The 285,616-nt window shown below is 44.9% G+C and overlaps 8 protein-coding genes, 6 long non-coding RNA genes and 2 pseudogenes across 54 annotated transcripts; 8 read left to right on the top strand and 8 right to left on the bottom strand.

The window, feature by feature from the left end:
- Positions 1 to 8,868: 8,868 nt before the first annotated feature.
- ZNF583 (zinc finger protein 583) lies at positions 8,869 to 24,435 on the bottom strand. 7 transcript variants are annotated; one of them, XM_023246072.2, is made up of 5 exons: positions 24,300 to 24,435; positions 22,686 to 22,782; positions 16,377 to 16,503; positions 15,986 to 16,084; positions 8,869 to 10,928 (listed from the first exon to the last, which is right to left on the bottom strand). In XM_023246072.2, exons 2-5 carry the CDS (start codon positions 22,692 to 22,694, stop codon positions 9,451 to 9,453), a joined length of 1,713 nt encoding a protein of 570 aa, XP_023101840.2. In that variant the 5' UTR covers positions 22,695 to 22,782; positions 24,300 to 24,435; the 3' UTR covers positions 8,869 to 9,450. The 7 variants fall into 7 exon arrangements, with proteins under 7 accessions (XP_023101840.2, XP_044902706.1, XP_044902705.1 ...); XM_045046771.1 differs by having other exon boundaries at positions 15,986 to 16,081; XM_045046770.1 differs by lacking the exon at positions 24,300 to 24,435 and adding an exon at positions 24,152 to 24,293.
- A 69-nt stretch (positions 24,436 to 24,504) lies between these two features.
- Positions 24,505 to 34,793, top strand: LOC111558124. Of its 3 annotated transcripts, none has more exons than XR_002738703.2 (3): positions 24,505 to 24,758; positions 30,429 to 30,615; positions 32,111 to 34,793. It is a non-coding gene; the product is annotated as an uncharacterized LOC111558124 (long non-coding RNA). The 3 variants fall into 3 exon arrangements; XR_006590665.1 differs by having other exon boundaries at positions 24,722 to 24,825; XR_002738702.2 differs by lacking the exon at positions 24,505 to 24,758 and having other exon boundaries at positions 29,858 to 30,615.
- On the bottom strand, positions 31,081 to 35,852 carry LOC102900527. The gene is made up of 2 exons (XR_441978.5): positions 35,320 to 35,852; positions 31,081 to 32,433 (listed from the first exon to the last, which is right to left on the bottom strand). It is a non-coding gene; the product is annotated as an uncharacterized LOC102900527 (long non-coding RNA).
- A 127-nt stretch (positions 35,853 to 35,979) lies between these two features.
- ZNF582 (zinc finger protein 582) lies at positions 35,980 to 59,831 on the top strand. Of its 3 annotated transcripts, XM_045046794.1 has the most exons (5): positions 35,980 to 37,521; positions 38,756 to 38,882; positions 39,113 to 39,208; positions 57,791 to 57,861; positions 59,688 to 59,831. In XM_045046794.1, exons 1-5 carry the CDS (start codon positions 37,513 to 37,515, stop codon positions 59,694 to 59,696), a joined length of 312 nt encoding a protein of 103 aa, XP_044902729.1. In that variant the 5' UTR covers positions 35,980 to 37,512; the 3' UTR covers positions 59,697 to 59,831. The 3 variants fall into 3 exon arrangements, with proteins under 3 accessions (XP_044902729.1, XP_019674631.2, XP_019674634.1); XM_019819072.3 differs by lacking the exons at positions 57,791 to 57,861; positions 59,688 to 59,831 and adding an exon at positions 45,887 to 49,173; XM_019819075.3 differs by lacking the exons at positions 57,791 to 57,861; positions 59,688 to 59,831 and adding an exon at positions 40,535 to 41,596.
- On the bottom strand, positions 43,759 to 44,963 carry LOC109494651 (annotated as a pseudogene).
- A 52-nt stretch (positions 59,832 to 59,883) lies between the features above and the next one.
- Positions 59,884 to 66,186, top strand: LOC111558125. 2 transcript variants are annotated; one of them, XR_006590666.1, is made up of 4 exons: positions 59,884 to 59,907; positions 60,008 to 60,130; positions 60,439 to 60,573; positions 64,598 to 66,186. It is a non-coding gene; the product is annotated as an uncharacterized LOC111558125 (long non-coding RNA). The 2 variants fall into 2 exon arrangements; XR_002738704.2 differs by having other exon boundaries at positions 59,894 to 59,907; positions 59,995 to 60,130.
- Positions 66,187 to 86,966: 20,780 nt separating this feature from the next.
- LOC101101602 (zinc finger protein 471) lies at positions 86,967 to 107,578 on the top strand. Of its 11 annotated transcripts, none has more exons than XM_045046736.1 (6): positions 86,967 to 87,238; positions 87,824 to 87,941; positions 89,151 to 89,240; positions 95,502 to 95,628; positions 97,368 to 97,457; positions 101,102 to 103,837. In XM_045046736.1, exons 3-6 carry the CDS (start codon positions 89,208 to 89,210, stop codon positions 103,114 to 103,116), a joined length of 2,265 nt encoding a protein of 754 aa, XP_044902671.1. In that variant the 5' UTR covers positions 86,967 to 87,238; positions 87,824 to 87,941; positions 89,151 to 89,207; the 3' UTR covers positions 103,117 to 103,837. The 11 variants fall into 11 exon arrangements, with proteins under 11 accessions (XP_044902671.1, XP_044902669.1, XP_006940871.3 ...); XM_045046734.1 differs by having other exon boundaries at positions 86,968 to 87,238; positions 88,605 to 89,240; XM_006940809.5 differs by lacking the exon at positions 87,824 to 87,941 and having other exon boundaries at positions 86,968 to 87,238.
- Positions 107,579 to 109,723: 2,145 nt separating this feature from the next.
- On the bottom strand, positions 109,724 to 110,942 carry LOC123382375. The gene is made up of 2 exons (XR_006590668.1): positions 110,686 to 110,942; positions 109,724 to 110,520 (listed from the first exon to the last, which is right to left on the bottom strand). It is a non-coding gene; the product is annotated as an uncharacterized LOC123382375 (long non-coding RNA).
- A 449-nt stretch (positions 110,943 to 111,391) lies between these two features.
- Positions 111,392 to 157,739, top strand: LOC101095388 (zinc finger protein 470). Of its 8 annotated transcripts, none has more exons than XM_023246060.2 (8): positions 111,401 to 111,640; positions 112,148 to 112,239; positions 120,769 to 120,895; positions 121,077 to 121,172; positions 122,970 to 123,133; positions 123,759 to 123,873; positions 124,669 to 124,764; positions 131,613 to 135,670. In XM_023246060.2, exons 1-8 carry the CDS (start codon positions 111,421 to 111,423, stop codon positions 133,313 to 133,315), a joined length of 2,613 nt encoding a protein of 870 aa, XP_023101828.1. In that variant the 5' UTR covers positions 111,401 to 111,420; the 3' UTR covers positions 133,316 to 135,670. The 8 variants fall into 8 exon arrangements, with proteins under 8 accessions (XP_023101833.1, XP_023101828.1, XP_023101829.1 ...); XM_023246061.2 differs by lacking the exon at positions 111,401 to 111,640 and adding an exon at positions 112,320 to 112,373; XM_045046730.1 differs by lacking the exons at positions 111,401 to 111,640; positions 112,148 to 112,239 and adding an exon at positions 113,491 to 114,031.
- Positions 133,736 to 143,288, bottom strand: LOC102900381. The gene is made up of 4 exons (XR_441976.5): positions 143,149 to 143,288; positions 142,213 to 142,292; positions 139,768 to 139,994; positions 133,736 to 133,842 (listed from the first exon to the last, which is right to left on the bottom strand). It is a non-coding gene; the product is annotated as an uncharacterized LOC102900381 (long non-coding RNA).
- A 9,559-nt stretch (positions 157,740 to 167,298) lies between the features above and the next one.
- Positions 167,299 to 189,411, top strand: ZNF71 (zinc finger protein 71). 7 transcript variants are annotated; one of them, XM_023246073.2, is made up of 4 exons: positions 167,299 to 167,464; positions 171,658 to 171,724; positions 180,304 to 180,430; positions 186,719 to 189,411. In XM_023246073.2, exons 1-4 carry the CDS (start codon positions 167,421 to 167,423, stop codon positions 188,173 to 188,175), a joined length of 1,695 nt encoding a protein of 564 aa, XP_023101841.2. In that variant the 5' UTR covers positions 167,299 to 167,420; the 3' UTR covers positions 188,176 to 189,411. The 7 variants fall into 7 exon arrangements, with proteins under 7 accessions (XP_023101841.2, XP_023101843.2, XP_023101844.2 ...); XM_023246075.2 differs by having other exon boundaries at positions 167,453 to 167,583; XM_006940806.5 differs by lacking the exon at positions 167,299 to 167,464 and adding an exon at positions 167,635 to 167,706.
- Positions 189,412 to 198,330: 8,919 nt separating this feature from the next.
- On the bottom strand, positions 198,331 to 198,485 carry LOC111558162 (annotated as a pseudogene).
- Positions 198,486 to 208,075: 9,590 nt separating this feature from the next.
- On the top strand, positions 208,076 to 237,285 carry SMIM17 (small integral membrane protein 17). Its single transcript, XM_006940803.5, has 5 exons — positions 208,076 to 208,928; positions 212,994 to 213,064; positions 227,009 to 227,244; positions 228,773 to 228,849; positions 235,523 to 237,285. The coding sequence occupies exons 3-5, from the start codon at positions 227,082 to 227,084 to the stop codon at positions 235,631 to 235,633; spliced, it is 351 nt and encodes a 116-aa protein (XP_006940865.2). The 5' UTR covers positions 208,076 to 208,928; positions 212,994 to 213,064; positions 227,009 to 227,081; the 3' UTR covers positions 235,634 to 237,285.
- Positions 227,884 to 232,504, bottom strand: LOC123378930. Of its 2 annotated transcripts, XR_006590663.1 has the most exons (3): positions 232,450 to 232,504; positions 228,747 to 231,827; positions 227,884 to 228,477 (listed from the first exon to the last, which is right to left on the bottom strand). It is a non-coding gene; the product is annotated as an uncharacterized LOC123378930 (long non-coding RNA). The 2 variants fall into 2 exon arrangements; XR_002738692.2 differs by lacking the exon at positions 232,450 to 232,504 and having other exon boundaries at positions 228,747 to 232,346.
- On the bottom strand, positions 232,665 to 248,268 carry ZNF835 (zinc finger protein 835). Of its 6 annotated transcripts, none has more exons than XM_045046790.1 (6): positions 247,877 to 248,266; positions 246,868 to 246,958; positions 242,275 to 244,485; positions 239,105 to 239,211; positions 238,603 to 238,740; positions 232,665 to 232,975 (listed from the first exon to the last, which is right to left on the bottom strand). In XM_045046790.1, exon 3 carries the CDS (start codon positions 244,435 to 244,437, stop codon positions 242,782 to 242,784), a length of 1,656 nt encoding a protein of 551 aa, XP_044902725.1. In that variant the 5' UTR covers positions 244,438 to 244,485; positions 246,868 to 246,958; positions 247,877 to 248,266; the 3' UTR covers positions 232,665 to 232,975; positions 238,603 to 238,740; positions 239,105 to 239,211; positions 242,275 to 242,781. The 6 variants fall into 6 exon arrangements, with proteins under 6 accessions (XP_044902725.1, XP_044902722.1, XP_044902723.1 ...); XM_045046787.1 differs by having other exon boundaries at positions 238,603 to 238,645; XM_045046788.1 differs by having other exon boundaries at positions 239,105 to 244,485.
- A 29,692-nt stretch (positions 248,269 to 277,960) lies between these two features.
- Positions 277,961 to 279,175, top strand: LOC101101097 (olfactory receptor 5). Its single transcript, XM_003997378.3, has one exon. The coding sequence runs from the start codon at positions 278,201 to 278,203 to the stop codon at positions 279,137 to 279,139; it is 939 nt and encodes a 312-aa protein (XP_003997427.3). The 5' UTR covers positions 277,961 to 278,200; the 3' UTR covers positions 279,140 to 279,175.
- The last annotated feature ends 6,441 nt before the right edge of the window (positions 279,176 to 285,616 follow it).

Raw genomic sequence — 285,616 nt, 5'->3', positions numbered from 1 at the left:
TTAAAAGACCTGTTCAGATTGTTCTTGAGAAAACTTTTGATCATTCCAAGAAAATTTCCCATTTCATCTAAGTTCTCAAATCATTTCCATGAAGTCCACAACATTCTCGTAACCATTTCATAACTGTAGAATTTGTGGTGATGTCACCTCTGCTATTCCAGATATTGGCAACTTGTGTATTTTCTTTTTTTAGTAGTCAGTCTGAAGACTTATTAGTTTTATGTACCTGTTTTTGCTTCCTATTTCATTGATTTCTTTTTATTATTTACATTCTAATGCTAATGTGGAAATTTGTTAAGGTGGAAATTGTGTTAATTTGTTAATTGTGTTAATTTGAAGTCACTGGGAGCTTTCGAAATTTTATAACTTAGTGTAGTGTATTCCCTTCTAAGCACAGTGTTAGCTGCATCCCACACATTTTGACATGGTATGTTCCAAGTTTCACTCAATTTTATTTTTTTTTCTATTTTTTTTTATTTTTTTATTTTTTCAACGTTTATTTTATTTTTGGGACAGAGAGAGACAGAGCATGAACGGGGGAGGGGCAGAGAGAAAGGGAGACACAGAATCGGAAACAGGCTCCAGGCTCTGAGCCATCAGCCCAGAGCCTGACGCGGGGCTCAAACTCCCGGACCGCGAGATCGACCTGGCTGAAGTCGGACGCTTAACCGACTGCGCCACCCAGGTGCCCCTTCACTCAATTTTAAATACTTCCTTTTTTTCCTTTTTGATTTCTCTTTAGACTCAGGGATTACTGTTTAGGTCCAGCTACTTGGAGATTTTTCAAGTATCTTTGTGTTACTGATTTCTAATTTAATGCTTTCTAGTCAGAAAACGCATTTTATATGACTTGAGTTTAAGTTTATTGAGATATGTTTTAAAGCCTGGAATATGGTCTATTTTGGTAAATATTCTGGATGCAGTAAAATAATTTATATTCTATTCTTGGGTGAAAGGTTTTTAAAATGTCAGGTCAAGTTTGTTGGATAGTATAGTTCAGGTCTTCAGTATCCTTACTGATTTTCTGTTTACTTGTTCTTATGACAGATGTGTGTCAGAATCTCTTATAATTTTGGATTTGTCCATTTCTCCTTGTAATTCTATCAGTTCTTTTCCCAGGTAATTCAAGTGGTTTCCTCACATGCATGCTGTGATCAGCGTTCAGGTAAAAACTAGAGTTTTTACACAAAAGATTCTGCTGTCTAGGTGTTTTTTCCTCTAAGAGCTCTCAGGCACTTCATCCTGAGAACGCTAGCCACCTCAGTCAATCTCCCTGGCTCCCAGACCCATCTCAACTCAGGGAGACCATAGCCTGGAAACTCTCCATGCAGTTATTTGGGGGAAATCACAGTACTCACCTCATTTGTTTCCCATTTTTCAGGGATCTCTGTCTCATTGCCTGATGTCCAGTGTCTTGGATACCAAGGTTTCATATATTTTGTCCGGTTTTAAGTGTTTCAGATGAAATGATAAACTGTCCTCCTCCCCCCTCCCCCATAATTCCATCTTCACTGGAAGTTTGTATCTCAAATTCTCATTTAACAAGAACAGAATGACTATGGATGTAGGAATAAAAAAAACTGCAATTAACATTCTTGTGTACATGCTTTTGAAAACTTTCACCAGTATTTTTGGAGAAGTTCCTGGATCAAAAAGATAGGCAAATTCTAATAGATCTTTAACTTGCCCTTTCTATTCAAACTACCAACACTCTAGAATGAAGGATTTTTGGATGAATTTTTATGTACCTTTATTCAGTGCTGCCTACGTCTTGCCCAGCAAGTTGGGATATACTGGTACAGTTTTTCAAAATTTCTTCTACCTACTTTTTCTCCATTATGCCAGTCTTATGAGAGGGCAGAGGGTGCCAGAGATCCTGGCATGTTCATTTAGTGTGGCCCTGTTGTTTCTGTATTAAACTTTTCATAGTGTGTGATGTGAGATGGTTTCGATTTATTTTTTCTTTTCTTTGAGAGCAAGTGTGACTGGGGGAGGGGCAGAGGGAGAGAAAAGTTCTTAAGCAGGCTCCACACCCAATGCAGAGCCGAATGTGGGCTTGCTCTCACAACTGAGATCATGACCTGAGCTGAAATCAAGAGCTTAACTAGCTGAGCTACTCGGGCGCCCCTCCCTTTACTTTTTCAATGGGGCTGGCTTTTTTCTTTTGTCATTTCATTCAATTTTGTTAGAAGGAAGTTCTGTTAAGTCTGAATCTTCTGTTCCATAGGGTCTCTGAAAGACTTTTAAATTTTTGAGTAGAGGCTCCCGGGTGGCTCAGTTGAGCATCGGTTGAGCATCCGACTTCAGCTCAGGTCATGATCTCACGGTTGGTGAGTTCCTGCATCAGAGTCTGTGCTGACAGCCTAGAGCCTGTAGTCTGCTTTGGATTCTGTGTCTCCCTCTCTCTGCCCCTCCCCTGCTCATGCTCTGTCTCTGTCTCTCTCAAAAATAAACACTAAAAAATATTTTTTTTTAATTTTTTTAATGAATAGAGCTCTTCCTGATCTAGCTATTTTTCCAAGGGCAGTGCTCCAGACTGGCAAGAAATTTGTTTTAGCCCAGTGATTCTCAAATGTTACTGTGTATTCAGATCACCTGGGGATTTTGTAGAGCTGCAGATTCTGAATCACTAGGTCTGGATTGGATTAGGGCCCAATATTCTGGAATTGTGAGAAATTATCAAGTGATGCTGCTGGTCTGTAGCCCACACTTTCAGTAGTAAGTATTTAGCCTTTCTTTACCTTACAGTCCTGCATATCATTGGCAGTTTCTCTCCCCTCTGACATATGATAGGTTAGCTTTTCAAAACCCAAGTGTTTCCTCCTTAAACCCTTCAGCTACTCACCCTTCCACTCTGCAACTGTAAACCATTTAGGGAGGCTTCTAAAGTGAGACTTTTTGAAGTAATACTGTGGTTCTAATCAAGACACTTTTCTTTTGCCCTTCCAGATAGGACACTGCTTTGGAAGAATTTTATACTCTTTGATATTACAGCATCAGTTTCCTCTCAGGATTCTTACCACATTTAGCCACATTTCCTTATGGATTTTGAGGCTCAGGATTGTAGATATTTCTTCACTTCATCAAAGATGGAGCTCCCATATATGTTTCTTGTTGCTTTAATTTGGTTTCAGAAAGGAGAAATGGAGAGACACATCTTGGTTCCACCTCTTTATATTCAGGAGTTAGTAAATACATTTAAAGTCTCCTCATAAATATGTATGATTTTGCCTCCTTAAGGGTATGTACCACTCGACCACTCACAGATACAGTGGAAGGGTTGGGGGTGGGGAGGCGGAAATGAAGTTTCTTTACTTGAAGGCAACCTCTTTGTAGATCAGGTCTGCTGTCCTTTATGTAAACAGCTTTACTTGCTGTTGGTTGCCTCTGACACCTGTGAAGGAAGCCTTCTTTGGAAGGATTTAAAAGGAACTCGCCTGAAGTCTGGCATGAATGGTCCAGGAGATGAGGCTCAACTACTAGTCACCCAAGCCCTGGTCTCTTGATGTTGAGGTTGTCCTGTCTAGCATGCAGCCATTTTAAGATTACTGGCAAGATAGCTAAATAATAAGCTTACAGTGTACCGAGTCCAGTCCACCTATGGAAATTTAACTTAACCCTTGCTACAGGGTCTGAGGCAGCACCACCTCATCAAACACACTCTGCAGCAAATATTGGAATATTCACACACTTAGTGAATCGATCAATGTCCTTGTCAGGCCAAATTTTTTCTTTATGGGAAGTGACTCTCAACCTCCCTCCACCTTGTCCCCATTCCATGGGAATTTTGTGAACTGGTCAACCCAGTGATCCAGTCCCACTACCAGAGGCATGTGCACTTGACCCAGACTGGCCAGAGTATCCCATACCATGGACCTAGTGAGTGGTCCAGAGAACCCAATTCTATTTTAGAACAAATTCTATTTTTCTTCTCTGATTGACATGGAGACTAAGAGAAAGATCATTTTCCTTTTGAGATTAAAAGCTGGCAGGACCTTTTAAGTCTAATATCAAGAGGCCATTTTATTTCCTCCACCAAGAGAGAGCCTGCCAGAGAATGAAACAACTAATTTCTGATAGTCTGAGTGATCGCCTAAAGCTGCACCATATACACACTGTACCTTTCAGTTTCAGGTCCTAAAAATTCCTTTTTCCAAGCTAATTGGAATTAGGTTTCTGTCAGAATCCTAATCCTAAATTGCTGCTTTTCCATTTATCAACTTTATAGACTCTTTAGTAATATTTCTTAGGAAAGATAAGAATTTAACTCATCCCACCATATTAGCTCCTCTGTTGTATTTTACCTGGAAATACAGGTAACCTTTTTCTTATTCTGTTGACTTTAATTAGATCTTCTGAATCTCCTCTGAGAATATTGCCCCTCATCCTTCCTCAATCTCTCATTATTACCATCAACCTCCCACCATCCAATCTGTCAGCTACATTTTGCCTGTTACATTAAGTAGACAGTAAATAGTCCTATATACATGCAGAGACAAACTTAAGTGACTTGTCTATATATTGTAAAGTTGGAAATAAAATAGCACTCAATCATTATCATGGTGTAAATATTCTCTGAAGAGTTGGAGCCAAGCAGTGTGTGAAGATTACATTTCCTCCTCTATAGGTCCGATGTTATCCCAGTATGCACTTAGAGGAGTCTCTTCCTGGTATCAGTCAAATGGATTTTATTTTTTCCTTTCTGTTTTCCAAAATCATACCGCATTTCATGGGGACTTTATATTCAGACCTGATAACTGGTATGGTTTTTCAAAGCCAGTAACGCCTGTCTTCCTAAGAACAAACTTTTATTCTTCACTGTATTATAATCCTCCAACTTCGTACCTACTTAATGTAACCTATTTCAATCTTCCTGAAGATTTTCTTCATTGAGTTCCTGGATTTGTAGCCTAGAGTGATTTAGTCTGATTGTTGTAGAACCATCATCCTAGTCATCCTCAGCACCGCTTTCCCAATCACATGTGTTTATTGAAGTTTTTCCTGCTGCCGCCTTCCTGTTTCATCCAAATTTTGCTAAAGCTAATCCTTTAGTACCCTAATAAAGGATAAATGAGAGTAAACTAAGCAAACTACACATACAGAATATCAGTGTTTGGTCTCACGCTTTATTGTTGTTTGGGTATAGACTTCTAGGTTCAAAGTAATTTTACTTTGTAACTTGGAAGGTGCAGCACATTTTGTATTATCTAATATTGCTGACAGGGAGGAGGCTAATGGTATCTTGAATGTTCTTTTTAGAGACATTCACATTTTTTTAAAGCTTTTTGAAAAGGATGGTTTCATCTTCAGTATTCTGAAATTTCACAAGCATATTTCTGGATGTATTTTTTTCCCATTGTAATTGTTTTTGCCAGTTCAGCCCAACACTTGGTGAACTATTCCAAGCTGAACATTCATAACTTTCTTCAGTTTATAAAGGTTCTCAATCATTTGATATCCTTTCTCTGTAAACTTCTTTGGAACTCCTATTAATTGAATGTCCCTTTTTGTTTATAATTTATGAGCTTGGAAAGTTTCCTGAATTTTCTTTAAAAACTTCTGTTAGGTTTATTGCAGCAATAACATTTTTTTCATTCTTAGGAGTTCTGATTTGTTTTTTTCTACAAAACAGACGATTTCTTTCTGTACTATTTTTTTCTTTAAAACGATTTAAAAATTTTTTAACTCCAGTATAGTTAACATTGTTGCATCCACTTCAGGTGTACAGTATTATCTAATTTTTTTTAATATAGATTCCCATAAATATGGGAATACTTAGGTTCAAATTTAATATAAATTTTGTTTTCTTCTGTTATTACATAACTTTCCCCACTGTAGGTTTATTTCGGTCTCTTGCTTCTTATTCTGATAGTTTTCATATGTTATGATCCTTAACTGTCTGTTTAACATTTAGGAATGATATGGCTTGGGGCATCTGGCTGGCTCAGTTGGTAGAACATAAAACTCTTGATCTCAGGGTTGTGAGTTGAGTCCCATGTTGGGTATAGAGATTACTTTTTTAAAAATCTGATTATGGCTTGATTATTCCAGGTAGCTGTATATCAGTTTCTCTGGATGGGAAAGGTTACTGGGATCTCTGTATGCTTGGGAAGGACTGGCAAGTCGATGAGCTAATATTCTCTAAATTCCAAAAAGGTTCTAATTTACCTGCCAACTTTCTCTCATGCTAAGTTCACTTTTTCATAGGTTAAATTTCTTATTGTTGTTTAAAACTTCAAATACTACAGAGAACACAAAATCTCCTCTTGACCAGAATATCCAATCCCAGTCTCCTCCCTAGAAGGAACACTTATTAGTTGGGTGTGTCTCTCCAGACTCTTTCTAAATATTTGCATACTTATTTAAATGTGTTAGAAATGTTTTTAAAATATATAATACTGTGCAAATCTGCAAAATTTGCTGCTTCAGTGTCCTTTAGACAAATCCATCCATGTCTATATCATTGGTCCCTTCTTTGAAACTGCTGCTAGTATTTCTAGTCAAGTCCCATGGAAATCTAGATTGTTTCCAGTGTTTCATGTACTAATCATACTGCCTTCCAAAGGGACTTGAGTGAACATGTTAAAAACTTCACTGCCTCCAAAATGGCAATGAGGAGTACTCATTTCTCCATACAGCTGCCACTTTTTGATATTACATTATTTAAATCTGTATCTCAATACTAGTGAGGTTAAGCACGGACTCCTTTATGAGCCATCCCGATTTCTTCTATGATTTACCTATTCTTATACTTTGTCCATTTTTATACTTGTTTAGTTGTCCTTTACTTATAGGTGTTCTTACATCTTTCCCTTTATATGTTATTATAATTTCTTCCCTTCTGTTGTTTTTAAATTGTTTAAAAGCATTTTTGAGAAAGATATGTTCAATCCCAGTTCGTAAATATATCCTACTATATTTTCTTATAATACTTGCTAATTTTACATTTGAGAATTTATTTAACTGGAACTCATTTTTGTGGATGGTGTGAAGGATCCTATTCAATTTACTTACAGAAGAGAGGGTGAAGTGAGGAAGCTGTTGACTGCCACATAGAAAGGCACTGAACAGTCTTGTCACTGTTTATTACCCCCAGCCTCTGTAAAGTGGCTTGTTACTGACATCCCTATCATTCAAACATTTCAGATAGCACCAGCCTCTGCTACATTTCATGAATGAACACTTTCTTCCCTTTTGTCTATTATTTGTTCAACTGTCTCATCCACTGGTGATCCTCTTTTCTGATCTTTTTTGTTTGGTACCTTTTACATTGTTTTATCTGTTTATTGGGATAAGGAAATAAAGTAAATTTGTAAAGAAAATTCTGATTGTCCCAGTGAAAATTCTGATATTGACAAGTTACCTTTCAGAAATTTTGTACAAATTCATACTTCCTCATATCACTGCATAGAAGTATCTCCTTTTCTGTGCTTTTGCAATGCAGATTTTTTTTTTATCAGTTTGATATTGACAAATGGATAGTTCGTTTAACTTGTTCTTATTCTAGTGAGATTCTGTCACTTACCAGTCACCTGTTGCTTCTTTATATCCTTGGCTCATGGGAGTAGTGTCATTTCCTAAGTGATCTGTAGGAGCACTTTTATGTTAAGGATATGAATTTCATGTATGTTGTAATATCTACAATACTGATAATAAAAAACTTTGTGTTTATACTGTCTTTGACTATATAAAGGCTTAATAAAATTCCTATGCAGTAAAACCTGGAATCTGTGTGTGTGTGGCTTCTGGATCTCATGTCTTGTTTAGGAAGATTGTTTTCACTGTGATTATAAATTACAGCGTCCTTTAATAACTTTTACATTCAGATAAAAGGATGAGGGAGTTGGTTTTGTAGAGCAGAATTAATGTTATTAATACTGTTAAGCCACTGACATAGTACCTTTATTTATGTATTTATGTGTTTCCCTGTATGAATGTATATGTGTGTGCGTTGACATGCACACAGTGTTTCAAGCCTTAAAAAAAAATTAGGATTCTATTAGTTACAAAGAGTCTGTAAATTAATTTTGGGCCTCTAACATCTCTAGAATAGTCTTCCCCCTGCAGAAGGATAAAGTGTCTATTCAAGTCTTCCTTTTCATCCATTTTCTGCGTACCTGTAATGCTGTGTGAGTTGGTTCTGAATTGATTGCATACTCAAAGCCTCCAGGAGTCAGGAAGTAATATAAAGTGTAAAATAAATCGGATGTAAAGAAGGAGTGGTTTGAACTGTGGAGAACTGGAAAACATGCCCACATAAAGGTATTATTATTATTATTATTATTATTATTATATTTTGTATTCATGTTAAACTCGGTGACTACCAAATCAAATGTCTGTGGGCAGCCAGTTTAGGAGTACTGATCTGTAATTTTCTTTTCCCCTCTAGTTTCAGAATTACAGCTTGGAGAGCTAGCTTAACCTTTTCAGTTTTAAATGACATAGATTTAATACAATTCAACCACCTGGAATTAGGAGAGGGATCAAACTTCCATTTTATTTTCTATTCTTCTTTGGTTATTGGTCTTTTTGTCTTTTAAAAAATACCTATTTTGCCTTTGTCTAAGTGTAAATGTTGAATATATCTTAGTAAAGCCTACTTGTTACTAGTGATTTTTAAAATCTGGCTTCTTAGAACTGCTGAATATCTAATGAAGTTTTTACCAACAAAGTCAGATCTTACTCTGTATCATCATGGACTTTAACACCAATGCTACTGTATTAGATGCCCTTATCAACCACTTTAGAACAATGACTGCTATTCTTAATCAAAAATACTTATAATCTCTTAAGTGTTGAGCTGCTACTGCTTTTCTCAGATGATTCCTGCTAAGATGATCAGGTCTTCTTTGTATACCACAATATCTCTTCATTTTACAGTAATGTTTATTAAGTGATTACTTTATGCTAGGCACTCTGAGCAATTTACATGCATTCTCTCATTTAATTCTCCCATCAACTTTTGAGGTAGTACCATTATTATTCCCATAATATAAATAAGACTGAACCTTACAAAGGACAAAATGTTTCTCTAAAACTAGAGGGCTAGAAAATGGAAGAGCAAGGATTAGAACCCAGATCTGTTTGATGCTGGAATAGGAGTTCTTAATTGTCCAAAGAATTAGATGGATTTTGACACAAAACAGTACTTTGTAAGGTATAAATGGAACAAGGTATCTGGGGCAGGGGGTCTTTTACGCTATTTTGAGGAATGTGTGCTTTAACCTAAGAACTATGGGATACCAATAGGAGTACCAATGAAGGAGAAGTGATATCGTCAAACTTTTAAAGTACAAGTTTGACTACAGTGTAGGCAACTGACAAAGGAAATGGTAAATACAGGGAGACCAATCAGAAAGTTATTTCCATAGTCCATATGAAATAGATTACTGTGTATTGGACAAAGATAATGAAGGGAAATGGATTAAAGGAGTCTGGTTCAAGGCATTTTTAAGAGATAAAACCTACAGTTCTTGGCAACTGACTGGACATAGAGGGTGAGGGAGAGGAAGGAGTCAAGAATGACTCCATGGTATGAATTCTCTCATGCTGGGCAAGGTGGGCACGCTGCCTGAAAGATTTTCTGCAATCTTTACATTCATAGGGTCTCTCTCCTGTATGAATTCTTTGATGTAGAGTAAGAGATCCACTGTAGCTGAAGGCTTTCCCACAAATGTTACATTCATAAGGTTTCTCTCCAGTATGAATTCGCTTATGTTGAGCAAGGCCTGCATTCTGGCTAAATGTTTTCCTACATTCCTTACACATATAAGGTTTTTCTCCAGTATGACTTCTCTGATGTTGTGCAAGTGATGAACTATTGCTAAAGGCCTTCCCACATTCAATACACTCATAGGGTTTCTCTCCAGTATGAACCCTCTGATGTTGATCAAGGTATGCAATCTGGCTGAATGCTTTCCTGCATACTTTACATTCATAAGGTTTTTCTCCAGTATGAACTCTCTGATGTTGAGCAAGGTGTGCATATTGGCTGAAAGCTTTCCTACATTCCTTACATTCATAAGGTCTCTCTCCGGTATGAATTCTCTGATGTACTATTAGGTATCCACGATGGCTAAAGGCTTTCCCACACACATTACATACATAAGGTTTCTCTCCTGTATGAATTCTCTGATGCTGAGCAAGAAATGAACCATTACTAAAGGCCTTTCCACATTCAATACATTCAAAAGGTCTCTCTCCAGTATGAACTCTCTGATGTTGAGCCAGGTGTGCAATCTGGCTGAAGGCTTTTTTACATTCTTTACACTGATAAGGTCTCTCTCCAGTATGAACTCTCTGATGTTGAGCAAGGTGTGCATTCTGGCTGAAGGCTTTCCTACATTCTTTACATTCATAAGGTTTCTCCCCAGTATGTATTCTCTTATGTTGAGCTAGGTTTGCACTCTGGCTGAAGGTTTTCCCACATTCAACACATGCATAGGGTTTCTCTCCAGTATGAATTCTCTGATGAAGAGTAAGAGATGAGCTCTGGTTGAAAACTTTCTCACATTCATTACATTTCAAAAGTTTCTTTTGTACACAGACTTTCTTATGTTTCATTTCAACAGATTTTTTTCGGTAGTTTCTCTTTTGTGGCTCATGCTTATGTACTCTTTCTTTGGTGGGAAAATTCTGTTTTATATCAAATATTGCATCCTGATGGAAAGTTTGCCAAGATTTAGTATATTCATTACTTTTATCTTCAGTGAGGATTTCTTCATGAGTGGTGATCAGTTGTCTAGAATGTACCTCCTGACTGCCTAACTGGTTCTTAAACCAGTCCTCACATCTACAGTCTTCTCTCAAACTGGGGCAGTCAAGGCTATAACTAAGATGGCTTCTTCCCATTGTCAGTACTTTGGATGATTCTTCATAAATAACTTGCTTTGATGAAAATTCATTGTTTTTAAATGCATACTCCCAATCTAAAAGATACCAAGAAAACAAAAGTCTTTTGTATTTGTTCATTAGAAGATAACTTCTGAAACAAAAATTTTATAGTTATATTAATATGTCTCCAAACACCCTTTATTTCTTGCCTTAGGCTATCTTGCATTCAAGCATTATCTTTAAAAAGCCAATTTCATAATGTTAATGTGGCTTAAAACACCTCCATAAGATCCCCAGACCCTAAGGTACTGTTAGTTGCCTTAGGTTATACATGCAGCTATAGCTAAACTTTTGTAGCCTAAAAAAAATGTCTTCTTAACAGTAGTTTTCTATGTGATATAGTTCAACCAAACATAAATTTAAAAAAAAATTTTTTTTAACGTATATTTATTTAGAGAGAGAGAGTGCAAGCTGGGGAGGGGCAGAGAGAGAGGGAGAGCCAGAATCTGAAGCAGTCTCCAGGCTCTGAGCTGTCAGCACAGAGCCCAATGCAGGGCTCGAACCCACGAACTGTGAGATCATGACCTGAGCCAAAGTTGGACACTTAACCGACTGAGCCACCCAAGTGCCCCAACCAAATCTAAATTTTTAATTGCTCCCAAAGCTAAAATGCCTTCACATAAAAGTAATTTTGTATTAAATTGCTTGATTTTATTAACCTGCCACAAGCCTTAATTTGCCACCTTCCCCATCACCTATTCTCAAGACTTTCCAATGGTTTCTCATCATATTTATAATAAAACCAAAATTCCTATTATGGTTTAGAAAATCAATGTAGTAATGAACATAAATGTAAAAACCTTTAATAAAATTACTGAAGATCAAATCCAAGAAAATATGAAAGCATAATCATTACCACTCATAGCTGATCCCAGCAATGCAAGGTTGGCTTAATATGTGAAAACCAATGTAATTCACCACATTAATAGATTAAAGGTGGAAAAATCATGTGATCATTTCGATAGATACAGAAAGAGTATGTGACTAAATTTAACATCTATTTATTATAAAAATTCTTAGCAAACCAGGAATATAAAATTTCCTTAAACTGATAAAGGGCATCTAAGAAACATGAACTTAGTGGTGAAAGACTGAATAGGTTTTCTCTTAAGATTAGAAATAATCCAAGTATGTCTACTCTTAGCAATTCTATTCAACATTATATAGGAGGTCCTTGCTATTGCAGCAAGTCAAGAAAAAGAAGCTGTAAGATCAGAAAGGAAGAAATAAACTGTATTTGCAGGTAACATGATGGTCTATGCAGAAAATCCTCAGAAACCTACAAACAACTACTAGAGCTACTAAATAAATCTAGCAAGATCGTAAGATAGAAAATATAAAGATCAGTTTACATTTTTGCATACTAGCAACAAACAACTGGAAAATGGAATTTTTAAGAATTCTGTTTATAATAGCACTAAAACTTACCGTAAGACTCAGAAAAAAATACATATATATAGCCACTACACCGGATTCTACAGAACATTGATAAGAGAATTTTAAAAAGACTAATAAATGGCTAAATACACCATACTCATGAACTAAAAAACTCAAATGACATTAATTAGAATATCAGTTCTTCCCAAATTGATGTATAGATTCCACATAATCCCAATCAAAATCCTAGCAGGCTTTTGGGGTAGAAATTCTTAACTTCATTCTAAAATTTATTTGGGAATGCAAATGGATTTAAATAAAGTGATTTTACAAGTTGAACTATCTCATATCAAAAGTTACTATAAAGCTATAGTAATTAGTACTGATGAAAGGATATATAGATAGATGGAATAGAATAGAGTTCAGAACTCGACCCATGTAGATATGACCAACTGCTTTTGGTACAAAGGTACCAGCAAGGCAGTATAATGGTTAAAGTCTTTTCAAAAAAAGATACTCAAGCAACTGTATACCCAAATAGTTGGGGGAGAGGACCAAAACCTTGTTCTTTACCTCATATAAGACACAATATTTAGCTCATGTAAATGTAAAAGCTAAAACTATAGGAGAAAACACAGAAAAAAATTTTTGTGACTGAGGGGTAGCAAGAATTTCTAAGGTATGACACAAAAACCACCAAACGACAAATTAATAAATTGGACTTTACAAATATTGAAAACTGGATGTTCAAAAGGCAGCAGTAGAAAAACAATAACACAAGCCACAACTAGCATACATATATCCCAATACATATAAATGGCAAAAGACTTGTATTAAGACTATATAAAGAAGTCTTACAATTCAGCAAGAATAAAAAAAATAATAAAACATGGGCAAAAGATTTGAACACTTTACAACAGATATATGGTCAGTAAGCACATGAAAAGACATTCAACATTATGTCATCAGAGAAATGCATCTTAAAAGCATAATGAGATACCACAACACCACCATTAGAATGAATAAAATTAAAAGTGGACAATACCAAGGTATATGGAACAACTGCAAGTCTTCGACATTGCTTCTGGGAATGAAAATGGTACAGACACTGGAAAACCAGCAGTTTCTTTAAAAGTTAAACATACTCCTATTGTCTGACTCATTACACTTTTAGATATTTACCCAAGAGAAATTAAAACATACATGCATACAAAGTCCTATAAATGACAGCTTCAGAGACACTTTGTAATAGCCCAAAACTGGAAATAACCTAAATGTCTGTGAACAGGTGAATGGAAAAACAAAATGTGGGAGATCTACATAAAATTGTGAATGATTTTCAAAATTAGGAGTAAAATAAGCCAGACATAATATATACTGTATGGTTCCATTTAGCTTAGATGGAAACTAATCTAAAATGACCAAGATCAGGATAGCATTTGGAGCCAGGAGTAGAGAAAAAATGGTACATAAAGAGGCAGAGGCCATCTTTTGGGGTGATGGAAACACTGTATGTCTTGATAATAATGATCGTCTCATGGGTTTATACAACAGTCAGAACTCACACTGTATAATGTATATGGATGTGACTTACTGTATGTAATTCTTTAATAAAGTTATTAAGAAAAAAATAAGATGGAAATAGGTAAGTAAAGACTGACTTTAATAACATAATAAAAAGAGTAAAACTTATGTAACAAGCTCTTTACACTGAAAATAAAGACTTAAACCTTGGAACCTATGGAATATTTACAAATACCAATTATATGTTTGGCCATACAAAATCCTAAAGTTAGAAAGTAGAATTAGTACTAATTCCTATTTGATCAAATATGATAAAACAATTTGATCAAAATACAATAAAACTAGAAACTTTCTTTTAAACAACTCTTGTGTAAAAGAAATTTTTTCAAAGTAGGTTATTTAGGAAACAGCAATAACAAAAACACTAAAAATCAGAATCTCTGGAAAACAGCTAAAGTTATATTCAAAGGAGAATTCATAGCCCTTAATCATTTAGTGAATAAAAGAAAATGAAATGATTAAGCATTTATTTCAGCAAAACAGAGAACAAAATAAATCTCAGAAAACTAGAACAATGGAATTAGTGAAAAGCAAAAAATAAAGAATTGGAGAAGAGTGGTAACTCTAATAAATCCTTAAACTGGACTTTAAAAATAAAATTGATTCATAACTAGCTACCTAATAATTTTTAAAAAAAAAGAATAGATACTAAAAATAAAAAGGGTTACAAGATTATTTTGTTCAGATTCATGAGAATAAATTTGATAACATGAATGAAAAGGTGATGTTTAGAAAAATAAAAATTTGGGGCACCTGGGTGGCTTAGTCAGTTAAGTGTCCAACTCCTGATTTTGGCTTAGGTCACGATCTCATGGTTTGGGAGTTCGAGCCCTGCGTCAGGCTTGATGCTGACAGCACAGAGCCTGCTTGGTATTCTCTCTTTTTCCTTCTCTGCCCCTCCCCACTCACTCACGCTCGCTCTCTCTCTCTCTCAAAATAAATAAACTTTATTTATTTATTTATTTACTTAATGTTTATTTTTTATTTTTGAGAGAGAGACAGAGTCTGTGAGTGGGCAAGAGGCAGAGAGAGAGAGGGACACATAGAATCCAAAGCAGGCTCCAGGCTCTGAGCTGTCAGCAGAGAGCCCGACGTGGGGCTCGAACTCAGCAACCACAGATCATGACCTGAGCTGAAGTCGGACACTAAACTGACTGAGCCACCTAGGCGCCCCAATAAATAAACTTTAAAAAATAAAAATAAAAACTTAGGGGTGCCTGGCTGGCTCAGTCGGAAGAGCATGTGACTCTTGATCTTGGGGTCATGAGCTCCAGTCCTATGTTGGGCAATAATGACTGCTTAATAAAAAAAGAAAAAGAAAAATTTGTAAAATTTCACCCAAGACAGAAACTGTAGAGACCATTTATCACAAAGAGAACACTGAGAGAGTTGTCAAAGATCCACTTACTCACAAAGGCCTCAGGACCATGGTTTCTCTCTCAAGCTGTAAGACTAGTGACCTCATTCATTCATACTAGCATCTCTATGCCAGACTTTTTCTTCTAAGCCTCTGTCCCACTCTAGTGGCATGTTGCATTTCTTCACTCCAAAGTCTCTCCATCTCATAAAAATAACTCTTCTGTCCCAAGTCAAATTATCATCTTTTCCCCTACCAACATATTCTTCTGGCTTATTTCTATTAAATGGTGTCACCATCCAGTCGCCCAGACTTGAAAACGTAACTGGGAATTATTTCTTTTTTCCTTGATGGTTAATAAACCTCTGAATAACCCCAAGAAGTTAGCAGAATTATTTTCTCAAAGTAAAAATTCAGTGAATCCTTCAATATAAAGGAATGAGTGACTGAAAAGGGGGAAAAAATAGTCATTGTTGTCTCTGGATTTTTTTTAAATGTGATGAAGCAACTTGTGCCAAAACTAAAAAAGAAGGGCAAGCAGACAGTGCCAGTTTGGACTCAGAGAACAGGAGAGGGTTATTAGAGAATAGTGACGTATGCGAGAATATAGACAAGAAGAGTAAGTTAGCTCACGCTAATGACACCTCACTGTTTCTTCCCAGGCCTTCAGCCTTTAAGAAAAGCTACCCAGGAAACATCAATTATACACTGGAAGCTTTCAGAATAGCTGAGCTTTTCCCTGCAATGGACTCTACCTTCCTAATTCTCACTCACCAGGGTATGTGCCTCTTGTCCCCTCCTTCTTCATCATCCAGGGCTCTTTTCCTTGTTCCAATAATGAGATCACATCTGGCTTAGAAACTGAAACTCCTGCTTACAAGAAATAAAAGGGGAATTAGCCAGATCTGTAAGGCAGATCGAGTTGCTTGGTCATCAGGAAGTTGATGAGGGCATTACAGAAGGGAGTATAGGAAGATGTGAAGTATTCTGAAGAATGGGGAAAATGAAGTGGTAGAAATAATCCAATGAAGCTGCCAGTTCTACAAAACTCAACCCATTTTGGGAAGCACAAGAAAGAGAAATTTAGTGAAGTACATCAGAGGCTTCCTAAACATTGGAAAGCAGCCCTGTGTGCAGATTCTGAATTCTGGTGAGACTTCCTTACCCAATGATACCAGGCTCCTATAGTTCTCCAACATCACCTTCCTGTACAAATTCCTCTGAGCAGGGTTCAGCCACTCCCACTCCTCTTGGGAGAAATCTACGGCCACATCCCCAAATGTCACCAAATCCTGAAATGACATAAACATATTCTTTTATGCTCAACTAGTGTTCCTAACGTCAGACTGGCATAGTTTGAAAAGTTAAATTGTACTTTTAGAGAGAAATAGTGCATAGAGTGAAATTTTCAGGCCATATCTTGGGTTCTGTGCAACACATGTCAAACACTTGCTAAGATGATTTCTCTTGCTTGGTTTTAATATTCTGTCATGGAAAGCATACAATTTCTGGCATAGTCTATAGTCTCTACTGATGGTGAAAAGATTAATAGCACAAAAATGGGCAATAACAGAACACTATAAACGACCAAAATATGTTATTCATACTAAATGCTAATGCATTTCTCAATATGGAAAATCAGGATAGACTAGGACAGTGAAAGAAGACTTTAAGGAAGAGACAGGAACATGAGTTAAGCCCTCTAAGTTGTATGTGGTCTAAACCTACATTTTCCAAACTCTTTAATGGAATGGCCAATGTTCCAGGTATGTCAACAGAGTAACATATATATATGAATTTGATGTTCATAATATTGATTTCTTAAAATTAAACATGTAGGTAATAAATACATTAAATAAGTTCTGTAGTGATTTTGCAAAAAATAACTTAAAGAAATGTATGCCATAACAGAACAACTGGGGTCATAAAAGATTATCTAACAGCTCTTGATAACCCCAGTGAGTTTCAAAGATGGTGACTTCTCTTTACAGAAACAAAATAATACTAATTTTAAGCACTGTTAAATAGTATTTCAGATGCGATAGTGAAGTGCTGTGAAAAACCCCTACAGCTCTCACTAGAGGAACATACCCAGTTGTGCATGTCTAATGAGCGAGAGTTTTTCAAATGTTACAGTGTAGTTCTCAACTAATAATACTACGTTGAATTAAGGATCTTTATCACATGGAATAAGACCTGGTCTGCTTCCTAAAAACTCAAAATGGATATTCTTTCTAACGAGGTAAATCTACTCCAGACTTACCAGGGCTTGCATATGGTTTACTATATGCTCAGCTGGTTTGGTGTGTCACAGAGCAAAACCGACTTTTTAACTGGGATGATACATAGATACACTCAATGGTACACATGTGAAGAGCTGAATTGATCTGTTAAATACTGAAATACTGTCACGTTGGTTGGTAAACAGCTACTGCACTGAGCCCTGTGGTGACAATCCCAGATCTCCCCACAGCCCAGCAACTGAAGGGGAATACCCAGCACTCCAGTGGCCTCCAGTATCCCATCTAGGGTAAGTTCTGGTGTGTGCCCTTGCCTTAGTGGTCATCAGATATGAACATCACTCCTATTAATGTGACTCTGCAGTGTAATGGTCCTACTGAAGATGTATTTAAGTACATCAATGCTTTTATGCAAATATTTTTAATGGAAAAAATGAGTCGATACTGGGCTAGTGCCCCAGTAATGGACAACAATGTTAAGGAAGCTATACAGGAAGCAGAAGTATGCCTCCAAGAAACATCAGTTACATACATCAGCTTGTTCTTACATGCTTCCATTTCTAAAACACTTCTTACTACAAGGAAATATGGGACGTGAGTAAAGGCTTCAAGAAAGGAAGGAAAGGAACATGAGTTGGGTCTTAAAAGAAAAAATTTGCCCTAGACAGGGCTGGATACTGTCAAGCATCAATTCTATCAAACCTCAAACACTTCAATACAGACTCTAATATTTTGTGCAAAAAAAAGTGTTCTACACACATTTCTACTGTAAACAGGTGAGGCAGCTTTTGGTAGGCAGTGTTCTTAAAAGACATTTTTTTAGCTGCACATCCTAAAGGAGTCTAGGTTTCAACTGGCTGACTGTCCTTTTCCTCTCAGCCAATGAGACCTGAATATCTTGCAAATATTTTAATATTTGTTTTGATTTGATAAAACAGGAACTTTATATGATTTGTAATCATCAAAGAAACTTACCAAATAATGTCCAGTATTTCTACCCTCAGTGAATTTTTTTCCTTTTTATAAAAGTTAAAAGAATTGGAAGTCCTCATCCCCACATCTACCCACCATGTCACCCTACCTCCTAGAAACAATAAAAATTTACAGTTAGTATATATTTCTTCAAATGTTTCCTTATACAGACATGTCTGATTATCTATCTGCATTCATTTACTTATAAAATCACTTTTGTTGGATTGATAACATAATGTGGTATAAATATGTTGTACCTTATTTACTAACCCGTTTATTTTCATTTATATGAATCTTAATTTTTCACTATGATGTCAGAATTGGGATTCTCACTAATTTAACATTATAGTAGAGTTCTCATATAATACTACTGTATGTTAAATTAAAGATTCAATAGAGGTCTCTAATTATTTCCTTAAAATGAATCCTAGAAGATATTCTCTCCACGGAGACTATGATTCCCCAAACGTACTTAACCTCAGAAAAAAATTTAAATTATGTTATTGTGACCTAGCAAGAATTGGAGCTACTGAAAAAATAATTCAGGCTGGGAGTAAAGTGTTGACCTGCACTCAAAGAAATACTAATGGTTCTTCAGGTGGAGGAAAATGGAAAGAGATGGAAAGGAAAATCAAGAAATCAAGAGTCCCAGAGGGATAACTATAAATATAATACCTAATAATGACAATAAATGGGAGTTAAATCACTATGGGGCCTTATCTTGTTCAGAAAGTAGTAAGAGTAGTAACTATAGAAGGAAGATTGCAGAAGGAAGAAAGGAGATAATTACATAATGCTATGGGTAAATATCCTGGAGTGACCACTAAAAGGATAATAAAAATAATGTATAATTAACAAGATAATAAAGAAAAAGTACTTGATTTATCCAGAAGAAGGTAAACAAGGAGAAATAAAGGAACAAAGAACAGATGGGAGTAAGTAGAAAACAAACTACAAGGCTACACACACAAATACATCAGTATTAGCCTTAAACACAAATACATCAGTAATTACATTAAACGAAAATGTAGTGAACACTAATTAAAAGACAAATATTCTCAGACTGGATCCCTTTAAAAAGATCAATGTTTTGAGGGAGATGTGGGATTGTGGGAGGCATAAGGAATCATGGGAAGCACACAGGGCCGCTTACAGCAGCCACAGGGCTGCCACAGACTGCCAGAGAATGGTGACAGCCACAGGGACTGTGGAAGGCATGAAGCTGCAACCAACAATATGCTGTTTACAAGAGGCACACTTTAATATAATCATTAGGAGAGGCTTTCAAAAAAATGTGCATTAAAATCATCCTTGGACATGGGGCGCCTGGGTGGCTCAGTCAGTTAAGCATCTGACTTTGGCTCAGGTCATGATCTCACAGTTCATGAGTTCAAGCCCTGTGTCAGGCTCTGGGCTGACAGCTCAGAGCCTGGAGCCTGCTTCAGATTCTGTGTCTCCCTCTCTCTCTGCCCTCCCCCCACCCTATCTGTCAAAAATAAACAAACACTAAAACACATTAAAAAAATCATCTGTGGACTTAATAAAAATGCGGTTTTCTGGATCCTCCCACCAGAGACTGATTCATGGGGTCCCAGAAATAGCACTGGAGCCAATGGGCTCTGTCTATTCTACACATCATACCCTCTGCTTTTTGCTTTTTCCATTACCAATTCAGTGGCAGGAGAAAAGAGGTAGCTGGCTCCTACCTCTCTGGGCTCACTCACAGATGAGAAATTCACAATCTTGTCCATTTATATATTAATTTGACAAATATTTACTGAATGCCTACTCCCTATAATGTTCTAAGTATTGGAAATACAATGGTGAACAAAATACAGTCTCTCCTCTTGTGGAGTTAATATTCTAACATAGGAGAAAGACATTAAACATAAAGTCATACTATGACAAAAACAAGGGAAGGTGATTTAGAGTGACAAGGTGTTTTAGATAGGATGGTCAAGGGAAACCTCAAGGAAGCAGTAATGTTTGAACAACAATCTAAAAGTGAGAGAGCAAGCCATGCCAACACCTAAGGGAAGAGAGTTACAGAAGAGGGAGGAGCAAATGCAAAGGTTCAGAGACAGGAAAGAACTGGGTGAGTCTACAGAACAGCTAGTTGGCCAGTGTGACTGGAACAGAGAAAAAGACTTGTAGAAAATGAGGTATGGGGTAGCCAGGAGCTGGACCATGCAGGGCCTTAGAGACTGTGGAGAGGACATTGGATTTCATTCCAAGTAAAATGAGAAGCCAATGAAGATTCCAAAGGAATGAAATGATGTGTTCTATCACTGTTGACAGTGTCCTTTATGATTTTCTACCACCGTCTTCAAATCATCACTCACCATCATCTATTTATACTGACAATCAACATATACTACAACTTCCTACATCTGATACAATCACTAACTAGTGACATAGATTGTTTTCCCTCATCTGTAAAATAAGTGACTTGTACAAGATCACCCATAATTTTCATCCTGGCTTTATTATTTTATGAGCTTAGATATGTGCTACTCAATACACTAGGTACTTGTCACATGTGGCTATTTCATTTAAATCAGTTAACATTAAAAATTCAGTTCCTACAGTAGCTAGTGGCTACTGTATTGGACAATGCAGATGTAGAACATTTCTATTATCAGTCATCACCGAAAGTTCTCCTGGACAGTGCTGCTCTAATTGATTTCTTCTGGCTTATCTTCTTGTTTACAGCCATGTTCTATATTTTCATCCAACAGTTCATCTGTTTTACTCTTTACATTTAACCTACAGAATGTATCTAACCTCAAAGGGTGAGGAAGGAGTCTTTTTTCTAAATGAATAATCCATTCTGTCTACACTGATTTAAAATAATATCACTTTACGAGGCTCCTGGGTGGCTCAGCCGGTTAAGCGTCTGACACTTCATCTTGGCTCAGGTCATGATTTCATGGTTCATGAGTTTGAGCACTGCATCAGGCTCTGCGCTAGCAGCGTGGAGCCTGCTTGGCATTACCTCTCTCCCTCCCTTTCTGCTCCTCCTCCTCTCGTGTTCTCGCCCTCTCAAAATAAAAAACTTTAAAATAATATCACGGGGGTGCCTGGGTGGCTTAGTTGGTTCAGTGTCCAACTTCGGCTCAGGTTATGATCTCACAGTTCGGGAGCTCAAGCCCTGCATCAGGCTCTCTGCTGTCACCACAGAGCCCACTCTGGATCCTCTGTCACCTCTCTCTCTGCCCCTCCCCAGCTCATTCTGTCTGTCAAAAAAAATAAACATTAAAAAAAATAAAATGACATCACTTACATTATCATGATAAACAAATGAGCAAACATTAAACTATGAAAACAAAGACAGTGTCTATTTTTATTTGCCACAGTATTCCCAGCATTTGGTATAAATGAAGTCTTTAATAACTATATGTTCAGTGAATGAATAAATACTTTCCATTCTTACTTGTACTTGTATTTGTTTCTGGGCATTATATGTTGATCTTTTCATTTGTTTCTTCTGGCTCCCATTCCACACTATTTACTGTTTTCATTATAGATGTATACAGTCATTTTAAAATATACATTCAAGTACTCTCTCCTGTTCTCACTTTTTCAAAAAATGTCCTGTTTTTTTTCCATACTAATTTCACGAATTTTAACTACATGACCTAAAATATCCTGGCTGTAGCCCACTACTAACTCAGTATGTCCCTAAAACAGGACCTTATTACCCCCATGGAATCCCATTCTTCAGAGCCCACTGATTGCCTGGGAAAAATCCCTGCCTTCACTGACCCACACTTTAACACTCCAAAGCCAACACATTCCACTCTTCAAAATGACCCTGAGCAAGAGATATTGTCATGTACTATAACTAAGATTGCTCCAATAGCCCTTGTCTTGCCTTCCTCTTAAACCTGGGTTTGTGAGAAAGCTTTTACACTTGTAGTCACATCAGAACACACCTTGACATCAATGAATCAAATCCCTATAATGAAGGCTTTCATATCCCTCCAAGGAGTGCATTTTTGCCTCCTGAGAGCTCCTAACAGAACACCTAACCCACAGGAGGAGCAGAGCTATTTCTTGAACGAAGATGAAAATGCCGGCTTAGGAACAAAGGAAGCTCACTGGGCTTTTGGGGACCTCCTTTTAATGGATTGAAGAACATGAGGACCAGGTCACTGAATGAATGGGACTTTGTTAGCTGGGGAATTTCAGAAGAAAAAAGCAAGATATTCATATACAACCTGAAAAACAAAGCACCTGAGGGAGAAAAAATCCTTCCTTACCTTGGACATGGCTTTAAGAATTTAAGAATTTATGACAGCTCTTCTGTCCACCTCCTTCAGGCTCCTCAATGGAAGGGCAGTGTCTGGAAAAACAGAGCTGGAGAGGGAGAAAGAAACCATAAATAGCACTGTCAAGTAAGGATTATTTTTCTCTTCACCCATGAAATCTGTTCATTAGTGAAATAATCCAAGGCTTCATAGTAAAAAGTTAGCCCAACTGGAATCTAGGTCTGACTTTTTAGTCTTTCCATCAGATAATGATAGTAAAAGGGAATATGTTACCACCCTTACTACAAAATGAGATAAAGCTACAAACAATGCCTCAGAGAAAGCATCTTTAAAAAAATTTTTTTAATGTTTATTTATTTTTGAGACACGAAGACATGAAGACAAAGCAAAGCACGAGTGTGGAAGGGGCAGAGAGAGGGGGAGACACAGAACCCAAAGCAGGCTGCAGGCTCCAGGCTCTGTGCTGACAGCAGACAGCCCAATACGGGGCTTGAACTCAGGAACCAGGAGATCATGACCTGAGCCGAAGTCAGCCGCTTAGCCAACTGGGCCACACAGGTGCCCCAGGGAAAGCTTCTTTATACAGAGTAGGCATCAGAGGGGTCATGCTGTCTGGAAGACACTGGACCAAAGAGTCAGAACACTCTGCTTGTAGCCCTGGCTCATGACAAACTCTACCTGGAAACCATTCTCTGAACTTTTCTGAGCAATTTCCTCAAAAAAGAGATGGGCGAGAGGGCTGTGCATTCGCAGTCACTGAAACGCCTAATCATGAGTTATTTTCTACTAAACCTCTCTGCCTTGGAGAGCAAAGCAATTATCTCAGAAGCAGCATAAGGTTAACAGTAAGAACCACCAGGTTTGGGGATCAGAACACCTGGCGGCAGATACTCAGTCTACCACTCACGAGCTCTGCAACCTCCATGATTTAGGTCTAACCACTCCAAACCTCAGTTTCGTCATCAGTGAAATGGTACCTACTCCCTATCAGTTGCTGGAAGGATCATGAGATGATGCACAGGAAGCATTCCGCCTAGTGCTTGGCACATCCTTTGTGCTCAGTAAATGTCAGTGATTTATGGTCACAAATAGCACACAGTAGGTCTCCTCTTCTATTCCTCACCTACTCTAGAGCCCAGGAGAGGAAGGGAAAGAGCCTCCTTCTGTGCCAGAGAGGGCTAAGGCCCAGCAGCCTCCTCATCTGCCGTCCAGGCCTGAAGCTGGGGCTCCCCTCTCCTCTCTCAAGCGTTCCCTTTCATCCCAGTCCCACTCAGGCTCGCCCTGACCGCGCGATCTTCGCGAACACCCCCACCCGGCCGCCGCAGGAGCCACACAGTCCTCCTGCTGGCGGCTCGCCTGGCACCCGTCCCCTCACAGTGGGTCGCACTGTCACACCAACAGAAGGTCACACAACCTCACGCCGTCTCACAGGACCACACACATAGCTGCACACTCACCGTCACTGTCATGGTCACAGACGCTCGCACAGGCACACACAGGCGCACGCACGTTGTGACATGGTCTCCCACGGTCACAGGCCCCCTCGCACGCCCGCTCCAGCCCCGCAGGCCCGCTGGCGCGCGCGCCCATCCCCGACATCCTCACCGCCTCCTCCCCGAGGGTCGGCACCTCCCTGCGCGCCGTCGGCCGCCGGGAGCCCAGCGGCCCGCGGGCCGGGGCGGGGCCTCGCTCGCGGCCGGACCGCCGGGCTCACAAAGGGGCCGCGGCGCGCGGGCGGGCAGCGGGGCCCGCCGTGGGGGCCGCCGGGAAATGGAGTCCAGGCCGCGCGCGGCGCTGGGCATCCTGGGACGGCTGGCAGATGGCTCCTGCTCCCGCCCCTGGGCGTCTGCGCCTCTCTCCCGAAACTCCGGGCTTTCCGACCCAGAGCCAGGACCCGCCCAGCCCGGTCAGGCCGACTGAGTCCCGCCCCGGCCTGGACGCGCCGGCTCCGAGTGCGCAGGCGCACCGTCCTCAGTCCCCGTAGGGGCCCAAGCCGGGCGAGGTCGAGGTGCGCACGCGCAGTGCACAGGCCCGCGGGCCCGATTCCCTGGTTGGGCTTGCAAGGTGAGCGGTTCGCGGGACGGAAGCGGAGCTGGCCGACTGGGTGTGCGGGCCGGAGCGCTGGGGAGAGGTCAGCAGGTCCGGGCGGGTGGGCCGGAGCCCGGGTGCCGGTGTCCTTACTTCCGTTCCTTTTATGTCTTCTCTCTCCTCCTCGTCTCATTAGGCTCTTATTGAGTGTTACAGGCACTGGGGACACACCTGAACCCGCGCAAGAGAATCCCCACCCTCATGTGGCTGACCTTCTAATACGGGAGAAACTCACTAAATACACACACACACACACACACACACACACACACACACACACACACACACACTGGGGCGCCTGGGTGGCTCAGTCGGTTGGGTGTCCGACTTTGGCGCCCCGCGCTAATACGGGAGAAACTCACTAAATACACACACACACACACACACACACACACACACACACACACTGGGGCGCCTGGGTGGCTCAGTCGGTTGGGTGTCCGACTTTGGCGCCCCGCGCTAATACGGGAGAAACTCACTAAATACACACACACACACACACACACACACACACACACACACACACACACACACACACACACACACTGGGGCGCCTGGGTGGCTCAGTCGGTTGGGTGTCCGACTTTGGCGCCCCGCGCTAATACGGGAGAAACTCACTAAATACACACACACACACACACACACACACACACACACACTGGGGCGCCTGGGTGGCTCAGTCGGTTGGGTGTCCGACTTTGGCGCCCGGTGTCTGGCTCTGTGCTGACAGCTCAGAGCCTGCAGCCTGCTTCAGATTCTGTCTCTGGCTCTCTCTGCCCCTCCCCCACTTGTTCTCTGTCTCTAAAATAAGTAAACATTAAAAAAAATTTTTTTAAATATACTGGGAAGTGACAGTTTTCTTATAAAGAGAAACAGCAGTTTGGGGCGCCTGGCTGGCTCAGTCAGAAGAGCATGTGGCTTTTGATCTTGGGGTGGTGAGTTCAAGCCCCTCCTTCGCTGTAGAGATTACTTAAAAAATAAATAAACTTTTAAAAAAGAAAAGAAAAAAAAGTTTATAGATCATTCAGTTCTATCTACCCACTTATTCCTATACTTCATCCTATGTCTTTGAATGTATTTCATTAAGTCCTATTCGAGTTTCAACCCTTCTGAAATTAGGCCTCCAACGCTTCCATGCAACTCGTCTCACCAAAGTCACCGATGACAAAAAGCATATGAGCTGGGAAATTTTCTATTGAGGAAGCTTTTTTTTTTTTAATTTTTTTTAACGTTTATTTATTTTTGAGACAGAGAGAGACAGAGCATGAACGGGGGAGGGTCAGAGAGAGAGGGAGACACAGAATCCGAAACAGGCTCCAGGCTCTGAGCAGTCAGCACAGAGCCCGACGCGGGGCTGGAACTCACGGACCGCGAGATCGTGACCTAAGCCGAAGTCGGACGGGTAACGACTGAGCCACCCAGGCGCCCCAGAAGTTTTTTAAATGCAAATATATTCCCAAAGATATTAATTGAATCGCTTATAGTAATAAAATGTTGAATGTAAACAATATGGCTACGTGTAGAAGTATGATTCAATAATGGAGAAATTTATCCCTCATACATTGCTGGTGGGAGTTTACAATGATGCAGCTGCTTTGGAAAACATTCTAGAAATTCCTCAAATAGTTAAACATAGAGTTACCATATGATCCCAGAAATTGCAGTCCTAGGTATATACCTAAGAAAAATGAAAATATATGTGCAAAGTTAGTACACAAATGTTAATAGCAACATTATTCATAGTAGCCAAAGAGTGGAAACAACCCAAGTGCCCCATATTATTCAGTCATAAAAAGTGATAAAAGTAATGAAGTGCCAACATATGCTACGTGGATGAACCTTGAAAACATCATACTATGTGAAAGAAGCCAGTAACAAAGGGGCACATATTGTATGTGACTGTTTCTGTGAAATAGCCGTAATAAGCAAATTTGTAGAGATAGGAAGCATATTAATGTTGCTTAGGGCTGATGGGAGGGGATAAAGAATGAACACTAATTTTCTCTTTGTGGCAACAAAAATACTTTCAAGTTAGATTGTGGTGAGTTATACAATCTCGTGAATATACTAAAAGACATTAAATTGTACATTTTGAATAGGTGAATGCATGGTGTGTGAATTATATCTCAATACAACTGTTAAAAATTAGTTCCGCATATTTATGTGAGTTTATTTCTGGATTCTCTTTCGTTCCATTGACCTGTGTGTATATCCCTTTGTCTATGCTAGATGATCTTGATTACATGTCCATTTTTACACTGTCTTGTACCAATAGAGTAAGCATTGATATTGGGGAGTTTCTCCCATTTTATTCTTTGTCAAAATTATTTCGGCTATTTTAGAGCCTATGCTTTTCCATGTAAATTTTAGAAAGAGCTTATCTATGTCTACAAAAGACCTCACTTTTATTTCCTTCTACTTGGCTTGGGTTTATTTTTACTCTTCTAGTTTCTTGATGTAGGAACTCAGAATAGTGACTTGAGACCTTTTATTTATTTATTTGTTTGTTTATTTATTTATTTTGAGAGAGAGAATGCACAAGTGAGTGAGGGGTCAGAGAGAGAGAGAATCCCATGAGGGGCAGAGAGAGAGAGAGAGAAGAGAGAGAGGCAGGGCTCACCTGGGTTTGTGTTTTATCCTCAGCGGGACCTGAGCTCACCCGAAGCAGGGTTCAAGCTCACCTGATGTGGGACTCAAACTTACCAACCATGAGATCATGACCTAAGCTGGAGTCAGATGCTTAATGACTAAGCCACCCTGGTGCCCAAGACCTTTTCTTATTTCTTTTTTTTTTTTTTTTAATTTCTTACATTTATTTATTTTTTGAGAGACATAGAGAGACAGAGCACAAGTTGGGCAGGGACAGAGAGAGGAGACACAGAACAGAAGCAGGCTCCAGGCTCCGAGCTGTCAGCACAGAGCCCGACGCGGGGCTTGAACTCACAAACCGTGAGATCATGACCTGAGCCGAAGTCGGACGCTTAACCGACTGAGCCACCCAGGTGCCCCAACCCTTTCTTATTTCTAATGTAAGCATTTAGTGTTATAAAGTTCCCTCTTGACACTGCCTTGATTGCACCAAACATATTTTGTTAGGTTATTGTAAAGACAACCTATATTCTTCCTCCTGTGTTTCTCCTTTACTGCTCAAACAGAACATCTCAGTATGCTTCTGACAGCAGATTATGTGAGGGACCTTTCTTCCCCCACATCAAGCAATTCTGCAACACCAGATGGGTGTCCTACAATTTAACTCCATTCTGACACCATCTACCTAAAGATAGTATCAGATCCCAGATTCAAGGCTCAGTCCCCTAAGACTACCCCTCCCCCGCCATGCCAATCACAAGCCCCGGTTGTTACTCATGCTTCTGACCAATCAGCTATAAATTAGAGGTTCCCATGACCCCCTCTGCAAATTTGCTTAATCTGCTAGCACGGCTGACAAAAGTCAGGAGAAGTTTACTTCCCATTCCATTTTATTATAAAAAGATATGACGAAGGATACAGATAAACGTCCAGATGAAGGGATGCTAAGGGCACAGTATACAGAAAAGGCCCTCTTACTGGTTCAAAGACAGACATCTCACTGTGCCCTCACATGGTAGAAGAGACAAGGAAACTTTCTGGGGCCTCTGTTATAAGGGCACTAATCCCACTCATGAGGGCTCCACCTTCATGACTTTATCATCTCCCAAAGGTCCCTCCTTCTAATACAATCACACTGGGGATTATCTTTTAACACGTGAATTTTAAGGGACATAAACATTCAATCTATACTACTGAGCAAATAAATTCTGTTCACCAGGAGAGAAAAACTGTATGGAAAATAGACTCAGTGGGCTTTGGTATCTGATTAGGTGGGGAGAAGTCAAGGATAACACTTACATTTCTAGTATGAAAAAGTCATGCTGCCAGGTGGTTTAGCTGCACAACTTCATCATAAGTCTGGTTAAAAATACACACAGTTCAGGGCACCTGGGTGGCTCAGTCGGTTAAACATCTGACTCTTGGTTTTGGCTCAGGTCATGATCTCATGGTTCATGAGATCAAGCTCCCAGTTGGGCTTGAGCTGACAGTATGGAGCCTTCTTGAGATTCTCTCTTTCCTCTCTCTGCCCCTCCCCCCTCAAAATAAATAAAGATTAAAAAAATACACAGTTCTCTGAAATAAGGTCACACAATCCTAGAGTGAATAGACTTAGACACAAAGATAATAACAAAACCAATGAAGACAGTAGCCAAAGATGAATAGAAATCTAGGTAAAATAATTGAAAATTTGAAAAAAACTAAAACACCCCTTAAATAATTAGAGGGTTCAAGTATATATTATCTATAAAACTTTCTTTACAAATATGTATTTGAAATATTAAAATACCAAAGTACTGAAAATATATTTGAGTTTTCTTCTGATTAATAGGCAATCTTAAAACCAGAAAAACAGTATAGAGAAATGTCAGTAGTAACAGCAGAACACAGGGTTAATCCTGGACAATTGCCATTAATGAAAAATAAAAACAACAAACACACTCACAGTTTTGTTTCCTTCATTATATAGATAGTATGTCAAAGAGTTACGGGTGGTGCCTAAAGTCATGGTCATGCAAGGAGTAAGAAGCTAAGATAGGGTTAGAATCCACATTGTTGTTCTTTGCCTACAAGAGGCTTGGCCATATGGGACAGGGCCTCCCCATAGTTGATCCTATTCATGTGATAACTGGTGGTCCCTTTGTGAAGAGAAGGAATGTGGCAAAGGCACCAATCTAGCTGGGTTTAGAGGAGAGGGGAGCTGGAGTTTTTTGGCATGTGCTTTGGTTCAAGAGACTTTACCGGGAGAATGACAATCTCTCGGGAAGTGGTTGGCATGGCAACTGTGGATTTGATAGAATGGGGAGGCATCAAGACGTTCCTGTAGGGGCACCTGTGTGGCTCAGTCAGTTGAACATCTGACTCTTGATTTCAACTCAGGTCATGATCCCAGGGTTGTGGGATTGAGCGCTACATTGGGCTCCATGCTGGGTGTGGAGCCTGCTTGAGATTCTCTCTCTCTCTCTCTCTCTCTCTCTCTCTCTCTCATCTCTCTCTCTCCCCCTCTTCCCAGCTCTCTCTGAAAAAAATTATATATATATATGTATATATATATATATGTAGAGAGACAGACAGACAGACATTCATGTGCTCTTAAGATGAAAAAATTGTGGTATCAAACCTCCAAGATGGCCCTCAAAGATCCTTGCCTCCTAGAATTCACACCAGTGTGTAGTCTCCATCCACACTGACTCAGTCTGGTCTATGCGACCAACAGAGTATGGCGGCATGTGACTTCTGTGACAGCCTGTAAGAGGCTTGCCCATAAAAGACATTGTAGCTTCTGGATCGCTTATTCTAGGGGAAACCAGCCACCATGTCACAAAGACAATCAGCCAGGGGCACCTGGGTGACTCAGTTGGTTGAGTGTCTGACTCTTGATTTTGGCTCAGGACATGATCCCAGGGTCATGAGATCGAGCCCTGCGTCAGGCTCCACGTTGAGAATACAGCTTGCTTAAGACACTGTCTCTCTCTCTCTCCCTCTGCCCCCTCCCCTGCTTGGGCTCTCTCTTTCTTTCTCTCTCTCAAACAAACAAACTAAATAACAAACAATCAGCCATATGGAGAGGCCTACATGGAATGGAACGGGGCCTATTGTCAAAAGCCAGCGCCAATTTGCCAGCCATGTGAATGGAGCACCTGGAAGCAGAGATTCTGGCCCCATTTAAGCCTTCAAATGACATCTTGCTTACACGCAGCTAAACTGCTCCTGAAACCCTGACTCACAGACACTGTGAGAGATGGTAAGTGCTGACTATTGTTTAAGCCATTAAGTTCTAAGGTAATATGTTATGCAGCAGTAGGTATCTAATGCAAGCATCAAAGAAATTAAAATCATGAGACCACATCAAATAATAAAAAATAGATCCAAATGACCCAACACATCAGAGTACTATTAAAATTAAACAAAGAGATATGAAAGAGAACTACTATGTATAGGGAAAAAAAATAGTCATTCTTTTATTTAAAAAAAATTTTTGTAAATGTTTATTTTTGAGACGGGGGGGTGGGTGGGGCAGAGAAAGAGAGGAAGACACAGAATCTGAAGCAGGTTCCAGGCTCCGAGCTGTCAGCACAGAGCTGGATGTGGGGCTTGAACCCACGAACAGTGAGATCATGACCTGAGCCAAAGTCGGACGCTTAACCAACTGAACCACCCAGGCACCCCAGTCATTCTTTTAAAATAACCATGTAATATTTACAATCAATCATTTATAGATGAGGGAAACTTTAATAAATCTTCAAAGTACAAGTATTACAGATAGCATTGATTCATCACACTCTATGGTATAACAAATTACAGGATATTTTTTAATATCCTCATAGACTTCTACGGAAAAATAAAGATGAACATTCATAATTTAGGGTAGGAAAACAACTTTTGAGCAAAAAAAAAAAAAGGTAGAGAGGATCAATGAAAAACATTGATTTGCCTCAGTACATCACAATATAAATTAGCTACACGATAAAAATATTTCCTAACTTAAGATTCTAGCCCAGACTCTGCCCCTAAAATGATCCTCCATGTTGCCACTTGTATGTCTAACAAACACGTCAAACTATCGCATTCGAAACCAAGCACCCAATCTCACCCCCGAAGATGTGCTCCTCTCCGTGCGTGTTTTCCTCTCGGTTGGTGATGTTTGTTCTTCCAGTTACTTGTCTCAGGATTCCCTGGAGTTATCCTTCACTACTCCCAGTCTCTTGCTACTCCACCCAGTAAATCTGTGAATCCCGTTAGCTCCACCTTTAACATATATACAGAATCCAATCCCTTCTCCCATGCCCCTCTGGTACCATTCTATTCCTAGATCAGGCCTGACGTGCACATCCAGTGGGAGGGGTAGATGGTGGGCCTGGAGCCACAGTCACTTATAGGAAATGTAGTCCTGATCCCACAAGTCGAGACAAGTAGAGAAGGCAGCCCCCTTTGTCTGCCTGAGATCTAAGTCCAGTCAGGCCGCACCAGCTGGCCATTCTACCCGCCCGTACTTGGGGACCCGGGACTCCTTGCCTTCAGCGCCTTAGGGCTTTGTGGCCCAGCTCAAATGTGTTCCCAGGTAGGTCATCTCTCTGCCTAATGCTCACAGCCACAGGAGTTCCAGCCAACCCACCCACTCTACAGGCCTGTCCAAAGGTCCTGATGTTAATTCTATTCTCTGTGGTCATTTCTGGGATATGTCTGGAATGGCCCAGTGACCTTCTTCTCTTCAAACCCTCACACCCTATCTCTTCCAGATCCCAGCCCTGTTTCCATGAGGGCTTGTGACCTCTGCGGTATCATGAAGCAAATGTCTGTCTCCGAATATGCATTCTCCAAGGTTTCACCGTATTGGCTCATCCACAATTCAGAGGGCGGAGGTAGCATGGCCTCGCCCACAGGTACGTAGGTCTTGTTTGGTGGAAATACCAACTCCACTCCTCTTCCACACTTTGCCCCCACGAACTCCAGTCACTTCATTTCCCCAAAACTGTTGTTTGTCAACTTAGCAAATCGGTGCTCTGCGTTGGTTCCTCCTCTCTGCTCTGCGGTGTGTAGTGTGTCTTCCAAGGGAAAGCCACTGCGAAGATAGAATCTCACTTATTTCCCTTCTCTCAGGGATCAAAGTCTTGCACTACTTGCTGTCCAACATCTGAAAAGACTTGTTTCCTACACATTATCTAGCTTCTTGTTTAGAATGCGATGGCAGGTGTAGTGCAATTACACTATCATAGTTCAAAGCAGACAATCCTCCCTGCTTTTTGAGCATTTCCCTATGTTTTTTGGCACAAGAAGATATCCTATACTCATTGTGTACGTTCCCTGCCCCAGTCCTGAGATCAGATACTTCTCCAGGAAGCTTTGGTTTCTTTTTTTTAGAGAATGATAGAATGATATTTAGAAACCAAGGTCTGGGCATTAGGTTTATGCTCATTGCTACAGGGCATCATTGCTTCCAGGCCCATTCACCAAATAGAAAATACAAAACACATTTTTTTTTTCCAGAATAAATAGTAAGACTTTAATGAAGAAGTTTAAGCTTTTTTATTTTAGAACTTTTTGAGTTACAGAAAAACTGCAGATAGTTCAAAGTTCCCAAATGCCCTGCACCTACTGTTAACACTTTACTTTAGTATGATGCTTTTGTTAGTTATCGAGCCAACATTGATATATTATTATTAACTAATGTCCATACTTTACTCATACATAGTTTTCTTAGTTTAAAAAAACACTTGAGGGAGAGAGAGACAGAGACAGAGAGACATTTGTGCGCACATGCCTGTGGAGGAGGGGCTGAGAGCGAGGGAGAGAGAGAATCCCAAGTAGGCTCCCGGATGTCAGCGCAGAGCCTCACTCGAGGCTTCATCTCATGAACCGTGAGATCACAACCTGAGCCAAAATCTAGAGTCAGATGCTCAATGCACTCAATCGCCCACGTGCCCCATACACCCACATTTTTCATCATGAGTTTATACCAGTTGAACATCACAGTTTCTTTCTCACCTTCCATCATCTTCTAGATCTCTCTTGTCCCACAGTAAAACACTGGCTCCCATCAATACATTTATTCATTCATTTAATTCTATGGTACATATAAAATAGTTTCCAAATCACTACACCTATGTTATGACAAAAACAGATCTTCTAAATTGAGTTCAGAAGTTGCTTGCAGTTTTTTGTCTTTATATATTATCAGATATATATATATATATATACAAGGTTGTAAACATTCTCTGCCTGTCATTTGTCTTTAACCTTTGCTTACAGTGTATTTTGCCACACAAAAGTGCTTTAGTTTTACGTTCTCAAAGGTAGCAGTCTTAAGTTTGGATTTTTGTATCATTGCTACAAAGTCTTTTCACATATCCAGGCTGCAATGGAATTCAACTCTGTACGTTTCTGGTACTTGTATGAATTTAGACCTCTGAGCAATTTGTTCGAGTTTATTCTCTTGCATGATTTGAAGTATGAACCCAATTTTATTTTTTTCTAAATGACTATCCAGTTATTCCCCAAGGTTATTTATTAAAAAGTCCATTTTTGGGGTGTGTGGGTGGCTCAGTCGGTTGAGCGTCTGACTTCAGCTCAGGTCATGATCTCACCATTTGTGAGTTCAAGCCCTGTGTTGGGCTCTGTGCTGATAGCGCGGAGCCTGGAGCCTGCTTCGGATTCTGTTTTCCTCTCTCTCTCTCTCCCTCTCAAAAATAAAAATAAATATTAAAAAAATAAATTATGGAAACTGTTTAGAATGTTTTACTATCTGGAAGGTTTAGCACACCTCAGCTTTTCTTTTTCAGAGCATTCCTATTCCTAGGCATTCTTTTTTTTTTTTTTTTTTTTTTTGGACATTTTTATCAACTTATCTATTTCCAAGGAGGAAAACAGTATTGGCATTTTTATCGGGTTTAAGTTAAATTTCTAAGTTAACTTGGAGGGGAAGACATCCTTGAGATGTGCAACAATGTAGACACGGGCAAATGTCAGATGAAACGATTCAAAAGAAGATGAGATTACATGGTGTGAGGGAAACAAGACCAGTTGGAGAGACAGGAGCTCTGGACTCCAGGCCGGCTCAAGGACAACTGTACCACGTGGGCAGAGTAAGGCTTCCTCACTCAGGGATCAGGCCTCACACCGCCTGACCAGCATCCAGGACATGGGAAGCTCGACCACACTGGACCATGCTGTTTGGGGATGCGTAAGGTCTAGGAACTTTTCAGACTTGCACACAGAGATCCAACTGCCTGTGGTTCTGGGGGACTCGGCCTAGAGCTGTCCCCCACAAGCGGAAACTCCTTGTCATCTTGTTTAAAACATTTTTGCTGGGCATCCATCTGGCTCAGTGGGAAGAGCATGCAACGCTTGATGTTGGGGTCTTGTGCTCAAGCCTCCTGAGTTGGCTGTAGAGATTACAAATAATAAAAAAACAGGGGCACCTGGGTGGCTCAGTCCGTTGAGCCTCCGACTTCGGCTCAGGTCATGATCTCACGGTGCCTGGGTTCCAGTCCCACATAGGGCTCTGTGCTGACAGCTTGGAGCCTGGAGCCTGCTTTGGATTCCGTGTCTCCCTCTTTCTCCGCCCCTCCCCCGCTCACACTCTGTGTGTGCCTCTCTCTCAAAAATAAAGACATTAAAAAAATAAAATAAACTTACAAAACGATTTTGGGGGTTGCTGGGTGGCTCAGTCGGTTGAGCGTCCGACTTCGGCTCAGGTCTCGATCTCGCGGTCCGTGAGTTCGAGCCCCGCGTCAGGCTCTGGGCTGATGGCTCGGAGCCTGGAGCCTGCTTCCGATTCTGTGTCTCCCTCTCTCTCTGTCCCTCCCCCGTTCATGCTCTGTCTCTCTCTGTCTTAAAAATAAATAAATGTTAAAAAAAAAAATTAAAAAAAATGTTTTTGCTTATTCCGCACTCTCCTTCATAACCTACATTTATTTCAACATATGTAATGACGTTTAAAGTTAGTTACCGGATAAACTCGGGAGTTTTTCTCCTTCCGAAACTTCTGGTAAAGTGGCCGCTCCGCGCGGAAAACGATGATGTAACGAATGAGACACTTTGACGGTCACACACGAGCGTGTTCCCGGAGTGGCACGGTCCCAGTCAGACCCAACGACAGGTCCGAACCACACGACACACACCGCAACGGCCACGCAAGACGCGATCGCACACACACTAAGCACCTGATGAGCAAACCCGCCCGCAGCCACGCGGGGACTTGAACACTCTCCCTCTAGGCACACCGGAGCCACGCCCACCCCGAAACATCGCGAGATCCGGCTTTGAGGCCAAGCTGTGCCTCTGCGCCCAGAAACTACGTTTCCCAGAAGAGACTGCGGCGTTGGCCCACTCGCGAGGCAGCGTCCGCGGGGCGTTGTGCGCCTGCGCCATCTTCCGGCTTCAGGCGGCGGGTCCGCCGATACCGAGGAGGAAGCGAACCCGGGCCTGCGGGGAGCGCGGCCACGGTGGCACCTGGATTCGAAGAGGAGGCAGGTGAGGGGCTCTGGAGCTTGCCAGGCTCTCCGGGGTCCGTGCGGGAGCGGGCGCCACGGCCGGGCGGCTCTCGGGCCTGGGAAGAACCGGAACGTCTCGCCCCCGCGTCGGTCTGCGGCTTTCCGGGATCTGGACTACATTTCCCATCGGCCTCCGCGGCGCACCCCCCCCCCCCCCCCCCCCCCCCAGCGAGCGCCCCCTTTCCGCGTCCCGGCTCATAGCCCCCATCTGTGGACCACTTAGGTGGGTGTGAAGGGGACCTGACTTCCTGGAAATGCTGGTGGATGTTTTACAGCCATTCTTACTCGTGCCCCCCCACCCCCTTTTTTTTTAATTTGGGATGGAGTCTTGTTTGATAAGATTCTCAAAGAATTGCAAAACTTCAAAAGATTTAACACCACTAGTTTAGAAGCGGAGACTGAACTTTGAGAACATTTTAGATGATCTTGTAAAATAGTCCTTGTCCAACAGTGGGGAAACGGTTGGGTAAATCATGGGCCACTCTTGTAATAAAATATTACAAAGCTATTACAGATAATGCTAAAACAGTGGTCATAATAATAATAAAAAAAAAACTCCTATGACATGTTACCAATTGTTTCATGTACACATTACTTAGAATTAAATATTTGTAACATGCAAGGCATTGTTCTAAGTTCCTTTGACAATAGTACTCGTTTAATGATGAACTCACAAAGTGGTTAAATGACATGATTCTTAATACTTGGATGTTTTTATTCCAGTTGGTTTTGTAAGCCCATGTGCCAGTAGGAGGGTGGGTTTGACCTCTTTTCTGGAATGTTCTCATGTTGTATAAAGAGACTGCGTGTGAATGTCTTTCCTTATAAGTTAATGTTGCCCCCCCATCAGTTTTGATAGTTGTTTGGTGTTCCATCATACGGCTGGGCCAAAAGTGATTCAACTACTTGCCTACTTGTGGACTGCTAGATACTAATTTTTGTTCTGTTTTTCAGTAAATACTGTGCACACAGCTTTGCTCGCTGCTATGTCTCTGTACAGAGGCCTATGTATGTGATGGTAATGATTTGCCCACTGCACCCACACCCCTTTTATTGACTCAAGGCAAGGTCCACAAAGTAATGTCCACTAGGCCTTAGGTAGGGCTGTAAGGTTCTTGGTGAATTTGGAAGTTGGGTAAAGAGCCCAGGGAGACCTCTGAAGGTGGGCATGAGAGAGTTAGATGGTCTGTTTCTGGGAAGGCTTTCATTGTGGGCTGGGCTGATGCTGATGAGGTAGGCTGTGCTCCCTGGTCTGAGAACAGTCTGTCTTGTCCTTGGGACACCATGTGGCCTTAGTCACTGGACCAGGACTGAGCTCCCTGCCACAGATTTGCATCAGTAACAAGTTGGAATTCTCTGGATATTTAGGAAAAATCGGAAAGGGCCACTGGTTCCCTGTCACGTGGCAACAGCTAATGCTGTGTTTCCTGGAGTTGGGTAAGGGCCACTGTGATCCAACTCCAATTCTTGTGGGGAGTGGGGCGTAAGAAGGCAGGGACTTGTAACCACGGCATTCTGGGAGCTGTAAGGCAAGCTTGGCCTCTCATGTTTGTTCTTTCCTCCCCCAGCTCTGCCATCTCAGGACTCTGCCCTTCCCCAAAGAGAGGAACCAGGAGGAGGACCAGTCAGCCCATGACATTCTAAAAGTCATGTCCCTTGTGAGTCTTAAAGTTGTGTAAATATTTGCTTTCTTTATCTTGAAGCTTCCCACCTGGATTTCATCCAAAAATCTGGTTTTCAGAGGTTCCCATTTTAGGGACTAAAAAGACCAGGTAGCTAGTACCCTCTCCCACTGCCCCCTCTACTCTGACTACTGCCCATGGATTCGTTCTGTACAGCATTCCACATGTGATAGTGTGATATTGTGCCGGGAGGCTAGATAGAGCAGGGATCCATTTCCTTGTATAAAATGAGAACCAAGGGTGGATGAAATAGAGATGAATACTTGTGATAACTGACATGGAAAAGCATGGGAACTGGTCTTGGTTGGTTTCAATTTCAGGGTGAGGCACGATCTCCTGCTTTGGGAGGGATTGATGACTGGGTGTGTAACTTAGGCTTCGCCGGGAATCTGAGAGGTTAAACACCAGAAGTAAGGTCCACTTTAAGGTTGAACAGAGCATTTGAATGTGGATCATTCTTCAACAGCTTCTTCAGCTTAAGACCAAGAGAAGTGCAGATGTGGGGGTTGTGAGATAACCAGCCCGATGGATGAATTTTTCGGAATCTAGGTAGTCTGAGCTTCGAAGAGCCTTCAGAGATCTGATCCAACCTCGGCCTCCAAAATAAGAGAACGGTTGAGTCACTTTTTCACTTGGTAGAAAATTGTACAGCTAATGAAAATAATCTTAATTTAAGAGTTTTCTCCTAAGGAAGAATGCTTTGATATGTTGACATCATGATGAACCTGTATCTTCAACTAATTCTCAATTTATACAAATATCCTATTTTCTAAGATAGAAACATTTCTTCAGTAAAACATTTGGGGGTAAGTCTATCAGAAATTGTTGGTTTGGTTTGTTGTTGCTGCATAGAAGTTGAAATTACAGGTCTCTAGTTGAGAATTTTTATATGCCAAGGACAGAATGGGCAGCATGCTATTTTATAAAGTTTGTCACACTCGGGAAAACTCCACTTAGCTGGCTTTTAATTTTCCTCCCAGATCTGTGTACAGAGCTTTGGTTTGTAGTAAAAAGAATGTTCAACAACATTTCAACACCGTTTTCCTCATGCCCACCCTCTCTTGTCACCTGCTCACATTGGAGGCCTCCCACCCCAGCCTGCTTTTCACTTGAGCACCCCATTCCTGCAGAGACCGCCTCTGTCTTCTCTCGTCCCATCAAGAAACATTTCCTTGAAGTTTGCAGATAACAAACCTGCCTGTTGTTTCAGGAGTCAGACTTGTTCAGGGATGTGGCCGTAGTCTTCTCCCAAGAAGAATGGGAACGACTGGCACCTGCACAGAGGGATTTGTACAGAGACGTGATGTTGGAGACGTACAGCAACCTGGTCTCACTGGGTAAGGGGACCTGGTGTATTAGTTTGGATGTTATCTGTTCCTTCCTTATCAATTTCCGGGTACCTTTTCAGTGGTCAAAAAACAGCTCCATGGGCCGACACTGTATCTTCCCCAACCTGCAGGGGACTGTCAGGCCTCCTCTGGTCTCTCCTGCTCGATGACCAGATCCTGGATCTGAATTCTGGGGGCCCCACGCCATAACTGCGTGGCATGTTTTCTCTCCCATCCAGGTCTCGCCATCTCCAAACCTGATGTGATCTCCTTCCTGGAGCAAGGCAAGGAGCCCTGGATGGTGGAGAAAGCAGCAGCAGGAGGCCTGTGCCCAGGTGAGTGAAGCCTGCGTGGGAGGAGAGAAGCCACTGCATATACCCGTCTAGCGGGTGCACGAGGAAGCAGGAGCTTGGAGTTGGAAAATTTTCCCTTCGAGGTGCCCGACGCAGAGGCCAGGTCCGAGTTACCATCTGTTCTAGCCTGTCAGGTGGTTCCTTTCTTCCTGAGACATCTCTGTGTATCCGGGTTATCACTGCCTCTTGTCCTTGCCTACCTGGTTAAAGCGTCCTCAGCCTCCTTTGGTGAATCTTCTCACTTTCTTTAAATGTTGGAGCACCTGGGGCTCAGACTTGGGTGTCTTCTTCCCTGTTTATTTTCATTCCTCAGAACCTTCTCCATTACTTTGCTTTATTATATATTTTTTTCCATTACTGTGCTTTAAATACCATTCATACCTATGTTGTCCATCGTGGAGCCCCATGTGGACATTGTAATTCAAATTCATTGCAGTTAAACACATTTAAAAAATCAGTATCTCAGTTGCACTTGCCCCATTTCAAATATCCAATAGCTACTCTGGCTGGCTTGTGTCTACAGGACGCAGTGCAGATACAGAACATTTCCATCGTCTTCAACTTCTCCTTTAAACTCCACATACTTATCCAACGGCCTTCTCATCATGTCCACTTCAGTGTTCATGGGGCGCTCTGAATTTAACTTTCCAGTGAGGAGTCCTTGATCCTAACAATCCGCCCTTCTCTCTTTCTTCCACACTTTAGCAATAGGGTACTCAATTCTTGTACTTGGTCAAGTAAGAAACTCTTGAAGCATTCTTGGATTTTCTCTCTCGCATACCTATCCAGGCTGTCAGCAAATCCTGTTAGCTCTACCTTGAAATATGTCCAGAATTTAACCACTTCTCGCCGACACCACTGCTACCACTTCACCCACACCACCGCCATCTCTGGCTTAGACTATTGCAGTAGCCTCCTCCCCATCCTGAAGTGTTTTGTTCACACAGCAGCCAGAGTGACTTCAGATGTGGAAGATTCGTCCACGTTGAAGTGGTAGTTGGCCTCGGGGAGTGAGTGAGGTCAAGTGTGGAGTGAGCATCAGGAGAGACGATGTGTGCAGCTGTATGTGTGAACATATTCACAGGTTCTGGAGATTAGGACATGGGGATCTTTGGGAGGCCGTTATTCTGCCAACCACACCCATAATGTCAGTTTTGCTTTTGTTTTGTCATTTTAGTTTGACAGCATATGTTTGATTGATGTGCTGAGTTTTATTTACTTCTTAGGTGTGTGAATTTACATCGTGTTTAAAGAAGACCTCCCCCTTTGACATTATAAAATGAGTCTCTTGTGATTTTTTTTTTCTAGTATATTTATGGTGCTCTTAATGATTCCTGTGGTGTTTATTCTTCGTGCAAGATGTGATTTCACGTTATTTCCCAGGTTGTTACCCAGTTATTCAAACAGCATTTGTTAACTGATTTTATCTTTTCACCACTAATTTCCCTAGCCACCTTTATCATCTGCTCTGTTACCTCTAGATCTATTTGTGGACTTTCGTTTCTGTCTCGTTAATCTCTTTGTCTAACTACGTGACCGATACCATATTGTTTTAATTACTGGTGGATAGTTCCTCCTCATTCTTATTTTTCAGAATTTTCCTGACTATACTCATTTGTTTTTCCATTTGAACTTTAGAATTAGAATATCTGGTTTAAAAAATAACCATGTAATTATTCTTACTGAGATCACAGTAAATTTCTAGATTAATTGAGGAGAAAACTGATTTTTTAAATCGATTTTATCTATTTAAGAACAATGGTAGGCTTTTCCCTTCATTTATGTCCATTTCCTGGTTGTTGTAGAGTTTTATTTATATGGGTCTTGTCCATTTCATATTATATTTATTCCTAGGTATTATGTATTTATTGCTGTTACTGGAAGTGGGGGCCTTGCATCCCTATTACAGTTCAACTGGTTGTTTTATATAAGGCAAAAGCCATTCATGTCTTCAGATTAATTTTGTAATTAACCCAACATACTGGATTTTCTCATTATTTATAATAGCTTTCATGTAATACTCGAATTTTCCAAGTAGTCAATCGTATCATCCGCAAATGGTGATAATGTTTTTGCATTTTTGTACCACTTGGGTTTTCTTTTGCCTGACGAAGATGCTGATTACGTAGTACCCCCAGAACAATGTTAATGGGGGTAGTTTATGTCCTAATCTTGTTCTTAGCCTTAATAGGAATATTGTAAGTGGCTTCTCATGAAGCATAATATTAGATTCAAGAATGAGATAGAGATATTTAATTAAAGAAGCATCCACCTTTTCATATTAAGTTTTCTTTTTTAATCTGTCAAGTCTGGATTATATGAATAGATTTCCTAGTTCTGAATACTGAATCTAAACATTCACCTGTTGCATTTCTTGAGTCAATTGTGGTAATTTATATTTTTTCTGGAAAGTGCTCTTTTTTAAAAAAATTTTTTAATGTTTAATGTTTTTGAGAGAGAGAGGGAGACACAGAATCCGAAGCAGGCTCCAGGCTCTGAGCAGTCAGCACAGAGCCCAACATGGGGCTTGAACTCACAAGCCGTGAGATCATGACCCGAGTCAGCATTGGACGCTCAGCCAACTGAGCCAACTCAGACATCCAATGCTCTTTTTTTTTTTTTTTAATTAATTTATTTTGTGAGACAGAGAGAGAGAGAGAAAGAGCAGGGGGAGGGCAGAGAGAGGAGAGACAGGGAATCCCAAGCAGGCTCTGTGTATTGTCAGCACAGAGTCTGATGTGGTGCTTGAACCCATGAACTGTGAGATCATGACCTGAGCCAAAATCAAGAGCTGGATGCTTAATCAACTGAGCCACCAAGGTGCTCCTTCTCTCTTTTTTTTTTTTTTTTTTTTTTGCCCCTTCTCTTTTTAATTAAAAAAAAAAAAAAAATCATGGTAAGATATACATAACAAAATTCACCTTTTTAACCATTGTAAAGTGTGTAGTACATTGGCATTTGGTACGTTCACAGTGTTGTGCAATATCACGATTATCTAGTTCCCTCATATTTTTATCACCCTGTGGTCTTCCACCCTTCTCCGTTTTCTTTTTTATTTTTAATGTTTATTTTTGAGGGGGAGAGAGAGAGCGAGGACGTGCATGTGCACGCACGAGCAGGGGAGGGGCAGAAAGAGGGGACAGAGGATCTGAAGCTGGCTCTGCATTGCCAGCAGGGAGCCAGATGTTGGTCTCAAGCTCACAAACCACAAGATCATGACCTGAGCTGAGATCAAGAGTCCAACACTTAATCGACTGAGCCATCCAGGCACCACTTTAATTTTTTTAGGAATCTCCATACTGTTTTCTATAGTGATCACACCATTTTACATTCCCACCAACAGAGCACAAGGATTCCAGTTTCTCCACATCCTCGTCAACACTTGTTATTTTCTGTTTAGTTTTGTTTTGATAGTGGCCATCCTAATGGCTTTGAGGCAATATCTCATTATAGTTTTGATTTGTGTTTCTCTGATGATTAGTGATGTTGAACATGTTTTAAAATGCTTGCTCAATTGTATATCTTTGGGGAAATGTCTGTTCAAGTCCTTTGCCAGTTTTTTAATAGGGTAGCTTTGTTGTTGAATTGGAAGAGTTCTTTATATATGCTGGATATTAACCCCTTATCAGATATGTGATTTGCAAATATTTTCTTCTGTTCTGAAGGTTGCCTTTTACTTTTTTGATTGTTTCCTTTCATAGTGAAAGTTTTTAAGTTTGATGTAGTCCCATTTGTCAATTTTTGCTTTTGTCTTTTTGTCTATTTTGTCTGTTTTTGTCTATTTTTGCCTGGGCTTTTAGTACTCTATCTAAGAAATCATTGCCAAATGCAATGTCATGAGGTTTTTCCCCTATGTGGGTAGCCAATTTCATCAGAACCATTTGTTAAAGAGACTGTCTTTTTCTCATCATGAGGTCTTGGCACCCTTATCAAGGATCATTTAATCTTATACATGGGGGTTTATTTCTGGCCTGTCTGTCCTGTTCCATTGGTTAAACTTTAAAATACTCTGCCAGGCTGCTCACGAAAACATGAAATTGATACAGAAGATCTCATATTATTGTTGCTATTTTGCAGTTCTTTTTAAGTTTATTTTTTTATTGAGAGAGAGAGGTGAATGCACAAGCAGGGGAGGGGCAGAGAGAGGGGGAGAGAGAATCCCAGGCAGGTTCTACACTGTCAGCATGGAGCCCGGTGTGGGGCTCTATCTCAAACTGTGAGATCATGATATGAGCCAAAATCAAAGAGTTGGACACATAATTGACTAAGCCACCCAAGGGCTGCATTTGCTTTTTGTTTTTTGGTTTTTTGAGAGTGTTTTTAATGGTGTGTCCTTAGAGGCAGCCAAAGTTCTTTCCACGTTGCCCAAAAAGCAAGTAATGTGTCATTACTTTAATCCTAAAACCAAACTCACATTTGGGCATAGTTACATGTTCCTAAACTAGTCTTCTCTTTCTACCAAGCTGGCTTCAATTTTCCATGTTCCACTGCAATCTTTTGATTGTCCTTTATAGGATGGCAGTCAGATGTTGCTAACTGTTGAGTAGGTCAGCCACCAGTTCATAGGTCGCCATCATAATGACGGTATTTGGAATCTGTCTCACTAGAGTTGTTAGACCACAGTGAAGAGACCCAAAACCTTTCTTCTGAACAACCACACATGGTGTCTGGAAAAAATATCTATACGTACTTGGTGCCCTCTTCACCTAGTCTTGTTCTTACAATTTTACATGAATGCTGTATGGTTATAGCACAAGGTTTTTTTGTTGTTTTTTTTTTTGTAATGTTTATTTTTTTTTGAGAGAGAGAGGGAGACACAGAGTCTGTAGCAGCTTCAGGATCTGAGCTGTCAGCATACAGCCTGAAGCAAGGCTCGAACCCATGAACTGTGAGATCATGACCTGAGCCGATGTCAGATGCTTAACCAACTGAGCGACCCAGGTGCCCCATAGCACAAGTTTTTGAGAGGACAGCAGCATCATTCCCACAAAATTTGGTATTTCTTTCACAGACTCTTCATCATCTTCCATTATCAAAGTCATCTTTTATTCTAGTAGTTTTTGCTTAATACTTCTACAAATAACCAAATGAATAAAGTTCTGTGAAATGCCACTACCCGAGGCTGATCTCCTCCTATAAAGTCTTCTTTGGGCATGTGTCTGCTACACTTTATGAGCACATTAAAAAGTACCCATTTGTTTTTCATAGTTCCTTGTATCAAGCTGTAACCAGTTCTTTCTTAGCCAAATGGGATTGGTTGCTGTGGGTATAGTAAAACAGGCCACTGCAGCTGAAGTCATGTGACAGGTAAAATGAGGATCTACTACATCATTCGACTTTTTCTCACAGTTTGAATCAGCAGCAAAGAATGTTGCTCGGGAAGAAGCCACCTCCATTCAATTGGGGCCTGATCCTCTAAACAAGGAACAGACCTTCCTTTTTCCAGGGTCACATTTAGGCACTGTAAAGGTCCAGAAGAGACGGGTTTAGTAGACACTAGGTCTAAGCCGTGTGTTCAGCTGAACTTCAGAGGTAGAAAGCATCACAGCAGAAGACCATAGCTGTGTTACTATAACTTTCAGTGGACATGTGCGACCAGCCCCCCATCCTGCCACCTCCCCTGGCAGGCAGATGCGCCATCGTGTCCCTCCGGCCAGATGAAGATCCAGGCACCCCTCCCCATCGTTTTTTAAAATGCACTTTATTGAGGTATAATTTACATTCAGTACAATGGCATGCGTTTGAAGCATACTGTTTGGTGAGTATGGACACATGTGTACACTTGTGTAACCGTCAGCACAGGCTAGAGAACATTTTCATCACCCTGAAAAGCTCCCTTGTGCACTTTCCCTCACAATTGCTCATACACCCAGCCCCAGGCAACCAGTGATTTCTTTGTCACTCTAGTTTATGTTTCTAGGGTTCCACAGAAACATCCTTTTCTTTTTTAATGTTTATTTTTGAGAGAGAGGGAAAGAGAGTGAGCAGGGGAGGGGCAGAGAGAGAGAGGGAGACACATATCTGAAGCAGGCTGCAGGCTCTGCGCTGTTAGTACAGAACCCAAAACAGGGCTCAAACCCATGAACCTCGAGATCGTGGCCTGAGCCAAAGTCAGATGCTTAACCAACGGAGCCACCCAGGCACCCTGAAACATTCATCTTTTTAAAAAACATGGTTCACAGATCGGGTGCCTGGGTGGCTCCGTCAGTTAAGCGTCCGACTTTGGCTCAGGTCATGATCTCGCTGTTCATGAGTTCGTAGCCCCACATCGGGCTCTGTGCTGACAACTCAGAGCTGGAGTCTGCTTCAGATTCTGTTTCCTTCTCTCTCTGCCCCTCCCCCACTTGCTCTGTCTCTCTCTCTCAAAAATAAATAAACATAAAAAAAAAAAAAAACATGGTTCAGAGGTGATTCTGATCCACACTAACATTTTAGAGCTATTCTTAGAACCTCCTTCTGACTACTTCATCTCAATTTATGGTATTTCCTCTCTTTCTGTTTTGCATATCTGTTTTCTAATTACCTAGCCACGTTCAAGAGCTTATAAGTATAATCATGAGTCTGGATTTTCTGGGTTTACTATAGAAGTTCCTTTTTCTGGAAAAGGGAAAAAAACACATGGTTGTTTTTTTTTTTTTCCTCCCCCCCCCCCCCCCCCAGAATTGGACTCCAGGTATGATACTAAGGTATCCTCTCCAAAGCAGCATATTTATGAGGTACAGTCACCACAGTGGGAGATAATGGAAAGCCTTGCAAGTTACAGTCTTGCGTGCTCAAGGTTCCAAGATGATTGGGAATGCAGACAACAGGGAAGTTCAGATGGACATCTGAGTCCAGTGATAGTCAATGATGAAGAAATGTCTACTTTCAACCAACAAGCACCATCATTTCCTTTTTATCAGAAAATTCATACTGGACAAAAGCCCTATGGATATGATGACTGTAGAAAAGATTTCTGGCAGGAAGACTTCCTTATTAATCATCAAGGAATTCATACTAATGAGAAACCCTATAAATGTAAGGAATGTGGCAAGGCCTTTAAATATGGCTCACGATTAATACAACATGAGAATATTCACTCTGGCAAGAAACCCTATGAATGTAATGAATGTGGAAAGGCTTTCAATTCTGGTTCAAATTTTATACAACATCAGAGAGTTCATACTGGTGAGAAACCTTATGAATGCAAGGATTGTGCAAAGGCCTTCAGTCGAAGCTCACAGCTGATTGAACATCAACGAATTCATACTGGTGAGAAACCCTATCAATGTAAGGACTGTGGCAAGGCCTTCAATAGGATCTCACATCTTAAAGTACATTATAGAATCCATACTGGTGAAAAACCCTATGCATGCAGGGAATGTGGGAAGACCTTTAGTCATCGGTCTCAGTTGATTCAACATCAGACTGTTCATACAGGCAAGAAACTCTATGAATGTAAGGAATGCGGGAAGGCCTTTAATCAAGGCTCAACTCTTATTCGTCATCAGAGAATCCACACTGGTGAGAAACCCTATGAATGCAAGGCATGTGGGAAGGCCTTTAGGGTGAGCTCACAACTTAAGCAACATCAGAGAATTCACACTGGAGAGAAACCCTACCAATGTAGGGTATGCGGTAGGGCTTTCAAACGGGTCTCACATCTCACGGTACATTATAGAATTCATACGGGTGAGAAGCCTTATGAATGTAAGAAATGTGGGAAGGCCTTCAGTCATTGCTCACAACTGATACAACATCAGGTAATTCATACTGAGGAAAAGCCCTGTGAATATAAGGAATGTGGGAGGACTATACACCATGATTCAGCGATGGCTCAACATCAGAGAATGCACAATAGAGAAACACAAGTGAATATAATAAATGTAGAAAAGCCTTCCATCAGCACCTACCCCTTACTAATCATCAGAGAATTTATGTTAGCAAGCAACCATATAAATGGAAGCAGTGGGGAGAGCCCGTTAGCTTAGGCATCACAGCTTAGCCCTTAAACTTTGGAGAAAGACTTGAAGAGTGTAATACGGATGAGAATGCCTTCATTCAAGCCATCCTTTATCCTGAATCATAAGATTTGTAATGAGGAACAAATTTATGGATATAAATTGTTTACTCCATGATTATCAAAAAAGCAAGGGAAGGTTGGAAAAAGTTTTGCCTCTAACACATTCTGGAATTACATTTTCTTTCTTTTCTGTCTTTTTTTTTTTTTTTTTTTTCAAGAGAGAGTGAGTGGGAGAGGGGCAGAGGGATTAAGAGAGAGAGAGTGAGAGAATCTTAAGCAGGCTCCATGCCCAATGCAGAGCCTCTTGCGGGGCTTGATCTCACAGCTGTGAGATCACGACCCAGGCTAAAATCAAGAGTCAGACACTTAACTGACTGAGCCCCCAGGTACTCCCAGAACCACATTTTCTAAACACACTGTAACAAATTTAACAATAGCCAATTTTTTTTTTTTTTTTAACATCAGCCAAAAGTTTTCATTTGCTTGGAAATCAAAAAGAAAAAAAAAAGCCAAATTACTCTTGGGTTCCACTTCTTTTTTTTTTTAAGGTAGGCTTCACATAGAATGTGGGGCTCAAGCTCATGACCCTGAGATCGAGTCGTTGCTCTACTGACTGAGCCAGCCAGGTGCCCTGTTACTCTTGGGTTAATAAGGAAATAATCATGCAAATGATTATGAATGGTAATGAAAAGAATGACAATTGAGAGATTTATATTCTAGGAGTTGGAGGATGTGGCTAAAGTTAGAAGAATTTTTATAGCCTTTAAATGCATGCAAAGTGTGAAAACCTGAACGATTGTTCTCAAATATATTAAACATACTATTTGAGAAGCCAGAAAAGAGAATACCAAACACCCACGTGAAGAAAGAACAAATTAATAGGAAAAAAATGAAATTAGAAAGTGGTTATCTTAAAGTAGTCTCAGTTTTATTTCTTCCTGGCCCAGGAATAAACTACACTTAGGATAATTTTTCTCAATTCCCATGTTTTAGATTATCTTTCATAACTTCTGTCGAACAGAGGGGTCAGTTGCCTACATAGTGGCCATACCCAGTTCCCTTTCCTATTGGCAGCATCTGTGTCTTGGTCTTAGACTCTGAAGCTAACAGATGCAAACTTTTCAGCCTCTTTTGCAGCTCAGGGTGGCTCTTGTTCCGGGGTAAGGCCAGTATGTTCCAGGGGTCTGTAGAGGCTTCTGGGAAAGATTTTCCTTACTCAGAAGAGACCAGAACATTAGGAAGACTCCCTCTCTTTTCATCTGCTTTTAAACATTTTCCCATGAGAACATAATGCCTGGAGCTGTTGGCCATGTTGGAACCAAGAGGAGAGAACAGAGGAGCTCAGAGAAGCTGACCCAGAGTCCTGACGACACTGAACTATCAGGCCAATTCTGGAACGTCTCTGAAGCCTTGTGTAAAAGAAACAACCATTCACTGCTGAACTTACTTTAGTTGGGTATTTTGTAAACTTGCGGCCAAAAGCGTCCTAAATTACATAACTTCAAATTTTATTTTATTATGATGGGTAAATGTGGCTGAAAGTACTTTTTTTGAATTTGACATTTCTCTTTGTGGCTAATTCTGGGATTGATTTTTGTATATATTCTGTAACGTTGCAAAAGAATATATATATTCTACTTTTCTTAGGTACAAGATTCTGTGTAAGCCAGTGGATTATAATGATAAAACTCTACATGTTCTTATATAATTTGTATACTGGATCAGAATTTTCCAAAATTGAAATTTTTAAACCAAGATCTTGAATTTCCAAAGAGTTTTACTTTTTAATTTATGTTGCTTGACCTATAAAAACATACAACTTAACCCCTATTTATGAATCCTACCTTTTATCATTATATAATATCCTAACTCTGCCAAGTGTAGTGGTTGACAAACCAGATCTGGCCCACTACCTGTTTTATAAATAAAGCTTTATTGGAACACAGCCATGCTCATTTATTTCCATATTGTCTACTGTTTTTACACTACAACAGCAGAACTGAGTGGTTGCAACACAGACTGTGGCCACAAAGCCTATATTGACTGACCCTTTAGAATAAAAGCTTGTCAACCCTGGCCTACTGTAATCCTTTTAAAATTTTATTTCCATACCATGTAATATTACTAATAGTAATTTGTCTTTGTTTACCTGGTATATTTTCACCCATTCCATTATTTTCAACCCCTGTCATTTTAGTGATTTCTTATTTTAAAAAATCGCTGATATTTAAAAATTGAAAATATGAGGGAACCTGGGTGGCTCAGTGGGTTAAGTGTCTGATTCTTCATTTTGGCTTAGGACATGATCTCACGGTTTCGTGAGTTTGAGCCCTGCATGGGGCTCTGTACTGGCAGCCTGAAGCCTGCTTGGGATCCTCTCTCTCCCTCTCTGCCCCTCCCCCACTTGTGCTGTCTCTGTCTCTCTCAAAATAAATTAAAAACTTAAAAAAAGAAACTGAGTCTTTTTTCTGTAAAGAAATTCGTGTTGGGTGTAATTTCAACTTTATTCCTTTCATTTTAGTGTGTATTCGATTTATTTTGGGCTTTCCTTTGCTCATGTTGGGTGATCATTCCTTTTGCTAAATTGGAACTTAACACTGTACTTAGGGTAGTGGTCATCTCCCCATTCTTAATTATTATTTGGGCAGAATGAGAGCAGTATTTTTTTATTTTTTTAATGTTTACTTATTTTTGAGAGAGATAGAGACAGAATGCTAGTGGGTTAGGGGCAGAGAGAGAGGGAGACACAAAAGCAGAAGCAGGCTCCAGGCTCTGAGCGGTCAGCACAGCCCGTCACAGAGCTCGACCCCATGAACCATGAGATCATGACCTGAGCCAAAGTCGGAAGCTCAACCAACTGAGCCACCCTGTTTGGGTCCCAGGTGCCACAGAATGAGAGCAGTGTTAACAGTTTCTCACCCATTGTTAATTTTCTCTGCCACTTTCCTTCAAGAAGAGACCACTCTTGCTTTTTCTTTCCTGCAAGCCGATTCACAATTCCTCCATTTCACTAACCTAATAAGAACCTAATCCAAAGCTTTTAGTTTTTCTCTTATTTATTTGATGCTCAACGTTACTTACTGCCAGACCCACTCATGATAACCATTTAAATTTAAAGATCCTCAGGGAGAGTAACATTCATTGCTGGGTGCTGTTTCTTTTCATCTTTTTTTGCTGTCTCGTAACAGTTTTATTTCAAATCCTATTTTGTTAGGCTGTTTTATTGAGTATTTGTATTCTCTGAATGCTTGTATGTCCAAAACTTTCCTGGGCCCTCACAAATTATATTTTTGGCTTGTAGAACATTCTTGGGATTATAGGTTTTTTCTGAATAATACGATTTTCTTAGCTTACGTAGATATTTTTGTTTCTGGGGTGCCTGGGTGGTTCAGTCAGTTGAGCATCTGACTTTTGATTCCAGCTGAGGTCATGGGATTGAGCCCCAAATTGGGCTCTACTAAGCATGGAGCCTACTTAGCAATTCTCTTTATCCCTGTGCCCTTCTACCCCACTCAGGTTCTCTCTCTGTCTCTCAAAGAGTTGTTTCCTTTTGCTGCTATAACAAATTATCAAAAACTTACTGGTTTAAAACAACACATTTATTATCAGGAGGTCAGAAGTCTGAAATAGGTTAGGTCATTAGATCTCTTGGGCCAAAATCAAGGTATTTTTAAATTTTTAAAAAATGTTTATTTTTGACAGAGAACATGAGTGAGGGAGGGGCAGAGAGAGAGGGACACACAGAATCCGAAGCAGGCTCCAGGCCCCGAGTTGTCAGCACAGAGCCCGACGAGGGGCTTCAACTCATAGACTGCGAGATCATGACCTGAGCCGAAATCAGACGCTCAACCAACTGAGCCACCCAGGCGCCCCCAAAAGTAAGGTATTGATGGGATGTGTTCTCTTCCAGAGGCTCTGTGGGAAAAACCATTTCCTAGCCTCTTTTAGCTTCTAGAGGCTGCCTGCATTCCTTGGTGTGGCCCCTTTGTGTCTTCAATGCCAGTAATAGTTTGCTGTGTCTCACACTGCAACACTGCAACACTCTTTGCCTCCTCTTTCACCTTTAAGGAACCTCCTGATTATACTGGGCTCATGTGGACAATCCAAGATAATCTTGTCTTAAGGTCAGCTGATTGACAACCTTCAGTCTATCTGCAACTTAATTCCCCCTTGCTACCAACATAACATATCCACAGGTTCCTGGGATTAGGACAGGGGCCTCTTCGGTGAGCCATAATTCTGCCTACCACAGTAATTGCTTCTGTCCTAGCATTTGGCAAGAGTTTCCATCCTTAGAATTCAGGACCTTAAGTAGGATATGCTGGGGAGATAGTCTCATGTCTTTTCTTAGCCCAAGGAAATTTTCTTCTAAATATTAATTAGTACTTCTCAATTGTTCTATTTTATTCCTTTTTTTAAAAAAAAAACTTGAACATTTTTGAATAAGCAGTATATCCTCACGATTCAAAAACAAGCCCTTCTATCCTCTTCCCTTCCCTTCTCTCAGAATACTACATTTCTGGGCTTTGATTCTTCAAAGGTATAACTAATTCATCTCTTCTTTTTTTTTTTTTTTAATTTTTTTTAATGTTTATTTATTTTTGAGACAGAGAGAGACAGAACATGAATGGGGGAGGGGCAGAGAGAGAGGGAGACACAGAATCGGAAGCAGGCTCCAGGCTCTGAGCCATCAGCCCAGAGCCTGACGCGGGGCTCGAACTCACAAACCGTGAGATCGTGACCTGAGCCGAAGTCGGACGCTCAACCGACTGAGCCACCCAGGCGCCCCTCATCTCTTCTTTTAATATCAGTAATCATAGTTCCCCACAGTAACCCTGCAGCCCAATTATATTTTCGTTATTGGAGAAAAAAATGCAGACGTAGAAAAGTTAAGTGACTTGCCGAAAAACACAAAGCTAGGATGTGAGTGGTTGAGTTTGGTGTTTGCACTTGGGTCTATGTCACTCTAAAATCTTTCATCAAACACAGTGCCTGCAGGGAAATGGTCCTCTATGTATTCCAGCCCCATCGAAGTTGAATCAAGGTGGTAAATTCCTTAGAGAAAGCAGTATCAGAGATAGAAGACACTTACTTCATGACATCATAGATATTGGTGCAGCCACCATTCCCAAGCCCAGGCGGCCTCGCTGGAGTTTGGACTCGTCCTATGCCACCTGTGAAAAATTTGGAACCAAAGCAGGTGTCTGGGAAAAGTAAGATCTTGTGGGAAAGGAGTGCCCTCCAATCAAGAATGACTGGGAAAATCTTAGAATCTAATATGTCTGCCCATGTGGTAGAACACTATACAGTTAATAAAAATAATATTTTTGAAGTTTTCCAGAACAAGGAAAAACGTCCATGATCTAATGTTAAACATTCACAAGAATGAACGTATTCTCAGGAAATATCCTTGTATTTAAATTGCATCTGGTCAGAAAGAATTTGCAAAGATTACTTTCATTTTTTAATGTTTATTGATTTTGAGAGAGAGGAGAAAGAATGAGTGGGGGAGGGGGCAGAGAGAGAGAGAGAGAGAGAGAGAGAGAGAGAGAGAAAGAGAGACAATCCCAAGCAGGCTCCGCTCTGTCAGTGCAGAGCCCAACTTGGGCTCAAACTGTGAGAGCATAACCTGGGCCAAAATTAAGAGTTGGTTGCTTAACCAACTGAGCCAACCAAGGGCCCCAAATACTTTTGTTTTTAATTTTTAAATTTAAAAAAATTTAAATTTACATCCATGTTTGCTAGCATACAGTGCAATAATGATTTTAGGAGTAGAATCCTGTGATTCATCCCCTGCATATAACACTCAGTGCTCATCTCAACAAATGTCCTCCTTAATGCCCCTTGCCCATTTATCCCTTCCCTCTCCTCACCTCCCCTCCAGCAACCCTCAGTTTGTTCTCTATATTTAAGAGTGTCTCATGGTTTGTTCCCCTCCCTGTTTTTATGTTGTTTTTGCTTCCCTTCCCTTATGTTCATCTGTCTTGTATCTTAAATTCCACATATGAGTGAAGTCTTATGATATTTGTCTTTCTTTGACTAATTTCACTTAGCATAATACCCTCCAGTTCCATCTACATAGCTGCAAATGGCAAGATTTCATTCTTTTTGATTGCTGAGTAATACTCCATTGTATATGCACACCACATCTCCATTCATTCATCTGTCAATGGACACTAAATACTTTTTTAAATGAGTGATTCTATGGACCTTAGGTAATTTAACTGGTTTGCTGTTATTGGACTCAATACGTTAAGGCTATCTGCAGTTTCTTTACAGTGGTCTCCTTCCCTTCACATACTTCTCCCCTCAGGGCCATGTGGTCTCTCAGTTTTTAAAACTAAAAATGTTGGTTTTTCACACCAGGATAGCCACAAGGATGCGGCCATCTTTGAGCAGAGTGTGGGTGGCTAATCCCTGTCTCTCTCCGTACTCCCACACATATCTACCCAGAGGGATGTGGACAAATTGGAGAGTGACAGGAGTCTCAAATTGTTGGTGAAGAGCTTCCTCTCAAAATTCATTGACTGTCATCTGGAGCATCATAATTTCTCCATCATGACTCTCCAGGGAACTGCTAGTGTTTGACTCTGGGAATCAACAGTTTCAGACTTATAATGCTGGAAATAGACCAGTCTGAATAATTTCTGAAATTTTCCCTCCCTGATTCTTCAAGCCATTCTCTTTGCCTCTCTGTATCAATGTCCTCTCAAGGGACTGGGCTTGAGGTTTTGAACAGCAATAGCATACAGGTCTGACTCATTTTCCTATATGCAGGGCTCAGCAGTTCTAAGCCAGGTGTGATTGTTGGTGCAAGGGAATAGCCTTTGATGATGAAGAGACAGCAGCCTAGGTGAGGGAGGAAGGGGGAAGCCATTGTGGGAAAAAACCGCACATCTGTTTGGCAAGACTTTTCAGAATTTCGTCCTAAATTCTTTCCTTAAATGCTTACAGAGCTCTCAAGCTGACCTTACTTTTGTCTTGGAGCTCAGGCTGAGCTGCTCTGTGAGAGACTCCAGAATACGATGGCTTGAACAGTAGAAGAATTTACTTCCCGACACTGAAGGTCAGCATTTGATCTTGGACTTCCCGGCCTCTGGAACTGTGAGACACAGATTTCTGTTGTGTATAAGCCACCCAGTCTGTGGTATTTTGTTGTAACAGCGCTAACGGACTAAGACACCAGGTGACGTGTTGGGGCTGGCGTGTGGTTACAGCTGGACAGACGTTCCTTCTCCCCTGTTGTCTCCACTACGTTTCTCCGTGCTAGGGCAGCCCTCCTGGGGAGGGCTGGGGAAGGTTTCCTTGTTTCACCTTTCCCCTAAGTAGTCCCTTGTGACTTCATCTCACTGTAAGGAGGCTCTTCCGTTAGGTATCCCACCTTGGATAGTCTTGGGCATGTGACACCTTTCCGCCTACCCGAGGACAAGGAGGTCATCTGAGCTGAGGATGGATTCTCAAGGAAAAAGCATCTTTGGGACTCTTGACTTTGTAGCCCAAGTTTCCTTACATTTGGGCTGGTAAGCCTTGGCTATTTTTTTTTTTCAGAACTTTGATGCTCTTAAGATTTTGGGGGTGAATTTTATTTTAAAAATGTGTTTTCAGTGGGAGGGTTGTTTTGAATAACCTGGCCTCTCTACTCTTGAAATCCTGGTTTGTTTTTTATCCCCCTCTAATCTCTTAAGATCAGTATTAAGATTGTGTGTGTGTGACGAAGGTATTTTTTTTTAAATTTAAATCCAAGTTAGTTAACATGTAGTATAATAATGATCCCAGGAATAGAATTTAGTGATTTATCACTTACATATAACAGTGCTCATACCAATAAGTGTGCTCCTTAATGCCCATCACCCATTTAGCCCATTCCCCCACCGAAACACCCCATCAGCAACCCTCGGTTTGTTCTCTGTATTTAAGAGTCTCTTATGGTTTGTCTCTCTCTGTTTTTATCTTATTTTATTTTTCCTTCCCTTCTAGGTTCATCTGTTTTGTTTCTTAAATTCCACATATGAGTGAAATCATATAATATTTGTCTTTCTCTAACTTATTTCACTTAGCATAATACACTCTATTCCCATCCACATTGTTGCAAATGGCAAGATTTCATTCTCTTTGATCGCTGAGTAATATTCCATTATATATATATTTTATATATATATATATATAATATATATAGTATATAGTATAGTATATACTATATAGTATATATAGTATATAGTATATAGTATATAGTATATAGTATATAGTATAGTACAGTATAGTATATATACTATATAGTATATATAGTATATATGTATATATATATTATATATTATATATATATATATATAGTCACATCTTCTTTATTCATTCATCAACTGATGGACATTTGGGCTCTTTACATACTTTGGCTACTGTTGATAGTGCTGCTGTAAACATCGGGGTGCATGTGCCCCTTCGAATCAGCATTTTTGTATCCTTTGGATAAATACCTAGTAGTGCAGTTGCTGGGTCATAGGGTAGTTCTATTTTTAGTTTTTTGAGGAACCTCCATACTGTTTTCCAGAGTGGCTGCACCAGTTTGCATTCCCACCGGCAGTGCAAAAGATATCCTTTTTCTCTGCATCCTCACCAACATCTCTTGTTGCCTGAGTTGTTCATCCTAGCCATTCTGACAGGTGTGAGGTAGTATGAGATGAACGTATTTAAACATATAAAATACAGGAAGTGGGCACTTATAAAATTGTTAGAAGGGTCACAAGAGCTGACTTTGCAAGGTAGGTCTCCAGAAGTGCCTCCCCAAATGTGGCAAATCTGAACCTTCAAAACATGTGCTCCCTCAGCCACAGTCCAGAGGTGGAGCTGCAGGGGGCTGCCTCTGGGACCACCAACTTCAAGCACATGCTGCTTTACCTGCAATCCAGGGTCAGAAGGTAAGATGATGCGGGGCGCCTGGGTGGCTCAGTCGGTTAAGCAACCAACTTCAGCTCAGGTCGTGATCTCAGGGTTTGTGGGTTCAAGCCCCATGTCGGGCTCTGTGCTGACAGCTCAGAACCTGGAGCCTGCTTCAGATTCTGTGTCTCCCTCTCTCTCTGCCCCTCCCCCACTTGCACTCTGTCTCTCTCTCTAGAAAGTAAATAAAACGTTAAAAAAAAAGAAAGTAAGATGATGAAACCACCACTCACTGTTGCCACAAACGCGTGGAACGCGGAGTTTAGACCCCAGCCGTGCTGTCTCTGCCACCACCTTTTGGTAGCCACAGCAGGAGGAGATGCTGCCTCTGTCATCCAAATGTCACACAAGGGCATCTAAAGGGTGGAATCTTATTTCTGTTCAGAGTGCTTTGTGCACAGAGCAGGAAAATTACTTTTCCAGCCTATTCATGAGAGGAAGTCCAACCAGGACGATGTGGCAATGAACTCCAAGTGCCAGCCAATTAAAATTAGCCACAGGAACTGTACTTTTACAGGGTTTTCTAGAATTTGTATTTAGGTCTTTCTCAACATCCTCTGGTTGGTTTGGTTTGTTTTCCTTTCAGCAGTGTGACTTGTTTCTTCCTTGATCTCTTCATGTATTTTAATCCATGCTCATTTTATGTTCTCTCAGTTTATGTAGTTATCTTGTTCTTGTCTGTGGTTTCGGCTTGTGCCCTGCTCCTTTGCCGGGGGAGGCAAGCTTCGTCCTGCATGCTGCTCTGATGAGGTTGTGTCTGGTCCTTGGAGCCCCACCTAGGGCTCCCCAGTTGGAGCCCCATTAGCATGTTGGGCATGCATGGTCATCTGGATGCATCCTTCCTGCTGAAGCAGGAACTTGGGATTTTGGAGAGCGCCAGTGGGCGGGCCGTCCCATCCCTGTTTCCTCACTAGGGCTGGAGATGTTTCCACTAGGGTTGGGGATGGCTGAGATATGACCCCAATCTCCCCATCGACCTCAATGTATTAGTTTTCTATTTCTGTTTGATCAACTGTCACAAGCTCAGAGGCTTAGAACAATAATCCTTTACAATCTCCCAATTCCATGGGAGTGAGCATAACTCAGCTGGATCCTTTGCTCAATGTTTCACAAGGCTACAGTCAGCGTGTTGGCCACACTGAAGTTCTTATCTGGAGCTGAGGGTTCTCTCTCAAGGCTACTGGTTGTTGGCAGAATTCACTTCCTTACAATCATGGGTACCCATGTTCTTGCTGGCTGCCCACCAGAGTCACTCACAGCTCCCGGGGGCCACACCTCTCCATCAGTGGTTCAGAACACTGATTTTCTTCCTTGAGGTCAGCAGGAGCGTGTCTCTTTCTGACTTCTGCTTTTAAAGGGCTTGTTTGATTAAGTCAGCCTCATTTAAGCTAATCTTCCTTTTGGTAACTCAAAGTCAGCTGATTAGTAGCTTAATTATAATCATACAGGGCATGCAACATGGGAGGAGCAGGATTTGGTGGGGAGGGACGTCCTAGAAGTCCGTCCAAAATTTTCATGAACACCAGAAGGCTGGCACCAGACGAGGGAGGAAGAGAATTGCAACCTGTCCTTCTGGGAGGCAAGGCTGACCGCTCATGGTTTTTCTTCCCTCCCTGGTTTTGCCCTTTCAGGACTCACCCTTCCCCAGGAGAGGAGGCTGGATGACTCATTGGCCCTTGCTGTTTGGAAAGCCGTGGCCCAGGTGAGTCATGCTTTCTTTTCCCTTCCTCAAACTGTGCTCATTTTGTATGAATATAGGACAACTTCCTTGGATTTCCTGTCTCACCCATGCATGAAAAGATCAAAAGGCCCTGAGCCATCGCTAAGAATCCCTCTCTCTCTGAACCTGCGTTCATGTATCCACATGACGTAGACTCTCCTATGGACTCAATTCTGCAGAAATGCATTGCTTCAGGGAAACGTGAAAGACTCCTATGTGAAATATGATTTCATGGACTAAAGGAACCACACGTAACAGTGCTTTAATGGTAACCTACAGACCAGGGTTTCCCAGTTAGACAAGATGGGCCGTGGTGTTGGTTGGTCTCTGCTGTGGTCCGAATGTATCCCCCCAATTCATATGTTATGGTATTTGGAGATGGACCTTTACTAAGTGATTAGGTCAGGGTGAATGGGATTAGTGTCCCTATAATAGAGGCTCTAGACAAATCCCTGGTCCTCTTCAACCCCGTGAGGACGTAATGGGAAGTTGACCAGTGGTACTTTGTTATAGCAGCCTGAATGGACTAAGACAGAAGGTCTCAGGTTCAGGACCTTTTGAATTGGGGTTGGCATTGGGAATTTGAGGCATTGCCCAGCAGTCCCTCCATCCAGCCCAGATGGATGCCTGACCCAAGATCAGATGTGATGCTGAGCCATACGTGTGGGTAATGGGTCACATCTGTGTGAGCCTGGTTTATCGCCCATCAGCATTCTAGTGCTCGGGAACAAGGAAAGAGTGTGCCTGGGGATGAGCTAGGTGAGACTAGTCAGAGTGCGTGAGGTGTTGAAAACCATAAATTGGCAGAGCTAAGAATGTCCCTAAAGATATCTTGTTCAACTAGATGTTCAACTGGGTGGTTGAACTGACTGGATCTTGGCTCAGGTAATGACCTCACAGTTCGTGAGTTCAAGCCCCACATCGGGTTCTGCGCTGATGGTATGGAGCCTGCTTGGGATTCTGTCTCCCCTTCTCTCTGCCCCTCCCCTGCTTGTGCTGTCAAAATAAAAATTAAAAAATAAACTTAAAAAAAAAAAGGTATCTTATTCAACCTCAAGTGCCCAGAAATAAAAGAGTTTGTCACTTAGTGCAACGTCATGGGAAATTGTGCAGCTGATAATAATAAGTCTGTATTGGGGCGCCTGGGTGGCGCAGTCGGTTAAGCGTCCGACTTCAGCCAGGTCACGATCTCGCGGTCCTGAGTTCGAGCCCCACGTCAGGCTCTGGGCTGATGGCTCAGAGCCTGGAGCCTGTTTCCGATTCTGTGTCTCCCTCTCTCTGCCCCTCCCCCGTTCATGCTCTGTCTCTCTCTGTCCCAAAAATAAATAAATGTTGAAAAAAAAATTAATAATAAGTCTGTATTAAAGAGTCTGACCAAATAAGGAAACATTTGGACAGTGATGAAGCTGCTTCTTCAATATATTTAAGAATAATACACAAATCCCATAATTCCTAGCACAGATTCTGTTAGTCATTTTGGAATGATTCCATGAGAAAAATGTTTCAGGATTTCCTGAGCTCAACACGAAGGCGATTTGAGCCTGATAGTTGTTCGTTGTGCTGTCTTGTGAACAGGTGACCGGTCAGCGGCATCTGTGGTCTCTACCCGCTAGGTGCTAATAGCGCCCCCTATCCCAGTGGCGCCAACCAGAGTGTCTGCAAGCATTACCCACTGTCTTCTGGGGGCGCCATATTGTCCCTGAGAGCCATTTCTCTAGTTTGAGTTTTCTTGAAACATTATGAAAGCACTCAAACACTGAAAACAATATCAGTATATTTCCATATTCACTCCTTTGATTTCAGAACAGAAGGAATAGAGAATTCAGACATGTGAATTCAACTTCTACAGTTTATTGGCAAAACATTGAACTGACTTCTTTTCGTTCATTGAAGTATCTTTTGATGGCTGTGTCTCCCTTTACGAAGGAAGTTGTGCTGCTCTCCATAGAAATATCGAGAACATACGGACCCTTCTCTTGAATTGCCAAAATCGTCTTACATGCTCATCTGCCTCAGCTTATTCTCTGGGTATGTCTCCCCACTCCCTGCGGTGTCCTTTTTCATCCTCCTATTTTCCTGGTCATAAATACTCACTTGGATGGCACACATCCTCAGTTTGTTGTTTCAGGGCTCAGTGATGTTTAGGGATGTGGCAGTAGCCTTCTCAGGACGAGTGGGGCCAGCCAGATCCTGCTAGGAAGGATTTGTACAGGGACGTGACACTGGAGAACTTCAGCAACTTCATCTCTAGGTAAGATGTTAGCACCCCTGGGAGGCTGGGATTTGCCCATGGGAATACCTGCTGCCTTGGGTGTGAATTCTGAGGTGCCTTCAAGACTATGGTTGAGTTTCTGCTCTGTTCTCAATGCAATTGTACTGAATGGGGACAGATAGTTCTGTAGGATAACACCCAAAGAAGCTTCTTCCCCATTCCAAAAGTGACTTCCTCCTCTTCTCTGGAATTTTCTGGTTTCTTTTCCTCATTGATGACCAGGAGCTGGGTGTGACTTCTGGGATGCCCCCTTTGTGACTCTGTTGCATTTCTTCTTGCGTACACAGGTTCTTCTATTTCCAGGCCAGATGTGATCTCCTTATCGGAACAAGGGAAAGAACCCTTGGGGGCACAAAGAGATGTGACAGGAAGCCTGTGCCCAGCTGAGTGAAGGATCATTAAGAAGGGCAGTGGCGCTGTAGGTAATGGCTCAGACGGTTAGCAGGACGCGGCACCTTTGAGACAATGCCTGGAAAGTTCCCCTCAAAGTCCCTAGTGTTCAGAGCAGAGCATTACTCCCATCAGGGTGAGCGCCTGGAGGGGCCTCTCTCGTACTCACACACACCACCCCCTGCACCCTCCCCATGCTTCTCCCCGCTCAAAGAGGAAGGCGACTTCTTTGAAGTACAACTTTTTACCTACCCAGGGAACACTGTTTCTTTCCAGTTTCTCCCCCACCCCCTTTTTATACTTATTTTGAGAGAGACCGAGCATGAGTGGGGGAGGGGCAGAAAGAGTGAGAATCTCAAGCAGGCTCCACACTGTCAGCACAGAGCCTGACACAGGGCTCGAATTCATGAACCATGAGATCATGACCTGAGCCGAAGTCAGACACTTAACTGACCTAGCCACCCAGGCGCCCCTCCCCCACCACTTTTTAAACAGTTGGATCATTGTTTCCATCCGAAAATATGGTTCTAAAAATAGTTTATTTTGGTTACCTCCCAATGATTTTTCTTCCTTTGATATGTATTTCCAGATTCAGATTTTGTACATTCTTTCTTTCATGCTTTAAAAAAAACTTTTTTTTAACATGTTCAAATTTTCCAATTTGAGTCAGGCTCTCTGCAATAACGTGGGTCCCAAGGTTGCTTCTGATTCATCCTCAGATGTAGGATTAGACCAGCCTGTAATTTCTGCTGTCAGACATTTCTTAAACATTTCCTAAAATTCTATGTAGTCAATTTTTAAATAATTCTTATCATACCCCTGTGAGAAACACATGTATTAAGTAGAGTACAACGTTTATGTATGAGTTTTTTTCTCTTTAGTCTTACAGTATGTGATCAAAATACTGTTTTCTAAATATACTAAAATTGGTTCTTTTCTTCCCCACTCCCTTCATCGTGGCTGTATTTATTTGTAGTACAGGCAGGTTCATTCATTACTGTTTTAGTTATTTATTTGGACGCTGTGTGAAACATTACTGTCATTCTGAAAAGTCAGAACTTTACAAAAGAGTGTACTCAGAAAAGTATGGCATCTCCCTCATTCCTGCTACCTATTCTCATTCTCCTCTTTTCAACCTTATCCCCACCTACCCGTGTAGTTAACCAAACTCATTATTTTACATTCTTTTCCTTCCAGTATTTCTTGTGTAAAAATGAGCAGATACATGTATATTCTCTTATATTTCTTTTCTTACAGAAAAAGTCACATACTGTATGTATACTTTTGCACCTAGCTTTTTTTCACCTAAGAATATGTCTTGGAAATTACTTATAATTTCATGGACATTTTTTTCATTCTTGTATGCAACTGTGTAACACTTCATTTTGTAGATATGCCAGTTTATTGAACCACTCTCCTATATATGGGTGTTTAGATTGTTCCCAGTATTTTATTTTTTATTAAAAAGGTTTTTTTTTTTTACATTTATTCATTTTTGAGAGACAGTGTGAGCGGGGGAGGGGCAGAGAGAGAAGGAGACACAGAATCCGAAGCAGACTCCAGGCTCTGAGTTGTCAGCACAGAGCCAGATGCGGGGCTCCAACCCATGAACGGTGAGATCATGATCTGAGCTCAAGTCAGACATTTAACGGACTGAGCCACACAGGCACCCTTCCCAGTATTTTAAAATTATGATCATGCCATAATGAATAATCATGTGTATCATGTTTATCATAATGTTGGAGGTATTTCATCAGGGTAGATTCCTAGATGTGGGATTTTGGTACCCAAGACCCATGTTTTTTAAATACCATACTAGGAAACTGCCTAACAAGTATACCCAAGGGCTGTTTCATTTTCTAGAGGATTTGTACCTTTGTTTGTCTTACTGTTAAATATTGGTTAGAACCTAGACTCTTGAGGGATGCCTGGGTGGCTCAGTCGGTTAAGTATCCAACTTTAGCTCAGGTAATGATCTCACGGTTCATGAGATTGAGCCCTGCATCAAACTCTGTGCTGACAGCTCAGAGCCTGGATCCTGCTTGGGATTCTGTGTCTCCCTCTCTCTCTCTGCCCCTCCTCCCCTCTCTCTCCCTCTCTCTCTCAAGAACAAATAAACATTAAAAAAATAAAAACAAAAAACGAACCTAGACTCATGAAGTTAGTTTGTCAACTTGGACATTTCTGGCTGGCCAAAAAAAAAAAAAAAAAAAAAAATCCAAATGTTCTGGTTTTCATACTCTGTTTGGCATTAACCAGTTTTTAATCTATTAGCAAACTCATTTGAGTATTTGTGTGTATTTATTCAATTATTGACTTCTTCTTTGAAGCACCTTTACCATCATCTTGGTTCCTTATTAATGAGTTAAATAAATCTTTAACACAACTTCATTTTGTATTTGGAAAAATTTTTGAAAACTATACTTTGATATTACTAATACTTAATTATAGGCATGAAATAATAACCTATTGCAGGTTCCCTTCTCCTTTGTGCTATTTCCCCTTATCCTTATCCTGATTTTCTTCCTTCAACCTAATGGTCCATTCTTTCAATATTCATGAGTTATATGATGTCATATGTGTGGCAGGCACGGAATTTGAGGTTCATTATACAACAGTAAGTAAATAAGATTTGGGTTAAAGTTTGGTTGAGGGGAGAAGGCAGTAAAGAGGTAGATAAAGTATTTCCATGTATATCGTCACAGCTTTTTTCTTTTTTTTTTTTTTAAAGCATTTTATTTTTTAATTTTTAAAGTTTATTTGGGGGCAACTGGGTGGCTCAGTCAGTTAAGCGTCTGGCACTGGCTCAGGTCATGATCTTGTGGCCTGTGGGTTGAAGCCCTGTGTCAGGCTCTGTGCTGACAGGTCAGAGCCTGGAGCCTGCTTCGGATTCTGTGTCTCCCTCTCTCTCTGCCCCTCCCCCTCTCGCACCCTATCTCTGTGTCTCGAAAATAAATAAACATTAAAAAAAATTTCCGATAAAGTATATTTATTTATTTTGAGAGAGAGTTTGAGTGGAGAAGAGGGGCAGGGGATGAGGGAGAGAGAAGCCCAAGCAGGCTCCATGCACAGCACAGAGCCTGACATGGGGCTTGATCCCATGACCACGAGATCATGACCTGAGCCAAAACCAAGAGCTGGAAGATTAAGCGACTGAACTACCCAGGCGACCCATCACAACTTTTTTCTATTTTGCAGTAAGATTCTCGAATGGGAAATCATAGGGGTGACAGTATTTAGAATAAGACAAATGACAGACATCTAAAGAAGTGATGTTGAATATGAGATCTGAATTCTAACAAGAATCCAGCTTTGCAAAAACTGGGCACAGTGTTACATACAGATCAGCAAATGCAACCCCATGTATTCTCACATGTGCAAGGAGAAACTGGGGGTGGAACACAGTGAGGAAGGCAAGTAGCTTAAGATGAACTTGAATACATTTGACAGGTTGAGGATTCAGGATTTCACTCTTGTGTAACATGAAGCTCTGAAGTGTTTTCAGCAATGGGTCTCATTGTCACTTGCAAGAGAACCACCTTAGACATCCTTATTTCAACAAACTCCTTAGGCAACTGTAATGATAAAAACTGAAAAATCTATCTGAATAACTACCTCACTTACTTCACTTAGGGGATGTCCACATACCCTGTTCTCCTTGTTCACTTATCTAATTGCTTAGTCATATTTGAGAGCTGTAAAGAACAGTCATTTTTTTCATAAACATCATTTTCAGTTTAAAACAATTTCTACTAGGGGCGCCTAGATGGCTCAGTTGGTTAAGCATCCGACTTCAGCTCAGGTCACTATCTCATGGTTCATGAGTTCGAGCCCTGCGTGGGGCTGTGTGCTGACAGCTCAGAGCCTGGATGGAGTCTGCTTTGGATTCTGTGTCTCCCTTTCTCTCTGCCCCTCCCCTGATTGCACTCTATCTCTCTTTCTCTCTCAAAAGTAAATAAACATTAAAAAAATAAAAAACAGTTTCTACTAAAGAAGCTCTAACTCTCTAAGAGGAAGGACTAAAGTGAGCATCTCTGCTTTTTCATTATCTTTCAGATCATTTATCCTCATGGGAGAAAATGGAAAAAGTTATAAACAAAGATCCTGAGGACCCCATGTTCCAGAATGACTGGGAATATAAAGGCATATTTGAGAGACATCAAAGAAATGAGGAAGGAAATTCCAGTCAAGTGATAATCACCCAGGAAGAGTATCTACTGTGAGACAGCAAACTTCCCATAACCTGCATCAGAAAGTTCCACCTGGAAGTAGGCCCTATGCATAATGAATGTAGAGAAGGGTTTCAGCAGAAGACATCCCTTCTAAGTCACCAGAAAATGTATACTGCTGACTGATCTGAGGAATGCAAGCAACATGGGAAGGCTTTCTCCATCACCGTTCTGATCCCCCTCAACATCATAGAACTCACACTGGGAAAGACCCCGTGAATGTAAAGAATGTGGAAGGGCCTTTAGTCCTATTTCCCTCTTTACCCAACACCAGAGAATTCCTACTGGTGAGAAAACCTATGAATGTAAGGAGTATCAAAAAAACTATATTCAGCTCTCAAAACTTAATGCACATCATAGAATGCATACTAGGGGAAAATTCTATCAACATACTGAATGTGCAAAAACTTGTCACTATTCAACATCAGAGAATTCATACTGGAGAAAACCCTATGACTGTAAGGAATGTGGAAGGCCTTTAGAGGTATCACACAACTTCATGAACATCAAAGAATATATACCAGGGAGAAGCCATACAAATGTAATGAATGTGGAAAGGCCTTCGGTCATCAGTCATATCTTCCTCAATATCAGAGGATCCATACTGGTGAGGCACCTTATAAACGTAAGGTTTGTGGGAAGGCCTTTAGGCAGGGCTCAAAGCTTTATCATCACCAGAAAATTTATACTAAGTGAGAAATCATATAAATGTAATGGAAGCTTTTGGTCGAATTTCATAATTTAATGAGCACTAGCACCCTTACTGGTGAGAACCTTTCTCACTGTACTGAATGTGGAAAAGCTTTTAGTCACTTAACACTAGTTATTCGACATTAGAAAATTCATACTGGTGAAAATCACTATGAATGTCAGGAATGTGGGAAAACCTTTAGTCAGGGTTCACAACTTACTCAACATTATTTGTTATGTATGTAGTAATGTGGGAAGGCCTTCAAGACACAGTCATCTTTCTTAGTCTTAAGGAATTCATGCCATAGAAACTTCCTATAAATAAGTGAAGGAAATATTTCACTGGTCTTGTCCCTGAAAGAACATCAAATAATTTATTATTACGTATAACCTTGTCCAATATGGAAATGCTTTATCTTTCAGCTCATGTTGCATTTATCAGCAGATTCACATCATTACGTCATCACTAAAGACCATATTAGTATGGTAACGTAGAAGAGCTCCCCCTACTACCTATCAATTATTAATTATTTTACAATTCATGATGGCAAACAACCATGCAAGTGGAGAATTTTGAAAACCCATTACCGTAAGCTAATCCTAATTTACAGAAAAGGATGCAGAAGAGAAAGTAACGCTTTATATGTCACATATATGGGAATTTCTTTAGCCATAAGGCTCTTTTAATGAGAAGATTCATACTGATGAATATAAGTTTTAAAACCCCCATTCAGAACTTGCCATTTATTGTGCATCAGAAAATGCAAAGTTGAGGGGCGCCTGGGTGGCTCAGTTCGTTAAGTGTCTGACTTCTGCTCGGGTGATGATCTCATGGTTCGTGGGTTCGAGCCCTGCGTCAGGCTCTGTGCTGACAGCTCAGAGCCTGGAGCCTGCTTCAGGTTCTGTGTCTCCCTCTCTCTCTTTCTCTCTGTCCCTCCCCAGGTTGTGCTCTCTCGAAAAAAATAAATAAATAAACATTAAAAAAAGATGCAAAGTGAATAAAATTCCAGGCATGTAAAACAACAGTTAAGCATTTAACTATTAAAGAAGTTGAGGAAGATGTGCAGAAGTTTGTAACAAATCATACAGGGATATAACTCAGGTAAAAATGTAATAAGTTAGACATTAACAAAGTCACCTTTATGTTACCTAATATTTTCTGCTTCAGTTAAACAAAAAGACTCTGAAGTGAATAAGAGCAGTACAAAACAAAACCTGTGGGATGTGGCCATGTTACTACTCAAAGAAGTTATAATTTTAAATGTGTTTATAGGCCAGAAAACTATAAACACTGGAATAAGTGAACCAGAGACCTCTTGAGAAGCTAGAAAATGAACATAACTCAGCAATGAAAGAATGTTTTGAAATTACGAGAGAAGTAGGTTTTGTCAACCTTGAAGCTATTTCTTTAAAAGGATAATATAAACATTTAGCAAATCTCATAACAGTACAATTTTTCAAGCTTATTGAGAGAGAGAGAAATCATGAGAGCAGGAGAGAGATATAGAGAGGTGGGGAGACAGAATACTAAGCAGCTCCACACTGTCAGCACAGAGCTCAGCACAGGGCTTGATCCCACAAACTATGAGATCATGACCTGAGCCAAAATCAAGAGTTGGACCCTCAACAGGCGCCTGGGTAGCTCAGTTGGCTAAGTGTCCGACTTCGGCTCAGGTCTTGATTTCACGGTTCGTGGGTTCGAGCCCTGCATCAGGCTCTGTGTTGACAGCTTGGAGCCTGGAGCCTGCTTTGGATTCTATGTCTCCCTCTCTCTCTGCCCCTCCCCTGCTCACACACTCTCTCTCAAAAATAAATAAACATTAAAAAAAAAAAAAAAGAATTGGACCCTCAACTGACTGAGCCACCTAGACGCCCCAAAAGTACTATTATTATAAATGATGTAGGGGCGCCTGGGTGGCTCAGTCGGTTGAGGGTCCGACTCTTGATTTTGGATCAGGTCATGATCCCAGGGTTGTGGGATTGAGCCCTGCACTTGGCTTTGTGTGGAGCATGAAGCCTGCTTAAGATTCTCTCTCTCCCCCTCTGCCCCTCTCCCCTGTTCATGCTCTCTCTCTCTCTCTCTCAAAAAACAAAACAAAACAAAACAAATGAGGAGGATGCAGCAACACACATAAAGGATATTAAGAAATAAGGTTGAATACTTACCAATTTTTATGCCAATAAATTAAAATTTTTAGATTAACTTTCCTTCCTAAAAAGGAAAAACTATGTTTCTAGAATTGACTAAAGATTAGCAAAGGACAGATTTTATAGGGAATGAAATTACGTGTTAAAAAAAAATCAGGTATTTTTTTTTTTATTATTTTAGAGAGAGCATGAGCAGGGGAGGGGGGAGAGAGAGTGAGTGAGAGAGAGAGAGAGAGAGAGAGAGAGAATTTTAAGCCCCTTACATGGGGCTCGATCCCTCAACCCTGGGATCATGCATGACCTGAGCTGAAATCAAGAGTCCTACGCTCAACTGACTGAGCCACCCAGGTGCCCCATTATTATCAGTTTTTAAGAAGAAAGACTTACCCAACTATTAAGTGTAGAGGGAATATCTATGATACAAATTTCCAAGTTTGAAAAGACGCAATTATCAGTTCCTTTTCTAAACCTTGCATGATCTCAACATATAAACAGGAACCAAAATTTACATATGTCCTCAACCTCCCAAATTACAAAAAAAAAAAAAATGTTGAGTGTTTGAGTACCAAATACTTATCTACATGTTAATTGTGACTATAAATTTAAAAAATCATAAGTACTACCAAATTAATATTCTAGTTGTTTCTCTTTAAAATGTAAATATTTCAAAATCAGTAATATAATCGTTACTACTTTAAAAATTAAAAATGGGAATGCAAGGGGCACCTGGGTGGCTCAGTCGGTTAAGTGGCCAACTTTGGCTCAGGTCATGATTTTGCAGTCCATGAGTTCAAGCCCCGCGTCGGGCTCTGTGCTGACAGCTCAGAGCCTGGAGCCTGTTTCAGATTCTGTGTCTCCCTCTCTCTGACCCTCCCCCGTTCATGCTCTGCCTCTCTCTGTCTCAAAAATAAATAAATGTTAAAAAAAAATTTTTTTTTAATAAAAATGGGAATGCAAGCTGGCGCAGCCACTGTGGAAAACAGTATGGAGGTTCCTCAAAAAACTAAAAATAGAACTACCTTATGACCCAGCAATTGCACTACTAGGTATTTAGCCAAGGGATACAGGTATGCTGTTTCGAAGGGGCATATGCACCCCAATGTTTATAGCAGTGCTATCAACAATAGCCAAAGTATGGAAAGAGCCCAAACGTCCATCGACGGATGAATGGATAAAGAAGAAGTGGTATATATATAAAATGGAGTATTACTCGGCAATCAAAAAGAATGAAAGTTTGCCATTTGCAACTACGTGGATGGAACTGGAGGGTATTATGCTAAGTGAAATTAGTCAGTCAGAGAAAGACAAATATCATATACTTCACTCATATGAGGACTTAAAGAGACAAAATGGATGAACATAAGGGAAGGGAAACAAAAATAATATAAAAAACAGGGAGGGGGACAAAACATAAGAGACTCATAAATATGGAGAACAAACAGAGGGTTACAGGAGGTGGTATTGGGGAGGGATGGGCTAAATGGGTAAGGGGCACTAAGGAATCTACTCCTGAAATCATTGTTGCACTATATGCTAACTAATTTGGATATAAATTTAAAATAAGTAAATAAATACAATTTAAAAAAACACAATTTTTTTTAAATTTAATGTTTATTTCTGAGAGAGAGAGACAGACAGACAGACAGAGCATGAGCAGAGAGGGACAGAGACAGAGGGAGACACAGAATCTAAAGCAGGCTCTCCAGGCTCTGAGCGGTCAGCACAGAGCCCGACGTGGGACTCAAACTCATGAACCGCGAGATCATGACCTGAGCTGAAGTCAAACACTTAACTGACTGAGCCACTCAGGTGCCCCTGTTACTTTTTTTTTAAACTAGAAGATAATTTTTCAGGAACTCAGGAGAAAATACCTATCCAAGCTTGGTTATTCTTCCAGAGTTTAGGCAGCTTAACTAAAAAGGGAAAATATTTTAAAATCACTTGATTTAAAACCACTGAAGAATGGTATGATGACATATGTAGAATTAGAATGTGATACTTAAAAGTAATTATTAACCACAAAAAATAAGAACAACTTAGAATCATCTAAACATATGCACAATGTGGAACTTAAATGTTTTCTTAGGAAATGTGGAATAAACTATCTCCTTTCACTCAGCTTTGACTTAAAAGATAACTGCATTTTAGGTAGAGTTTGTTAGGTAGCAACAAACGTTGAAGACAAAGTGCTATTAAAAAGAAAACCACAGGCCCAAAATGGTGTCATTAAAATGGCATCACTTAGGCTGAGTCACCAAATCGGGGCTTAATAACTATCCTAAGTGCACTTTCAACGAATCCGAGAAATATAGTGGTTTTTTTCCCTAAAGTTTATCTATTCTGAGATAGAGAGAGAGAGGGAACGAAAAGAGAGAGAATGTGAGCAGGGGAGAGGCCGAGAGAAAGAGAGAGGGGGAGAATCCCAAACAGGATCAGTGCTGTCAGATAGGAGCCTGACAAGGACTCAATTTAATGAACCATTAGATCATGACTTGAGCCAAAATCAAGGGTCAGATGTGCAACCCACTGAGCCACCCAGGAGTCCCCCAGAAATACAGTGTTCACCTGTCAGAAACTTTCTGGTCACCACTACAATAGCAATCTGTCATGTGGGCCCTCTCCATCCCCCAAAGGAAGAAGAGATAATCCATCCAATAGGACCCTGTCCATCCCCCTAACGGAAGATGACCTTGCCTGGAACAACCCTTTTTTGTTGTCATTGTTTTTGTTTTTGCTAATAACTTTCTCAATCCAACCTCCTTCCTGTAAAAACCTTTCATTTTGTGGCACCCTCCAGGGCTCCCCTACTTGCTAGTTTGCTGCTAGATTCATGAATCATTCAATAAAGCCAATTAGATATTTACTCAGTTGTAATTCGTTTTTTAACCGTGGTCTTCGACTGCAGATGTGTTATCTCTCCCCATCTGCCTCCATCAGAGCCTGCAACAGGACCAAGGCATTGGGTTTCATCTTCAGCTGTTTATGTAGAACGAGCCAGGGATGAACTGAGGATGCTGGGCATATGGTTCGTCGTCCTTTCCGACAGCCTGAGGCTGCATTAAATCCTCAGACAATGATTCACTATATAATCAGTACACTGTACAACCACCAGTAACTGCCCTGCACGGTCCTTTTCAGATACACCTCCACCACACCATCTGCTTGTACCAGTATCACAGAAAGTCAACACTCAGGAAATTTTACTGTACTGAACATGGAATGAGCGGATTTAGCCCTGGCCGTCCCGCCCCAAACCTCAAACGTGTCCTTCCACCGCGCGTAGTTGGGGAAACAACACCACGGAGGAAGAGAAGGCCAGGCAACCGACCAAGGTCTCCCAGGAGCCACACAGACCGGAAGTATCCCTTCACCGCCCACGTGCCGCGGTGGCTTCCGGGAGCCGCTTGGCCTCGGTGTGTGCATGCGCAGTTCCACCACCGTAGTCCCAGAGCCCTGAAGGCAGCGGGGTCCTGGCCAGCTAGAGGCTGTGGTGTTGGTAGCGAGGGACGGATGTAGAGCCGCGAGTGTCTGCGTTAGTAAAGAGCCAGAACCTCCTATCCAAAAGAGAATGGTCTCCTGTCCCCGAGTCTCGGGCAGTGATGGATGCGGGAGTTTTCCAAGAGTAGACGCGCATCAGCGCATTGGGTCTCCGGGATGTGCGAAGGGAGGGAAGGTGGTTGCGAGTGACGGAACACGCGTGCGTCCGGTCGTTTGGAGGGGGGCGTGGCTTAGTGCCCAAAGGCGCGTGGGAGAGGGTGCTGCGCAGGCGCAGGGAGTACCATGCGGCCGCTGTCTGGGGTAGCTGAGGCGTTCTGGAGTTGCAGCTGCGGCTCCCCGGCGGCGTGGGACAGGGTCTCTTGGGGGAGAGCCCCTGCTAGCGGGTTTTGGGGGTCGCCGCAGGGATGTGGGACTAGGTGTCATCGTTGGCATGCCGGCGGCCTGCTCGTGCGCCGGCTGGCCCCTGAGGCGGCAGTGTGGGTGTCGCTTGGGCCGCTCGTGGAGCCTCAGAGGGGCCGTGTGGCTTTTCGCACCTCGTTTGGTCTTTGGGAGCCCGGCTTGCTCACGTGCAGAGTGGACGCTGCGTCCTGAGCGGCTCCTCGTGTCCCAGCGTTGAATACCTCGAATGGTGCTCAGCCTGAAGTCAGCAGGGACCTGGTTGGAAGTGCAATGGTGCAATGAGGTTTTTCTTTTTTCTTTTCTGTTCTTTCCCTTCCCCCTCCTCTCCCCTCTCCTCCCCTCTTCTCCCCTCCTCTGCCCTGTCCTGTCCGCCAGATCTGGGTTTTTAGAATCGACCCTGGCACTTAAATCTGTCAGATGCGGAAAGTGAAATCTGTTTTATGGCAGCTGTTCTGATTAAAAAGACGACATGCAGAGGGCTTATCTCGGTTACGAGACTCCCGCTATTACTGTTCAGTGTGGGGTTGGCGCGGGCACAGAGGAGTGAAGCTGTGGCCCCCCGAGCAACCACAGAACACGCACGGAATTGCACTTGCAGAGAGCTCGCCGCTCGTTCAGATTCTTCCCTGGAGCCCTCCTGAATTTCCTGTTGGGCCTAGACCCCACTTAGGTTGATCCTGGTTCTTTTTCGGACATTCATGGGCTGACAGTATCAAAGTCCGTGGTCATCAATGTGTAGGAGGTTATGTGTGGCCTGTCTTGTCTGTTTCTGTCTCCAGGGACAGAGGTTTTTATTTTTACTTATTTATTTATTTATTTTTAGGATTTTTAAATTTTTATTTTATTTTATTTTTTATTTTTTAAAATTTACATCCAAATTAGCATATAGTGCAACAATGGTTTCCGGAGTAGATTCCTTAGTGCCCTTTACCCATTTAGCACATCCCCCCTCCCACAACCCCTCCAGCAACCCTCAGTTTGTTCTCCATATTTATGAGTATCTTCAGTCTTGTTCCCCTCCCTGTTTTTATATTATTTTTGTTTCCCTTCCCTTATGTTCATCTGTTTTGTCTCTTAAAGTCCTCATATGAGTGAAGTCATGATTTTTGTCTTTCTCTAATTTCACTTCAGAGGTTTTTATTTTTAAAAATGCTTTATTAAAATATGGACGGCTCTTAGGCGTGTATGGTAATGCCTCATTCTTTAATGAAGCTAATTTAATTTTAACAGATATTCTGATTTATTACTTGCCAAACGCTCCCTTAAAAATAAAATTCAGTTATGTTAGGGGCAAAACCACAGGCAAGTCCAGAGAACAAAGGTGAGGAAGGGAGAAGAAAGAGAGGAATGCACCTTGATAGAGAAAGGGGAGAGTTGGGAAGGCTGTTGGAGTACTATTGGGAATACTATTGGAGTTGGAAGTGTAGTGGCTTCTCTTTGGCTGGGCTGTTGCTGGGGGAGGAGGAAACCCTTCCTTCCACCTGTTGGGATTGTAAAGTAGTATCCAAGTGCAAGGTCCCTCTTTCCCTTTTAGGCCTGCAATTGACCAGGAGTGGTGGGGCTTGATGGCTCCCCCTGCTGGCCTCCCAGCTCCCTGTTAGTGAGGTGTCCTTGTATTAATAGCTGAAAACTATTTTACTTCATTCTCAAATTCTTTCATTAGCAGTATCACAAGTTCATGTGGTAAAATGTCTCTTTCTTACTCTTGGTCCAAAAACCCTATGGAAGAATAATGACCTTGAGAAAAGTGGCATTACACTGCAGGTCCTCTCGCTCCTCAATGTATTGAGGATTTTATTTTCACATGAAGATTTTATTTTCCATCCCAGAAACTCTCCAGCAGTTCATCTTCTCACCTGCTGTCTAGCTTTCCTGGGTGACCTCTGGGTAGGCAGACCTGTTTCCATTTATGCCCAAAGTGTCCAGTGCTCTTCCTCTAGAGCATTTCTTATACCTTCAGAAGAGTTTTTTTAATCAAGTTGATGGCTTATTTATGAATTAGAAATACTCCATATACCTAATGTTTCTTCTTTCTTTCTTTCTTTCTTTCTTTCTTTCTTTCTTTCTTTCTTTCTTTTTTTCTTTCTTTCTTTCAAGGGAACGAGCAGGGGAGAGGGGTAGAGGCAGAGAGAGAATCTGAGGCTCCATGCTTAGCATGCTGCCTGATGTGGGGCTCGATCCCACAACCCTGGGATCATGACTAGAGCCAAAATCAAGAGTCGGACCCTCAACCGACCGAACCGCCCAGGTGCCCTTCCATGTACCTAATTTCTGTAAGGAAAGTTGCTATGGGAAACTTAATACCTGGCTGAATCACTTTCTCATCCATACCTTTTTTTTTTTTTTTAACTTTGATGGCACCACCGCTTTTAAAAATAAAGGATAGAAGGAAAGAGGGAAAGATGTGAAGACAAGAAGTAGGAAAGGACTAAAATGGTAAAAAGAAAGATGAGATGCAAATGACTTTGTCCCAGTGAATCTGAAGTTGTTTCCTTGCAGTGTGAGCTGAGTGATTCCGGGTGGGAGTCGTGCCAGCTGGGGTTCCCACCACATCTGGCGGACTCTGAGGATTCTGCCTTTTCCATCACCCTATGGTGTTTAGTTGAAAGTTCATAGTCCTCCTATATCCCGTAATGACAGACCATCAAAGGATTGAATTTGATACTGGGAGCAACATTTTCTGAAGGATTTTGATAAACTGGAACATACACTAAGGTGGGAAGCCAAGATGATTGAGGGTCTGGAAACTATGTCTCATGAGAAGGGGTAGAAAAACCTGTGTATTTTTGCCTGGAGAGGAGATGGTTGCAGAGATGTGTGGAATTGTGGCTCTGGTAAAAAGTATTTAAGTTGCTGCTTTTTTCTGTGAGGTCTAGAAATAGAACCAGGTAGAAGTAGTAGAGTAGCAAACTCTGACTAAAGTACCTCTTTAATTTAAATTTCAAAATTGAATTATGGTTGACATGCAGTGTTATATTAGTTTCAGGTGTACCACATACTGATTAAACAATTCTGTATGTGATGTCACTTTTACCACAATAGGTATAGTTACCATCCAGTGTTAACTATGCAAGGTTATTACAATATTGTTAACTATGTTTCCTAGGCTGTGCTTTTCATAGCTGACTAAAGTAGTTTATCTGATGGCAATCAGAAAATTGAATAAGCTTCCCAGTGCAGTCATTGGTGGGTTACATGATTTATGGTGATGATGATAATTTTGCTTTTTGACACATCTTCAAACTTTAAAAAATGGTACAAGAAAAGTACAAAGAATTCCCTTATCCTTTCGTTCCAGTTCGTTGAATGTTTCCCTTTTACTACCTTTGCTTAATCCATATATTTCTCTATATTCGTATTATTTTTTTAAACATTTGAAAGTAAGTTGCCAACTTGATGCTCCTCTACTTAACCTAAGTATTTCTTTTTTTAAAAAAAAATTTTTTTAACGTTTATTTATTTTTGAGACAGAGAGAGACAGAGCATGAATGGAGGAGGGTCAGAGAGAGGGAGACACAGAATCCGACACAGGCTCCAGGCTCCAAGCTGTCAGCACAGAGCCCGACGCGGGGCTCGAACTCACCGCGAGATCGTGACCTGAGCCGAAGTCGGCCGCTCAACCGACTGAGCCACCCAGGCGCCCCTAACCTAAGTATTTCATTGTGAATTTCTTTTTTTCTTTTTGGTTTTTGTTGTTGTTATTTCAAGTTTTTATTTAGATTCTAGTGAGTTAACATATAGTGTAATATTGGTTTCAGGGGTAAAATTCAGTGATTCATCACTTATGTACAACACTCAGTGCTCATCCCAACAAGTGCCCTCATTAGTATCTATCCAGTGTGAATTCCTTACACAGCTATCAAAATTAAAAGTGAAGTTATTAAAATCAGTTCACGTCGATATAATTCTGTCATCTAATCTGAGGTTGGTTATCCTCATGATGCCTTTTATATATATAAAAAACAAAACAAAACAAAAAACCAAAAAAAATCCAGAAAATTGGGTGGCATATACTGTATTGAAGCGTCGTGTGTCTTTAGTCTCTTTTAATCTGACATTTCCTCAGTCTTTGTATTAACATTTCCCTTTTTAAAAACGTTATTGTGAAATACCTTTGAACTTAGAGAAAAGTTGCAAAAATGGTACACAACTCCCATGTTCCCTTCATCCAGCTGCACCTGAAGTTAACATCTTGCATACATGAAATCGACATTGATAAAATAATGTTAGCTTATCTATTGACCTTATTCTCATTTGGCCAGTTTTCCCACTCGTGTACTTTTTTTGTTGAAGGATCCAATGTATATTGCATTTATTTAGTTGGTGTGTCTTCCGAGTCTCCAATTGATGACAGTGCCATAGATCTTTGTCTTTCATGACCTTGATACTTTTTGAGGAGTCAAGGCCAGTTATTTTATAGAATGACCTTCAACTTAGGTAGGTCTGATGTTTTCTCATGATTAGATTGAAGTTATTCATTTTGGAATTGAAGACCACAGAAGTCATGAGTCCTCCTAAGAACATCATGTCACATGGTACATGATGTCAACTGGGAAAGATTGGCTTTGATAACATGGTTGAGGGGAAGTCTGACAGGTCTCTCCACTGTGAAGTTACTATTTTAGTCCCTAATTAATAAGTATCTTGAGAGGAAGCCCTCATTTGTTTTGCCCAAGCTGTCCCTGGTTTAGCTATTGGGAGTACCATCGGGTTGGTTCCTGTGTGTTTTAGACATGCCCCATTATTTTATGAGCACTTCCTTACCTTCTAGCACCACAAGATGATCCAGGCACATTGTGTACTTTCCCGGACCCACCCCTGGGGTCTCTATTTCTCCATGGTGTCCTGGGATTTATTTTGGTCCGTCTTTCTTTCTTTCTTTCTTTTTTTCTTTTCTTTTCTTTTCTTTTCTTTTTTTTCTTTCTTTCTAGAATGGAACTTAGAAACCAAAGGGTGGAGCTGAGTGGGGGTTGAGTGTGCTCATTACTGCTTGGGTGTTATTGTTTCTAGGCCCTATTAGGGGACAGATGGGATATCCTATCCTAAGGTATATTCTAAGATACATATCCATATGCACATAAATCTATTTTTTTAAGGTTATTTATTTATTTAGGGAGAGATGGAGAGAGAGAGAATCCCAAGCAGGCTCCACACTGACAGCATGGAGCCTGAGACAGGGCTCAAACTCATGAGCCGCGAGATCATGACCTGAGCCGAAGTGCTTAGCTGACTGAGCCACCCAGCCGCCCCTGTTTTTTTGAGACTTGATGTCTGATGTTATTTATTTGTCACTCTTAGAAGATCTCAGTTTTTAAAAATGTTTATGTATTTTTGAGAGAGAGAGAGAGAGAGAGAGAGAGTGTGTGTGTGTGTGAACAGGCAAGAGGCAGAGAGAGAGGGAGACACAGCATCTGAAGCAGGCTCCAGGCTCTGAGCTGTCAGCACAGAGCCTTACACAGGGCTTGAACCCACGAACTTGAACCCACAGGGCTTGAACTGTGAGATCATGACCTGAGCTGAAGTTGGACGCTTAACCAACTGAGCCACCCAGGTGCCCCTAGAAAATCTCATTTTCAATGAGACTCAGAGATAGAAGTTCTCACGAGGACAGCGTCCATCTCTCGTCCATCTGGTGTTTTCTTTGGCCTCTTTCATTCTCTTGGTCACAGTTTACCATATTCTGTAGCCTCTGCCTTACCTTTCCTCAGTACGCGTTTCTTGAGAATGATACACCGACATCCGTGTTGCAGGACATGTCGAGTAACAAGATGATGAATGTTGGGCGCTTTGGTTCTAGGTTTCTCCCCCACTTTTTTAGGGGCTTTCTCACAACATACTAGTGAACATCGTCTTTTTTTTTTTTTTTTTAATTTAAGTTTGGGGACGCCTGGGTGGCTCAGTCAGTTAAGCATCCGACTTCAGCTCAGGTCACGGTCTCGTGGTTTGTGAGTTCAAGTCCCGCATCAGGCTCTGTGCAGACAGCTTGGACCCTGGAACCAGCTTCAGATTCTGTGTCTCCCTCTCTCTCTTCCCCTCCCCTGCTCATGCTCTGTCTCCCTCTGTCTCAAAAATAAATAAAACATTAAAAAAGTTTTTAAATTTAAGTTTGTTTGTTTATAAGCAATCTCTACACCCCACGTGGGGCTCGAACTCACGACTCTGACATCAAGAGTCACATGTTCTTCCGACCAAGCCAGCCAGGCGCCCTGAACATAATCATCTTTAGAGAGATTGAAAAATTTGCCGATTCTGCTTGCTCTCTGAGGCCTCAGGCAGCAAGGCATGGTAGTATCAGTGAGCCCAGGAGTATCCTTCTCCGCCTTGTTTCTAGTGACTAAGTTGAGAACACCCAGATTGGTAGCCACAGTGCAACCCTGAATAGATTTGTACTTTCTTTCTCCAGTCCTCTTGGGTCTGTAACGGGAACACCCCTTACTCAATGGCAAGTGGATATTGCCATGGGTCAAGACAGCCTGCTTCATGGAGAAGCTTTGTCTGTCATTCCCTCCGTGGATTTGGACCACGTAACCCTTCCATTGTTCACCCAGAGCGTCAGCAGCAACCTCTGTGACCATTCACTTCTCATAAAAGGTATAAAATTTGCGTTCGCTATCTACTTCAGTGGGGAGTAGCAAGGAATTATCTCTAAGGAAGACTATTAAAGAAGATACATTCCAACATGAAACAGTGATGAAAAGAATAAACAACCCATGTAAAGAACATGCAAAAACTTCCTGCACCAATACGCACCTTATCGCTTATCAAAATTCTTCACAAGTGCCACCAGTGCCGTAAGTGTGGGAAGTCCTTTAGCTGTCGATCCACTCGTTCAACATCAGGATCTACACAGGAGAGAGACCCTATACATGTAATGAATGTAGTAAAACCTTCTATCAGACACCACACCTTAACCAGCACGAGAGAATCCACACAGCTGAGACACCATATGAATGTCAGGAATGTAGGAAGACCTCCAGCCAGATGACTCATCTTACTCAGCATCAGAGTACACATGCTAGAGAAAGGTCCCATGAGTGCCATGAATGTGGAAAGACCTTCAGCCATTCCTCAGCCCTGATTGATCACTGGAGAATTCATAGTGGGGAAAGACCCTGCAAATGTAAGGACTGCAGTGATGTCTTCACTCAAAGCTCACAGCTCACTAGACATAAGAAAATTCATTCTGGAGAAAAAACCTATGAATGTAGTAAGTGTAAGAAGTCCTTCCTATGTCTCTCTTCCCTGATTGAGCATCAGAGAGTTCATACTGGAGAAATGTGGGAAATAGGTTTAAGAATTCTCTACACTTACACAAATGGGTTAAAAAGGCATCAGGCAGAAAGCCGCCTTAACAGGATGAAAGTGTCTGAGGACAGCTAATGATATATATAGGCCGTAATGGAATCTTGACTAACTTACCATTCTCAGGATAGCATGTTCCATTTATCTTAGTCCTTACAAAAGTCAGAAAACCAGATGTAGTGCCTTCAGGAAACGGCTGTCTGCATGGTGCCGAGATGTTGTTATGCTTTGACCCTAACCTCTAACACCGCATGCCCTCGAGTCCCTTTATCTCTTACACTGATGAGTTAATTATTACTGGTTTTTATTGTTTCTTTCTGCACGTCCATTACATATGTAAGCCTTCAAGATCCTAATAAATACAGAGAAAGGACGTCTATTCAGGACTCTTGTCTCCCCATATAGACATTAGCCTCTCTTGTATTCAATTCTGCATCCACTCTCTTGCTGGACAAGAGAGAACTCCAGACTCCTAGTCTGCAACAGAGAAAAACTATATCAGTGTATGGAATGAAAAAAAAGACCTCTTGCCATATCATGCAACTCACTCTACATAGGAGACTTCACACTGGCAAGAAACACTATGAATGTAAGGAATCTGGAAATGCCTTTACCTACAGGTGCCATTTGGTCAATCATAGGAGGAGTCATACAGGGGAAAGACCCTGTGAAAGTCAGGTATGTGGGAAAACTTTCAGTAACCACTCTTAACTTGTTACGCACGATAGGACGCAGAATGGTGTGAAGCCCTTTGGATGCCCTGCATGTGGGAAGGCCTTTAATACTTCTTCATATCTTTGTCAGCATAAGAGGATTCATACTGGTGAAAAACCCTTTGATTGCCATGAATGTGGGAAGACCTTTAGATGCAAGTCATAGTTTACTCAACATCAGTGGATTCATGTTGAGGAATATTAACAAAAGCTAATTGGACTTGGAAATGTTAACATTCTAGTTATTTGACAGTCCGTCAAGATCGTGGTAACAAGTGGCAACAATGACACTGATCCTCTTAAGAAGCAGTTTATTCACAGTGTCTCAAGTTCTTGTTGAATGGATGGAATAGTAATGAACCCCCTTCTGAAAATGGAGAGGAACCAAAGTAAATCTGGTTCAAGAGAAAGTGAAGCCATTACCCCATGATCTGGGCAGCTCTGGCCTCTTGCTCCCACACAAGGCCTACACTGTGCCATCAGTAATGAGCAATAGTGCTTTACAAGTGAAACTTTACTGGTCCTCGGTCTGTGTCACTTCACGTTCGGTATCTTGAAACCAAGATCACAGTGCTTCTGTCTTAACTGCCAGAGAATAGGCAAGAGATCATCTCTTGGCTTTTGCTTTTAACAGGGAAGACATTTATCCTACCAAGTTTAGACACAATGGAGAGCTCCCCTCAAATGGGAAAATGTTAAACATTATACAACATGAAAGAACAAGAAGTTACTTCTTGATGGTTCTGCATCCTAAAAATGGTGCCCAAACATAGTGCCAAAGAGAGAGGGAGAGAGACGGAGGGAATCCAAAGCAGGCTCCGTACTATCAGCACAGAGCCTGATGCAGGGTTCGAACTCACACACTGTGAGATCATGACCTGAGCCAGGATCAGGAGTCAGATGCTTAATCAACTGAGACATCCAGGTGTACCTAAACCAGGTTTTTAAAAAATAATAATAAAAAGTCATTTTAAAAATAATTTAACATTTGGAAAAATGTGAAAATGTGTATTTCTGCCACCATGGGGCACTTGATGTTCATTGGGTTGACACGGCAGAAGAAAGTGTTTTGTGTGTGTGTGGTGGGGGGGGGGGGGTTGCTAAACTTTTATAGTGGAAGTAGATGAGGTGATATAGCGCCCTTCTGTGGTTTCCTGAGTCACGTTGCTTGATTATTTATTGCTTCTTAAAAGTCCACCCCAAATCATTGGAGCCAGAGCAAGGACCATTTTTTGTTTCTTTTATATATTTCTCCTGATTCTGTGTGTGAAGCATTCATATTTGTATCTGGGGGATAGCTGTCTGATCTCCCATCTATGTGATCCCTGCCAGGACCAAACATCCAGGATGGCTTCTTCTTTAACACGTCTGACACAAAGCTGGAGTGGCTGGGACCATGACTATGGAGCCTCTGTTTCCATTGTCCGCCACTGCTGCCACTCTCAGCCATGCAGCCCCAGAACCCCTGCCCCTAACTGCCACCCCCCACCCCGTGGTCTTGACGGAATAGCTGGACTTCTCACGGGGTACATCAGAGTGCCCAAGAGTGAAAGACAGAAGTTGCCAGACTTTTCATTTCTCTAAATGCTGTTTTGTAGTTTTCAACTAATAGATCTGGCATTATTCCCTACATATTATTCCCTACATTATTCCCTACATATTTCCCTACATATTTCATATTTATTATTCTATTTGCCTTAAAATGTCAGCTTCTGACCATTGCTGGTATAAAGAAATACAGTGGATGTTTGTGTAGCCATCTGGTATCTCGCAACCATACTAAACTTGGTTGTTCTCGTTGGGTTTGTGTTGTTTTGGTACATTAGCTTGTTCAACCTACGGTGATCTGCTCTTCTTCAAATAAAGGCAATTTTACTCTTTTCTTTCCCATCTGGATGTCTTATTTATTTTTCCTACTGTACTGGATGAAGCCTCTACTACAGTAGTGAGTAGAAGTGAGAGAGGACATCTTTGCTCCTGATTTTGGGGGGAAAGCATCCAGTTTTTTTTTTATCATTATATATTAAATAAGCTTGTTTTGAAAATTGTTTTTTTTTAATCAGGTTGTCTAAGTTCCCTTCTTTCTTAGTTTCCTCACAGTTTTTATTTGGGTTGGATGTTACATTTTGTAAAAAGCTTTTCTGCATCTATTGAAATGATCATCTGGTTTTTAATTTTTTGAGTTGTTTAATGTGAATTATGTTGCTTGATTTTCAGGTATCCAAACCACCTTGCATTCCTTGGAGACACCTCACTTGGTTGTGCTGCTTGTGCATGTGTTTAATGCTACTGATGTGCTTTGCACACCTAAAAATGGCGAATGTGGTAAATTTCATGTATATTTTACCACAATTAAAAAAAAATGGGGCGCCAGTGTGGCTCAGTCGCTTAAGCATCCGATTTTGGCTCAGGTCACGATCTAATGGTTTGTGGGTTCAAGTCCCACATCAGGCTCTGCCCTGACAGTGAGGAGCCTGCTTCAGATTCTCTATCTTCCTCTCTCTCTCTGCCCCTCCCCTGCTCGTGTTCTCTCTCTCTCAAAAATAAATATTTTTTAAAACCATTAAAAAAAACTCTTAAGTCCCCCCGCCCCCAAACAAGAGAAGAAAAATCACACCTTCTGCATTTGCCTACCTCAGCAAGCCAAACCTTCCTTGGAAAATCTGCAGATGCAGCTGTGAAGGGGAAAGAGCATGTGTTCCTCTACGTTATGGGAGAGCCAGGTCACCAATGAGTGGGCACTCTACACCAGGTAGCCTAGTTCTGAACATTCGCCTGGGAACTGTCACCTTTTATTTCCTTGCGTGCAAATGTTGACCATGAGATTGGCTTTAGATTGTGAACTTGATGGTGTATGGTGGAACTGAATGTGGACAAATCATGCCAGTCTTCCCTGGACACAAAGGGCAGAGGGTGCCTGGAAATGAGCTGGCTGGCTGGCTGACTTACCTGCCTCTTCCCCCAGCTCCATCCTGCCACCAGGACAATGCAGAAGTCATCGTGTCTGTGCCCCATTCAGAAGCCTTTGGTGGCTCCCCGTCAACCACAGGAGAGGATTCAAGTCTCTGACATGGCCTGCAAGGGCCTCAATTTGGTATCTGTCCTCCGGTAAATATCTCCACCCCTTTCTCTTCTCACTATTTTATTTATTTATTTGTTCATTCATTGATTTGTTCATTCATTCTTTGAATGTGTATTTTTGAGAGAGAGCATGAGTGGGGGAGGTGCAGAGAGAGAGAGAGACAGACAGACAAAATCTGAAGCAGGCTCCAGGCTCTGAGCTGTCAGCAAGGAGCCTGGACCTGGGGCTTGAACTCATAAACCGCGAGATCATGACCTGAGCCAAAGTCAGCCGCTTAATCGGCTGAGCCACCCAGGCACCCCTCAACTGCTGTGATTTTTAAATTCTGTAAAATTACCAGTAGAACTAGTTGCCCTTTCTTTTATATCCTGCCTGGGTAGTAAGTAGGTCACTGCTCCTCCAGATTCTTAATGTTTTGTGAGGTCTAGTCCTTAGAGTTTTGTCCGAGGCAAGGCTGATGGCTTTCCTCCGGGCCTGTTCTGTCACCTGACCCTACTGCAGAGGTTTGGGTAGATGCCACCATTGACAGATACTATACGCTTTCACCTAGCTGGACCATCAATGAATTGCACCCAGGCACTTCGCGTGGCGGGGAGGGGGGGAGCCTCTGCGATTCAAAATCCCCACTGAGCTACTGGATCTTTAGGGAGAAGGATAAAGCTTCCCTGAAAGGGTGTCTGCCACTCCTTCACGTAAAACTGAGACAACGCTAGGGCCAGGTTGGCTCCACTCCTGAATGGACTATTTTCCTCTGGCCGGCAAAGCCTGTTGCGTCCCTCGCTTGCTAACCATTCAGTCTAAGTGGCCTTGGAATGGGGATGGGGCGTGGGGAAGGGGGGAATCCCCAGGCCGCCTCGCGAGAAAGCTCAGCTCCCAGGAGATGGAGCTGTTGTATTTAGCGCCTTGTCCGGCAGGTGGCGCTGCTGTACTGTGAAACAGTCACTCAGCACATTCTCTTTTCTAATGCGTCCGTTTTTTTCTTTCATCCAGGGATTTCATTTTGTTTTCTTTAGCTCACCTGGGAGGCGACAGGAGTCGTCTCTACATGGGGTGGTCTCCGCATCGGACAAGCTCTTTTGGTTCTTTGTGGGCATTTAGAATACACATAGAACACATCAATTTTTATTTTATTATTTTTTAAAGTTTTTATTTAAATTATAGTTAGTGAACATATAGTGTAATACTGGTTTCGGGAGTAGAATTTAGTGATTCATCACTTAAATGTAACACCCAGTGCTCATCTCAAGTAATACCCGTTACCTATTTAGCCCATCCCCCACCCACTTCCCCTCTAGCAACCCTGTTTGTTCTCTTATAGTTAAGAATCTGTTTTATGGTTTGACCCTTCTTTCCTTTTATTTTCCCGTGTTTTTGTTTCTTAAATTCCACATATGAGTGAAATCATATGGTATTTGTCTTTCTTTCTTTTTTTTTTTTAATGTTTATTCATTTTTGAGAGACAGAGACAAAGCATGAGCGGGGAAGGGGCAGAGAGAGAGGGAGACACAGAATCGGAAGCAGGCTCCAGGCTCCGAGCTGTCAGCACAGAGCCCGATGCGGGGCTCCAACTCACGAACTGCAAGATCATGACCTGAGCTGAAGTTGGACCCTCAACCGACTAAGCCACCCAGGCGCCCCTGGTATTTGTCTTTCTATCACTGACTTATTTCGCTTAGCATAATACACTCTAGCTCTTGCAAATGGCAAGATTTCATTCTTTTAGATGGTTGAGTGATAGTCCATTGTATACATACACCACATCTTTTTTATCCCTTTGTGAATCGATGGACATTTGGGCTCTCTCCATAGTTTGGCTATTGTTGATAGTGCTGCTATACACAACAGTGCATGCGCCTCTTCAAATCAGTATTTTTGGATCCTTCACTGGGCTGTAGGGTAATTGTATTTTTTACTTTTTGAGGAACCTCCATACTGTTTTCCAGAGTGGCTGCACCAGTTTGCATTCCCACCAACAGTGAGTGTTAGAGGGTTCCCTTCTCACATCCTTGCCAACATCTTTTGTTTCCTGTGTTACAACACATCAGTTTAAAAAATTCATCCTATTTTATTTATTGAGTACCACTTTATGCTAGGAAGTGTTCTAAACAGAAGTAAAACAAACAGAACTATCTTCGTAGAACACACACACTAGGAAGAAAGACAATAAACAGATAAATGAGTAAATATATAAACTAACAAGTACAATAGCAATCACAAAGCATGACGAAAGGACATTAGATGGCTAGATGTTGCTATTTTCTCATTATACGCTAGATCAAGATCACTTTAGCTTTAATCCCCCTTGCAAACATTGCTTACATCCTATCAGTTGAATTTGGGCACTTTATTTTTCCTATGGAAATGCAGAAGCTGCCAGGAGATTAGCTGTTCTTTGATGGGAGCTTGAAGAAGGGCAAGGAGTAAGGGAAGGAGAGGGTAGTCTGGATGGAGGACTCAATGAGGAGACTTCCCCTCCCCCCCCCCCCAACCATTTTCAGCACCCAGCACTGCCTCCTGCCGTGGGGCTACATGCGAGGGCTTCTGAATCCAACTGTAAAAGTTTTGAGTCCCCTCTCTGCCCGGGATTCCCCAGCCCACTCAACTTTTTGAATCTGCAGTTTTATGCTTTCATCAAATTGAGAAAATTGTGGTCATTATGTTTTCAATTGTTGCCTCCTTTGGTAACTCACTGGTGCTTTCAGGTAACTGTTTTTCCTATTTTGTGCAGAGTTTATATTTTTTTCTGCAGAATTGGCCCAGATAGTTGGATGCCAGAATCTCTGGAGGGTAGACCAAGATGTTGGGTAGTAGAATATATTGTTTTCTAATCCTAATGCTTTCTGTAGTTCTCCAGTAACAAATAACAGTATGCAATTCTCTGTGGTTCATATATCCTCACAGATATGAGCATCTCTGACCCCAGAAATGAATGACACTTACTCATCAAGCATCCACGCTACACCGACAGGAGGGTCAGTTGGCCAAGACTTGAGCTAGAAGTATACTAAGAATTTGCTTAGTATTCAAGATTTTGAGCACTTTTCTCATATTATTTGTGGCAATCAATAATTTTAACATTGCAATTATTTTATTTATTTTTTAATGTTTATTTTTGAGAGAGAAAGAGAGAGAGAGAGAGAGAGAGAGAGAGAGAGAGAGAGAGAGAGAGAGAATACAAAGCAGACTCCAGGCTCTGACCTGTCAGCACACAGCCTGATCCAGTGTTCGAACCTTCGAACCACATGATCATGACCTGAGCCAAAGTCAGATGCCTAACCGACTGAGCCACCCAGGCATTTCTAACATTGCAATTATTAAAAATTGAACCAAAAAAAAATGGACTAAAGAAGAATGCTTTGTGATATAGAAAGGTGTTCACCATATAATGGAGGAAAATGTTACCGGAATTATGTACCATTACGGTCCCATTTTTCTAAATTGTTTATTTACGTATAGAGATCTCAACCGGGGTGTGAAAGGAAAATATGTTTTAAGCTACAAGCTACAAATGTTAATTGTGTTCACAGTAGTTCTGAGTTGTGGGATTATGGATGATACCTTCCCTCCTTTTTCACTCCTCTTTTCTCCACAGTAAACAGTCTAATTTCCTCCACTCTCTATCCCCCTGCCCTGCTGTTTCTCCATAGCCTTTCCCACCATTCGATATACTTTTTATTTTACTAATTCATTTGCATATACCGTTTATTTTGCTCATTCACTTAAAAGTCAGATCTTAATTAAGAGGGCAGGGAATTTTGCCTGTTTTTTTCCCTGCTGTGTCCCCCTGCATGACTTCTCCTATAGTTTTTTTAGTCTCCCCCCACTGCAGGGGCCGCTTCCACTGTCAGGGGCAGTCTGGCTGCAGAGACTGCTTCCGAACAGTAAGAATACTGACTGACACGCCTGGCAGGAGAGACATTTACTAATTTGTCGTCGTCGTCACACTGGTGATAGGACGCAGCCGGAGTTCCCGGACGCTGTTCTTCCCGTGGCAAAACTTAGCACAGGAAGAAAACCACGCCCCCACGAGCCAGGCTCGCGGGCCAAGCCCGGAGCCACCCCGCGCTCACACGGACAAGGCGCCGCATAGCAAAGCTGCCCTGAACGCGCCAGGGAGCCGGCTGCCACGCGGTAAGATAGCACGTGTGACCAGGTAACTAGGGACGCTTCCGGTCTCCAAGCCAGGGGAGGGGAAACGCGCGTGCCGCGCGCCTGCGCACTCTCCTGCCCAACTCCGCCACGGCCCTGACCCCCGGGCCACGCCCTCCGAGCGCGGAGGCGCTGGAAGGAGGCGTGTACGCTCGGCGCTCTGCTTCCTCCCCGAGTAGAAGGACACGCCCCTCCGCCAAGCCCCGCCCCTCCCCCGCTGCTCGGGCTCCGCCCCCTCGCTCCGCCAGCCTCGAGAGTTTCGCCGCCTGCGCGCCCGGAGCCCGGGCGTTTGCCACTGAGGCGCCTCGGCTGAGAGCGGTGGTTTCCGGGCGGAGACCGGTGGGCTGTTCCGGCGGGTCAGGAGTCGGAGGCCGGGGGCCGGGCAGGTGGGGCGGGCCGCCCTGACCGCGACGGCGGAGCCTGAGTCCGGACGCCGCTGCGGAGCATCCCCCGTGCCGACTACATTTCCCAGAGGCCCGCGAGGCGGGTGCGCGGAGGCCGAGGCTGCGGGGCGGGGGCGTGTGCGGGACGCAGAGAGGCCGGGGGGCGGGGTGTGCGCGCGCGTGGGGCCAACGGGACCCGCGAGGCCGGCGCGACAGGGGTATGCTGGCGGGCGTGTGAGACAAGTGAGGTGCGAGCGTGTGGAAAGTGAGCTCTCGTGCGAGCCTCGAGGAGAGACTGAGTGGGATGAGTGTGAGCTGCTAGAGACGTGGGAGGTGTGTGTGTGAGAGAGTGTGAGCTGCCCGAGATGGTGGAAAGTGTGAGTGTGAGCTGCCCGAGGTGGTGGGAGGTGTGTGTGTGAGAGAAAGCATGAGGTGCCAAGAGCATGTGGGTGTGAGTGTGTGAGACTGCAGCATGTGTGTTTGGCCTATGAGGTACGAGTGTGTGTGTATCTGAGTGAGAGCGGGCATTCCGTGTTTCGTGTGTGTGAGATGCGGGGGGAGGGGCGCAGTGACAACTGGAGAGAGCAGGGTGTGTTTGTGTCGTGTTAAAAAAAGAAAGCCCCGGGCCCAAGTTGGCACCACTTAGGCCGAGTCCCCAGATGGGCAGTTAATACCCAACCTAATTGCAGGTTCAGCCTACCCGAAATGGAGTTTTAACTGGCCAGTCAAGAATTTTCTGGATGGTACCAATGAGGCAGTCTGTCGCATGGGCCCTCTCCCTCCCACAGAGGAAGAAGCGTCATCTGCGTGAGACCCCCGGCCATTCCCCCTACGCCTGAAACAGTCCTTTCCCTTTTTTTCTGAGAAAGTCCTGCCCCACCTCCTTCCCGTTGAAACACCGGTTTTGGACAACTGGTCGGAGCTCCCCTCCACTTGCAGGACGCCATGTAGCCTGTTCTGGAATTGATGAATGGAGCCAATTAGAAATTTACACTTTACCCAGTTGAATTTTGTTCTTGAACAGTACCTGCATGTGACAGGAACCCAGGAGTCTTCGAAGGAGTCCACTGAGAGAGTGTGTGTGTGTGCGTGCATGCGCGCGCGAGCCTCGAGTGGGAGAGACCATCATGTTTGTGTGTGAGAGGAAACCTAGTGGTGTGGTTGTGTGTGAGACCAAAGCGAGCAGGGGGAGACCACGTGAAGCGTCCATTGTCCCCTGAAGGCTCGCAGGGCCTCTCTGGGACCGTGGTGTATGTGACCGCATTTGAGGTGCCTTCCTCGGGATGTGGGTTTTTGGGATTCTGTCCTCTGTGGTCAGGAAGTGGGTGAGATCCCGTGTCCGTGTTGGCGTGTCACCCTGTATGCTCAGAGCTGGCCCCGAGTGACTGACGTGTAGGGGGACACTACTGGGAAGGTGGATAGCACGACCTTCTTGATGTGTGTTGGGATTTGGTATTGTGTGTTGCTCAGGTGACACTCCTAGACCAGAATTCCCTGCTCCCCGTTCAAGAATTCCAGTAAAAAGCAATAGGTGGGGTGACTGACCGGAGAAGGAGACACCCTCAGTTCTGGGTCCCAAAAAGGAGGGCACACGAAGGGACCGAAGGTGGAGGTGAGAGTGAAGCTGGCAGAATGGGACGCTAAAAGGACCATTGTCCCATGGAGGGAGGCAGGCGAAGCCTGTGGGGGTTTGGGTGGAGGGCCTCCGGTGCACTTAGGAGTCAGATTTTCAGACTGTAGATACAACAAGGGAAAGGTCTGCCTCTACCTATAAAAATAAGGCCAAAAAAATAGAAAGGCAACTTTTAGGAAAAACATTAAATTTAGGGCCTTGAGCATAAGAGAGACATTTGTAAGTTACAGCCCTGTGGCCGCAGGGTGCCTGGAATCTCTGGGTTATTTGGGCGGAGGAATCACGGAGAGCAGGGAGGAAGAAGAGGAAGACAATTTTCAGGCTTATGATTCTGAGAGTGCAGAGCAGGCCTCACCTTCTCACTCCCCTTTCTGTCCCTCCAGCCCTGTCCTCTGGACACTGCCGTTCTCCAAGAGAGAAGCCAGGAAGGGAAGGCAGAGATGACTGTTGAACTAGTGAAAGCCATATCCCAGGTTAGTTACTTCCTTTCTCATCCGAGGAAGGCAGTCTTATTCTTTAGGATTTAATAATGCCTCTTTTCTTTTGAAAATTCCCTGATTCACAGCGGCCTTGAAGGGCCTGGTTCCCAGTTTTCCCAGAGGGCACTAACTCAGCGTGCCTCTTCAACTCTTCAATCTCCTGTTAATCCATCTTCGAATCTAAGCTTCCATTATTGCATTTTTAGTTTTAGAATGTCTATTTGATTGTTTAATGTAATTCCCCATTTTCTGCCCAAGTTCAACATCTATTGTATTAATTCCTTAGAAATATTAATTCTTTTGCCATACTTGTCAGATAATTCTGTCATTTGGATCTCCTGTGAGTTTCTTTCTGTTTTCATATTTTTTTTTTGACGTTTATGTATTTTTGAGACAGAGAGAGACAAAGCATGAACAGGGGAGGGTCAGAGAGAGGGAGACACAGAATCTGAAACAGGCTCCAGGCTCTGAGCTGTCAGCACAGAGCCCGACGTGGGGCTTGAACTCACGGACCGCGAGATCATGACCTGAGCCGAAGTCGGCCGCTTAACTGACTGAGCCACCCAGGCGCCCCTCTGTTTTCATATTTTTTTCCTCTTGATTTTGTCTCATGTGTGTCATTATTTTGGGTTAAGTGCTAGACTTTGTATATTAAAATATCTTAGAGATAATTTGAAGCTTTGACATCTTCCTCTTGATAGTGTTCACTTTTTGGAAATAGATTTTAAAAGTAAACTTTATTTTTTATAACAGAAAAAATGCGAAGACAGTACTAGGAGCATCCAAACACCACAGGCAGCTTCCCGTTATTAGCATCTTACATTAGTTAGTATGGTACATTTGTTACAGTTAATGAACCAATATTGGTATGTTGTTATTAACTAAACTCATGCTTCGTTCAGATTTTCTGTTTTTATTTAATGTATTTTTTTTCTGTTCCAGGATGCTACCCAGGAGACCACATTACATTAGTAGTTCTATCTCCTAAAGCTGCGATAGTTTCTCATACTTTCCTTCTTTTCATTGACCTTGTCAGTTTTGAGGGGTACTCAGGTATTTTATAGAATGTCTCTCATATCTGCTGTTTTTTGCATGATTAGACTGTAGTAATATATTTTTTGAAGGAAGATCACAGAGGTAAAGTTCCATTTTCATCATATATCAAAGGTTTACGCCATCAATGTGATGAATTACTGTCCCTGATTACTTGGTAGAGGTAGTGTTTGTCAGGTTTCCCCAATGTAAGGTTACTCTTTGTTCCACTTTTTCATACTGTACTCTTCAGAAGGAAGTCACTATGCGCACCCCACAGCTAAGGAGTGGGAAGTTATGGGGGCTCCTGGGAGGCTCAGTCAGTTAAACGTCCGGCTGTTGACTTTGGCTCTTGACTTCGGCTGAGGTCATGATCTTGTGGTCTGTGAGTTTGAGCTCCACATCAGGCTCTGTGCTAACAGCTCAGAGCCTGGAGCCTGCTTCGGATTCTGTGCCTCCCTCTCTCTCTGCCCTACCCCCGCTCATGCTGTGTGTCTCTCTCTCTGTCTCTCTCTCTCAAAACTAAATAAACTTTAAAAAAAAAAAAAAGCAGGAAGTTGTGTTCTCTCTCGAGAGTGGAGCATCTGAGTAAATGATTTGGAACCCTTCTGTATCAGACATTTGTCTGTTCTCTTCTACTTATTTATGCAGTCACTTATTTGTATCAGCATAGACTCATGCATATTTATTTTGTACCATAGGTTGTAATCCAATACTACTTTATTTTGTTGTTCACATCATTCTAGCTTTGGCATTAGGAGCTCTTTTAGCGACTCCTGTGTCCTGGTGACACACCCTTTCGTTGCGGGGTATTTTTTGTGTGCTGAACACTGACTTGGACGCTGCATATCTAGGTTATCCTGTATCCTTCCACACGAGTCCTACAGTGAGCCACTTCTCCGTGGGGGGGATGGTTCGCTTTTGCTTCAGGCACACAGCTCTGCTAAGCACAGCTCAGTCTAGGCAGGAGCTGAAATGCTGAGAGGCAGGGGCTCAGTCCTTCTGAAAGCTGCGTTATTTCTGGCTCACCATCAATTCTGGGGTGTAGTCCTTCCTTTGGGCTCTCAACCAAAAGCGTGGAATGTTTACCAGAACCTATGCTTGACAGATTATGGTAACCTGTGAGTAGTCTAGATTAGCGTTTATTGTTGTTTCTCCTCACATGTCAGTCTTGAGTCCTTAACTTGTCAGCTGTGAGCATTTTATCAAGCTACTTCTGCTTGGGAAGTCTGAATAAAATCTCACTGGGTATCCTAATATTGGAGATTGTGGAAATAATTTATGGTATAAAGCATGTTTGGGGAAATCTTTGCCTTGTCTTTGGGCATTTATGGTATTTTATAATGTGGAAGGGCAAATCCTCTTCCCATTACTCCTCTTCTCCAGAATTCTCTTGACTGTTATTTATTTTTAAGTTTATTCATTTATTTTGAGGGTGAGGGGGAGAGAATCCCAAGAAGGCTCCGTGCTGTCAACACAGAACCTGACACAGGGCTCAAGCTCACAAACCGTAAGATCATGACCTAAGCTGAAATCAAGAGTCGCACACTTAAATGACTGAGCCACCAGGTGTGCCTCTTGACTGTTCTTAGAAGTTTATTTTTCTAGCAAATATTAGAATCATGCAGTTTTTTTAAAACTGGTTACTTTAGAGTTATTTAGCAAATACTTAAAAAAAATTTTTTTAATGTTTATTCATTTTTGAGAGACAGAGAGAGACAGAGCCTGAGTGGGGAAGGGGCAGAGAGAGAGGGAGACACAGAATCCGAAGCAGGCTCCAGGCTCTGAGCTGCCAGCACAGAGCCCGACGTGGGGCTCGAACCCACGAACTGGGAGATAATCACCTGAGCCGAAGTCGGATGCTCAACTGACTGAGCCACCCAGGCAGCCCCGCAAATACTTTTGACCTTGTCCATGTGAGATAGTCTTTCAGATTCTGGCAGTGCAGCAAGAAACAACAAAGACTGTGTCCCTGTGGAACCTCCATTCTAGAAGGGGAAAAAGAATTTGTATACATTAAATAGTGAAACGTGCAGGTCTTTATTTGGACATAGGTTTTCGTTTTTCATGGGCAGATTAATCTGGGAGTACAATTTCTGGGTCATACGGTAAATTCATATTTGAATTCTTAAAACAAATGCTAAACTTTTTCAAAGTGGCTGTGCCACTCTGCAGCCTCAGCAGCAGTGTGTGAGGGCTCCCAGTGTTCTGTGTCCTCTCTAATGTTTGTTACCTGTTTTAGTAGCTTAATTTTATTACTATCTGTTGGTTACTTGTAGATTTTCAAATAGATAAGGTTTTAAATTCATCTTTTCGTAGTTTTGAAGTGCTCTGAATCCTGACCAGAGAATAGCCTGAAAATTTTGGCGTTTCAAATTTGTGAAGGCTTTTGTTGGCCTAGTATATGGCCAATTTTTCTTTACTGTATATTGGGGTATACCAAAAAGCTAAAAACTGCATTACCCAGGCTTCTTTGCAAATACTGTTCTATTTGTGACTTATATATGCCAGGCAGAGGCTTCCAGTGTGATATATGGAAGGCAGAAACCAGCAACAGGAAGCAGTGGTTAAGTTCAGGGAAATAGGATTTTATAGCCAACATGTTGGCACGTATTGGCAGATATGGCCGGTATTGGCAGGGGATTTGGTTGTTCTGGGGCAGCACTGGCTGAAGTTCCTGCTGGTCTAATCCTAGCATGTGGGGCGCCTGGGTGGCGCAGTCGGTTAAGCGTCCGACTTCAGCCAGGTCACGATCTCGCGGTCCGTGAGTTCGAGCCCCGCGTCAGGCTCTGGGCTGATGGCTCGGAGCCTGGAGCCTGTTTCCGATTCTGTGTCTCCCTCTCTCTCTGCCCCTCCCCCATTCATGCTCTGTCTCTCTCTGTCCCCAAAATAAATAAACGTTGAAAAAAAAAATTTTAATCCTAGCATGTTATATGCTTAGCTGTGGGTGACACTGGAGAATGGGATTTTGGAAAAATACCATCTTGGTCTAATTGGGCTTTTCTCCTTCTTTGTAGCAGGCAAACCTCATTCTTTAGTCCTTCTGGAAATCCCATATATTATTGGATACCTTGCAATAAATGTGTTTCTTCTTAAAAAAAAATTACAGGCTCTTCAAATGCTGTAAATTAGAATTTCATTGAATATAAGATAATCAATAAAAAATTAAGTGCTAGACATATGTATATGTAAAGATATCCATATAAACATTGGGAAAATAATTAACCAGGAGTACCAGGATCACAGCAATCCAATTTATTCTTCTGGGGAATAACCAAAACACCCATTTCCTTTCTGGTGACCAAATTGTACCAAATATTGGAAAAAATGTGACCACTTTTTGCTTGCATTGATAAATTCATGTGAGTGAATTTGATTTTATAGAAACATGTGAAATGATAGGTATCAGCCAAAATGGTAGCCTCAGCTAACTAGAAGGTGCAAACCAGAATTCAGGAAAACCAGTAGCTCACGGTGAATCTTAAATTGTTAATACTGGAGCATCTGGCTGGCTCAGTTGGAAGAGCATGTGACTCTTGATCTCTGGGTCATGAATTCGAGTCCCAGATTGGGTATAGAGACTACTTGAAAATAAAATAACAAAAACAACAAAATGTTAATACCTTTATGTGAAAAATATATGGAACATTTTCTCAACTGTGTGTATATCTTCTGAAGTCCCATACATTGAATATCTTTGTATCATACCTTTCTTTAAGTGTTTACTGTCAAAAAGCTAATTAAAATGTTCTGTGCATAGCTCTGTATATAGTCAGTTACCAGTGTCTTTGGTAACTTTGCAAATCAGGCATTGAACATGAAGATTTTTATTTCCTTTCTAAATTGTTTTTTAATGTTTATTCATCTTTGAGAGACAGAGAGAGATAGAGCATGAGCGGGGAAGGGGCAGAGAGAGGGAGACACAGAATCTGAAGCAGGCTCTAGGGTCTGAGCTGTCAAGCACAGAGCCCGATGAGGGGCTTGAACTCATGAACTTAAGATCATGACCTGAGCCAAAGTCGGACACTCAACTGACTGAGCCACCCAGGCGCCCCAAAGATTTTTATTTTCAATGGAAATAAAGTTGAAGATGAAAAATGCCCGTAATATTTTTAAAAATTCCTTAGAGCCTGCTGGTGATTGTAACTGGACGTTAATTTTTTCTCAATGCATTTTACTCTTTAAGAAACGAAAAATTATATTTATCTGATTTCGTTTGGATATTGGCTAAGTATACAGGTTTATTGTACTCAGACTCAGTGTACAAATTGGATGTGTTGTAGTCTTATGTTGGGCGATCTCATATTACTACCCAATTTACTCTGGTATGGCATGTCATACTAGTTCTTAATGACATAGCATGAGAAAATTGCATTCTGATTATATTCATTTTTATTGCATAAGAAAAAATAAAATCAGGCCTTGAATTTCAGTCCAATGCCCCTTCCCTTCTGAAACATTAGGGTCCCATTGAGTACCATTTGTAAAATATCAACTTAGACATTCCTTTTTTGTTGTTTTTAAAGGTTCAACCACAGATGTAGTCATTCCTTGAGGCTCTTATTTAGTGCCCTATGGCCACTTATCCGTATTTCGTCATGCCGAGAAATGGGTTAGCATCCTTTTATACAGTGCAATTTATCACTTCAGTAACTACTATTTTAGGTTGGAGCTTCATGTTATGATGTTTTAATTTTTCTTTCTCCCCCAAGGGCCATTGCTCACATAAAATAGGAACAATTTAAAACTTCAGCTTGTATTTATGCATGAAAATGAGCATCAGTTAGTCAAGAATGTATTTGTATCAGGACGCCTGGGTGGCCCAGTCACTTAAGCATCTGACTCTTTTTTTTTTTTTTTAATATTTTTTTTTTTTCAACGTTTATTTATTTTTGGGACAGAGAGAGACAGAGCATGAACGGGGGAGGGGCAGAGAGAGAGGGAGACACAGAATGAGAAACAGGCTCCAGGCTCTGAGCCATCAGCCCAGAGCCTGACGCGGGGCTCGAACTCACAGACCGCGAGATCGTGACCTGGCTGAAGTCGGACGCCTTAAGCATCTGACTCTTGATTTTGGCTCAGGTCATGATCTCGTGGTTGGTGAGATCAAACCCCGCATCAATAGTGCAGAGCCTGCTTGGGGTTCTTTCTCTCTCTGTCTTTGCCCCTCCCCCTCCTTTCAAAATAAATAAACATTAAAAAATTGTATTTGTGTTATTTCAGGACTTGGTGACATTCAAGGATGTAGCAATAGACTTTTCTCAGGAGGAATGGGAATGGCTGAACCCTGCTCAGAGAAGTTTGTACAAGAATATGATGTTGGAGAACTATCAGAACCTGGTATCACTGGGTAAGAGTATTTTTCCTTCTTCATAATTTAGAATTACATTAGGGACTCTTTACATTTGTATTTATTATTAAAAAAAATTTTTTTAACTGTGTGTAGGTATATTGAAATCTAAGAAACAGGACATTCAGGGATTAATGAAAATTTCAGATTAAGTCAGTGGATTTGATATGTATCACATAGTCCATGAGTGTGCCCTTTAGTCATTTGGAAACACAGGGCACGATGTGACTTTTCACTGGTCTCCTGTGCTGCCTTATTTCTTCTCTCCTACTGTACTGTTGTTATTCCCACTTGAGAGTAATGAGGTTCACCAAGAATATAGCTAATTATTATAAATTTAGAATATGGATTTTTAAAAACTATGTTTTTATAAACTGGCAATAAGTCAAACTGGTGAGACACAAACTATGAAAGTGGCTTCAGATATTCTTAGGGAAACTTACTTGAATCCTTCCCAGCTCTGGAGCCACCTCATTGTCTAGACTAGCTTTCTCTCTCTCTCTCTTTTTTTTTTTTTTTATTTAAGTTTTTAATGCTTATTTACTTTTGAGAGAGAGAGACAGAGACAAAGCACAAGCGAGGGAGGGGCAGAGAGAGAGAGAGGGAGACACAGAATCCAAAGCAGGCTCCAGGCTCTGAGCTGTCAGCACAGAGCCCGATGCGGGGCTTGAACTCATGGACCGTGAGATCATGACCTGAGCCGAAGTCGGACGCTTAGCCAACTGAGCCACCCAGGCGCCCCTAGACTAGCTTTGTGTTCTCTAAAAGGCCTCCTTAATCCTGGCTTGTGGTTCACCAAGCTTCTTGAAACTAAATGTATGTCTTTTAGCAAATTTGAGTAATTGTTGACTTGCTTTCTTCAAATAATTTTTTTCTGTTCTCTTCTGGTATTTGAATTACAAATATGTTAGAACCTTTTATATTATGCCCTAAGTGACTGAAGATCTGTTCATTATTTGAAGTCTTTTCTTGTTTGTATGTCAGATTAGATTAGATAATTTATATTGACTTCACGTTTATTGACTCTTTGTGTGTCTTCTTCAATGTCTTGTTAAGCCAATGTAATGGATTGTTAAATTTCAGATTGCATATTTTTCAATTCTCAACTTTCCACTAGGTACTTTTTTTATAATTTCTGTTTCTCTGCTGAGAAATTCTGAGCATATTTTCCTTTACATTTTTGGGTATAGATAAAACAGTGGTTTTTAAATCCTGGTCTACTAATTTCAGCATCTGTGTTATCACTGCTTAGGTCTTCATTAATTGCTTATGTTTCTGAGTGTGATTCACTGTGTCCTCTTTCTACTTATGTCTAGTAATTATGGATTTTATCTCAAACACTATAAATAACACATTATAGAGACTGTAGGTTCTGTTATATTCTTCTGAACAGTTTTGTGTTGTTTTTTAAAAGTAGTTAACTTGACTCAGACTCCAAACTCTGTCTCTAGAGGCTCTTTATAGTACATCACTTATTGGGTGTCTGATGATCCTGTGAAAATGCTGGGTAGCATTTCTGCCCCCAGCCCCTTAAAAATTGTTTAACTTTTATAGAGTTGACCTTTGGCAGTCCCACTAGACTATGCCAGAAGCTTTATGTATTCTGTCTTTAAAATGTGTTTTACTCCTTCATCTAGTCATTTGTGCTGTCTTCTTCCATCAGTATTAAGAAACTGGCTTATAGTTCTGAAATACCCAAACCATGGCCAGTTTTCATGTCTTCTTTTTTCTGTATGCAGGACTTTGCCTCTCTAAGCCATATGTGATCTCCTCATTGGAGCAAGGGGGAGAGCCTTGGGAGATAAAGAATGAGATGACAGAAAGCCCAGGTGAGTGTGGGAGAACCCGGTAGGGGTATCTTTTCTAGGTAATGGCTCAGCTGTTTTTCCAAGGTGGTACTTTTTCCTTTCATCTGCTTCTTAGAAATTCTTCTCAAGCCTTCCAAGCCTGAGGAGAAAACGGAAACTTCACTGTGTAGCCTGGGCTCCCCAAACATCTTCTCTTCCACTTGGAGGTATCTCTTCTCTCTAATAAGCTAACTCATTTTGCAGAAATCTCTCCCCAGCTCTTTCTCATCCCCTCCTTCCTTTTGCCATGTGACTTATACAAGCTTCTCTGTTTCTTAAACCTTACTTAACTCCCAAATTAGGTCTGCTTAAAAATCAGAACATGCTACTCCTTTCAATCTTTCTTTGCCTTCTTGTTGCAAATGGGAAAGACCAGCCCCTACCAGCCCTTGTGTAACCAGCTCCATCCTACTTCTCTGACTTTATCCTCTAACACTTTTTAGCTTTTCACTATACATTAGTGCAAAGCTTTCTAAATGAGGTGGGGTGCGCAGATGTTCTTCAAGTGCATTAAAGGTATGCCAGCATACCGAATCTCTAAGCCTTGAGAGACCAGGTGAGGCAGAGACAGTCTGAGTTCCAAGTTTGCTTGCTTCTGGGTCACAGGCAGTATCATCCTTTGACCTCTGTGTGTCTTACAAATGTCAATAAGTGCCTGACGGTACAGTTGAGAAGCACTGCTCTTACCCAGTAGCACCTTTTCAGAACTTTCCACGCTCTTTACTGATTCAGACTTTTGGATTTCCTGTTTTCTCTGCCTAGAATGCTCTTCTCTTGGCTCTCTGTCCATGCTTGACTATCAGACCAGAGCTCAAAAACCATCTCATCAGGGGCCTTCCCTAACCACCTTATATAATGAACATTCCCTTATTCCAGCCCAATTACTTTCTACCAAGGTACTGTTTGTTTTCTTTGTAACACTCAGGAGAGCCTGTAATTAACTGTTTATGGTTTACACGCCTATTTTCTGCCTCCCCCTCTGAACTGACAGTTCACAACGACAAGGGAATGTTCAGATCATACACGGAAGTTAACACCTTTATGAGATTCTCCCTTCACTTCTTTAACAGTATTTGATCTTCATGTCTTGCGACGATTTGGATCCTAGACTTCCAGGGTCCTCCAAGTACCCAAATATTGGAAGAGAAATTAGCCCTGCTTTATTCTATCAGCTTTAAATTCTATCAGCTTTAAATAGGGAAATAGAGGAACTTTCTGGATAAGAGGTAATAATTGGCCTTGTGAAGAATAGATGAAGAAGGCGGGGAGTGGGGGGCGGCCTGGGCGCCTGGGTGGCTCAGTAGGTTAAGTGTCCAGCTCTTGATTTTGGCTCAAGTCATGATCTCAAGGTTTATGAGACTGAGCCCTGCACCAGGGTATGTGCTGACAGTGCAGAGTCTGCTTGGGACTCTGTCTCTCGTTCTCTCTCTCTCTCTCTCTCTTTTTTCTCTCAAAATAAATACATATTTTTTTTAAAAAGAAGAAAGAAGGAAAGGGGATGAAGCCTATAAATTTGGTGGGATATTGAGTCATGGTATAGATTTAAGTATTATTAAGTGAACAAGATACCTCAGCATCTGTGTTGAGAAAGGCCAAAAAGATAAGGGACAGCCATGGCTCCCCATGGGAGGTTGGTGTTGAAGACTGCCTTCCTAGGAAGAATCAGTGATGTCTCCAGTTTTCTGTTTCTCTGTCCACTGTTGCTCCCCTCATTTGTTTATGGAGGAAAAACCATAGATGATTGGTTCATTGAACCTTCAGGTGTCAATTCTAGAATTACCAAAGCCTGAGTATTCCTGATATCAGTAGTGACCTGGGATAGGAAGCTTGTTAATACCGTAAAGTCCTTCTTAACTGAGTTAGCAGATTTGATCTCTCCTGTCTCTGAACTCTTATACCAATTTTGCTTTTTACCACATGGGCTCTTGATATTTCATATTGATATTTCATATTTTCTTCTCAAGTTACTTTCTTTATTGGTCTTGCCTTTCTTTCTTTTTTTTTTTTTAAGTTTATTTTTTTGACAGAGAGAGAGAGAGAGAGAGACTGAGTGCAAGGAAGGGCAGAAAGAGGGAGACAGAATTCGAAGCAGGCTCCAGGCTCTGAGCTGTCAGCACAGAGCCCAACGCACAGTTCAAACTCAGTCAACCACAAAATCATGACCTGAGCTGAAGTCAGATGCTTAACTGACTGAGCCACCCAGGTGTCCCTGGTCTTGTCTTTCTCATCACTTTCTATACTACTCAAGAACAGCTTGTCTTATTATGTTCATGTCCCTAATGCTTGACACATAGAAAATTGCTTCAGGGAGCGTAGGATTAGTCAGTCATTTGCTATGGATAAGTTATGAAAGGAAAGCACTTTCTCTTTTGCCCTTTCCTGATATCAACCTTTCCCCTGAAGTTTTCTCTTAGTATTATCTCTTCGATACAAATTTCTTCTTTGTATATTTATTGAGAACTTCTATATGCCTGAGTTTCTGTGACAGATGTTAAGCGGCTTAGTAGCAGTATTTAAAGCATATGTATTCCTTCCCTGAAGCTTATATTCTAGCTTGCAAAGCAAGAAACTTATTTTAAGTGGCAGTAAAAAGAATTAATAATAGTAATACCCAGGGGCGCCTGGGTGGCTGAGTCGGTTAAGCATCTGACTTCAGCCTAAGTCATGATCTCGCAATTTGTGAGTTCAAACCCCACATTGGGCTCTGTCCTGACAGTTCAGAGCCTGGAGCCTGCTTTGGTTTCGGTGTCTCCCTCTCTCTCTGCCCCTCCCCTGCTCACTCTTTGTCTCTCTCAAAAATGAACAGATGTTAAGTAATAGCAATACCCACCTACATGTCATTATAAAACTAGTTTATTCAAAAATACTTATGGTGGGGCACCTGGGTGCCTCAGTTGGTTAAGCATCCAACTCCTTATCTCTGCTCCAGTCTTGATCACAGGATCGTGAGTTCAAACCTTGCATTGGGCTCTGCACTGGGCATGAAACCTACTTTAAAAAAAAAAAAAGACTTAACCCCATTAAGATGTGGCCTGAGAAGTGAGAATGAGTAGATGAATGGAAAAATGCCTTAATATGGAGTCTCAAGTTCAGGGCTCTCTGAGAAATGCAGAGTTCACTATTGAACCATGTAGCAATGGTACACACAAACACTATTTTCTGGTTATGAAAAGATTAGGAATTTCCCTAAACCCCAAGGGAAGTCATGAAGCATGAGGTATTTGTGGTCAGTCGCTGGGAATCTATAGAGATTTTTGATCAGCAGTACTTATGTGATGATACCGGTATTTAAACAAAATTAACCTACGTGTATATGCAAGTCAACTAGAAGTGGGGAAGAATACAGGAATGGTATTTAATTTACAGTAAGTCATGTTAATGCAGAATAAAATATTGTCATTGTAGCCTACTTCTCCAGGACTCCATTACCTTCATTTAATTTTCTTAATCACCTTTTCTGTGTTTCCCTGAGCTCTTGAGATCTGCTTGCATATTTTTTAGTTGATGTTCCTGTGCATAGCACATTTTGTGGGGTACATTGTTTTGGAATCACCTTGTCCTCATTAAATGTTTCCTTTGTTACATCCCATGAATAAGGAAACACTTGCTTATTTGGTATCTTTCAGACTTGGAATCTATGTATGAGACACACGAATTATCTCTGAAGCACTTCGTGTATGGTGATGTGCTAATGGAGGGAATTACAGGCTATGGACTGGAGCATTCCACTTTCAGCGAAAACTGGAAATGTGAAGATCTTTTTGAGAGGCAGTTGGTAAGTCAAGAAACATTTATCAGGCAAGAAGTAATCACTCATAACAAAATCCTCACTGAGGAAATACATCACAAATGTAACAAATCCAACAAATTTGTCCATCTAGACAATGTAGAGGAAAATGTTTATAACCATAAATCAGATAAAAAAAGCTTTTCTCAAAGTTCCATGGTAGTAAAACCCAAGAAAGCATATTCAGGAAAGAAACTTTTTAAATGTAATGAATGTGAGAAAACCTTTACCCACAGCTCCTCCCTTACCGTTCATCAGAGAATTCATACTGGTGAAAAACCATATGAATGTAAAGAATGTGGGAAAGCCTTCAACCAGAGTCAGCACCTTGTTCAACATCATAGGATACATACTGGAGAGAAACTCTTTGAATGTAAAGAGTGTAGGAAAGCCTTCAGCCAAAACGTGCACCTTATTCAGCATCAAAGAATTCACACGGGAGAAAAACCGTATAAATGTACGGAATGTAGAAAAGCCTTCAGCCAACCTGCACACCTTGCTCAACACCAGAGAATTCATACTGGGGAGAAGCCATATGAATGTAAGGAATGTGGGAAAGCCTTCAGTGACGGCTCATCCTTTGCCCGGCATCAGAGATGTCACACCGGCAAAAGACCTTATGAATGTATTGAATGTGAGAAGGCCTTCCGGCAGAACACGTCCCTTATTCGTCACTGGAGGTACTACCACACTGGGGAGAAGCCTTTTGATTGCATTGATTGTGGGAAGGCTTTCAGTGATCACATAGGCCTTATTCAGCATAGGAGAATTCATACTGGAGAGAAGCCCTACAAATGTAAAGTGTGTGGAAAAACCTTCAGTTATGGCTCATCCCTTACCGTCCATCAGAGAATTCACACAGGAGAGAAACCTTATGAATGTGTCATCTGTGGGAAAGCCTTCAGCCATCATGCCTCACTCACACAACACCAAAGAGTGCATTCTGGAGAGAAACCTTATAAATGCAAGGAATGTGGGAAAGCTTTTAGACAGAGTATACACCTTGCTAGTCACTTGAGAATTCATACTGGTGAAAAACCTTATGAATGTAAAGAATGTGGAAAAGCTTTCAGCATTAGTTCACAGCTGGCTACTCATCTGAGAATTCATACTGGAGAGAAACCTTATGAATGTAAGGAATGTGGCAAAGCTTTCAACCAGAGGGCACACCTTGCCCAACATCATAAAATTCACACAGGAGAGAAACCTTATGAGTGTAAGGAATGTGGCAAAGCCTTCAGCCAGACTACCCGCCTTATTCAACATCAGAGAGTTCATACTGGAGAGAAACCCTATATATGTAGTGAATGTGGAAAGGCTTTTAGTGACAGCTCATCCCGTTCTCAGCATCGGAGACTCCATACGGGCCAAAGGCCCTATGAATGTGTTGAATGTGAGAAGGCATTTAGAACAAAATCCTCCCTTATTTGTCATCAAAGATGTCATACTGGGGAGAAACCTTATGAATGTAGTGTATGTGGTAAAGCCTTCAGCCATCGCCAATCTCTTACTGTTCATCAGAGAATCCATTCTGGAGAAAAACCGTATGAATGTCAGGAATGTGGGAAAACCTTCAGCCAGATTGGACACCTTAATCTACACAGAAGAATTCATACTGGAGAGAGGTCTTATGAATGTAAGGAATGTGGGAAGGTCTTCAGACAAAGTGCACACCTTACTCATCATCAGAAAGTTCATGCTGCAGAGTCCTCTCAGCCACGCAGCTCTTCCCCACCCCAGATCTCACCAAGCCCTGTGGATATATCTGCTAGATATTTTTGGAATTCATCCACTTTCAGTTCTCATTGCCCTAGTCCAAAACACAGTCATTTCACGTGGACTATTCCGGTATAAAAACTAGTCTTCCATTCTGTTTTATTCCCTTCAAGTTCATCCTTCACAATATTGCCATGGTGGTCTTTTAAAAATGTAGATGTAATTAAACGACCCTCCTCTTAAAACCCTGGTTATGAAAATGTAAACTATTCGATGCGTATAAAGTGCTTAGCATAGTGCCTGACCCAGAGCAAGTAGTACTTGGTAAATGTTAAGGCGGTGTCATTAAGAGTCTGCTTAAAATTATTTTTAAACAGCGAACTCTGGAAAGCAGTATATCAGTACTAGGAGATTATGATAATTTTGGAACTGAAACTATATCTTGAGGTGGATAATGAGGATTAGCACGTAGTGTTTTTAAAGTTCAATGTCCTAACAGAATAGCATAGTGGATTTCTTGTGCCTCCGAATCTGTATTCTTTGTTGCTGCAGAAATTCAGTGTGACCTGATACATAGAATATGTTTTAGGAAGTGTCTAGAGCTCTGGCTAATACTGAAACAAAAGAATTAGAATTCACTGGTAAGAAGTATGACTGTGTTTAATCAAGGCAAAAAATAAAAATTCCTTAATACTGAAAACTTAAACAGTAGAGACCTTGAATAATCTAGCCTATTTTAAGATACCTGGGTTCACAGATTAATTCCAAACTTTCAAGGAATCACTAATTAAACTGTTGTAGAGTATAGAAAAAATATTTAAAATGCAATACTTTGAAGTGTTTGGAATCCTTCTTTCATGAGGCTAGTTCAATTCTGATATCAGCTCCCCCCAAAAATGAAATGATAGATTAATTTACTTATGGTTCTGTATAGAAAAGAAATTATTTTTTTATTTTTGTAAAAAAAATTTTTAATGTTTATTTTTGAGAGAGAGAGAAAGAGCAGGGGAGGAGCAGAGAGTGAGGGAGACCCAGAACCCGAAGCAGGCTCCAGGCTCTGAGCTGTCAGCACAGAGCCCTATGTGGGGCTTGAACTCACGAGCTGTGAGATCATGACCTGAGCCATGAAGTTGGATGCTTCACTGACTGTGCCACCCAGGCACCCCTAGAAAGGAAATTATTAATTTCAACTGAAGGAGACCGGAGGTGCTGAATAAATGGAGATCCATACACGTTTCTAGATGGAAGTCTCAATATTGTAAAGATGTCTACATTCACTCAATTCCAGTCATGATTACTAGGATATTTTTTACATTGACAGTTTTGTTCCGAAAATCATGCACAGTGGTAAATAGGCTAGCATTACAGGAAACTTTTGGAAAAGATCATATACCCATGAATTCAGTTTGTTGCAAAAGTAGTATTGTTTTAAGTTTCTGTTTATTTTTAAGTTATCTCTACACCCAGTGTGGGGGACCCTGAGATCAAGAGTCACATGCTCCTCCAAAGGAGGCAGCCAGGCTCCCTGCAAAAGCAATATTTTTCATACATCGCTGGGGGAGATGGATTATTATAGATGGTGTTTGGCAGTTAGTTATCCAACTGGAAGTAAAGTCAAATCCACATTTTACTCCTTACAGAGAAGTTCACTGAATATGGATTAAAGATGTAATAGGAAACACAATATTAAGATTTTAGAAGGGACTATAGAATATTCGTAACCCTTTGAGTTCAGGGAGACTTGGTAAGGTGGATACAGAGTCCAGAAGTCATGAAAAGAGGGTGACAGAAAGGAGCACATAAAAGACTTAGAGCTTTTCCATGGTACAAGACACTATACTAAGTTAAAAGGAACATGACGGGTTGGGAGATCTTTAAACATACATATTATGAAGGACATAGCCCTTCTAAAAAGAGCTGTTGAGAAGCAGCAAGGATAAGAAACAGTCTGACAAAGCACATCAACAAGCGACTCACAGATGGTGAAAATGAAATCGTCAAATAAAATCGTGGAAGTTCCTAACTGCAACAATGATCACATAAATTGAAATTTCAAAAAGCCCTTGACACCAACATAAACCAGCCCCGATTTTATGGATAATATCCAGTACTGTTGCAGATGTGAAGAATATATTTTTATATATTGGGAAAATAAATTGATTAAAAGCTGTCTTCAGAGCTAATTTGTTACCCGTCAGCATTTTAAATGTTGACTAATCCCTGCTGCATTTCTAAATCTAGGAATTTATTTTCTTGAAAAGCACAAGTGCAGAAATACAGATGCATGTGCACATTAATTATAGAATTGCAAGAAATTTGGAGCAGCTTAAATGTCCAGCACTAGTAAACTAGTTACCTAATCAGTTAATTTATAGAAAATTCAGTAGGTTATATAGTTACTGAAAAGAATGGGGTAGATTTTCATACAGAAAGACCTCTTATAATTTACTAATTGAGGGTGTGATTTTCATAACTATAATATAATTGCATGGTTACAAATACCTAAAATTTATAAAGTTAAAAATCATGGAAAAACATACATATCAGATACTTTTGTCTGCAATACAAATTGAAGCCACACCCACAGAAATACATGTAGACTTTTCCTCTGATGTCATTAAGTGAGGTTTCGTTTGTGTTGCCATTTGTACCTAGTTTTTAATCCATTCAGAAACTCGCTTTGGGACCCAGGACACAGTGGAAAATGAGTCATCCTTTGGCCACAACTTGTGTTCCTGCCTCTCTGATGACTAGACCAGGACGTGCTTCATGTTCTTTCCACATTGTTTGCCACTAGTAATCTTGCTTTCACTTTAAAATTATATTCAGTTCTTTTGCTGTCAACCAAAGAAACCTAACCAATACAGAAGTTGGTGTCCTTGAGTGGGTTTCAGGCAAAACATCCTCAGCAAATGTGGGTTATTATGAAAGTTTGGTTATCGGATGAAATGGAGCGAAGGATTAGAAGGCCCCTATTCGTATTTTGTGCTATGCAAGAAGCATGCCTTGACAGCAACAGTAAGACAGCTCGTCAGCTGTGTCTAGATTATTTTTAGATCAATCAAAAGGACAAAGAGTGCCAGTTGAAGGGGTTTGGATGAGGTTCATGCATAATGGAATTGGAGAAGATAAAGCAAAAGAAATAATGACTTAAAATTTTTGCTTTAAGGCATGGACTAGAACACCAGCCATTTTGCAATAGACTTGAAAGCCTTCCTTGTAGCACTCTGGCTGTGATTGCTAAATATCAAAGAATGAGCTGTAACGCCAAGTGAATTCACAATTTTGTCAGATTTCCTAAGGAAAATGTTTGGCATTCATGAGGGACAGTTGGTATACTGGTTATTAGAATGATGATTTGTGGGAGAATTTGGGGATTTTAAAACTCTTAAGCCCCTAAGAAACCTTAAGGAACCATACCAACTCATTACCCTTTGCCTGAGATCACTGTGGATGAAGCCTGACCTGTTTCCCTTTTAGCTCACCAACACTGTGGCTTCATTGATTTTAAAAAGAAACAAACAAACAAATCTGATTTCAAAGTGGCCTAGAGATATATAGAAGAAAAGAGGTTAGAGAAGGGTTGAAAGGCTCCTGAAAGTATCAACGTTTATTATCAGAATCTACAAGATGTTTGCAAAAATGGGTTTTCATAGTACTTGACCTCAGACGTTGGAACAAAATTTTGAACTGGGTTGTATTTATGGGTAGGTACGTCGAGTATTGCATATTTGATGTCCTAATTTGTGCAGTTTAGTGTTTTTCTCTTAATTTTCTGTGTACATAAATGCAAATCTATTAAATCCTGACCAAAACTAAATGATATTTAAAGCCAAGAAATGATCTTGCCTGATAGACAGGAAGGAACAGGAAAATTTGGGATGCTGAATTTGCTCTCTCATGTCTGAGTTTCTCACTTACCTTGTCATTAGGCTCCCTGAGACAGGGCCAAAATGCCTTTCCTTGAATCTGTGCCAGGAGGAAAGCATCACTATTTCTTTACTCTCTGTCCTCAAGATGTCTGGCATCCTGGGAACGGGGGATGCTCTTAGAAAGGGACTTCTTTTTTTTTTTTAATGTTTGTTTATTTTTGAGGGAGGCGGTCAGAGAGAGAGAGGGAGACACAGAATCTGAAGCAAGTTCCAGGCTCTAATTTGTCAGCACAGAGCCTGACACGGGGCTTGAACCCACAAACTGCGAGATCATGACCTGAGCTGAAGTCGGATGCTTAACCGACTGAGCCACCAGGGTGTCCCGAGGGATTTCTCATCTCTAGCAAGTGGAGCAGCCCAGGGATCCTGAGCCCCAGCAGCAACTCACCAGAGGCAAAGTGGTTGATTCAGTGGTGTGCTTGGACAGCCTCATTCTGGCTTGCAAGAGTTAATTGTTATATGTTTAGACATTTTGTGAACTGGTTGTTAAAAGGTGTATATGTTTGTGTGTTTATATGTGTGGGTGTGTAGAAATATATACATATAAATACACGTTTGTATTAGGTAATATATAACATGTATATATTGTGTATGTATGTTTATGGGTTATAGTATAAATTTATACTATAATGGACAGATTATAATAAAAACGCAATAGTTTGCAAATATTTTTGAGCATTTATTTACATATTTTATTTATGACTCACATTTGTAGGGGGGACACACCATATAATAGTTGCTGCTGTGCCTCTCTCTCCAACTCTGCATTCAGTGACAACATGCTGGTAACTTTAACTCAAGTATGATGGGAGTACTTAATAGCATACACTATAAATCAAGGCTTGTCAACTTTAAAAGGTAATAGAAAATGTTAGTCACTCACGTTAAACATAAAAATGTTTTGGGGCGCCTCGGTGGCTCGGTTGAGTGTCTGACTCTTGATTTCGGCTCAGGTCATGATCCAGGGGTCACAGGATCAAGCCCTGGGTCTGGCTCTGTGCTGAGCATGGAGTCTGCTTAAGATTCTGTCTCTGTCTCTCTCTGTTTCTCTCAGATTTCTGGGTTCTAGTGTTAGGGAGGTTTGTTTTAGCACCAAGTAGAGGAATCCTTCTGTTAGGGGAGTTAATAATGGTATCATTAAACCAGAAGCTGAATGTCACCTGGTCACTTAAAGCTTCTGCTGCCATTAGGAGAGACTTAAAAAAAAAAAAAAAAAAAAAACAAGAAAGAAAGGAAAAATATAATGGTTTTATAAAGTTAAAAAGGGATGGGGTGCCTGGGTGGCTCCGTCAGTTAAGCATCCGACTCTTGCTTTCAGCTGAGGTCATGATCTCAAGTTTTGTGAGTTTGAGCCCCGCTTAGGGCTCTCTGCTGACAGCATGGAGCCTGCTTGAGATTCTCCCAGTCTCTCTCTCTCTCCCCCCCACCCATCTCTTCCCCTCCCCTGCTCTCCCTCTCTCTCTCAAATAAACATTAAAACTTTATTAAAAAGGGGGAAGGTTTTACAGTAGTTATTGGCAAGACATTATGGTTAGGGCATTTCCTTGTACTATCTGGCACGTCTGGGTACAATGTCCCATGTTCAGAATTGTTAGTTTCTCAATTCTGACTTATGCTTGTGTAAAGGTTTTAATCCTGGAGGAAGTCTTCCAATCAGGAATAACAATGGGTGCAGTGAAGGTCGAATGCTCTCTGTTCCATATGTCCCATGCCACTGGAGGGATAAAAAAGCCACAGTAGCTGATCCTGACAGACAAGAATAGAGTTGATGCTGAATAATGGGGCTTGCGAGGGTTGTGGACAGTCCACACCCTTGAGTTGTCATGCACAATGGTAAATGGTAAACAGAAACCGAAGACACCTGTAATACCACCCAGGCCATTGATTGTTTGGGTCACACTATCCCCGGACCCAGGCAAAGAACCCTGACTGAGATGTAGGTCAAGCTTAGGAGAAACATGCAGTACATAAAGAAGTCCTAGACACCAATAATTACCCCAAGGCCAGTTCCAGAAAGAAGGACAGGTTATATTCTCTACCCATGGTTTTCTATTTGCTGGTTCATAATTAAGCTCCCTCCCCAGCCAGTGCCATTTTATCAATTCAAAGAAAGTGTTTTAATTAAAGTGGTTTAGGAGCCTGGGTGGCTCAGTTAAGTGCCTGACTTCTGCTCAGGTCATGATCTTGCGGTCTGTGAGTTCAAGCCCCGCGTCAGGCTCTGTGCTGACAGCTCGGAGCCTGGAGCCTTCTTCGGATTCTGTGTCTCCTTCTCTCTCTGCTATCCCCCTGCTCATGTTCTCTCTCTGTCTCTCAAAAATAAATAAACGTTAAAAAAAAATTAAAGTGGTTTAAACTCAGTTCCATTATGTCAATGAGGGCTTTACAACTTTATTTTTAATGACGAAACATTTACACACAGATGTTATGTGTAAAATTTCATGAGTCTAAAAGCTGGTACAGTAAAACATACTTTAGGCCTAGAATTCTAATTTTGCCAAATCCATACAATTGTGTAACTGATGTGGTTTGAAGTGTTGGGGTTGGGAACCGACAGCTCAGAAAGAATTCTTGAGGGACGCCTGGGTGGCTTAGTCAGTCAAGTGTCTGACTTTGGCTCAGGTCATGATCTCACAGTTCGTGAGTTTGAGCCCCGCGTCGGGCTCTGTACTGACAGCTGACAGCCTGGAGCTTGTCTTGGGATTCTGTGTCTCCCTCTCTCTCTGCCCCTACCCTGCTCATGCTTCTCTCTCTCTCTCTCAAAAAAAAAAAAAAAAGAAAAAAAAAAAAAAAGAAAAAAAAAAGCTTGAGACATCTTTGGTCCAAAAAGGTGCTTTTTATTAAGGTGCAGGGACAGGACCCACGGGAAGAAAGAGCTGCACTGGGGTTGTGACGGATGACTGATTATATACCTTCAGGTTGGGAGAGGGTTAGGGATAGCGTAAGTCTCTAAGGAATTTTGGAAGCAAGGTTTCTAGGATCATGAGGGGGCTAGCTGCTGTTAGGAAAAGGTCATTTACTACTGTTTAGTAAAACCTCAGTCATGAGACTCTTCAGATGTATATCAGGGGGCCATAAGCTTGGAGGATGATTGCCAACATATATCTTGAGGAGGGGGGAAATAAAGGAAGTTTCAAAAGGAATTTTTATATGTTAAAGTAGACTCACGGGATCCTGGAGGGCCGGGATAACCTTAAGCTAAGATTGCCCTTTGCCCCTAGCAAAGTGTCATCATCAAGGCAGCTGAGCTCTTAGAGGAAGGTCAGTCCACTTGTTTCAAGGACTTGCCAATGGGCTGTAGACAATAAGGACATTTAATTTTTTCTTTTGCCTTTTGTTTCCCATAACTACTACCACCAAGATACAGAAGACCCACAAGTTCCCTGTGCCTTTTGTAGTGAGTCTCCTCCTTCTCCTGCCCCCAGCACCCACTGCTCTCTCTTCTGTCTTAAGTGACATTACAAAATGTCACATAAATGTAACCACATGCAGCCTCGATTCTGCGATGGTGGGTGTAGTAACGGCATTATGCCCGCACTGTTGTTAAGTAAGGTTATTCACCAAGTGGAACAAGGCGCTCAGCTCCAGGGATCCAGAAAGCTCCGGACTGGCCCTAAACAGTAAATGAATAAAAACATCAGTTAACTCAGATAATCACGAAGGTCACCAGGTGGGTGGCGTCTGTGACTGCGAGTCTGGGCAGCCCTCTAAGAGAGTGACAGAAGGGAACCAGCCCAGACGAGAGTTTGGGGGAAGACCATTCAGGTGCAGGACCCACCAATGCAGGCACGTAGCACCTGGAGGACGGGGTGGGGGCCGGGCCGACCCCAGTGTCCAGGGACAAGGGGACCCATCTGAGGTCGAAGGTGCGAAGTGAATCCGACGCGAGGGCACGCGGCACTCACACGCCCCCACCAGGATCACACTCTGGACACCGGCAAAGCCCAGCGCTGCCCTTGGCCGCATCTCCACGGCGGGGACACCGTCGGGACGCCCACCCGCGGACCGCGCCACCTGCCCCGCCCTAGCGTCACCCTGCGGCCCCGCCCCTCGCCTTCAGCCCCGCCCCCGCCCGGGAACTGCGCCTGCGCGCTCCGAACCCGGCGCTATCTCCCAGAAGCCCGTCGGGCGCTGTCAGTCCCCCGGGAGGCCTGCACTTCCGGCCAGGCCCGGGTGGGGCATCCATAACCACTGGGTGGCCGCAATCCGGAAAAGCCGGAAGCGGCCGGCCCGGAGAAGGGATGACGGACGCTGTGTAGGCCCAGGGAGGGCCCGAGCCTTGCAGCCTGCGCTCCGCTCAGTCCCGTCGCGGCCCTGGCCGGGACTACATTTCCCAGGACGCTTTGCGGTGGCCGCACACGCCCACTTCCGGCAGCGGCCCGCGGCCCGGGTTGGTGCGGCCCGGCGGTGTCGGGGTCTTGGCGGCCGGGGTGGGCGCGGGGCGGGGCGGGGCCGGCTGGACGCCGGGCGTGCCCGGGGCGGGAGGGGGAGCGAGCGCGCGCGCCGCGCAGACATGCAGGGGGAGGCGGGCACGGGTAGGAGCGTGGGGTCCCGCGGGCAGGAGTCCCCGCCGCGGCGAGGCGCCCCCAGCACAAAGCCCGGGGCGGGCCGGGGCCGGACTGCGGGGACCCCGACTGCCTTCGTCCGTCCCGCCCGGGGAAGGCCGCGCGGGAGGAATGGGCTCCCGTCCAAGGGCCAGCGAGGAGCGGTGACGACGGGGCCGGAGAACCGAGGTGAGGGTGACAGGTGGTCGGGCCTGATGGACGGGGACTAGCGATCCCCCTCAGAGGGCGGGGAGGGCGAGGTCGTGGGCCCAGGGGCTTCTGGGGCCCGAATGCGGGTGAGTGGTTGTCCCTAGGCTCTAGGCTGGTAGGTCGGAGGAACCCACCGGGTTGGAAGTTTACCCTGAGTCCGAGCATCAAGCAGCGGTGCAGGGAAGGACCTTGACTTGCCCCGGGTCAGCCTAGCCGGACACTTCCGCAGTTCATGCTCCCAGAGAGGGTAACCCCTCTCCGCTCCGTGGCAGCCCCCGGGGAGAGTAGTAGTAGTAGGCAGATCCCCCCCTTCCAAATTAGTGCTGTCCTGTTCGTGCCCGAGCGTTCGATTCTGCACTTGTTGAAGCCCTTTCCGATTGATTGATGGCTGTGGTTTAAGATTCAGCAGGAAGGGACCGATTCCACGCCGGTGGTCGGGGGCGCGGTGTAGACTCGGCCTCTGGCTACTCCCTTCTGTTCCCCCAGCTCTGCCTTCCAGAGGCCCTGCGCTTCTCCAGGACAGAACGCAGAAGCAGGAGGCCGCGGGGACAGGACCTGAACTGAAAGCCTTGTCTCGGGTGAGTTGGCATTTCCTCCCTCCTCTCGGAAATGTAGTCCTGCTTTTCAGGACTTAATAACGTTTATTTTCTTTTACAAGTTTTCAGTTTAAGACGCCTGTCCTGGGAGCTGGTTCCCATTTCCTCACATTCTGGTGAGTGGTGGGCTGCAGGGCTGGCCCAGGGCCTCCCTCCCTGCTTTCTCTGCATCCCATTTAGTGTTCATTCTTTACTGGTGAAGTGACTCAGCCCCTCGCTGGGCCGCTTCTCTCCGAGGGACCCTGATGGAGCCCAGAGGTGCTCCTTGGGGCAAGCACGACAGTAGCTTGTGCCGAACCTGGTTTGTTTGGTATCAGCTCTGTGCCAGTCCCTGGAGAAACAGATGGCTAAGCCCCAGTCCCTGCTCTCCAAGAGCTTACAACCTGTGGAAAGTCCTGGAAGCAAGCAAGGTCCTCAAGTGCAGGTGAGAGGTGAGAGCCGAGTGCAGGTGAGAGCCGCCTGGAGGAGCTCTCGGCTCCTACCTGCCCAAGGGGAGGGTGGTGGGTCGGGAAAGGAGGTGATTTTTTGAGCCAGAGTTTGAAGGGAGAGGGAAGGGCAGCACGGGTGCAGTATGGAAGGCTGTCTTTTTCTCACTTGATTGTGTGGCTTCTTAAAGTGCTAACAGATAGTTTTGTTTGTGTCTGTCATCTGTGTCTCATAAATAGGAGAGCCAGCTCATACATACATGCACTGGGTTCCAATTGTCCCGCCCAAGTTGCTTCTAAGCAAGTTACCAGTGACCTCCATATTACCAAATGCAGTGCCCAGTTACCGTATTTTTAAAAAAAATTTTTTTTAATGTTTGTTTTTTATTTTTATTTTTTTCAATATATGAAATTTATTGTCAAATTGGTTTCCATACAACACCCAGTGCTCATCCCAAAAGGTGCCCTCCTCAATACCCATCACCCACCCTTCCCTATGTTTGTTTGTTTTTAATTTTTTTTTAGCGTTTATTTATTTTTGAGACAAAGAGACAGAGCATGAATGGGGGAGGGGCAGAGAGAGAGGGAGACACAGAATTGGAAACAGGCTCCAGGCTCTGAGCCATCAGCCCAGAGCCCGACATGGGGCTCGAACTCACGGACCGCGAGATCATGACCTGAGCCGAAGTCGGACGCTCAACCGACTGAGCCACCCAGGCGCCCCAACCTAATGTTTGTTTTTTAGAGAGAGACAGAGTGTGAGCAGGGGAGGGGCGGAAAGAATGGGAGAGAATTCCAAGCAGGCTCTTCACCGTCGCAGGGCTTGATCCCACGAACTGTGAGATCATGACCTGAACCGAAATCAAGAGTCAAATGCTCAACCGATTGACACCCAGGTGCCCCCGTCCTCAGTCTTTTTTGATTATCATTGGCTTTTGAAGTAGCTTAGCAATTGGCAAACTTTCAGTGTAAAAGGCTAGGTAGTAAATATTTTAGGTTTTATGGTAACTGCTGTAGCTGCTCCTCTGTGCCTTCTAGAGCTCCACTCCTTCTAGAGCTGAGGCAGCCACAGATGAGATATAAATTAATGGGCCGGGTTGTGTTCCAATAAAACTTTATTTACAAAAGCAGTTGGCTGCCAACCTGTGAAATAGCTCATCCCTTGCTCTCTGGTGGGACCCGTTTTTCCCTTGGCTTGTAGGGCACAACATCTGGCTTTCCTCCCACCTCCGTGACCGCTCTGTTCTCACTGCCGGTTCCTCCCCATCTCCCTGACCTACACCTGTTGGCATGCCTTGGGACTGTGTTCTTGGCTCTCCTAGTCCACCTGCACACCTTCTACTGAGGAGGTCAGTTCTCATCTGTAAAAACCAGCCACAGGCAGGCTTCTCCCATATTTGCCTTTCCAGCTCCAGCCTCTCCTCTGAGCTCCAGGCCTGTGTATCCAACCTGACTCCTCCTCTTGAATGTCCAACGGAAAACTCAGACCCAAGACATTCAGACCCGAATTCTGAGATTTCCCCCAAACTGGCTGCTCCCACCGTTGTCTCTGTCCCAGACCAGTGGCAGTTTCATGCTCCCAGTTACTCAGGGGTGATTCTTATCTCCTCTCTCTGCCTCCCATGTTTGGCTTGTGGCAAACCCTGTCAGTGCAGTTTTCACATTCACATTGTATTTGAACCTGAGGTTTTCACATTGTATTCAGAATCTGATGATTATCATTACGCCCACTGCCCCCATCACAGCCTCAGTGGTTATTTTACTGTTGATCCCTTGACTCCGCTTCTGTGACATCTCCCACGTGTGTTCCTGCAGTCGTATCCCAGTGTAGCAACCAGGGAGTGTGTGTGTGTGTGTGTGTGTGTGTGTGTGTTCCAACTGCTGTGTCACTCCGTGCTCAGAACCCTCCGGTGGCTTCCCTGAATGAAGGCCAGATCCTTAACGTACTGATGGGGCCCTGCATGACTTTGCCTCTGGACTTTTGGACCTCTGACTTTTTTTTTGTTTTTTTTTTTTAAATATTTATTTTTGAGAGAGAGCGGTCAGGGGAGGGGCAGAGAGGGAGACACAGAATCCGAAGCAGGCTCCAGGCTCCAAGCTGTCAGCACAGAGCCCAACGCGGGGCTCAAACTCACGAACCGTGAGATCATGACCTGATCCGAAGTCGGCCGCTTAACTGACTGAGCCACCCAGGCGCCCCCCCCCCCGCTTTACTCTTTTTATTTTTTTTAATTCTTAGCACATTTGAACACACTATATATTTACTTAATATATCTGGTTTTCTGCTCTGAGTACACATGACACAGGCAGTGATTGTGGGCAGTTTCACCCCAGTGCTGGATTCAGAAAATATTTGGTGGGGGAGTGTGTGAATAAGTCTTAAATTTCTCTTGTAGCTGATGTTTTGCTGTTTAATGTAGCATGATAATAACTTTTATACCTGAGAATGCGCTTCATCCCTGAGTATTTCCTATGAATACATTCCTAAAACTTTTTCTTACTTTGTGGATTAAAGTTTGTTACACTTACACGAAATTGGAATACTTTAGCAGCTGTATTTGGATGGAACAGCAACAGAGCCTCAAAAAGTAGAATTTCTGTTATGGTATGGGGGGGGGGAGTAGACTTCACCACTCCCCCCCAAAACGACCAGTTTTTCATTCATGTACCTTAAAAATTAATTGAATTGTACCAAAAAAAAACCCCTCTTTAATGCATTTTTTCTTATAGAATATTTATGTTCATTTTTTCCTATAGCATATTAATACAAAGTATTTTTGTGTAAGGATAGCATCGCTTTTGTTTTCTGTTTGTTTTAATCCCTGTCCCGTCTTTATTAAGAGTCAGACCACCGGATCTGATTCTTGTATCAGGTGTATCTTGGTGTTTTCTCTATGGTGTGGTGTGACATGTCAAAACCCTTTTGGAAGTCTGCGCGCTAACAACGGGAGTAAGAACATGACCCCCACACTTGAGAGAGTGCTGTGTCCCCTTGAATGAAGTGGGTTGACCCGGACACGAGTTGAAGAAAATTTGTTTTATCTGAGAGCCGTGTTGCCTTGTGGATCCTGTTTCACTGTCATCAGCGTTATGGCTGGTGTCACCGTGGAACCTTTTACTAGAGGCGTGATAGTGTGATGTGGACCGTGGAGCCAGGCTGCCTGGGTTCGGAAGCTAGCTCTAACACTGGATCGCTGTGTGACCTTAAGGCACCTTAATCGACCACGTTTTCTTCGTCTGTAAGAAAAGGGAATGATCATGGCGCCAGCCTAGTATGGTTCTGGTAAGGGTTAACTAAGTTAGTGTAGATACAGTGCCTAGAACCGAGTAAAGGTGCCTGGCACTTGGCAAGATCTCAGGAAGTGTTAGCTCTCAGCACCCTCGTGTCATGGTGGTTTAGAAACGTACACACCAGCGCCTTAGATGACGTGCGTTAATGTAACCATTGGACGGGAGTTGGCAAACCGGCCTAATCCGGCCCGTCACCTCTTTTTGTATAGCTTGTGAGCTACAAATGGTCTTTCCGTTTGCAGTGATTGAAAAAAAATGACAAACAGTATGTCATAACACGTGGAAATTGTAGAAGTTTACGTTCTGGTGCCCATAAACGAAACCTCCTTCCAGCAGAGCACTGCGGTTTAGGTATCGTCGGTGGCACCTTTCACGCTGCAAGAGCAGAGTTGAGTCGTGACAGAAGCTGTCTGGCCTAAGACGTTTGCTCTCTGGTCCTTTACAGAAAGCCTTTGCTGATCCCTCATGTCGAGGTTAAGGGTGTGGACTATGGAGCCAGACTGCTGGGTTCCAGATCTTGGCTCTGCAGTTGACTCCACGATCTTGGGCAAGTTAGAGCTCTCTGTTCCTCATCTGTAAAAGGGGAATGGTGGTAGTACCAACCCTCAGGGTTGTGGGGGTTGAGTAAGTTCAGAGTTGTGTCTGGACAATTACAAGTGTTGTGAGCGATAATTGTTGCTGTTTACAGTAAAAGACCTTTGTTAGCTCTCTTACTCTGGGCTGCGCTCACAGATCACCACAGAGCGGGCGGCTTCTACACAGCACACATTCATTTCTCACGTTCTGGAGGCTGGGAAGAGCCAAGATGACGCTGTTGGCAGGTTGTAGGTGGTGCCTGATGTGGACCCGCTTCCTGTTCTGTTGCTGGTGCCTTCTCTCTGTGTCCTCACATGGGGGGCTCTGGAGCCCTCTAGGTCTCTTTTATAAGGACACGCAGCCCATTTGAGAGGGTTCACCCTCATGGCCAAAGCACCCCCAAAAGGCCCCACCTCCAGATGCCATCACACTGGGTGTTAGGATTCCAGTGTATGGATTCCGGGGGGACACAAACATTCAGACCACAGCACTAACTGAAGCCATTGATTCTGTACATAAAGGGCAGTCTGTATAAACTGAGAAAATGTCTTACTTGGAAGTTTATACTGTTAATGTTAGGTCTCTCTGGAACATAGGAGTAGAGAGGTGGATAAGGGGACATTTCTTACTAAGAAAAATCAAACCCCAAAAAACCCAGTTGGCAAATATGAGAAAATACTGGAACTTACACTCTTCTTTGTAGGAGCTCCCAATTCCGGTTTTGTTACCGATGACCAAGTAGTAACAAAGGCTAGAAAAATGGGCACCATTTTCTCTTGTACCAACAGACTTCTGAAGTTATTGTAAAGATGCTGTAAAGATACTATAGATTTTCAAAAGGTGTTGTAATTTGTGTATCATTCATATACTCTATTCTATGTAATTCGTTTCATTTAATAAAAGATATCTGAAAGATTTTTGAAATATTTGAATGTCCGGAAAATAAGGAAGCGCAAGGAGGGAGCGTGTAGTTAGAACTGTAAGGCTGGAGGGCGCCTGGGTGGCGCAGTCGGTTAAGCGTCCGACTTCAGCCAGATCACGATCTCACGGTCCGTGAGTTCGAGCCCCACGTCAGGCTCTGGGCTGATGGCTCGGAGCCTGGAGCCTGTTTCCGATTCTGTGTCTCCCTCTCTCTCTGCCCCTCCCCCGTTCATGCTCTGTCTCTCTCTGTCCCAAAAATAAAATAAATAAACGTTGAAAAAAAAATTAAAAAAAAAAAAAAAAAGAACTGTAAGGCTGGAATCCGTGAGAACCTGGCTTCTAGAATCAGGTCAGAAGAAAAGCAGAGCAGTAGCATATGTCCGAGCACCTGTGTCTTTGAACACAGTTTAAAGTATTTGTATGGAAAGGGTTTTTTGTTTGTGTTTAAGCCACTTTGTTGAGGTATGATTGGCATGTAGGAAGCTGCACATTTTTAATGTGTTGAGCTTGATGAGTTTGAGGGAAAGTGTGTCCTGGTGAGACCGTGCCCGCCATCAAGGCCATAAGCTTATCCATCACCTTCCAAAGTTTCCTCCTGCCCTCATCATCGTCATCATTATTATTTTTGGTGGCGAGAACACTCAACCTAACATCTGCCCTCTTAGCAAATTTTAAGGACGCAACATAGTATCGTTAGCTACGGGCGTGATGCTATACATTACATCTCCAAAACGCATTCATCCTGTGTAAGCGAGACTTTGTTCGCCTGACCACCACCTCTGCATTTTCTCCTCCCCTGGCCCCTGGCCACCGGCATTCTACTCTCTGCTTCTGTCAGCTTGACTGTTTTAGCTTCACATATAACTGAGATCGTGCAATGCTTGTTCTTCTGTGTCTGGCTTATTTCGCTCCGCACCTGCCTCGAAACGCTTGAGTTTCAGTATACTCGAAGATTCCACCGAGCCTTGCACAGTTTTCAGAATTTGAAGGCATTTACATGCTGGCGCACGTGGATATGAACAACCTAGGGAAAGAGAGCTCAGCAAAATTAGCACTCTTTTTTTTTTTTAAACTTTATTCTGAGAGGCAGTGCTCACGGAAGCTGGGGAGGAGCAGAGAGAGAGGGAGAGAGAGAATCCCAAGCAGGCTCCATGCTGTCAGCACGTTGCCTGACATAGGGCTCCAACTCATGAAACCGTGAGATCATGACCTGAGCTGAAATCAAGACTTGGACCCTCAACTGCTTAACTGACTGAGCCACCTGGGTGCTCCGAATTAGCGCTCTTATTACTTATTCAGCCAGCAGATCAGTTCCTCTGCTTTCAAGTCAGATGCTCCAACTTGCAAAATTATTGTCGCAAAGTTGTTGTTGAGAGCTGGCCAGCATTTGTTTTAGACTAGCGCTCAGGTGGGTGTATGAGCGTGTTGCTTGCTTAGAGCACACCAAGCAGCTCTGGGCTGTTTCCTGCAAGTATTCCCGGGTGTTTTCTGTGGTGGGGGCCCTTTCAGTCTCCCACTTAGGAGATTTATGCGTTGAGGTTACTGTCTTCACCCAGGTTATAATACAGAACCCGTTTGACTTGTCTTGACACAGTTCAGTTAAGAATACCTTCAGAAATGGTGCGGGTCAAAGAGGGCACGATAGAAATTATTCAACAGACACCACACCTCCAAGGAACTTTGTTTCCAGTAGAATTACATGAAGCTGTAAGCGAGAAGGCTCACCCTCTGGTTGGCAGCATCATGGCTAACGTTCACGTACATGTGGCCCTTCCACGCTGGGCCTGTGCTCCCTTATTTAGTCCGCATCACAATGTGGGGTTTTGTTGATTTTTCCGTCATACAGCTGGGGAGCTGGGGTGTGCTGCGGTCTGGGTTCAGGCTCTGGGTGGTCGGACTTGCCTGCTTATTGGCTTGAGTATAGACTTTTAAAATGCCAGGGCTCCTGGCCCTCTAAACCTAGAGGACAGCCTCTAGTAGGAAGCCAAAGCCACAGATTGCCGGGGTCACAGTTTGAATTAAATTAATGTTTAAAATACCTTGGAATGTGTCCGAATTCTGTGCTGAAATCATAAAAATCTGCTACATAAAAATGCACCATCTCTGGATGAGATGAGCAACAAACGTGTTCATGTACCTCCTCGGTATGTCCTTGTCCTCGACACTTCCCAGCTTCTCGAAGGTGGCACCTTGATTCTCCTTTTATTTATTTTGAGAGAGACAGAGATTGAGAGGGAGAGAGAGAATCCCAAGCAGGCTCTGCACTGTCAGTGCAGAGCCCGACGTGGAGCTTGAACCCATGAAACTGTGAGATGACTTTAGCCAAAACTAAGAGTTGGGTAGGCCCTTAACCAACTGAGCCACCCAGGTGCCCCAGTGACACCTTGATTCTTAAAGGCATTTTGTAGTACTTGTCATTCTTACTAAACTCTCCTCCTTATTTCAGAAAACGGAAAAGAGGATTTTGTTAGTGGATTTATTTACTTTTTGTTTTTACGACAAATGCTCCACATCTAATGAGCACTGAAAGTGAAATAGAAATCCTTAGAACCTAGTTTGGGGTTTAGTCCTCTGTGCCTTTTGAGTTTCATCTTCAGATTTATTTCCCCCCCCCCATTCTTGTGCTGATCCAGGCCCCTCGTGTGCCCTCTTGTCAAAAAATACTCTGACACCCGTTGTACATGGGGACAGTTGAGCCTCCATATTCACTGATCTGAATTGACATCACATTTTTCCTGTGTGTGCACCTGCACAAAATTGCCTCCATGTTTTTCTCTTTTCTCTGCATGTTTTTCCTTATCTGTATAGTCTCTTACCCCAGATGAGGAGAAGGTAATCCTTAGACCCCTGTCTTAGTCTGTTCAGGCTGCTGTAACAAAATCCTGCAGACCGGAGGCTTGGACAGCAGACGTTTATCTTCCCGGTCAGTTCTGGAGGCCAGAAGTCCCAGGTCACGGTGCCGGGAGGGTTGGTGTTCTCTGAGGCTTCTCCCTGGCTTGCAGCCAGCCGCCCTCTCTGCCGTGTCCCCGTCTAGTCTTCCCTTTGTGCACTTGCCTCCCTCGTGGGGCTTCCTCCTCTTACAAGGACACCTGTCAGAGTGGATTCGGGCCCGACCACATGACTTCAGTTAACTTTTAACAACCCCTTTTCAGGTTCTGTCTCCAAATACCATCACATTCTGAGGTACTGGGGGTTAGACTTCGACGTATGACTTTGGGGGACTCAAGTAGCCCATAACAAGCCCAGTCTGTCAGGGCATGAGCACTGATTGAACAAGACTGCGGTTTTGTCCTTTCAGAGCTTGGTGACATTTGGGGATGTGGCCGTAGATTTCTCCCAAGAGGAGTGGGAGTGGCTGAACTCGGCTCAGAGGAACCTGTACAGGAGTGTGATGTTGGAGAACTACAGGAACCTGGCCTCTCTGGGTAAGGGTGTCCCCCCACCCCTCATTCTGCCACCTCTCCCCCCGGCCGCTGCCCTGACTCAGAGCCCTCTGCTCCTTTAGCACCGGGCCTTGCTCTGTTGCCCTTTCCTCAGGCCCAGGGGCCCGCACCTTGGGTCTGCACTGACGCACAGCATGACCACCTCCTGTTCTTGTGTACGTAGGACTCTGCGTTTCCAAGCCCGATATGATCTCCTCGTTGGAACAGAGGAAAGAGCCCTGGATGGTGAAGAGAAGGCTGACAAGAGGCCGAGGCCCAGGTGAGTGTGGGAGACCTCCTGGGGTAAGGCCCCTGCAGCTCACAGCTCAGGCCCTAGGTACGTAGGATGGTCAGCACGCAATTCCTGAGCCTCCGGGCGTGGGGGGGGCATTGAGGCCTCTGGAGCACGGGCTCCCCTGTCTCCTCTCCGCCTCTGCTCCCCTCCCTGTGAACATGACTTCTTGCCCCTGCCCTGGATCCCATTTCTTCCTCGCTCCTTCTAAGACCTTTTGTCGTTCAGGCCTACATAATCATGTCCGTTCTTTGGAAAATCCTTGGCTGGTTCTGGTGTCATTTTTACTATCTTATTTCTCTTTGATCAAAAAGCTACTTCTTGTATAGACTTCTCTCATTGACTTTTTTTTGTCAGTTATGAGTGAGGCCATCAGATGCTGCTTGGTGGATGACTGTAACCTCTTAAAGAATTAACCGTGTCGCATGAGAAGTAGGGTGTACATCCATGGCTTACGTGAAGGAGAAAGTGCTGTCCCATGTATGCTAAGTATCAATAGGGATGTAAGAGGAAGAAGGAAAATCACTCCCAGTTTGAAGCCAGGGAAACCAGAATGAAAGTACCGTCTTTGGCAGAAACGTTAGAAACACAAGAGAGACCGGCAGGCCAGGGGATGGGTCTGGAAGGCTGTCCTCAGACAGGCGCGGACAGCTGGGTGACTGGCTCTCGGGGGACAGGAGCACTGCTTCTGATTCAGGGGACGAGTCTTACAGATACCGTAATGATATTTCTATCACATGGGGATACAGGTATTTCAACTACTGTGTTACTTCTGGAACAAATTGATCAAGTAAGACAAGAGATCGGAATTCTAGACTGCTCTTGGAGGTCACTACAGCAGGAAATGGCAGTAATTGCCAAAGAATTGAGACTCTTGTAAGATACCTTTGTTCCAATCATATTTCAAGGGAAGGGTTTGCATCGACAGAACAGGACAGGCTGTGCAGATACAACTTCCGACAACTCTCGTGGGTCGTCCTGTGGCACAGGAGAGCTCGAAGGGTGTTTTTGTGAAACTTTTCCATTTAACATTCTAGCTCACGTTCCCTGGATTTTCTAAAACAAAATGGCTTTTCCCTTCTGTCAATCCTTCATGTCTTGCTGAGATTCTAGTTGGTTATGAAGACTTGAACTTCTAAAGCCGGGATTGGAACTTTTGTTAGTTAGCATTGTAATCAAAGAGGCACTGTTTAAAAAAAGAGAAGAAATTTTTGCTGGAAAAATGGAGAAAGAGTCAAAGTGAGTTTTACTTAATACTGCTGAAATAAGGATTGTATAGCAGTTTTTTTTTCCCTTAGCCTCCTTTCTCTCTTTGTTTATATCAGCCACATGGTATCTTATATCTACGTGAGAAAGCTCATATTGTATCCTTTAGGACTAAAGCTACATAAACAAGGGATTGTAAGGTTGGTTAGTCATATAAGAAAGTTTTCAGGGTGCCTAGGTGGCTCAGTCGGTTGAGCGTCCGACTTCAGTTCGGGTCATGATCTCACTGCTCGTGGGTTCGAGCCCCGCGTCGGGCTCTGTGCTGACAGCTCGGAGCCTGGAGCCTGTTTCAGATTCTGTGTCTCCCTCTCTCTCTGCCCCTAGCCCAGTCGCATTCTGTCTCTGTCTCTCTCTCTCAAAAGTAAAGAAATGTTAAAAAAAACAAATTAAAAAAAGAAAAAAGAAAGTTTTTAATACATTATGTTATTTTGAGGATCTTAATTCCTCTGATTACATTTTGGAATTTTTCTTCGTTCTACTACATGATGGAGAAAGGTTCGGTTTCTTAATGCCTTTCAGATTTGGAGGCAGGGCCAGAGACCAAGGAGTTACCTGCGAAGAAGGACATCTGTAAAGAAAAGTTGTCCCAGGTGGTGATCATGGAGAGACTCACAAACCACAGTCTGGAATGCTCCATATTAGGGGAAGACTTGGATTATGGTGCTCTGCTTGAGAGGCCACCGGTAAGTCAGGAGATCAACCACTGAGCTAAGACACGGTGGCCTTCCTAAAGAGACCCTTCTTGAGGGAGAGACCACGAGTCCAGTAAGTTCGGGAGAAGTTTCCATTTGAACAGGGTGCTTCCTGTAGACAGAGGATCTGGCCAGAAGGAAGAGCACGCGGTCTCGATGCGCAGCAGAAGAGGGGGCCGGTTCAGTTGTCATGAGCCACACACCAGCGTGTCTCAATCAGAAACATTCGACATGCCATGACGTGAGAAAACTTGGAGCAGGATCTCCGGCCTCCCTTGTCATAAGAGATTATGTGGGAGAAAAAACCTGCAGGCTTGTCGAGTCGGGCATGTTGGAGGTGGGGAGACCTTCAGTCAGCCTTGGGAAATTCATACTGTGTGTAAGTTCGTCCTCCTCTGCAGGATTATAGATCACCCATGGCAGAAACAGATTCTCCTATTTTTGTCTTTTTCCCCCAAACGTGTACAGTATGACCGGGCCCAGTCATTATGTGACCCGGAGCACTCAGGACCTGAGTGAGAATTCTTGGCACGGGCAGCCTCTGTCACACACCTTCCTAGAGCCACTGCCGGCTTGTGAGCCCGTTTGATCCGAAAGTGTGTTTGTACCGTTTCAGGGCTTGGTGACCATCACGAACATGGCCGTAGACTTCTCCCAGCAGCTGGACCCAGCTCAGAAGAGTTTCTGTAAGAATGTGATGTGGGAGAATCGTAGTGACCTGGGGTCCGTAGGTAAGGATGTCCCTCTCCTCAATCTGGACCCGTCTTCAGGACCCGCCACTTCCTTTCCTTGGTTTTGAATTGTGGAGGTCAGGGAGGGGTCTTCTGAAGTGTTGAGCTAAATTTTTGTCATGATTCTGAAGATGAGAATTTGACATTTGTAGAGTTGGAAGTTGGTATCTTCATTGTGCTTGAAGCATCGTCTTCAGTGAGTCTCACATACTGCTCACTTTCCTTTATACTTCTTACTATAATTAAACACTTTTCTTTCAAAACCAAGGAACTGGTTCTCGATTTAAGAGTGTCAAGGGGTCCCTGGGTGGCTCAGTCAGTTAAGCATCTGACTCTTGATTTCGGCTCAGGTCGTGATCTCGTGGTTCATGGGATTGAGCCCCATGTCAGGCTCTACGCTCGCAGCTTGAAGTCTGCTTGGGATTCTCTCTCCTTCTCTCTGCCCCTCTCCTTCTTGTGTGCACTCTCTCACTTCCCCCTCAAAATAAATAAACTTCAAAAAATATATATAAAAGGGGCGCCTGGGTGGCTCAGTCGGTTAAGCGTCTGACTTCGGCTCAGGTCATGATCTCATGGTTCGTGGGTTCAAGCCCCGCGTTGGTCTCTGTGCTGAGAGTTCAGAGCCTGGAGCCTGAGATTCAGATTCTGTGTCTCCCTCTCTCTCTCTCTGCCCCTTCCCCGCTCACACTCTGTCTCTCTCTCTTTCAAAAATAAATAAACATTAAAAAAAAATTTTTTTTAATAGAAAAGAAGAATGTCATGTGTGTGACAGAACCTGTGTCTTTCCATGTGCAGGGCCCTGTGTGTCTAAGGCCGACTTGGTCTCTCTGCTGCAGCAAGAGAAGGAGCCCTGGGTGGTGGACAGAGAGCTGCCGAAGGGCCTGGGGTCAGGTGAGTGTGGCAGGCCTGGGCCGAATCGCTGCTGCAGGTGGGGCTGGGTCCTCACCGAGGTTCGGGAGACCCACAGGACTTCGCCGAGTTCTCCGGGTCTGGACAGGAAATGGAGGTCTGGGCTTCAAAAGTACTCTCTTTCCCTCTTTGCTGCTGTCTCTCGGGTGATAGTTCATTCCTCGTATGTTCTTCTTCTGCTTGGCCACTCAGAGGTGCTCAGTCCCTTACACGTCCCTGTCCTGACCCCAGCGTACTTCTGAGCTATCTTCTGTGATCACATGGCCCACTTATTTCATTGAGCATCCGCTCCTGTAAGACCCACGAATTGAGAGTTATTTGAGGGTGCCATCCTGCTTGGCGTTGGAAGGTAGTTGGAGAGGGAGGGAAGTTACGCATACGTTGAAGTTGCAGATGGTCCCTCCGATGGAAGGGATGAGACATGTTTGTGGGTGAATGAATGAAGTAGAATTTGCAGAATTTCCGGTAGGGCATTGCAGAGGCAGAGATGATTGATTCCTAGTAGCTTCCTTGTTTCAGTCGGGGGGTGGGGGGGGCAGAAATTGGATTGCAAGAATATATGTGGAGGGCCTCTTCCTCTTTTTAAAAAAATTTTTTTTAGGTTTATTTATTTTGAGAGAGAGAGAGAGATCAAGTAGGGTAGGGCCAGAGAGAAAGTGGAAGAGAGAGAATCTCAAGCAGGCTCCGCACCTTTAGCGCAAAGCCCGATGCGGCACTCAAACTCATGAACCATGAGATCGTGACCGGAGCTGAAGAGTCAGATGCTTAACCAACTAAGCCGTTCAGGTGCCCCTCTCTTCCTTTTTGATATAGAAGGGAGAGAAAATAAATTTCTTCAGAAAATAATGATTTGTGGGGTGCCTGGGTGGCTCAGTCAGTTAAGTGTCCAACTTTGGCTCAGGTTGTGATCTCATGGCTCATGAGTTCGAGCCCTACGTCGGGCTCTGTGCTGACAGTGTGGAGCCTGCTTTGATTCTGTGTCTCCCTCTCTCTCTGCCCCTCCCCCGCTTGTTCTGTCTCTCTCTCTCTCTCTCTCTCTTTCAAAAATAAATAAATCAACATTAAAAAAAAAAAAAAGAATCATTTGTAGGTGGGGTGCCTGGCTGACTCATTTTGGTGGAGTGTGCCACTCTTGATCTTGGGGTTGTAGGTTTGAGCCCCACATTGGGTGTAGAAATCACTTCAAAATAAAATCTTTGGGGTGCCTGGGTGGCTTGGTTATGCATATGACTTCGGCTCAGGTTATTATCTCAAGGTTTGTTCATTCAAGCCCCACATTGGGCTCTGTGCTGACGGCAACGAGCCCACTTCCAATCCTCTGTCCCCCTCTCTCTCTGCCCCTCCCCTGCTTGTAACGCATGCATGCTCGCTTGCTCTCTCTCTCTCTCTCTCTCTCTCTCTCTCTCTCTCTCACACACACACATACACACACACACACACATGAATAAACATGAAGGGGCGTCCGGGTGACTCAGCTGGTTAAGTGTCTGATTCTTGATCTCAGTTCAGATCATGATCTCACTGTCTGTGAGTTTGAGCCCTGCATTGGGCTCTGTGCTGATGGCTCAGATGCTTGGGATTCTGTCTCCTCTCTTTTCCTCTCCCTTGTTCACTCGAATGCACACTCTCGCTCTCTCTCTCAAAATAAACTTTAAAAAAATGAATAAACACTAAAAAATAGATTATAAAAATAAAATCTTAAAAAAACAAGAGGAGCACCTGGGTGGCTTAGTTGGTTAACAACCAGTCCCAGGGTCATGGGATCGAGCCCCGTATTGGGCTCCCCACTGAGCCTGTTTAAAACTCTTTCTCTCTCCCTCTGCCTCCCCCCACTGCTCGCACATGCATGAGCGCTTGCTCTCTCTAAAATAAAAAAATAAATAAAATAATATTTAATAGGTAAATAAATAAAACTTGAAAAAAGAAAATGATTTGTAGAAAATGTAATCCCATCGCCTGTTTGGAAACAATATTAAACCATGACCTGTAATCACAATATGTTAACAAAGCAACTGTAGACTTCTTCAAGTCATGATAACACGTATCGTTCATGTAGTCAGAATTACAGTATGTACATTCAGCCACGCATACAGATGTTTTTCACATGCATTCCATGTCATTTTTCCCATGTCTCAGTTAGGTTACTTCACATTTCTAGTATCAAAAATATACTTGCGGGGTGCCTGGGTGGCTCAGGCAGTTGAGCATTTAACTCTTGATTTCAGCTCAGGTCATGATCTCATCGTTCATGGGTTCAAGCCCCATGTTGGGCTCTGTGCTAACAGCCTTGAGCCTGCTTGGGATTCTGTCTCTCTCCCTCACTGGCTCTCTGCCCCTCCACTGCTGTCTCTCTCTCTGTCTGTCTCTTTCTCTCTCAAATAAAAACATTTAAAATATATGTATGTATGTACACACACACACACACACACACACATATATATATACTTGCAACAGTATCTTTATGTAAGTGGAAGCTATACCTTTCTGAGATTGCTGCATCTCTGGGTATGAACGTCTGTTAGGCTCTGAAGGTTTCGTTTGCTTTCAGCAACTCTAAACAGTGACTGGATGACTTGATGTTTGGGTGTAATTGCTTTCTCATAGCACTGGCTATGCTGGTGGGATTGTCTGCTTAGTGTCTGGTGAAAGACTATTCCCGAAAGTTATTTGTTTTATTGTGAAAGAGATTGAATACTTTTTATACATTTGTTTCTTTTCTTTATTCTTCTGTAAAATGTTCCTCATTTATATTATTTCTCTATTCTTGTCTTAACAGTTCCAGAACTTATCTTAACAGAACTTATCTTCTTAACAGTACCAGTGATTTTTTTTTATGTCAGCATACTAATTCTTTGATGTATTGTTTCAAACTTTTTCATATACAGTAATGAGTTTTTGTTTAATTAGACCTTTTTGTAATTTTGTAAAAATTTAAACATTCTTACGTAGTCTAATATATTCTTTTATAAATTGTCCTTCCATTTTTGTCCTCGGAAACTTGATGTGTATAGTTCTACGTCATTGTTTTTGTTTTTTTTTTTAATTTTTTAAATTTTTAAAATTTTTAATTTTTTTTAAATATGAAATTTATTGTGAAATTGGTTTCCATACAACACCCAGTGCTCATCCCAAAAGGTGCCCTCCTCAGTACCCATCACCCACCCTCCCCTCCCTCCCACCCCCCATCAACCCTCAGTTTGTTCTCAGTCTTTAAGAGTCTCTTATGTTTTGGCTCCCTCCCTCTCTAACCTTTTTTTTTTTCCTTCCCCTCCCCCATGGGTTTCTGTTAAGTTTCTCAGGATCCACATAAGAGTGAAAACATATGGTATCTGTCTTTCTCTGTATGACTTATTTCACTTAGCATAACACTCTCCAGTTCCATCCACGTTGCTGCAAAAGGCCATATTTCGTTCTTTCTCACTGCCACGTAGTACTCCATTGTGTATATAAACCACAATTTCTTTATCTATTCATCAGTTGATAGACATTTAGGCTGTTTCCATAATTTGGCAATTGTTGAAAGCACTGCTCTAAACATTGGGGTACAAGTGCCCCTATGCATCAGCACTCCTGTATCCCTTGGGTAAATTTCTAGCAGTGCTATTGCTGGGTCATAGGGTAGATCTATTTTTAATTTTTTGAGGAACCTCCACACTGTTTTCCAGAGCGGCTGCACCAGTTTGCATTCCCACCAACAGTGCAAGAGGGTTCCCGTTTCTCCACATCCTCTCCGGCATCTATAGTCTTCTGACTTGTTCATTTTAGCCATTCTGACCAGCGTGAGGTGGTGTCTCAGTGTGGTTTTGATTTGTATTTCCCTGATGAGGAGCGACATTGAGCATCTTTTCATGTGCCTGTTGGCCATCTGGATGTCTTTAGAGAAGTGTCTATTCATGTTTTCTGCCCACTTCTTCACTGGATTATTTGTTTTTCGGGTGTGGAGTTTGGTGAGCTCTTTATAGATTTTGGATACTAGCCCTTTGTCTGATATGTTATTTGCGAATATCTTTTCCCATTCCGTTGGTTGCCTTTTAGTTTCGTTGATTGTTTCCTTTGCAGTGCAGAAGCTTTTTATCTTCATGAGGTCCCAATTGTTCATTTTTGCTTTTAATTCCCTTGCCTTTGGGGATGTGTCAAGTAAGGAATTGCTGCAGTTGAGGTCAGAGAGGTTTTTTCCCTGCTTTCTCTAGAGTTTTGATGGTTTCCTGTCTCAGATTCAGGTCCTTTATCCATTTTGAGTTTATTTTTGTATTTATTCTTATTTTTATTTTTCAAGTTTATTTATTTTTGAGAGAGAGAGAGAGACAGAGTGTGAGCGGGGGAGGGGCAGAGAGAGAGGGAGGCTCAGAATCCAAAGCAGGCTCCAGGCTCTGAGCTGTCAGCACAGAGCCTGATGCGGGGCTCGAACTCACGAACTGTGAGATCATGACCTGAGCTGAATTTGGCACTTAACCGACTGAGCCACCCAGGTGCCCCTACATCATTGTTTTGATGGATGCCTAGTATAACAATAAGTAGATATACCATGATTTACTTAACTGGTTTACTGTTAAGGATATTTGAACATTTAGGTCTTTTCCTGTTTTTACCTATAATAAGCTGTGGTCCAGTTTGTACATGATCAAAGTATACATTTTCTTTAAAAAAAAGTTTCATGGATATAATGCTATACCATTGGAACAGTATATAAGAATACCTGTTTCTAGGCATCTTCATCAGTCGCGAGTACTTTGTATTTTTTTACTTTTTGTGAAACTCTTGGGTGAAAATGGAGGTTTCGTTTAATTTGCATTTCCCCAAGTACTTGTAATGTTGAGAAATAGGCAGTTTAAATCCATTTAGAGTTCAGGGGTGCCTGGGTGGCTCAGTTGGTGAAGCGACCGACTTTGGCTCAGGTCATGATAACACGGTTCATGAGTTCGAGCCCTGTGTCGGGCTCTGTGCTGACAGCTCGGAGCCAGAGCCTGCTTCGGAGTCTTTGTCTCCTCCTCTCTGCCCCTCCCCTGCTTGTGCTCTGTCTCTCTCTGTCTTTCAATAATTAATAAACGTTAAAAAAAAATTTAAGTCCATTTGGAGTTCATATTCTGTTAATGGTGTCTTTATACCCATCTCCTACATTTCTGTTGGGTCAAATTTTCTTGCCTTTATATAGTATGAATATAAACCCTGTCTCAAAAACGTGATACATTTTGTTCCCACTTTTGTGTAGCGTGTTAGTTCGCACATGCTGTTTCTTCTCACTATGCAGTAGTTTAAGTCGGGTGGTATCTTTATTCACAGAAGCTTTCATAGAAGTCTTTATTTATGTTGACCTTTTGTTTTCCTGATAGTTTTTTCTTTTTATTAATATGTGTATCATCCATTTGTACCACATCACAAATTTGGTCTTCTTTGAGTTACTTCTTTCTTGCTTGCTCTTCCTATCCATGAACACAGGATGTCTTCCCATTTATGTCCTCTTGATTTCATTCAGCAATGTTTTATAGTTGCCAGCATACAGTTTTGTACCTCCTTGGGTAAATTTATTCCTAAATAATTCATTCTTTTAAGCTATCTTTCATGGAATCGCTTTCATAATTTCCTTTTCAGATTGTTCATTTCTAGTGTATAGAAGTACAATTGATTTTTCTGTGTTGATCTTGTATCTTATAATTTTGATGAATTGATTTATTAGCTCTAATACTTTTCTCATGGATTCTTTAGGGTTTTGTATATATGGGATCACACCATTTACACATACAGTTTTACTCCTTCCTTTCTAGCTAGGATGCCTTTTCTATTTCTAATTGCTCTGGCTAGAACTTCCAGTACCGTGTTGAGTAGAAGTTGGAAAAGCAGGCATCCTTGTCTTGTTACCAATCTAAGAAGGAAAACTTTTAGTGTTTAGATGTCATTTAAAAAGAGTTTATTTTCCCTTTTTTAAGATCATTTTTTTCCCAGACATTTGACTCTCTGCATCATCTCTGCAATACCACTTTCGTCTACATGTATTTATTGAGATATAACTATACGTGCACAAATTTTGGGTGCATGCTAAGTGATTTTAGCAAAAGGACTTCAGGCATATACACTCCTCCACGTAAGCGTTAGAGTCCGAGGTAAGACATACGACTGTCCAGTTGTGTATGTGGTGTGATGAAATATAATGGTAGCGCTCATTGTTTTTGTAAAAACAGTTGCTTCAAACTGAGAACTTAAATTGCAAGGTCCTGTGCATTGATATATGGCCAGAGAAGTGTCAGGCCTGGGAAAGCATGCAGGTAGGTGTAAAAATGGTATTCTATGTCCACTGAGCTTCTGCTGTCAGTTGGTAATGTAGGTTTTGTTAAAATTAATCAAAGAAGATGCAGTTAGCAGAAACACCATTTTCTGGTTGTAGGGGAATAACCCTTCAGATAATCGTGGTAAATGTTGAAGAATAAGCTCTCCTCTTTGTGCTTTGGGTTTGCTTCTTGGAATAGCTTTTGTGATGTGATGACTGCTCTGACATTGAAGTAGGATGGACAGGGCAGGAGAGAGAGTAAAGGCAATGAATGCCAGAGAATTTTTAGGTGGTGTGATTGCAGAACGTTTTCCTAGTTCCTTTCCCCTAATATGTAACTGATTCCACAAACACTTAATTCTTTTCTACTCGCCCGTCCTAGGCTCCTGGGGCTTAGTTACATACTTTGTAGACCCCATGTTTACATGTTAGAGGCACCTAGTTTATGTGGTTTAATTAGGGTTTAATTCACCAACCACTGAATTCATTCACAATTCCCTTTTAACAAATTCCTTTTTTTTTTCCTAGCACACAATAAAGGAGATATTTATTTCTTGATATCTTTCAGGTCAACAATCTATACATGAGACCCAGGAATTATTTCTAAAGCAGGATTCATTTGCTGAAGTAACAGACAGAACTTCAAACACTAATTTGGAGTGTTCCACTTTCAGAGAAAATTGGGATTCTGAGGGTGTGTTTGAAAGGAAGCTGGTAGGGCAGGAGACACAATTCAGGCAAGAGACAATCACTCATAACAAGATGCTCTCGAAGGAAAGAGAACGTACTTTTAACAAATCTGGAAGATGGTTTCATTTGGACATTTCAGAAGAGAGAGTTCATAATCATGATTCAGTTAAGAAAAATTTTCCCAAAAATTCAGTGGTAATAAGACATACAGGAATTTATGCAGGAAAAAAACTTTTCAAATGTAATGAATGTAAGAAAACTTTTACCCAGAGCTCATCCCTTACTGTTCATCAGAGAATTCATACTGGAGAGAAACCCTATAAATGTAACGAATGTGGAAAGGCCTTCAGTGACGGCTCATCCTTTGCTAGACATCAGAGATGTCACACTGGCAAGAAGCCTTATGAATGTATTGAATGTGGGAAAGCCTTCATACAGAACACATCCCTTATACGTCATTGGAGATATTACCACACTGGGGAGAAACCCTTTGATTGCATCGATTGTGGGAAAGCCTTCAGTGATCACATAGGACTTAATCAACATAGGAGAATTCATACTGGAGAGAAACCCTACAAATGTGATGTATGTGACAAATCCTTTAGGTATGGCTCATCCCTTACTGTGCATCAAAGGATTCATACTGGAGAAAAACCATATGAATGTGATGTTTGCAGAAAAGCCTTCAGCCATCATGCATCACTCACTCAACATCAAAGAGTGCATTCTGGAGAAAAGCCTTTTAAATGTAAAGAGTGTGGGAAAGCTTTTAGGCAGAATATACACCTTGCTAGTCATTTGAGGATCCATACTGGGGAGAAGCCCTTCGAATGTGGGGAATGTGGTAAATCCTTCAGCATCAGTTCACAGCTGGCTACTCACCAGAGAATTCATACTGGAGAGAAGCCCTATGAATGTAAGGTTTGTAGTAAAGCATTCACCCAGAAGGCTCACCTTGCACAGCATCAGAAAACTCATACGGGAGAGAAACCATATGAATGTAAGGAATGTGGTAAAGCCTTCAGCCAAACCACACACCTCATTCAACACCAGAGAGTTCATACTGGAGAGAAACCCTACAAATGTGTCGAATGTGGGAAGGCCTTTGGTGATAACTCATCCTGTACTCAACATCAGAGGCTTCACACTGGCCAAAGACCTTATGAATGTATTGAATGTGGGAAGGCATTCAAGACAAAGTCATCCCTTATTTGTCATCGCAGAAGTCATACAGGAGAAAAACCTTACGAATGTAGTGCATGTGGCAAAGCCTTTAGCCATCGCCAGTCCCTTAGTGTACATCAGAGAATTCACTCTGGAAAGAAACCATATGAATGCAAAGAATGTAGGAAAACCTTCATCCAAATCGGACACCTTAATCAACATAAAAGAGTCCACACTGGAGAGAGATCCTACAACTACAAGAAAAGCAGGAAAGTCTTCAGGCAGAGCGCACACCTTGCTCACCCAAGAACTCATAATGGAGAGGCAACAGCACGCCCGTCTTTCCCTTCCACATCGAGTCCTGTGGATCTTCTCCCCAGGTTCCTCTGGGGTCCGCCGTCACTGTCGTCCCCCTAGTCTCAGTGTTATTTCAGCTGGACTGTTCCAGTAGTTCAAACACGGGCCCCTCTGTTCAGTGTGGTTTTGTTGTTTCCTTTATAAGTTTGTTCTCCACGTTGCAGTCAGCCTGATTTTTTTTAAAGTGTAAATACAGATCACTCCTCATATAAAAACTTGCGTTGGGATCCTTTAAACTGGTTAATCAGTAAGATGTGCTTAGCACGGTGCCTGGTTCATCCCAGGTGTTGAAAAAACATTGTTTGGGAACATTGAAGAGTCATCAGGGTCAGCTCTGAATAAAACAGTGCATAGAAGGAGGCCAGGAGACACCCATCGAGGTAGCTTACAGGTAGTCAGTGAGGTTTGGCCAGCAGTGGTTTAAAACTCGGTTCCATAATGTTGAGTGAGAACTGTGGCTTTCCAGCTCATCTGCATAAATGTGAGGTAATGCGACTTTATTGGTGAGGAAATTCAGCTTTACTATCCATCTGAGAACAGTCTTAGTGTAGAGAACATGGATGAGTGGTCCGCTTGGAACAAAAGAGCTGAAACAATAAAAAAAAATGCAAGATTTATACGCACAAAGTTAAAACTGTTGACATGGTACTCAAGACTTAGAAAATTTGGAAGGATCTATTTAAAATCACCTGAGCTCACAAATGAACTCAAACTTTTTTTTTTAATGTTTACTTATTCTTGAGAGAGAGAGACAGAATATGAGTGGGGGAGGGGGAGAGAGAGAGAGGGAGACACAGAATCCGAAGCAGGCTCCAGGCTCTGAGCTTTCAGCACAGAGACAGACGCAGGTTTCGAATCCACGGACCGCGAGATCATGACCTGAGCCGAAGTCGGACACTTCACCGACTAAGCTCCCAGGCGCCCCTATGAACTCATTAAACTTTTAAGGAACTGTCAACTGATAAGCTAAACTGATCTAAAGCAGGTCTCAGCAAACTGTGACTCACGGTCAAAGTCTCACTGACTGGTTTTGTATGGCCCATGGTCTAAAATTTTAAATGGTTGAACAAGTGAATAGAAGATTTTGTGACAACGTGAAAATTTACATTAAATTTCAATGTCAGTGTCTGTAAATAAAGTTTTATTGCCGTACATTCACACTCACTTGTTCACGTATTTCCTGTGGCTGCTTTCACTCCACAATGGCAGAGTTGAGTCAGTATTGAGGCAAAGCTCAAATATTTACTCTCTTTCCTTTTACAGAAAAAGTCTGCCAAACCCTGCTGTAGCACGGAGAATATACAAAAAGTTCTAATCATTTCTATGAGCATAATGCAACTCTCACTTCAAAAACCAGACAAACTACAAGGCAACTTATGAATAGACATAAAAAGGAATTATTGAAATATAAGAATATGTCAGTAGAGGAGAACTCTGTTTTTCTAGATGAAATACTCAGTACTGTTAAAGTGTTTGTAAATTGTCATTCACAACAGAGTCCCCGTAGGATATGTTTACTTTGACAGTTCTAGTTGAAACAGCACAAGGAAAGCTAATGTGGCAAGCATAAGCAGGACATTTTAAAAATAGGTTTCTTAGCATTTCAGATTTTGGTATAAACTAAGACTGGTTTTTCATTATGGGGGAAATTATGTTTTGACAATTGGTTATCCATTCTGTCAAAAAAAAAAAAAAACACACACACTTAAATTGTTAACATTTCTAATTAGGAAGTGATATGCAAGAAACAACCTAAAAAAGAGGAAATCTTTCCTAACTCGGGTCCTAGAAGACATGGGCAAGAGAGTAAGTTGGCTTATACAAAGATCTAAAACTTCAGAGTGGTGAAAGGCCCCCAAAAGATGTGAAAGACAATTGACAGACTAATACAAGTTATGTGACAAGTCATTTAGGAACAAAGAGCTATTGCACATACAAAGCAGTGGGAAAAAATAGTGCATTCCCAACAGGCATGTTAGTTGCAGAGTTCAAATGAGTAAAGACAATCTGTAAAGTTCTTAGTCTCACTCATCAGAAAATTACAAGTTAAAACAAAATTTCTTGGCTTTCCGATGGATTTCAGTCTAACATTTGGATAATATCCACTATTGGCATCAGTGTGGGCAAACAGATACTTGATCATCAGCAGTGTAAATCGGTCTCCTGTCTTTCAGGATGGCAATATAGTATGACCTACCAACATTATAAATGAGCATTCTTTTTGCAACAGTAACTCTGGATCTAGGAGTTTTGTCCCGTTGGAATAAATAGATGTAAATAATGTTTATTGCAGAATTGTTGTAATTATGATAAATTGGATTTCAGCATCCTGCCAAGCAGGTTCATTAAATTGTGATTATCCAATACTGTATTGTCTGGTTAGAAAAAAGAGATTAAATTCTATGTATGCCTCAATGGAGAGTTGTCCGTCCACAATATATTAAAAGAAACATGTGACTTGCAAAACCTAATATGTAAACTCATCTTGTAGCCATAGAGTCAAAGTTAATATTGGATATATATATGTTTGCGTGTATATGTGTGTGTGTGTATATATATACATGTTTTTTCAGTATAAATGTTGAAACCTTTTTTGTCTTTTTTTGTATTATAAAGTATTTTTTTAATGTGTATTCATTTTTGAGAGAGAGAAAGACAGCATGAGCAGGGGAGGGGCGGAGAGAGAGGAAGACACAGAATCCGAAGCAGGCTCCAGGCTCTGAGCTGTCAGCACAGAGTCCAATGTGGGGCTTGAATGCATGAACCATGAGATCGTGACCTGAGCCAAAGTCAAAGGCTTAACCAACTGATCCACCCAGGTGCCCAAAATCTGTTTTTTGTCTTTCGCACACCCACTTCTAGCTCTTTGTTGGCACGTTCCCTTTCTTCATTCTGTGGTGCTCTGGTGAACTGCCAGTCACACGTAGCTGCAATTAAGCCAATCAGATTTCCCATTTGTGGTTTGGAGACACAGGGACAGGAGCAGGGCCAATGTTCAGCCTTGCATAGTTGGTGTCCATTGTGATGGGCTGGGGCCCTTGTACCAGCGGAAGGAAGTACCATCGTTGGAAGTGAGCCATTCTTTGACAGCAGCCTGAAGATTTCTGCACCCCTACATGCCAGTCTGATCCACTAAAACCATTCCTGTCCAGGTTTTTAAATCTGTGAAGTACTTGGTATTCTTCCAATATTTAACTTCTGGGGCGCCTGGGGTGGCTCAGTGGGTTGGGTGTCTGACTCTTGATCTCAGCTCAGGTCTTGATCTGAGGGTCATGAGTTTGGGCCTTGTGTTGGCCTATACACTGGGCACGAAGCCTACTTAAAAAAATATATTCTAATTTTAAGTTAAAATCTGCTTTTTTTGTTCCCAAAGCTAGCCCATGTGGCAACTGATAGTAGAAAATGATTATCAGGGGCGCCTGGGTGGCTCAGTCAGTTAAGTGTCTGACTTTGGCTTAGCTCATGATCTTACAGTTTGTGAGTTTGAGCCCCTCATCGGGCTCTCTGTTGTCAGCATGGAGCCTGTTTTGGATCCTCTGTCTCCTTTTCTCTCTGCCCCTCCCTTATGTGCTCACTCTCAAAAATAAATGAACTTAAAAAAAAAAAATGATTATCAAACAATAGGGAAGCAGAATATTAAGGATTGCTGAGATAGATCAAAAGACTGAGAAACTTTTGTTTTGTATTAGGAATGGCTATTCTTTTTTCAATTTTATGTTAACTCCAGTGTAGATAATATACGGTGTTATAGTAGTTGCAGATGTACAATATAGGTACTCAACAGTTCTATCCATTGCTCAGTTCTCATCAAGAGAACCGTGCTCTTAATCCCTTTTATCTATTTCACCCATCCTGCCAGCCACCTCCTTGGTGGTAACCATTGGTTTAAGAGTATTTCTTGGTTTGTCTTTTTTCCTTTTGCTCATTTGTTTTGTTTCTTAAATTCCTCATATGAGTGAAATTGTGGCATTTGTCTTTCTCTGACTTATTTCACTTAGCATAAACTGTCTAGTTCCATCTGTGTCATTGCACATGGCAAGATTCCATTCCTTTTGATGGCTAATATTCCATTGTGTGTGTGTGTGTGTGTGTGTGTGTGTGTGTGTGTACATGTTCTTTACCCATTCATCTATCAGTGGACATAGGCTGCTTCCATAATTTGACTACAGTAAATAATGCTGCTATAAATACAGTGATGCATTCAACCCTAGGAAAGGCTGTTATTTATTTTTTTAATGATTATTTTTGAGAGAGAGAAAGAGAGAGCAGGCGAGGGGCAGAGAGAAGGGAGAGCAAGAGAATCCCAAGCAGGCTCCCTTCTGTCAGGGCAGAGCCAAACACAGGGCTTGATCCCACGAACAGCAAGATCATGGCCTGAGTGGAAATCAGGAGTCAGACACTTAACCGACTGAGCCACCCAGGCACCTCAGAAAGGCTCTCTTTGATAGGAGAGGATTATAAACCCATGGCACATTAATGACTAGGTAGCTCTTAGCAACAACGAAAGGCGATGAGGAATCCTAGTCCAAAAAGCATGTGTGATGCTTGTTTGTAATGAAATTAGATCATTAAAAGGCCACTTGAAATTGTGGCCTTAAGCAGAGTTAAAATCAAGGCCTTTTTGTGATTATGTTGGGAATCATCTTACTCTCTAACCGTGAAAGCCACGGTGGGTCCAGTTAGTTGTTGAGCTATGATTTTTTACTGAATCCCAATTTGTCACGTCTCTTAAATGAAACTGAAGTCTTAAGAGAGATCTGAATCTATGTTGTTAAAATGGAGCCATCATGAAGGATTCAAGCATCTTAGAAAACTTTGAATTCTCTCAAGCCTTAAGAAACCTCCCTACTCATTCTCCTTGCCATATCTCCCTTGTGACAGAAGACAAAAGAATTCAGGGGTTTAAAATGCTGGCTTGGGTTATTTACGTCTAAGCCTCTGGCTCACCTTTCGCAAGGTCCCCTGTCAGGGGCCGGTAGCCTTTCCGAAATGTTCTTTTGACGTGAAGCACTAACATCTTAAATTTTCCTCAAGCCTCCTCCTTTATGTATTGGGACTTCTCATGACAGATTGCATTTGAAAGGGGAGTACTGAACTATGTCATGTGTTGTAGCTGAATTACAGGGTAACTGTTAGCCACAGGAAGAAAATGAAATCGTTGTAATAAACCGCAGAACTCCAAGGATGTTCTGATACTTGATCTTTCCACCATATTTAGTCATTGATCCCCAGGGTTGAAACCGCATTAAGGTTTTGTTTTAGTTAAAAACACTTCATGGCATGGCTGTCAAGTCCCACACAGACTTGTGTCAATAGAAAAAGGACTGAGTAGGGGCGCCTGGGTGGCTCAGTCGGTTGAGCGGCCGACTTCAGCTCAGGTCATGATCTCACAGCTCGCGAGTTCGAGCCCTACGTCAGGCTCTGTGCTGGCAGCTCGGAGCCTGGAGCCTGCTTCGGATTCTGTGCCTCCCTCTCTGCCCCAACCCACTCGCATTCTACCTCTTTCTAAAAAATAAACATAAAAAAAAAAAAAGAAAAAGGACTGAGTACTCTTGAATGAGTGTAACAAAAACCACTATGAACATTTCCACTGGAATTCCTAAAAGACTTGCATTTATACATGTAGTTTATAGCAGATCCGGTCACCAAAAACCTGTAATGATTATTTTCCAAGGTCCTGGGTATTTGTTAATGCTACCTGTGTTATGACTAGATGACCATCCCTTTTTCTATTGTCTGGAGTTGATTCTGGAATGTGAATATCCAGGTATGTTCTACATTACCCAGCCACTCTTGCTTCTAGTTATGGCTATTAGACTAATCTTCAGTGTGGTTTGGATAGGAGTATGTCAGTTGGGGCTTTGTTATGATGCGGCTGTATGGTCCAGCTGGAAGAAGAATCTTGATAGCATGGAATGGCGAAACTGCAATATGGAAGAACTCCAGGCCCCTAAACTACTATTTGGATGAAAGCCATCAGTCACTGAAGAACACCAGCAATGGATTATTATGTGAGTGAAAAATTAACTCATATGGGTTAAGTTAATGACATGGTGGTTTTTTGTTGTATTTTTAATTTTATTTTTTTAATTTACACCCAAGTTAGCATATGGTGCAACAATGATTTCAGGAGTAGATTCCTTAATGCCCCTTCCCTATTTAGCCCGTCCCCCCTCCCACAACCCCTGCAGCAACCCTCTGTTTGTTCTCTATATTTAAGACTCTTTTATGTTTTGTCCCCCTCCCTGTTTTTATATTATTTTTGCTTCCCTTCCCTTATGTTCATCTGTTCTGTGTCTTAAAGTCCTCATATGAATGAAGAATGACATGGGTTTTAATAACAGTACTTACTGTCATTCTAATCCCTGTGATATCCATGACTACTAAGAGAATCCCTATTTTAACTTACTGTATCATAGAGTTTAAGAGGTACAGTGGCAAATTAGTTAGCTATTGTGTATCAAATTACGCTAAAACATAGTGGCTTAAAACAAACATGTTTATTATCTCACTCTTTGGGTAAGGAGTCCAGGTGTGGCTTAGCTGGGTGCCTCAATTCCCACAAGGCTGCAGGCAGGTTGTTAGCCAGTGCGACATTCACCTGAAGGCTTTATGGGAGGATAATCATCTTGCAGATGCACTCATTTAAACTGTTGGCTGGGTTGGGGTCCTTGCTGGCTTTTGTCTGGACACATCAATTCTTTCCACATGGACAGCTCACAACATGGCAGCTGGCTTCCTTGAAAGTGAGCAGGCCAACATCAATCATCACCAGAGAAGTACAAATCAAAACCACAATGAGATCCCACCTCACACCTGTCAGAATGGCTAACATTAACAACTCAGGAAACGAGATGTTGGCGAGGATGTGGAGAAAGGGAAATTCTTTTGCACTGCTGGTGGGAATACAAACTGGTGTAGCCACTAGGGAAAACAGTATGGAGGTTCCTCAAAATGTTAAAAATAGAACTACCCTACAACCCATCAATTGCACTACTAGGTATTTACCCAAAGAATACAAAAATGCTGATTCGAAGGGACATATACACCCCAATGTTTATAGCAGTACTGTCAACAATAGCCAAAGTATGGAAAGAGCCCAAATGTCCACTGACTGATGAATGGATAAAGAAGATGTGGTATATATATATTTATATACCCCCCCCCCACACACACACAATGGAATATCACTCTGCGAAGGAAAAGAATGAAATCTTGCCATCTGCAACTACACAGATGGAACTAGAGGGTACTATGCTAAGGAAATAAGCCACTCAGAGAAAGACAGATACCATATGATTTTACTCATATGTGAAATTTAAGAAACAAAACATGGACATAGGGGAAGGGAAGGAAAAATAAGATAAAAACAGAGAAGGAGGCAAACCATAAGAGACTCATAACTATAGAGAAAAACTGAGGGTTGCTGGGGGTGCCTGGATAGCTCAGATGGTTAAGTGACTGACTCTTGATTTCAGCTCACGTCATGATCTCACAGTTCATGGGTTTGAGTGTGGAGCCTGCTTCAGATTCTCTGTCTCCCTCTCTTTCTGCCCCTCCCCCACTCACATTCTGTCTCTTTCTCTCAAAAATAAATAAACATAAAAAAATAGTAAGTACAACTGTACTTAATGCTTTCACTTTGACACTAAAAATAAGACAAGTACATCCAGTATTGCTCCTACCAAATAGCATGGTACTGGAGGTCCAGCCATCCCGTAAGGAAAGAAAGAACTAAGAGACGCAGTGATAGGGAGAGAGTAGATATAACTGTTATTATTGGTAGATATGAATATTTACCTATAAAAACCAATTAGAACCTGTAAGGGCATTAGGAAGAGTGCTAGATTGACAGTCACCTTACATAATCAATATTTTGTTTCCCCTTTTCTTTATGTCACCTTTGGTTTTGAGACTTTTATATTATTATTTTCTCCCTTAGGTGTCTTTTTCCCTCTGGCAATCCTCCAAGATTTTATCTTTGATTTTTCTGCATCTTGAATATGATATGCCTAGGTGTATATATTTTTTGTATATATTTGTCCTGCCATGGTATTGTCTATGCTTCCTGGATCTGTGGCTTGGTGTCTGTCATTTTAACTTTAGAAACCTCTCAGCCGTTATTACTTCAAATATTTCTTTTCCTTCCTTCTATTGGTATTACAATTATGCATATGTTATACCTTTTGTAATTGTCCCATGGTTCCTGGATATTCTGATGGTTGTTATTTTGGTACTCTTTTTAAAAAGTTTTATTTATTTTGAGAATTGGGGTGGGGGGGGTGGAGAATCCCAAGCAGGCTCTGAACAGTGAGATCATGACTTGAGCCTAAATCAAGAATCCAATGCTCAACTGACTGAGCCACCCCAGGCACCCCCTGAGTGTTTTTCATTCTTTTTTTCTCTTTGTATCTCAGTTGGAAGAGTTTCTATTGGCATGTCCTCAAACTCACTCACTCTTTCCTTAGCTGTATGCAGTCTATTAAGGGGAAGGGGAACTATTGTATAATCTTATGATTAAATCTCAGCTTTTCAGTGGGCTTGAACACTTGGACTCTGACCTTCAGAAGTGCTTCTTAGCCTTTACTGAGGCAGAAAGACTAGAGAGGCTGGACCTGCCCAAATGCCTTCCCTCAAGTCCAAAAAGGCTCTGGTATGTAGTTTTCCTAAGTGTAGGGTTTTGTTATGGAAAATGCTCTGAGTGTACTACAAAATGTTTACTTTTCCCCTCCCCTTGCCCAAAACTCAAGAAGATTCCCCCACCCTGACGTTTAGCGTTAAAACTTGGTGGAGTTCCTCGAGGTAAAATCCATGAAAGTAGGAGAGCCCATCTAGGGCTCCAGGAGTTTTAAACTCATAGTGTAGTCCACACTAAACCTCCAGTTCACCAAAATTACCAGTGAAGAGTGTGTAACAGTTTATGATTCCAGCAGCTTCTGCTTCAGGTAAGCTCATACCTGCCATGATTTTCAGTATTTGCCGGTCTTTCCAAATTTTGGGGTGTGGTTTCCTTTGTGACTTCTATTTTCTGATGGGTCTTAAAAAAAAAGTTGTTGATTTTCAGTTTGTTGAATGTTTTTCTTGTGAAGATGTCAGTAAAGGTTTCCAAACTCTTTATACATTACTTCTAAAATGGAGAATATCAGGGGTGCCTGGGTGGCTCAGTCGGTTAAGCAGCCAACCTCGGCTCAGGTCATGATCTCACCGTTGGTGAGTTCGAGCCCTGCATCGGGCTCTGTGCTGACAGCTCAGAGCCTGGAGCCTGCTTTGGATTCTGTGTGTGTGTATCTCTCTCTCTCTCTGCCCCTCCCCCACTCATGCTCTGTCTCTCAAAAAAATGAATAAATGTTAAAAAGTTAAAATAAAATGGAAACTATCAGTATCGTCTTTATCCGATTCTAACCACAAATTATTACAAACACTAAGCTTCCATTTACAGTTACTTAAAGATGGCGTCGTCGCAGCTACAATTCACTTCATGGCGGGGTCCACAAAGTCAGAGAGATTGGATCCTGGAAAACCAGCGCCTCGATGGGGCTGTATTGCTTTGAGTGACGGGATGTGTCTGAGAGTGGCTTAAGTTGGGAGTGTTAGGTAGTGGACCAGCCTCTGCACACTTGGGAATTTTATTTCTTTACACACACACACACACACACGGTCACAAATCACAGGGCACAAAACAGTCAAAACTCAGACACACACACACACACACACACAGAGTCACAAATCACAAGGGCACAAAACAGTCAAAACTCAGACACACACACACACACACACACAGAGTCACAAATCACAAGGGCACAAAACAGTCAAAACTCAGACACACACACACACACACACACAGTCACAAATCACAAGGGCACAAAACAGTCAAAACTCAGATCTCTACTCACCTATCAATAAAGATCCGCTTCTGGGCCCGCCTGCCCTAAGCCCCGCCCACGTTCGGAGCGCTTGCGCGCCGCACGCCTCCAGCGATACTATAGGCGCAGGCGCGGGGACGCAGTACCCAGGCCTCCGCGCTGTGCGCCTCACGGCGGCGCCTGCGCACTCTGAGCCTGGCGGGGGTTCCCAGAATCCTCGGGACTCGGCTCGCTTCAGGGAGGCGGCCTGTACTTTGGGCGCCTGGAGTCGGGACTGAGAGGCTTCTGGGCGGTTCTGTTCCCCGTCTGGGGGCCTCAGCAGGGGGCTGAGTGTAGCGGCTCCGAGGCCGGGTCGGGGAACCAAGCCCAGCAGTCGCGCTGCCGGGTCTGGACTACCCTCCCCAGGGGCCGTTGCGGCGGGACGACACGCCCACTTCCGGCGGGGGTCTAAGAGAAAGGCGGACCCGGCGGGGCGGCCGCGCGCGTTCTGGCGGCGCGTGAACGGCTGGCGTGAGAGAACGAATGACGGCTAGAACCCGGGCTCCGGACAGCCTCCCCGGGGAGGCCAGCCCCGTGCGCTCCAGCTGCCGCCGCCGCCGCGAGGCCGGCGCGGGCCCGGTTGGGGCGGTGAGCCTGGAGGGGTGGACCGGAGCGGATGTCGGAGGTAAGGGTGACAGGTGGCTGGGGCGCGGCCGCGACAGTGTTGGCGGAGGGCGGCCCCGGCCGCGGGGGCTGGCGGTCCCAGAGTCCAGAGTTGAGGATGGGGTCCCTCGGGCCGGGGTGTGAGACAGGGGTCCCCTGACCCACAGGCTCCTTCCCGGGCTGGTGGACCCAGGAGTCCAGAGTCGGGGGTAGTGTCCCTAGAGCCTGGGTATAAGACGGGGGTCCCCTGACCTGACACGCTCCTTCCTGGGCTGGCAGTCCCAGGAGTCCGAAGTCTGGGCTGGGGTCCTTCAGGTCGGGGTGTGAGATGGGTACCCTGATCCGACAGGCTCCTTCCCGGACTGGCGGACCCAGGAGGCCAGCGAGTCGGGGCCGGGAGTGTGAGGCTGACCTGCCCAGAGTCACCTGACCTGGTCCAAGGTCCTGCCCCGCAGGTCACTGTGGTATGGGGTTCGCAGAGGTGGGCTCCTCTGGAAGTGGAGAGGGACCCCGCCTTTCCAGGGTGTGGTCACAGAACCCATCCCATTCTTGCTTCACTCTTCTCTGCGCCCGTTCCCCGCCACCAGAGAAAGGAGGCGGGGGGCGGGGTGGGGGGGTGGGATGCGGGGGAGGGGGAGGAGTGGGAGGAAGCACAGCTCACAGCCAGACTGTTCTTTCCTGTTTTGCTGCAGCAATAATTATAGCCACTGTTTTCTGGGTTCTGGGTTGGGGACAGTCACACCAAATGTCACTTCAGCACGCGGAAACTCTGGTCCCTCCTTTTTCACAGATGAGGACACTGAAGCAGACAGAGGCCGGGTAATCGCTAGTGTGTGGAAGAGCCGGGATTCGGGTCCAGGACTGGAGGGCTCCGGAGTCCTTCCGGTACTGACTCTCATGTAATCCTCTCTACAACGGCTTGAGGTCAGTATCCTTAACTACTTGGGACGGGTGAAGAAGTGACTCTCAGACGGTTAAATAATCTCAAGGGTTGAGATCCCCAAAACCCCCACCGAGCAAGTTTTTGTTTCTCAAACTTTTGACCCAGTTTCTCCTACGTGGCATGGAGAGGAGAGTGTGTACCTCATAGGACTGTTATCAGGGTTCACTGAGCTCATGCTTGTGAAACACTTACCCTGCCACATAGTAAGCGGTCAATAAGTGTTCATTCTTATTGTCATTTTTGAAAAAATGTTTTTTTTTTTTTTTTTTAATTTTTTTTTCAACGTTTATTTATTTTTGGGACAGAGAGAGACAGAGCATGAATGGGGGAGGGGCAGAGAGAGAGGGAGACACAGAATCGGAAACAGGCTCCAGGCTCTGAGCCATCAGCCCAGAGCCTGACGCGGGGCTCGAACTCATGGACTGCGAGATCGTGACCTGGCTGAAGTCGGACGCTTAACCGACTGCGCCACCCAGGCGCCCCGAAAAAATGTTTATTTTTTGAGAGAGAGAGAGAGAGAGCGAGCGAGCGAGCCGTGGAGGGGCAGAGAGAGAGGTGAGAGAAATCCCAAGAAGGTTCTGCACATTCAGCACAGAGCCCAAAGCTGAGGCTCGTGAGAACTCACGAACAACGATATCGTGACCTGAGCCGAGACCGAGTCGAAACCAAGAGTCAGTGCTTAACCGACTGAGCCACCCAGGCGCCCCCTGTCGTCATTTTAATAAAGGCTCGAGGAAACCAGAGTTTTGAGGAAAGAAACCAGAGTTAAGTCAGGGACTTTATCCTCTTTCTGATTGAAGAAACTTGGCTCACAAGAGACATGGTTTGTCACAGAGCAAAATGGGTCTCTTGATGGGTTTATTTGGTCCAGTTATCTGGAAGCCATGTGGACCCTTTGTTGTAACAGAGGTGATAGTTCTCTCTGGGGAAGATGACTGTTTCTAGATCCCGTAGAGTCTGGACCGACCCTGGCTAGTCAGTTGCACCGTTGTCTGCTTGAGCAAATAGTCTGTGAGGGTTCACTCAGGCAGCACCCCTGGTATGTCTCTGTTGTTAATGATGGGTGGCTTTGAGACGGAAGGAGGTTGCACTCAGCCTGAACACCCAGAGCAGAGTAGGTCTCCCACTAAGCTCCTGGTGGCGAGGGGATGTGGGGGTGGCGGTGGGGGAACAGAGGGAGCTGAAGGGAGGAGAGAGTTCTGGGCTGTGATTGTTACAGCCGCTCAGCCTCTCACTGCTCCTTTCTCTGCCAGCTCTGCCCTCTCAGGGTAAAGTAAAGCACTTCTCACGAGGAGCCAGGAAGAGGAAGAGGTGATGGGAGTTGAACTTCTTAAAGCCATGCCCCTGGTGAGTTAATCTTCCCTCTTTCCTTTTTTTTTTTTTTTCAATATTTATTTTTGGGACAGAGAGAGACAGAGCATGAACGGGGGAGGGGCAGAGAGAGAGGGAGACGCAGAATCGGAAACAGGCTCCAGGCTCTGAGCCATCAGCCCAGAGCCCGACGCGGGGCTCGAACTCACGGACCGCGAGATCGTGACCTGGCTGAAGTCGGACGCTTAACCGACTGCGCCACCCAGGCGCCCCCCCTCTTTCCTTCTTAAAATACTGTCTTGCTTTCTAGGACTTGAGAGTGTTTGTCTCCTTCTGAAAATTGTCTGCCTAAGAGTTGCACCCTGAGGCCTGGCTCCCATTTCTTCCCTCTCTGATGAGTGATGGGGCCACAGAGATAGACTCAGCCCAGCGCCCTGGCCCAGCTTCCTCTTCTTCCTACAGCTGTTTAGTCTTCATTCGAGAAATGACCACTCTGAGCCCTTCCTTCCCTGTGCTCAGTTTTCTCATACGCATCTGACAACACAGAAATACAGTCCTTAGAGGCAATTTGAGAGCCATGATCTGCCTAGTCCCTAAGTACCCGTCCTGGCTTATAATCTGTTGGAGAAATGAAAAGGCAACCAACATTTATTTGTGCAGTGTGGTCAGTGCTATAGGTGTGGAGTGGACTTGCTGTGGAGTAGTGGGCAAGTCCACATGAATACCTTTGGGTGAATTAGAAAAAGGTGTCCTTTCCTCTGGCCCGGTGAAGCTCTGGGACAGGCCACAGTCTAGCAGGACGAAATCTATTTTTAGCTCCTTTTTGCCTCCCTGGTGACAGATCCGGGTACGGAATAAAGCCTACACAGTCGTACTCCCTGTTGGAGCGAGGAGGCAAGGGAGGTGTGACTCCTGAGGTGCATCTTGAAGGAAGGGGAGATATGCAGGCACACGTGATTTGGGTCGGAGGGTGTGGAGTTGTCCCCTCCCCACATGACTTGGAGCCATGAACATCTTAGAATGCCAGGGAATGTTCTACATCCTTTTTTCTTTCTGAGATGAACATCCTCATCTGTTTAATCAGCCCCTTGTTCCATAGCTGAGTTGTTGCCATGTTTTACTATTTAATAGAGATTATCGATCAGATTATTGATCATCGTTTGCCCTCATCACTGATTATTTTCTTGGACTAAATTCCACATTTTTCATTTCTTATGGATTAGAGTTTCTCAAACTTCGGAATATTTTTAATTTTAATATTTTTATGATCAATAATAGAATTAAGAACTATAATTCATATTCTGATTAAAGTGGACTGCTAAATGAGGATGATGAACAAATTATTGTAAGAAATTATAAAATTTGGTTAGTGAACTTTATTATTTTTTTTTAATGTTTATTTATTTTTGAGAGAGAAAGAGACAAGAGTATGAACAGGAGAGGGACAAAGAGAGAAGGAGACACAGAATCTGAAGTAGGCTCCATCCAGCCTCTGAGCTGTCTGCACAGAGCCTGATGCGGAGCTCAAACTTGGGAATGGCAAGACCATGACCTAGGAACCCCAAAATTTGATTAATAAACCTTAAAATGGCTTTTTAAAAAAAATTATTATTTAGGGGCACCTGGGTGGCTCAGTTGACTGAGTGTCCCACTTCGGCTGAGGTCCTGATCTCATAGTTCATGAGTTATTTTTGAGAGCAAGCGAGAGTGTGCAAAGTCTGGGGAGGGGCAGAGAGAGGAGACAGAGAAAGCCAAGCAGGCTCCATGCTGTCAGCACAGAGCCCAACTCAGGGCTCAAACTCACAGACCTGACCTGAACCGAAATCAAGAGTCAGACACTTAACCAACTCAGCCATCCAGGGACCCTGATTAATAAACTTTAAAAACTAATCAAATAAAAAATAACAGCATAGTAAAATTGTCTTTATTTTATATCAGTGAGCAGCTTATAGCAAAGCAAAACACCTTTTCTAATCAGATTCAACACTATAAAACATGTACTACCAATGGAACTCGTTTGTTACGCAGTTAAGCATTTTATATATTTTTTTTAATGTTTATTTACTTATTTTGAGAGCGAGAGCATGCAGGGAACAGAGAGAGAATCCCAACCAGTCTCCATGCTGTCAGTGCAGAGCCCAACGTGGGGCTCGATCCCACCAACCGTGAGATCATGACCTGAGCTGAGATCAACAGTCTGATGCTTAACTGACTGAGCCACCCAGGTGCCCCAGCACTTAAATATTTTAGATGAAATCAGTATTGTTACTTGTCAGAGGAAAATATTTTGAGAGTGGCAGAGTATGGCAAAAAGTAATGTGACTGTGGGACCAGACTGCCTGGCTACGAATTGTAGCTCCACTGTGTACTAGATAGAGCACCTTAATTTCGGTTTCCTCGACCACAAAATGGGAATAATACTAGTACCTAATTTATAGTCCTGCTGTAAGTGTTAGTTAATATACTTTAAGTGTTTAGGAAAGTAAAGTGGCACATAATAAGCGCTGTATAAGCATCAGCTTTATATGCCGCTATTTGCCTGGACAGCTGCTGTCTGCCTGTATGCCCGTGTAATTCTTCATATGATGTATAGTGTGTGTGTGCGTGCGCGTGTGTATACACTCAGACCTGGGAAAAACCTACAACATGGCATTTGATGCACAAGAAGCACTGAACATCAGGAGGTTTTTATTTCCAACGGAATGTTGATTTTAAAACTAACAGTAATTTACGCTGAAATTGGGAGAGCCCTTGTTCCGGGAAAGATGGACTGAGCACATGTCACCCTGTCTTTCCACTGGAAGCTGATGTAGGACCGGGACAGCAGGCACGGAGCAGCCATCTGAGGTCTGTAAGCGGTAAAGAACAGCAGGCTGATGGGGAAAGAAACCCAGAATGCAATGTGTTTACCTTTTTTTTTTTTTTTTTTTACCTCCCAATATCTCCTAGCATGGATTCAACAAGCACAAAACCCACAAGGGGTTTTGGCATGGATAAAAAGAACTGCAGGAGACACCTAGTTCGGGCTCAAGAAGTAGGAAGGGGATCTAATACTCAGAAAGGGTGGATGGGACTCTACCTTAAAAAAAAAAAAATTATGTTTTCTAGTGTCCTGAGACAGTAGCAGTGGGGTCTACAGGCGTCTAAAACTTTGCAGGAGGAGAAATGTCTGTGATTGAGAAGCTGTGTCCCCCAGAGGGTGGAGTAAACTCTTACTGCCTTGTTTTCTTGCTTCTGTTCTCTCCCTGCTTGGCTCCAGGGGTGGGTACAGTCAGGGCAGGGGCACAGTCAAGTGGAATAAATAAGCCCCAGCCATCTGGCCAGAGGACTGCGAAGGGGAACCCCTAGGAGGTAGGAACTACTGGAGAAATCACAGAGAAGAGGAGCTTTGGGAATCAACTGTATAAAGCTGTTTCTGAACTCCCAGGCTCACCCTAGCCTGCTCATGCGTGTATCTGGCCCCAGTCAATGAGAAGTGAACTGAGGGATAGACTGCTGGTCACCAAGCAGGACACGTGTACGACAGAGGCGACTGTCACTTCAGAGGCTCTGCAAATGGAGCCGGAACAAAATATCAACATTCTCCATATAATTTAAACAAGACGTAAAGTCTCGTAACATTCAGAAGGTCCAGGATACTATCTAAAATTACTCAAATGATGAAAAACTAGGAAAATTTCAATTCACGGGAAAAGCTAATCACCAGGCGCTGGCATTGATGTGACCTGGATGTTGGGATTATCTGATAAAGGTTTTAAAGCAGCTATTATAATAATGCTCCAACAAGTGAACTCTCTTGAAGCAGACAGCCTCAGCAAAGAAATAGAAGATAGCAGCAAGAAATGAAAACTATAATTACCAAAATAAACCCACTGGATGGGCTTAGCGGCACAGTGAGAAAGGCAGTAGGAAGAGTTGGCGACCTTGAAGGTACAGAGAAATTGTCTAATCTGAACAATTGATACAAGATTGAACAGAGCCTCAGGGCCCTGTGGGACAATACCAGAATGTTAAACACTTGTATCATTGAAGCCCCAGAAAAGAGAAGGTGTAGAAAAAATATTTGGAGCAGTAATGGCTGAAAAATTCCTAACTTTAGTGAAAGACATAAAGCTGTGGATCCATGAAGCTCAGCAAACTCCAGCGTGATAAACTCAAAGACATCCTGCCTGGCGGCTCTGTCATCAGACTGTTAAAAACCACAGATAAGGGAAACAGCCCGGGAAGAATGATGCTTAACATATAGGGTAGCAGCAACTTCAATTCTGGGTTTTCCATCAGAAATCATGCAGATCAGAAGGAAGTAGAGCAACTTTTAAAAAGTACTCAAAGGAAAGAACTGTCAACCCAGCATTATGTGTCCAGCAAAAAAATACCCTTCAAAATTGAATGTGAAATAGTGTCTCATATGGAGGAAAACTAAGGAAATTCATTGGCGGATTTCTCAAAGAATTGCAAAAGGAAGTTCTTCTGATAGAAATTATACCAGAAGGGAACTGAAACATCAGGAATGAAGAAAGTGCAACAGAAATGGTAAATATGTATGTGTAAATACAGTAGGCTATTCTTCTGAGTTATTTAAAAGATCTTCAAAGGTTGAAAACAAAACTAATATCTTCGGTTTAATGAACAGAACAGGATTTGAACATAGGTGGTCTGGCTTCAGAGACCATGTTCTTAACTACTATAACATGTTGCAATTAGATAAAATAAAACAAAAGTAAAACTTTTATTGATGTATTAAATGAAATGTTTTCATCTGTTGTTGGCTGCCCCTTCCTTCTCTTCCTTCTTTTCTATCCCTCCTTCATCATTATCATAGGTAACAATTCTTGAGCACTTAGCCAGGTACTGTGACTGTTACTTCATTTAATTCTCACAGTGCAGCTGTTAGATAGTACTAAAATTGTTCCTGTTTCTCAGGTGGAGAAACTGAGGCATATGTAGTTAATTAACTTGGCCAAGATCACCTAGTCAGTTAGTGCCAGAATCTGAATTCTTTGGAATAGTCTGACCTTTTTCTCTGATTTTATTCACAACTGGTGGGTTTTTCAGAACTCATTTGTAGATGTTGATAACAAGTGAAATCACAGAGTAAGAAATGGAAAACCTGCCAGCAACCACAGAATGGATGGCTGGCATCTCTTGCTGGTTGGTTAAGAAATTCAGCCCATGTAACAAAACAGGTTGTGCTCACTTCATGTGATCTCTCTCGGTACTTCTCAGCAAATTATCAAAAACCAGCTTTCCAAATGTGTTCTCTTAATGCAAAACATATTTTTATGACAAAAGGAAAAAATCTTGCTAGGGGTTTTTTTCTTTTGTTTTGTTTTGTTTTTTTGTTAAAAAATTTTTTTTAATGTTTATTTATTTTTGAGAGAGAGAGAGAGAGAGAGAGAGAGACAGAGTGCGAGCAGGGAGGGGTAGAGAGAAGGAGACACAGGATCTGAAGCAGACTCCAGGCTCTGAGCTGTCAGCACAGAGCCTGATGTGGGGCTCGAACTCACAAACCGTGAGATCATGACCTGAGCCAAAGTTGGACGCTTAACCAACTGAGCCACCCAGGCTCCCCTTCTTTTGTTTTTTTTAGACATACCTGTTAACATCTCAGAGCACTAGGATTTCTTAGAATATATTGTGGAAGTTGAAAACTTGCTCATCAGATCAGCATCCTTCCTTGAAATTCCCTCACAGTCTCAGAACTCTTTAAATTTCTTCACGTAGAAAAACGATCTAGCTCCTAACATGATAAAATACAGTTGACCTTTGAACAACATGGGAGTTGAGGGCTCTGATTCCTGCACAGTTGAAAATCCGCATATAATTTTTTACTCTGCCCAAACTAACTACAATAGTCTACTGTTAATTGGAAGCCTTATTGATAATATAAACAGTTGATTAACACATATATTGTATATGTATTATATATTTTTATATTCTTAGAGTAAAGCGAGTTAGAGAAAAGAAATTGTTAAAAGACATATGGAAGAGAAAATATACTTACAATACTGTACTTGTTTATTGGAAAAAGTCACACGTAAGTTCACATGTAACTAGACTTGCGAAGTTCAAACCTGTGTTGTTCAAGGGTCAGCTGCAGTTTAGTACTTGACATTCTATCTTACATGCAATCAGTATATTTTCATATGAGAATGTCTTCTCACCACCGTAAAATTGTAAATGCTCGAAGAGGAGAGAATGTCTCATATTTTTTCACTTTCCTAATATGTATGATATAACTAGGCAGAAAAGTTGTCCAGTAACTAACCATACAACCTGGATGATTTAGACTCCAGTATAATTACTTATGCCCAGTGCAGGGGTTTTTTTTTCCCTCATAGTGTGAACAGCATAAGTCTTTACCCCTAGAGCCGGTTAAGAAATGGCACGAACACTGAGTAAGGTGAGATTTGTGTCATTTCAGGATTCAGTGACTTTCACGGATGTGGCCATAGATTTCTCTCAAGAGGAATGGGAATGGCTGAATCTTGCTCAAAGGACTTTATATAAGAAAGTGATGTTGGAGAACTACAGGAACCTGGTTTCATTGGGTAAGAGTATCTTCTTCCTTCCACCCCACCCCCCCATTGGAGTCTTTCCACCTCAGTAGTCTTTCATGCCTTTATCAGCATTTTCCTACAATGTCCCTTTTCTCTCAGTACCTTTTAGAATGTGTCATAGCTCTGCAATATCCACAAAATAGCTAATTTTCCTGTCTTTTCTTATATGCAGGTCTTTGCATTTCTAAACCAGATGTGATCTCCTTATTGGAGCAAGGTGAAGACCCCTGGATGATGAAGGGAGAGAGGACAGGAGGCCTCTGCCCAGGTAAGTGCAGATAACGAGAGTGGGGAAACTATTCTGAAGATCTTTCTTCTCTGATAATTGTTGGAAAACACCCCTCAAAATCCCTCTCAAAGTAAAACTTTTTGTCCTGACACCATATTTTAAATGGATCTTCTCTTCTCCACTACACTTTTATCTGTACTGATTTCCTGCAAATAAAGTACAGTCTGTTTGTGAACTTCGTTATACTCCATGACGTTTACCTAGTTCTCAAGTACCATAGTGTTACAATCATCCCTGAAGCTCAACATTCCTGAATTCTTTAGACAAATTTGTTTTTAGTTTGAAGTGGCTTAAAAATTTCCTTTCTTTAAAATATGAGTTTATCAGGTTAACAATTATTATTAGCTATGTTCTTCCCTCCACTTTTAATTATTTTTGTCTCTGGGGTTTTCTGTTCTGTTATGTATTTTTCCTTTGTTGTTTGTGTATGTTCCCCCCCACACACACACAATACCATCCCACCCCTTGAATTAGAAAGGTTTTTAGTCTTACAAGTTGTTACTTTCATGTCTTTATATTTTTTAAATCTGTATTTTAACGTTTATTTTTTGAAAGAGAGAGCGTGCATGCACATGAATGGGGAGGAGCAGAGAGAGAAAGGGAGAGAGAATTCCAAGCAGGCTCCATGCTGTCAGTGCAGAGCCCGACATGGGGCTCAATCCCATGAACTGTGAGATCATGACCTGAGCCAAAATCAAGAGTTGGATACTTAACTGACTGAGCCACCCAGGTGCCCCTTATATCTGTATTTTAAAATTCATCCACTTGAGATTCAAAACCTCATCTTTTAATACTCCTACAAAAGATGAATAAATGAGCTAACTACTATTACCTCCTTTCTCTTCGTCCATCACCTCTCCACTTCTCTTGTACTCAATGGGATTTTTGGCCCAGTTTATATTTTATTTTTCGCTGCCTTGCTTGAAAGCTGTTTTTCTGTCATGAAAGGTAGATAAGAGTTAATAGATTATATATTACAGTGGAATCAGCCTCGAGTGAGATGGTTACATTTCATTCTGTAGCTTGTAGTATAGCCTCTTCCTGCTTTCAGTTTTCATAGTTTCAAGAAGAGGATTGTTGATAGGTCACTTATACTCCTAATGATATACGTTAATAAATAAGAAATAAAGTATCCAATTCAAGATAGTAGAAAAAGAACAAAGTAAGTCTAAGGAGAACTAAAATAAGTTAGGTATAGTGATTTATACTGCTAGAGATAAAAGTAGGAATAAATGAACTAGAAAATAGTAGATTTAATGAAAATAAATCAAATAGGTGCTTCTTTAGAAAACCAATAAAATAGGGACACCTGGGTGGCTCAGTCAGTTAAACATCCAACTCTTGATCTCTGCTTGAGTCTTGATCTCAGGGTTATGGGTTCAAGCCCCACTTTGGGCTCTGCACTGGGCGTGGAGCCTACTTTAAAAAAAAAAAACCTAGTAAAATGTATAAACTGTCAAATATAAACAAATGAGAGAAGGCAAAAAAAGAAATGATAGTAAGTAACCATTGATGCCTAAGTACTTAAAAGAATCATATGAATCTGTTTCCCTCAACTGTCTTTAAATAATTTGAAAACCTGGATGAAATGGGTAATATTTTAGAGGATATAAATTATTGAAACTGGGGCACTGGGTGACTTGGTTGAACGTATCTTGATTTCAGCTCAGCTCATGATCCCAGGGTCATGGGATCAAGCCCTGCATCGGGTTCTGTGCTGAGTGTGGAGCCTGCTTAGGATTCTCTCTCTTTCCCTCTCCCCTCTCCCCCTCATTCTCGCTCTCAAATTAAATAAATAGTAAGTAATTAAATAAGCAAATAAATAAATAAATAACGGCAACTGACACCAGAAGAGATAGAAATTTTTTTTTTAATTTTTTTTTCACTGTTTTATTTATTTTTGGGACAGAGAGAGACAGAGCATGAACGGGGGAGGGGCAGAGAGAGAGGGAGACACAGAATCGGAAACAGGCTCCAGGCTATGAGCCATCAGCCCAGAGCCTGACGCAGGGCTCGAACTCACGGACCGCAAGATCGTGACCTGGCTGAAGTCGGACGCTTAACCGACTGCGCCACCCAGGCGCCCCATGAGATAGAAATTTTAAATAGACTGTTTACCGTTGAAGAAATGTAGAAAGTTAGCTAAGAACTGCCTCCAAGAATTCACAAATTCTGTAAAACTTGTAAGAAAAAAATACCAACATTGTTTAAAATGTACCATGACAGAGAATAAAAAGAAGAACTTTAAAAAGTTTTGTTTATGAAGACAGCATAACATTTGATGCCCAAATCTTACCAAACTAGCATCAAAAAATGAAAATACAAATCTCAGTTATGAATACTGGTGCAGAATCTGTCATATTGATATAATACACCAGAGCCAAGGAGGGTGTATTCCAGAAATGCAAGGATGGCTGCACTGCCTGACTTTATATAAGATTGTCAGAGACCTCTGTGGTCTTCAGTAACTGTTTGATTCACATGGTTTCACTTTTGAAGTTTCCATTCTTCTAACATTAAGTAAAGGAGACATTTGCTTTCTCAATATCTTTCAGACTTGGAGTATGTTTGGATGACCAAGGAATTATCTCCAAACCGGGACATTTATGAAGGAAAGTTATCCCAGGCAGTGATACTGGAAAGACTTCCAAGCTGTGACCTTACCTGTTCCACATTAGGGGAAAACTTGAAATGTGAAAACCTGTTTAAGAAGGAGCTGGTAAGTCAGAAGACACCTTTTAGTCAAGAGACAGTCACTCATATTGGTACCCTTATCGAGAAAAGAGACCACTTTAACAAATCGGGGACACTTTTACATCTGAATAGATTATCTTATCTAGAGCAGGTATTTTCCATAGAAGAGAGAATATATAATTTTGACACAGATAAGAAAAGTTTAAAAACACATTCATTTGTCAAAAAACATAAGCAAGTCTTGGGAGAAAAGAAACTTCTGAAATGTAACGACTGTGAGAAAACTTTCAGCAAAATCTCAACCCTTACCCTTCATCAGAGAATTCATACTGGAGAGAAACCCTATGAATGTGTTGAATGTGGGAAAGCCTTCAGCCAGAGTGCTCACCTTGCTCAACACCAGAGAGTTCACACAGGAGAAAAACCCTTTGAATGTACTGAATGTGGGAAAGCCTTCAGTCAGAATGCTCATCTTATTCAGCACCAGAGAGTTCATACTGGAGAAAAGCCTTATCAATGTAAGCAATGTAACAAAGCCTTCAGCCAGCTTGCACATCTCGCTCAACATCAGAGAGTTCATACTGGAGAGAGACCCTATGAATGTATTGAATGTGGGAAGGCTTTTAGTGATTGTTCATCCCTAGCTCATCATCGAAGGATTCACACTGGAAAAAGACCATATGAATGTATTGACTGTGGGAAAGCTTTCAGGCAGAATGCTTCTCTGATACGTCATCGGAGATATTATCATACTGGAGAGAAACCATTTGATTGTATTGATTGTGGGAAGGCTTTCACTGATCACATAGGACTTATTCAGCATAAGAGAATTCATACTGGAGAGAGGCCTTACAGATGTAATGTGTGTGGGAAGGCTTTTAGCCATGGCTCATCCCTGACTGTACATCAGAGAATTCATACAGGAGAGAAACCTTATGAGTGTAACATCTGTGAGAAAGCCTTTAGCCATCGTGGCTCACTTACTCTTCATCAAAGAGTTCATACTGGAGAAAAACCCTACGAGTGTAAGGAATGTGGGAAAGCTTTTCGGCAGAGCACACATCTTGCTCATCATCAGAGAATTCATACTGGAGAGAAACCCTATGAATGTAAGGAATGCAGCAAAACTTTCAGCCAGAATGCGCACCTCGCACAACATCAGAAAATACACACTGGAGAGAAACCGTATGAATGTAAGGACTGTGGTAAGGCCTTCAGTCAAATTGCACACCTTGTTCAACACCAGAGAGTTCATACTGGCGAGAAGCCTTACGAATGTACTGAGTGTGGGAAGGCCTTTAGTGATGGCTCCTATCTTGTTCAACATCAGAGACTCCACACTGGCAAGAGACCATATGAATGTCTTGAATGTGGAAAGGCCTTCAGACAGAGGGCATCCCTGATTTGTCACCAGAGGTGTCATACAGGCGAGAAACCTTATGAATGTAATGTTTGTGGGAAAGCCTTTAGCCATCGTAAATCCCTTACACTACATCAAAGAATTCATACAGGAGAGAAACCTTACGAGTGTAAGGACTGTAGCAAAGCCTTCAGCCAGATTGCCCATCTTACACTGCATAAGAGAATTCATACTGGAGAAAGGCCCTATGAATGTAAAGAATGTGGGAAAGCCTTCAGGCAGAGTGTACATCTCACTCATCATCAACGAATTCATACTGGAGAGTCATCCTCGATTATTCCCTCCTCCTCACTCCCATACCACCAAGTCCTCTAGATTCAATCTTCTGAAGGCCTCTAGAGTCCATCCACTTTTTCCCAGTCTATGTCCCATTATCATAGTCTAAGCGGTAACCATTTCATTTTTATGTTTACAACAGTGTTACAAACATTTTCCCTCTAGCTCCCCTCAAGTGCATTTTTAACACTGTAGCCAGCTTAGTCTTTTAAAAATAGGAATCAGTATTCATGTTATTTTCCCATTTAGAACGTTTGTCTTTAAGAATATGTTAGATACCATTTAAGGGCTTAGCAAACGATCCTTGACATATAATTAGTGCCATTAAGGTAAGGGTTTCCTTGCTGTTACCTTCAGCTGCAAATAAAATCCAGTAGGTCAAGACTAAGAAATCTAAGGATTTTAGAGCAGAGGACTCTTCACTCTCCCAGAAGGTAGGGAAATGAACACATTCAGAATTAAAAGATTCTGTGATGGACAAGGTAACATGGTGGCTTACCACTCTCTCTGTGTGAATAAATACAAAGACTTGTAGGATTGCTGATGAGGAACTCTCCGCTTCACCTGGCATGCAGAAGTGAGAATAGGCCAGTCAGAACAAAGGCATTTGGTAGCATGTAGGACTAGGCAGGTATTGAAAACAAAGTAAGCAAGCTAGAAGACTTGATTAGAGTAACAACCATGAAATAAACTGAAAAAGGTAGTTTAACACTTTTTTTGTAATTAAAAAAAATTTTTTTAACGTTTATTTATTTTTGAGACAGAGAGAGACAGAGCATGAATGGAGGAGGGTCAGAGAGAGGGAGACACAGAATCTGAAACAGGCTCCAGGCTCTGAGCTGTCAGCACAGAGCCCAACACGGGGCTTGAACTCATGGACTGCAAAATCATGGCCTGAGCCGAAGTCGGCCGCTTAACCGACTGAGCCACCCAGGCGCCCCTAACACTTTTTTTTTTTATTAAAAAAATGATTTTAATGTTTGTTTATTTATTTTTGAGAGAGACAGAGCCCAAGCAGGGGAGGGGCAGAGAGAGAAGGAGACACAGAATCCGAAACAGGCTCCAGGCTCTGAGCTGTCAGCACAGAGCCTGACGTGGGGCTTGAACCCACAAACCTTGAGATCATGACCTGAGCTGAAGTTGGACACTTAACTGACTGAGCAACCAGGTGCCCTGGTAGTATAGCCCTTTTACCTGTAGAAAAGCACCACAGACAATTCCTGTGATGTTTAAATTGTTCTAAAGCATAAAATAAATATGGTAAAACTGCCCATCTTATTCAGAGACTAAGACTGACATCAAAACAAAAACATATGCTACAATAAGCTTATGAATGTAGATACTAAAACGTAAACTTATTTTAAAAATTTTAAAAGGTAGAGTAAGTGGAAAGCTAGACATGTCTTTGTATAGAAAGTCTGGCAAGGATCTTTCTCCACATTAAATATGTAAATTAATTGATATTCCAGTAAAAATCCCAATATATTTTGAAGTTGACAAGCTGATTCTGACCATCTATAGAGTTGTGGTATTATAGTAAGGAATGTACTCCTCATTCAGTTAACATTAAATGAGCATTTGCCAATGTGCCAAGCCCTGTTTTAGGTGCTGGGGACACAGCCGAGTGCAAAATACACAAAAGTTTTTGCCCTTCCAGATCTCGTGAGAGAAAACAAAAGAAGTTGAAATACAGTAAAATCTTGGGTTGCGAGTAACTTGTTCTGTGAGGGTTCCCGTAAGATGAACAAACATTTCTAATAAGTTTTAACTTGATAAATGAACATTGTCTTGCAATACATGCAGTATGTGATGCCAAATATCACATGATCACAACTGAGCCAGTGGTTCTTCTCTCTCTCTCTGTCTCTGTCTCTCTCTCTCTTTCTGTGGGATTGTGGGTGATCATCTCCCATGCTTGGATGCTCACTCTCAGGCTGTAGTGTTTGGCAGAAATCAGTGATTTTTCAGAACGTTGGAAGGTGCCCACCACTGGCACTAGTGTATTTTTTGTCTCTTCAAAGCACCTATGAACAATCCTTTACTTTTCCATACAAGAGTGAGCTTAGGAAGGCTTTGCTTCATTGTAGATCAGGCTGCCTGCAGATATAGACCCTTTCCTCTGCTGCCTTATTGCCAGTTACATTAAATACAGTATATGACAAGAGTTTATTAATGCCGTAGTGTAGTCAACATCTGTTAGTGATAGTGAAAGTCATCCTACACAATAACCCTCCTCTCTTGTCTCCCTCACTCCAGCCACAAAGGTTTTCAAAAGTAACTGCAGGTTAATTTGCTTATTTTTTTTTATATTTTGTATTTTATTATTTTGTATTATATTACCAAATATTATATTCATTCTTACATGAATATTTTTGGGTTGTAGAACGAATCATCTGTGTTTTATTTCTCATGGGGAAATTGCTTTGATATACAAGTGCTTTGGATTACAAGCATGTTTCTGGAATGAATTATGCTCGCAAACCAAGGTTTTACTGTATATACTATAAGTGTGTAATATGTACCACGAAGAGAAATCATCGAAAGAGGGAGCTGAGGAGTGATGGGAAGGAATGCCTTAATATTCCCAGAACATATGGGCATTAGAAGCAGGGGACAAGGGAGATAATGTCAGACATAATGGACATAATGAGAATAGTTTTGTTCCAAGGTAGATAATTACACTTTCAGTGTTGCAAGAAGAGAGAATTGATGGTTTAACAAGGATCATGAGAGTTCTATTTACTCTTTATCAATGGTGATTTCGAGTCTGGTGGAGGTTTTGTTTTGTTTGTAACAGCCTTATTGAGATGTAGTTTGCATAACATACAATTCACCCATTTAAAGTATACAGTTCAGTGACTTCGTATGTCCAATGTTGTGCAAACATTACCACATTTCTTTACCTAAAAACAGGATACCCTCACCCCCAGAGGAGTACTCTTACTTGAAGCACCTAGTGCTTGTGGATTCCCTCTCGACTGCTGCCTGTGGCAGCATAGAAAGCTATTTGAGGGGAGCTCTTGTCCGGAGGACATGAGTGCTAGAAAATGGAGCTTTGGGGCTCCCTTTACTTTGGGATAGAGAGGAGGGGGTGAGTGGTCTTATTAGACTCCCCTTATGTATGATAAAAGGGATTTTTCACTGCAATGGGGGCAAGATAGATTGCTCAAATGGTGTTGGGACACGTAGCTCCCTGGAAAGACAAAGATCTATACCCTGTACACTAACAAAGCTCTGAAAGAGCAAAGATCTAAATGCACAATATTAAAGTACAAGAAAAACTGTATTTCTGTAAGTCTGAGGCAGACCTATTTAGGTATTATACATAACCCAGGAGCTGACATTAAAGTAACATGTATGTGTGGAAAAGATCAGAGTCACAGTTAATAGACAAATTTAAGGTTGAAAAAAAATGTTTGCAAACAGATACAACAAAGGATAATCCTGATATTCAAAGCATTCTTACAAATCAATAATAGTAACATCTGCAATTCGGTAGAAAAATGGACAAAACCAACGGCCAGTTCAAAGAAGATGAGAAAACAGCTAATGGAAATGACCCAGTATCACTACTAATAAGGAAATGCAAAATATTGTGATGTTGTATATACTTCTTTCCCCAGTAGGTTGATGTTAAATCCTAGAGGAGTGATTATGTCTAGTGGTGAATGTGTCAAAACCAAGACAATTCCGTTGTCAGGTGTATAAATTTATGTGTGTATATACCATTTGAACCATTATTTCCCAGAAACCAAAGTGTACAAAGGTAGGTGACTGTATAATGGCAAAAATAACTTTTAATGGTGAACTCTGTTAGAAATTACTAGGGTCCTGGGTAAATGAGTAAGTTAATTATGGTGCATTCATTCAATAGAACTTTATGCACCTGTTGAAAAAAAGAAATGTAAATGTGTATATGGCCATAGATGGTTGTATTATACCTAATGAAAAAAAAATTTTCAGACTGTATTCTAATATAAACTCATAATTGTAATATCAAAAATAAAACGTAAAAATATGTATTTTTCTGTTTTACTCTGCCCAGTTTTCCTTGCCTCCTTCTTTGGACTACACCGTCTCTTCCTTTCCTTTGAGCGGCTGCCCTTACCATACCATTCCGGACCATAACGGCTTTGATGGTCTTGACTAATCAGATTCTGTCTGGAGTTTGAAAGGCAGTTGGGTCTGTGTCATCCAGTGGCAGCTCCCTCTAGGGATGACGCTGGTGTTTGTCCTGGCTGGGATCTTTGTGCTTCCTACGGCTGTAACTCCCCACACTACCCGCTGTGCTTCCAGTACTTCATTTCTTACGTATATTGCTTGCTTGCTTGCAGTTAAGGAAACAGCCAGTACAGAGTTTGGTATGAAGACTGGGTGATAGGCTGTAGAATCTTTGGAAAATGTGAGGTATTAGGGATTGGTTTTGGGTGAGAGGGGCAAGTAAGACTCCTATTTCTTTTCTAGCCTAAGAGAGTACGAGCTCTTGGTGTGCACTGAGTAAACATCCAAGTGAATTAGTTTTTGTAGTCACCTGAGATGAATAGGGGTTGGGGTCCCGGATAATGGCATTTTAGAGAAGAGGAATGCTGAGTCCAAAGAGTGTATAGGATGCTGTTATCTAATTGCTTTGGATAATTTAAAACTCAGATCTTGAACTTCTAGCATCAAGGCAAACAATTTCAACTAAAGGTCTTTTGGATATTGTGGAAAGAGGTCTTATATTATTTGAAGTCATAGGGTTAAGACTGCTCAACCAAATTGAGAGACTCCTTTTATGGTTTGCTAAAGTGGGATGCTGGTTAAATTCCATATTTTGTCACAGAGTATTGGAATTTTAAATTTTAGTGTTTTCAGAGGAAATAATAGACTTTAACCAAATTCCAAATAATTTTAAAGGAAAAATTATCAAAAGAGAAAATATGCTTCAGCAAATTAAGTAGACCTAAGTGGCGGAAAATGAATGTTAATGTTGAAAAATCAAAGTAATTTAGAAAACACACATTGTTTTGAAAACATGTGAAATAGGCTTTTCTTGGGGTCCATAAAGTCAATCAGTTATGTAAATTTATCGGTTGAAACTTTTTTTAAAAAATCTGCTTCAGTATTTTCTTCTTTGAGAAACAAAATTTTAGATACCCTGAAAATGTCATAGGACAGGAACAGGGTCTTGAGAACAAGTCTCAAGATGAAGTGACCTTTTAGAGTAGATGAAGTGGGGCACCTGGGTGGCTCAGTCTGTTAAGCGTCGGACTTCGGCTCAGGTCATGATCTCACGGTTTGTGGGTTTGACACCCATGTTGGGCTCTGTGCTGACAGCTCAGATCCTGGAGCCTGCTTCGGATTCTGTGTCTTCCTCTCTCTCTGCCCCTCTCCCGCTTGCACTATTTCTCCCTCCCTCTCTCAAAAATGAACATTAAAAAATTTTTTTAAACAAAAAATAAAGTAGATGAAGTAATCTTTTAAAATGCATGAATATTTTGTAAATGTCTACATACACAAAACGTTGCCAGTCGTTCTAGACTTCCAGAAAATGACAAAGTAAAAACAAAAAAAACAAACAAAAAAAAAACCCCACATCAAAACCTGATTTTTTAGGTGAAGAGAAAAAAGAACTGCATGCAAAAATTAGGTACCTGCTAGACTCTTCGTCCCGTGTTCCTGGTTCTGAGGGCCACTCAGCCCGGCCACCAGATCTCCCCAGACGACCTCTGCCTCTCAGAAGTCACACAATTCCTAAATGAGAAGGGACAGTTGGTTGCTGGATTTGGGAACACAGGCCCCAAAGAATACAGGCCCTCTAGGATTGTGGAGGTTCTGGAAAGAGTCCTGGGGACAAGGTTCTGCTCTGCTGGTGTAGAGGATCCAGTTGGGGCAGTAGGTGATGAGGAAGCCAGTCTGCTAAGCAGGGCGAGGACCTGCGGCGAGAGCTTTCCCTGTTCCAGGGACAGTGCTATAGACTGTGTCCCTTCCAAATTCTTATGTTAAAACCTGATCCCTAAGGTGATGGTATCAGAAGGTGGGGTCTTTGAAAGGTGACTAGGTGGTGAGGGCGGAGTCCTCGTGAATGGGATACCAGCCAGCCCAGCTCAGGGAGTGTGTGTGTGTGGGGGGGGGGCACACTCCATCCCTTGTGTCCAGCTCCCCAAAACCAACTCCATACCTGGCATGTGCACAGAGAGCCTGTATTATTGGTAATGCTGTCTGACAATGGGTCCTCTCTCTCTCTCTCTCTCTCTCTCTCTCTCTCTCTCTCTCTCTCTCTCTCTCTCTCCCTGAAAGTAGGATGGCCCCCATTTGGGCATCTCTGATGCTCAGGGCCATCCCTGAGCAGGCACATTGGCTCTGGATCTCCTCCTGCACTTTTTGCTCTGGGTCATTTGTGGATCATTCAAACAAAAATGAGCCCCATCATGGACCAGTAGTCGTGAGCTAGGAATGCATGAGAGAAGACATCCTGAGGGATAGGCAGCGGTGCAGGACACCTGGACACACAGGCCCATCTGCAGCCCCCACTGGTTCCCCCCTGTCTGCCCTCCCTTGGGCCCATTCGCCCTTCACACACACAGAAAAGCAGCAGCATCAAGGTGGGGGCAGGATTGGTTTCTCCTGGGGCCTCTGTCCTTGGATGGTAGGTGGCCACATCCTCACTGTGTCTTCATGTGGTCATTCCTCTGTGCTGTGTCCTAACCTCTTATAAGGACAGCAGTCCGATTGGATTAGGACCCGCCCTAAAGCCTCATTTTAACTCGTCACCTCTCTAAAGACCTTATCTCCAGACATGGCTGCCTTCCGAGGTCCTGGGGGTTAAGGCTTCAGCATATAAATTTTGGAAGGATGCAAACCAGCCCTTCACATCAGAATTCAAGTTCTCTGAAATGTCTCTGATGTGAGTTCAGAAACTAGTTTCTTGTCCCAGTAAAAGTTAGTTTCTCACCGGCAGTGAGGGTTGGGGACTCTGCTCTACTCAGTCTTGCAGGGACACAGACCTCACTGTGTGGCTCCTTCATGCCCCAGGGACTCAAGAGTTCTCATTCAAAGCCTCTACATTTTGTAAGCAAATGAGGGACATAACACCTGTCTGATGAAGGACTTTTATCCAAAATCTGCAGTGAATTCTTAAGACCCAACAATAAGGGGCCCCTGGGTGGCATAGTCGGTTAAGCATCTGACTTCAGCTAAGGTCACGATCTGTCGATTCGTGAGTTTGAGCCCCACATCAGGCTCTCTGCTGTCAGCACAGAACCTGCTTTGGATCCTCTGTCCCCCCCACCCCTACCCCTCCCTTGCTTGTGTGCGCTCTCTCTCTCTCTCAAAAATAAATAAACATTAAAAAAAAAAATAAGAAAAGTCAAGTGAAAAATGGGCAAAGAGTGTGAAGAGACAGCTTACAAAAGATCTACAGATGACAAATAAGGATAGGAAAAGATGGTCATCACCATCGTGTCATTAGGAAACCACAGGTTAATGAGATATCACTGCACACCTATTAAAATGGCAAAAATCCAGAAGCAACTCAATACTAAATGCTGGCAAGGATGTGGAGTGACAGAGCTCTCCTTCCTTGCTGGTGGGAATGCACTTTGGAAGAGAGTTTGGCAGGGTCTTGAAGGCTAAACCTAGTCTTACACCATCCAGCAATCATGCTCCTAGGTATTGACCGAAGTGAGTTGAGAACTTGTGTCCACACAGAAAGCTGCATGTGGGTGTATATAGCAGGTTTATGGACGCAAATAAGATGTCCTTTAATAGGTGAATGGATGCATAGACTGTGGTATATACAGTATATTATTGTTCAGTGATAAACACTAATGAGCTGTCGAGCCAAAAACAAAAAACAAAAAACCAAGGGGGTGGGCACTTAAATGCATATGGAATGCTCAGTGAAGGAAGCCAGTCTGAAAATGCTGTGTATTGTCTGATTCCCACTATATGACATTCTGGAAAGGGCAAAACTATGGAGACAGAACAGGTATCAGTGGTTGCCAGGGGCTCATTGAAGATGGAGGAGGATGAACAGGAGGAGCATTTTTAGGGCAGTGAAACTATCCTGTATGTGACTGTCATGGTGAATTATGCATCATGCATTGGCCCAAACCACCAAGTGTACCACACGGAGAGTAACCTTAATGTAATGATGGTGTTTTATTAGTAAAGTATCAGTATAGGTTTATTAATTGTAACACATAGGCCACACCAACGCAAGTGTTCAATAGTTGGGGAAATTATGGGTAGGTAGGTGGGTATATGAGAACTGTCTGTACTATCTGCTCAATTTTTCCATAAACCTAAAACTGTTCTAAAAACTAATATCTGTTAGTAAAAACAAGAACAAAAAAAACCCCCACAAGATGCAATATCCATACACACCAAAATGGCTGAAATTTAAAAAATATGGCCACATTAAATATTGGCAAGGATTTGGAGAAACTGGGTATCTCGTAAATTGTTGGAAGGGATGTAAAATCGTATGGCTACCCTGGGAAACAGTGTAGCGGTTTGTTTAAACAGGAAAAAACTTAAAGTGCAAACACCATACTACCTAGAAATTGGACTCCTGGGTATTTATCGACGAGAAGTGAAGATTTATGTTCACACAAAAAACTGTCATAAGGAAACAACAGTGAAAGGGCAACGTATGCAACAGGATAATATTTGCAAACTAAATATCTGATAAAGGGTTAATGTCCAAAACATATGTGTTTTTGCCACAATGAAAAGGAAAAAAAAAAAAAAAAACCCAACCTAGAATAGCTCCAAACTGGAAACATCCCAGATGTGATACCCAAATTACAGTATGTCAATGCTGTGGAATAGAATTTGGCAAAAAAGTAAGGAACTATTGATACATAAAACAACTTGGAATTATGCTGACAAAAAAAAAGGCCTATTATATAACTTTTGAAAAGAGAAAATTATGGTTATGGAGAACAAATTAGTGATGGGGTTAAGGAAGGATGGGGTCTGGAGGAAAACGGAGGCGGTTGTGGAAGAGCAACTTGAAGGAATCTAGTGGTGATGTGAATATTCTGTATCTTGACAACATCCGCATCAATATCCTAGTTCTGATGTTGCAAAATGTCATCCTTGGGGGGGAATCAAAGGGTGCTTGGGATCTCTCTATGGTTTCTATTTTTATTTATTTTTAAAAATTTATTCATTTTTGAGAGGAAGAGAGAGACGTGCAAGTGGAGGAGGGGCAGAGAGAGAGGGAGACACAGAATCTGAAGCAGGCTCCAGTCAGCACAGAGCCCCACGAGGGGCTCGAACTCACAAACCATGAGATCATGACCTGAGCCGCAGTCAGACCCTTACCCCACTGAGCCACCCAGACACCCCATTCCCACTTTCCTCTTATGTGGCCTCTCTTGTCTGCACCACTTTCCTTATGTGGAAAGTAGCTTGGTTGCGATGATTAAGTGAGTTCATAAATCCTAAAATGCAAGAACAGAAGCAGGCACATAGGAAACATAATAAGAAGGGTCAATACTTTATTTTAAAATTACGATCACTTGCTTCTTTGCATCCCTGCATGCTTTACAAATTTTCCTACAAATCAGCGTGATCCTGAGGTTCAAGAAAGCTGTCCAGTGTTGTCCCCTAGTGTGGTCCACTGGCCGGGCTGCAGGATGTCTCCAGATGTGCTGGGGCCCCTTCTCTCTGCCTCCATCCACGACCCCTCCTTTTCTGGAATTTTCCCTCCCCCTTCTTTCTTGTCTGCTCCCCATTCTCCTCCCCTCCTGCTCTCCCTCCTCAGCCCTACTTTCTTTTCTCCCCCTGCCCTGTTCCTCCTTGTAGATCTTCCTCTCATCTCCTCCCACTCTTTCTTCTTCCTTCTCTCCTCCCTTTCCCAGATCTTCCTCCTCCGGGTCCCTCCTCCTCCCATCTCTTCCCTTCTCCTCCCTCTCCTCGTCCCCCTCCCTCCTCCTTCTAACTAGGCCTCCCCTTTCTTTTCCCTTCTCCTCCCTGACTCCCCCTCCCATCTTCCCTTTCACCCTCCTCCCCTCCTTCTTTGCCCTCCTCCCCATACCCTCCCTCCCCTCCTCTCTCTGCCTCCTCCCTTTCCCCCCTCGCTCCCGCCCCGCCCTCTTCCTCGTTCCTCCCACCCGCACCCGCACCGCACCCTTTTGGCGCGTTGCTGCTGGGACCTCCGGGAGGTGGAGGGACGCTATGGGGTCTCGGATGGGCTCGGCTCCGCTCGGCTCCAGCGCAAGGTCTGACGGAGGCGGTGGTGCGTGGGCCTCTGGGTAGTGTAGTCCGCCCTTCCGCGCAGGCTCAGTGCGGCCGGGCGGGCCCCGCGGGCGCGGGTCATTGTCCTGGCGGAGCTGCGCGGGTGAGTCCCGCCGCGGGCGGGGCGGGGAGGGGAGGGGCGAGGCGGGAGGAGAGGGGGCGGGGCCCCTGCGCGCTCCCCAGACCGGGACCGACCCTCGCCCGGGGAGGGGACCTGTGGGCCGAGGTGAGGGGCGAGGGCAGGGGGCATGCGGACTCAGGAGGGTGTGCTGGCACCGGGACGGTATTTGAGGGCTGTGGTGGGAGTGGGGAGGTCTGACCGGAAAGGGGGCGCGTCTGTGTGGCTGTAGCGCGTGTGCAAGTCAGTGTGAGTCTGCGCGGCCTCCTGTGGCCTCGCCTCTCGGTGCGTGTGCATGTGTGCGCGCACGGTGTGCATGTGTGTGTACTCGTGTGTGCATTTGCACGTCTGTGCGTGCGGTGTGCGTGTACTTTGTGCCTACGTGTGTGCATGTGTGTGCACCGTGTGCGTAGTGTGCCTGCGTGTGAGCGCAGTGTGCATGTGTGTGCACCGTGTGCGTGGTGCGTGCGTGTATACGTGCCTGCGTGTGCGTGTGTGTATGTGCTCGCGTGCACCTCCCTGCGGTGGCCTCTCAGGGTACCCACCAGTGTTGAGTCCTGGCCTGCCTCTAATGGGGGGGGGGAGGGGGTCACTGTCCTGTCCACCTGTACCTGTCTGCCTTTATCAGTATGGCCAGAGTGTCTCTGTGAAGGTGCCATCGGTTGCCCACCTGTGTCTAGGCTTTGCCTCTGGACCTGTCTCCATGTGTCTCTCTGAGGCTCCCCTCCGTCACTGCCTTTACCTGTGTGTGTGTGCGTGTGTGTCCACCTGTGTCTAGGCTTTGACCGTTCCTAGGTGTGTGTGTGTGTGGGTATGTCCGGGTGTGCTCCTCCCAAAAGCTTGTGTGAGAGACCGTGTGTGGCTGGACAGGGGGACCTAGCCTGGGGCCACCAGATTCCCCAGCTCCTTGCACGCCCTCACTGCCTTGTCTGGCCCGTGGAAGGCTCTGGAGGGGCTGGGAGCCTGTGGACCGCAAAGCGTGTGGGTGACAGCATGTGGGGCTAAGCAGGGTTGCTCTTTCTTCTCCTCCCTCCTCCCCAGGCCCATCTTAAAGGGGAGTCCGAAACCCCTGCCCCATCCTGACCAGGGGTTCGTTTGTTCAGGGAACGTGTTCTGGGCACTTTGCAGGGACTACCTCCTTTATAGGCCTTCCAGAACTCTGAGGTGGGAGCCGTCATCATCATCATTTTACAGATGGGGAAACTGAGCTCAGACTAAGTCAGTCATCCAGCTCTACACCCGGTCATCCGGGTCTCAGAGCCTCCATGCTCAATCAACAGACAAATGGGAAATTCTTTTTTCCTTTGGACTCATCTGAGACAAAGTTCCATGATTTTTCCCCATGGGATTGTCCCCTAGGAACAATGGAAGGAAGGAAATGCCAGAAAGCGGAGAGGAAGAGGAGGAAAGAGGGAGCCACTGGCTTTGCAGAAGCACGGACCCAGGGCCACACTGGGTTCAGCCGTCACCAGCCCCCCTGGACAAGTCACCTTACAGGGCCACTGTGACTTTGTGGGCTCCTTTAAAATTTTTTTTTGAAAAATTACAGTTTGTGATTCCACTGCTGTAAGGACAAATATAATCTGGGTTGGATTAGATTCACCTTTTTTGATATCAGGGCCCCTCGGCTCACTGTGCCTCTTGGGTGAATTGGGTCTGGTTACGTTCCTGTCCAGCCAGACAAGCCAGTGTGGTTGACCTCACAGTATGGGGATGGGAGCCAGAGACTGCCAGTGCAGAAAGAATACCTTTTTAAAAATTAAATTGTGTTTCAAAAACAATGACCTTGATACTGCATCCAGGGAAACAAAAGAATACAAAGGAAAAAATGCACAACTCCTTCTCATTCCCACTTGGTCCCCGCAAGGTGCCACCTGGTGTCTTTCATTCCCTGGTCTTGCCCCAGGGCTCAGAAATGACACACGGGAGCACACCCACCCACATGTGCTGCCTTTTTTTTTTTTTTTAATGTTTATTTTTGAGAGAGAGAGACAGAGCATGAGCAGAGGAGGGGCAGAGAGAGAGGGAGACACAGAATCCAAAGCAGGCTCCAGGCTCCAAACTGTCAGCACAGAGCCTGACTTGGGGCTCGAACTCATGGACCACAAGATCATGACGTGAGCCAAAGTCAGACGTTTAACGGACTGAGCCACCCAGGCACCCCGAGAACAACTTTTTGAAAAGACAGTTGTCGATAATGATGTCTGCTGTAAGGAGACGGTAGAAGGGCGGGGAGAGTGTTGCCACTTGAGCTCAGGGGTCTGGGGGTGGGGGACTTCTCCAAGCAGGTGACCGTGGGAAGGAGCTAGCCACGGGATGAGCATTTCTGAAGAGGGAGGCAGATGGGAAGGCTGACGTGCCTGGGGCCAAGTGTTCGAGGTCTGGGCTGCGTGGGAAGACTGTGGATGATCTCTGATGCTGTGGGAAACCATTGGAGAGTTTTAAGCTGGAGGACGTTTTTCTTGAGGGCTTGCTGTAGGCCAGACTCTGTGCTATGGAGTTTGCGGACATGGGTCGTGGGTCGTAAGAGACCTGTGCCCATGCCTTTGTGATCAACGGTGGGGATTCTGAGCCTCCACACCGTTGACATTCGTCTCGTGCAGTGATTGAACAGCATCCTTGGTCTCCACCCACCAAATGCTCATGGCGTCACGTGCCCCCAAATTGTGGCACCTACAAATGTCTCCAGGTGTTGCCCAATGTCTCCTTGGGGCCAAAATCACCCCCGGGGGAGAACTGGTATTCTAAAGGTTTCTGCCAGCCTGTCCTTAAGGTACGTGTCCTTCTGACCTGCATAGTTAAAATCACAAATTTTTGCTTGTGAAAGTGGGGGGCCATTTGGCCTCAAAAAGACCCTTCTTTGTCTTTGTGGTTCTTACACCTTAAGAATTTCGTTTGGAAATTACACACTTTAGTAATTCCGTTTGGAAATTATGGTTCTGGAGCCCCATCCCACGTGGTTTGATGCAGAGTGGCTGGACAGGGGCCTAGGGATGTGTGTTCTGAATAATAATAAACATCCCTAGTGATAATAAACATCTCCCTGGCACTTGGAGAAATGGCACGGTAGCTAACCGTCTGTGCCTCTTCCAGGTGATCCTGAGGGAGGTCTAGGGAGGCATATTTTTGGCTTCTAGCAGAAGGAAAACGTGTTTCTATTCAGAGGTATTGGCAACATAGGTAGTGAGCCCCCCATCACGGGAGGCATGCAAGTCCTGACAGGTCACCATGGAACCAAGAGTGAACCAACATACCCTAAACTCCCAGGAATTTGCCCTAACCTCTGCCACCTGTCCAAAGTAAAACTTTGTCTTTTATTTAAATTGGCTCACTGGTTTTTAAATTTTATTTATTTATTTTACTTAAATCAGCTGCGTTTCAAAGGGCATTCTGTGTGACTGCTGTAAACGGAAGCGGGGCATTGCTGTAAAAAAGGAGACCCGTTGAAACAAAGCTGACGGCTTCCCACTGGACCCATAACAGTAATAACCGCTGATATGTCTGGAGCTCTTACCGTGAGCTGTAAGGCTCCGGTTCCTTCTGTGTGTGTGTGTCAGTTGAACCTCACAGTTACTCTAGGAAATGTGAGGAAGCTCCCCCAGGGGTGGGGAGTGGGGCCCCACACCAGCACTCGGACACTCACACACTCATGCTGGGTGAGTGGCTGTGGGTGGGTGTCCGGGTGTGCCTTCGAGAGGCAGCGAGCACGTGGGTGGACCTGGACATACCCTGCCCAGCTCCATTCCCTGTGGAATCTTGGGCACGTGGCTTAGCTCTCGGGCCTCAGTTTTCTCATCTGTGAAATGGGCTGGAAACAGGACTCACCTTGAGGAGCGTTAGGATTGAAGGAGAGACGTGTGTCCGGGCCCTTGCATGCAGTAAGTATGGTTAGCATTTGTTATTGGTGCGTGCGTGTGTGTGTGTGTGTGTGTGTGTGTGTGTGTGTGTCCCTCCTTGTCTGCTTCCTGCTGGGTACGTGTCCTGTCTGCACTGTGAAGCAGGCCCAGGCCTGGTCTCTGGTCTCTCACTGTACCCTCACTCTCTCTCTCCCAACCACAGTCGGCCCGTTCCTGTCACCCTGGGCGCTGGAGGGATGGCCACCCAGCTGCTGACTGACGAGGCCCTGGTGAGTCATGTGGCCCTCTTGCACTGCATTCCAGAGGCTAAGGCCAGAGGGCAGGGCCCCTGCAGGGCTCACATACTCGGCCCTGTCTCCTGAGGGCTGTGTCTACCCCAAGGATGGGGTGGTGTGCATGGGTGATGCTCCTCTCTGCTCGGCCCTTTCCGGGCCCAGCAGCCTCTTGCCTGCCCTGCGACACTGGCTTTGGTCGGCTGAGGGGGACAGACCAGCTTGGGGGTGACCAGCTCTGTCCTCAGGGCTTTCTGGAGACACTGATGGGCGCCTGGGGAGTGGTGGTTTAAACACATCACATCCAGTGTAACAAAGGCCCCTGGGCAGCACCGTCCCACACGTGTGAATGTCCCTTATGAGCATCCATACGCGTGGTGAAGGACACGGGCTGGAACAAGGCTGCACATTGAAGACAGCGGTCACCTTCAGGGAGAGCAGGGATGACACTGGAGGGGTAGGGGTACCTGGGCGTCTGTGGCTCCCGCTAACTGTGCTTTATGCTTTAGAGGGGGGTATGTGTGTGGCTGTTGTATTTTTCTCCAAACTTCTTTTTATGCCAGAGATATTTCATAATTAAAAAAATAGCATATAAATAAATGCTCCTTCTAGAAAGCAGGAAGAACCCGTAAACTATAGGTAAGACAGTATAATTCACCCATACACAGTCCCTCTACCCACAGATAACCATATGGATATTTGTGTATTCATTTATTCTGATTACTCTTCTTTTTAATGTTTATTTATTTATTTTTGACAGAGAGAGAGCACAAGCAGAGGAGGGACAGAGAGAGAGGTAGAGTGAGAATCCCAAGCAGGTTCCGTGCTGTCAGCAGAGAGCCTGACACAGGGCTCGAACCCACGAACCGTGAGATCATGACCTGAGCTGAAGTTGGACGCTTAAACCGACTGAGCCACCCAGGAGCCCCTCTGATGATTCTTTTTAAAAACTGACGAAGTATTGGCTTTGCGGTTTTAATATTGGTATTTTCCCCCCATCCAACTTTAATCAATAAGGATTTCCCAGGGCGCCTGTGTGGCTCAGTGGGTTAAGCGTCTGACTCTTGGTTTCCGCTTGGGTCAGGATCTCACGGTTTTGGGAGTTTGAGCCCCAAGCAGCCTGTGCACCAAGGGTGTGGAGCCTGCTTGGGATTCTCTCTTTCTCCCTCTCTCTCTGCCCCTTCTCTGTGCACGCTCTCTCTCTCTCTCAAAAAATAAAATAAACGTTAAAAAAAAAGGATTTCCCTTATTTTGAAACTTCATAAACTTTACACACATCACTTGTTTGCTTGCATTATCATTGTACCTAAATGTTCATCCAGTGACTTTGATTTTTTTTTTTTTAGTAATTTTTTGATGCTGTAAATAGTCTATGATAAAAATCAAAGAAAATTTCTGGTAGGTAATGACATTCATGATCGTTATAAAAGGCTTAGAAAGATCCAGAAGAACACAGCTAAGATAGTCTGCATGACCTGTGATCTTACTCCAGGAGAGAACCTCTCTGGAATGTTTGTGAGCCTTTCTCTCCCTGCACACGTGGTGTTTTGCAAAAATAAGAACCACCCTGGCTAAGCAGTTTTTATATCCTGTTTTTTTTTTCGTCAAAGATTTCATCCTAAGCATTTCTCTGTGTGGTTCAGAACGGCCTGTAACATCAACTTCAATGTCTATGTGAGGATTTTCTCTAAGGGCTGTAGCTGGCTTCCTCAGTGGTTGCCCTGTTGTAGGATGTGTATCTATCTCCAGTTACTCATGGTTACAGATAATGTCAGGAGGGACATGGGCAGAAGTCTTGCCCTGCATCTCGTGCGATTTCTCAGGAGCGATTTTTGGAGAGGAATCCGGGGAATCCGTGGTTGGATACTTCTGAGGCCTTCCATGAGTCCCCAACCCGTGTTGGCAGACTGTGTTCCCCACAGGACGGAGGAGAGGCCTCCCCTGGGTGGGCTGGCCGTCGTCAGAAGTTAACGTTCTGCATTTTAGGTATAAGTGACAAGTGGTACAAACCTTGAGCGTGACAGGTGGTGGCAGAAGGTGTCCCATGGGCTCTTTCTGAGTAGCATTGTTTGTGTTATTACTGAGGCTTTATTTCCAGAAAATGTTATTAGCTATTTCTGCAGGCGGGGGAATTATCTGTCTTGTGCTATAGTCAGCCTACAGTACTTGCTGTATTCTTGCAATTGTATTCTTGCAATTGTATTCTGGCAATTTTAAACAGGTATGTGTATGTGTGTGTGTGTGGGGGGGGTATTCTTCCCAGGCTTGCTTTTTTGTTTTTTGTTTGTTTTAATATTCACTTATTTTTGAGACAGAGACAGAGACAGAGACAGAGTGGGACTGGGGAATGGGCAAAGAGAGAGGGAGACACAGAATCTGAAGCAGGCTCCAGGCTCTGAGCGGTCAGCACCAAACCTGACGTTGGGCTCGAACCCACGAATGGCGAGATCACGACTTGAGCCGCGGTCGGATGCTTAACCGACTGAGCCACCCAGGCACCCCATGTTTCTTAATTTATTCTATAATTTTAAAATACAAAAGAGCTTCAATGTTTAAAACCAAATCTGTCTCGGGGCACCTGGGTGGCTCAGTCAATTAAGCATCTGATTCTTGATTTTGGTTCAGGTCATGATCTCATGGTTCATGGGTTCGAGCTCTGCATCGGGCTTCACGCTGACAGCTCAGACCCAGCTTGGGATTCTCTTTCACCCTCCCTTTCTCTCTGCCCCTCCCTCACTCTTACACATGTGTGCACACACTCTCTCTGCCTTTTAAAATAAATAAACTTTAAAAAATCTGTCACGTTTTTGTTAAAACTGGATTAAAAACAAAAAACGGGGGCACCTGCGTGGCTCAGTCAGTTAAGCGTCCGACTTCGGCTCAGGTCATGATCTCACAGTTCGTGGGTTTGAGCCCCGCGTTGGGCTATGTGCTGACAGCTCGGAGCCTGGAGCCGGCTTCGGATTCTGTATTTCCCTCTCTCTCTGTCCCTCCCATGCTCATTCTCTGTCTCTCAAAAATAAATAAACATTAAAAATTAAAAAACAGGGGCGCCTGGGTGGCTCAGTCGGTTAAGCGTCCGACTTCGGCTTAGGTCACGATCTCACAGTCCGTGGGTTCGAGCCCTGCGTCGGGCTCTGTGCTGACAGCTCAGAGCCTGGAGCCTGCTTCGGATTCGGTGTCTCTCTCTCTCTCTGACCCTCCCCCGTTCATGCTCTGTCTCTCTCTGTCTCAAAAATAAATAAACATTAAAAATTAAAAAACAACAACAACAACAAAACCCTCACCTTCTCCTTGGACCCAGCATGTCATTTCTAAGAATTGATCCTACAGTTCTGTTGACACATGAGCACTGAGATCTATTTACAGGGATATTCTTGGCACCTCTTCTTTTTGGTGCGGGGCGGGGGGTCCACTCTAATAGCACTGGGTGCAAACAGCCTAAAGGTCTGTCTGCAAGGAACAGAGGCTGGCTAGAAGAGTCATAGTCCAGGGGCGCCTGGGTGGCTCAGTTGGTTAAGTGTCTGACTTCAGCTCAGGTTGTGATCTCGCCATTCGTGGGTTCGAGCCCCATGTTGTGCTCTGTGCTGACAGCTCAGAGCCTGGAGCCTGCTTTGGATTCTGTGTCTCCCTCTCTCCCTGTCCCTCCCCTGCTCCTTCTCTCTCTCTCTCTCTCTCTGTCTCTCTCAAAAATAAATAAACGTGAAAAAAAAACCCTGTCCATAATGCAAACAGGAAATGTGTGCCCCATTACCAGTTATTCCCACTTTCCTCCACCGGCCCCCTGCCCCTGGCAGCCGCGAATCTGCTTTCTGTCTCCATGAATTCTCATATCCGACACATTCCATGTAAATGAAATCACACGTTGTATGGTCTTCTGTATCTGCCTTTCAGCATCATGATTGTTTTTTAATGTTTATTTACTTGAGAGAGCAGCAGCAGGGGAGGGGCAGAGAGAGAATCCCAGGCAGGCTCCACACTGACAGCACGGAGCCCAGATGCAGGGCCTGAACTCATGAACTGTGAGATCATGACCTGAGCCCAAGTCAAGAGTCACACAGTTAACTGACTGAGCCCCCCAGGCGCCCCTCAGCATCCTGATTTTGAGGTTCCTTCATGTAGCACAGGCTAGCGCTTCCTTCCTTTTCATGGGCGAGTAATACTCCACCGTGTGGCTAGAAAAAAACACATTTTGTTTCCCCATTCTGTGGGTGATGGACATTTGGGTTGTTTCCGCTGTCTGGTCATTCTCAGTCATGCTGCAGTGAACATTCCAAGTCTTTGGTTTGCACCCGTGTCCACATTTCTCCAGCGTATATACCCAGGAATAGGATTGCGGCCTCATGTGATGATTCTGTTTAACCATCTAGGGAACTGTCGGACTGTTTCCCAAAGCAGCCGCACGTGATGTCTTCATTTATAACTGGTCCGGGGTGGTTGTCTTGATTTCTTTTACCTGCGTTACCTACCTAGGAGGACTGCAACAGCTTGTGCGTGTTGGGGGGTTAAGCCTCAGTTCTAGGGGAAGTCTCCTCGATCCCCTGCTGTCTGCTCTCCCAGCATCCTTTGCTGTAAGGTGTAGGGTCCAAAACTTCAAGACTGTCCATTTTGGCTTCAAGCATTTTTGTGCACCCCCAGCCCAGGCTGGGTGTGTGGGGCCTGCTTGGAAAAGAGTTTACCTAGTGAGTGAGTTGAGATGGAACATGTTTAGGGAAGACTTTCTGAAGGGATTATTATATTAAAAAATAAAACACGTTTTAAAGGGGAAGGAGGAAACTTTTAGAAGTGATGGATACGCTTATGGCCTTGATTGCGGTGGTGATTACATGGGTGTGTACTTTCCAAACTTAATTAATATCCACAGCTTTTTGGATGTCATCCGTACCTCAATAAAGCAGGATTTTAAAAAAAATTTTTTTTTTAACGTTTATTTATTTTTGAGACAGAGAGAGACAGAGCATGAACGGGGGAGGGGCAGAGAGAGAGGGAGACACAGAATCGGAAACAGGCTCCAGGCTCCGAGCCATCAGCCCAGAGCCCGACGCGGGGCTCGAACTCCCGGACCGCGAGATCGTGACCTGGCTGAAGTCGGACGCTTAACCGACTGCGCCACCCAGGCGCCCCAGCAGGGGTTTTTAAAGAAGGAATTATTGGGGCACCTGGGTGGCTCAGATTGTTAAGCGTCCGACTCTTGATTTCAGCTCAGGTCATGATCTCACGGTTCATGGGATTGAGAACCGCATCAGGCTCTGCACACACAGTGCAGAGCCTGCTTGAGATTCTCTTTCTCTCTCTGCACCTTACCCCCCCACCCCATGCACGCTCTGTCCCTCTCAAAAAATAAAATAAAATAAAATAAATGAATAAACACTTAAAAATAAAAAAATAAAGAAGGAATTATTATTAGGACTGGCCAAAGGTCCTATTAGTTCAAAGAATCAAATAATATGGGGCGCCTGGGTGGCGCAGTCGGTTAAGCGTCCGACTTCAGCCAGGTCACGATCTCGCGGTCCGTGAGTTCCAGCCCCACGTCGGGCTCTGGGCTGATGGTTCGGAGCCTGGAGCCTGTTTCCGATTCTGTGTCTCCCTCTCTCTCTGCCCCTCCCCCGTTCATGCTCTGTCTCTCTCTGTCCCAAAAAATAAATAAAAACGTTGAAAAAAAAAAAAGAAATAATAGTATTACAATGATAATAATCACTATTAATACTAAATATATAGAGAATATATATATATATATATATATATATATATATGAAATGCCAAAATTAATCAGATAATGATAGCAAAAGTTGACATGAACCAGGCACATACTTAGCTGTACCAGACTATGCCGGAAGCATACGTACATTACCTCGCTTAACGTCCATGACCAGTACGGAGCGGGGGACATTGTTGGTCTGAAGTTCGTGACCACTAAGGAGGGGGTACATTGTTGTTCTGAAGTTTGTGACCACTACAGGTGGGGACATTGTTGTTCTGAAGTCCGTGATCACTATGGGGGGAGACATTGTTGTTCTGAAGTTCATGACCTCTAAGGAGGGGGGACATTATTGTTCTGAAGTTTGTGACCACTAAGGAGGGGGGATGTTGTTGTTCTGAAGTTCGTGATCACTATGGGGGGGGGACATTGTTGGTCTGAAGTTCGTGACCACTAAGGAGGGGGGACATTGTTGTTCTGAAGTCCATGATCACTACGGGGGGGGGGACATTGTTCTGAAGTTCGTTACCAATATGGGGGGGGGACATTGTTGTTCTGAAGTCCATGATCACTAATGAGGGGGGACATTGTTGTTCTGAAGTTCGTGACCACTACGGGGGGGGGCATTGTTGTTCTGAAGTTTGTGACCACTACGGGGGGGGGGGGACATTGTTGTTCTGAAGTTAATGACCACTACGGGGGGGAACATTGTTGTTCTGAAGTTTGTGACCACTACGGGGGGGGGACATTGTTGTTCTGAAGTTCGTGACCAGTATGGGGGGGGGACATTGTTGTCCTGAAGCTCGTGACCAGTACGGGGGGGGGGGAACGTTGTTGTTCTGAAGTCCATGATCACTATGGGGGGGAGACATTGTTGTTCTGAAGTTCGTGACCAGTACGGGGGGGGGGGGCATTGTTGTTCTGAAGTTCGTGATCACTACGGGGGGGGGGGGACATTGTTGTTCTGAAGTTTGTGACCACTATGGGGGGGGGACATTGTTGTTCTGAAGTCCATGATCACTATGGGGGGGACATTGTTGTTCTGAAGTTCGTGACCACTACGAGGGAGGACATTGTTGTCCTGAAGCCTGCTGAACAAACAAGACACAGAAGGGTTAAGACAGTAGCCCAAGGACACACAGGAAGGGGCAGAGCCAGGATTTCGCTGCAGGCCACCCGGCTCCCAAGTCCAAACCCATAACCACCAGGTTACGCTGCTTCCACGTCAAGTGGTGGGGGCCGCTGAGACTGAGATGGGGGGCACAGCATGAGCCCTGGCACCGGGCAGGCACTCGGGACAATGAAGGGAGTGGCCCGCGGAGAGGGTCTCTCACTGTCCAGCCGGCAAAGGTGCTCAGAAGACCGAGGAAAGAATCGAGGACGAGTGGGCGGCAGTAATGGTGGCTGACGGTGTTTGAGCACTTACTGTATACGTGCAATGTTCTGAGCCTCAGACGTGGATTAACTTCCTCAGTCCTCATGCCCTCCTTACTCACTGATCCACGGATTCATTCAGGAGCTACTTAGTGAGTGCCTACTGTATGCCAGGCATGGTACAAAGCACTGGGGATCACAGAGAGCAAGACGGATGTGTTGGTTTGCTAAGGCTGCCGTAAGAAAAGCGACCCCAGACTGGGGGGCTTAAACAACGTAACTGTGTGTCCTCACAGTCCTGGAGGACGGAGGCCACAAGGTCATGGTGTCGGCAGGGCCGTGCTTCCTCTGAAGGTGTTAGGGAAGGATGCGTTCCGGGCCTCCCTTCTGGCCGCTGGTAGGTCTTGGCTTGTGGCGGCATAAGGTCACTTCACAGGGTGTTCTCCCTGTGTGCCCGTGCGGGTCTGAATTTCCCTTTTTTATAAGGATGTAAGTCCTGGAGGTTTAAGGGCCCCCCCCCCCCTCCAGTATGATTTCCTCCTAACTAATTACAACTGCACTGTCTCTAGTTCCAAATGACGTCCCATTCGGGGTGCTGGGGGTTAGGACTTGGGGGTGGGCAGAACTCGACCTATAACAAGCACTTCGAATGGGACCCGGCCCATAGCGTCTGCATAACAAGTGATAGGTCTCGTCACCATTGTGATGGCCACCATTGCCCCGTCGTTACCTCCCTGCTATGGGATATTTGTTATATCCACGGGGGCTCACGGCACCAGCTGGGAAGGCACTGAGGCTTCCACCCCTGAACTTCCCACCGTCCCCCGCCCTGGGCCCATCTGCCTTTTAGCCTCAGGTCTTCATCCCAGCCCCTCCACCCTCCAGAATCTCATCCCACGGACCCAACCACTAACTGTCCCCTCAGACCACATTTGGTGTCAACTTTCCGAAATCTCCCCGGACACCCCCTCAGGCTGCCTTTGCTCAGGCGCCTGGAGGGTCTCGTTCATACCTTCACAGTGGTATTGAGCAGATGGCCGGTCCGTCCCGTGTGTGTTCCTGCCTCGTCCACGAGGACCTGGTTCTTGAACTTTCCATGGCTCCTGCCCAGCACCCAGCTCAGTGCCTGCAGCTCCGTAGGGGCTCAGGACAGTTTGTTGAACTACTGGATCCCATCTAGGATTCTGCCTTTGATGGGCAACTCATGCACAGGGCGATTCACAGGGTTACGGTCATTATACCTTTGGTTCCTTCTCTGCTTCTCAAGTGTGTCACTTTCCGCTCTAAACAATCTTACGTTTGTTTTGTTTCTCTGTCCGAGGACCATCCCAATAGAAGTAGGCACCAAGGACACTGAGCAGTTGGTCCCTTCAGAACTCTGAACCTTGTTGAAATCACTCCAGATTTGTCTGCCTTCCCTAAGTCCTCTTGGCTTTTCCGGCCATTTCTCCAGACCTCTGTGAGCAGGGCCCTGCGGTGAGCGGTTGTGGGTTTCCTCTTACAGGAATCAGTGACATTCAGGGACGTGGCCGTGGACTTCACGCAGGAGGAGTGGCAGCAGCTGGAGCCTGCCCAGAAGGACCTGTACAGAGATGTGATGCTGGAGAACTTCAGGAACCTGGTTTCTCTGGGTAAGGGGGCAGCTCTGCTGAATTTCTCACCGCCGGCCTGCAAAGAAATAAGAAAAAAGATGGACAAATTTGACTATGTAGGAAGTTTAAATGACTCAAAGATAAAAATAAAGTTGACAGGTAATGGGGGAATAATGTTTACCACCTGTATAATGGTCAAAGGATTATAATTATATAAAGAGCTCCCAGGAGTAAACAAGAATAAAACAAGAAAAAGGATGATAGGAAGGTAGACCAAACCTATGAGCTGGCAGTTCATGAATGTAGAAATATACAAAATTACCCTTCATAAAAAAATTTTAAAGCTTACCAATAGTCAGAGAAATAAATACAAATCAAGTCAAAGAAATCTAGTTTTTGCCCATGAGGTACACAGAGATGAAAAAGAATGAAGATAGCCTGTATTATGAGCGTGTAGGGAAAAGGACTTTCTCGTTTTAGGAGCATAAAGTTGGGACAGCTCTTTTGGAGGACAGTTTGGCGTTATCAACCACATTTTTAACGGTTCTGTCTTTAGCGATCTCCCTGTAAGATAGCTCCCTGTAAGTGTGCAAAGTTTTACATAGGAGGAAAAGGGTAAAAGGCCTGAATGCCTACCTACACCAGACTGGCTAAACATATCCCATTATACCAGTGAGATGGAGGCCACACAGCTCTTCAAAGATGAGGGCTCTCTGTAGACGCTGACGTGGAAAGATGTCCCTTGATAATAGTGTTAGGTTAAAAAAAAACACTAATTTTCAGAACTAGAATATGTTCTCACTTCTTTTATGGCTTTTGTGAAGTATAATTGACCTACAGTTAACTGCACTTTTTTAAAGCAAACAATTGGATGCATCCTGACACCCGTCTACACCTGGGGGGAAGCCATGACCACGGTCCAGATGACGAACATATCCATTACCCACTTCCAGCATCTGCCAGTGCTTCGTGCACGCACCTCCGTTCCTTGGGCAGCCTTACGGCATTTTGGTTTAATCTGCGCATTCTGCAACTTTATATAGATGCACTGATACAGCCAGTAGTCTTTTTGGTCTGATTCCTTGCACTCGGCAGAAGTATTTTGAGGTTCGCCATGTTGCGTGCACAAGTAGTTCACTCCTCTTAATTGCCAAGTAACGGTCTACTTCCTGGATAGAACACAGTCTGCGTGTCCCTTCGCTTGCTGGCGAACATCTGCGCTGTCTCCGATTCTGGGCTGATAGAAATAGAGCTGCTGTGAACCCGTGCGGACAGCTTTCACCGAGGACCTGTGTTTTCCTTTCTCTTGAGCAAACACCAGAACAGTTGAACCACGCAACGATGTGTCCCGACCTTTCAGGAAACCGCCAGACGTTCTTTGCAAAGCGGTTGGTGCCATTTCACATTTCCGTGCTTAGGAGTTCCGGCTACTCTGTGATCTGTCAAAATTTTGGATGTGCAATCTTTGTTATTTTAGCCTTTCTTGGGGATCTTCCATGCTTTTGGGGTCCTAAGAGACCATTGCCCAACCCAAGCCGCTAAGATTCCTTCCTGTGTTTTCTTCTAAGACTTTTATAGTTTCGGCTCTTTGTTTAGGTTGTTGGTCCATTTTGAGTGAGTTTTTGTGAACCGTGTAGGAAAGGGGCCTGACGTCACTGTTGAATGCAGGTGTCCAAGTGCCCCACAGTCAACTAATTGTTGAAGAGCAGAAGTTTTTAACTTGACGAAGTCCAGTTTATCAATCATTTTCCTCGAGGATCATGCTTTTGGGACCATATCTACGAAATCTTTGCCTGTCCCAGGCCACAAAGGTTCTCTTCCATAAGTCGTAGCGTTTTTAGGTTTTGTGTTTTCTTCTGGGATCCCTAGAGAGTTAATTTTTGTAATGAGGCAAAGTGTTCATTGAAGCTCAGTTTGGTCGTTGAGAGTATCCACTTGTTCAACGGGCTTTGTTAAAAAGGCCGAACTGTTCCACTGGAAACATTTCCACTGAATTTTCTCCCCTGAATTGCCTTTGCATGTTCGTCAAAAATCAGCTGTCCGTGTGCGCGTGTGTGGGTCGAACTCCCGGCTCTGTTCTGTGTCCTTCATCTGTATCTGTTTTGACACCAACCCCATGTCATTTGACCTACTCTCACTTTCTGCCGTTATGACCTGTGCTCAGTCTAGACGGCTTGCTGTCCCCACAACCCCCTGAGTGCCCTGCCCGCTGCCCATGAATTCGATGGTGTGGGTTACCTGGCTGGCTGGTGTGAGAAGGCTCTGTGCCCAGCCCTGACGGGCTCTGGGTACTGCTTTCAAATCTTTTTGGGTTCTTCTGCGAGCGTGGGTAGTTTCCATGTATGCATGTTGTGACCTGTAATCTGATGCTGCGGGGAGGACCTTGCAGATCTCCAAAGCACTCTCTCTGCTCAGGGGGTCTGCTGGGCTCTGCCTCAGTTTACTCCTCGGTGCTGCAGCCTGCAGCCTTTCCCGTGAGTAAACTGGGTGATCGTAGGACCACCTGGGTGGCTCAGTCAGCTGAGCATCCGACTCTTGATTTCAGGTCAGGCCATGATCTCATGGTTCGTGAGTTCTCCGCCGATCGTGCGGAGCCTGCCTGGGATTCTCTCCATCTCAACCTCTGCCCCTCCCCTGCTTGTGCTTTCCCTCTCTCAAAATAAATACATAAACATTAAAAAATAAAATATAGTAAAAAGGTAGGCACTGGGGAAAAAGTTCTTTCAAAGTACACACCAAACAGTTAACGCAGACAGAGGAGATCGCAGGAGGTTTCCGTTTTATGTTATTTTTTGATGTTTGGTGTTTTACTGACAAGTGTGGATTACTTTGTGATCAGAAACAATCGTAGAAATCCAGAATACAGGAAAACAAACTGAAGGACAAGAAATCGAGTACCACACGGAAAAAAAAAACAGTACCTCCATATTTAGACCAAAAGGAACAAATAGCATTTTGCACATTAGCGGCTGTTTGCCAGAGTGACCTCAGCAGACGCTGTTAGCATTTCCTCGACGGTAGGCAAGAATGCCTGTGTCCACCAGCCACGCATCATCAGCACTTTGCTCCCTGCCAGTCTCTTTGGTGAAATGCCCGGTGGCGGGTTGGGTTCATCTGGTTGCCGTCGAGCTGTGTATTCACAGCTTGTCGTGGCTCAGAGCGGAGTATTGGCTGCAGAAGACTTTCAGCTATTCTCACAGCTGACCCTCTGCCCGCTGTGAGCTTGTAGCCACAGCCAGCTTCTGTCCCAGCATGTCTCAGACCCCATCGCCCCCCCACCACCCCCGAAATCCACCATTACCCTCTCCCCGCCCCCACCACAGTCGTCACGTCCCGTGCCACACTCTGCCCAAACATCTCAGCATCACGCCACACCCCAAGGTGACTAAACCACAATCATTCCTCTACCTTAAGTATTTCTCAAATCTTTCCCACTGGGAGAGGAAGACAACTCACAGCAAAACAGTGACTCATTGGGGGCCACCGCTGTGGGAGCAGACCACTTGGATCCCAGCTCTGCCTCTAGTGCTCTGTGGCCTGGAGTATGTGACTTCCTTCTCAGAGCCTCCGTGTCCTCTTCTGTAAAATGGGCACAATCTTAAGAGTACCTCAGTCGCATGTGGTGGTCAGGGTCACATGGAACGATACAAGCCGATTGCTTAGCACTGCAGGTGCCCAGTGAATGTGCATCTGATACCTTCTGTGTGCCAGGCACTGCCGCAGGAGCTGGGCCAGACAAGCTCACTTTCCACAGTGGGGTTGGGGCGGGAGGGCGCTGGCAATCAGCAGGTCCAGGGACAGACAAAAGTTGCCATAGACCATGATGAGTGCCCACAACCAAACCGGAAAGAGACTAGCAGGAGGAGTCTTCCTTTCCACCGCAGGATGGACAGGAAAGACCTCCCTGTGGAGAAGAGTTCGCTGAGGGCTGAAGGATGAGCACCAGTGGGAAGGGTGGGGCAGCGGCACATGTAAAGGCCCTGAGGCAGGAAGAACTTGGCCGGGAGTAAGACGGGAACGAGAGGGCAAGTGTGGCTGCCAGCAAGTGAGCAGGGGATGGAGAGTGGGGGACGGCTCAGGAGAGGGGGCCCTGGCTCTGTCCCAAGGACCCTGTAGGCCGGGGAAGGCGTTGGCTTCACGTGTCAGCATACCAGGAAGGCGCTGGACGGTGTGGGCTGACTGCTAAGAATATCCTCTTGCTGCTGAGCGGAGAATGCATTGCGGAGGGCTGAGCGTGGCGGGTCTTGCTGCATTTCAGGCAAGAAATCCAGGGTGCCTAACTGGATCGCGGGCAGGGGCGACGCGAGATTGGATCCGGTCCAGTCTGTTGTGCACGTCCAGTAGCTCTTGTTAACAGTCTGGAGGGTGGGAGGGAAGGAGCGAATCAAGGATGACTGCCACATCTATTTTATTTTATTTTATTTTATTTTATTTTATTTTATTTTATTTTATTTTATTTTATTAAATTTCATTTCATTATTTTATTTCATTTTTTATTTCATTTCGTTATTTTATTTCATGTTATTTTATTTTTTATTTCATTTTATTTCATTCCATTCCATTTTATTTTATTTCATTTCATTTCATGTTATTTCATTTCACGTTATTTTATTTCATGTTTTTTTATCTTTTAATTTCATTTCATTTTTTGTTTCATTCAATTCCATTTTATTTTACTTTATTTTATTTTCTGTTGTGGTAAGACATACATAAAGTTTACCGTTTTTTTTTTTTTTGTTTTTGTTTTTGTTTTTTTAAATTTTTTTCTTTAATGTTTTTATTTATTTTTGAAGGAGAGAGAGACCGAGCATGAGCAGGGGAGGAGCAGAGAGAGAGGGAGACATAGAATTTGAAGCAGGCTCCGAGCTGTCAGCCTGGAGCCCGATGCGGGGCTCGAACCCACGAACTGGGACATCATGACCTGAGCCGAAGTCAGACGCTTAGCCGACCGAGCCACCCAGGCGCCCCAAGTTTACCGTTTTAACAGTTTTTAGGCATGCAGTTTGGTGGTATTAGGTACATTCACACTGATCTGCTGCCGCCATCATCCATCCATAGAACTCTTTACTCCGGGCAGAACTGGAACTCTGTGCCCTTTAAGCGCCAACTCCCTCTCCCCCTCCCCCTCTCCCAGCCCCTGGCGCCGTCTGCTTTCTGTCTCTGTGGACGTGATGCCCCCCGGGAACCTCACGTCACTGGATTCCTACAGTACTGGTTCTTCTGTGTCTCACTTACTTGCTAAGTCTCTTTGATGAGCCTTTCTTTTTATCATTGTGCTTGGAGGGGCAGGGGCCCCAATCAGATGCACTAGGTTTGCAGTATCCCCGGGGGGGGGGGGGGGGGGACACCAGGTAGGCTTTCGAATATTCCAGCAGAGCTCAGAGTGTGGGCTGGACGGGTAAATGGGGGAGGCATCAGCATATAGAAGACCCTGCATTCCAGACTGCCGTGTGGTACAGCCGCACGATTTAGGGGAGGGGTCTCAGACTCCAGGGGTTGCGGGCTAGGTAGGGGTTCAAGTGCGAGAGCGGGATCAGCTGCTCCTCCCCTGCTGGGTCTTGCCGCCTCCTGGGAAGGAGGGCTCCACGTGGAGATTGTTGTGTGAAGAAGATCTCACAACTTCTGCATGTTGGGAATGAAGCCGTTGGACCCGTGATACAGAGTCTGGAACTCAGGAGAGTCCCCTGGACTAGAAATAGAGATTTACAAACCAACAGGGTACATGTAGGCGGGCACTGGAGCCGCAGCGGGGCTGTGATTCCCGCGCGGGGAGGGGAGGGAGGATGTGCAGAGGCTCGAGGGTCTGGGCAGCGGAGGAGGGGGGGAGGGGCAGGGAAGGGCGGAGCTTGGCTGGCAGGTGGGGGGGATAGAGGACAAGCAGCACACCCCCATAAATGTCAGCTGTCACCTTAGCGTTTCTAACAACGCCTGATGCTTTGAGAAGCCTCCGCGGTTGGGGGTGTTCGGGGTGGTCCCTGGAAGCAAGGAGCCCATTGCAGAACTTGTTCGGGTTTCCTCGAGCTGATCCGCTGGGTCCAAGCCCGGTACCTCCTGTTGTTTCTGTACAGGCGGCTCTCCTCTGAGCTCCTGTGTGCGGGCTGGGCTGCCCTTGTCTCCGCTCCCCTGAAGGGACAGGTCCTGTCCCCTCCACCCCCTCCGCCTCATGTGGGCTCGGCTTCTTGAGACCACCTTTGCGGCCCGCTCATCGCTGCCCTTGCGCTCTGCAGGGTGGTCTCCGATGTCACCTGCCCATCCCGCGCTCTGGAAGGTCCTTGCTCCCAGCCTTGTTAACTCCATGTGTCTCGTCTTCTCTCTCCCCTCCCCCAGACTTGGAGTCTAGACCTGAAATGAAGGAATCGGGTCCAAAGGAGGACATTGCAGAACACAGGCCATCCGTCGGGGCGGTGGCCGAGGGACCCACGAGAAATGGTGCCTGCGGCCTGGCCTTTGAAGGCGCGTGGACGCTGGGTGACTGGGTGGAGAGGAGGCAGCAGGGGAGCGCCAGGACCTGCCTGGGGCGGTCGGAGGTTTCTCAGGAGCTCGCCCCGGAGTGTCGTCGGGAACCTCAGGTCCTCACCCCCCAAAGCTCCAACCTGCGCCCGCCACCATCGGCGGGTCCGGGGGAAGCAGGGTCCCAGCCGCGTGTGGTGCTCGGCGCAGACCTCAGCCAGCCCTCCAGACTGGACGCAGAGGAGAAGCCTTACGCGTGCGCCACGTGCGGCAAGGCCTTCAGCCGCAGCTCGTCCCTCGTGAAGCATCGGAGGACCCACACCGGGGAGAGGCCCTTCGAGTGTGACGAGTGCGGGAAGCACTTCATCGAGCGCTCGTCCCTCACCATCCACCGCAGGGTCCACACCGGGGAGAAGCCGTACCGCTGCGGGGACTGCGGCAAGGCTTTCAGCCAGCGCATGAACCTGACCGTGCACCAGCGCACGCACACGGGCGAGAAGCCGTACGCGTGCGCCGCGTGCGGGAAGGCCTTTCGCAAGACCTCGTCCCTGGCGCAGCACGAGCGCGTGCACACGGGCGAGCGGCCGTACGCGTGCGGGGACTGCGGCAAGGCCTTCAGCCAGAACATGCACCTGACCGTGCATCGGCGCACGCACACGGGCGAGAAGCCGTACGCGTGCGCTGAGTGCGGGCGCGCCTTCAGCCAGAACATGCACCTAACCGAGCACCGGCGCACGCACACGGGCGAGAAGCCGTTCCGCTGCGGGGACTGCGGCAAGGCCTTCAACAAGAGCTCGTCGCTGACGCTGCACCGGCGGAACCACACGGGCGAGAAGCCGTACGTGTGCGGCGAGTGCGGCAAGGCCTTCAGCCAGAGCTCCTACCTGATCCAGCACCAGCGCTTCCACATCGGGGTCAAGCCCTTCGAGTGCAACGCGTGTGGCAAGGCCTTCAGCAAGAACTCGTCGCTCACGCAGCACCGGCGGGTGCACACGGGCGAGAAGCCGTACGAGTGCTCCGTGTGCAGGAAGCACTTCACGGGCCGCTCGTCCCTGCTCGTGCACCAGACGGGCCACACCGGCGAGAAGCCTTACGCGTGCGGCGAGTGCGGCAAGGCCTTCAGCCAGAGCGCGTACCTCATCGAGCACCAGCGCATCCACACGGGTGAGAAGCCGTACCGCTGCGCCCAGTGCGGCAAGGCCTTCATCAAGAACTCCTCGCTCACCGTCCACCAGCGCATCCACACCGGCGAGAAGCCTTACAGGTGCGGCGAGTGCGGGAAAACCTTCAGCCGGAACACCAACCTCACGCGCCACCTGAGGATCCACACCTAGGGGGAGGCGCGGGGTGCGCCTGGTCCCGGGACCTGCCTTGGGGGGGGCTGAGCCCCCAGCACGGGCGGTGCAGACGCGGGAGCCCCCGGGTAGCGCGCCCCAGGCGGGCCTTACGAATGGGGACTTGTGCACAGGTCCTCTTGCTAGGGGGCACCCGCAGGGCCGAAGGAGGAAGCCAGTCCCTCCGTGTCTAATGTGCTTAGGAACATGGTCAGGGTCTCTGTGGCTGGACACTCACGGGAGCCCCAGGAACCGGGGCATCAGGGTTCTAGGCCGTGGGAGCGGACTGTAAGGGCTGGGACAGAGCACTTAGTGTCCCGGGGGGGGGACACTCCGGAGGAGGGGGCTGAGAGGGGGAGGTGGACTCCATAAGTGAATGTGGACATTTTGGGACCCTAGATCTAGTGCAGATGCCAGGTGGGCACCCTCCTGAGTTTCCTCCTGGGGTGGAAGCCAGAGCCCCGCTCCCCTCCATCCCTCTGTCTGTCCCCAAGCCACTAACGCCGCAGAAGCTGACAAGCTGTGTGACAGGGAGGAGGTGGTTTTCAGAGTCAGCAAATAATAGTAAGCACTTGGGATGCCGAAGTTTCTCATAGTGGTCATTTAGGTTTTTTTACAATAAAACTTTTAAAAGTGTAATTTTTAAAAAATGTTTATTTATTGAGAGAGAGAGGGAGAGAGTGGGGGAGGGGCACAGAGAGCATCCCAAGCAGGCTGCACACTGTCAACAAAGAGCCGAACACAGGCCTGGATCTCATCAACGGTGAGATCATGACCTGAGCCCAAATTAAGTCGGATGCTCAACTGGCTGAGCCACCCAGGCGCCCTGAGAGACCAGTGTCATTTTAAACAGTCGCCGGGTTCAGAAGATACAGGAACCAGTTCCGACATCAAAATCAGTCTCCTGCTTGTGGGGAGAGGGGGAGACCAGGTGATTCAGGTTTAAATACTTAACTGGGTTTAGTCAGTACGCATTTCTGAACACAGACTGCCTGTTTTTATAGCTGTTTTTTGCAGTCGAATTTGAAGGTAGCTCCAAGTGAGTCTTCTAAGGCTGACCTGATGCTTTGTTTACGTGAAGAGCTTCCCCAGGGTTTCCTTTCTCGGGGGACTTTGATGCTGCCCTTTTTCCTTTTAACATTCGATGCCACTTGCGCCAAATGTCCTGGTGTTTCCGAACGTCCTACGCTTCTTGACGATGTCCGCAAAGAATAAACAACTCACTTTGAGAGATCAGTTTCTATCAGTACGCACTTTGTGTTGTGAGTAGGAAACGCAACTGCTCGGGAGCACGTAATCAAGGCGGACAGGTTTTCGGGTGTCTGGCAGCCGGGTGGGCATCAGGGTGGGTTTGTTCCAGGTGTGGCATTGGAACCGCAGCTCTGGTGCTCTGGTTGTCTGGCTCGCCCTTCCTGTGCTGGCCGTCTGGGTGGAGACAGGGCTCTGGCAATCAGTGACACACACCCTGAGCTCCGTTCTGTCAGACTCCCCCACAAACTGACTCCCGTGACCAGAGAAATGGCATATGCTGCTTGGCTTGGGTCTGGGTCTTGCCCTGGTCCTAGTGGCAGCGAGGAGCCCAGATGGGCCTGAGCTGTGTGTGTCTTTGATGTGGACATGGCGTCCTCCCATCCAGACCTCACTCCGGGGGAAGTGGGGAGGCGAGCAGAGGAGGCGGCCCCATGTCGTTAGCCCTGGGGGGTCATGGGGCTTACAATCTCATGGCCTCCCTGGCACTCATCCTTAGAGTGAGGCTGCGCTGCAGCAGGGGACGTTTCCTTCAGGAAGTGCTGTCCCTGCCGTGGCCACCAGGAGGGCCCTCAGTCGCCTCCCATCAACCCTGACGCAGGGCAGCGTGGGGCCTGTCGGAGAGCTCCCCCCCCCCCCCCCCCCCATAGCTGAGACTCAGCCTCACGTCTGCTTGTTCTATCCTCACACTTCATGCCTGGCATCTGCACGGCGGTGGCTGGGAGGTGTGGGGCACAGCTGTCCCTGGTGACTGAAATCCACAGCAGCGTGTGCAGAGGCCCTGTGGCGAGCGATGACAAGCGTGAACGGTGGCTGGATGGGGACCGAGCCCTGACTGCAGCTGCCGCAGCCTGAAACGGGGCAGTGAGGCCTCCGGGGCTGCCGTTCAGGCATTGCGAGCGGACCCGACAACACAGGGCCTCCGAGAACACAGCCCCCCTCTATCTCTGTCTCTCTCTCCTACAAAGAAAATGAACCGGGTCCCACCCCAAGTGGTCAGCTAGGTCTGTCTGGGGACACGTGTTCCAGCCAGCAGCCCGGGAGACGCCGCTCTGAGGCAGGTCTGCCCTTCGGAGCGGGACCAGACATGGCCCACGTGGCTCCCGCTGGGATTCTGCTGGTGGCTGGCTCCCCTCCCATCTGCGTGCCGGCTGGGCGGTGGCCTCTCAGTGTGTCAGGAAGGGGCACACGGAAGCCTGTCCTGCTGGGTGCGGAGGGGCTGGGTGTCTGGCGGCCGGAGCCAGCAGCGGTCGTCCCCACGCCCCTGTGCTTCCTTCCCTTCCACCGCCGGCACCGTCCCGGGTCCACACTCCGTTGGCACCTTCACTGTACTGCTGAGATGAGGCCATCCATGTCTCCCTGCTCCATGATCCCAGTTCTCCCAGAACATCAGGGAGTGGAGGGGTGAGGCGAGAAGGGGTGGTGGCTCCCCTTTCACTCACTGCCACCTTGTCCGTGAAACTGGGACGGGATGGGGGACACTGAGGCTGGGGACAGAGACAGGCCCCATGGGGGCTGTCAGGCCCGGTGGGCACTCATTCTATGTCCCCTGGGCGTGGGACGGGGGCCACGCTGAGCCCGGATAAGGCTCGTGCGTGGTGGAGCTTACATTCAAGAGCCACGGGGCAGCAGGGGTGAGGTAGAGTTGCAGAGGAGTGCAGAGCAGGAGAGCCAGCTGGGGCTGAGGCCGGCCCAGACCGGGTGGCCAGCCAGGCTGCTCAGGAGAGGTTTAGGCAGACAGGTGAAGACTCCCCGTGAAGGGCCCAGAAGACGGATGGGAAGTTCAACACCGTTTTTGCGTGAGGGGCGAGGGGACACGATATGACGGCTAGTGTTTATGGAGCGCTTAGCACGCACCCCGGGCCCGACACCACGCTGGTGTCCTCCCCACGCTGTCCAGGCGGCAGATGGGGGCGCCGAGGCTCAGAGACGCTCAGAGGCTGCAGTGAGATCACACCGCCTGGGCGTGAGGGGCTGGGCGTGGGGCTGTCTCAGGCAGGACCCCCACTCCTGCGGCCTTCACCGACCCCAACAGGAAGACAAGTAGTATTTTTTGTATCATTTTACACAAATTTCCAGAGTCAGTGAAAATGAGTTAATACCTGTAAAAATTTAGAACGGCACCTGGCAGGTAGGACTCCATAATGTAGCAAGTACCTGCTGTCACTGCCACCCTTGCAGCGAGACACGAGGCCCTCACTCCACGAATGAAGGAAGGGGGCAGAAGACTGGAGCCAACAGGGACAGAGGCTCCGAAGTCAGGCTGCCTGCCTGGGTTCAGATCCAGACTCTGACCTTGCTGTGTGACTTTGGGCAAGTTTCTTAACCTCTCTGTGCCTCATTTTCCTCATTCGTAAAATACATGACGGAAAACAGTGCTGTAGACTGAATGGTTTGTGCCCCCTGGAGAGATAGTAGAAACATTTTGTATATATTTGTCTCTGCCCCTGGTTCCTGGCACAAAGCCCCTAAATCGATTCGAATCTCCTGGGTGATAGCAGTGTCTCCTGTTCTAATGCGGTGACTCTGGGTGGGCCCCTGGAGGGCTGGTCACGGAAAGACCAGGCTATGATTAGACGGTTGGGATTTTCAGGGGCGTCTGGGTGGCTCAGTCAGTTGAGCGACCGACTTCGGCTCTGGTCATGATCTCACGGTTTGTGAGTTCGAGCCCCGCGTCGGGCTCTGTGCTGACAGCCCAGAGCCTGGAGTCTGCCTTGGATTCTGTGTCTCCCTCTCTCTCTTTGTCCCCTCCCCCACTCGTGCTCTATCTCTCTGTCTCAGAAATAAACATTAAAAAATTTTTTTTAAAGAAGGTTGGGATTTTCAGCACCACCCCTCCCCCAACCCATTCTCTAGCGAGGGGAGAGGGCTGGAAATGAAGTTAATGATTGACCATGCCTATGAGAGGAAGCCTCCATAAAATCCCAAAACACAGCATTCACAGAGCTGCCAGGTCAGCGGCCACATCCACATACCAGGAGGTGACACCCCAACTCCACAGGACCTTCCCAGACCCCGCCCTGTGTACGTCTTCATGTGGCTTTTCATCTGCGTCCTGTATCACATCCTTTTAGAATAAACCCGTAACCTAGTGAGTGAAATGCTCCTGAGTTCCGTGAGCCCCTCTAACACATTAACCAAACCCAAGGATAGGGATGTGGAACTTTTTTTTTAGGTTTATTTATTTATTTTGAGAGAGAGAGAGCACGCGCGCGCGCATGCAGGGGAGGGGCAGAGAGAATCCCAAACAGGCTGTGTGCTGATGGATCTCGAACCCGTCCACCATGAGATCGTGACCCGAGTGGAAATCAAGAGTCAGACGCTGAACTGACTGGGTCACCCAGTCAGAAGGGCAGGTGACAGTCTGGACTTGTGAATGGCATCTGAAACTGTGGGGCGGGGGGCTGTCTTGTGGGCCGAGCCCTTAACCTGTGGGATCTGATGTTGCCTCTGGGTAGACAGTTGAGTCAAATTGTAGGACACATTGTTTTGGTGTTAGGCAAATCCCCACTCATCTGGTACCCAGGAGAAGTGGATGTTTTTATATTCATATTTAATATATAAATTTATACTTAAATATTACACACATGTAATATACATATAATATATAATTATATAATTATACTATAATTATTATAACTATATACTATATAATGTACATTATATATTTTTTGTAATATATGTATAATAGTTATAAAATAAGATTATTTTTAAATTTTTTAAAGATTTTCAACGTTTATTTTTGGGACAGAGAGAGACAGAGCATGAACGGGGGAGGGGCAGAGAGAAAGGGAGACACAGAATCGGAAACAGGCTCCAGGCTCTGAGCCATCAGCCCAGAGCCTGACGCAGGGCTCGAACTCCCAGACCGCGAGATCATGACCTGGCTGAAGTCGGACGCTTAACCGACTGCGCCACCCAGGCGCCCCAAATTTTTTTTAATTTTTGAGAGAAAGAGAGTGGGGGAGGGCAGAGAGAGAGGGAGACAGAATCTGAAGCAGGCTCCAGGCTCTGAGTTTTCAGCACAGAGCCCAATGTGGGGCTCAAACTGATGAACTGTGAGATCATGACCTGAGCCAAAGTCATAAGCTTAACTGACTGAGCCACCCAGGCTCCCCTAAAATAAGATACTTTTAGAAGTATATATAAGATACATATACAATGAGATATGATAGGATATATATGATATGTAATAAAATACATGATATATAAAGATGTATCATACGATATACATGTATATATAATATGTTAAACGTGTATATATATAATATGATATACGTGTGTATATATAATATGATATACATGTGTATATATATGATATGCGTTTATATATATAATATGATATACATGTGTATATATATGATATACGTGTATATAATGATATACATGTGTATATATAATATGATATACGTGTATATATAATATGATATACATGTATAATAAGATAGGGCTTGTTTTTCTGGAGGAGCCTGAATGACACGAGGTCCCTGCTGAAACATCACCTTACTGACTTCCCTCTTTGAAATCGTAGCTCCGTCCGTGGCCTCATGCTCCTCCATTGCACAGACCACAGTCTGTCTGAGTACTGATTTTATTGGTCATCTGTCTTCACAGGAATGAGGGCAAGCTTTGACTTTGTCTGTTTTGCTCACTGTTGTTTCCCCAGGACTTATAACAGTGCCTGGTACACAGTGGGCACTCCATAAATGTTTGCTGTATGAATGAGTCAGGGATGGCACGCAATAAACGCTAGCCAGCTGGACTGTGGATAAGTGAGTTAGTCTTCTCAGGCCTCAGCCCATTCCATTCCAGACCTGACGTGGCTCCTGGAGACCTGGATGTGGCTTGTGTCCCTTAGTCCCACAGGAAGGAAGGGGGGAGGCAGGGTGAGCAGGTTTAGGATCTCCTGGTTTGAATCATGTCATGGCTGTGGGGCACGTGGGTGCTGCAGAACTGTCTCGTACCTGCCCTGGAGAAAGAGGGCAGGCCGATGGCGGCTGGAGCGTGAGAGCCTGATGGAGAAGCTTCCTGGGGTGGGGGCTCTGGATGGGTTGATTGGTGTTTGGAAAGCGTATTTACAGATGAGTCGTTTCCTGTCTCTAGGAATTAGCTAGGTCTGGGAGGGGGCAGTCTCTCCAGCGTCAGCAAGGCCCCAAGATGTCAAAGCGTCAGGAAATAAAAGCCACGGTCACTCAGCCTCACCATGGTGACTGGACAGGGCTCCCTGCTGGCCTCTGGCCAAGCTGCAGCCCCAGGACAATCAGGCCAGAGTGGGGGTGGCCCCTCTGCCCTCATGTGCCTAGACACTGCCCTGCTGTTGGGAACCCCGTCAGAACCTCAGGAACCCAGCACACATGCCCCAGAATCTGAGGAAGGGGTCTGCTGGATGAGCCGACTGCCCCTCACTGCCCCGGATTCCTGGCCTGGGAATGGTCAGACCAGGAGACTGGGCCCCAAGCCACCACCTCAGAGATGGGGTAGAAGGAGGCTCATTCTGCAGAAACCCAGTGTGTGTGTGTGTGGGGGGGGGGGGGGGGTGGCGGCGAGCCTTCCCAGGCAAAGCCGGGAATCTCTTGGAAGTTTTGGAAGTACGGGAGAAGAACAATCCTCTCTCAAATCGCAGACTAACCACTACTCTCTCCGCCAACCCTACCACGCTGGATGGAATTCTTGTGACCATGAAGCCTTTTGAGTTAAGCACATGGTTATCCAATACCTACGTCATCCACAACCTTAATAAAATTCTATTAGTTTATTAATGATGATTGTGCTCTATTATTGTCAACAATAAATAGTAAATAAACATAATAGTGCTCTATTATCAATAATAAAATATTTATTAATAAATAAATAATTCATATCTAGAGTACTATTCTTATCCCAGTTTTCCAGGGGCGGAAACTGAGGCTCAAAGCACTAATACTTCAGGAGTATTGGGATCTGGGAACCGAAAAGACAGACTTTTTATTTGCAATGTTTGTTTTCTAAATGGCACCCAGTTTCCATACTTAAGAAATGCTATTTGGACCAGAACGGGACAGACCACACAAGCTACATCTGGGGGTGGGGAAGAAGCAGACCAGACCCCTGGCCTGTAGCCTGTGTGGTGTTGCAGGGTGATCAAGTCAGCTCTGGGGTCAGCGGATCCTGGGTTAAGTTGCTGGTCCCAACACTTACTAGGTGGTGATCAGTGAGCTTCCTTGGGGCCTCCTTGTCCGTTAAGCAGGAACGGTGCCTGACCGCCCACGGAGGGTGGAGGCAATGGGTGGGGTCACAGACCCGGGTCAGTGTGGACTAAATGCAGCCAGAAGCCCCAAAGGCCTGGGATGTTATTCCTCACAGCCAATTACAAGGAAGCTCTGCTTCTTGGTGGCTCCCTCCGCTATCTTGCACCGCCATGCCTGGAGACACGTGGGGTACAGCACCCAGGGGATGGATCGGGGAAGGGGAAGTGGCAGTGTGAACACATCCCTCTCCTCGCTATCCACAGGTGAGGGGTGGTCCCTGTCCCCTCCTGGATGCAAGTGGGAAAGGTGGTCTCCGACAGGATTGCTGTGTCCCCAGACCAACTGCACACCATGAAGGAAGGAAGGAAGAAAGGAGAGTGAGCCCAAGGTGAGTGCCCAGCTTGCCAATACCACATAGACATCAGCCACAGATATCAGAGGTCAAATTTCTACCTTTTGGGGATGTCACAGATTGCACAGGTTCCCCCCCAATTTCTATGTTGGAATACTAATGCCTAGTAATTTCAAAATGTGACTGTGTTTGGAGATAGGGCCTTAGCGGGATCATTATCCTAATCCAATGGCTGGTGTCCTTATAAGGAGACAGAGACAGCAGGGGCTCACACAGGCACAGAGGAGTAACGTGAAGAAGCAGCGAGGGGTCTGCCGTCTGCAAGCCAAGGAGAGGAGCCTCAGGAGGAACCAACCCTGCAGACACGTTGATCTCAGATTTCCAGCTTCTGGAACCGGGGGAAAATAGATTTCCATTGCTGCCAGTGTAAACTAATACAGTGAATAGAGGGAGCCACACAAAGCTCCCATCCAGCAAACTTTCCTTGCAGGAGAGTCCCCAGATCCTGCTGCAAACAAGCAGCTACTGAACAGAGAATCACATTCATTCCCTTCTTGAAGTGCCGGGTACACAGACAGCTGGCGGGGTTCAGCACCAAGGACAGTGGCCGGTCTGGCCCACAGGGAGGCCTAGAGCTGAAAGAATGGAGCCATCCCATGTCAGCATCCCGCCACCTGATGTGGAGGAGCCCACCCAGAGAGAGCCACCAAAGACCGTGAGACCAAGTGGAGACCTCGGCACATCGTGGTGAAAAAGAATCTGTAATTCTCGCAGATTACAGTTGGCTGATGGCCAAGTGTTGGCAAACTTTCTGTGAAGGCCTAGATGGTTAAAATTTTTTTAAATTTTTTTTAGTGTTTATTGTTGAGACAGAGTGCGTGCCAGGGAGGGGCAGAGAGAGGGAGACACAGAATCTGAAGCAGGCTCCAGGCTCTGAGCTGTCAGCACAGAGCCTGACACGGGGCTTGAACTCACAAATCGCGAGATCATGACCTGAGCAGAAGTTGGACGCTCAACCGACTGAGCCACCCAGGCACCCCAGTATTTTTTTTTTAATGTTTATTTATTTGAGAGAAAGTGAGCGAGCAGAGAGAGAATCCCAAGCGGGCTGCACACCCCGTTCCTTCTCATCCACAGAAACAGAGACACAGCAGCCACACGACATGGGCTCCCACTACCCAGACACCCCCAGTGTGGCTGGGGAGGTGGACAGTGGAGACATCTCTCCGAGGCAGGATCAGACCCAGGACCACCCTGCCTGGCACCCCCACCATCCTGGACCCAGCTCACAGGGCTGTGGAGACAAGCAGAGCCTCTTTCCTTTGTGCCGACCCAGACCTTGTTCACAGCTCTCCTCTGACAGATGTCACCCTGGGCTGGTGAGCTGTGAGGCCACAGGAGCCTGAAACCTGGGTTCAACTTCCAGCACTGCCACTTACCTGCTGTGTGTCTTTGGGCAAGTAACTTACCCTCCACGTGCCTCAGTTTCCTCTTCTGGAAAATGAGGATAAGGTGCCCATCACACAGGGTCATTATGAGATTTCAACAAGTGAGTAAAAAAGCATGTGCTATATGGTAAGAGTATGGAAATGTTTTAATTTTTTTTAAGTAAGCTCCATGCCCAATGTGGCCTTGAACTCACATCCCTGAGACCAAGAGTTGCATATTCTACTGACTGAACCAGCCAGGTGCCCCTATTTTATTTTATTATTACCATCTGTATATAGAACATCCCCCCAACCCCCAAACTGGGGGGGGGGATTCCTTTTATTAGCCTTTATCCCAGGACTCTACATAGGATTGGGTCTACAACAAGCCTCCCCCTGGTTTATTATAGTCAAATACACATAACATAAAATTTACCATTTTACCAAATTTAAAGGGTACAATTCAGCAGCATTTAGTACATTCACAGTGCTGTGTCCTGATCATTGCTGTCCACTTCCGAACCAAAACATCTCCACCCCCAAAAGGAGACCTTATACACACGAAGCAGTCTCTCCCCACCCCCTCCTTCCCCCAGCCCCTGGCGACCACCAATCTGCTTTGTGTCTCCACGGATTTACCTGCTGTGGACATTTCATGTAAACAGAATCACATGGTTCATGGCCCTCCTGTCTGGCTTCTTTCACTGAGCATGAAGTTTCCATTCCGCCTTTTGGCGTTTGTCAGTAATATTGCTGTGAATATGCATGGCCAAGGGTTTGAGTCCCTGTTTTCAATTCTTTGAGGTATACACATACCTGAGTGGAACTGCTGGGTCGTGTGCTAATTCTGTGTTCAACTTACCAAGGAATCACCAAACTGAACTGCCATTTCCACAGCAACAACGGGTCCTTTTAAATTATAAGAAACTCTGGAAATACAAAAGTGGAGACCAGGGTCTTTTAGGTCATCTGGGGCCACAGGGTCTCAGAACCTGCGTTTTAAACTGATAAGAACAGATACTACACTTGATCTTAGCCAAAAGGCTGAGAAGTGATCAGAACCTGCGTTCTTAACCAGTCTTCCTTCCCACTAAACGCCCTGCACATACTCTAAATACCATATTGCCCTGTGTGTATATGAGATGTAATCACCCTAAATACCATATATACACATACATAAGATATATATGAATATACATGTGTATATGAGACTTATACATACTAATATCACATATATATATGTGGTCCAGTCATACACTAAATACCACATATACCTCCATATGATAAATGATACCTCTATATATGTGTGCTATGGTGCCAAATACCTTACATACCTGTATTTGGCATGTAAACAGGCATACTAAATACTGTGTATACATGTAAGATATATGTAAACTGATAATATATGTGTCATTGTTATACATGGGCATATAAACCTGTTTTCTCATCTGTAAGGTGAGGGACTTACTACCCTACCTTACAAGGTCGATGTAAGGCGGTGCCGGGCAAAGGCCTCGTAGATGTGGTAATTAAATCGCACTAACTCTTCCACCACTGGAGGGGGCGGGTAGGGGCTTTTTATTTTTGTGCCTCAGTTTCAGTTTTGTGCAACCCGGGGGGGGGGGAATCCTAGTGCGGGGGCTCTCGTGGAGTTTAGGGAGATAACAGGTGCATCTCTCCGTTTTCCGCAGGCCTGCGCGGCAGCATCTCGCGGGAGCTCGAGAAGCCCCGGGCCCCGCCCCCCGCGACTCCGGGCCGGCCATCCCGTGCGGGGTCGGGGTCTGCACCTCGGAGGAGCTCCGGCGCTGCGGGGGAGGGGGACCCCGCTCGGTGGGGTGCTGACCCAGGCGCGGCAAGTGCACGCTCCGAAACTGCCGGCGGCGCGGCGCTGCAGTTACTATTACCTAAACAACAGCGGCAACCAGAGCAGCTCAGACGGAGGGAGCCTCGCGCACCACCCCCGCGCAGGTGCTGTCCTTGGACCCACTGTCCGGGCGGGGAAACTGAGGCAGGGAGAGGCGGGGGATTTGCAGCCTCTTCCGGGCCCCTCCTCCGATCCCGGGTGCGGGATCCACCCCACCACGAAAACCTGGGGCCGGGCCTCGGTGGGTCCCGGGAGAACACGAACTGCGCCTGCGCACCTCGCAGCTGCCGCTCGGCCTCGCGGGACCACGCCCCCCTCCCCAATTCCAGAAGGTTGGGGGGGGGCGAGGATTCCAGAGGGTGGGGGAGAACGGAGGACGAGGAGGGGAGGGAAGGAAGAGGAAGGAGAAGGGAAGGGGAAGAGCTGAGGGCAGGAGGGAGGAAAAAAAGGAGAGGCTTGGAGGGAGTGGGGAGGGGGGAAGGGGCTTGGAGGGAGGAGGTAAGGGGTGGGACTTAGAGCGGGGAGAGGCAGAAGGAGCGGGAAAGGGAGGGTAGGCAGGGAGGGGCTGAGAGGGAGGAGTGGGGAGGAGGGCGGTGCAGAGAAAGGAGTGAGAAAGGGAACGGGAGAGGAGGGAAGGGAGGGGTGGAAGAAGGAGGATGAAGAGAGGGGCAGCTGGAAAGGACCGGGTAGGAGCTCAGCTGTAGGAACGAAGAGAGGAAAGGAGGTAGAGTCAGAGGGAGGAGGGGCGAGGGGGAGGAAGTTGGAGGGCTGGAGAAGAATGGCAGGGGAGGAGGTGAAGGAAGGGGAGCCGGAAAGGGGGTTGGGGAGGAGCTGGGGAGGGGAGGAGGCCAGGTAGACAGTGAAGCTGAGGGGGAGGCGGGAGGGGGGAAGGAAGGGGAAAAAAAGGAACGGTAAGAAGGTGACACGTCAGAAACTGGGGGGAGCAGGGTCTCTGGCACCAGGTATGCCTGGGCTCAGATCCCAGCTGTGCATCCTTGGACTAATGTCATTTTCTGAGCCTGAGTTTCCTCACCTGCAGAGAGGTTCCCTGTAGGGAAACCTACCCTGTAGGGCTGCTCTGTGGGTTGCAGGGGTTAATTCACGCAGCCTCCTTACCCGAGGACCTCTAAGGGGACCCCATAAAGCCGCGCTGTCCTCAGGTTTCATGCACAAGTGCAAATGCTCTGTGTCTGCACTGCTCTGTGTGGCGGCTGCTGCGGGCCATGGAGCTGAACTTTTAGCTGCATTTGGCTTTTTCAAATTTTTAAATTTACATCCAAATTAGTTAGCATATAGTGCAACAATGATTTCAGTAGATTCCTTAATTCCCCTTACCCATTAGCCCATCCCCCTCCCACAACCCCTCCAGTAACCCTCAGTTTGTTCTCCATTTTTAAGACTGTCTTATGTTTTGTCCCCCTCCCTGTTTTTATATTATTTTTTGTTCCTTTCCCTTATGTTCATCTGTTTTGTTTTCTTAAAGTCCTTATATGAGTGAAGTCATATGGTATTTGTCTTTTTCTAATTGTGCTTAGCATAATACCCTCCAGTTCCATCCACGTAGTTGCAAATGACAAGATTTCATTCTTTTGATTGCCGAGTAATACTCCACTGTATATATATACCACATCTTCTTTATCCATTCATCCATCGATGGACATTTGGGCTCTTTCCATACTTTGGCTATTGTTGATAGCGCTGCTATAAACATGGGGGTGCATGTGTCCCTTCGAAACAGCACACCTGTATCCCGTGGATAAATGCCTAGTAGGGCAATTGCTGGGTCCTGGGGTAGTTCTATTTTTAATTTTTTGAGGAACCTCCATACTGTTTTGCAGAGTGGCTGCACCAGCTTGCATTCCCACCAGCAGCGCAAAAGAGATCCTCTTTCTCCACATCCTTGCCAACATCTGTTGTTGCCTGAGTTGTTAATGTTAGCCATTCTGACAGGTGTAAGGTGGTATCTCATGGTGGTTTTGCTTTGTATTTCCCTGATGATGAGTGACGTTGAGCATTTTCTTCATCTGTCTGTTGGCCATCTAGATGTCTTTGGAGCTCCCAGGTATAAATCCCACTTCTTTGGAGAAGTGTCTATTCATGTCTTTTGCCCGTTTCTTCACTGGATTATTTGTTTTTTTGGGTGTTGAGTTTGATAAGTTCTCTATAGATTTTGAATACTAACCCTTTATCTGATATGCCGTTTGCAAATATCTTCTCCTATTCTATCGGTTGCCTTTTAGTTTTGCTGATTGTTTCCTTCACTGTGCAGAAGCTTTTTATTTTGATGAGGTCCTAGTAGGTCATTTTTGCGTTTGTTTCCCTTGACTCTGGAGACACATTGAGTAAGAAGTTGCTGTGGCCGAGGTCAAAGAGGTTTTTGCCTGCTTTCTCCTCAAGGATTTTGATGGCTTCCTGTCTTCCATTTAGGTCTTTCATCCATTTTGAGTTTCTTTTTGTATATGGTGTAAGAAAGTGGTCCAGGTTCATTCTTCTGCATGTTGCTGTCCAGTTTTCTCAGCATCACTTGCTGAAGAGACTGTCTTTATTCCATTGGATATTCTTTCCTGCTTTGTGAAAGATGAGTTGGTCATCTGTTTGTGGGTCCATTTCTGGGTTCTCTATTCTGTTCCATTGATCTGAGTGTCTGTTCTTATACCAGTACCATACTGTCTTGATGATTACAGCTTTGTAGTATAGCTTGAAGTCTGGGATTGTGATGCCTCCTGCTTTGGTATTCTTTTTCAAGATTGCTTTGGGTATTCAGGGTCTTTTCTGGTTCCATACAAATTTTAGGATTATTTGTTCTAGCTCTGTGAAGAATGCTGGTGTTATTTTGATAGAAATTGAATTGAATATGTAGATTTCTGTGGGTAGTATTGACATTTTAACAATATTTGTTCTTGCTACCCAGGAGCATGGAATCTTTTTCCATTTTTTTTTTTTGTGTCATCTTCAATTTCTTTCATAAGCTTTCTATAGTTTTCAGTGTATAGATTTTTCACCTCTTTGGTTAGATTTATTCCTAGGTATTTTATGGGTTTTGGTGCAATTGTAAATGGGATCGATGTCTTGATTTCTCTTTCTGTTGTTTCATTGTTGGTGTACAGGAATGCAACCGATTTCTGTGCATTGATTTTATATCTTGCAACTTTGCTGATTTCATGAATCACTTCTAGCAGTTTTTGGTGGAATCTTTTGGGTTTTCTATATAGAGTATCATGACATTTGCGAAGAGTGAAAGTTTGACCTCCTGCTGGCGGATTTGGATGCCTTTTATTTCTTTGTGTTGTCTGATTGCAGAGGCTAAGACTTCCAATACTATGTTGAATAACAGTGGCGACAGTGGACATCCCTGTCTTGTTCCTGACCTTAAGGTGAAAGCTCTCAGTTTTTCCCCATTGAGGATGATATTAGTGTTGGGTCATTCATATATGGCTTTTATGATCTTGAGGTATGATCCTTCTATCCCTACTTTCTTGAGGGTTTTTTTTTTTTTATCAAGAAAGGATGCTGTATTTTGTCAGATGTTTTCTCTGCATCTATTGAGAGGATCATATGGTTCTTGTCCTTTCTTTTATTGATGTGATGAATCATGTTAATTGTTTTGTGGATATTGAACCAGCCCTGCATCCCAGGTATAAATCCCACTTGGTCGTGGTGAATAATTTTTTTAATGTCTTGTTGGATCCAGTTGACTAGTATATTGTTGAGGATTTTTGTGTCCATGTTCATCAGGGAAATTGGTCTGTACTGCTACTTTTTACTGGGGTCTCTGTCTGGTTTTGGAATCAAGGTAATGCTGGCTTCATAGAAAGAGTTTGGAAGTTTTCCTTCCATTTCTATCTTTTTGGAACAGCTTCTAGAGAATAGGTGTTAACTCTTCCTTAAATATTTGGTAGAATTACCCTGGAAAGCTTCTGGCCCTGGAGTCTTGTTTTTTGGGAGGTTTTTGATTACTGATTCAATTTCTTTACTGGTTATGGGTCTGTTCAAATTTTCTGTTTCTTCCTGTTTCAGTTTTGGTAGTTTATATGTTTCTAGGAATTTGTCCATTTCTTCCAGATTGCCCATTTCATTGGCATATAATTGCTTATAATATTCTCTTATTACTGTTTTTATTTCTGCTGTGTTGGTTGTGATCTCTCCTCTTTCATTCTTGATTTTATTTATTTGGGTCCTTTCCTTTTTCTTTTTGATCAAACTGGCTAGTGTTTTATCAATTTTGTTAATTCTTTCAAAAAACCAGCTTCTGGTTTCATTGAATGTTCTACTGTTTTTTTGCCTTCTATGGCATTAACTTCTGCTCTAATCTTTATTTCCTGTCTTCTGCTGATTTTAGGTTTTATTTGCTTTTCTTTTTCCAGCTCGTTAAGGTATAAGATTAGGTTGTGTATCTGAGACCTTTCTGCCTCGTTTAGGAAGGCCTGGATTGCTATATACTTTCCTCTTATGACTGCTTTTCCTGTGTCCCAGAGGTTTTGGGTTGTGGTGTTATCATTTTCATTGGCTTCCAGGAACTTTTTAATTTCCTCTTTAACTTCTTGGTTAGCCCATTCATTCTTTAGTAGGATGTACTTTAGTTTCCAAGTACTTGTTACCTTTCCAAATTTTTTCTTGTGGTTGATTTCGAGTTTCATAGTGTGGTCTGAAAATATGCACAGTATGATCTCGATCTTTTTGTACTTGCTGAGGGCTGATTTGTGTCCCAGTATGTTGTCTATTCTGGAGAACGTTCCATGTGCACTGGAGAAAAGTGTATATTCTGCTCCTTTAGGATGAAATGTTCTGAATATATCTGTTAAGTCCATCTGGTCCAGTGTGTCATTCAAAGCCATTGTTTCCTTGTTGAGTTTTTGATTATCTAATCTATCCATTGCTGTGAGTGGGGTGTTGAAGTCCCCTACTATTATGGTATTACTATCAGTGAGTTTCTTTATGTTTGTGATTAATTGATTTATATATATGGGTGTCCCACATTTGGCACATAAATGTTTACAATTGTTAGGTCTTCTTGGTGGATAGACCCCCTTAATTATGATATAATGCCCTTCTTCGTCTTTTGATACAGGCTCTATTTTAAAGTCTAGATTGTCTGATGTAAGTATGGCTACTCAGGCTTTCTTTTGTTGACCATTAGCATGATAGATGGTTCTCCATCCCCTTACTTTCAATCCGAAGGTGACTTTAGGTCTAAAGTGGGTCTCTTGTAAACAGCATAGAGATGGATCTTGTTTTCTTTTCCATACTATTACCCTATGTCTTTTGATTGGAGCATTGAGTCCATTGACGTTTACAGTGAGTACTGAAAGATATGATTTATTGCCATTATGTTCCCTGTAGAGTTGGAGTTTCTGGTGGTGTTCTCTGGTCCTTTCTAGTCTTTGTTGCTCAGAGAGTCCCCCTTAAAATTTCTTGCAGGGCTGGTATAGTGGTCACAGACTCCTTTAATTTTTGTTTGTCTGGGAAACTTTTTATCTCTCTTTCTATTTTGAATGACAGCCTTGCTGGATAAAGAATTCTTGGTTGCATATTTTTCTGATTCAGCACATTGAATATATCCTGCCTTTCTGGCCTCATGAGTTCCTGTGGATAGGTCTGCTGCAAACCTGATCTGTCTTCCCTGGTGTGGGGGAGAAGATTAGGAATCCTACACCAGTGGGTTAACAAGGCATAAAGAAACACAGAGTCATAAAATGCTCACACCCAAGTTCGGGAAAAACAGATTGGCACTCTAAGAATAGGGAGGCACAAAAGTGCCAAGAATAGCGGGGGTGAAAAGGCACCCCCAAATAGGGAGGAGGTGCTGAACCCCCCAAAATAGAGAGGGAGAGGCAAAGTCCTGAAAACAGAATTGGTGCAAAGGTGCCCAATACATAGGAATAACAAGATTAGATATTCAGGGTGAAAGCACCCCAAGTTTAGTACTATAGCAGAAAGCTGCTTTCATAGGAGAATAGGGCCAGGTTAGGTAAATTGGTGAATTGGACTTTGGACTGCTGTGACGCAGGTAAAGCAGCCCAGAGCGCAGATGGTTAACAAACAAAAAGGTGCCTTGTTAATCCTGAGGTTATTCCCCCTATCTGTCTCATCCCCTAGGCTGGCAAAGGTAAACAGGCAAGGTGCCTCCTGTCTGCTGTTAACAACCATCTACCCATCTGCCCAGCACCTGGATTTTGTTTTATATATATACATTTTTCCCCTCTTTTATTATTTTATTTTATTTTTTATTTTTTTATTTTTTTATTTTTAAAATTTACATCCAAATTAGTTAGCATATAGTGAAAAAATGATTTCAGGAGTAGATTCCTTAGTGTCCCTTATCCATTTAGCCCATCCCCCCCTCCCACAACCCCTCCAGTAATCCTCAGTTCTACATATTTATGAGTCTTTTCTGTTTTGTCCTCCTCCCTGTTTTTATATTATTTTTGTTTCCCTTCCCTTATGTTCATCTGTTTTATATGAGTGATGTCATATGATTTTTGTCTTTCTCTGACTAATTTCATTTAGCATAATACCTTCCACTTCCATCTACATAGTTGCAAATGGCAAGATTTCATTCTTTTTGATTGCTGAGTAATACTCCATTGTGTGTGTGTGTGTGTGTGTGTGTGTATGTATATAAATATAGTAGAAAAAATTAAAATATTTTAATTTAATGTGGTATATATATGTGTGTGTATATATATGTACATACACACACACACACACACACACACACACACACACACATATATATACACACCACATACATTTTCTTTATCCATTCATCCATCAATGGACATTTGGGCTCTTTCCATACTTTGGCTATTGTTGATAGTGCTGCTATAAACGTTGGGGTGTACGTGCCCCTTCGAAACCGCATACCTATATCCCATGGATAAATACCTAGTAGTGCAATTTCTGGGTTGTAGGGTAGTTCTATTTTTAGTTTTTGAGGTACCTCCATACTGTTTTCCAGAGTGACTGCACCAGCTTGCATTCCCATGGATTTTGTTTTATATTGACCCAAACCCCAGACACTGTATTTTCAAGACCCCCTTTTCCCCCTCACGTCCTCAAGTTAATGTTCACAGTTTCTTTGTCTCTTTGTGCACGCCCATCATGTTTGTAAGCCTTCTGATCTGAATAAATACGAGGCAAGGACCCTTATTCGGGGCTCTTGTCTTTTTCCCAGACATTAGCCATCTCTCATTTTAATCCTGTGTCTGCTCTTTTGCTAGACAAAAGAGAACTTTAGACTTAGAGTCTACGACACCCTTGTAGGTTAAGGACTTTTTTTCCCTTGCTGCTTTCATGACTCTTTCCTTGTCTGAGTATTTTGTGAATTTGACTATGATATGCCATGTTGATGGTTGGTTTTGTTGAATCTAATGGGAGTCCTCTGTGCTTCCTGGATTTTGATGTCTGTGTCTTTCCCCAGGTTAGGAAAGTTTTCCACTCTGATTTTCTCACATAACCCTTCTACCCCTGTTCCTCTCTCTTCCTCTTCTGGGACCCCTATGATTTTGATGTTGTTCCTTTTTTTTTTTTTAAGTTTTAAAAAAAAATTTTTTTTTTCAATGTTTATTTATTTTTGGGACAGAGAGAGACAGAGCATGAACGGGGAAGGGGCAGAGAGAGAGGGAGACACAGAATCCGAAACAGGCTCCAGGCTCTGAGCCATCAGCCCAGAGCCCAATGCGGGGCTCGAACTCATGGACCGCGAGATCGTGACCTGGCTGAAGTCGGACGCTTAACCGACTGCGCCACTCAGGCGCCCCAAGTTTTTTTTAATATTTATTTATTTTTGAGAGACAGAGTGAGACAAAGTGAGACTGGGGGAGGGGCAGAGAGAGAGGGAGACACAGGATTGGAAACAGGCTCCAGGCTCTGAGCTGTCAGCACAGAGCCTGACGCGGGGCTCAAACCAACAGACTGTGAGATCATGACCTGAGCCGAAGTCGGATGCTCAACAGACTGAGCCACCCGGGTGCCCCTGATGTTGTTCCTTTTTAATGAGTCACTGATTTCTCTAATTTTTAAATTGTGCTCTTTTGCCTTAATCTCCCTCTTTTTTTCTGCTTTGTTATTCTCTATAAGTTTGTCCTCTGTATCACTGATTCTCTGTTGTGCCTCATCCATCCTTGCCGCTGAGGCACCCATTCAAGATTGCAGCTCAGTTATAGCATTTTTTATTTCATCCTGACTAGCTTTTACTTCTTTTGTCTCCACAGAAAGGGATTCTGATCTATTTTGGACTCCAGCTAGTATTCTTACTATCATGATTCTAAATGCTGGTTCAGACATCTTGCTTGTGTTGGTTAAGTCCCTGGTTGTCATTTCTTCCTGCTCTTTCTTTTGGGGTGACTTCCTTCATTTCATCATTTTGAAGGGAGAAAAGGAATTAATGAGATAAAAAAATTAAAATTAAAAAATACTAAAATTTAAAAATTGAAAAGACACACACACACACAAAATCAAATAAATGATGCTAGATCCTTGGTGTGTTTTGATCTGAGTGTTGAAAGGGGCTTGATAGATTAGAGAAAAAAGGGAAAAGAAAAAAAAAGGAAATCGTTTGAAAATTTGAAAAAATGAACACTAAAGTAGAATAAAATGAAATGATGGAAGTGAAATAGAATTTGAAAAAATTTACACAACAGTAAAACTATAGTAGAAAAAAATTAAAAATATTTTTAATAAAAGTTGAAAATAAAAATGATTTTTTTTCTTTTTCTGTATTCAAGAAAAAGAAAAGAAATGAAAAAGGGGGAAAAAAAGAAAGAAAAAAATGAATAGATGAACTGGCAAACAGACTGAAATACGACTGCAATTACTTCATTTTCCCCTAGAAGTCAAGCTATGAAGCACTTTATCATCCGTTAACTAGCTGGTGGAAAGACTTGTGTTCCTGACGTGCATGGTTGGCCCAGTGTGTGAGGCTTAGTGTAATGGCTCTGTTCTCCACTAGATGGCGCTGCTTAGCTTACTGGGGTGGATTGTTGTTGTGCAGGTAGGTGCGTATGCGCATGCACCAGAGCAGTGAAAATGGCGGCACCCATCTACCAGGTCTCGGAGCTCTGCTCTCTGACCGGCTATCGCCACTGGTCCTTTGTGTCCGGCTTCCATTCACCGCCCCCCCGCCCCCGCCCGTTTCTACACCGTCCGTGAGCAAGCCATTAGGTTGCCAGGCGGCACCTCCCTCCTGAATTTTATCTCAGACGCGGCTGTTTCCGGCCTGTCACTTCTGAGGGACTGCGGCTTTGTCCCCACTCAGACCTTCTGCAGGAGGGTCTCACCGAGCAATGGCTGGTGCCGGCCGCCCCCAGGAACGTTCTCCAGACCGAGCTGCTGCCGACACCCAGAGACCACGGACAGGTGCCAGCCCGCCCCAGAAAAAGTTCACTCAGCGTTTCAGGGATTCTGCAAAATCACAACTCAACATCTGACGCCAGGCTTCACCCCCAACGGCCTTGTCCCAGCACCAGCGAATGTGGTTGTTCTGGGTCCACTGGCCCCTTTGCCTTTGGGGAACCGACACAGCCTCTACCAGGTGTCCTCCCAGCAGGGGAACCGCCTCTCCCCGTGTGGCCCAAGGACCGCCTGGACTTCACTCTGCTCCTGGGGATTTGCCTTTCCCACCAGAGCACCAACAGGTATGGAGCTGCAGAGTTTCAGACTCTGCACTCCCCCTGTTCTTAGAGTCTTAATGGAATTTAAACCTCTTCTTTCTCCTTTCTCCCTTTTTAGTTCAGTCCCTGCGGCTGTTTCCACTTTTCTACTTTCTCTCCAGCTGCTTTTGGTGGGGGAGGTGCTTTTCCCCGAACCCCCCCCCCCCCCCCCTTCGGCCTCTCTCCACAAGCACAAATGGCTCCCTGCCCTCTGCGGCTTCTCTCTCCCCCAGTTCACCTCTCCGCACCTCGTACCTGAATTCTGTGGTTCAGGTTGTGCAGATTGTCGTGTGAATCCTCAGATCCGTTTTCTAGGTGTGCAGGATGGTTTAGTGTTGGTCTGGCTGTATTTCATGGATGCGAGACGCAAAAAAACTTCCATGCTATTCTGCCATCTTGGCTGGTCCTCCGCTGCATTTAATCTTAATTCATATAAGTTGTCACAGTTACATGTGGCTCCTGGCTGCTGTGTTCAAGGGTGCAGCTCTAGAGCCTTAGTTAGCTACTTTTGTTGTATATACTAAGCTCATCTTGTGTTTTGTAACAGTTTGATGGGTCCTCTTGAAAACCCTACAGCAACAACAGTAACAACAGCAATACCGCACTTACCGGGTCTTCATTAAGTGCCAGGGACTGTTTTAAGCACGTGACATGGATTAACCCATTGGGTCCTCACTACGTATCCATGGGGTGTGCCCACAGTATAGCTCTCACTACTGCTATCACTTACTGAGTGTGTACTATGTGCCAGGTGCCCTAAGAAACTCTTGACACATGTAATGTCATTTCACTGCAGGGGGAGGAGGCTTCAGGGTAATGAATTTGGGAAAGGTGGCAGGAAAGGGTCAGCAAGATGGGGGGGTGGGTAGCGTGTGGTTGTGTTTTTCACTCTACTTGGATAGAAGCTAGAAAATTGTGGAACTCACAGAGAAGGGATGGGCAGAGCAGAATTCTGCTTAGTTTTTTGTTTTGTTTTTCACGTCATTGCTCCTTGCTGTTCTCTGCCCCCAGCCTGCCTTTCCTTTTTCCTTGTAAAACTTTCTCGTTTCGGATATTAAAAATGGCCACACATTTGTTGCCGCCCCTGCTGTCTCATTTCACATTCCTTGAATCTGTGCTGTCCCTGTGGCTTGCTTTGGCCAATAGAATATGGCGGAAATGATGGTGTAGGATTGTGGAAGTTAGATCTTCTGATTCTGATGCCATCATTCTGTGTTCCCCCCATCCCCCCTTCCGCCCCCACATGCCATCAAGCAATTCTCTGACACTAGCTCGTGTTGGAGACCCCATCTACCCAGAGATAGTATCAGTTTGAAATAGCTGAAAGATACACCTTCCCAAAGTGATTGCCCTATTGGCACTCCCACCACCAGTGTATGAGAATTCCTGTCTTAATTACTGCCCCCCGTCCGCCGCCCCATCAGAGGCAGTGGCCTTGAGCTCCTGGATTTTTGGACGGAGGATCAAAGTGTGGGGGTGGGGGTGGAAACCATGCATTGCCCCACAATATCTTGTCTCCACTTCTTCCACAACGCCGGAACTCCTAGGTTTTAGGTGTGGCCGAGCGACTAGGTTCTGACGAAGGAGGTGCCTCTGGGGGCATCAGGTGAGAGCTTCCAGGCAGAGCCCTGCTGCGTTCAGATTCTGGTTTTGCCACTCCCCTGTTAAGGAACCTTGCAGGGGTTGGGGGTGGGCTCCTGGGTGGCTCAGTGGGTTAAGCGTCTGACTTCAGGTCATGTCATGGTCTCATTGTTCGTGAGTTCGAGCCCCACGTCGGGCTCTGTGCTGACAGCTCAGAGTCTGGAGCCCTGCTTCGGATTCTGTGTCTCCCTCTCTCTCTGCCCCTTCCCCACTCGTGCTCTGTCTCTCTCTCTCTCTCTCTGTCTTTGTCTCTCAAAAATAAATACTAAAAATAAAAGGAACTTAGGGAAAGAGACTTAATTTCTCTACGCCTCAGTTTCCTCATCTGTACAGTGGGGATAGGGATAGTATCTAACTTACAGTCCTGTTGCAAAGGACAAATGGAGTCATACAACAGAGCACATAGAGCACTTCTTGGCACGTAGGTTCTATTATGTGTGGCCATTAGCATCATAATAACGTTGTTATCACTTCCCAAGGTTGGTGTGAGGTTTAAGTGCAACTCCGCTCCATGCCTAGTATCAGAACAAGTTTCCCTAGTGCTTATTGGTCTCCCAAGACCAGGGAGAGATATTAGGGGGGAATTCTATCCATCCGTCTACTCTCACCCACCCCTCACCAGCACCGCTAAAGGAAGTTCGATAGATTTTTCCATGTCCTTCATCATAGATGTTTGCCCAGTAAATATTTCCCAATTCATAGGCGGGATCTTTCTTTTGCTCAAGTTTCTTTAAAAACTGCCTGTGGAGATGTGGATGTTTATTTATAAGTGATCACCTGCTTTCCAGAGAAGGTGAGAGGTGGGAAAGAAGTGGAGGAGAAGGAGAGGCAGGTGTGAAGCTGGCCTGTTTCTCACTGCTGAATTTAATGTGGCACAGGGAGGTTGGTGTGAGCGAAGTGGGTGGGAAGGGGGAGGAGATAATTGGGTTAAGAAGGAGACTGAGTTTTTTTTCTCCTTCTTTCCCCTTTAGCAGTGGGGGAGAGACTAAGAAATAAAGTGGATGAATACTTATATTTCCTGCATCCTTTGATAAGCAGGGACTTCAGGGGACAAGAGGCTTGGGGTGAGCAGGGAGTCTTTCCCTCAATAAATATCTGAGCACCTCCTCTGTGCCAGACACAGCTCTAGGAGCTGGGAATCCCGCAGTGAGCAAACTGAAGCCACTAGTGCTAATTTCTGAGTGGGATCAGAGGCAATGAGGTGGAGAATGGGGGTGGGGGAGACGGCTTCAGCTTTGGCAATCAGGGAGGCTCTCTCTCAGAAGGTGAACTTTGAGCAGAGCCCTGATTAGCAATACACACAGTAGGAGAAGAAACACTGCTATTTCTAGGTTGCTAATTTATTGAAATGCTCCAGTGGCAGAGGCAGAAGAGAGCTTACTTACCCTATCTTATCTGAAACCAGGACCCTCCTGTGCCTTTCAGAAAAACTAATGATGAAATATTACAAGCCTACAGGGTAGTATTGAAATAAGACAGCGTTTCTTTCATGTATTTGCCACTCAAAAAAAATTTTTTTTAATTATGCAGGTACGTGACTTTGATTTTAAAAAGTAGTTTTAGGGGCGCCTGGGTGGCTCAATTGGTTATGTGTCCGACTTAGGCTCAGGTCATGATCTCACTGTTCATGGCTTCGAGTCCCACATTGGGTTCTGTGCTGACAGCTCAGAGCCTGGAACCTGCTTTGGGTTCTGTGTCTCCCTCTCTCTCCCCCTCCTCTCCCGCTTGCGCGCGCTCTCTCTCTCTCTCTCTCTCTCTCTCTCTCTCGCCTTTAAGAGATGTCGTACATACACACACACACACACACACACACACACACACACACACACACACCCATCTCCTCTGATCCTGACAGGGCCAGCAAACAAGGGAATCGAATGGTAGGACCCTCTTTCCCTCTAACACCTGAGGGAGGGTTTCCATGGCAATCAACCGTCTCTCACAGATGGAAAGAAAAGACAGGTTGGCTGCCCAAGAATGGATCCAGGATCCTCGCTGGGAGAAGAGGACCCCCGAGGAGACCCAATGCAGAGACTGAACAAAGTTGATACAGGCAGCCATGGCCCAGCCCCCTTCCCCTTGGGAATGTGCATTCCTGGGGGTGAGACTGGGGAGGGGAGGTGTCCCTCCTGGTGCCAAAGAACCTCCAGAAGTAGTCTGCCCCAGGGAGCAGGACAGGGGCGGGCTTTAGAGTCAGTCTCTCGGATCTGAATCCCAACTCTGCTGTTTACTGGAGGTGTGAGCCAGGTGACTCGGTTTGAGAGCTGTCAGAAGGCGTTGGGAATCGGGGGAGCAGGGCCGTTCTTATCCCGACTCTTAGAGGGGGACTCACCTTCTCTGAATCCCTTTTTAATGAGTATTGTTTTGTTTTTTGACAGTTAATAAGTAAACACATTTTCTTTGTCACAGGTCAAAACATATTGATAAAGCAAGACTTCCTGCTGATCTCGCTTCATCAACTCCAGCCCTCTGCTCTGGAGGTGAGTACCTTGCGGGTTTGGGGTGCTCTGGGAAGGATGCGTTTCCTTCTCATGGACGTACATGTCTGTACCCATAGAAATAGATGTAATTTTTGTGAGAATATCTGGAAATGCATTGATTCACTCTCCTTATCCATAGAACAAGCCTGGCCAATATTACCCATCCCATAATAACAAATCCAAATATATATATATATATAAAATAGCATATATATCATAGTTATGTATATATATATACATATATAACTATGATATATATGCTATTATTATTGAATAAATTTCATTAATTAAATCTATGTATCATATTTCTTTGATGCTAAGGTGCATTTTTTAGTTTTTTACATTCTAACATCTCTAACACTGAAATATGCCTTAATATTGTCAATATCTTTGGATTTGAGGATTTTAATTTTTTAGGCAAAACCGTCCTATTCACAGCATACCACCATCAGGAAGAAAAATTAATTTGCACCCTGAAATTAACCGAGTATAACAGAACCACTCTGTCTAGTTCTGATCCTCAAAAAATAAAACACTTCATGTAAACCTGTAATCCATGGCCAAAAACTTAATCCCTGAGGCTATCCATGCTGAGATTTGAAGATACATGTTCTGGCTGGGTAATCATTTAACAAAATTACTGGTTTTTCATCACGAGTGAACAAACGTAGCCTTGATAAACTTGGTAATCCTGTGAGCCCTTTCTCTTAAATGCCTGTTGCGTCTTGAATTTGGCAAGCCTTTATGTACACATCTATGCGTGCATAGAAAATATCCAGCATTGTTTTATGTTGTTGGGTTTTCATATGAGTGATGTCAGACTGCGTCTGTGGTTTTGCAACCTGCTTTTTTCCACGCGATATTTCCGTGCAGTGGTGTGTGTTCAAGACCTTTCCATATCAGTCCACAAAGATCTTATTTTATTCTGTGAAGTGAGGGTCATAAGATTTCCCAACTGACAGCACGGAGGAGGCCACGTATTTCTCTAAGGGCAAATCTGCCTTGTTACTATTTCACCCCAGACCTACCCACCCCCCCCCCCCCCCCCCCCGCCGCCCCCTGCCCCAGGTGACTAGCTACTTCAAGGTTTTAGGCAACTAGGGGAATTTTCTCACTTCGATCATCCATCTTTTCCCCTGTAAAGTAAACTGAACAATCCTCAGTAGTAGTGAAACAGAAAGGTCTTTGGCAACAGGTTGCCCTGGCTATTTACAAGTTGAATTTGGGCCCTGGCTATTTACGAGTTGAATTTGGGCCTTTCCCAAGAAGTGTGAGGGTCCCAAATGATCACTCTGGAAATAACCTTAATGTCTGCCAGCTGGGGGAAGGGCCACATAACTAGATGCAGCCACATAGTGGGATTAATACTCTGGAGTTGTTAAAAAGAATGAAGTAGATTCTCTTCTTTGTGAGATAATCCTTGTTGATAGGATTCCTTGTCTGATGACACACACCCCTGTCTTTTGGGTCACAGCCAAAGGACCAGGGTGGGAAACAACAGATCACCCCCATGGAGTGTTCTCATGCAGAATTTTGCTCAGTAAGAATTGATGATTAGATGACTTAGCTGGTCAGACCATGGGCTGCATCCAGCCAACTGATGTGTTGGTTTGCTCATCTTCTTTTTAATTTAGTGAGCTGTCATCATTAAAATAGTGGGAGGGGCACCTGGGTGGCTCAGTTGGTTAAACCTCTGACTTTGGCTCAGGTCATGATGTCACAGTTCATGAGTTCGAGCCCCAATCGGGCTGTGCTGACAGCTCGGAGCCTGGAGCCTGCTTCGGATTCTGTGTCTTCCTCTCTCTCTGCCCCTTCCCTGCCCTCCCTCCCTCTCTCTTTCTCTCTCTCAAAAATAAATAAACATTAAAAAAGTTAAAGTATTGGGATATTTGGGGGGCATCAAGCTGGTTCAGTCACTAGAGCACCTGACTCTTGATCTTGGGGTCATGTGTTTGAACCCCATGGTGGGGGTACAGATTACTTAAAAATAGTAATTAAAAAAAATTTAAAGATTCTGGTGGGGGCCCCTGGGTGGTTCAGTCAGTTGAGTGTCCAACTTTGGCTCAGGTCATGATCTCCTGGTTTGAGAGCTGCTGTCAGTGCAGAGCCCACTTCGGATCCCGTCTCCCTTTCTCTGCTCCTCCCCCACTTGCACTCTCTCAAAAATAAACATTAAAAAATAAAAGATATTGGGATAATTTGTGTTTACAGATAGGACTTTCATTCATTTAATCCTTCAAAAATAAAAACATTCATAGAATATCTGGTATGTGCCAAGCAATGTTTGAAGTGCTAGAGGCTCAGGAATGAACTAGAAACACAGAGTTCCTACCATCATGGAGTCTACATTCTAGAAGGTGAGGCAGATAATCAAGAAAAAAAAAAAAACTATAATGTAATGAGCTCCACTTCTTTAGGGAATTTGGAATGTCAATACCCACCGGGCCAACAACTCCATGAGAAGATAGAAAAGTAACTAAGAGCCAGGGGCACCTGGGTGGCTCAGTCAGTTAAGTGTCCAACTCTTGATTTTGGCTTAGGTCATGATCTCACAGGTCAGTCAGTTAAGCACCCGACTCTCGATTTTGGCTCAGCTCATGATCTCATGGGTTCATGGGCTCAAGTCCCACATCAGGCTCTGTGCTCTCAGCATGGATCCTACTTGGGATTCTCAATCTCCCCCTCTCTCTGACCCTCCTGCACTCACACACTCTCTCTCCCTTTCTCAAATAAGATAAACTTAAAAAAAATGGATAAAAGCCATGCTTCAGTGACTTTGAGGTGATCAAAGAGCTCATATCAGAGGCTTAAAGCTTCCTGTCTTTTGAAAGGGTGTGGAAACCATCCACTTAGGGGAAGGGGATATGCCTCAGGCATCCTGGTTGTCCCCTGCAATAGCCAGTACATAGTGGGTGCTTTATGAATGTCTGTCTCTTGAGAGATAGGAGCAGCTGTGGCTTTCCTGGTGACCAGATCTTTGGGAAGAACAAATTTATTCATTTGTTCATTCATTAATCCCACAGTGGTTGGAGTTTATGCCAGGGACTCTTTCTTGAAGAACTTAGACAGTTCATTTTTTTTTTAATTTATTAGAGATAGAGACAGCATGAGTGGGGGAGGGGCAGAGAGCGAGGGAGACACAGAATCTGAAGGAGCCTCCAGGTTCTGAGCTGTCAACACAGAGCCAGACACGGGGCTTGAACTCATAAACCGTGAGACCATGACCTGACCTAAGCTGAAGTCGGACGCTTAACTGACTGGGCCACCCACCTGCCCCAAAACTTGGACAGTTCAAAACCCACCTAATTTAAGACTAATCCTAACAGAAGGTGGTTGGTATGTCTCTTTACCAGGTAGAGTGATATTATAATAACAAGCATAGCTTACAATGTATATAATTGGTCATATTCAAAAGTATGGACTTTTGAGGAAGTTTTGAATTGTGAGGCTTCTTCTCATCTCATTTAAAAAAAATGCCACCACCCCCCCCCCCATGCTCATGATTTCAAATGTTTATAATTCAGGTTAGTATAAAATATAGCCATGATGTATTTGTATTAATCTACAGTAATATCCTTCTTGTGACCCCAACTCACAACATAAAAACTAGGGCCTTTCCAAAAATTCACATATACCTATATAGTAACTCCTCTGTTTCCCCCCAGCCCAAGGTATAACCATTAGCTCTAATCCTGGGAACCTTTCCTGCTTTTTGTACATACACCCCTACCCCTCAGGTGCTTTGGAAACTCCGTGTTAATAATTCTAGTCAGATGTAGCCAAGGGCCTGCTGTCCTAAGAGCCAAAGCTGCTTCTTATATATAAATGACTGTGTTTTTGCCCTCATTTGCTTTCATCTGCGCTCCCCACAGCCAGAGAGTTTTGTTTCCAGGCAATGACAGGGCTTTTCCCAGGCAGATGCAGATAGGGTCTTTGAAAAGGGGAGAGGGAGAGAGGATGAGGACGGCAACAGGGCGGGCGGAGAGAGAGAGAGGGAGAGAGAGAGGGAGAGGAGAGAGAGAGAGGAGAGACCTTTCCAGCTAGTCTGCTGCAGATTCAGCACCTCGGACAGCTCAGGCCCTGCCGGTTCAGCACCGCGGACAGTTCCGGGACCATAATTTTGCCGCTGCCTCTGCTAGATACCTGAACCTTTGTGAGCAGATTCTTGGACCCAACTGTCACTCCCAGAGTTTCCGAATGCTGGTATCTGGGTATCCTAAGCTCTCCTAGTATTAACCTCAGAAACACAGGCATCGGGTATTTAACATGCCCCAAAGAGGGAATTCTGGATTCTCTCTCTCTCTCTCTCTCTCTCTCTCTCTCTCTCTCTCTCTCTCACACACACACACACACACACACACACACACACACACACAAAGTTGGTCTACTCTCTTCATTCACCATAGAGCACGTAGTTTCTTAGGCTCAAAGTCCAAAAGTCTGCCTCGATTCCTTCCTTTTTCCTACCTTTCACATGCCATCCATTAGTGAGTCCTCTCAGCCCCATTTCTAAAGTGTATTCTGCATCTGTCCACTGCCCTCCCCCCTGCTGCCAGACTACCATCATGTTTTACCTGGTTGATTGCAGTAGCCTCTTAACTGATACTCCCATTTTACCCATTGCCCCTTCTAGAGTTTTCCCCACACAACAGTTCCAGTCATGCCTTGAAAATGTAAATTGGATTATATCACAGCCTTCCTCAATGCCCTTCCGTAACTTCCCAGTGCACTTACAATAACATCCAAAGATGTCACTGTGGCTTTCAAGACCCTGGATGACTGATCCTATATCCTGTTACTCTCTCCCTTTTCTGACCACTCTGGTTACATTGGCCTCCTTGTTGTTCCTCAGGCCCTGCTGTCCTTTCTGCCATGAATTCTTGCATAACTGGCTCCTTTTCCCCTTTCAGGTCTTATCCCAAAATGCCACCTTTTCAAAAAGACCTCTCCTGACCACTCTCGTCTAAAGTGGCCTCACAGTTACAATCATGTCGATCTATTTCATGTAATTCATTGAGTTAACACAAACTATATTTTTTTCTGTATTTATTGGTTTGTCTGCTTCATTTCACTAGACTATAAACTCCATTAAGACACAGGCCTCAACTGTCATGGCACTCAGAACGACATCTGCAACATAACAGCTTTTTATTTTTATTTATTTTTAAGTTTTTAATGTTTATTTTTGAGAGAGAGAGTGTGTGTGTGTGAGAGCAAATGGGGGGCAGAGAGAGAGGGAGACACAGAATCGGAAGCAGGCTCCAGGCTCTGAGCTGTCAGCACAGAGCCCAATGCAGGGCTTGAACCCACAATATGTGAGATCATGACCTGAGCTGAAGTGAGCCACCCAGGTGCCCCAAGAGCAACCTTTAATCATCTGAACTATCAGGATCACACCTGGAATTTTCCCCCAAGTTGAGGATCTGGTGATCAATAACAATGGCTCAATCTGTATGCAGTGTGCATGTATTAACTCCTTTGATGTTGATGATAACCCTATGAGTTAGGAACTGTTATTGTCCTTATTTTATAGATAAGGAAACGGAGACCCAGTTAATTCACCTCCCACAGTTACACAGCTGGTGCACAGTGGATCTAGGTCTGGAAGCCAACCTCTCAAGCCCATCAAAGGCTCCATGGGCTGGGCGGCTCCCCTAGTGTCCTGCACAGGACATTTTCCTATCAAAGGAAGTGGTGAAGGGGTGAATGAAGGGCCTTTATCTAAATCCACCTCCCCCGCCTATCCCCTCTTCACACTGAACTATGCTGGGAATGGCTGGAAGTTCATCTCCTAAACTTCTTTTTTAAATTATTTTTTAAATGTTTGTTTACTTTTTTTTTTTCAACGTTTTTTATTTATTTTTGGGACAGAGCGAGACAGAGCATGAACGGGGGAGGGGCAGAGAGAGAGGGAGACACAGAATCGGAAACAGGCTCCAGGCTCCGGGCCATCAGCCCAGAGCCCGACGCGGGGCTCGAACCCACGGACCGTGAGATCGTGACCTGGCTGAAGTCGGACGCTTAACCGACTGCGCCACCCAGGCGCCCCTAAATTATTTTTTAAATGTTTGTTTACTTTTAAGAGAGAGAGAGACAGACAGCCTGAGCTGGGGAGGGGCAGAGAGAGAGGGAGACAGAATCTGAAGCAGGCTTTAGGCTCTGAGCTATCAGCACAGAGCCCAAGGCAGGGCTCAAACCCACGAATTGCAAGATCATGATTTGAGCCAAAGTTGGACACCCAAGTGACTGAGCCACACAGGTGCCCCATCATCTCCTAAACTTCTAAACAAAGAAAGCTTCCCCTCCAAATTATGTGGCAAATATGGAAATGCCTAAGGAAACCAATCTCTATCCTCCCATATTCTTGCCATGTGTCCTCTGGACAAATCCTTTAATTCCTTCATGCCTTAGTTCCCTTCTCTGTTAAATGGGGATAATAATACCTACCACTTGGGACCTTTGAATGAAATGAAATAATGGACATTTGATGCCTTTGCTCATCAAATTGGTTGGATAAATGACAGTTATTTTGACTGCTTTTCTGGGAAACCAGAATTATTCAACTGTCTATCCATTTGGAATATAAAGTTAAGTTTTTACTTCACACTATTCCAAAAAGTTCCAGCAGGTGCAACAAACTAAACATAAAACAATACTGTAAAGTATGAGACTGTAGAAGTGTGTTTATGAAAGTAGGAAAAACAGATAGCTTTTACTTTATCAAAACCCAAAATTTGAGGTACTGTGTAAGCAAAGTGAAAAGACAAGTGACAGGCCAGGAGAAGATATCTGCCACAGGTAAAGTAACAGGCAAAGGATCAGTATTCAGAATATATAAAGAATGCCTATAAATCAAGAAGCAAAAGCTACACAGAGTAAGGCAGGGAAGGTATAAACAACCAATTCATAAACAGAAGATAACTGATCAACAAACACGTAATGAAATGAAAATAAGACCAAAAAGAAAACCACTTTCTCCCCCCCACCCGTGGCTTTATCAAAAATCTAAATTTGATGTAGCTTCCCCGAGAGCAATTTGGCAGGTAGCGATTACATTGTAAAACTTGAACAGTGATAATAGTAGCAACTGTTAGGCACTGTTCTAAACACCATACAAGCACCATATGTATTTTTTTTTTTTTTAACTTGGGAGGTGGTAAGCATAATCATTCCTACTTAACAGAATGGGAAACCGAGGCCCAGACGTGCTAAGTGACACACCCAAAAACACCCTAGGAGCAAATGGTAGCACCAGCCTCTGACTCTAGGCAGCCTGGCCTCCGGGTCCCAGGGGCTGCCACACCTCTGCTCCAAGTCCTTCCTCCTCCCTCCTACCCTGACCCAGGGTTGTGGAGTAGAGAACCACCATGAGCCAAGAAAGTTGGTGGGCTTGGCACGCAGCTGCAGCAGGGGAAGTAGGACAGAACCTCGTTCCCAAGAGCGGAGGATGGGCGGCTCATCCCACTGTGGCCGATCGGCATGCCGGGCACAAGCCCCGCAACCGCACCGCAGCCGACTCGGTTGGGTAGGGAACCTGGGGCCCCTCCGCTCGGTTCCCTACCCTACTGTAGGCGCTGCTCCCCGGGGGCCGAGCGGAGAGGGGAGGAGGCGAGAAGGCCATCCCCCTCTTCCACCTTTCCCCCTCCCCCCTCCCCTGCTGCCTCCACGTCTGCGCAGCCGCGGTAGCTGCTGCGCCCGCTCTGCAGTGCCGGGACTGGGTCTGGTTGGGGAGGGTGAGTCCTCCGAGGGACCCCCGCGGGCGGGAGGTGGGGCTGGGAAACTGGGCTGGGCGGGGGAGAGAAGGGGGGCGCGGGCGGCGACCTCAGGAGCGCGCGTGTGAATGTGTGCGAGTTGTCTGTGTCTGGGGGTGGAAGCAGAGGTGCAGGCCCGGGGAGGGGGTCTCCAAGCCCCTCTACTGGAAGAGTGACCGGGCTGGGGCTGGGTCGGGTCTGTTTGTCCGAGCCTGTGCGCCTCGCCCCGTGCGAGGAGGGGAATGACCCCGCGTTGCGCAGCCTCGTGGGTCGCCGCATGCACGCGCGCCCAGGTCTCGCGGGGGTCTTGGCGTCTCGGTCGGTCCCCCCCAATGCGTGCAGCACGCCGTGTCCCTGTGCCCGCCCGCGTGTGCACTTGCGCGAGTGTGCGTTGTGTGTCTGGGCGCACGTGTACCGCCCTACAGTGGCGCTGCGCACAGGCGCGGGAATCGGACACGTTTGCATCCCCGCCCAGCTCCGATTAGCTGTGTGGCTTTGATCGAGGGCCTTCTCCGTCTGCAAAATGGGCGTGACAGTATCTGCTGCGGAGAATTATGGAGAGGAATCCGTTAGGAAGAGGGTGGGGCGTGCGCCCCAGGCCTGGCACACCGGAGCGCTCCTGGAAAAGGTGGCTGCCCGTGTTGCTGATACTGTTACTGTTGTTACCGCATCCCCCTGGTTTCTTCTTTGCGGATGACCTGTTTGCTATTTCTCAGAGGACAGGGAGGCTGTGCGGTGTGAATTCCACACACACACACACACACACACACACACACACACACACACACCCTTGTCAGCCCCGCAGATTTCTCTCTGTCCCTCCCCTCCTCCCGTCTCCATCCAACCAGATCCAGCCTCTTCTGACCTGGATCCAGGGGCTCCTGTCTTCTCCATTGGCCACCCCTCTTCCTGGGCCTTCCTTCCCGTTAGCCTGAACACAGGATTATATATTCATATTAAAAACGAAAAAGGTAGAGAGAGAGAGAAAGGAAAAGGAAAGAAGAACCAAATGGGACCCCCCCCCCCCCACTCGTGCTGTTTTACTAACTTTTCCATGAAGGCCAGTATTTTCTTTTCCCTTGGAAAATGTTTGTGCTCACGGCCTCCTCTCCCTATCGCCAGCGCTCCCCAGCGCACACCTTGATTGCAAACTCACAGCCCCACGACCTGTGCTCTTGGGCTCACTGGCCTGGTGTCTTCCTTTTAAACGTTTGAAAGTATTGGCATTTTAAAATGTGGGAGATGTCATCTGAACCTATAGACTTCCAGTGTTCTCTTGAGAAATCAGAAGCTAGGAGACACTGGGCCCACATTTTCACTCTGCAGATATGGGTAGGGTGGAATGGGGCTGCTTCCTAGACACAGTCTCCTTTGCCACAGTCCCCACTACTCCCTATCACCTCTGCCCATATGCACTGCTCATGTTGGCATTTGTCCCTGTTTCCCTTACAACAGAGAAGTGTTTCTCTGGCCTCATAGTTAATTTTCACTTTCAAACAGTGAAAGTAAAAGCGGGAGGTGTGGGTGGGGAGGGACCTTTTATTTAGCTTTCTGGATCCATCCCATTTGTGTTTGACGCCAAACTCCTGGAGGTGGAGCCTTACCCCCGGGGTTCCCCTCTGCTGCTCTCCTTGCTCCTCTCTGCTCACTTCTCCTTCTCCCGCGGGAGAATGGGAGCTACTGAAGGTGTCCGGTGCATCCTCAGGTGCCCAGTACAGGCCTTGCACCAAGTTCTGGCTGAGAAATGCTTTGCAAAAGTCATTTCCGTTCCAGCACTCGTGGGTGGGAGGTGTTAACAGGGTCCCACAGGAAGTGATGTCTCGGCTCAGCCTTGAGGTGTGGGCACGGTTTCTAGAAGCCGACACAGAAGGGCAAGGACAAGTCAGGCAGAGGGAGAACCAATTGGTTCCCCCACTCATCAGGCACTCCTGGGCATTAATCTCCTTCGGTTTCAGAAGAAAACGCACCACAAGTCTGTGAGATAGCTGATGCCACTATTCACAACCCCATCTGACAGATGAGCACATTGAAATGGGGAGAATTTTTTTCAAGTTTGTTTATTGGGGGGGGGGGTGAAGAGGAGGGGGAGAGGGAGGGAGAGAATCCCAAGTAGGCTCCGCACTGTCGGTGCAGAGCCCGACTTGGGGTTCGAACCCACGAACTGGGAGATCGTGCCCTGAGCCGAAATCAAGAGTCGGACCCTTAACTGACTGAGTCACCCAGGCGCCCCAAAATGTGGGGAATCTTAAGTGACCTGCCTAAGGTCACACCGCTAATGTGTGGCAGAGCCGGAATTCACCGCACGCCGCCACGCCCGTGCCTTGCCCTGCTAGCAGCAGTGACTATCTTTTTCTTTTTTTTTTTCCAACGTTTATTTATTTTTGGGACAGAGAGAGACAGAGCATGAACGCGGGAGGGGCAGAGAGAGAGGGAGACACAGAATCGGAAACAGGCTCCAGGCTCCGAGCCATCAGCCCAGAGCCTGACGCGGGGCTCGAACTCCCGGACCACGAGATCGTGACCTGGCTGAAGTCGGACGCTCAACCGACTGCGCCACCCAGGCGCCCCAGCAGTGACTATCTTATTAGTGCCATGCATTCTTTCCCTGCCTTTGCGACTCTTCTCTCCTCAGCAGCACCCTAGCATTCACCCAGCTTTCACCTACTCGTTATCCTTTAAATCCCCCCCACCTTTTTTTTTCCCCCTTCTAGCATTTTTATTTGACACCTGTGGTGGGCAGAAAGATGTCCACGCCCTCACCCCCAGATGGTGTGAATACGTTGGTTACAGGGTGAGGGAAGATTAAGGCTGCAGATGACATTAAGGTTGCTAATACAACTGAGATTGGGGATGGGGGCATGATCCTGGATTATTTGTGTGGGGGTAGTGCAATCATAAGGGCCCTTAAAAGTGGAAGAGGGAGGTGAGGGAGAGTCTCACACGCAGTGTGAAAAACGCTCAAATGGCCAGTGCTGGCTTTAAAGACGGAGGAAGGGGCCACGGGGCCAAGCAATGCAGGCGGCCTAAGATACTTGAGAAGGCAAGGAGACTGATTCTCCCCCAGAGCCTCCAGAAGGAGCACGGCCCTGAGACACCTTGATTTTATTCCACTGAGACCCATTTCAGACTTCTGAGCTGCAGGACTGTAAGATAATAAGTTTGCGTTCTTAAGCCACCCAATTTGTGGTGATTTGCTGCAGCAGCCATAAGAAACTGACAAGGTGTCTAAAGAGTTCTTTTTAATGTGGTCAGGGGAGGGGCACAGAGAGGGAGACACACAATCTGAAGCAGGCTCTAGGCTGTGAGCTGTCAGCACAGAGCCTGACATGGGGCTCGAACTCACGACCGTGAGATCATCACCTGAGCCAAAATCAAGAATTGGATGCCCAACCCACTGAACCACCCAGGTGCTCCTATTTTAACTCAATTTTTAAATAGCAATAAAAGAGGGTGCTGAAGAGGTGGGGAACCTTGCCTCTTTGGGGTTCAGTGCTGTTCAGGTATGTCTAAGACCACCTCCCGGACTGTTCTGAAGGAGGGGAAGTGTAGGGAATGTGGTGGTGGAGGCTTTGAGGCCACGTTAGGAACCTGCCTCCACCCATGTGACCAGAGTAGATCTTGAGGTGCGTGCAGCTGGTGGGATGGACTGGGGAGAGGGGTTAGGGAACAGGATTGGTGGGGTCAGTGGTGGAGTGGACTGGACGGGCCTAGAGCAGAGCAGGGGCAGCATTCTGTAAGACAAGAGCAGGTGGGCTTAGCGGTCCTTCGGATGTGCGGGTGAGGAGCCAAGTGGACAGTGATGCTTGTGGACAGTGGCGGGGAAGATTCATGGTGGAGCCCTGGTCAAGAGCAGGGGACCCAGGAGGCAGGATGTGCAGGAGGTGGGGGAGAGAGGGCACAGGTGTCTGGGGAAATGCATTTGAATTTGGGTTTCGAGGGTCTGTGAGTCACCCCTGTCCGTAAGGAAGACCTACGTGATGATTAGTGACGTTGAAGCGAAGGACATAGTCTGCGTATCCACAAGCGTATGTTGGTTTCTGTTATGAAAACATTTCACATGTACTCACGGGTACAAGGATGGGTCTGAGAGCCACCATCTTCCACTTTCCAGGTTGAGAAATCATCATTTGTTTGTTCTGACCCCCTGTTGCCTACCTCTTTTGACTTCACTGCAGAAGTACCATATCTTCCCTTCCCTTCCCTTCCCCTTCTTCTCTTCCCCTCCTTTCCCCTTCTTCCCTTCCCCTCCCCTTCCCTTCCCCTCCCCTCCCCTCCCCTTCCCTTCCCCTCCCTTCCCTTCCCCTCCCTTCCCCTCCCTTCCCCTCCCCTCCCCTCCCCTCCCCTTCCCCTCCCCTCCCCTTCCCCTCCCTTCCCTTCCCCTCCCTTCCCTTCCCCTCCCTTCCCCTCCCTTCCCCTCCCCTCCCTTCCCTTCCCCTCCCTTCCCTTCCCCTCCCTTCCCCTCCCCTCCCCTTCCCTTCCCCTCCCTTCCCTTCCCCTCCCTTCCCCTCCCTTCCCCTCCCCTCCCCTCCCTTCCCCTCCCCTCCCCTCCCTTCCCCTCCCCTCCCCTCCCTTCCCCTCCCCTCCCTTCCCCTCCCTTCCCATCCCAACTTTTAAGTAGACTCCACACCCAATGCCCAACGTGTGGCTTGAACTCATGACCCTGAGATTGAGAGGCAAATGCTCTACCCACCGAGCCAGCCAGGCGCCCCTTAGAAGTATTTTAGAGCAAATCTCAGCCATCACATCAGTTTACTCTGACATATTACAAAAACATCTCTAAAAAATTAAGATGGACATTTTCTTAACTGTCCATAAGGCCATGTCCACACCTAACAGAAGCAATGAGAATGCCTTGACCTCCCAGTCCATAATCCATTTTCTTAAAAAAATTTTTTTTCGGGGTGCCTGGGTGGCTCAGTCGGTTAAGCGGCCGACTTCAGCTCAGGTCATGATCTCGCGGTCCGTGAGTTCGAGCCCCGTGTCGGGCTCTGTGCTGACGGCTCAGAGCCTGGAGCCTGTTTCAGATTCTGTGTCTCCCTCTCTCTGACCCTCCCCCGTTCACGCTCTGTCTCAAAAAAATAAACGTTAAAAAAAAAAAAAAGTTGAAAAAAAAATTTTTTTTCACACCAGGTGTCTTTGATTCTGACTCCAAACATGGTTCCCATATGCATTTGATTGTGGAGATGCTAATATCTCTTTGAATCTAGACTGTATTCCCTGTGGTTTTAAAATTTGATGTAAGAAGTTTTATTTGTATAAACCTGATCAAAGAAGAAAATGCTTTGAAAGGCTTTTTTTTTCCTCCACACCAAGATAACTTATTTTTTTATTTTTAATTACTATTTGGAGCGCCTGGGTGGCTCAGTTGGTTGAACGTCCAACTTCGGCTCAGGTCATGATCTCACGATTTGTGGGTTTGAGCCCCGCGTCGGGCTCTGTGCTGACAGCTCAGAGCCCGGAGTCTGCTTCTGATTCTGTGTCTCCTCTCTCTGCCCCTCCGCCTGCTTGTGCTCTCTGTCTCAAAAATAAATAAAACATAAAAAGAAAATTACTATTCACGAGGGCATTCAGTAGGTTAATATAACACAAGGTTGATGACACATGCAGTTTCCTAGAATAAGAACGTAAACCAGCATTAGAGTCTCAAAGGGTTATACCACGTAGTTCAGGTGGCTTCTTGCAAACAACCTTCTGAATTTTGGGTTGACAAAGTATATACAATAGGAATCTTAAGGAGTATTTTATTTTTAAATGTTTATTTATTTTGAGAGAGAGAGAGCGAGCACACATACACAGGGAAGGGACAGACAGAGGGAGAGAGAGAATCCCAAGCTGGCTCCGAGATGTCAGCGCAGAGCCCTACATGGGGCTTGATCTCAGGAACTTTGAGATCATGACCTGAGCTGAAATCAAGGGGCAGAGGCTTAACCCCCTGGGCCACTTAGGCACCACGCTCTGCCCCCCACCTTGAAACTGCTATTCCCTTTCTTGCTTCATTGGTCTCTGGAGCACGTACCATCGTGTGGTGTGCTGTCTGGCTCTCCCCACCCCCACCCCTGCTGGAATGTGAGCCCCACAAGAGCAGTGGGCTTTGCTTCCATCACTGCACTGTCTCTGGCACCTAGAAATAGTGCCTGGCACAAGGTGACACTGTAAGTGTTTGCTGAATGACTAAATGTTTGTCGGTCCTCAGGTTCTGAGTCCTGTGCCCAGGAACCCAACGGGAACCGGAGGAGAAAGACGAACTCGCCCCGCCTCCCGGGAAGATGCAGAGCCTCAGGCCTGAGCAGATTCGGGGGCTGCTAGAGCCCGAGAGGGCCAAGACGCTGCTGCCTCGGGAGAGCAGGGCCTGGGAGAAGCGTGCCACCCCCACCAAAGACTGGGTGGCTGTGGAGGTCGGGGCCACCGGCTGTGATGGTGACGAGAAAGGTGAGGGGTGGGGGTCCCATGGGAGGTTGGCGGTGGGGTGGGGAAGACACAACATTCGTTAACATTTATTCAACAAATGTTTATGGACCTTGTGTCCGTCAGCTTTTGCTGTGGAACGAGTCGCCCCAAAACTCAGTGGCTTAAATTTCTCCGCTCATGCTTCTGCAGGTCAGCAGGATGATGTGGGCTGAGGGGACCGCTGGCTGGCTTCCCCAGCCTGCATCTGCACCTGCGGCCACAGCGAGCTGGCGAGGCAGTTGGTTGACCCCGCACGTCTTGCTGGCTTGACGGTGCTGACTTTAGGCCGCTTGTTTCCCGCAGGCCAGCCCGGGCTGGTTCTCACGAGAGTCGCCCGGGCCAGCTCGGGGTCAGTCTCAGGAGAGTTTTCTCCTGATTGCAGGCGAGAGAGGGAAGGGCCTCCATTCACAAGCAGTTTTTTAAGCTGTGCTGGCAACCCACTTGCTTAGGGGCCGTTGCTCAAAATAAGCTACTCGGTCAAGTTCAGCGTCACTGAGGGAGGGGACCGCCCAGGGGTGTGGATGTGGGGGTCAGTGAACAAGTTGAAGGCCCTTGGGGACGAAAATCTACCACAAGCACCCACTGTGTGCCAGGATCTAGCGGCAAACAAGATGGCCGCAGTAGAGCTCAGATTTTAGTGGAGAAACCAACAACAAACAAGTTTTGAAAGAAGCCAGGGCCACACATGCAATGACCCTCCGTGGCGACAAGCTTGCTGTGTTCCAGGAGGTTATGGTGACCAGAGGGAGAACGTGAGTTCTTGCTGATGGAGGTGAGGAGGGGTGGACTAGAGAGACACCAAGGATAATGCCTGGGGTTTGGGCTCAAACTGCTGGACAAGGGGTGGTGCCATTTGCTGAGACGCGGACCCCCGAAAGGCAGCCCCGCAGCAGAATGGGGACTGGACCTTCTACTGGGGCAGGGTCTTCCCTTCTCCCAGAGGGGAGGAACAGCCGCCGGGCAGAGGCGTGGATGCTATGGGTGTCCGTCCTGGTAGTGGGGAGGGGGTTGGGGGCTCCTAGCAGGGCCTGGGTGCAGGAAGACTGGAAAATGCCGATCTTTGGCCTGACCCCCAGTTCTCACCAGCTAAGGAGCGAGAAAGACGTTGATGTCCTCATGTGGGGAGTTTGCTCCACCAGGGGCTGGAAGCTGGGGAAGCCTGCTTCATCCTGGTTTCATTCCGTGGATTAAACCTCACTGGGTTTTGCGGGAGGCCTGGAGAGAAGGGACCGTTTTACCCATTTGACAGGTGCAGGAACAGAGGTTCCGGTGGCAGATCACATCAGGTGACCCGCTTGAAATCTTCCAGGTAATTACAGAAACAGGACCGGAATTCAGGTCTCCTGTTCTCTCTGCCCTACCTGAACCACGTGGGGCAGAATGTGTGCACATGCGCCACGTGCCGTGGGAAATCAGGAGAAAAGGGACAGGACGCCAGGTGGGGCGAGCAAACAGAGCCCACCCCAGCCAGCCTGGTCACCCACTCCTGGCTCCTTTCTCCTTCCCTCAGGTCTGTCCTCTCAAGAGACCAGGCTGGCCCAGGAGTGGACCTCGGCGGACGTAGATGACGGGTCAGAGGACTCGCAGGTATGTTGGACGGTTCCTTCCTCTTTCACAAACCCCCGCCCTGCAGATCTCAGCGGGTCGTCAGTTCCTTGCCTCAGAATTCCTCCGCCTCCCGAAAGTCTGTTTGGGGAATGTGAGCCCCCAAGAAGCCTCCCCCTGGAAACAGGACATATCCCTGTGGTAGTCAGACATGGCACGGAGGGTCTCCATGTGATGTGTGGCTCCATCCACACATACCCCAAAACCTTCACTCATAAACTCAAAGTAACCATTCATTCATCTGTCCCCTCATTCACCCACCCAACCTTTCATTTGCCCGTTCATACTGCCCGTTCCACCCATGCCTCCATCCGCCCTTCCATTCATCTACCTCATCTGTCTGTCCACTTATCCATCCACTCACTGATCGTCCTATCCATTCACATTCCCACCTGTCCAGCCACCCATCCATTGATTCACGGACCCATTGTATCCATCCACTGGCCGTGGTCAGGATTTGGTTACTGTTCACCCACCCACATGCCTACCCATCCGTCTGTTCATCTCTGTCCATCCGCTTGTCCACTCACCGATCCACTCAGCCATCCGTCCGTATACCCGTCCATCCACTAACCACTCCCTGGGTTTTAATCCCAATAATATTTGTGAAACCAAGCAGAGTTATCAAGCACGTTCCTTCATTGAAACACCTAATGTTTTCTTTGGGGAACATAAGACATCAATATGTTAAATATTAACAATGGTTCTTTATTTATTTTATGCATTAGGAAAATCATACAACCACTCTCAGCAACACGAGGGTCCCATCTCCCAATCATCTGTCAGAAATCCAACTGAGATTGGTTTAAGCCAGGAAAGCGATTTACGGACTCCCACTGAGGGGAGGGAGGAAACCATGAAAGTGCAGAAACAAGTACTGGCTACAGTGGAAGGCTCAAAGGAAGAAGTTAACGATGTGGGCCTAGAGGCTTATTCTAGAATATTCTGGAGATAGGGAAACGACAGACCTCGGGTTTTAGGGGTAAGAATTTATAGAGCAGGGAAGGAAACATATTTTCCTCCGACCAGGCAGAGGGGACAGCATTTGCAAAGGCACAGAGGCATGATGTAGCATGGCATAGTTGGGCGGTGTCGGGGGGGGGGGTATTGGACTTGAGGGGAGAGCAGTGGGGGATGTGGGTGAAAATCTGCCTGGAATGAGATCATTCATTCATTCCACAACTGTTTCTTGAGCACACACTATGTGCTAGGCAGTGTTCAAGACACTGAGGCACAACAGTGGATCGGATAGAAATGGCACCTCCCTTCATTGGACTTACAGTCACTGAGATAGACAATAAGCAAAATGAGTAGCTAAATTACAAATCGTGCTGGGTGGTAATAAGTGCTACCGACAAAAATAAGGCAGGAAGGGGGTTCAAGAGTATCGAGTGGGGTAGGAGTTGCCATTTTAGGAAAGGTGTCCAGGGAAGTCCCCACTGAGAGGGAGATACCGGAGTAAAGGCATGAAGGAGGTGGGAGAGTGAGACTGGCGGGTGTCCATTGGGAAGAGGTTCTAGGCCGAGGGGCACAGCAAGTGCAAAGGCCCTGGTGTAGGAGTGTGCCTGGCACGTGTGTGGAACAGCAGTAGGGGTCAGTTGGCCGGAGAAGAGTGGGAGAGTAGGAGGAGATGTTGACCATGGTAAGAATTATATTTTTTTACTCTGAGTGCAGCGAGAGCTATAGGAGAGCTCTGGACAGAGGAGGGAACTGTTCCAGCTTAGGTTTTAACAGGAGCGCTCTTGCTGCCAGGTTCCATGCCACGGGGGTTGGGTGAGCCTTACAGGCAGCGGGGAGCCATTCAAGGGACTTGGGGATACACAGAAGTCTCGCTGGTAGCCCATGTGGAAGGAAGGGGGTTGGATGAGGTGGAGGGATAGGTGTGGGAGCAGTCAGGAACCTCCAGGCAGGAAACAAAATGGGTGAGAATGATTCACCTTGTTGCGTTGTGAGCCTGACTTGATTCTTAGTGCTTCTCATTATTAATTCATTTATTCACCAACCTTCACTATCTCTCGCTATCAAGTCCCAAGCCCTGTGAGGTAGTTAGAATGGCCCCTCTCGCTTAAGATAAGGAAACTCTCAGAGGGCACTGTAAGGGCAGGGGAGGTGCCTAGAGGCCTCTGCAATAACATTCATTCGTTTGTTCATTCATTCATTCACCAAGCCGTGACCCATTTACCTGCACTGATGGGGCATTATGCTGGGGGGCACCTCTCATTGGCAGGCTGTGGGTCCTGCATGGACACAGTCTCCCTCCTGTGGGACCACAGACCATTAATAATAATAATAACAGTAGCCAGGCTCCACAGCCCTCCCCATGAAGCTTTCTCAATTTATTTGATAATCTTTTATTTTTTAACATTTATCCATTTTTGAGAGAGCAAGACAGAGCTTGAGCGGGGGAGGGGCAGAGAGAAAGGGAGACACAGAATCTGAAGATGCTCCAGGCTCAGAGCTGTCAGCACAGAGCCTGACGTGGGGCTTGAACTCATGAACCATGAGATCATGACCTGAGCTGAAGTCAGATGCTTAACGGACTGAGCCACCCAGGCACCCTTTGTTTGATAATCTTTTAACAGTTCCTTGAGACAGGATCTATTATGGTCCTGTTTTAAATATGGGGAAACTAAGGCACAGAGAAGTTAAGCAACTTGCCCTAGGTCACCCAGCTTGTAAATGATGGAGCTGGGATTTGAATCCAGTATGTCTCTTGACCATTTTAAGATACTCTACCTGTCTGGGACTTGGTCCTCCCCCAAGGGAAGACTAGGGATAAGGAATAAGGGCCTGTGTCCATCCCATGAATCAGATGTCACTCCACCACTCATAGGGGGAGTGAGTGAAGGAGGGGAAGGAAGGAGAAGAGTTACTTTCCTGACATTTCCAAGAGGGCAGAAGTTCCCCCTCTGTGGCCCCACAGGAAAGTAGGGAGGAGAAAATGGTCCCATCACTCTGTCCTGTAAAACACAAGCATTTGTCACAAATGCAAACCTCATCTAAGTGTGTGAGGTTAAGGGAGAAATGCCAAACCCCAGAAATAACTCCTAGTGGGTAAAAGTTGCTGTACTGACAGAACTTGTCTACACCATCAGAAGTCGAAATAGTGTTAGCTTTGAGAGGGGTTAGGTGAAGGAGGGAGGGAGTATGAGAGGGGAGGACTTTGGGGCACAGAGGATGATGTGCTTCTTGTTCTGGGAGCTGGTGACATGGGCCACTCACCTTCCGAGGATTCATCAGGCTGTACCATTAGAATGTGTGCACTTTTTTCTTTGCATATTGTACTTCAGCAAAATGGTTTTTATGTTTTTTAAAAGTTGCCATATATCCTAGTAGACATTCTTCCCCTTAGAAGCCGAGACTGGGGGCACCTGGGTGGCTCAGTTGGTTAGGTGTCCAACTTTGGCTCAGGTCATTATCTCATGGTTCGTGGATTCAAGCCCCACATCGGGCTCTGTGCTAACAGCTCATAGCCTGGAGCCTGCTTCGGATTCTGTGTCTCCCTCTCTCTCTGCTCCTCCCCTGCTTGCACTCTGTCTCTCTCTCTCTCTCTCCCCCTCTCAAAAATAAATACAGGGATACCTGGGTAGCTCAGTCAGTTGGGCGTCCAACTTTGGTTCAGGTTATGATCTCACGGTCTGTGACTTTGAGCCCCGTGTCGGGCTCTGTGCTGACAGCTCAGAGCCTGGAGCCTGCTTCGGATTCTGTGTCTCCCTTTCTCGCTCATGCTCTGTCAAAAATAAACATTAAAAAAAAAATTAAAACAAATATATTAAAAAAAAAAAGCTGAGACTGAATTGGGATTTTTGTGCAAGGGATTTATTGAGGGAGTGTGCTCTCAGGGGGAAGCTGGGTTTGATTGGGGGTCCAGCGTGGGCGTGGTCCCACAAGGAGCTCTGGAGCATCAACAGTCCTTGTTCTCCCCTGAGCCAGTGGGGAGTGTGTTATACTCTATCCCTGGGCGCACGACTGTTGGGGAGGAGCGTAACCACCTGTGTAATTCTCTAGGGAGGTGGATCCCATTAGCAAAGGGCATTTCTAAGAAGGGGGCAATCATAAATAAACCTAAGCGATAAACCAGAAAGTTAGCAGCCCATATGCACAGCAGCTGGAAGAGAAACAAAAGAGAACCAGGTGAGGCACTGGTGGGTCTATTAGCAGTAGTATGGTGTGTGTGTGTGTGTGTGTGTGTGTGTGTGTAAAAAGTTTTACACTTCAGATGACCTGTACTTACGTTTTCTTAACTTTGTACTCTGCTTAAAAAACTGTCATATTTCCAACAAAATGCACAGATGAGGGAGTGTGCACACATATATATGCCCATGTAATGTCCCAATGAGCACTGCCATTATCTTAGAAGATACCCTCATCTTCTTTTCTGATCTCTGTCCCCCACCCCGAGGCAACCACATTTCCAATTTTGCCTCATATAGATTAGTTTTGCCTATGGTTAAACTTCATGTAAATAGAATCCTACAGGAAATCACATACATTTCTTAAAACCCAAAAAAGATTATAGCAAAATGCTTACCCTACCATTTGGTATTTTCATAATATAATAGCTTTCCATATGGATACATATTGATGACCTTTGTTCTTTTGTATTTTACTTTTTAATGTTTATTTATTTTTGAGAGGGAGGGGAGGGACAGAGAGAGGGAGACACAGAATCTGAAGCAGGCTCCAGGCTCTGAGCTGTCAGCACACAGCCCGACACGGGACTCGAACTCAGGAGCCGTGAAATCATGACCTGTGCTGAAGTCGGATGCTTAACTGAGCCACCCAGGCGCCACTGGTTTTTTTAAATTTACTTTTTACAGCAGCCAAATATTCTGTAGTATGCTCTGTCATGACCATTTCCTCAACTGATGAATGATCAGGTTGTCGCCGCCGCCACTGAATGATACGTATTTGTCAAGTTGTCCTCCTAGTCTATAGCATGGGTTATGAGGAACTTCATAAAAACCCATATTCTCTGGGCCTATCCAAGATCTGCTGAATCACAAAATCCGAGGGTGGAGCCCAGTTATTTGAAAAAGTCACCCAAGTTTTTCTGATGCTCTGCCAGGCTTGGGAGCTGCTTCTGTGGTTTATTTTCTCCAGGATGTAAAGGGGAGCTTTGAAATGTGATGGCATCCAGCAGGAGACAGCAGGCTAGACGAAGAGTTAGTCCTTTTCCAAGGATTAGAGATGTGAATTCCATCAATGATTTCTAATATGTTGTAACATTTCATAGTATATGCTATTTCTCTTCTTTTTCAGGTTTTTTTTTCATGTCCCCACTGCCTAGCTTTCTAGATAACTCATTATGTCATACCCATTCCCCAAACTTCTCTGATATTTTTAATAGTGGTTGCACTAAACCCATCACTAATTTGAAGAAGAATTGTCACCGTTAACCATTCTGTCTTCCCATCCTTCATCATGGTAGGTCTTTCTATTCATGTATTCATTTGACAGATATCTACAGAATTCATATTCTGTGTCCGGCACTGTTCAGGCACTGGGGCTACAGTCATTAGCAAACCAAAGTCTTTGCCCCTATAGGGCGTGGAGCGAAAGAAAAGCTGGGCAAGGGTAGTTCTGTGGTTTTCTGTGGGAAGGTATTGGGGTGTACAGTTCTGAACACAGTGATGAGAGAAGAGTTTTTTAAGGAAGTGACAAAAACTGAGTGATGGGAGATGTGACAGAGAAAGCCTCACAGATACTTGGGGAAAAAGTATTTCAGGAAGAAGAAACCGTAAATGCAAAGGCATGGAGACAAGAGTGGCTGGGGAAGAGTGAGTAATGCACGGAATGACTTCAGCTTTGGAAGGAGCACTCTGGCTGCCCCATGGAGAAGAAATTGGGGGTTGGGGTAGCATCAAGAGTGATGGTGGCTGTGACCAGGGTGGAAGCAGTCAGCTTCTGGATGTATTTTGAAGGTAAAGCCAACAGCATTTGTTGGTGGCGCAAATGTGTGTGGTGACAAAGAAGCATCAAGAAGGCCACAGTTAGAGGCCTGGAGGGGCCGGAAGGAGAGATATGGGGAAAACTGCGTGAGATTTTTTTCTTTTTAGTTGGAGGAGGGATATTAGGGTATTTGGGATATGTAAAGTTTAAGATGTCCATTAGATATCTGAGTGGAGGGGCACCTGGGTCGCTCAGTCGGTTGAGCATCTGATTTTGGCTCAGGTCATGATCTCACAGTTTGTGACTTCAAGCCCCACAGTGGGCTCACTGCTGTCAGCACAGAGCCCGCTTTGGATCCTGTCCCCTTCTTTCTGACTCTCCCCTGCTTGCACTCTCCCCAAAAGAAATATTAAAAAAAAAAAAAGATATCCAAGTGGAGATGGCAAGCAGATGGTGAGATTTATAAGTTAGGAATTTAGGAGACGGGTTGGGTCATACACACACACAGTTGAGGTCACTGGTGTATAGATATCTTGAAATTTTTCATCACATGTATTCTGATCTTTCCTCTGATACAGCATAGGTGTATTACTTATTTTTGTATATTTATGTTATATCTGGTCACTTCATTGTACAGTTGTGAATTCAGCTTTTCAGTTGATATATCATTTCATTCCCAATCATGCAATCACATTTTCCTGCAAGAAACAATGGTGGCCCCTCCATTTCTAATATTTATACTTTTTTTTTTCTTCTGTTTCAGGGCTTTGTGGAGTGGTCAAAAGCTCCACAACAAACGACCATAGTCTTGGTAGTGTGTGTCCTGTTTTTGTTCCTGGTTTTAACAGGGATGCCTATGATGTTTCACATTTAACTATAATGGTGGCTATTGTTTTGAAATAAATGGCCTGCTTCTTGTTAAGGAAATAGTTAAAAATCAGGAATAGTATTGAATATTAGCAAATGCCTTTTAAACATCCGTCAAGATGATTTTTTTTTTTGTATTTACCCTTTTGTTATGAGGTTTTACATTATTTCATTGAACTTAAGACATCACTGATTGTAAAACACATATTGCTTTATATACCACTGAGAAAGAAAAAACATGCTTCTTAATTGTAAGATGCTACCAGCTGGAAGATGTATCCGGACTTCAGAGATGATGAAAAAATGTGCAATTTAGGATTGATGAAATCTGGTAGATTTCTTAATATCAAATCCTCTTTGTATTCTTAGGGTTGTGGTACACTAGTCTTTTCAGATACTGAATCTTATTTCTTGATATTTTATGTATGATTCTTCACTCTATCTTCACATGTAAGATTGGTGCTATCTTTGTCAAGTTTTGGTAACATGGCTAGGCTTGCATCATTGAAGGACATAACCTTTATTGTCTTCTAAGCTTTAGAATAGTTTCTGTAACTTAAGTATCACTTCCTTGACATTTTGAAGAAATTCACCAGTAAGGCAATCAGGGCCTGGAGGTATGGAGAGGAAGTTTCAGCTGAATTCTTGGGTGGCTTTCTCAGTTTCTTCTCATGTTACCAGTTTATTATATTTCATTAATTTTGATGATTTATAGTGTTTTTTATGCTTAGAAAATTCTCCATTTCATTGAACTTTTCAGATTATGAATACCATTCTATAATTAAATGAAAATCTTCTCTTTATTTTGTTCTATCTCCTTTCTTCCTTTCAACTTCTGCTTGTGGGTTTACCCATTAGTTTTGTCAAAGTTTTATCCAGTTTACTATTGCTTTTCCAAAGAACCAGCATTAGAATTCATGTATATCCATATTTCTCTAGTTTGTAATTTGTTTTTCATTAATATGTATTAGGCTCATTTTTTATTTCTATACCTTGTCTGTTTTTATGTTGAATAATTCATTTATAATCTTTTTTTACAAAATTATTTGCCAAAATAGTATACTTAATAAATATACTTCTGATTATAGCCTTGGCCACATTTTAATTTGATAATTTGTGTTCCTGTTTGTTGACTAAGTGTTATATCGTAGTGTTTATAAAGAGTGCTTTGAAACTCTGATCAGGTTTATTTAAAAATACTTTTACTGATTTACTGCACTGTGAACAAAGAATGTGGCCTCTAATATATATGCTTTCAAAAGCTTTTGAAAAGCTCTTACTGTGGCCTACAACGTGTCCAGTGTTTGTACATGTTTCACGGACATTTAAGACGAATGTGTATTTTCAGTCTGTAGAATTCAGAATTCTACATGTCTGTTAATGAATTCAGTCTTATCAATGATATTGCGTAGGTTCATGTGTTAATTTTGGCTCACCTTATCTGTCAAAAACCAATAAGGTTATGTGAAAATCTGTTAGTATGACTATGTTTGTCAATACATTTTGTATAAACTTTGCTTTATGTATTCAGTCACTATGTAATTTGATGCATATGAGGTACAGCACTATTATGTCTTTGCCAATTAAAGGGTATACGTACACCACCAAGCACAATGCCGGGCAATAGTAGCCATGCAATAAACATTAGTTTAAACCTGATTCTGAATCCTTTGTGAAATATAAAATGATTGTCTTTAAACCAATTTAATCCCGAGGCTTAAATTTTACTTTGTCTATTAGTGGTTGGTATTTCCATCCTGCTCTTTTTAAATCTGTGTGTGTGTGCACACGTGTGTGTATTTAGACCCTTCGTGTCGTTTTGATAGGATTTCCAATGGCCTCTCCAGGTTTGCCAAAAAAAATCTGGGCAGGTAGAAGTATGGGATTCTGTCTCCCCATAGTTCCCTCCAGCTGACTGCATCAAAAAACAAGCAACAATCGTCCCTTCAAACAGACACAAGCCTCAGCTGTTACATTCATTACGATTTATCAGTTGCAAGTAACAGCAGCTGATTCAAAGGAGCTTAAGTTTGTTAATGATCAATTACTGATTCATGTTACACCAAAGCTTGGGATGAAATTGGCTCAATTTATAGCTGGTTCCCGGGGCCTAAAAATATCACTGGGACCTTTCCTCTCCAGTGACCTCAGAGTTCCACTCCCTTGCAGGGGTGACCTTCTTTTTCTCCATTCGGCTGGGAGGATGGCTACCACCGCCACCCTGTTCTACGTGGCAGAGTGGGGGACACAAGATAGATTCTCCTCACACCCTCACCTCCCAGCCCTTCCCTGCCACAGGAACTGGAATCTTGAAATAAGGGAGAGAACAGCAGCTGGAGGCAGGAACTAGCTGTCCCAGGAGTGGGCAGAGCATAATGGACTGCAGCAGGACAAAGGTAGAAACCGGGAGATGCCTGTGGGGACCGTGCCAGATGTCCCGAACGGGGGGGGGGGGGGGGTCTGCTGTGGGGGCTGTGGGTTGAGATTCGCTCAGACCGTCCCACGTGCCTTAAATTTGTGGGATATTGCAAACAGTCATGATAATATAAACCATAAAAGCAATGGCCCTTCATTTGGGTTCTATCACGTGCCAGGAACCACATTTCATTGATGACAGAAATATAGACTCGCACCCCTGATGGTCTCTTCTCCATTCGACAGCCAGATACATCCCATGACACCATAATTAAGACCATTCACAATCCACCCACTTCAGCAGGTAAAAGCCAAAGTCCTCACAGTGGCGGTCCATCCCTGCAGTAAGGGCTCGCGCTCGCACCCTCCATTCCAGGCGTGCGGCCTTTGCTGTTTGAACAAGCCCATCACGTGCCTGCCACGTGCCTGCCTCGGGACCTTGGCACGGACTGTGGAATGCACCTCTGCCTGTAATGCTCTTCCCCCAGACGCTCACGTGGCTCCCTCACCTGCAGTGCTCGGCTCCCACATCTTCTCCCACCGTCCCCAAATAACACTTACCTCCGCAGGTGATTCTCCTGGTCTTCAGCGCCTGTATCACCACCTGACAATTACAGGTTAACTGATGGTTAATTGATGGTTAATTGAGGTTCTGCTCTGTCCACCTCCTCTGCCGGGTCTCCCTGGAGGAACTGAGTCCTGGGAAGGTTGAGTGGGGGAGGGGGGCTGCAGCGTTCAGCCTGCATTTCTCAGGAATTCCCTGCACGCCAGCCTGTGGGACCCCGGCCCCTTCCGACCCCCTCCCCCATGCGCTTGAAGCTGCTGGGTTCTCCCCTGGAACAGGACACGCTGGCCCCAGGGTAGCATCTGCATACAGTATCTGGGGAACATAGTGGGGGACGGAGGATGTCAGGTAAGTTGGCAACTATGGCAAATCTAAACCGCTAAGGCAAACACTGCCACGCCCGTGGCTTGCGGGAGCCGTGGGAGCGGCTTGGGGCTGGCTGGCTGGCTGACTGCGCTGCCGTGTTCCCGAATGCCAATTCCTTTCCCTCTGCCTTACCAGTAATTCCGAAAGCTCTGAACAGGTATTTTCGGCAGCTCCTCCTCCCGGGGCTCAGCTCCTTCACGGCTGTGGACTCAGGGCACCGCTCGCGCGCGCCACTCTTACTGCAACAGGAGGGACCGCGGACGCTCCCGTCCTCCCGGCTGAGACTCTCGTTGCGCCCGCGCCCACCCTCCTGCGTCCACCCTCCTGCGTCGGCCCCGCAGCACAGCCCACCAACCGCCCGCGGGCGGGGCCAGCTCGCGGCGTTACGCCCGGCGCCTGCGCACTGCACCTAGCCGGCTCTCGTTGAAGTCTTGGCGGAAGGGCTCAAAGGCGGGACGCCGACCCCGCCCACACCTCGCCCGCACCCTCCCCCCTCTCCTCCCGCAGAGCCGGGGCATCCGCAGCCTTGGCGTTGCGGAGGACCAGTTTCCCACCCGTCTTTGGGGTGACTGAACTCAGGCTTATGTCTGTAAACTGGGCTCCCATTTCACATACATCCCTTCACGCAGCACTGCCTGAGGGCCTACTGTGTGCCTAGCGCCTGGGCTGGGCGAAGGTCAGAAGGAGGAGCCAGACCGTGCAGTCCATGCAAGACCCTGAATGGCTCTAAGGTTGCAGCTGGACATGGTCAACCATTCATTCAGTCACTCAGTATTTCCTGAGGACCTACTGTGCGCTGAGGCCTGAGGTAGGAGATGTCTGGGGCATAGCCATGAACCGACTGTGTTGTCCCTCCTGACCGTGAATAACTCCTGGCCTGATGCTGCGATGTATAACTATTCAGCTATCTGGAGCTTCTTAAGGACCTACTGTGTGCTAAGGCTTGGGCTAGGCAAAGTTTGGGTCACAGGAAGGAACCAGTATGCATGTTCTCTGATCCAGCACTGGTGCTGAGGATGTTTACTTATTCATTAATTTACCTGGCCTATTAATTTAGATCTCCCGAAAACCCACTGTGTGCTGGTGCTTGAGCTGGCTAATGCCTGGGAGACAGGGGGGCACCGAATGTGTGGCCTCTCACCCTGAATGATGCCAGGGCTGATGTTGGGACGTACAACTAGTCACCCAGTCCTTCATGAGTACCTACTCTATGCTGGGGCCTGAGTGATGTCTGCAACACAGAGGAAGGGCAAACACCGTAAGTCTTGACCCTGCAAGGCAGGTCAGGGATTTGTCACTTATTTATTTATTCACATGAGATTCCCTGAGGACCTACTGCGTGCCAAGGCCTGTGCAGATAACGCCAGGGCGAAAGGAAAGGCACGCATCTCCTCCGAGGCCCCTCACCAGCTTCCTTGCTAGGACTAAGAGCTGAGGAAGCTGGTGGGCAGGGAGACAGATGTCTCTTTACACGTCCGTGTGGCTGTTTTAATTTCTCTCCTCCTTAGTTATACACATTAAAGATCATTTATGTTTGAGGTATTTTCAGGGCTTGGCGTTATTTTCTGATAATTTACATCACTTTTTCAGGGCCCAAGGAAATCTGAATATGGACTGGACACTGGATGATATCAAGAAATTAATGTTTCACTGGGTGTGAATGATACTGTGGTTGTATAGAAGGTACTTTTGTTGTTGTTAAGAGATGCAGCCTAAGGTATTTAGCAGTGAGATCCTGTCGGTAATTTACTTTAAAATAGACCAGGAAAAAAAATAGGCATTTTCATGAACTATTTTAAAAACAAATATATATAATAAAATATGGTAAATTTTGTTATGAAAGCACTTTTAGGTATTGCATTCCTATTCTATTAAAATTGTTTCTTTTCTTTTCTGGTTTTGAGAGAGAGGGAGGGGCAGAAAGAGAAACAGAGAGAGAGAGAATCCCAAGCAGGCTCTGCACGGTCATCACAGAGCCCTATGTGGGGCTCGAACTCATGAACCGTGAGATCATGCCCTGAGCCAAAATCAAGAGTTGGACATTTAACCGACTGAGCCACCCAGGCACCCCAAAATTCTTTTTGTTTTTTAAGGCAGTCAAAGTGGATGGGCATGTGGGGATATATTGTACATTTTGTATAATTGAAAAAAATCTCATAAAAATTCTTTATGTAGGGGGTTCCTTTTTATGCACAGGGGGGTTATGTTATGTTGTTATGTTATGTTGTTATGATATGTTATGTTCAGTTATGTTGTTCCATGACACAGGACCATTTGTTGGTCAACCTTGTAAAAAAGGCATTCGTAACTGAAAAAAATTTTTGTCATTTTTTTTCTTCCTGGACCTGAACAAATCAGTGAGATCAAAACAAACATACGTGATTCTCTACCTAAGAAATCTTACACCCAAACTTTGTGAAATGATAACATCCAGTGCTTCCAAATATAAAATAAATAAAAGGACAGAAGCTGTGGGTTGTATGCTACTATCCGTGTAGAAAGGTATACTGTACGTCTTTATAGCATGTTTATACATATAAGCAAATACCCATATTATTTGCTATATATGCATAGATTATGTTGGAAAGATACCAAGAAACTCAAGAATGGTTGACTCTAGGGAGGGGAACTTGGTGGGTAGGGGGGATGGAGGAGGACAGGGCTAAGATTTTTTTTCACTTTGTTAACTGTGGACCAAACAAATGTTGTCCATAACAAAATTTCGTAAAGAGCATGCTGTAGGACTATAACTTATTTCACGGTGATAGGTGACTGCGTTAATCATTCTCACATTTCACACTTCTAACCACATGGTTGAAAATGCCCTTCGTACACTACCCATGGGCTTGGCTATAACTCTTGCTTTGGCTAGTGGGTCTACACGCAAACTTGACATAATCAGGGGCTTGAAACTGTGCTTGGGTGTGCCCACTCTCTCCAAATGCCCGCTACTGTCCTGAGTGCACACCCTTAGAGTCTTGAGGAAGGTAGCAGAGATGGCCCAGCTGAGCCGTCCTGAACAGCCACCTCGATCCAACCCTCAGCTGACCACAGATGCGCCACTGAATCTAGCCAAGATCAACTGGGCCTAGTCCAGGCCAACAGAAACCCCCACCATGGGAAATATATTAGATGGACAACTGAGGTCTGGATGCTTCGTTACACAGCAACAGCTAACTGACACAACCATTAAAGTCAGGATTTTGATTGCGGGGGGGGGGGGGGGGGGGGCGGCACAAGGCTGGAGCAGGGGAAAGGGTTTCCTCATCCTAAAAAAGGCTGGGGTGCACTCTGAAACTCACCCTTTGCAGGTCAGGGGAGAGGCAAGTCTCTTCTAGAGCTTTTCCTTCTCTGGATGTCTCTGGCTCGTTCTAATTTTGGAACCACTGTTTCAGTCCTAGGGATCCATACTTCTTCAGACCCCGCTTCCTTAGTCAATATGCCAACTTGAAAGGAGCCGAGCCTTTTATCCAATTAAATTTATTGAACAAATGCCTACGTGATCATCAAATCTTCGACCATTCAAAGACTAGCTAGAGACGCACAGACACTTCTTTGGGTCTACTTTCGTGGGTCGCATTTATAGTTCCGAACCAGGAGGCAGAGTGTGTGTGTTGGGGGGAGGGGCAGTCCGGCAGATGCGGAGTCCAGTCCCGGCCCTGTGACCTCCTCCCTGTGTGACCTTGGGCAAGTCCCCGGGCCTCCCTGAGCCTCGGTTTTCTCACGGACGGGTCGGGGAGGAGAAGGTGCCTCCCCTTGGTGCCGAGCGGTCGGAAGCGGGGTGGAACAGTGCCAGGCGCGGTGCCGGGTCAGAGGTCCCCGTTAGGCATCAGCTCGTCCTTCTGCCGGTCTGTGGCACTCTGTGTGGGGTCGCTGCCGCCGCCTGGCTCCTCCTCCCGGGGGGAGCCCGGGGGCCCCGTCGGGTACGGCAGCGGGGTGGCGGGGTGGCCGCAGCGGGCGCGCGGACACGGCCTCCCGTCGGCGTGCGTCCGCTGGTGCCGAATGAGCGCGGAGGAGAAGCTGAAGGCCTTGCCGCAGCCGCCGCACTCGTAGGGCTTCTCGCCCGTGTGCACGATGTGGTGCTGGATCAGGTAGGAGCGGTTGCTGAAGGCCTTGCCGCACTCGGGGCACGCGTAGGGCCGCTCGCCCGTGTGCGTGCGCCGGTGCAGCGTCAGCGACGAGCCCTGGCTGAAGGCCTTGCCGCAGTCCCCGCAGCGGTAGGGCTTCTCGCCCGTGTGGATCTTCTGGTGCTCGATGAGGGACGACACGTGCCCGAAGGCCGCCCCGCACTCCGGGCACCGGTAGGGCCGCGCGCCCGTATGCACGAGGCGGTGCTGCGCCAGGTGCGAGCGGTTGCTGAAGGCGCGGCCGCAGTCGGCGCACGCGTACGGCCGCTCACCCGTGTGCACGCGGCGGTGCTGCGCCAGGTGCGACACCTGCGTGAAGGCCTTGCCGCACTGCGCGCACGCGTACGGCTTCTCGCCCGTGTGGATGCGCCGGTGCTCGGCCAGCGAGGCGCTCTGGCTGAAGGGCGCGCCGCACTCGGGGCACGCGTACGGCTTCTCGCCCGTGTGCACGCGCCGGTGCTGCGCCAGGTGCGCGAGCTGCGTGAAGGCCTTGGCGCACTGGCCGCAGGCGTACGGCCGCTCGGCCGTGTGCGTGCGCCGGTGGCGGATGAGCGCCGAGGAGAAGCGGAAGGCCTTCTGGCAGCGCGCGCACGCGTACGGCTTCTCGCCCGTGTGCACGCGCTGGTGCTCCAGCAGGGACGAGCGGTTGCGGAAGGCCTTGGCGCACTGGCCGCACGCGTACGGCCGCTCGCCCGTGTGCACGCGCCGGTGCTGCGCCAGGTGCGTGGGGCGCGCGAAGGCCTTGCCGCAGTCGGCGCAGCGGTGCGGCCGCTCGCCCGTGTGCGTGCGCCAGTGCGACGCCAGGTAGGAGCCCTGGCTGAAGGCCTTGCCGCACTCGGGGCACGCGTACGGCCGCTCGCCCGTGTGCGTGCGCCGGTGGAGCGTCAGGTGGACGCTCTGGCTGAAGGCCTTGCCGCAGTCGGCGCACGCGAACGGCCTCTCGCCGGTGTGGGTTCTCTGGTGCAGGGTGAAGGCCGAGCAGTAGCTGAAGGCCTTGCCGCAGTCCCCGCACGTCCACGGCTTCCGGGGGCCGCCCCCTCCTCGCTCCTCCTCGCCGGAGCCCGCCTTCTTCGGCTTCGGGTTCTTCCTGGGCGCGCCGCGCCTCCGGGGCCGGCCGCCGGCTTGGGGCCGGGGAGGACTCCGGCCGGTTCCCGGCACCCCGCCGAGCTCGCCCCGCTCCTGCACACCGTCCCTGGCGGGCTCTTCCCCGGGGGCCGCGGCCTCTTGCTTCAAACAGCTTTTCTGGTTCTCCTGCCGGTCCTTGAACCGACCCTCTTGTTCCCGGGTTTCCCCCACCTCGGGGCCCTGGGGAGTGGCCATGGTCGAGAGTCCTTCCATCGCTGTTTTCTGAGCCACTGCCTTGTTTTCACACCTTTGTCCCTGGATCTGAAGGAAAAGAGGAGAAAAACCAACCAGGTGGGTTGGACAAGGCTTAGTGCAGGGTCTCAGCCTCCACACTGCTGATGGTTTGTTGGGGGGCTGTCCTATGCACTGGAGGGTACTTAGCATCCCTGGCCTCTAGCCACTGGATGCCAGTAGCACTGCCCCAAGTTGCGACCACCAGAAATGTCTCTGGACATTTCCAAGTGTCCCCTGACTGAAGATCACAGACTTAACTGAAAGCAATTGTATTAAAAAAATTTTTTTTTAAGTTTATTTATTTTGAGAGAGAGCGCAAGCAGGAGGGGCAGAGAGAGAAAGAGAGAATCCCAAGCAAGCTCCAAATGGTCAGCACAGATCCTGACATGGGGCTTGAACTCACGAACTGTGAAACCATGACCTGAACTGAAATCAAGAGTCCAGGCTTAACCCCCTGAGCCACCCAGGCACCCCTGCAAACAGTTTTAAAAGATCTTTGCAAAAACATGAACCTGACAGCTCTTAAATATAGCCTTGCAACTTGGTGCTCTGGACCAAATCATGTCTCCTCCAAATTCATAGATCAAAGCCCTAACGTGATATTGTCTGGAGGTTGGGCCTTTGGGAGATAATGAGGTTAAATGCTCGCCTCCACCATGGGATTGGTGTCCTCATAAGAGGAAGAGACCAGAGCTCTCTCTCTCCACCATGTGGTGACAGAGTGAGGAGGAGATTACCTGCAAGCCAGGAAGACAGTTCTCACCAGAACCCAGGCCAGGCTGATGCCCTAATCCTAGACTCCCAGCCTCCAGAACTATGAGGAAATGAATTTCTGTTGAAGACACCCAGTCTGCAGTACTTTGTCATGGGTCTCTGAGCTGAGGGTTTTTTCTTTTCTGGAGAAAAATTGTACACAAAGGAACAGCTAGCTCCCGAACTCAATGCATAATATACTGCCGGTAGGAGCGTGCACTGGAAAAAACACTGGCATTTTCTAGGAAAGCTGGAGACACATGTCCCCGGTCCCCCAGTAATTACATTTTCTGGAACGTAAGCAAGAGAAACGTGCACACGTGTACCAGGAAGCCCGTCCAAGATTGTGTGTAACAGCCAAATGCTAGAAAACAGTCCAACTGTCCATTAACAAGGGAACGAACAGGGGTATATTCATACAGCGGAGTATCGCACGGCATAAACATGAGTGGCCGCCAGCTGCCCAACGGCTCAGAACCTCAAATGCAGTGTTGGCAAACAGTTAAGATGCACAGGCTGTATCAGGTAGGATGTTATTTAGGCTGAAAAACAGGCAAACACAGCCATCTACGTTTTAGGGATTATGAACACGTGGCAAAGGTTCATTGCTACGCCCTGGCCCTGGGGCCCAGCGGCACTGCTGGTGACAGACTCAGAGCTTAGGCCCCTCTGCAGGCCTAGCGACTCAAAATCTGCTTTTTATGGGAGCCCCAGGTGATTCGTGGGCATGGGAACGTCTGAGAGGTGCTGGTCTTGGCCCCTCTGACACCGACTTGGGAGTACTGTTACAGCGGTAACAACCAGCCTCCGCTGAGCACAGAGCCGTATGCCCAGCCTTCTTCTTTAAAAAAAATTTTTTTAACGTTTATTTATTTTTGGGACAGAGAGAGACAGAGCATGAACGGGGGAGGGGAGAGAGAGAGAGGGAGACACAGAATCGGAAGCAGGCTCCAGGCTCTGAGCCATCAGCCCAGAGCCTGACGTGGGGCTCGAACTCACAGACCGCGAGATCGTGACCTGAGCCGAAGTTGGCTGCCCAACCGACTGAGCCACCCCGGCGCCCCAAGCCTTCTTTAAGCTCTTGCCACGAACTAGCTCACCTGCTCCTCAGTAAAGCTCCCAGAACTGGCAAAGCTAGAGCCCACGCCTTGGCCACCTGGCTACGGGCCTTATCCTCTCCGACACCCTTGCCTGCCCCGGGCTCATACTCTCCAATATAGGCCTCCCTGCTGCTCCTCAAACATTCCAGGCATGCTCGTGACTCAGGAGCTGAGTCTGACTGGCTGTCCCATTTGCCTGGAACCTTCATCCCCTGAGCCGAGGCCTCGTGGAGAAGAGAGACTAGATCCAGAAATGAAGGAGTGAGTGATCTGGGCTGTGAGAGCAGCAGGGGCGAGGGTCCCGAGCAGGACCATGGCTGGGGCGACAGAGGAAAAGCAGAGGGGCAGGGCAGTGGGGGAGGGGTGGAGAACAACTGAGGCAGCCGGCAGGTGGGATTACGGATGGCAGTGGTGAGGGTCACATGAAGCAGGGTCTGTGTGCAGTGGTGAGAACTTGGCTGGTGGGAGCTGGGCTAGCCCTGGCCCAGTTCCAGAACCGTCTCCACAGGCGGCTGTCAGGCCCAGACAGGCCTCCACACAGGGCCGTGGTACCCACCTTGTGGTCTTCAGAGCATCAGATCCTGTGTGTGTCACTCAAGTTGTGGCCCCTGCTCTGGCCACCATGCATCAGTGGGTCCAGACCACAACTGGGAGAGAAAGAAATGGGAACCATGAAGGAAGATTCTGGGGCCGAGGCGTGTGTCACCACAGACACATGCACAGTCATAAGTGTATGTCATAAGTGGGCAGAGCATCACACGTGCCCAAAGTCATGTGTGCTGGGTCTCCCCCACGTGCAGAAACGCAGTGACCCCAAGGTTGCCCAGTGTCTCCTAAACACATCCCGTGACACCTGCACAGACCTCCACACGCACAGTCATGTTCAGGCACACAGAATGGCCAGCTCCGGAATGGCAGACACACCCATCGAAACGCTGCATTCAGCTGCACACCCAGACACACGTAGAATCACACACTTCGCACCTAGGAGAACACATTCCACATGTGCCTAAAGTTACCCATGGGCACAGGTCTCCAAATGCAGACACACAGTCAATTATGTGTGCTGCGGCCCCTGTACAGGCACAGCCAGGCAGGCTCAGTCACGTGCAGACACACGGTGACATAGGGGACGTACTCACATGCATTGTCACACGGACAGTTACATACTCACAAGGGCACAAACTGATGTAGTCACCCACATGCAAACACACAAGGGCCGGACTCACACGCACGGCTCACACCTGCCTAGGCACACAGGTACAAACACGTTGCATGAGGGGCGGACTCACACGGAGAGTCACGCACAGCTGCATGCGCACAAAGTTGTGGAGTCGCGCACGGGCAAACGCAGGGACATGCGGGGCGGGACTCACATGCACAGGGACACGCACAAGGCCACACACCTGCATTGGCACAAAGTTCAGTAGTGACACACGTGCAAAAGCAAGTGCACAGGCGGGGCGGGATTCGCATACACACAGCGCTGGAGTCAGGAACACACAGCGACAGAGCGACACGGACACCCGCGCGCACACCCACTCGCGCTCGCGCAAACCACGCACCAGTGTCCTCGACTCCCGGCACCGCCTTCGAAGGCCTCGGAGGCTCCCGGCGAGCTCGGTGGGTTCGGGTCAGGTTCTCCTCAGTCTCCGGCCCTACCCGGCCGAGGCGCACCCCAGTAACCCCAGGTCCCACGGTGGAGCGGACGAGCAGGCCTCACAGGTGACCACGGCGACCTCCGCGGGTGGGCCAGAGCGCCAGGCCCGAGCAGACTGCGCTTGCGCACCGGCACAGCTACATCCCGCGCGCCGCTTCCCGCGAACTACAACTCCCAGAAGGCACCGCGCCGCTGCGCCGGCGTCCTGGAAGAACCAGTCCCGGGGACGCCTGCGGGGTCGATGCTCAGGGGTCGGTGCGGCGTCGGTGCTCAGACCGAGCTCCGCCCGACGGGGCCGGGACTCAAGGTGGGGGGCGGAGCCAGAGACATGGGGTCGGGACTCCGCCTCCTCGGGGGAGGGGCACAATCCGCAGGCTTAGGGGAACAAAAACCAACTGAGGATCAGAGAGGTTAAGTCACTTAACGCAGGCCGAACAGCATAGCGAGGGCGGAAGCTGGCGCTGACCACCCACAGGTCACCACGAAGTCATGGAAAGCTATTCTTTCTCTCGGGAGTTTGATCTAATTCCCCTACAAAGCAAAGAAGTCGACAACCTACCGACTGTGCAAGTGATGATAACCGCGAGCGCGTACAGCCACGCACTGGCCAGCCAGGATTGTGAAATGCTTCCTGTGTAGGAACTCTGTTAGCATTCAGAACTTACTGACCTGGGAATGCAAAGAAATGGGTGAACGTAGGGTGGGAACACTAATGGATTTCACCAAAATTGACATGCCATTGATTGTGAGACACTACATTATTTCATGGACACTGCCCCCCCCCCAAGGCTGCTATTACACCATCACACACTCTTTCTTCACGCTTGAAATTTTCATTTTATATGTAGACTTCAAGAGGCATTTTGTGTTTTCCCTTATCCTTCTGGAAGCTTCTGGCCTTGCTGTAGTAAGAACATGCCCAGGTCCTTTCAAGCGGGGGACTCGTGGAGCAGGGTTTCCCACCTAATCCACCGACCTGTGAGCTTGAGAATAAAGGATTGTGGTTTTGAGTCATGAAGGGTGGGCTTTTTTTTTTTCTGGCTTAGTTTTATATTTGAATATTTAAAAAAATACCTCTCACATATTCTTTATAAACCATGTTGAGAGCTCATAAGTCTGCAGCATATTCTCTTAATCACTAAAAAGATTTTTTTTTAATCCCCTCTGCGGGGGTGGGGGGGTGTAGAAACAAGCAGGAATTATTCAAATACAAAAGAACCTTTCTACTGATGTATATCATGAGGAACATTTTATTAGGCTCATTTCATTATTTTGTGGTATAGAAAGTAGGCAGGGCACAGCAGGGAGGGCTTCATCTCTGCTCCACAATGGACCAGGGGTGGCTCGAACAGTTGCTGGGGATGAGTCACTTGGGGCCATCCATCTGGGGCCTGGGTTTTTCTCCATGTGGTGTCTTTTGGGGCTGACCAGACACCCCCTGTGGCTAGCTTGGCCTTCTCACAGCATGGTGGACACAGAATAGTAGAAATTCTTATATGGTGGTTCAGGGCTTCAATAGGAGTAATCCAGGAGCAAGCCACTGAATGGGGGGCTATTTGTTACACAGCAGTTTAGTGGCATAGCTGACTGAGACAGAGGCAGGGCCAAGAGATGAGGCTAAAGATGTAGGGATTCAGTTTCTTGTGGGCCATACTAAGAACATTTCCTGAGAGCAGTTGGGAGTCACTGTTGTGTTTTTTCTTCTTTCAAAGCTGGAGGAGTCTGCATTTATGATAATATGTGTCCCTGCCCAGTGTGAGTGCTGGGCACCACTCATTCTAATCCTTTTGGTGGTTCTTGCCCTCGTCGCAGGTCATTGTTCCACTAAGTGCTCAAGTGGGACCCTCTGTGGGTTTTCCAACTTCTTTCTCTGTGCGGCCTATCGAGTGCTCTTTCCCATAAACTCTGGCCACATTGGTCTTCCTGGAAACTCAGTTCCATCTCTCTCTCTCTCTCTCTCTCTCTCTCTCTGTTTAGCTTATTTAATTATGTTGAGAGAGAGAGAGAGAGAGAGAGAGAGAGAGAGAGAGAGGCAGAGAGAGAGAATCCCAAGCAGGCTTCACACCGGCAGTGTAGAGCCCAACACAGGACTCGAACTCATGAACCATGAGATCACGACCTGAGATGAAACCAAGAGTCGGATGCTTAACCGACTGAGCCCCCCAGGCGCCCCCAGCTCAATCTCTTTAACTCAGGGTGTTTACAGGGCTCTGCCAGGATTCGTCGCCCTGGACCATGACCTGGAAACTCTCCTAAGACAGTAAATTGGGGCAATCATAGGGCTTACCTTATTCTCTTCCCACGTGCCAGGAATCACCATCCTTCATGGCCTGAGCTCCAATGGTTTAAAAACTAAGTTTTTGCCCCTTTTATGGTTGTTTTAGAGAGAGAAAATCTGCTCCCTGTTACTGCATCTTGGCCATAGCAGAAGTCGATGCTATGTTCTTTTTTTTTTTAATAATTTTTTAATGTTTATTTTTGAGAGACAGAGCATGAGCGGGGGAGAGGGAGAGAGAGAGGGAGACACAGAATCCGAAGCAGGCTCCAGGCTTGAGCTGTCAGCGCAGAGCCTGATGTGGGGCTCGAACTCACAGACCGTGAGATCATGACCTGGGCTGAAGTCGGAGGCTTAACCGACTGAGCCACCCAGGTGCCCCTAGATATTTTTTAAAGCCGTTTTCTTTAGAAAGCTATATTTACCTGTTTGGGGCTGAATTGTGCCCTGCACTCCCAAGAAAAGAAAGTTGCGTGGGAGTCCAAACCCTCAAAATCTCAGAAGACCTTATTTGGAGACAGGGTCATTACAGAGGTAATTAAGTAAAAATGAGGTCATTAGCGTGGGTCCTAATGCAATATGACTGGTGTCCTTCCTGGAGGGGGTGGGGGGGAGTTTGACCTCACAGGCAGGCACACACATAGGGGGCGGATTGCAGGTGTCAGCCATAAGGACAGGACACCTGGACAGAAACACCCGGATTAGCATGTGATTCAATCACAGGGGCTGGAGGCTGGCCAGGCCCACACGTGAAACCCAGCATTTGCAGGGGCCTCCAGGGAAAGTGGGTTAGAATACTGGTGTGCAGAGATCCATGTTAGCTCTCAGCATAATTGGAGAAAGCACCAATACGTCTTATTCCCAAAAAGATAAAAAAGGAAACAGGGCAAGTGTAAACCATGGTGAATCTAATCGTGTTCCTCTGTCCCCTCTGAAGACTGATCACTTGGGGGCACTGTTTCCTCACAGAAGGATCAAATCTGCTCAAACAAAGCCTTTCCCTAAAACAATACGGGACAAGATTGGGGGGGGGGGGTGGCGGACAGCCAGGTGGAGCGTGGGGAAAGCCAAGAAGTCGCTCTAGCCGGGTTGGGGTCCTATTCTATCCGCCCAGGAAATGGCAGTTTTTAGGTCCCTTTCCCTAGGAAAATTCCTTCCCCACAGGCTCCTGGAGGTAAGGAATACACTGAAACAGACATGTTTTCCGGAGGGCAGTTTTGTTAGAGTGAAGAGGGGTGTGATATGTTCCTGCCCCCTCGCTGCTCTGGGTCTGGTGGGGAAGAGGGTATGTATACAAAATTCCTAAAATTTCATGTGTTTGGTATAAGGTCCTCACTTGATATTCTGATTATCAAAGTGTCATGTGTCACAGAAATGACCGAATTTCCTTGCGAATTGCATCATAATGAACTCTCCTATCAGACTGTTACCATGTCCATTTTTGAGCCCTTTTGTCACTTACAGTTACTGTTCTGATGCTCTCACAAAACATGTTTCATCTTCAAAGAGATTTACAAAAATGACTTTTAGGACAAACAGGCATTTGACGTCTTCAAGATCATAAAACAAATGTGTAAAAATCTCCAGAACCAAAAAGCTGCATTAGGACTGAACAAGAATTAGTAACATGGGGCTAAATAAACGGAGGAAGATTATAGTTTTGTGACTCTTGTTGGAAATATTGTTGGGTCTCTAATGCTTGCTCTCCCAGATTAAGGAAACTTTTTTTCAAGACATCTATGGCATACAGAAATGTGATAGAGTATTCACTGGTAAACACACAGAAGCATTTACCTTTTCTCTCCATTTGAACTCTCTGGAATTCAAAAACTCAGTGAGTATTCTTTCTTTCATGACAGTTACACGCATCCAGCAAGAATCTGCTCCTCTGGTAACAGGACACCATTAGAAATACTGGATAATTTATCAAAGTTTTGACTCAAATGTCCTACTTGAGAGCCATGCATAGACTCAGATATGACCTCACAGCTCTGAGGAACTAAGGTTGGCTTTATGAAACATGGAGCCATAAAGCCCATTGGAAATGTTGCCCGGATACCTTGCTTACACAGTTCCCAGCAGTCTTACCCGGTGAGTAAAGAATGTTCTTTCCTGGCAGGTGCAGGGACCTCAGGATATCTTGGGGACCTCGTGAAGAGGCATTCCCCCCTATCTATAGATATTGCAGGCCTGTCTGATGGTAAGTACCTGGCTTGGCTTCTGGCCTGGAGAGGCTACTAAACATTTAATCTAGATTCCTTATAAAAAGTTCCAGGGTAGCAAATTTTTTTTTAATTTTTTTTAACGTTTATTTATTTTTGAGACAGAGAGAGACAGAGCATGAACAGGGGAAGGGCAGAGAGAGAGGGAGACACAGAATCTGAACCAGGCTCCAGGCTCTGAGCTGTCAGCACAGAGCCCGACGCAGGGCTTGAACTCATGGACCATGAGATCATGACCTGAGCCAAATTCGGACACTTAACCGACCGAGCCACCCAGGTGCCCCAAAATTTAAAAGATCTATATGATCAATCACTATTCTTGCTGAGCTTATGTAAATAATTGGGCCGAGTTTGTTAAAACTGGACTTGTTCTACAAATGCATTAGTCTTGATTCGGGTATCTCTGGAAATGAGGGTTATTAGAAAAAAAATTTGTTTCAATAATGCACCTTTATGGATGTTAAGTTTTTTTTTAAATTTTTTTTAAATGTTTATTTATTTTTGAGACAGAGAGAGACAGAGCATGAACAAGGGAAGGGCAGAGAGAGAGGGAGACACAGAATCTGAAACAGGCTCCAGGCTCTGAGCTGTCAGCACAGAGCCCGACGCGGGGCTCAAACTCACAGCCTGTGAGATCATGACCTGAGCCGAAGTTGGACGCTTAACTGACCGAGCCACCCAGGCGCCCCTGGATGTTAAGTTTTAGTTCTGATATTTAACCAGAAATATTTGTTGTTTGCCCAAACTAGAAAACTGGAGGTAAACGTCATAAAACTCCTGTAGAGACAGTCTTTGTGTCTGTTGCTCTACGGGCCGTTCAAAAGGATCACCACAGATGTTTGAGTTACAAACCAGAAAAACCCATCTAATTCCCACTGCCAGTCCCCACTCCATCTGAGAATGCTTCAAGCCTGACATCTAGAAGTCTTCTCACTAGCTGAGCTCAAGACTCAGACACTTGGCTTATAATTTTGCCCTAGGGGCTCCTGGGTGGCTCAGTCAGTTGAATGCCCAGCTTTGGCTCAGGTCATGATCTCACGGTTCATGAGTTCGAGCCCCGCGTGGGGCTCTGTGCTGACAGCTCAGAGCCTGGAGCCTGCTTCAGATTCTGTCTGTCTCTCTCTCTCTCTGCCCCTCCCCCACTCACAGTCTGTCTCTCTCTGTCTTCCTCAAAAATAAATAAACATTAATTTTTTTTTTAATTTTTTTTTCAACGTTTATTTATTTTTGGGACAGAGAGAGACAGAGCATGAACGGGGGAGGGGCAGAGAGAGAGGGAGACGCAGAATTGGAAACAGGCTCCAGGCTCTGAGCCATCAGCCCAGAGCCTGACGCGGGGCTCGAACTCACGGACCGCGAGATCGTGACCTGGCTGAAGTCGGACGCTTAACCGACTGCGCCACCCAGGCGCCCCCAAACATTAATTTTTTTAATAATTTTGCTCTAACCATTAACCTACATTTGTCTTCTTTCTATAAAAATGCCTCGGATTATTTACTAAACAAAACAGAGTCTGTATGATGGTTAACACCACCTATTATGCAATCAAAGCCTTAAATGACTCTCAAAATAACACTGTGTTATTAAACACTAAAATAACCCAAATGCATTAGACAGTTGTATAAAATAAAATGGCACTAGATGTTTTAAGTGCTGCACAGGGTGGAATTCGTGCTCTCACAGAAGCAGAATGCTGTGTACGCATTCCAGATTACCACAAAGCTATTTCTGAATTTCTAATTTCCAAATACTCAAACTGGCACTTAACACTATCCCTCTCTTTCCTTTAGTAGTTCCTTAAATCCCTGGACTAAAGAAAGATTTTTGTCAACTATCAAAGGACTCCGATTTGGGCTTCTTTTTGTTTGTTTAATTACGTTTTGCATGTCCGTCCACCTGGTGACGATACTCCTTCACTGCCACAGCTTCCAGCCGACAGATGACCCTTTCTGTTCGGGAAAACTCCCACATGTTATCAACTCTAGATGCAGCTGCCTTAGTCTTTCCTAACTCCTCTTAAATTCTCAACTGACCCATGGGTAGGGACATCTTTACGCCCCTACTCAGCAGGAAAAAGCTACAGAAGATGAGACCTTCTGCCTTCAACATCTTAAAGATCTAAAGGTCAAAGTTGTTCAGGGGGGCAAGAGAAATGTAGCATAAATTAAATCTCCTTCCAGCTCACAGCCCTCTGATAGACACCTGAAACACGCAGTGTGACTTTCCTCGAGGAACTCACGGCTGCCTTACTTCCTTAATGCTTTTGTTTCATTAAAGACTCAAAGCAGGGGCGCCTGGGTGGCACAGTCGGTTAAGCGTCCGACTTCAGCCAGGTCACGATCTCACGGTCTGTGAGTTCGAGCCCCGCGTCAGGCTCTGGGCTGATGGCTCGGAGCCTGGAGCCTGTTTCCGATTCTGTGTCTCCCTCTCTCTCTGCCCCTTGCCCGTTCATGCTCTGTCTCTCTCTGTCCCAAAAATAAATAAACATTGAAAAAAAAAATTAAAAAAAAAAAAAAAAAAAAAAAAAAGACTCAAAGCAACCTTGTCTTAACAGCAGCTAGCCCCTCAAGGTCCCGAAAGCCTTGCTTCCAAATTCCTTAGAGACTGACACTATCCCTAACCCCCACCACCTTCATAGTATATAATCAGTCACCTGTCAGAACCCCAGGGCAGCTCTTCCTGCCCACGGGGCCTGTCCCTGCGCTTTAATAAAATCACCTTTTTGCACCAAAGACGTCTCAAGAATTCTTTCTTGGCCGTTTGTTCAAGAACCCCATCACCACAGTTCGGGAGGCCAGAGTCCCAGACCGCGGTGTCGCCAGGGCTGAGCTTCCTCTGCAGTTGCTGGCTGGGAGATCTGGTGCTTCTCCCTGTGTGTGTGTCTGCCTCCAGATTTCCCCTTTTTGTAAGGACACCAGTCACGTAGGATTAGGGGCCCGCCCTACTCCAGGGTGACCTCATCTTAACTGATCACACCTGCAGTGACCCTGCTTCCAAATAAGGTCCCATTGGGAGGTGCTGGGGGTGAGGTCTGCAGCCTGGGGATCTGGGGGTGGGAGGCAAATTCAACCTAGAACCTAAACACAAAGCTGTGAGGCACGTTGTTTGCCGGGGCGAGTGATGCCGTGGAGGGAGCCGGTACAGGATTTCCAGCGCTGGGTCCGAGGGCTGGGGGGAAGGGGTGGGAATTCGGTATAGGAGGAGAGGGGGTTGTGTGGACAGCTCTGAGCGGTGGGCAGGCAGGGGGCTGCACGCGGGTGGAAGCCTCGCCGGGTGCTTGCGTCTATCGCCTTCTGGTTGCTTCTTTCCAGTGAGTAGTGAAACATGATCACCTGTCCAGAGCGAGGATGGCAAGAAGGCTGCACAGAGGGCAGGCTGTTCATCAGGGAGGGAGGCAGTCCGAGGGCGGGGTCACCCGTAGCTTCTGGGGGTTGCTGGCCATCTTGGGCTTTTCTTGGCTTATAGGTGCACCCCCGGGACCCCCACTTCATCTGCATATGAGCTTCTCCCTGTGTGGTGTCTGCATCCAAATTTCCCCCTTTTTAAAGGCATCATTAGTACTTGAAGTTCACTCCAACGCTCTTGACTTAATTTGATAATCTGCAAAGACCCTACTTCTTTTTTTTAATTTTTTTTTCAACGTTTATTTATTTTTTTTGGGGGGGGGGACAGAGAGAGACAGAGCATGAACGGGGGAGGGGCAGAGAGAGAGGGAGACACAGAATCGGAAACAGGCTCCAGGCTCCGAGCCATCAGCCCAGAGCCCGACGCGGGGCTCGAACTCACGGACCGCGAGATCGTGACCTGGCTGAAGTCGGACGCTCAACCGACTGCACCACCCAGGCGCCCCAGCAAAGACCCTACTTCTAAAGAAGGTCACCTTCACAGGGGCTGGGAGTTAGGATTTCATCATCTCTCTTTCGGGGGATGGACACCATTCAACCCACAGCGGCGAGGAAGGGGTCTGCACAGCCACCTTCAGCCGCGTGAACAAGAGCACAGAGAAGGCAGGGAGCTGTTTGGAAGCAAGGGTGGACTCTTTCAAGACAAGAGAGTGGAGGTTTGGAGGGATAGGGCCCTAGGCTGTGCATGAGGAATTGGGATCACGTCGTAGGGAGGGGAGCTCAGAACGAGAGGCTGAGGTAGTTTACAGGACAAGGTCACTGGAAGACCTTGACAAGGCCAAGACTCAGGAAGACTCAAGGTATTGGAGGCATCCCTGTCCTTAGGGTGATTTTCCTTCAGTCTTAAACAATGACAATTACTTGATAATGGCATGTGTGTGCAGGTTGCGCACTGTACAACTTCTCCAACCTGGGTATCAGAACAATATTGCACTGTTGTTCCTTGTTCCATGCTGTCTTTCACGTGGTGCTGACTGGAAGTTTTTAACAGCCACCACGGGTGACCCAGCTCGCAGAGATGTGACATCTGGGAAGGGATGTAGAGAGACCCAGTGTTGAGACTGTGAACCACAGGAGTGGGCAGTTCACGTGCTATTGGACAGATGTATTTCTGTGCATCCCTCACATTTAAAATATCCAAAGGACCATTGATTTGCTCTTGTCATTAAGTTTCCTACAGCAATATTCAGTGTCTGTCTGATGCTCTATAAAAACATTGGCTGTGTCTCGTCCAGTCCTGAGAATGTTAACGCGTTCCCAGACTCAAAGCCACCGCATCCACAGTCAGGATGCGGGCCATCTCTGGCGTCCCAAACCCTCCCTCATTCCCTACCCCCCTCCCACAGTCACCTCCTCCCTCTGCCACCAGTCTGGCTCCCAAGCCTGCAGTTTTGTTCTGCAGAAAATGAGGACGCAGTGTCACCAGGGCGGGGTGGGGTGGGGGTGCCTGATTGTCATGGGGACCTGCAGTGGGGAGCCTGCTGGCATCAGAAAATGGAATTTGGGATTTGAGAAAAGGAAGCCACGCAGCGGTTTCCTGGAGCTCATGTCGGGGATCCCTAACTCTTCACTGGAGGTCAGAGGTGGAGGGTATGGGGTGAGGTCTCTGGCAGACGTCCCCACGGGGTCCCCACTCACTGATTCTCAGGGTGGCCACTGTTGCTGAGACCCCACAGACCCAGCTGTCTTTATATCCGTGATGTCCTTGCACTGGTGTGCAAGGCAGGGCTGAGGAACTGCCAGTGTCCACGGGTGGGATTTCCACCTTCGCCGTCACCCCCTCCAGCTGCTGTCGCCCCTCATCTGGACAGCCACAGACCCTCCTGCCTTGCCTCCTGCCCCTCCCCTCCCCCTTCTCCCCTCCAGTCCCATTACAGTCTCTGCTGAAGAAACCGCGGAAGAAACACTGACGAGTGAATCACTTAAGGCACTCTCCCAATTAAAGCCCCCCAGGGGCTTCCCTCCTCCCTCAGAATGAAGCCCCCCATTTTTCTATGGCCTGCTTGGCCCTGCTGAGATCCTCAAGACCCTACTGATTTTATCTCCCTCTTGGTCACTAGGCTGCAGCCCCCCTGGCCTCTGTTCGCCCCTCCAGAGAACCGACCCCAGGATCTTTGTACCTGCTGTTGCTTCTTTCCCTCCTGGCCCAGGTCTTTGTGCAGCTCCACCCTGCCTCCATTGAGGGCTCAGCTCAGAGGTCACCTCCTCAGGGAAGCCACCCCCCCATCCCCAGAGACCCACGACGCACCTCTCCTGCCTTACATGACGCTGATGCTTCCTTTGTTCCCACACTTGTTTATGGCTTCTCCTACCATTGGAATGGGAGCTCCTTGGGGTGTGGTGGCAAGAACCACCACTTGGTCTTCCACTGGCACCAGGGTTGTCTCTGGGAATGTAAAAGTCCAAAGAACAAAAATAACAACGATAAGTGATTTTTTGTTAAAACAAACAAACGAGCAATTAAATATTCTGTTTGTGTTGCAACTTTTATCAGGGAATAGGGATCACGCGGCCTGGGGATGAGAGAGTCAGAGATGTGAGGCTGGGAGAGGGTGTGTGTGGCTTTTTTATTCATCTACGTGGATACTTAAATCACCTGGAATCCTGGGGGAAGTGGTGTTGGTGAGGGTGACCGCCCACATCCACACTGACCAGGATAGAGGGGTTTTGTGACTATGTCTGTTCCCAGTATAGTTTTAATTTTCTGCATTTTTGATGCTTTTTCACTTGGGGACTGTCCCTCCCAGGGCCAGCCCGTGCCCGGAGGTAATGAACACCTGGCAGAAAATTTGCGTGCACACCGGAGCCCACGCCCCAGCCACCTGCTCTCAGGGTGGTCGCCTGTCCATAGTCTTCTGGCTATCTCGTTCATCACATCTGTCATTTTGTAATTGTAGCTGTCACTTGGGTCACCTTTACTGCTTTTCTGGGGTGAATTTTTCACATATTCATCCTTAAGGACACTTGTATGGTTTCTGGATTGACGCTATTGTCGACTTTCTCGTGCATGTCACAGCGCTCACGTCCACGCGTTACCATTAAACACACATGTAGGGGTGGAAGTGCTTCGTTGTAGGGCCTGCCAAAGTCCCTGCTACAGACAACCACTTTGCATTCCCAGCAATAGTGAATGAACATTGCAGAACTATTCCAAACTATTCCCTCCATTCCAAAACTTGGCTGCAAGCCCCATGTTGATGCTCGCTGTCTACGAGGGTCAAGGGTCAGGCCTTCGTTTCTCTTAATTTTTCTTTTGCATTTTCCTGACTGTTAATAAATTTGTGGTTTTTTTCATATTATGGAATGGCCATTCATCACCCCTTTCTGATGTGATAGTTTCAATTTCTTCCCCAATATTTTCTGCTGAAGTTCCCCCAGCCTCCTCTCTCATTGCTTTATTTATCGGAGTTACTTCTGTGTACCTCTGCTTCCACCTCCTCGACTGTTTCAGATTCCACCTGCAAGCGAGGTCATGCAAATTTTTTCTGGAAAGCTTTGCCTTTGTTTCTTGGTGTTCAACACACCAGCAAAACAACTACTTTCCAAAGAAAGGGGTCTTGAAAACTGGTGATAGACTCCAGTTCCCTCATTGTCTTTGGACAGACTGAAGCCCAAAGGATAACAATGTGCTGTCTCAAAGTCATGTGTCTCAAGGTCACAAGCAAGCTGACCAGCCGTCCTGGGCTGCCCAGCACTAGGGAGTTTCTGGGACACCAGATGTTCAGTCCTAAAATCGGGACAGTCTAGGGGAAGCTGGGATGAGTTGGTCACCCTACAGGCCAGAGAGGCTGCTTCGTGATCACAGAACAGCCTTGGCTGAGGTCCACATGCTGTGAAATTGCGACGTCCCACAGGAGAACACCAGGGCCCAGCTGTGGGCACCAAGCCCGTCATCACTGTGGCCTTCTTGCTCCACACCTGTGAGCCCTTCCTGGGCCATGACCACTGGGATTCCCCAACCACCTCACACACGGAGAGTGTGACTCTCAGGAAGGCCCCAGAGCTGGTCCGTGTGGAACAACCTCCACACACCCAGACAGCGAGTCTCCATCTGCAGTCACCTACCCGCACTCAGCAGTGCAGATCCTGCAGGGAGGGAGGGATCTCCGCACACCAAACTTCCTCTCAGGGCTCTGAGAGACACAGAAAGTTTGTCTTCCAACATCCCAGTCCCACCTTTGCTAACAAGCATGGATTCCCAGGTGGTGCCCGGGAACCTCCAGAGACTGCAGGGGGAAGGGGCTTCCAATTACTCACCTCTCTGCTGCTTCAGTTCTTCCCCAGCCCTGCTCCATCTGTCCCCATGGGGCTTTCTGGAGACTGTGTGGGAGACTGAAGAAAGAGACAGAAATGGAGGGAGAGGAGATGACCTTATTCTCAGGGATACCGGTTGGGAATGTGCTAGGAACCAACATGTACATGGGCTCCTTGGAATTGCTTTCTTGTTCTCCCCTAAGTTTGAGAGCAGCCTGATTCCTATTTGTGTGCAGTCTCTTCAAGGAAGGAAGGGGTGAAGTTCCTGGATTAGACTCTGCTGTTACCAGGTGTGTGGCTGGGTATGGGGGAAAGTGTGGGAAGAGGATGCTTAGCCTGATACAGCTTTATCTATCTGTCCATCCTTCCATCCTTCCATCCATCCATCCATCCACATCCATCCATCCATCCATCCATCTATCCATCCACCCATCCTTCCTTCCATCCATCCATCCATCCATCCATCCATCCATCCTTTTATCCTTCCATCCATCCATCCATCCATCCATCCATCCATCCATCCACAATTCCATCCTTCCATCCATCCATTTATCCATCCACATCCATCCATCCATCCACATCCATTCATTCATCAATCCTTCTGTCCATCCATCCATCCATCCATCTATCCATCCATCCTTCTATCCATTCATCCATTCATCCATCCATCCACATCCATCCATTCACCCATCCATCCATCCATCCATCCTTCTATCCTTCTATCCATCCATCCTTCCATCCAACCATCTGTCTACCTGTCCATCCTTTCATCTTTCCACCCTCCCATTTACCCTTTCCTTCCTTCTCTCCTTCCTTCCTTCCTTCCTTCCTTCCTTCCTTCCTTCCTTCCTTCCTTCTTTCCTCTCTTCCACCATTCCTTCCATCCTTTCATCCATCCATCCTTCCATATGTCTATCCATCCTTCAGTCTGTCCACCCATCCTTCATCTGTCCATCTGTCTATCCATCCATCTACCCACCCTTTCATATACTCCTTCCCTCCTTCCTTCCACACTTCCATTTACTCACCCACACATCTGTCCATCAATCCATCCTTCCTTCCATCAATCCACAATTCCATCCATCCATCCATCCATCCATCCATCCATCCACATTTTCATCCATCCATCCATTCATCCATCCATCCATCCATCCACTTTCCATCCATCCTTCCATCTATCCTTCCATCCATCCTTCCATCCATCCACCTTCCATCAATCTGCACTTCCATCCATCCATCCGTCCATCTGTCCACCCATCCATCCATCCTGCCTTCCATCCATCCATCCATCCATTCATCCTGCCTTCCATCCTTCTATCTATCCATCCATCAATCCACAATTCCATCCGTCCATCCATCCATCCATCCATCCATCCACATCCATCCATTCTTCCATCCATCCATCCTTCTATCCTTCCATTCACCCATCCTTCCATCCATAAACCCATCCTTCCATCCATACACCCATCCATTCATCCATCCATCCATCCATCCATCCGTCCACATCCATCCATCCATCTATCCATAATTCCATCCTTCCTTCCTTCTATCCATCCATCCATCTATCCACACCATCCATTCATCCATCCATCCTTCTATCCATCAGCCCATCCTTCCATCCATCCATCCATCCATCCTTCTATCCATCCTTCCTTCCTTCTATCCATCCATCCATCCATCTATCCACACCATCCATTCATCCATCCATCCTTCTATCCATCAACCCATCCATCCATCCATCCATCCATCCATCCTTCTATCCATCCATCCCTCCATCTATCCACATCCATCCATTCATCCATCCATCTTTCTATCCATCCACCCATACTTCCTTCCTTCTATCCATCCATCCATCCTTCATCCATCCATACACATCCATCCATTCATCCATCCATCCTTCCACCCATCCATCTATCCATCCACATCCATCCAACCATCCTTTCATCCATCCATCCATCCATCCATCCATCCTTCCTTCCATCCATCCATCAACCCACATCCATCCATCCATCCATCAATCTTTCTATCCATCCATCCATCCATCCATCCATCCATCCATCCATCCTTCTATCCATCCATCCTTCTATCCATGCATCATTGCATCCATCTATCCTTCCATCCATCCATCCATCCATCCATCCATCCATCTATCTATCCATCCATCCATTCATCCATCCATCCATCCACATCCATCTAGTCACCCATCCATCCTTTCATCCATCCATCCTTCTATCCTTCTTTACATCCATCCTTCCATTCAACCATCTGTCTACCTGTCCATCCTTTCATCTTTCCACCCTCCCATTTACCCCTTCCTTCCTTCCTTCCTTCCTTCCTTCCTTCCTTCCTTCTTTTCTCTCTTCCACCCTTCCTTCCATCCTTTCATCCATCCATCCTTCCATATATCTATCCATCCTTCAATCTGTTCACCCATCCTTCATCTGTCCATCTGTCTCTCCATCCATCTACTCACCGTTCCATATACTCCTTCCCTCCTTCCTTCCACCCTTCCATTTACTCATCCACACATCTGTCCATCAATCCATCCTTCCTTCCATCCATCTACCTTCCATCCTTCCATCCATCCATTCATCCATCCATCCATCCATCCATCCTTCCATCAATCCACACTTCCATCCTTCCATCAATACTTCCATCCATCTATCTGCCCATCCATTCACCCACCCATCCATCCCTCCTTCTATCCATCTATCCATCCACCTATCCATCCTTCCATCCATCCATCCACATCCATCTATCCATCCACACTTACACCCATCCACACTTCTATCCTTCCTTCTATCCATCCACCCATCCATCCATCCACCTATCCATCCTTCTATCCATCCATCCATCCATCCATCCATCCAAGCATCTATCCATCCATCCATCCATCCATCCACCCATCCACCCATCCATCCATTCACATCCATCCATCCACCCACACTTCCACCCTTCCATCCAACCACCCATCCATCCATCCATCCTTCCATCCATCTATCCATCCACATCCATCCCTCTGTCTACACATCCGTCCTTACATCCATCCATCCATCCATCCATCCATCCATCTATCCATCCATACTTCTATCCATCCACCCATCCTTCCATCCATCCATCTACCTGTCCATCCTTTCATCTTTCCACCCTTCTATTTACCCTTTCCTTCCTTCCTTCTTGATTCCTTCCCTGCTTCCTTGCTTCCTTCCTCCATTCTTTCCTCTCTTCCACCCTTCCTTCCATTCTTTCATCCATCCCTCCATATGTCTATCCATCCTTCAATCTGTCCACCCATCCTTCATCTGTCCATCTGTCTGTCCATCCATCTACCCACCTTTCCATATACTCCTTCCCTCATTCCTTCCACCCTTCCATTTACCCACCCACACATCTATCCATCAATCTATCCTTCCTTCCATCCTTCCATCAAGCCACACTTCCATCATCCACACTTTCATCCATCCATCCATCCATCCATCCACCTTTCATCCTTCCATCCTTCCATCCATCCATCCATCCATCCATCCATCCATCCTTCCATCCGCATTTCCATCCATCTATCCATCCATCTGTCCATCCATCCATCCTTCCATCCATCCATCCATCCATCCACACTTCCACCCCTCCACACTTCCATCCTTCCATCCATCCATCCTTTCCTCCATCCATCCATCCATCCATCCATCCATCCATACATCCCTCCATCCATCAATCCATCCATCCACACTTCCACCCACCCACACTTCCATCCTTCCATCCATCCATCCTTCATCCATCCATCCATCCACCCATCCATCCATCCATCCTTCTATCCATCCATCCATCTACCCATCCACCCATACTTCCATCCATCCGTCTACCTGTCCATCCTTTCATCTTTCCACCCTCCCATAAACCTTTCCTTCCTTCCTTCCTTTCTTCCTTCTTCCCCTCTTCTCTTCCACCCTTCCTTCCATCCTTTCATCCATCCATCCTTCCCTATGTCTATCCATCCTTCAGTCTTTCCACCCATCCTTCATCTGTCCATCTGTGTGCCCTTCCATCTACCCACCCTCCATTTACTCCTTCCCTCCTTCCTTCCACCCTTCTATTTACCCACCCACACATCTGTCCATCAATCCATCCATCCATCCATCCATCCATCCACACTTCCATCCTTCCATCCATCCATCCTTCCATCCATCCATCCACCTTCCATCCTTCTATCCATCCATCCTTCCATCCACACTTCCATCCTTCCATCCATCCATCCTTCCACCCATGCATCCATCCACTCTTCCATCCTTCCATGCATCCATCCATCCTTCTATCCATCCATCCATCCATCCATCCATCCATCCATCTCTCCATCCATCCATCCACCCATCCTTCCATCCATCTATCTACCTGTTCATTCTTTCATCTTTCCACCCTTCCATTTACCCTTTCCTTCCTTCCTTCCTTCCTTCCTTCCTTCCTTCCTTCCTTCCTTCCTTCCTTCCTTCCTTTTTTCCCCTCTTCTCTTCCACCCTTCCTTCCATCCTTTCATCCATCCATCCTTCCCTATGTCTATCCATCCTTCAGTCTTTCCACCCATCCTTCATCTGTCCATCTGTGTATCCTTCCATCTACCCACCCTCCATTTATTCCTTCTCTCCTTCCTTCCACCCTTCTATTTACCCACCCACACATCTGTCCATCAATCCATCCATCCATCCATCCACACTTCCATTCATCCATCCATCCATCCATCCATCCTTCCATCCATCCACCATCCATCCATCTATCCATCCACACTTCCATCCTTCCATCCATCCATCCTTCCATCCATCCATCCACCTTCCATCCTTCTATCCATCCATCCTTCCATCCACACTTCCATCCTTCCATCCATCCACCCATCCATCCATCCATCCACACTTCCATCCTTCCATCCATCCATCCATCCATCCATCCATCCATCCATCTGTCCATCCACACTTTCATCCATCAATCCATCCTTCCATCCATCCATCCATCCATCCATCCATCCATCCATCCACACTTCCATCCTTCCATCCATCCATCCATCCATCCATCCATCCATCCACACTTCCATCCATCCATCCATCTGTCCATCCACACTTCCATCCTTCCATCCATCCTTCCATCCATCCATCCATCCATCCATCCACACTTCCATCCATCCATCCTTCCATCCATCTATCCATCCATCATCCATCTGTCCATCCATCCATCCATCTTCTATTCTTCCATCCATCTATTCACCCACCTTCCATCCTTCCATCCATCCATCCATCCATCCATCCATCCATCCATCTTCCATCCTTTCATCCATCTATCCATTCACCTTCCATCAATCCACCTTCCATCCATCCATCCATCTTCTATCCTTCCATCCATCTATCCATCCACCTTCCATCCATCCTTCCATCCATCCATCCATCCATTCATCCATCCATCCACTTTCCATCCTTCCATCCATCCATCCATCCATCCACCTTCCATCCGTCCTTCCATCCAAACTTTCATCCATCAGTCCATCCATCCATCTACCTTCCATCCTTCCATCCATCCATCCATCCATCCTCTTTCCATCCTTCCATACATCCATCCTTCTATCCATCCATCCATTCATCCATCCATCCTCTTTCCATCCTTCCATCCTTCCATTTATCCATCCATCCATCCATCCATCCATCCACACTTCCATCCTTCCATCCATCCATCCACACTTCCATCCTTCCATCCATCCATCCAACCCCACTTCCATCCATCCATCCATCCAACCCCACTTCCATCCATCCATCTATCCATCCACCTTCCATCTTTCCATCCTTCCATCCATCTCTCTATCCATCCTTTCATCCATCCATCCATTCATCCATCCATCCAAATTCCATCCTTCCATCCATCCATCCATCCATCCATCCACACTTCCATCACCCCATCATCCATCCACACTTCCATCTTTCCAGCCATCCACACTTCCATCCTCCAGTCCATCCTTCTATCAATCGATCCATCCATCCACCCCCCCATCCATCCATCCATCCTATTACCTCTGCCTGCCATGCTCTTCTTTCTCCCTCCTGGCGATGCTAATTGGATCACTTTTTTCTCTCAACACTCTTCCATCATTTCCTTGGGAAGCATTTTTGTCCCCTCATTCAGACAAGGTCCCTTTACCTCATGTCAGAAACTCAAATTCCTACAAGACTTAGGCGGGTTCTACGGTGTTCCCACTGTGCTCCTTTGTCCTGGTTTCAGGCATGTCCTCTCTCATCTCCTTCAATAAATTGTTGAAAATGGGGGCAGCTACAACTAAAACAATGATACCAGAACACTTTTTAACACCATACACAAAAATAAACTTGAAGTGGATTAAAGACCTAAATGTGAGATCTGAAACCATAAAAAATCCTAGAAGGTAACTTTCTCTGACATCAGTCATAGCAATATTTTTTTAAAAAATTTTTAATGTTTATTCATTTTTGAGACAGAGAGAGACAGAGCATGAATGGGGGAGGGGCAGAGAGAGAGGGAGGCACAGAATCGGAAGCAGGCTCCAGGCTCTGAGCCATCAGCCCAGAGCCTGATGCGGGGCTCAAACTCACAAACCGTGAGATCGTGACCTGAGCTGAAGTCGGATTCTCAACCGACTGAGCCACCCAGGCGCCCCAGTCATAGCAATATTTTTAAAGATATGTCTCCTAAGGCAAGAGAAACAAAAACAAACATAAAGTATTGGGACTACATTGAAATAAAAAGGTTTTGCACAGCAAAGAAAGCCGTCAACAAAACAAAAACAAAAAAACAACTTACTGAATAAGAGAAGATATTTGCAAATGATATATCTGATAAGGAGTTAATATCCAAAATATAGAAGGAACCTATACAGTCAACACTAAAGAAACAAACAATCTGATTAAAAAATGGGCAGACAGGGGTGGGGGCACCCAGGTGGCTCATCTGTTAAGCCTCTGACTTCAGCTCAGGCCATAGTCTCATGATTCATGAATTTAAGCCCCACATGTGTGCTCTCAGAATAAACCCTGTTTCAGATCCTCTGTCTCCCTCTCTCTCTGACCTTTCCCCTTCCCTCAAAAATTAAATGTTTTTTTAAAAAATGGGCAGAGAAACTGAATAAGTATTTTTCAAAAAAAAAAAAAAACAAAAGCAACCACAGATGGCCAACAGACACATGAAAAGATGCTCAACATCACTCATCAGCAGGGAACTGAAAATCAAAACTACAATGAGATATTATTTTACACCTGCTAGAATGGCTAAAATAAAAAAGACAAGAAATAACAGGAGTTGACGAGGTGGAGAAAAAGGAACACTTATGCACTGTTGGTGGGAATGTAAATTGAAGAAACTGCTGTGGAAAATAGTATGGAGACTCCTCAAAAAATTGAAAATAGAAATACCATATGATCCAAGAATTCCACTATTGGGTGTTTACCCAAAGAAGATGAACATACTAATTTGAAAAGATATATGCACCCCTATGTTTATGGCAGCATCACTTATAACAGCCAGGATATGGAAACAACCTAAGTGTTCATCAATAGAAAAAGGGACAAGGAAGATGTGATATATATATATATATATATATATATATATATATATATATATATATACATACATATATATATATATACACACACACACACATATATATATATATATATATATATATATATATATATATATAATGGAATATTACTCAGCCATAAAAAAGGTTGCAATCATGCCATATGCAATGACATGGATGGACCTACAGTATATTATGCTAAGTGAAGTAAGTCAGTCGGGGAAAGGAAAATACCATATGATTTCACTCATATGTGGAATCTTAAAAAAACCCAAATGAATAAATGAACAAAAAGCAGAATCAGACCTCTAAACACACAAAAAAATAAACTTATGTTTGTCAGAGAGGTGTGGGGGGGTGTGATGAGGGGTTGGGCAAGAGGGGTGAAGGGGAGTCAGAGATATGGATTTCCAGCTATAGAAAGAATAAGTCATGGGGTAAAAGTGACAGCATAAGGAATACAGTCAATGCCATTGTAATAGCCTTATAGCTACACTTGTAGTGAGCATAGCATAGTGTATAAACTTGTCAAATCACTATGTGGTACACCTGAAACTAATGTAACATTATCAATTGTACTCAAACAAAAATCACACACAGGCAGAAGATAGACCCATTTTCTTGACTCAACTTGCTGAGCTCAGCTTCCTTGCATAGACAACAGCCACCATCAATTCCCCTCATCAGAACCCATCAGATATTGGAAGCCCCCTTCATGTCTGTGAGCTCCAGCTAAATCTGGGACCAGTCCTACAGACTCCTGATCTAAAGGCACCTAGGGGCGCCTAGGAGGCTCAGTCGGTTAAACATCTGACTTCAGCTAGGGTCATGATCTCATGGTTTGTGGGTTTGAGCCCCGTGTTGGGCTCTGTGCTGACAGCCTGGAGCCTGGAGCCTGCTTTGGATTCTGTGTTTCCCTCTCTCTCTCTGTCTGCCCCTCCCCCATTCTGACTCTGTCTCTCTCTCTCTCTCAAAAATAAATAAATGTTAAAAAATTGTTTTAAGGCATCCAACTAGCCCCAGGTAGCACTGATAAAGGGAGTTGGGGTTGAAGAAAAATTGAAAACGAAATCTCAAAGAGATGCCCATGCATCCACGTTCACAGCAGCTTATTCACAGTAGCCAAAAGGGGGAAGGAAACAGATGAATCGGTAAGCAAGGTGTGATGTAAGCATACACAGTGGAATATCATCCCCCCTTGAGATAGAAGGACGTCCTGGCACACACTGCAACATACATGAAACCTTAAGGACATCACGCTAAGTGAGATACGCTAGTCACAAAAAAGACAAATAATGCATAATTCCACTTATATGAGCGGCCCGGAGTAGTCAGAGTCATAGAGACAGAAAGTAGGACGATGGGTGCGGGAGGCAGGGAGGTGGAGGGAAATGGGGAGACAGTGTACAGTGGGTGCAGAAGTTCAGTTTCACGAGAGGAAAAGAGTTCTGGAGACAGGTGGTGGGGACGGTCGCACAACAGTGTGAATGTACTTAATGCCAGCAAACTGTGCAGTTATAAACAGGACTAGGACGGTGAATTTCATGTTATGTGTATTTTACCAATTTAAAAATCCAAAAAGATAAACAAGCAGGTTGGGGGTCAGTGATAAATAAAGCTAGTGATTGCTTTTGTAAACAATTCAGTCTCAGAAGATGAGGCATATTTTCTGCAGGAAAAATGGAGACAGGGAAGGGTACTTCAGACAGAGGGATCTGAAAAAGCCAAGGTATAGAGGGAACTAGGTGTCCCAGACATGGGACAGGAGGGAGTTTAGAACAAATGAAGCAGAAAGTCTTGCCTGGGAACATAAAATCCAGGACTTGAAATGCCATACTAAGAAATTATAAATTCAAACAGAAGACAAGAAGGGAAATGCTTTTTAAATATCTATCTATCTATCTATCTGTCTGTTTATTTATTTATTTATTTATTTATTCATTCATTTATTTATTTATTTATTATTTTTTAAAGTAGTTTCTACACCAACTTGGGGTTTGAACTCACAACTCTGAGATCAAGAGTTGCTTGCTCTTCTGACTGAGCCAGGCAGGCACAATGACACTGTTTTTTCTTTTTCCTTTTTTTAAAACCTAATGGGACACTGATCTCTTTTGCACTGCTGGTGGGAGTGCAAACTGGTGCAGCCACTCTGGAAAACAGTATGGGGGTTCCTCAAAAAGTTAAAAATAGAACTACCCTACAACCCAGCAATTGCACTACTAGGTATTTATCCATGGGATACAGCTGTGCTGTTTCAAAGGGACACATGCACCCCAACGTTTATAGCAGCACTATCAACAATAGCCAAAGTATGGAAAGAGCCCAAATGTTCATCGATGGATGAATGGATAAAGAAGATGTGGTATATATATACAATGGAGTATTACTGGGCAATGAAAAAGAATGAAATCTTGCCATTTGCAACTGGAGGGTATTATGCTAAGCGAAATTAGTCAGTCAGAGAAAGACAAATATCATATGACTTCACTCATATGAGGACTTTAAGAAACAAAACAAATGAACACAAGGGAAGGGAACCAAAAATAATATAAAAACAGGGAGGGGGACAAAACATAAGAGACTCTTAAATATGGAGAACAAACAGGGGGTTACTGGGAGGGGGGGATGGGCTTAATGGGTAAGGGGCACTAAGGAATCTACTCCTGAAATCATTGTTGCACTATATGCTAACTAACTTGGATGTAAATTAAAAAAATAAGTTAAATAAAAATTTTAAAAAAGAATACACTTATCTCGATGAGCAGTAACATGTGGTACTGTTGAACTACTACATTGCACACCTGAAACTAATATAACACTGTATGTTAACCACACAAGAATTAAAAAAAAAAAAAAAATATATATATATATATATATATATATATATATATATATATATATACACATATATATATGAAAAAAATCTAATGGGGCACCTGGGTGGCTCAGTCAAACATCCAACTCTTGGTTTTGGTTCAGGTCGTGATTCCGGGGTCGTGGTATCAAACCCCATGTCAGGCTCCGTGCTGAGTGTGGAGTCTGCTTGGGATTCTCTGTCTCTCTCTGTGTGTCCCTGCTCTTTTCCCTCTCAAATAAATTTTATTTTATTTTATTTTATTTTATTTTATTTTATTTTATTTTATTTTATTTTATTAATTTTTTTTCAAATAAATTTTAAAAGATTTTAAAAATCCTTCCATATGACCTAGTATGTGCCTAGTGTACATATCAAATGTTTCTTGACTGCTGAGTGAAGGTAATTCTGGAAGACTCTCTGAACCTTTAGCTCTGCCAGTGCATTCTTCTGAATGTCTTTTGTAAGTCCCCACACGGGACTAGTCTCCTTCCTCTCTGCTCCCCCAGTTTCTGGCCCTCGTGGGGTTCCATATTCACCTGTACCCCAGACCTGGGGAGCAGAAGTGAAGTCTGCCTTGATTTTGTGTTCCCAGCATCCAGGACACATGCTAGCACAGAGGAGGGGATAAATGCATGCTTATTGAAACACATGCTAGCACATAGTAGGTATCAGTGCATGCTTACGGATATGGCCTACAGATGAGTCCCTGAATTAGGGGTGCCTTTGCCCTCTTCTTTCAAACCCAACTGAGATTGAGAAAAACAAAATCCCATCTGGTCTGTAATTCCACAGAGATTAAGGGAGAGAGAGGTCTCAAGATCCCCAGCTGTAGTTTAAACTGGCCTTTCTGCTTGCCTACTGGCTGTGAGGATGGATGCAACTTGGCAGAGCCCAGGCAGGAGCCCATTTAGAGTATGCGGTGGATGAAGGTGCAAAGTGGGTCCATTGAGGTAGAGCTCCTTCCAGGCCGGGGGGAATTCAAGGAGATATCCTCGTCTCTGACTGCTGAACTCATTCCTGAAAATTCTGTCCCCAAGTGGATGCCCAGATCATCTGATCACTGACCAGAGACCCTACGGAGGGAAGAAGACTGGGTAACACCCACCTTAGTTGAACTGTTCTGGTAAGGAGACTGGACAGATCTTTGGGGGACCAGTGGGAAGGAAATATCAACATGATGGAATGGTACTTAGGGCACATTGGCTCTGTGTCACTTGCTTTGCTGAGTGATCCTTGTGTGATCTCCATCAGTCGTCCCAATAATCTTCTGATGTAGGAATAAGTATATTGTACAGATGGAGAACTGAAGGTCAGTAAGAGTAAGTACACGGGCTTGATTTCACATGAGCCGGGTCGAGAGCTGGAGCCCAGGTACGTCTGATTTTCAAGACTGAATTATGTCTCCCGGGGACGATTGGAAAAGGATGGCTGGGTTGGAAGCTGGAAACCTCCCTAACTAGCTGGGTGACTTTGGTCAAAGTGGGGTCATACCTTGATGTCCTTTCAAAAAATTGTTTTTAAAGTTTTTATTTATTTTTGAGTGAGAGAGAGATACAGAGTGTGAGCAGGGGAGGGGCAGAGAGAGAGGAAGACACAGAATCCGAAGCAGGCTCCAGGCTCTGAGCTGTCAGCACAGAGCCCGACACAAGACTTGAATTCACAAACTGTGAGTTCATGACCTGACCTGAAGTCAGACGCTTAACCGACTGAGCCACCTGGGTGCCCCAACACACACTGATGTCTTTACCAGCATAGTTTTTTTCTTCCCAGGTTGCCCATTACTTTACCCATTTTCTAACTCAGAATTCTACTCATCCTTCAAGGCTCAGATGAAATGTTGGATCCTATGTGAGGTTTTCCTAATCCTTCCTTCTAGGAGTGAATATTCTGTCATCAAACCCCTACCCTAACTGATTTTTGTCTCCTCCTTGTTGATAGCCTCCTCTAGCTAGAATGGATTAGATCAACAGGTGAACCCTGAAATCCAATATGGAGGTCAGAACAAAGGATAGCTTCCCTGCACACATTCGAATGTGTGTGACTGCTTTCACACAGACAGACAGCACAATCTAGAGGAATGATCACTGGCTTCAGAATCAGACAGATCCAGGCTTGGTTGCTGGGTATGCCACTAACTACCTGTGTGACCTCCACATCAAGTTTCTTTGCCTCTCCTAGCTTTAATTCTTCCCATGAAAAATGCAAAGAATAACACCTCACTCACAGAATGGGGACAACCCAGATTAATGAGATAATGTGCATATGATGAAGATAGTGCCCATATTGGTATGACATGTTATTTAATAATAATAATAGCTAACAATTAGTGTTTATCGTGTGCCAGAAACTTGGCACAGGACAACACCACAAGGTAAGAACTAAAATCATTCCCAGCTTGCATGTGTGGAAACTGAAGATCTAGTAAGACATGTAACTTGTGCAAAGTCTCATAGCTATTAAGCAGAAGACCTGGTATTCAGAGTTGGGTCTATCTGACTCTTACTGTTTATTTGTTTTTAATGTTTATTTACTTTTGAGAGAGAGAGAGACAGAGAGAGAGAGAGAGAGAGAGAGCGCAGGGGAGAAGCAGACACACACACACACACACACACACACACACACACACACACACACAGAATGTGAATCAGGCTCCAGCTTCTGAGCTGTCAGCACAGAGCCTGATGTGGGACTTGAACTCGTGAACCATGAGATCATGACCTGAGCCAAAGTCAGATGCTTAACCAACTGAGGCACCCAAGTGCCCCATAATTTTTATTTGAGTATAGTTGACACAGAATGTTACATTAGTGTCAGGTGTATAACATAGGGATTCAACTTCTCTGAACCACCTGCTGTGTTCCCAAGTGTAGCTGCCATCAGTCACCACACAACGCTATGCCAATGTCATTGACTATATTCCCTATGCCGTGCCTTTTATTCCCATGGCTTACTTATTCCATTACTGGAAGCCTGTGCCTCCCTTTCCCCTTCACCCCTTTTGCCCACCCACCCCCCAGCCCCTTCCTTCTGACAACCACCATTTGTTCTCTGTATTTATAGGTCTCCTTCTGCTTTTTGTTTGTTTATTATTTTGCTTTTAGATCCCACAAATGAGTGGAATCATACGGTATTTGTCTTTCTCATATCTGACTCTTATGTAATAGTGGAGATGTTATTACATGCTTTGAGATGAAGACAATTACATCTATCTTTTTTTCATAAAAGGCTATCAAGTGCCAGACAGGCTAAGTAACTTATCCAAGTTGCACCAATAAGAAAGAATCGGATAGAAAACTCCTCTGGATGGGGCGTATCTCGTTCATCTCCATATCCCCACTGTGCCTAGCACAGTGTGCAGTACTTTGCTGATGCTGGATAAATGTTTATGGGATGAAACAAAAATCCTAAATAGCCACTGTGCACTCTGCTTCTGGGCTGAAGAATTCCCGAGTGACCTTTGAAGTTAAATTGATTGTATTTTATGTAAGACGAACAAAAAACAAAACCTATTGGCATCTAAGGTGACTGGCTATGATGTTTGATATGGGGGATACTTTGTAGCAGAAGTGAGTCTGGTGCAGGCACAAAGAAAGGGATTATTAACAGAGGCAGGAGCAGAGAGAAAGTGGGTCGTGGAAGAGAAAAATCTGGTGGGGGAGGGAGCACAGACAGAATAGAGCAGTGGAGATGTTCTTGTTTAGTACCCAGATGAGTTTCACCATTTGGTTCTAACAGGGCTTGTCTGGAGAGTCATATCAAGGACCACAGACCCTCCTTGGGAGGGGGACTGCTGTGGGCAGATATAATGTGCTTGTTTCAGGACTGGACACTGTTCCAACCACTGTTGGACTGGGGCAAACAGACCTCAGCTGAGCCTTGGCTGTGTTAACCTCATTGCTACATTTAATCTTCTCTGAGGTTAGAAGTGTCATCAAGGGAATTGAGACCCAGGGTGGTGAAGGAAGCAGTGGAATATGGCTTCAGAATGCCAACCTAAATTGAGCATCACCTCCATGATTTGTCAAGGTACTTGAGCAATGTCTTATACTTTCTATGCCTCTGTTTCTTCATCAGTAAAACAGAGCTAAAAAAACAAAAGCTTACCTCACAGGGTGAATGGGACGATGAAATAAGGTCCAGCTTATAGAGTCTTTGTCCAGGATCCCAACACCATATGGAGGCAGCAACTTGACATCTGGGATTTTGGAAAACTCAAATCCATTTGAACTATGTAACTGTAGCACCAACCACAGCCCTTGCACCTGTGTAGGTATTTTCAGTTTCCTCCTGCAAAAAACAAGGATATCAAACTGAGTCCCTTCAAATGGCCCTTTCAGTCCTAACATTCCCTTCCCAGACTAGAAAACTAATTTTCTTTTCTTCTTTGGCCAACATGTTTCAAAAAATAATCATAAAGTGAAAATTTCACCCCAAGTCCCAAGAGATAGAGAAGAAAATAATGAGGTGGGGTCAGCCACACCTGGGCAGTGGAATCTGTATTCTACTCCCAGCAGTTGGAAAGCTTTGAGGGACACAAGCGGACTCCGTGATCCTCAGTTCACACATCCGTACCATGGGAACATTGGTGATTACTTCTCAGTGTTGTGATGAGGATAAAATAAAAGCAAAGATCTCCTGACACAATATTTGGCAGTTGGTAGATGTTGGAAAATGGGGATTATTGTAATTTCTAGTTTTCACTCTGTACTCAGAACCCGGGTTTATTTGTGAGGCAACTAGGGATCGGAGAGGTTAAGTGACTGGCTCCTAGGGAGGCAGTGGCACATCTAGAGTTCAAAGATATGCCCGTTTCATTCCAAAGAAGATCCCTGTGAAAGGAAGAAGCTCAGTAGGACTAGAGTAAGCATCATCTGTGCTGTGCAGCTGGGATAGATGTAGGGCGAGGCTATGCCAGGAAGGCTTTGTGACAGAATGAGACACGTGTGGCTCTCAAACAGACCGAGGGTATGTTTCATAAGCAATGCAACCTCATGCAAAGCCCTGCTGGGTGGTAAAATTGGACAGAACTGGTTTGAAAAAAAACCCAGTGTCCTTACTTTGTACTTGTAGCCTCTGGGAAACTCTGTTTCTTCATCTTTAACAACCAGGAAATGACATCTGCTTCACAGGACATTGAGCAATGAATGAAATTGTTTGTTAAAAGGACCCAACCTGGGCACCTTGTGGCTCAGTCAGTTGAGTGTCCAACTTCAGCTCGGGTCATGATTTCACGGTTTGTGGGTTCCAGCCCCGTGTCAGGCTCTGTGCTGACAGCTCAGAGCCTGGAGCCTGCTTTGGATTCTGGGTCTCCCTTTCTCTCTGCCCATCCACTCCTTGCATTCTGTCTCTCTCTCAAAAATAAATGAACCTGAAAAAAAATTTTTTTTAAAAAGAACCCAACCTGGACATACATATATACAATAAATACTGCTTCCATCTTTATAATAAGATATGTTGGGGGTGGGGAGGATAGAACCCCCTCTATAGAAAATCAGGCATCAAACTTCCATTGTTTTTTCTAGAAAATTGCTGTACCTGACTCCCTTCTCTAATAAATGGTGGTAAGTTTCATCAATAAATGTCATCAAATCAAGAGAGGAATCTCAGAATATGGAGATAAGCATTGTTCTCTATGCCAAAGTACCAGGAGAAGCACTGAATTTGTTTTTATTTATTTTTTTAAGTTTATTTATTGATAGAGAGTGCACATGAGCAGGGGAGGGGCAGAGAGAGAGAGAGAGAGAGAGAGAGAGAGAGAGAGAGAGAGAGAGAGAATCCCAAGTGGGCTCCGTGCTGTCAGCACAGAGGCTGATGCAGGGCTTGATCTCATGAACTGTGAGATCATGACCTGAGCTTAAATCAAGAGTCAGTGGCTTAACAGACTGAGCCACCCAGGTGCCCCTATCTGCTTCTTCTTGAGACAGAAGAGCAGTGGGCGAGGGGTGAGGGCCACAGACACCCCTCTACTTCTCTCTGTACTAGTGTTTGGGACTGACAGTGGTGCTGATTTGGGAGATAGAAAGTTCGGTGCGGTTTTCACGTGCTAAATAAAGCACTCCTGTTTGGAGCAGAAGCATCTGGCTGGAGAACAGTTGGCTGACAGGTCAGTGCCTGGAAGAACACTGGACGTGTGGCGGATGCCAGCAGGTGCACCAGGACTAGCGGCCGTGCCAACCCTCCCAGGAGATGGAGGCCCGTGTGGGCTGAAATTCTGCTTGCACAGCCCCCCTCATCCTCCTCAAGGCAGTGGCCAGAAGGGACTCCCTCCCTTTTCTTTCCTTATGCAACCCCCACACTATTCCGTGGGAGCCAATATCATTCTCTCCATTTCACAAAGGGAAAAACTAAGACTTGGGTGAACTCAGCAATGTGCTGATGTAATAGGCTGACAAGGCGGGGTTTCTGATCCCACAGTGAATGTTCTCCCAAACACACTACATCACCTCCCTTCTGGATCAACAGCCAACAGAAATTGAAGGGGACCCGGGCAGAGTCCCAGAGTTCCCAGCCAACATCGCCTTCTCTTTGCTGCTGTACCTGCTGAGGAGTGTGATGCCTGAAGTCCGAGTCTGATCCTCCGTGCATTGAATAAACGTGTGTCAGGAACCTATAAGGTACCAGGCAATGCACTCCTTTGCTGGGTCCTGAGGTTAGAGCTGTGAGCGAGATAGACCCCATCTCTTTCCTCAAGAGGCTTACAACCAAGTTGGAGAGACTTTGCATAACTCAACAAACATGCAAGTAATCCTATTCATTTATTCATTCAATTAATTTTTTTTAACGTTTATTTATTTTTGAGAGACAGAGTGTGAGTAGGGGAGAGGCAGAGAGAGAGAGACACACAGAATCCAAAGCAGGCTCCACCTTCTGAGCTGTCCACACAGAGCCCAACCAGGGGCTCAAACCCATGAACTGCGAGATCATGACCTGAGCTGAAGTTGGATGCTTAACCGACTGAGCCCCCAGGTGCCCCTCATTCATTCATTTTAATCCCAGTATTAACATACAGTATTATGTTTCATGTGTACAATACAGTGATTCAAGGTTTCCATCCTTACCTGGAGCTCATCACAGCAAGTGCACACCCTCATTCCCTTCACCTATTTCACCCATCCCCCCCCCCCAGCAACCTCCAGTTTGTGCAAGTAATTTAAACTAAATAAAGTTAATAACAATCACCCTGGTGCAGAAGTAATGGGATGCAGGGATAAAAAATAATGACACGGGGTTTGAGAGGGGATTTTCTGAGGATATGACATTGAAAAACTCATGCCAAGAATGTCAAGGATTCCCAGACATGGGAAACACAAGAATGGGGAGAAAGCTGTTCTAGGATGGAGAGACTTCATGTGGAAATGCTTTAAGGCTGGAAAGACCTTGGAGTATTTGAGGGGGTGAAAGGGCCTCCATGGGGCTACAATGGATGTGAGAAATGGTGCTGTTATGTGAAGTAGTCAGCAAGGATTGGAACATGGGGGCTCGGGGGCCATGACAGGACACATGATGCTTATTCTAAGGACACTGAGGAGTGTATCAAGTGTGTTAAGTAGGTGATACAACAGCGTGGAACCAGAGTAAGGCAAGCTGTAGAGAGAAAGATGTGCAAAATATTTTGCAGATGTATTTTATTCTTAGATGGAGAGGCCCTTGGAGTTGGGCAATGTGACCAGAGTCCAGGAGTTTGTCTTGTTGGGTTTGTCCACAAGGCCAGACGTAAGGGATGTTCTGTTTGCCGTCTTCCTGACCCTCTACCTGCTGACCCTCCTGGAGAACACGCTCATCATCTACCTCATCTGCAGTCACATTGAGCTCCACAAGCCCATGTATTTCTTCCTGGGCAACCTGAGCTGCCTGGAGATGTGCTATGTGTCCGTGACCATGCCCAGTCTGCTCGTGGGGCTGTGGACTGGACCTTACCATATTTCCTTCACAGCCTGCATGACACAGCTTTTCTTCTTCATAGTCCTCATCTGCACAGAGTGCACCCTCTTGGCCTCCATGGCTTATGACCGCTACGTGGCCATCTGCCGCCCACTCCATTACCCACTGCTCATGAGGCCCCAGGTCTGCCTGGGCTTAGCCTTGTCCTCATGGCTTGGGGGGCTGTTGGTCTCGGTGGCCAAGACGACATGCATTGCCAGCCTTTCCTACTGTGGCCCCAATGTCCTCAACCACTTCTTCTGTGACGTCTCCCCTCTGCTCAACCTGTCCTGCACCCACGTGGCCCTGACGGAGCTGGTGGACTTCATCTCTGCCATCGTCATCCTCTGGGGTTCCCTTCTCATGGCCATCACCTCCTATGTGGCCATCGGGAGGGCTGTGCTCCACATGTCATCAGCCGCTGCCCGCCGCAAAGCCCTCTCCACCTGCGCCTCCCACCTGGTGGTGGTGGGCATCTTCTACTCAGCCACTCTCTTCATCTACGCCCGTCCCAGCCGCATAGAAGCCATGGACCTCAACAAGGTGCTGTCTGTCATCTACACGGTGGTCACACCCATGTGCAATCCCGTCATCTACTGCCTGCGGAACAGGGAGGTCCAGGCAGCATTCTGCAGAACCCTACACCAGTCCTGAAGGTGACGAGCAGACAGGCCATGGGGGAGATCTCAAGTTATCAATACTTTTCATTTTTTTAAATTTATTTTTATTTTTTGAGAGACAAAGAGAGACACAGTGCGAGCAGGGGAGGGGCAGAGAGAGAGGGAGACACAGAGTCCAAAGCAGGCTCCGGGCTCTGAGCTGTCAGCACAGAGCCCAATGCAGGGTTTGAACTCACAAACTGTGAGATCATGACCTGAGCCAAAGTCAGATGCTTAACTGACTGAGCCACCCAGGAGCCCCTCAATACTTTTCATTTTTATTGAGATATAACTCACATGCCATACACTTCACCATTTAAAATGTGCAATTCATTGAGTTTTAGGTATATTCACAAAGTTGTGCAACCATTGCCACCATCTAATTCTACAACGTTTGCATCACTACCAAAAAAATCCTGTACACAATAGAAATCACTCCCAAAGCCCAGCCCACTAGCTTAAAAAACTGTAAGTCTTCTTTGTCTTTATGGATTTTCTTGTTTTGGATATTTCATATAAATGAAATGATATAATATGTGGGCTTTTGTGTGTCTCCTTGCACTTAGTGTAATACTTTTGAGGCTTATACATGATATAGCATCTAGCAATATTTCATTCCTTCTTAAGGCTGAGTAATATTCCATTGTATGGAAATACCACACATTATTTACCCATTAGAGTACAGCTGTGTTTTCATGCTTAAATGAAGTGTGTGTCTATATGTATACAGGGAAGAATTGGAAAATTGATACTATAAAATGTTCATAGGGATTGCCATTATGTGGAGGAACTTGGGAAGGGTTTGCTTTCCTTTTCATTTTGTTGTGTTTTGTCATATTTTTGTGATAAGTATGTGTTGCTTTTGTAATAAAGATGTATTTTTTTTCTTTTTGAACTTTACTTATTTATTTTGAGAGACACAGAGATAGCACTAGAGGAGGAGGGGCAGAGAGAGAGGCAGACAGAGAATCCCAAGCAGGTTCTGCACTGTCAGTGTGGAGCCCAGTGCAGGGCTCGAACCCATGAACTGTGAGACCATGACTTGAGCTGAAACCAAGAGTCAGAAGCTTAGTTGACTGAGCCACCCAGGCTTACCCTAAAGATGTAATTTTTGGACTTCAAGATTGTGGAAGATGGTGGCGTAGGAGGACGCTGGGCTCACCGCATCCTGCTGATCACTTAGATTCCACCCACACCTGCCTAAATAACCCAGAAAACCACCAGAAGACTAGCAGAATGGATTCTCAGAGCCAAGCGTAGACAAGAGGCCCACGGAAGAGGGTAGGAAGGGCAGAGAGGCAGTGCGCACGACACAGACTGGTGGGAGGGAGCCAGGCTGGTGGAGGGGCAGCCCGCCCTGCAAGGCAGAGCCCCTGAATTCTGGCTCACAAAAGTGGAGGGGTTGGACTCTGTGAGTTCTGACAGCCAGCGGGACTTAACATCTGGAATGTTATAAGTCAACAGCTCTGCTTGGAGTGTGGGAGGGCTAGAGGACAACAGGAGGGAGAGTTGTTGAGCTCCAGAGGACAGAGCTCAGCTCAGTGGGGGAACAAAGGCACTGGCCAGCGCCATCTCCCTCGCCCATCCCCCAGCCAAAATCCCAAAGGGAACCAGTTCCCATCACGGAACTTGCTCACACCCTGCAAATACCCAAGCTGTGCTTCTGTGGATCCATCCCTCCGATGGGTCTGCCTCCCTCCTGGTGCCGCAGGGCCCCTCCTGAAGCAGAAAATCAAAGGCAAAGCAAGCTGAGTCTGCCCCTCCTGCCCCTGCGCACCTTGCGGATCCACCCCCCCCCCCAATACGCCAGATTCCATAGAAGCAGCACCACAAGCCTGGCAGTGTGCAAGAGGCCCAGACAGGGGACACACAACTCCACAGTGAGTCCTGCCCCTGGGAGAGGGGAAGATAAGGTACACACCAGTCTGACTGTGGCCCCAGCAATGGGCTGGGGGCAGACATTGGGTCTGACTGCAGCCTCGCCCACCAATGCAAGATACTCCAGACAGCACAGAGGAAGATCCCTGCAGTTCCGCGCCACTCCAGGGACTATTCAAAATGACAAAATGGAAGAATTCTCCTCAAAAGAAACTCCAGGAAGTAGCGACAGCTAATGAACTGATCAAAAACGATTTAAGCAATATAACAGAAAATGAATTTAAAATAATAGTCATAAAATTAATCGCTGGGCTTGAAAAAAGTAGAGGACAGCTGAGAATCTATTGCTACAGAGATCAAGGGACTAAGAAACAGTCAGGAGGAGCTAAAAATGTTATAAATGAGCTGCAAAATAAAATGGAGGTGACCACGGCTCAGATTGAAGAGGCAGAGGAGAGAATAGCTGAATTAGAAGATAAAATTATGGAAAAAGAGGAAGTTGAGAAAAAAAGAGATAAAAAAATTCAGGAGTATGAGGGGAGAATTAGAGAACTAAGTGATGTGGTGAAACGTAATAATATATGCATAATTGGGATTCCAGAGGAGGAAGAGAGAGAAAGGTGCTGAGAACTTCCCTGATCTGGGGAAAGAAAAAGGCATTGAAATCCAAGAGGCACAGAGAACTCCCTTCAGACGTAACTTGAATTGATCTTCTGCACAACATATCCTAGTGAAACTGGCAAAATACAAGGATAAAGAGAGAATTCTGAAAGCAGCTAGGGATAAACATGCTCTAACATATAAAGGGAGACTGATAAGACTCGTGACTGATCTCTCTACTGAAACTCAGCAGGCCAGAAAGGAATGGCAGGAAATCTTCAATGTGATGATCAGAAAAAATATGCAGCTGAGAATCCTTTATCCAGAAAGTCTGTCATTTAAAATAAAAGGAGAGATAAAGGTCTTCCCAAACAAACAAAAACTGAAGGAATTCATCACCACTAAACCATCCCTGCAAGAGATCCTAAGGGGGATCCTATGAGACAAAGTGCCAGAGACATCACTACAAGCATGAAACCTACAGACATCACAATGACTCTAAACTCATATCTTTCTATAATAACACTGAATGTAAATGGACTAAATGCACCAACCAAAAGACATAGGGTATCAGAATGGATAAAAAAACAAGACCCATCTATTTGCTGTCTACAAGAGAATCATTTTAGACCTGAGGACACCTTCAGATTGAAAGTGAGGGGATGGAGAACTACCTATCATGCTACTGGAAGTCAAAAGAAAGCTGGAGTAGCCATACTTATATCAGACAAACTAGACTTTAAATTAAAGGCTGTAACAAGAGATGAAGAAGGGCATTATATAATAATTACAGGGTCTATCCATCAGGAAGAGCTAACAATTATAAATGTCTATGCGCTGAATACGGGAGCCCCCAAATATATAAAACAATCACAAACATAAGCAACCTTATTGATAAGAACGTGGTAATGGCAGGGGACTTTAATACTCCACTTACAACAATGGATAGATCATCTAGACACAGGATCAATAAAGAAACAAGGGCCCTGAATAATACATTGGATCAGATGGACTTGACAGATATATTTAGAACTCTGCATCCCAAAGCAACAGAATATACTTTCTTCTCGAGTGCACATGGAACATTCTCTAAGATAGATCACATACTGGGTCATAAAACAGCCCTTCATAAGTATACAAGAATTGAGATCATACCATGCATACTTTCAGACCACAATGCTATGAAGCTTGACATCAACCACAGGAAAAAGTGTGGAAAACCTCCAAAAGCATGGAGGTTAAATAACACCCTACTAAAGAATGAATGGGTCAACCAGGCAATTAGAGAAGAAATGAAAAAATATATGGAAACAAATGAAAATGAAAATACAACAATCCAAACGCTCTGGGATGCACCGAAGGCAGTCCTGAGAGGAAAATACATTGCAATCCAGGCCTATCTCAAGAAACAAGAAAAATCCCAAATACAAAATCTAACAGCACACCTAAAAGAAATAGAACAGCAAAGGCAGCATAAACCCAGCAGAAGAAGAGAAATAATAAAGATCAGAGCAGAAATAAACAATATAGAATCTAAAAAAAAATTGTAGAGCAGATCAACAAAACCAAGAGTTGGTTTTTTGAAAAAATAAACAAAATTGACAAACCTCTAGCCAGGCTTCTCAAAAAGAAAAGGGAGATGACCCAAATAGATAAAATCATGAATGAAAATGGAATTATTACAACCAATCCCTCAGAGATACAAACAATTATCAGGAAATACTATGAAAAGTTATATGCCAACAAACTGGACAACCTGGAAGAAATGGACAAATTCCTGAACACCCACACACTTCCAAAACTCAAACAGGAAGAAATAGAAAGTTTGAACAGACCCATAACCAGCAAAGAAATTGAATCGGTTATCAAAAATCTCCCAACAAATAAGAGTCCAGGACCAGATGGCTTCCCAGGGGAATTCTACCAGACATTTAAAGCAGAGGTAATACCTATCCTCCTCAAGTTATTCCAAAAAATATAAGGGGAAGGCAAACTTCCAGGCTCACTCTATGAATCCAGCATTACTTTGATTCCTAAACCAGACAGAGACCCAGTAAAAAAAGAGAACTACAGGCCAATATCCCTGATGAATATGAATGAAAAAATTCTCAATAAGATACTAGCAAATCGAATTCAGCAGCATATAAAAAGAATTATTCACCATGATCAAGTGGGATTCATTCCTGGGATGCAGGGCTGCTTCAACATTCGCAAATCAATCAACGTGATACATCACATTAATAAAAGAAAAGATAAGAACCATACGATCCTGTCCATTGATGCAGAAAAAGCATTTGACAAAATTCAGCATCCTTTCTTTATAAAAACCCTCGAGAAAGTCAGGATAGAAGGAACATACTTAAACATCTAAAAGCCATTTATGAAGCCCATAGCTAATATCATCCTCACTGGGGAAAAACAGAGCTTTCTCCCTGAGATCAGGAACACGATAGGGATGTCCACTCTCACCGCTGTTGTTTAACATAGTGTTGGAAGTTCTAGAATCACCAGCAATCAGACAAAAAAATGAAATCAAAAGCATCAAAATTGGCAAAGATGAAGTCAAGCTTTCACTTTCTGCAGATGACATGATGTTATACATGAAAAATCTGATAGACTCCACCAAAAGTCTGCTAAAACTGATACATGAATTCAGCAAAGTCGCAGGATACAAAATCAATGTGCAGAAATCAGTCGCATTCTTATACACTAATAATGAAGCAACAGAAAGACAAATAAAGAAACTGATCCCATTCACAACTGCACCAAGAAGCATAAAATACCTAGGAATAAACCTAACCAAAGATGTAAAAGATCTCTATGCTGAAAACTATAAGAAGCTTGTGAAGGAAATTGAAGAAGATATTAAAAATGGAAAAACATTCCATGCTCATGGATTGGAAGAATAAATATTGTTAAAATTTCAATACTACCCAAAGCAATCTACACATGCAATGCAATCCCAAGCAAAATTGCACCAGCATTCTTCTTGAAGCTAGAACAAGCAATCCTAAAATTTGTATGGAATCACAAAAGGCCCTGAATAGCCAAAGTAATTTTGAAGAAGGAGACCAAAGCGGGAGGCATCACAATCCCAGACTTTAGCCTCTACTACAAAGCTGTCATCATCAAGACAGCATGGTATTGGACCAAAAACAGACACATAGACCAATGGAATAGAATAGAAACCCCAGAACTAGACCCACAAACGTATGGCCAACTAATCTTTGACAAAGCAGGAAGGAATATCCAATGGAAAAAAGACAGTCTCTTTAACAAATGGTGCTGGGAGAACTGGACAGCAACATGCAAGATGAAACTAGACCACTTTCTTACACCATTCACAAAATTAAAATCAAAATGGATAAAGGACCTGACTGTGAGACAGGAAACCATCAAAACCCTAGAGGAGAAAGCAGGAAAAAACCTCTCTGACCTCAGCCATAGCAATTTCTTACTTGACACATCCCCAAAGGCAAGGGAATTAAAAGCAAAAATGAACAATTGGGACCTCATGAAGATAAAAAGCTTCTGCACAGCAAAGGAAACATTCAACAAAACTAAAAGGCAACCATCGGAATGGGAAAAGATATTTGCAAATAACATATAGGACAAAGGGCTAGTATCCAAAATCTATAAAGAGCTCACCAAACTCCACACCCAAAAAACAAATAATCCAGTGAAGAAATGGGCAGAAAACATGAATAGACACTTCTCTAAAGAAGACATCTGGATGGCCAACAGGCACATGAAAAGATGCTCAATGTGCTTGCTCCTCATCAGGGAAATACAAATCAAAACCACACTGAGACACCACCTCACGCTGGTCAGAATGGCTAAAATGAACAAGTCAGAAGACTATAGATGCTGGAGAGGATGTGGAGAAACGGTAACCCTCTTGCACTGTTGGTGGGAATGCAAACTGGTGCAGTCGCTCTGGAAAACAGTGTGGAGGTTTCTCAAAAAATTAAAAATAGACCTACCCTATGACCCA

Source organism: Felis catus, chromosome E2 (assembly GCF_018350175.1).
Source record: "Felis catus isolate Fca126 chromosome E2, F.catus_Fca126_mat1.0, whole genome shotgun sequence".
NCBI lineage: Eukaryota > Metazoa > Chordata > Mammalia > Carnivora > Felidae > Felis > Felis catus.
The sequence above is the reverse complement of the archived record's forward strand: the minus strand, read 5'-3'. Positions and strand labels throughout refer to the sequence as shown.

What these genes read in the sequence shown, in the direction of transcription:
- SMIM17 (XM_006940803.5), top strand. Translation starts at nt 227,082, where the DNA reads ATGCAGAGCCTCAGGCCTGAGCAGATTCGGGGGCTGCTAGAGCCCGAG. An exon ending in CTGTGATGGTGACGAGAAAG is followed by an intron (nt 227,245 to 228,772) that starts GTGAGGGGTGGG and finishes TCCTTCCCTCAG; the next exon opens with GTCTGTCCTCTCAAGAGACC. An exon ending in ACGGGTCAGAGGACTCGCAG is followed by an intron (nt 228,850 to 235,522) that starts GTATGTTGGACG and finishes CTTCTGTTTCAG; the next exon opens with GGCTTTGTGGAGTGGTCAAA.
- ZNF583 (XM_045046768.1), bottom strand. Translation starts at nt 16,521, where the DNA reads ATGTTTATGTCATTTCAGGATTTGGTGACATTTGGGGATGTGGCCGTA. An exon ending in TAGGAGCCTGGTATCATTGG is followed by an intron (nt 16,082 to 16,376) that starts GTAAGGAAGTCT and finishes TCTTGTAAGCAG; the next exon opens with GAGTTTCAGTTTCTAAGCCA. An exon ending in GACAAGAGGCACATACCCTG is followed by an intron (nt 10,929 to 15,985) that starts GTGAGTGAGAAT and finishes GGTATCTTTTAG; the next exon opens with ATTGGGAGTATGCATTTAAA.
- ZNF71 (XM_023246073.2), top strand. Translation starts at nt 167,421, where the DNA reads ATGGGGTCTCGGATGGGCTCGGCTCCGCTCGGCTCCAGCGCAAG. An exon ending in CCGCTCGGCTCCAGCGCAAG is followed by an intron (nt 167,465 to 171,657) that starts GTCTGACGGAGG and finishes TCCCAACCACAG; the next exon opens with TCGGCCCGTTCCTGTCACCC. An exon ending in TGCTGACTGACGAGGCCCTG is followed by an intron (nt 171,725 to 180,303) that starts GTGAGTCATGTG and finishes TTCCTCTTACAG; the next exon opens with GAATCAGTGACATTCAGGGA.
- LOC101101097 (XM_003997378.3), top strand. Translation starts at nt 278,201, where the DNA reads ATGGAGAGGCCCTTGGAGTTGGGCAATGTGACCAGAGTCCAGGAGTTT.
- ZNF835 (XM_045046791.1), bottom strand. Translation starts at nt 244,437, where the DNA reads ATGGAAGGACTCTCGACCATGGCCACTCCCCAGGGCCCCGAGGTGGGG.
- ZNF582 (XM_019819072.3), top strand. An exon ending in CAGCAACCTGGTCTCACTGG is followed by an intron (nt 38,883 to 39,112) that starts GTAAGGGGACCT and finishes TCTCCCATCCAG; the next exon opens with GTCTCGCCATCTCCAAACCT. An exon ending in AGCAGGAGGCCTGTGCCCAG is followed by an intron (nt 39,209 to 45,886) that starts GTGAGTGAAGCC and finishes CCCCCCCCCCAG; the next exon opens with AATTGGACTCCAGGTATGAT.
- LOC101095388 (XM_023246060.2), top strand. Translation starts at nt 111,421, where the DNA reads ATGCAGGGGGAGGCGGGCACGGGTAGGAGCGTGGGGTCCCGCGGGCAG. An exon ending in TAGTGACCTGGGGTCCGTAG is followed by an intron (nt 123,874 to 124,668) that starts GTAAGGATGTCC and finishes TTCCATGTGCAG; the next exon opens with GGCCCTGTGTGTCTAAGGCC. An exon ending in GCCGAAGGGCCTGGGGTCAG is followed by an intron (nt 124,765 to 131,612) that starts GTGAGTGTGGCA and finishes GATATCTTTCAG; the next exon opens with GTCAACAATCTATACATGAG.
- LOC101101602 (XM_045046736.1), top strand. Translation starts at nt 89,208, where the DNA reads ATGACTGTTGAACTAGTGAAAGCCATATCCCAG. An exon ending in TCAGAACCTGGTATCACTGG is followed by an intron (nt 95,629 to 97,367) that starts GTAAGAGTATTT and finishes TTCTGTATGCAG; the next exon opens with GACTTTGCCTCTCTAAGCCA. An exon ending in TGAGATGACAGAAAGCCCAG is followed by an intron (nt 97,458 to 101,101) that starts GTGAGTGTGGGA and finishes GGTATCTTTCAG; the next exon opens with ACTTGGAATCTATGTATGAG.